This window comes from Manis javanica, chromosome 3 (assembly GCF_040802235.1).
Source record: "Manis javanica isolate MJ-LG chromosome 3, MJ_LKY, whole genome shotgun sequence".
Taxonomy (NCBI): Eukaryota; Metazoa; Chordata; class Mammalia; order Pholidota; family Manidae; genus Manis; species Manis javanica.
This window is the reverse complement of record NC_133158.1, coordinates 174,761,668-175,050,025: the sequence shown is the minus strand read 5'-3', so window position 1 is coordinate 175,050,025 and position 288,358 is coordinate 174,761,668.

Below are 288,358 nucleotides of genomic sequence, written 5' to 3'. Positions count from 1 at the left end.
TGGAACGTCAGGCCACAGGTATGTGCTGGGGCTGGGTTATGTAATTGTTAAAGTATATGCGGTGGATGGGGTTATGTGTAGATTTAGGATCGTACTCTGATGTGTGCGCGAAGGCCAGTTTGGACTTCATCATTAAGTTATGGAATCAGTGACATCAATGCTGACGGTGAGCATTCAGGTTAAGCTAACTGGGCTAGGGTTAGTGTTTACTCTAAGGAAAGGTCTATGCAGAAAATATGGTTATGGACAGAATTAGGGTGCAATTCTGATGTGAGGGCGAGTGTGAGTTCAAGTCAGAGGATTAAGGGAGTCATAGTTTCAAGCAACGGTGAATGTGAAGAAGCTGGTTCAAGGGTCAGATCAAGGGTTAGGGTTATGTGTTCTATAAGGTTCATGGGTGACATAGGGTTGCTGTTAGAATTCTGATCGGCCTCTGATGTGAGGGGTGTGCAAGAATAAGTTTAAGGTTTAAGGTGATGTGAGGGTGACATCAATGATTAAGGTGAAGTGTCAGATCCTGACACCAGGGATAGGGTTATTATTATTTGTAAGGTAAGGAGTATGCAGAAAATTGAGTGACTGAGTTCTCATCCAACTCTGACATGAGGGCAGTGGCCAGAATGAGTTTCAGGATTATGGGGAAGAATGACAGACGTCGAAGCTGATGGTGGCAGTTCAGTGAAAGGGACCTGGGTTATGGTTAGGGTTATCTGTAAGAGAAAATGTATGCGGAAGAGACGGTTACCGAGAGAATTAGGGCTCTCTTCTGATGTGAGTGTGAGTGTGAGATTCAAGCTCCCAGTTAAGATATGTCATAGTTGATATCAATGTTGCAGGTGAAGAATCTAGTCCATGGCTTGGCGGTAGGGTTAGAGTTAGGTGTTCAGGAAGATTTACAGGAATATGGAGTTACATGTAGAGTGCACATCTGACCCTGACGTGAGGGCGAGGACCACCTTGAGCTTCAGGCTTATGGTGCGGCATTGCAGACATTGAAGCTGACGGTGTCAGTTCAGGTAATGTGCCCAGGGTTAGAGTAAGTGTAATGGGTTCTGTAAGGTGTACAGGAAGGATAGGGTTATGGAAAGATTTCGGTTTTGTCTCTGATGGGAGGGCAAGTGCGGGATTGAAATTAAGGATTACGATGTAGTTCGGGTGGTGCCAAAGGTTACGGTGAAGGGGCAAGAGCACGAGGCATGGCTAGGCTTAGAATTACTGGTTTGGGCTATTGTACAGAAAGGATAAGTTAATTGTTACGGTTAGGATCTAGCTCTTATGTGAGTGCGAGTAAGAAATTGCGTTTCCGTGTTGAGGCGATCCGTGGGTGTCTCTGATGCTGACGCATTGCGTATAGATCCAGGCATCAGTTTTAGACATAAAATTTTGTGTTCTCTCTGGTATACAGAGACATTCGCATTATGGATAGAGTTAGATTCTGGGTCTGATGTGACGGGGAGTGCAAGATGGTGGATCAGGTTTATGGTGAGTTATGGATGAAGTCATTGGTCAAGGTGAGGTGTCAGGAACACGAGCCAGGGCTAGGTTTAGGGTTAGGATTTTGGAAGCTGTAAGGGCAGGGTATTGGTAGGTTTCGACTGAGGGAAGTTCTCCAAGGTTAGGGCAACTATCCAAATCAATCACAGGATTACAGTGAGGCAAGGGTGACATCCATGGTGATGGTGGAGAGTCAGGCCACAGGTATGTGATAATGTTAGGGTTAGGTACTTGTTAAAGTGTATGCGGTGGATGGGGATATGTTTAGATTTAGGATACTACACTGACGTGTGGGCGAAGGCCTGTTTGGTCTTCATCATTAAGGTATGGCATCGGTGACATCAATGCTGATGGTGAGCCTTCAGATTAAGGAACCTGGGCTAGGGTTAGGGTTTTCTGAAAGGAAAGGTCTATGCAGGTCTATGCAGAAAATATGGTTATGGACAGAATTTGGGTGCAATTCTGATGTGAGGGCAAGTGTGAGATCGAGTCAGAGGATTAAGGGAGTCACAATTGATAGCAACGGTGAAGGTGAAGAATCTGGTTCAAGGGTCAGATCTAGGGTTAGGGTTATGTGTTCAGTAAGGAGTACGGATGAGATAGGGTCGCAGTTAGAATTCGGATCCGCCTCTGATGTGAGGGGGAGTACAAGAATAAGTTTAAGGTTTAAGGTGAGGTGAGGGTGATATCAATGATGAAGGTGAAGTGTCAGATCCTGTCAGATCAATGATGAAGGTGAAGTGTCAGAAGGCACCAGGGATAGGGTTAGCATTAGTTGTAAGGTAAGGAGTATGCGGAAGATTGAGTGACATTTAGAGTTCTGATCCGACTCTGACATGAGGGCAGTGGCCAGAACGAGCTTCAGGATTATGGGGAGGAATGACAGACGTTGATGCTGATGGTGGCGGTTCAGTGAAGGGGCTGGGGATAGGGTTAGGGTTATCTGTAAGAGAAAATCCTTGCGGTAGAGACGGTTACCGAGAGAATGAGGGTTCTCTTCTGATGTGAGTGGAGTGTGAGATTGAAGCTCCGAGTTAAGATGGGTCGTAATTGACATCAATGTTCCAGGTGAAGAATCTAGTCCTGATCTCAGCGCTAGTGTTAGGGTTAGGTGTTCAGTAATATTTACAGGAATATGGAGTTACATTTTGAGTTTGCGTCTGACTCTGACGTGAGGGCGAGGGCCTCCTTGAACTTCACATTTGTGGTGCGGCATAACAGACGTTGAAGGTGATGGTGTCGCTTCAGGTAAAGTGCCCAGGGTAGAGTAAGTGTATTGTGTTCTGTAAGATGTACAGGAAGGATAGGGTTATGGAAAGATTTCGGTTCTGTCTCTGATGGGAGGGCAAGTGCGGTATTGAGGTTAAGGATTACGATGAAGCGCGGGTGACGCCAATGGTTACGGAGAACTGGTGGGTCCAACAGTCATGGCTAATGTTAGAATTACTGGTTTGGGCTGTTGTACAGAAAGGATGAGTTAATTATTAGGGTTAGGGTCTAGCTCTGATGTGAGAGCGAGTTTGAAATTGCGTTTCCATGGTGAGGAGAACCCAGGGTGTCTCTCATGGTAATGCTTTGCGTATACGTTCAGGCATCAATTTTAAGGTTAAAATTTTGTGCTCTGTGGTATACAGAGACATACACATTATGGATAGAGTTAGCTTCTGGGTCTGATGTGACGGGGAGTGCAAGAAGGTAGACCAGGTTTATGGTGAGGCATGGTTGACGTCAATGGACAAGGTGGCGAGTCAGGACCTCGAGCCCAGGCTAGGGTTAGGGTAAGGTTCTGGAAAGCTGTAGGGGCAGGGTATTGGTACGTTTAGACTGAGGGTCCTTCTCCAAGGTTAGGGCATCTGTCCATTTCAGTAGCTGGATTGCAGTGAGGTAAGAGTGACATCCATGGTGATGGTGGATGGTCAGAACAAAGGTATGTGCTAGGCTTAGGATTAGGTAATAGTTAAAGTATATGCGGTGGATGGGGTTATGTTTAGATTTAGAATCCTTCTCTAATGTGTGGGCAAAGGCCAGTCTGGACTTCATCATTAAGGTGTGGCATCGGTGACATCAATGCTGACGGTGAGCATTCAGGTTAAGGATCCTGGGCTAGAGTTAGGGATTTCTCTAAGGAAAAGTCTATGCAGAAAATATGATTATGGAGATATTTAGTGTGCAATTCTGATGTTAGGGCGAGTGTGAGATCGAGTCAGAGGATTAAAGGAGTCATAGCTGATAGCAACGGTGAAGTTGAAGAATCTGGTTCAAGGGTCAGATCTGGGGTTAGGGTTATGTGTTCGATAAGGAGTATGGGTGAGATAGGGTTGCAGTTAGAATTCGGATCCTCCTCTGATGTGAGGGTGAATGCAAGAATAAATTTAAGGTTTAAGATGAACTGAGGGTGACCTCAAAAATTAAGGTGAAGTGTCTGATCCTGGCACCAGGGTAGGGTTTGCATTGGTTGTAAGGTAAGGAGTATGCGGAAGATTGAGTGTCAGTTAGAGTTCTGATCCGAGCCTACATGAGGGCAGTGGCCAGAACGAGATTCAGGATTATGGGGAGGAATGACAAACGTCGATGCTGATGGTGGCGGATCAGTGAAAGGGTTCTGGGATAGGCTTAGGGTAATCTGTAAGAGAAAATCTATTTGGAAGCGACGGTTTAAGAGAGAATTAGGGTTCTCTTCTGATGTGAGAGCGAGTGTGAGATTCAAGCTCAGTGTTAAGATGTGTTGAAGTTGACATCAATGTTGCAGGTGAAGAATCTAGTCCAGGGCTTGGCGCTAGGGTTAGGGTTAGGTGTTCAGTAAGATTTACAGTAATACGGAGTAAGATTTAGAGTTCGCATCTTACCCTGACGTGAGGGCAAGGGCCACCTTGAGCTTCAGGCTTATTGGGCGGCATGACAGACGTTGAAGCTGATGGTGTCCATTCATGTAATGTGCCCAGGACTAGAGTAAGTTTATTATGTTCTTTAAGGTGTACAGGAAGTGTAGGTTTATGGAAAGATTTCGGGTTTGTCTCTGATGGGAGGCGAAGCGCGGGATTGAGGTTAAGGATTACGATGAAGCGCGGGTGATGCTAATGGTTACGGTGAAGGAGCAGGTCCAAGAGTCATGGCTACAGTTAGAATTACTGGTTTGGGCTGTTGTACAGAAAGGATAAGTTAATTATTAGCGTTAGGATCTAGCTCTGATGTGAGTGCAACTGTAAAATTGTACTTCCGTGTTGAGGAGATCCCTGGGTGTCTCTGACGCTGACGCTTTGCGTATAGGTCCACGCTTCAGTTTTAGGGTTAAAATTGTGTGTTCTCTCTGGTATACAGAGACATTCCCATTATGGATAGAGTTAGATTCTGGGTCTGTTGTGACGGGGAGCGCAAGATGTTTGATCAGATTTATGGTGCAGCATGGTTGACGTCAATGGTCAAGGTGAGGTGCCAGGACCACGAGCCAGGGCTAGGGTTAGGATTAGGATTTTGGAAAGCTGTAGGGGCAGGGTATTGGTTCATTTATTCTTTGTTTTCTTCTCCAAGGTTAAGGCAACTGTCCAATTTAGTCGCTGGATTGCAGTGAGGCAAGGGTGACATCCATGGTGATGGTGGAGGGTCAGGCCACAGGTATGTGCTAGGGTTAGGTTAGGTAATAGTTAAAGTGTAAGTGGTGGATGGGGTTATCTTTACATTTAGGATTCTACTCTGAAGTGTGGGCGAATGTCAGTTTGGACTTCATCATTAAGGTGTGGCATTGGTGACATCAATGCTGATGGTGTGCATTCAGGTTAAGGAACCTGTGCTGGGTTAGGGTTATCTGTAAGGAAAGGTCTATGTAGAAAATGTGGTTATGGACAGAATTCGGGTGCAATTCTGATGTGAGTGCGAGTGAGAGATCGATTCAGAGGATTAAGGGAGTCATAGTCGATAGCAACCGTAAAGGTGAAGTATCTGGTTGAAGGGTCAGATCTAGGGTTAGGGTTATGTGTTCTATAAAGGGTACGGGTGAGATAGCATTGCAGTTAGAATTCGGATCCGCCTTTGATGTGAGGGTGAGTGCTAGAATAAGTTAAGGTTTAAGGTGAAGTGAGGGTGTCATCAATGATGAAGGTGAAGTTTCAGATCTTGGCACCAGGGTTGGAGTTAGCATTAGTTGTAAGGTAAGGAGTATGCGGAAGATAGAGTGACAGTTAGAGTTCTGATCCTTCTCTGACATGAGGGCAGTGGCCAGAACGAGTTTCAGGATTGTGGGGAGGAAAGACAGACTTCGATGCTGATGGTGGTGGTTCAGTGAATGGGGCCTTGGATGGAGTAGGGTTATCTGTAAGAGAAAATCTATGCTGAAGAGACGTTTACTGAGAGAATTAGGGTTCTCTTCTGATGTGAGTGCCAGTGTGAGAATCAAGCTCAGTGTTAAGACATGTCAAAGTTGACATCAATATTGCCGGTGAAGAATCTAGTCCAGGGCTTGGCGCAAGTGTTAGGGTTAGGAGTTTAGTAAGATTTATAGGAATATGGAGTAACATTTAGAGTTCGCTTCTGACCCTGACGTGAGGCCTAGGGCCACCTTGACCTTCAAGCTAATGGTACGATATGACAGACGATGTAGCTGACGGTGTCGGAGCAGGTATAGTGCACAGGGCTAGAGTAAGTGTATTGTGTTCTGTAAGGTGAGCAGGAAGGATAGGGTTATGGAAAGATTTAAGGTTTTTCTCTGATGGGAGGCCATGTGCGGGATTGAGGTTAAGGATGACGATGAATCGCGGTGATGCCAATGGTTATGGTGAAGGGACAAGTGCACGAGTCATGGCTAGGGATATAATTATTGGTTTGGGCTGTTGTACAGAAAGGATGAGTTAATTATTATGGTTAGGTTCTAGCTCTGATGTGAGTGCGAGTGTGAAATTGCGTTTCTGTGTTGAGGAGATCCCTGGGAGTCTCTGATGCTGACACTTTGTGTATAGGTCCACGCATCAGTTTTAGCGTTAAAATTTTGTGTTCTCCTGGTATACAGAAATTCGCATTATGGATAGAGTTAGCTTCTTGGGCTGATGTGACGTTAAGCTAAAGATAGTGGATAAGGTTTATGGTGAGGCATGGTTCACGACAATGGACAAGGTGAGGTGTCAGGAACACGAGTCAGGACTATGGTTAGGGTTAGGTTTTTGGAAAGCTGTAGTGGCAGGGTATTGGTATGTTTAGACTGAGGGTCCTTCTCCAAGGTTAGGGCAACTGTCCAATTCAGTCACAGATTTACAGTGAGGCAAGGGTGACATCCATGGTGATGGTGGAGGGTCATGCCACAGGTATGTGCTAGGGTTAAGGTTAGGTAATTGTTAAGGTGTATGCGGTGGATGGGGTTATGTTTAGATTTAGGTTCCTACTCTGATGTGTGGGCGAAGGACAGTTTGAACTTCATCATTAATGCATGTCATCGGTGACATCAATGCTGACGGTGAGCATTCAAATTAAGGAATCTGGGCTTGGGAAAGGGTTTTCTTTAAGTAATGGTCTATGAAGAAAATATGGTTAAGGACAGAATTAGGGTGTAACTCTGATGTGAGGACGAGTGTGAGATCAAGTCAGAGGTTTAAGGGAGTCATAGTTGATAGCAACGGTGCATGTGAAGAATCTGCTTCAAGGGTCATATCTAGGTTTATGGTTATGTGTTCGATAAGGAGTACGGGTGAAATAGAATTGCAATTAGAATTCGGATCCGCCTCTGATGTGAGGGTGAGTGCAAGAATAAGTTTAAGGTTTAAGGTGAAGTGAGTGTGACATCAACGATGAAGGTGAAGTGTCAGATCCTGGCACCAGGGATAGGGTTAGCATTAGTTGTAAGGTAAGGAGTATGCGGAAGGTTGAGTGACAGTTAGAGTTCTGATCCCACTCTGACATGAGTGCAGTGGCCAGAACGAGCTTCAGGATTATGGGGAGGAATGACAGACGTCGATGTCGATGGTGGCGGTTCAGTGAAAGGGGCCTGGGATAGAGTTAGGTTTATCTGTAACAGATTATCTATTCTGTGGAGATGGTTAATGAGAGAATTTGTGTTCTCTTCTGATGTGAGTGCGAGTGTGAGATTCAATCTCCCAGTTAAGATGTGTTATTGTTGATGTCAATGTTGGAGGTGAAGAATCTAGTCCAGGGCCTGCCGCTAGGGTTAGGTTTAGGTGTTCAGTAAGATTTGAAGGATTATGGAGTTACGTTTAGATTTTGCATCTGACACTGACATGTTGGTGAAGGCCTACTTCATCTTCAGGCTTATGGTGCTGCATGACAGACATTGAAGCTGATGGTGTCGGTTCAGGTAAAGTGCCCAGGGCTTGAGTAAGTGTATTGTGTTCTGTAAGCTGTACAGGAAGGATACGGTTATGGAAAGAATTCGGGTTTTTCTCTGATGGGAGGGCACGTGCAGGATTTAGATTAAGGATTACGATGAAGTGGGGGTGATGCCAATGGTTACGGTGATGGGGAAAGACCATGAGTCATGGCTAGGGTTAGAATTATTGGTTTGGGCTGTGTACACAAAGGATAAGTTAATTATTTGGGTTGGTGTCTAGCTCTGAAGTGAGTGCCAGTGTGAAATTGCGTTTCCATGTTGAGGAGATCCCTGGGTGTCTCTGATGCTGAGGCTTTGCATATAGGTCCAGGCATAAGTTTTAGGAGTAAAATTTTATGTTCTCTCTGGTATAGAGAGACATTCGCATTATGGATAGAGTTAGCTTCTGGCTCTGATGTGGAGTGCAAGATTGTGGATCAGGATTATTGGGAGGCATGGTTGACGTAATTGGTCAAGGTGAGGTGTCAGGACCAGGAGCCACAGCTAGGGTTAGGTTTAGGTTTTTGGAAGGCTGCAGGGGCAGGATATTGGTACGTTTGAAAGGAGAGTTCATCTCCAAGGTTTGGGTAACTGTCCAATTCAGTGGCATAGTTACAGTGTGGCAAGAGTGACATCCATGGTGATGGTATACGGTCTGGCCACAGGTATGTTCTAGGTTTAGGGTTACGTTCTTTTTAAAGTGTATGCGGTAGATGGGGTTATGTTTAGATTTAGGAAACTACTCTTACTTGTGGGCGAAGGCCAGTTTGGTGTTCATCATTAACGTATGGCATAGGTGACATCAATGCTGATGGTGAGCATTCAGGTTAAGGAACCTGGGCTATGTTTAGGGTTTTCTGTAAGGAAATGTCTATGCAGAAAATATGGTTATAGACAGAATTAGGATGCAATTCTTATGTGAGGGCGTATGAGAGATCAAGTCAGGAGATTAAGGGAGTCATAGTTGATAGCAGTGGTGAAGGTGAAGAATCTGATTCAAGGGACAGATCCAGGGTTAGGGTTATGTGTTTGATAAGGAGTATGGGTGATATAAGTTTGCAGTTAGAATTCGCATCCTGCTCTGATGTGAGGGTGAGTGCAAGTATAAGTTTAAGTTTGAAAGTGAAGTGAGTGTGACATCAATGATGTAGGTGTAGTGTCAGATCTTGGCACCAGTAATAGGCTTAGCATTGGTTGTAAGTTAAGGAGTATGCGGAAGATTGAGTGACAGCTGGGTTCTGATCCGACTCTGACAGAAGGGCAGTGCCCAGAACGAGCTTCAGAACTATGGGGAAGAATGACAGACGTCGATGCTGATGGTGACGGTTCAGTGAAAGGGGCCTGGGATAGGGTTACAGTTAGTGTAAGAAAATGTATACGTAAGAGACGCTTACTGAGAGAATTTGGGTTCTCTTCTGATGTGAGTGTGAGTGTGAGATTCAAGATCAGTGTTAAGATGTGTCATAGTTGACATCAATGTTGCAGGTGATGAATCTTGTCCAGGGCTTGGTGTTAGGGTTAGGGTTAGGTGTTCCCTAGGATTTACAGGAATATGGAGTTTCATGTTGAGTTCGCATCTGACCCTGACATGAGGGTAAGGGGCACCTTCAGCTTCAGAATTATGGTGTGGCATTACAGACGTTGAAGCTGATAGTGTCAGTTCAGGTAAAGTACGCAGGGCTAGAGTAAGTGATTTGTGTTCTGTACAGAGTACAGGAAGGATAGGGTTATGGAAAGATTTCGGGTTTGTCTCTGATGGGAGGGCAAGCGAGGGATTTAAATGAAGGATTACAATGAAGCGCGGGTGATTCCAATGGTTTCGGTGAAGGGGCAAGTCAACGAGTCATGGCTAGGGTTAGAATTACTGGTTTGGGCTGTTGCCCAGAAAGGATAAGTTAATTATTATTGTAAGGATCTAGCTCTGATGTGAATGTGAGTGTGAAATTGGGTTTCCATGTTGAGGAAATCCCTGGGTGTCTCTGTTGCTGATGCTTTGTGAATAGATCCAGGTATCAGTTTTAGGGTTAAAATTTTTTGTTCTTTCTGGTATACAGAGACATTCGCATTGCAGATAGCGTTAGCTTCTGCGTCTGATGTGAAGCGGAGTGCAAGATTGTGGATCAGGTTTATGGTGAGGCGTAGTTGACGTCAATGGACTAGGTGAGGTGTCAGGACCAGGAGCCAGGGCTAGGTTTAGGGTTAGGTTTTGGAAAGCTGTAGGGGCAGGGTATTGGTACGTTTAGACTGAGGGTCCTTCTCCAAGGTTAGGGCAACTGTCCAATTCTGTCGCAGGACTACAGTGAGGCAAGGTGACACCCATGGTGATTGTGGAGGGTCAGGCAATAGGTATGTGCTAGGTTTAGGTTTAGGTAATTGTTAAAGTGTATGCGGTGGATGGGGATATGTTTAGATTTAGGATCCTACTCTGACATGTGGGTGAAGGCAAGTTTGGACTTCATCATTAAGGTATGGCACATGTGACATCAATGCTGACGGTGAGTATTCATGTTAAGGAACCTGGGCTAGGGTTAGAGTTTTCTGTAGGGAAGGTCTATGCAGGTCTATGCAGATAATATGGTTATGGACAGAATGAGGGTGCAATTCTGAATTGTGGGCGAGTGGAGATCGAATCAGTGGATTAAGGGAGTCATCGTTGTTAGAAACGCTGAAGGTGAAGAATCTGGTTCAAGGGTCAGATCTAGGGTTAGGGTTATGTGTTTGATAAGGAGTACGGGAGAGATAGGGTTGCAGTTAGAAATCGGATCCACCTCTGATGTGAGGGTGAGTGCAAGAATAAGTTTATGGTTTAAGGTGAAGTGAGGGTGACAACAATGATTAGGTGAAGTGTCAGATCCTGGCACCAGGGATGGGGTTACCATTAGCTGTAAGGTAAGGAGCATGCGGAAGATTGAGTGTCAGTTAGAGTTCTGATACGACTCTGACATGAGGGCAGTGGACAGAACGAGCTTCAGGATTATGGGGAATAATGACCGACGTCGGTGCTGATGGTGTCGTTTCAGTGAAAGGGGCCTGGGATAGGGTTAGGGTTATCTGTAAGAGAAAATCTGTGCGGAAGACATGGTTACCGAATTAGGATTCTCTTCTTATGTGAGTGCGAGTGTGACACTCAAGCTTCCAGTTAAGATGTGTCGCAGTTGACATCAGTGTTACAGGTGAAGAATCTAGTCAAGGTCTTGGTGCTAGGGATAGGGTCAGTTGTTCAGCAGGATTTACGGTAATATGGAGTTACATTTAGAGTTCGCATCTGACCCTGAGGAGGGGATGAAGGCCACGTTGAGCTTCAGGCTTATGGTGAGGCATGACAGATGTCGAAGCTGATTGTGTCTGATCCGGTAAAGTGCCCATGGCTAGAGTAAGTGTATTCTGATCTGTAAGGTGTACTGTAAGGATAGGGTTATGGAAAGATTTCGGTTTTGTCTCTGATGGGAGGGCAAGTGCGGGACTGAGTTTAATTATTACGGTGAAGCAGGGGTGATGCCAATGGTTACAGTGAAGGGGCAGGTCCAAGAGACATGGCTGTGGTTAGAATTGCTGGTTTGGGCTGTTGTACAGAAAGGGTAAGTTAATTATCAGGGTTAGGGTCTAGCTCTGAAGTGAGTGCGAGTGTGAATTTGCGTTTCCGTGTTGAGGAGATCCCTGGGTGTCTGTAATGATGACGCTTTGCGTATAGGTTCAGACACCAGTTTTAGAGTTAAAATTTTTTGTTCTCGCTATTATGCAGAGATATTGGCTTTATTGATAGAGTTGGCTTCTGGGTCTGATGTGACGGGGAGTGCAAGTGTGTGGATCAGGTTTATGGTGTGGCATGGTTTACGTCAATGGACAAGATGAGGTGTCAGGACCACGAGCCAGGGCTAGGGTAAGGGTTAAATTTTTGGAAAGCTGTAGGGACAGGGTATTGGTACGTTTAGACTGAGGATCCTTCTCCAAGGATAGGGAAACTGTCCAATTCAGTAGCAGGATTACAGTGAGGCAAGGGTGACATCCATGGTTATTGTGGAGGGTCAGGCCACAGGTATGTGCTAGGGTTAGGGTTATGTAATTGTTAAAGTGTATGCGGTGGATGGGGTTATGTTTCGATTTAGGATCCTACTCTGACTTGCGGGTGAAGGCAAGTTTGGACTTCATCATTAAAATATGGCATCGGTGACATCAATGCTAACTGTGAGCATTCAGGTAAAAGAACCGGGGCTAGGGTTAGAGTTTTCTGTAAGGAAAGGTGTATGCAGAAAATATGGTTATGGACATAATTAGGGTGCAATTCTGATGTGATGTCAAGTGTGAAATCGAGTCAGAGGATTAAGGATATCATAGTTGATAGCAATGGTGAAGGTGAAGAATCTGGTTCAAGGGTCCGATCTAGGGTTAGGGTTATGTGTTCGAGAAGGTGTACGGGTGAGATAGGGTTACAGTTAGAATTCGGATCCGACTCTAATGTGAGGGTGAGTGCAAGAATAAGGTTAAGGTTTTAGATGAAGTGATGGTGACATCAATCATAAAGGTGCAGTGTCAGATCCTGGCAAAAGGTATAGGGTTATTATTAGTTGTTAGGTAAGGTGTATGCTGAAGGTTGAATGACAGTTAAAGTTCTGGTCCGAACCTGACATGAGTGCAGTGGCCAGAACGAGCTTCAGTATTATGGGGAAGAATGACAGGCTTCGATGCTCATGGTGGCGCTACAGTGAAGGGTCCTTGGATAGGATAACGGTTATCTGTAAGAGAACATCCTTTCAGAAGAAACGGTTACCGAGAGAATTAGGGTTCTCTTCTGATGTGAGTGTCAGTGTGAGATTCAAGCTCAGTGTTAAGATGTGTCGTATTTCACATCAGTGTTGCAGGTGAAGAATCTAGTCCAGGGCTTGAAGCTTTGGTTAGGGTTAGGTGTTCAGTAAGTTTTTGAGGTATATGGAGTTACACTTAGAGTTTGCATCTGACCCTGAAGTGAGGGCGAGGGCCACATTGAGCTTCAGGCTTATGGTGTGGCATGAGAGAAGTTGAAGCTGATGGTGTTGGTTCAGGTAAAGTGCCCAGGGGTAGAGAAAGTGTATTGTGTACTGTAAGGTGTACAGGAAATACAGGGTAATGGAAAGATTTGGGGTATGTCTCTGATGGGAGAGCAAGTGCAGGATTGAGGTACAGGATTACAATGAAGCGCGTGTGATGCCAATGGTTATGCTGAAGGGGCAGGTCCACGAGTCATGGCTATGGTTAGAATTACTGATTTTCGCTGTTGAACAGAAAGGATAAGTTAATTATTATGGTTAGTGTGTAGCTCTGATGTAAGTGCGAGTGTGAAATTGCGTTTCCGTGTTGAGTAGATACTTTGGTGTCTCTGAAGCTGACGCTTTGCCTATAGGTCCAGGAATCAGACTTAGGGTTAAAATTTTGTGTTCTCTCTGGTAAACAGAGACATTTGCATTATGGGTAGTGTTAGCTTCTGTGTCTGATGTGACGGGGAGCGCACGATAGTGGATCAGGTTTATGGTGAGGCATGGTTGATTCAGTGGTCAAGCTGAGCTGTCTGGACCACGAGCCAAGGCTAGGGTTAGGGTGAGGTTATTGGAAAGCTGTAGTGGCAGTGTATTGGTATGTTTAGACAGATGGTCGTCTTCCAAGGTTAGGGCAACTGTCAAATTCAGTCGCAAGACAACAGTGAGGTAAGGGTGAAATCCATGGAGATGGTGGTCGGACAGTCCACAGGTATGTGCTAGGGTTAGGGTTAGGTGATTGTTAAAGTGTATGCGGAGCATGGAGTTATGTTTAGGTATAGGATCCTACTCTGACATTTGGACGAAGGCCAGTTTGGACTTCATCATTAAGGTATGGCATCAGTGACATCAATGCTGATGGTGAGTATTCAGGTTAAGGAACCTGGGCTAGGGTTAGGGTTTTCTGTAAGGAAAGGTCTATGAAGAAAATATGGTTACAGACAAAATTAGGGTGCAATTCTGATGTGAGGGCGAGTGTGAGATCGAGTCAGAGGATTAAGGGAGTCATAGTTGATAGCAACGGTGAAGGTGAGGAATCTGGTTCAAGGGTCAGATCTAGGGTTAGGGTTATGTGTTCGAGAAGGTGTACGGGTGAGATAGGGTTGAAGTTAGAATTCGGATGCGCCTCTGATGTGAGGGTTAGTGCAAGAATAAGTTTAAAATTTAACGTGAAGTGAGGGTGTCATCAATGATGATGGTGAAGTGTCAGATCCTGGTACCAGGGAGAGGATTAGCCTTCGTTGTAAGGTAAGGAGAATGCGAAAGATTGAGTGACAGTTAGAGTTCTGAACCGACTCTGAGATGAGTGCAGTGACCAGAATGGGCTTCAGTATTATGGGGAGGAATGACAGACGTCGATGCTGATGGTGGCGGTTCAGTGAAAGGGGCGTGGGATATTGTTAGGGTTATCTGTAGGAGAAAATCTAAGCAGAAGTGACGGTTACTGAGAGAATTAGGGTTCGCTTCTGATGTGAGTGCAAGTGCGACCCTCAAGATCAGTGTTAGGATGTGTCGTAATTGACATCAATTTTGCAGGTGAAGAATCTAGTCCAGGGCTTGGTGCTAGGGTTAGGGTTAGCTGTTCAGTAAGTTTTACAGCAATATGGAGATACATTTAGAGGTCGCATCTGACCCTGACGTGAGGTCGAGGGCCACCTTGAGCTTCAGGCTTATGGTGCAGCATGACAGATGTGGAAGGTGATGGTGTCGGTTCAGGTAATGTGCCCAAGGCTAGTGCAAGTGCATTGTGTTCTGTATGGTGTACAGGAACGATAGGGGAATGGAAAGATTTCAGGTTTGTCTCTGATAGAAGGGCAAGTCAGGGACTTAGGTTACGGATTACAATGAAGGGCAGTTGATGCCAAAGGTTATGGTGAAGAGTCAAGTCCAAGAGTCATAGCTACGTTTAGAATTACTGGTTTGGGCAGTTGTACAGAAAGGATAAGATAATTATTAATGTTTGGGCCTAGTTCTAATATGAGTGAAAGTGTGAAATTGTGTTTCCATGTTGAGGAGATCCCTGGGTGTTCCTGACGCTGATGCTTTGCGTATAGGTCCAGGCATCAGTTTTAGGTTTCAAATTTTGTGTTCTGTCTGCTATACAGAGACATTTGCATTATGAATAGATTTAGCTTCCGGGTCTGATGTGAAGGGGAGCGAAAGATGGTGGATCAGGCTTATGGTGAGGCATGGTTGACGTCAATGGTTAAGGAGAGGTGTCAGGACCACGAAACAGGGCTAGGGTTAGGGTTAGGTGTTTGTAAAGCTGTAGGGGCAGGGTATTGGTACGTTTAGACTGAGTGTCCTTACCCAAGGTTAGGGCAACTGTCCGATTCAGTTGCAGGATTACAGTGAGGCAAAGGTGAAATCCGTGGTGATGGTGGAGGGTCAGGCCACAGGTATGTGCTAGGGTTAGGGTTAGGTACTTGCTAAAGTGTATTCGGTGAATGGGGTTATGTTTAGATTTAGGATCCTACACTGACAGGTGGGCGAAGGCCTGTTTGGTCTTCATCATTAAGGTATGCAATCAGTGACATCAATGCTGATGGTGAGCCTTCAGCTTAAGGAACCTGAGCTAGGGTTAGGGTTTTCTGTAAAGAAAAGTCCATGCATAAAATATGGTTATGGACAGAATGTGTGCAATTCTGCTGTGAGGGCGAGTGTGAGATCGTGTCAGAGGATTAAGGGAGTCATAGTTGATAGCAACGGTGTAGGTGAAGAATCTGTTTCAAGGGTCAGATCTAGGGATAGGGTTATGTGTTCGATAATTAGGTGACATAGGGTTGCAGTTAGAATTCGGATCCGCTTCTGATGTGAGGGTGAGTGTAAGAATAAGTTTAAGATTTAAGTTGAAGTGAGGGTGACATCAATGATGAAGGTGAAGTGTTAGATCCTGGCACCAGGGATAGGGTTAGCATTAGTGGTAAGGTAAGGAGTATGCGGAAGATTAAGTGACAGTTAGAGTTCTGATCCGACTCTGACATGAGGGCTGTGGTGAGAAAGGGCATCAGTATTATGGGGAGGAATGACAGACGTCGATGCTGATGGTGCCGGTTAAGTGAAAGTGGTCTGGTATAGGGTTAGGGTTATCTGTAAGAGAAAATCTATGTGGAAGAGACGGTTACCGAGAAAATTAGGATTCTCTTCTGATGTGAGTGTGAGTGTGAGATTCAATCTCAGTGTTAAGATGTGTCGTAGTTGACATCAATGTTGCAGGTGAAGAATCTTGTGCTGGGCTTGGTGCTAGTGTTAGGGTGAGGTGTTCAGTAAGATTTACAGGAATATGGAGTTACATTGAGAATTCGCATCTGACACTGATGTGAGGGTTAGTGCCACCTTGAGATTCAGGCTTATGGTGCGGCATGACAGACGGTGAAGCTGAATTGTCGGTTCATGTAAAGTACCCAGGGAAAGAGTAAGTTTACTGTGTTCTGTAAGGTGTAAAGGACCGATAGGTATATAGAAAGGTTGCGGGTTTGTCTCTGATGGGAGGGGAAGTGCGGGATTGGTGTTAAGGATTATGATGAAGCGCGGGTGATGCCAATGTTTGCGGTGAAGGGGCAGGTCCAAGAGTCATGGTTAGGGTTAGAATTACTGGTTTGGGATGTTGTACAGAACGAATGAGTCAATTATTAGGGTTAGGATCTAGCTCTTTTGTGGGTGGGAGTGTGAAATTGCGTTTCCATGTTGAGGAGAACCCTAGGTGCCTCTGATGCTTACGCTTTGCATATAGGTCCAGGCATCAGTTTTAGGGTTAAAATTTTGTGTTCTGTCTGGTATACAGACACATTCACATTATGGGTAGGTTTAGCTTCTGGGTCTGATGTGCCTGGGAGTGCAAGATGGTGGATCAGGTTTATGGTGAGGCATGGTTGACGTCAATGCTCAAGGTGAGTTGTCATTACCATGAGCCAGGGCTAGGGCTAGGGTTAGGACATTGGGAAGCTTTAGGGGCAGGATATTGGTACGTTTAGACTGAGGGTAATTCTCCAAGGTTAGGGTAACTGTCCAATACAGTCAGAGGATTACAGTGAGGCAAGTGTGACATCCACAGTGATGGTGGTGGGTCAGACCACAGGTATGTTCTAGGGTTAGGGTTTGGTAAATGCTAAAGTGTATGTGGTGGATGGGGTTATGTTTAGATTTAGGATCCTACTCTGAGGTGTGGGTGAAGGCCAGTTTGGACTTCGTCACTAAGGTATGGCATCGGTAACATCAATGCTGATGTTGAACATTCAGGTTAAGGAACCTGGGCTAGGGTTAGAGTTTTCTGGGAGGAAAGGTCTACGTAGAAAATATGGTTATGGTCAGAATTAGGCTGCAAATCTGATGTGAGGGCGAGTGGGAATTCGACTCAGAGGATTTAGTAAGTCGTAGTTGATAGCAATGGTGAAGGTGAAGAATCTGCTTCAAGGGTCAGTTCTAGGGTTAGTGTTATGTGTTTGATAAAGAGTACAGGTGAGACAGAGTTGCCGTTAGAATTCAGATCTGCCTCTGATGTCAGGGTGAGTGCTAGAATAAGTTTAAGGTTTAAGGTGAAGTGAGGGTGACATTAGTGATGAAGGTGAAGTGTCAGATCTTGGCAGCAGGGATAGGGTTGGCATAAGTTGTTAGGAAAGGAGTATGCAGAAGATTGAGTCATAGTTAGAGTTGTGATCCGACTCTGACATGAGGGCAGTGACAGAACCAGCTTCAGGATTATGGGGAGGAATGACAAAAATTGATTGTGGCGGTTGAGTGAAAGGGGCCTGGGATAGGTTTAGGGTTATCTGTAAGAGAAAATCTATGTGGAAGAGACGGTTACCGAGAGGATTAGGTTTCTCTTCTGGTGTGAGTGTGAGTGTGAGATTCAAACTCAGTGTTTAGATGTGTCGTAGATGACATCAATATTGCAGGTGAAGAATCTAGTCCAGGGCTTGGCGCTAGGGTTAGGAGTAGGTGTTCAGTAATATTTACAGGAATATGGAGTAACATTTAGAGGTCGTATCTAACCCTGACATGAGGACGAGGGCCACCTTGAGCTTCATGCTTTAGGTGCGGCATGAGAGACGTTGAAGCTGATGGTGTCGGTTCAGGTAAAGTCCCCAGGGCTAGAGTAAGTTTATTTTGTTCTGCAAGGTGTACAGGAAGTATAGGGTTATGGAGAGATTTCGGAGTTGTCTCTGATGGGAGGGCAACTGCGGTATTGAGGTTATGGATTACCATGAAGCGCGGGTGATTCCAATGGTTACGTAAAGGGGCAGGTCCAAGAGTCATGGCAACGGTTAGAATTACAGGTTTGGTCTGTTGTACAGAAAGGGTGAGTTAATTGTTAGGGTTAGGGTCTAGCTCTGATATGAGTGCAAGTGTGAAATTGCGTTTCCGTGTTGAGGTGGTCCCTGGGTGTGTCTGATGCTGACACTTTGCGTATAGGTCCAGGCATCAGTTTAAGTGTTAAAATTTTGTGTTCTCTCTGGTATACAGAGATATTCGTATTATGGATAGTGTTAGCTTCTTTGTCTGATGTGAAAGGGAGCGCAAGATGTTGTACACTGCTTATGGTGAAGCATGGTTGACGTCAATGGTCAAGTTGAGGTGTCTGGACCACGAGCCAGGGCTACGGTTAGCGTTAGGTTTTTGGAAAGCTGTAGGGGAAAGTTATTGACACGTTTAGACTGAGGGTCCTTTTCCACGTTTAGGGCATGTGTCCAATTCAGTCGCAGGGGTACATTGAGGCAAGGGTGACAACCATGGTGATACTGGAAGGTCTGGCTACAGGTATGTGCTAGAGTTAGTGTTACGTAATTGTTAAAGTGTATACGGTGGATGGGGTTGGGTTTAGATTTAGTTTCCTACTCTGACGTGTGGGCTAAGGCCAGTTTGGACTTCATCATTAAGTTATTGTATCAGTGACATCAATGCTGACAGTGAACATTCATGTTTAGGAACCTGGGCCAGGGTTAGAGTTTTGTGAAAGTAAACGTCTATGCACAAAATATGGTTATGGACAGAATTAGGGTGCAGTTCTGATGTGAGGGTGAGTGGGAGATCGAGTCAGAGAATTAAGGGTGTCATATTTGATAGCAACGGTGAAGGTGAAGAATCTGGTTCAAGTGTCCCATCTAGGGTTAGGGTTATGTGTTCGATAAGTAGTACTGGTGAGATAGGGTTGCAGTTAGAATTTGGATCTGCCTCTGATGTGAGGGTGAGTGCAAGAATAAGTTTAAGGTTTAAGGTGAATTGAGGGTGACATCAATAATGAAGGTGAAGTGTCAGATCCTGGCACCAGGGATAGGGGCAGCATTAGTTGTACATTAAGGAGTATGCGGAAGTTTGTGTGACAGTTAGAGATTTGATCCGACTCTGACATGTGGGCAGTGGCCCGAACGAGCTTCAGCATTATTGGGAGCAATGACAGACGTCGATGTTGATGGTGGCGGATCAGTGAACGGGGCCTGGGATTCGGTTCGGGTTATTTGTAAGAGAAAATCTATGTGGAAGTGATGGTTACAGAGAGATTAGGGTTCTCTTCTAATGTGAGTGCGAGTGTGAGATTCAAGCTCAGTTTTAAGATGTGTCATAGTTGACATCAACGTTGCAGGTGAAGAGTTTAGTCCAGGGTTTGCACTAGGGTTAGTGTTAGGGGTTCAGTAAGATTTACAGGAATATGGAATTACATTTAGAATTCGCATGTCACCCTGACATGATGGTGAGGGCCACCTTGAGATTCAGGCTTATGGTGCGGCATGACAGACGTTGAAGCTGATGGTGACTGTTCAGGTAAAGTGCCCATGGCTAGAGTAAGTTTATTGTGTTCTGTAAGGTTAACAGGAAGGATAGGGTTATGGAAAGATTTCGGGTTTGTCTCTGATGGGAGGGCACGTCTGGGATTGAGGTTAAGGATTACGATGTATTGCGGGTGATGCCAATGGTTGCAGTGAAGGGGCATGTCCAAGAGTCATGGCTAAGGTTAGAATTACTGGTTTGGCGCTATTGTACAGGAAGGATGAGTTAATTATTTGGGTTAGGGTCTAGCTCTGATGTGAGTACGAGTGTGAAATTACGTTTCCGTGTTTAGGAGATCCCTGGGTGTCTTTGATGCTAACGCTTTCGTATGGGTCCAGGCAGCAGTTTTAGGGTTACAATTTTGTGTTCTCTCTGGTATACAGAGAAATTCGCATTATGGATGGAGTTAGGTTCTGGGTCTCATGTGACGGGGAGCACAACATTGTGGATCAGGTGTATGGTGAGGCATGGTTGATGACAATGGTCAAAGTTAGATTTCAGGACCACGAGCCAGGTCTAGGTTTAGGGTGAGGTTTTTGGAAATCTGTAGGGGCAGAGTATTAGTACGTTTAGAGTGAGGGTCCTTCTCCAAGGAGAGGGCAACTGTCCAATTAATTCGCAAGATTACCGTGAGGCACGTGTGACATCCATGGTGATGGTCGAGGGTCAGGACACAGGTATGTTCTAGGGTTAGGGTTAGGTAATTGTTAAAGTGTATGCTGTGGATGGTGTTATGTTTAGATTTAGGGTCCTACTCTGATGTGTGGACGAAGGCCAGTTTGGACTTCATCTTTAAGGTATGGCATCGGTGACATCAATGCTGATGGTGAGCATTCAGGTTAAGGAACCTGGGCTAGGGTTAGAGTTTTCTGTAAGGAAAGGTCTATGAAGAAAATATGTTTTTGGACAGAATTAGTGTGCAGATCTGATTTGCAGGCGAGTGTTAGATCGAGCCAGAGGATTAAGAGAGTCATAGTTGATAGCAACAGTGAAGGTGAAGAATCTGGTTCAAGGGTCAGATCTAGGGTTAGGGTTATGTGTTCAATAAGGAGTACGGGTGAGATATGGTTGCAGTTAGAATTCGGATCCACCTCTGATGTGAGGGTGAGTGCACGAATAAGTTTATGGTTTAAGGTGAAGCTTCGGTGACATCAATGATGAAGATGAAGTGTCAGACGCTGCAACCAGGGATAGGTTTAGCATTACTTGAAAGGTAAGGAGTATATGGAAGAATGAGTGACAGTTGGAGTTCTGATCCGACTCTGACATGAGGGCAGTGGCCAGAACGAGCTTCAGGATTATGGGGAGGTTTGACAGACTTCGATGGTGATGGTTGCGGTTCAGTGAAAGGGGCCTGGGATAGGGTTAGCGTTTTCTGTAAGAGAAAATCCATGTGGAAGAGATTTTTACCGAGAGAATTAGGGTTCTCTTCTGACGTGAGTGCGAGTGTGAGATCCAAGCTCTGAGTTAAGATGTGTCGTAATTGACATCAATGTTGCAGGTGAAGAATCTCGTCCTGGGCGTGCTGCTAGGGTTATGGTAAGGTTTTCAGTAAGATTTACAGGAATATGGAGTTACATTTAGAGTTCACATCTGACCGTGATGTGAGGGCGAGGGCCACCTTGCTCTTCAGAGTTATGGTGTGGAATGACAGACGTTAAAGCTGATGGTGTCAGTTCAGATAAAGTGCCCAGGGCTACAGTAAGTTTATTGTGTTCTGTAAGGTGTACAGGAAGAATAGGGCTATGGAAAGATTTCAGGTTTGTCTCTGATGGGAGGGCAATTGCCGGATTGAGATTAAGGATTACAATGAAGCGCGGGTGATGCCAATGATTACGGGTAAGGGGCAGGTCCAAGTGTCATGGCTAGGCTTATAATTACTGGTTTGGGCTGTTGTACAGAAAGGATAAGTTAATTATTAGGTTTAGGGTTTGGCTCTGATGTGAGTGCGAGTGTGAAATTGCGTTTCCCTTTTTAGATCACAGAGTGTCTCTGATGATGACGCTTTGCGTATAGGTCCACACATAATCTTTAGGGTTAAAGTGTTGTGTTCTCTCTGGTATACAGAGACATTCGCTTAATGGATAGAGTTAGCTTCTGGGTCTGAAGTGACGGGGAGCGAAAGATGATGGATCAGGTTTATGGTGAGGCATGGTTGACATCAATTGTCAAGGTGAGGTGTCAGCACCATGAGGCAGGGCTAGGGTTAGGGTTAGGATTTTGGTAAGCTGTAGGGACAGGGTATTGGGACGTTTAGCTAAGGGTCCTTCTCCACAGTTAGGGCAACTGTCCAATTCAGTCACAGGATTAGAGTGAGGCAAGGGTGACATCCTTGGTGATGGTGGAGGGTCAGGCCACAGGTATGTGCTAGGGTTATGTATTTGTAATTGATAAAGTGTATGCAGTGAATGGGGTTATATTTAGATTTAGGATCCTACTGTGATGTGTGGACGAAGGCCAGTTTGTGCATCATCGTTAATGTATATATTCGGTGATATCAATGCTGACAGCGAGCATTCAGAATAAGGAACCTTGTCTAGGGTTAGAGTTTTCTGTAAGGAAATGTTTATTCAGGTCTCTGCAGAAAACACGGTTATGGACAAAATGAAGGTGCAATTCTTATGTGAGGGCGAGTGTGAGATCGAGTCAGAGGATTAAGTGTATCATAGTTGATAGCACATGTGAACTTGAAGAATCTGGTTCATGAGTCAGATCTAGGGTTAGGTTTATGTGTTCGATAAGGGGTACGGATGAGATAGGGTTACAGTTAGAATTCGGATCCGCCTGTGATGTGAGGGTGAGTGCAAGAATAAGTGTAAGGTTTAAGGTGAAGTGAGGGTGACATCAATGATGAAGGTGAACTGTCAGATCCTGGCACCAGGGATAGGGTTAGCTTTAGTTGTAAGGTAAGCAGTATGCGGAAGATTGAGTGTCAGAGTTCTGATCCAACTCTGACATGGGGGCAGTGGCCAGAAATAGCTTCAGGATTATGGGGAGGAATGACAGATGTTGATGGTGGCGGTTGAGTGAAAGGGGTTAGGGATAGGGTTAGGGTTATCTGAAAGAGAAAATCTATGTGGAAGAGATGGTTACCAAGAGAATTAGAGGTCTCTTCTGATGTGAGTGCGAGTGTGAGATTCAAGCTCCGAGTTAAGATGTGTTGTAGATGACATCAATGTTGCAGATGAAGAATCTAGCCCAGGGCTTGGCGCTAGGGTTAGGGTTATTTGTTGAGTAAGATTTACAGGAATATACAGTTACATTTAGAGTTCGCATCTGTCCCTGACGTGAGGGCATTCGCCACCTTTAGCTTCAGGCTTATAGTGCGGCATGACAAACGTTGATGCTGATAGTGTTGGTTCAGGTAAAGTGCCCAGGGCTAGTGTAAGTTTCTTGTGTTCTGTAAGGTGTACAGGAAGTATAGTTTATGGAAAGATTTCGTGTTTGTCTCTGATGGTAGGGCAAGTGCGGGCTTGAGGTTAAGGATTACGATGAAGCGCAGCTGATGCCAATGGTTACGGTGAAGGGGCAGGTCCAAGAGTCATTGCCAGGGCTAGGATTACTGCTTTCGGCTGTTGTACAGAAAGGATGTGTTAATTATTAGGGTTAGAGTCTAGCTCTGATTTGAGTGCGAGTGTGAAATTGCGTTACCTTGTTGAGGAGATCTCTGCGTGTCTCTGATCCTGACGCTTTGGGTATAGGTCCAGGCATCAGTTTTAGGGTAAAAATTATTCATTTTCTGTGGTATACAGAGACATTCGCATAATGGATAGAGTTAGCTTCTGGACCTGTTGCGACAGGGAGCGCTAGATGGTGGATCAGGTTTATGGTGAGGCATGGTTGACCTCAATGGCCAAGGTGAGGTGTCAGGAATACGAGCCAGGGCGACGGTTAGTGTTAGGTTTTTGGAAAGCTGTAGGGGCAGGGTATTCATACGTTTAGACTGAGGATCCTTCTCCAAGCTTTGGGCAACTGTCCAATTCAGTCGCAGGATTACAGTGAGGCAAGGGTGACATCCATGGTGATGGTGGAGGATCAGGCCACAGGAATGTGCTAGGGCTGCGGTTAGGTAATTCTTAAAGTGTATGCAGTGGATGGGGTTATGTTTAGATTTAGTGTCCTATTCTGACGTATGGACGAATGCAAGTTTGAACTTCATCATTAAGGTATGGCATCGGTGACATCAATGCTGATGGTGAGCATTCAGGTTAAGGAACCTGGGCTAAGGTTAAGGATTTCTGTAAGGAAAGGTCTATGCAGAAAATATGGTTATGGACAGAATTAGGGTGCAATTCTGATGTGAGGGCGTGTGTGAGATCGAGTCAGAGGATTAAGGGAGTCATAGTTGATAGCAACGGTGAAGGTGAAGAATCTGGTTCAAGGGTCAGATCTAGGGTTAGGGTTATGTGTTTGATAAGAGGTACTGGTGAGATAGGGTTGCAGTTAGAATTTGAATCCGCCTCTGATGTGATGGTGAGTGCAAGAATAAGTTTAAGATTTAAGGTAAAATGAGGTAGACATTAATGATGAAGGTGAAATGTCAGATCCTGGCACCAGGGATAGGGTTAGAATTAGTTGTAAGTTAAGGAGTATGCGGAAGATTGAGTAACAGTTAGAGTTCTGATCCGACTCTGACATGAGGGCAGTGGCGAAAATGAGCATCAGTATTAAGGGGGGGGAATGACAGACGTCGATGCTGATGGTGGCGGTTCAGTGAAAGTGACCTGGGATAGGGTTAGGGTTATCTGTAAGAGAAAATCTATGCGGAAGAGACGGTTCCCGAGAAAATTAGGGTTCTCTTCTGATGTGAGTGCGAGTGTGAGACTCAAGCTCAGTGTTAAGATGTGTGGTAGTTGATATCAATGTTGCAGGTGGAGAATCTTCTGTGGGGCTTGGTGCTAGGGTTAGGGTTAGTTGTACAGTAAAATTTACAGGAGTATGTATATACATTTAGAGGTCACATCTTACCCTACCATGAGGGCAAGGGCCCCCTTGACCTTCAGGCTTATAGTGAGGCATGACAGATATTGAAGCTGATGGTGTCAGTTCAGGTAAAGTGCCCAGTGCTATAGTAAGTGTATTGTGTTCTGTAAGGTGTACAGGAAGTACAGGGTTATGGAAAGATTTCGGGTTTGTCTCTGATAGGAGGGCAAGTGTGGGATTGAGGTTAAGGATTACGATGAAGCCCGGGTGATGCCAATGATTACGGTGAAGGGGCAGGTCCAAGAGTCATGGCTAGGGTTAGAATTACATGCTGGGGCTGTTGTACAGAAAGGATGAGTTAATCATTAGGGTTAGGGCTTAGCTCTGATATGAGTGTGAGTGTGAAATTGCGTTTTCGTGTTGAGGAGATCCCTTGGTGTCTCAGATGCTGATGCTTTGCGTATAGGTCCAGGCATCAGTCTTAGGGTTAAAATTTTGTGTTCTTTCTGGTATACAGACACATTCAGTTTATGGATAGAGATAGCTTCTGGGACTGATGTGAAAGGGAGAGCAAGATGGGGGATCAGGTTTGTGGTGCAGCATGGTTGACGTCCATGGTCAAGGTGAGGTGTCAGGACCACTAGCCAGGGCTAGGGTTAAGGTTAGGTTTTTGGAAAGCTGTAGGGGCAGGGTATTGGTACGTTTAGACTGAGGGTCCTTATCCTATGTTAGAGGAGCTGTCCAATTCAGTCGCCGGATTACAGTGAGGCAAGGGTGACATCCGTGGTGATGGTGGAGGGTCAGGCCACCAGTATGTGCTAGGGTAAGGGTTAGGTAATTGTTAATGTGTATGCGGTGAATGGGGTTATGTTTAGGTTTAGGATCCTACTCTGACGTGTGGCTGAGGGCCTGTTCGGACTTCATCACTAAGGTATTGTATCAGTGACATCAGTCCTGACGTGACCATTCAGGTTAAGGAACCTGGGCTTGGGTTAGAGTTTTCTGTAAGGAAAGGTGTATGCAGAAAATATGGTTATGAACAGAATTAGGGTGCAATTCTAATGTGAGGGCGAATGTGAGATTGAGTCAGTGGATTAAGAGGATCATAGTTGATAGTATCGGTGAAGATGAAGAATCTGGTTCAAGGGATAGATCTAGGGTTAGGGTTATGTGTTCGATAAGGTGTACGGGTGAGATATTGATGCAGTTAGAATTCGGATCTGCCTCTGATGTGAGGGTGAGTGCAAGTATAAGTTTAAGTTTTAAGGTGAAGTGAGGGTGACATCAATTATGAAGGTAAACTGTCAGATCCTGGCACCAGGGATAGGGTGAGCATTAGCTGTAATATAAGGTGTATGCGGAAGCTTGAGTGACAGTTATAGTTCTGGCCTGACACTGACATGAGTGCAGTGGCCAGAACGAACTTCAGGATTATGGGGAGGAATGACAGACGTCGATGCTGATGGTAGCGGTTCAGTGAATTGGGCCTGGGATAGGGTAGTGTTATCTGTAAGAGAATATTCATGCAGAAGAGACGGTTACGAGAGAATTAGGGTTCTCCTCTGATGTGAGTGTGAGTATGAGATTCAAGCTCAGTATTAAGATGTGTTGTAGTTCACATCAATGTTACATGTTAAGAATCCAGTCCAGGGCATGGCGCTAGTGTTACGGTTATGTGTTCAGTAGGATTTACAGGAATATGGAGGTACATGTAGAGTTTGATTCTGACCCTGATGTGAGGGTAAGGGCCACCTTGAGCTTCAGGCTTACGGTGCGGCATGACAGACGTTGAAGCTGACGGTGTCGGTTCAGGTAAAGTGCCCAGATCTAGAATAAGTTTATTGTGTTCTGGAAAGTGTACAGGAAGGATAGGGTAATGGGAAGATTATGGGTTTGTCTCTGATGGGAGGGCAAGTGCGGGATTGAGGTTAAGGTTTACAATGAAGCACGGGTGATGCCAATGTTTGCGGTGAAGGGGCAGGTCCAAGAGTCATGGTTAGGGTTAGAATTACTGGTTTGGGATGTTGTACAGAACGAATGAGTCAATTATTAGGGTTAGGATCTAGCTCTTTTGTGGGTGGGAGTGTGAAATTGCGTTTCCATGTTGAGGAGAACCCTAGGTGCCTCTGATGCTTACGCTTTGCATATAGGTCCAGGCATCAGTTTTAGGGTTAAAATTTTGTGTTCTGTCTGGTATACAGACACATTCACATTATGGGTAGGTTTAGCTTCTGGGTCTGATGTGCCTGGGAGTGCAAGATGGTGGATCAGGTTTATGGTGAGGCATGGTTGACGTCAATGCTCAAGGTGAGTTGTCATTACCATGAGCCAGGGCTAGGGCTAGGGTTAGGACATTGGGAAGCTTTAGGGGCAGGATATTGGTACGTTTAGACTGAGGGTAATTCTCCAAGGTTAGGGTAACTGTCCAATACAGTCAGAGGATTACAGTGAGGCAAGTGTGACATCCACAGTGATGGTGGTGGGTCAGACCACAGGTATGTTCTAGGGTTAGGGTTTGGTAAATGCTAAAGTGTATGTGGTGGATGGGGTTATGTTTAGATTTAGGATCCTACTCTGAGGTGTGGGTGAAGGCCAGTTTGGACTTCGTCACTAAGGTATGGCATCGGTAACATCAATGCTGATGTTGAACATTCAGGTTAAGGAACCTGGGCTAGGGTTAGAGTTTTCTGGGAGGAAAGGTCTACGTAGAAAATATGGTTATGGTCAGAATTAGGCTGCAAATCTGATGTGAGGGCGAGTGGGAATTCGACTCAGAGGATTTAGTAAGTCGTAGTTGATAGCAATGGTGAAGGTGAAGAATCTGCTTCAAGGGTCAGTTCTAGGGTTAGTGTTATGTGTTTGATAAAGAGTACAGGTGAGACAGAGTTGCCGTTAGAATTCAGATCTGCCTCTGATGTCAGGGTGAGTGCTAGAATAAGTTTAAGGTTTAAGGTGAAGTGAGGGTGACATTAGTGATGAAGGTGAAGTGTCAGATCTTGGCAGCAGGGATAGGGTTGGCATAAGTTGTTAGGAAAGGAGTATGCAGAAGATTGAGTCATAGTTAGAGTTGTGATCCGACTCTGACATGAGGGCAGTGACAGAACCAGCTTCAGGATTATGGGGAGGAATGACAAAAATTGATTGTGGCGGTTGAGTGAAAGGGGCCTGGGATAGGTTTAGGGTTATCTGTAAGAGAAAATCTATGTGGAAGAGACGGTTACCGAGAGGATTAGGTTTCTCTTCTGGTGTGAGTGTGAGTGTGAGATTCAAACTCAGTGTTTAGATGTGTCGTAGATGACATCAATATTGCAGGTGAAGAATCTAGTCCAGGGCTTGGCGCTAGGGTTAGGAGTAGGTGTTCAGTAATATTTACAGGAATATGGAGTAACATTTAGAGGTCGTATCTAACCCTGACATGAGGACGAGGGCCACCTTGAGCTTCATGCTTTAGGTGCGGCATGAGAGACGTTGAAGCTGATGGTGTCGGTTCAGGTAAAGTCCCCAGGGCTAGAGTAAGTTTATTTTGTTCTGCAAGGTGTACAGGAAGTATAGGGTTATGGAGAGATTTCGGAGTTGTCTCTGATGGGAGGGCAACTGCGGTATTGAGGTTATGGATTACCATGAAGCGCGGGTGATTCCAATGGTTACGTAAAGGGGCAGGTCCAAGAGTCATGGCAACGGTTAGAATTACAGGTTTGGTCTGTTGTACAGAAAGGGTGAGTTAATTGTTAGGGTTAGGGTCTAGCTCTGATATGAGTGCAAGTGTGAAATTGCGTTTCCGTGTTGAGGTGGTCCCTGGGTGTGTCTGATGCTGACACTTTGCGTATAGGTCCAGGCATCAGTTTAAGTGTTAAAATTTTGTGTTCTCTCTGGTATACAGAGATATTCGTATTATGGATAGTGTTAGCTTCTTTGTCTGATGTGAAAGGGAGCGCAAGATGTTGTACACTGCTTATGGTGAAGCATGGTTGACGTCAATGGTCAAGTTGAGGTGTCTGGACCACGAGCCAGGGCTACGGTTAGCGTTAGGTTTTTGGAAAGCTGTAGGGGAAAGTTATTGACACGTTTAGACTGAGGGTCCTTTTCCACGTTTAGGGCATGTGTCCAATTCAGTCGCAGGGGTACATTGAGGCAAGGGTGACAACCATGGTGATACTGGAAGGTCTGGCTACAGGTATGTGCTAGAGTTAGTGTTACGTAATTGTTAAAGTGTATACGGTGGATGGGGTTGGGTTTAGATTTAGTTTCCTACTCTGACGTGTGGGCTAAGGCCAGTTTGGACTTCATCATTAAGTTATTGTATCAGTGACATCAATGCTGACAGTGAACATTCATGTTTAGGAACCTGGGCCAGGGTTAGAGTTTTGTGAAAGTAAACGTCTATGCACAAAATATGGTTATGGACAGAATTAGGGTGCAGTTCTGATGTGAGGGTGAGTGGGAGATCGAGTCAGAGAATTAAGGGTGTCATATTTGATAGCAACGGTGAAGGTGAAGAATCTGGTTCAAGTGTCCCATCTAGGGTTAGGGTTATGTGTTCGATAAGTAGTACTGGTGAGATAGGGTTGCAGTTAGAATTTGGATCTGCCTCTGATGTGAGGGTGAGTGCAAGAATAAGTTTAAGGTTTAAGGTGAATTGAGGGTGACATCAATAATGAAGGTGAAGTGTCAGATCCTGGCACCAGGGATAGGGGCAGCATTAGTTGTACATTAAGGAGTATGCGGAAGTTTGTGTGACAGTTAGAGATTTGATCCGACTCTGACATGTGGGCAGTGGCCCGAACGAGCTTCAGCATTATTGGGAGCAATGACAGACGTCGATGTTGATGGTGGCGGATCAGTGAACGGGGCCTGGGATTCGGTTCGGGTTATTTGTAAGAGAAAATCTATGTGGAAGTGATGGTTACAGAGAGATTAGGGTTCTCTTCTAATGTGAGTGCGAGTGTGAGATTCAAGCTCAGTTTTAAGATGTGTCATAGTTGACATCAACGTTGCAGGTGAAGAGTTTAGTCCAGGGTTTGCACTAGGGTTAGTGTTAGGGGTTCAGTAAGATTTACAGGAATATGGAATTACATTTAGAATTCGCATGTCACCCTGACATGATGGTGAGGGCCACCTTGAGATTCAGGCTTATGGTGCGGCATGACAGACGTTGAAGCTGATGGTGACTGTTCAGGTAAAGTGCCCATGGCTAGAGTAAGTTTATTGTGTTCTGTAAGGTTAACAGGAAGGATAGGGTTATGGAAAGATTTCGGGTTTGTCTCTGATGGGAGGGCACGTCTGGGATTGAGGTTAAGGATTACGATGTATTGCGGGTGATGCCAATGGTTGCAGTGAAGGGGCATGTCCAAGAGTCATGGCTAAGGTTAGAATTACTGGTTTGGCGCTATTGTACAGGAAGGATGAGTTAATTATTTGGGTTAGGGTCTAGCTCTGATGTGAGTACGAGTGTGAAATTACGTTTCCGTGTTTAGGAGATCCCTGGGTGTCTTTGATGCTAACGCTTTCGTATGGGTCCAGGCAGCAGTTTTAGGGTTACAATTTTGTGTTCTCTCTGGTATACAGAGAAATTCGCATTATGGATGGAGTTAGGTTCTGGGTCTCATGTGACGGGGAGCACAACATTGTGGATCAGGTGTATGGTGAGGCATGGTTGATGACAATGGTCAAAGTTAGATTTCAGGACCACGAGCCAGGTCTAGGTTTAGGGTGAGGTTTTTGGAAATCTGTAGGGGCAGAGTATTAGTACGTTTAGAGTGAGGGTCCTTCTCCAAGGAGAGGGCAACTGTCCAATTAATTCGCAAGATTACCGTGAGGCACGTGTGACATCCATGGTGATGGTCGAGGGTCAGGACACAGGTATGTTCTAGGGTTAGGGTTAGGTAATTGTTAAAGTGTATGCTGTGGATGGTGTTATGTTTAGATTTAGGGTCCTACTCTGATGTGTGGACGAAGGCCAGTTTGGACTTCATCTTTAAGGTATGGCATCGGTGACATCAATGCTGATGGTGAGCATTCAGGTTAAGGAACCTGGGCTAGGGTTAGAGTTTTCTGTAAGGAAAGGTCTATGAAGAAAATATGTTTTTGGACAGAATTAGTGTGCAGATCTGATTTGCAGGCGAGTGTTAGATCGAGCCAGAGGATTAAGAGAGTCATAGTTGATAGCAACAGTGAAGGTGAAGAATCTGGTTCAAGGGTCAGATCTAGGGTTAGGGTTATGTGTTCAATAAGGAGTACGGGTGAGATATGGTTGCAGTTAGAATTCGGATCCACCTCTGATGTGAGGGTGAGTGCACGAATAAGTTTATGGTTTAAGGTGAAGCTTCGGTGACATCAATGATGAAGATGAAGTGTCAGACGCTGCAACCAGGGATAGGTTTAGCATTACTTGAAAGGTAAGGAGTATATGGAAGAATGAGTGACAGTTGGAGTTCTGATCCGACTCTGACATGAGGGCAGTGGCCAGAACGAGCTTCAGGATTATGGGGAGGTTTGACAGACTTCGATGGTGATGGTTGCGGTTCAGTGAAAGGGGCCTGGGATAGGGTTAGCGTTTTCTGTAAGAGAAAATCCATGTGGAAGAGATTTTTACCGAGAGAATTAGGGTTCTCTTCTGACGTGAGTGCGAGTGTGAGATCCAAGCTCTGAGTTAAGATGTGTCGTAATTGACATCAATGTTGCAGGTGAAGAATCTCGTCCTGGGCGTGCTGCTAGGGTTATGGTAAGGTTTTCAGTAAGATTTACAGGAATATGGAGTTACATTTAGAGTTCACATCTGACCGTGATGTGAGGGCGAGGGCCACCTTGCTCTTCAGAGTTATGGTGTGGAATGACAGACGTTAAAGCTGATGGTGTCAGTTCAGATAAAGTGCCCAGGGCTACAGTAAGTTTATTGTGTTCTGTAAGGTGTACAGGAAGAATAGGGCTATGGAAAGATTTCAGGTTTGTCTCTGATGGGAGGGCAATTGCCGGATTGAGATTAAGGATTACAATGAAGCGCGGGTGATGCCAATGATTACGGGTAAGGGGCAGGTCCAAGTGTCATGGCTAGGCTTATAATTACTGGTTTGGGCTGTTGTACAGAAAGGATAAGTTAATTATTAGGTTTAGGGTTTGGCTCTGATGTGAGTGCGAGTGTGAAATTGCGTTTCCCTTTTTAGATCACAGAGTGTCTCTGATGATGACGCTTTGCGTATAGGTCCACACATAATCTTTAGGGTTAAAGTGTTGTGTTCTCTCTGGTATACAGAGACATTCGCTTAATGGATAGAGTTAGCTTCTGGGTCTGAAGTGACGGGGAGCGAAAGATGATGGATCAGGTTTATGGTGAGGCATGGTTGACATCAATTGTCAAGGTGAGGTGTCAGCACCATGAGGCAGGGCTAGGGTTAGGGTTAGGATTTTGGTAAGCTGTAGGGACAGGGTATTGGGACGTTTAGCTAAGGGTCCTTCTCCACAGTTAGGGCAACTGTCCAATTCAGTCACAGGATTAGAGTGAGGCAAGGGTGACATCCTTGGTGATGGTGGAGGGTCAGGCCACAGGTATGTGCTAGGGTTATGTATTTGTAATTGATAAAGTGTATGCAGTGAATGGGGTTATATTTAGATTTAGGATCCTACTGTGATGTGTGGACGAAGGCCAGTTTGTGCATCATCGTTAATGTATATATTCGGTGATATCAATGCTGACAGCGAGCATTCAGAATAAGGAACCTTGTCTAGGGTTAGAGTTTTCTGTAAGGAAATGTTTATTCAGGTCTCTGCAGAAAACACGGTTATGGACAAAATGAAGGTGCAATTCTTATGTGAGGGCGAGTGTGAGATCGAGTCAGAGGATTAAGTGTATCATAGTTGATAGCACATGTGAACTTGAAGAATCTGGTTCATGAGTCAGATCTAGGGTTAGGTTTATGTGTTCGATAAGGGGTACGGATGAGATAGGGTTACAGTTAGAATTCGGATCCGCCTGTGATGTGAGGGTGAGTGCAAGAATAAGTGTAAGGTTTAAGGTGAAGTGAGGGTGACATCAATGATGAAGGTGAACTGTCAGATCCTGGCACCAGGGATAGGGTTAGCTTTAGTTGTAAGGTAAGCAGTATGCGGAAGATTGAGTGTCAGAGTTCTGATCCAACTCTGACATGGGGGCAGTGGCCAGAAATAGCTTCAGGATTATGGGGAGGAATGACAGATGTTGATGGTGGCGGTTGAGTGAAAGGGGTTAGGGATAGGGTTAGGGTTATCTGAAAGAGAAAATCTATGTGGAAGAGATGGTTACCAAGAGAATTAGAGGTCTCTTCTGATGTGAGTGCGAGTGTGAGATTCAAGCTCCGAGTTAAGATGTGTTGTAGATGACATCAATGTTGCAGATGAAGAATCTAGCCCAGGGCTTGGCGCTAGGGTTAGGGTTATTTGTTGAGTAAGATTTACAGGAATATACAGTTACATTTAGAGTTCGCATCTGTCCCTGACGTGAGGGCATTCGCCACCTTTAGCTTCAGGCTTATAGTGCGGCATGACAAACGTTGATGCTGATAGTGTTGGTTCAGGTAAAGTGCCCAGGGCTAGTGTAAGTTTCTTGTGTTCTGTAAGGTGTACAGGAAGTATAGTTTATGGAAAGATTTCGTGTTTGTCTCTGATGGTAGGGCAAGTGCGGGCTTGAGGTTAAGGATTACGATGAAGCGCAGCTGATGCCAATGGTTACGGTGAAGGGGCAGGTCCAAGAGTCATTGCCAGGGCTAGGATTACTGCTTTCGGCTGTTGTACAGAAAGGATGTGTTAATTATTAGGGTTAGAGTCTAGCTCTGATTTGAGTGCGAGTGTGAAATTGCGTTACCTTGTTGAGGAGATCTCTGCGTGTCTCTGATCCTGACGCTTTGGGTATAGGTCCAGGCATCAGTTTTAGGGTAAAAATTATTCATTTTCTGTGGTATACAGAGACATTCGCATAATGGATAGAGTTAGCTTCTGGACCTGTTGCGACAGGGAGCGCTAGATGGTGGATCAGGTTTATGGTGAGGCATGGTTGACCTCAATGGCCAAGGTGAGGTGTCAGGAATACGAGCCAGGGCGACGGTTAGTGTTAGGTTTTTGGAAAGCTGTAGGGGCAGGGTATTCATACGTTTAGACTGAGGATCCTTCTCCAAGCTTTGGGCAACTGTCCAATTCAGTCGCAGGATTACAGTGAGGCAAGGGTGACATCCATGGTGATGGTGGAGGATCAGGCCACAGGAATGTGCTAGGGCTGCGGTTAGGTAATTCTTAAAGTGTATGCAGTGGATGGGGTTATGTTTAGATTTAGTGTCCTATTCTGACGTATGGACGAATGCAAGTTTGAACTTCATCATTAAGGTATGGCATCGGTGACATCAATGCTGATGGTGAGCATTCAGGTTAAGGAACCTGGGCTAAGGTTAAGGATTTCTGTAAGGAAAGGTCTATGCAGAAAATATGGTTATGGACAGAATTAGGGTGCAATTCTGATGTGAGGGCGTGTGTGAGATCGAGTCAGAGGATTAAGGGAGTCATAGTTGATAGCAACGGTGAAGGTGAAGAATCTGGTTCAAGGGTCAGATCTAGGGTTAGGGTTATGTGTTTGATAAGAGGTACTGGTGAGATAGGGTTGCAGTTAGAATTTGAATCCGCCTCTGATGTGATGGTGAGTGCAAGAATAAGTTTAAGATTTAAGGTGAAATGAGGTAGACATTAATGATGAAGGTGAAATGTCAGATCCTGGCACCAGGGATAGGGTTAGAATTAGTTGTAAGTTAAGGAGTATGCGGAAGATTGAGTAACAGTTAGAGTTCTGATCCGACTCTGACATGAGGGCAGTGGCGAAAATGAGCATCAGTATTAAGGGGGGGGAATGACAGACGTCGATGCTGATGGTGGCGGTTCAGTGAAAGTGACCTGGGATAGGGTTAGGGTTATCTGTAAGAGAAAATCTATGCGGAAGAGACGGTTCCCGAGAAAATTAGGGTTCTCTTCTGATGTGAGTGCGAGTGTGAGACTCAAGCTCAGTGTTAAGATGTGTGGTAGTTGATATCAATGTTGCAGGTGGAGAATCTTCTGTGGGGCTTGGTGCTAGGGTTAGGGTTAGTTGTACAGTAAAATTTACAGGAGTATGTATATACATTTAGAGGTCACATCTTACCCTACCATGAGGGCAAGGGCCCCCTTGACCTTCAGGCTTATAGTGAGGCATGACAGATATTGAAGCTGATGGTGTCAGTTCAGGTAAAGTGCCCAGTGCTATAGTAAGTGTATTGTGTTCTGTAAGGTGTACAGGAAGTACAGGGTTATGGAAAGATTTCGGGTTTGTCTCTGATAGGAGGGCAAGTGTGGGATTGAGGTTAAGGATTACGATGAAGCCCGGGTGATGCCAATGATTACGGTGAAGGGGCAGGTCCAAGAGTCATGGCTAGGGTTAGAATTACATGCTGGGGCTGTTGTACAGAAAGGATGAGTTAATCATTAGGGTTAGGGCTTAGCTCTGATATGAGTGTGAGTGTGAAATTGCGTTTTCGTGTTGAGGAGATCCCTTGGTGTCTCAGATGCTGATGCTTTGCGTATAGGTCCAGGCATCAGTCTTAGGGTTAAAATTTTGTGTTCTTTCTGGTATACAGACACATTCAGTTTATGGATAGAGATAGCTTCTGGGACTGATGTGAAAGGGAGAGCAAGATGGGGGATCAGGTTTGTGGTGCAGCATGGTTGACGTCCATGGTCAAGGTGAGGTGTCAGGACCACTAGCCAGGGCTAGGGTTAAGGTTAGGTTTTTGGAAAGCTGTAGGGGCAGGGTATTGGTACGTTTAGACTGAGGGTCCTTATCCTATGTTAGAGGAGCTGTCCAATTCAGTCGCCGGATTACAGTGAGGCAAGGGTGACATCCGTGGTGATGGTGGAGGGTCAGGCCACCAGTATGTGCTAGGGTAAGGGTTAGGTAATTGTTAATGTGTATGCGGTGAATGGGGTTATGTTTAGGTTTAGGATCCTACTCTGACGTGTGGCTGAGGGCCTGTTCGGACTTCATCACTAAGGTATTGTATCAGTGACATCAGTCCTGACGTGACCATTCAGGTTAAGGAACCTGGGCTTGGGTTAGAGTTTTCTGTAAGGAAAGGTGTATGCAGAAAATATGGTTATGAACAGAATTAGGGTGCAATTCTAATGTGAGGGCGAATGTGAGATTGAGTCAGTGGATTAAGAGGATCATAGTTGATAGTATCGGTGAAGATGAAGAATCTGGTTCAAGGGATAGATCTAGGGTTAGGGTTATGTGTTCGATAAGGTGTACGGGTGAGATATTGATGCAGTTAGAATTCGGATCTGCCTCTGATGTGAGGGTGAGTGCAAGTATAAGTTTAAGTTTTAAGGTGAAGTGAGGGTGACATCAATTATGAAGGTAAACTGTCAGATCCTGGCACCAGGGATAGGGTGAGCATTAGCTGTAATATAAGGTGTATGCGGAAGCTTGAGTGACAGTTATAGTTCTGGCCTGACACTGACATGAGTGCAGTGGCCAGAACGAACTTCAGGATTATGGGGAGGAATGACAGACGTCGATGCTGATGGTAGCGGTTCAGTGAATTGGGCCTGGGATAGGGTAGCGTTATCTGTAAGAGAATATTCATGCAGAAGAGACGGTTACGAGAGAATTAGGGTTCTCCTCTGATGTGAGTGTGAGTATGAGATTCAAGCTCAGTATTAAGATGTGTTGTAGTTCACATCAATGTTACATGTTAAGAATCCAGTCCAGGGCATGGCGCTAGTGTTACGGTTATGTGTTCAGTAGGATTTACAGGAATATGGAGGTACATGTAGAGTTTGATTCTGACCCTGATGTGAGGGTAAGGGCCACCTTGAGCTTCAGGCTTACGGTGCGGCATGACAGACGTTGAAGCTGACGGTGTCGGTTCAGGTAAAGTGCCCAGATCTAGAATAAGTTTATTGTGTTCTGGAAAGTGTACAGGAAGGATAGGGTAATGGGAAGATTATGGGTTTGTCTCTGATGGGAGGGCAAGTGCGGGATTGAGGTTAAGGTTTACAATGAAGCACGGGTGATGCCAATGGTTACGGTGAATGGGCAGATCCAAGAATCATGGCTGGGGTTAGAACTACAGGTTTGGGCTGCTGTACAGAAAGGATGTGTGAATTATTAGGCTTTGGGTCTAGCTGTGATGTGAGTGCGAGTGTGAAATTGCATTTCCGCGGTGAGGAGAACCCAGGGCGTCTCTGATGCTGACACTTTGTGTATAAGTCCATGCATCAGTTTTAGGATTAAAATTTTGTGTTCTCTATGGTATACAGAGACATTCACATTATGGATAGTGTTAGCTTCTGTGTCTGATGTGACGGGGAGCGCTGGAAGGTGGATCAGGTTTATGGTGAGGTATGGTTGATGTCAATGGTCAAGGTGAGGTGTCAGGACCACGAGCCAGGGCTACAGTTAGGGTTATGTTTTGGAAAGCTGCATGGGCAGGGCATTGGTATGTTTAGACTGAGAGTCCTTCTCCAAGGTTAGGGCAACTATCCAATTCTGTTGCAGGATTACAGTGGGAAAGGGAGACATCCATGGTGATGGTGTACGGTCAGGCCAAAGGTATGTGCTGGGGTTAGGGTTAGGTAATTTTTAACGTGTATCCGGTGGATGCGGTTATGTTTAGTTTAAGAACCTACTCTGACGTGTGGGTGAAGGCCAGTTTGGACTTCATCATTGAGGCATGGCATCGGTGACATCAATGCTGATTGTGCACATTCAGTTTAAGGAACCTGGGCTAGGGTTAGGATTTTCTGTAAGGATAGGTCTATGCAGAAAATGATTATGGACAGAATTAGGGTGCAATTCTGATGTGAGGGCAAGTGTGAGTTCGAGTCAGACGATTAAGGTAGTCATAGTTTAAAGCAATGGTGAAGGTGAAGAATCTGGTACAAGGGTGAGATCTAGGGTTAGGGTTATGTGTTCGGTAATTAGTACTGGTGAGATAGGGTAGCAGTTAGAATTCGGATCCGCCTCTGATGTGAGTGTGGGTGCAAGAATAAATTTAAGGTTTAAGGTGAAGTGAGGGTGACACCAATGATGAAGGTGAAGTGTCAGATCCTGTCACAGGGTATAGTGATATTATTAGTTGTTAGATAAGGTGTATGTGGAAGGTTGAGTGACAGTTAGGGTTCTGGTCTGAACCTGACATGAGGGTAGTGGCCAGAACATGTTTCAGGATTATGGGGAAGAATGACAGGCTTCGACGCTCATGATGGCGGTACAGTGAAAGAGGCATTGGATAGGATTAGGGTTATCTTTATGTGAAAATCTATGTGAAAGATACATTTACCAAGAGAATTAGTGTTCTCTTCTGATGTGAGTGCGACTGTGAGTTTCAAGCTCCGACTTAAGATGTGTCGTAGCAGACATCAATGTTGCAGGTGATGAATCTAGTCCAGGACTTGGCGCTTGGGTTATGCTTAAGTGTTCAGTAAGATTTACAGGAATATGGAGTTACATTTAGAGTTCACATCTGACCCTGACCTGAGTTCGAGTGGCATATTGAGCTTCAGGGTTATGGTGCGGCATGACAGAAGATGAAGCTGATGGTGTCGGTTCAGGTAAAGGACCCAGGGCTAGAGTAAGTTTATTGTGTTTTGTAAGGTGTCCAAGAAGGATAGGGTTATGGAAAAATTTCGGGTTTGTCTCTGATGGGAGCGCAAGTTCGGGATTGAGGTTAAGGATTACGATGAAGCGCGGGTGTTGCTAATGGTTACGGTGAAGACACAGGACAAAAAGTCATGGTTAGAGTTAGAATTACTGGCTTGGGCAGTTATACAGAAAGTATGATTTAATTAATAGGTTTCGGGTCTAGCGCTGATGTGAGTGCGAGTGTTCAATTGCATTTCAGTGTTGAGGAGATCCTTGGGTGTCTCTGATGCTGATGCTTTACGTTTCCGTCCAGGCATCAGTTTTAGCGTTAAAATTTTGTGTTCTCTCTGGTATACAGAGACATTCGCATTATGGATTGAGTTAGCTTCTGTGCCTATGTGACATGGAGCGCAAGATGGTTGATCAGGTTTATGGTGAGGCATGGTTTACGTAACTGGTCAAAGTGAGGGGTCAGGACCACAAGCCAGGCCTAGGTTTAGGGTTAGGCTTTTGGAAAGCTGTAGGGGCAGGGTATTGGTTCGTTTAGACTGACCGTCCTTCTCCAAGATTAGAGCAACGGTCCAATTCAGTCGCAGGATAACAGTGAGGCAAGTGTGACATCCATGGTTATGGTGCAGGGTCAGGCCACAGGTATGTGCTAGGGTTAGGGTTAGGTAATTGTTAAAGTGTATGCGGTGAATGGGGTTATGTTTAGATTTAGGATCCTACTCTGACGTGTAGGTGAAGGCCAGTTTGTACTTCATCATTAAGGCATGGCATCGTTGACATCAATGCTGACGGAGAGCATTTAGGTTATGTAACCTGGGCCAGGGATAGGGTTTTTGTAAGGAAATGTCTTTTCAGAACATATGTTTATGGATAGAATTAGGGTGCAATTCTGATTTGAGGCCGAGTGTGAGTTCGAATCAGAGTATTATTGGAGTCATTGATAGCAAAGGTGAAGGTGAAGCATCTGGTTCAAGGGTCACATCTAGGGTTAGGTTTATGTGTTTGATAAGGTGTTCGGGTGAGAGAGGGTTGCAGTTAGAATTTGGATAAGCCTCTGATGTGAGGGTGAGTGCAAGAAAAAGTTTAAGGTGTAAGGTGAAGTGAGGGTGACATCAATAATGAAGGTGAAGTGTCAGATCCTGGCACGATGGTTAGGTTTACCATTAGCTGTAAGGTAAGGAGTGTGCGGAAGAGTGAGTGACAGTTAGAGTTCTGATTCACCTCTGACTTGAGGGAAGTGGCCAGAAGGAGCTTCAGGAATATTGGGAGGAATGAGAGACGTCAATGCTGATGGTGGCGGTTCAGTGAATGGGGCCTGGGATAGGGTTAGGGTTATCTGTAAGGGAAAATCTATGCGGAAGAGATGGTTACTGAGAGAATTACGTTTCTAAATGATGTGAGTGCGAGTGTGAGATTCAAGCTCCAAGTTAAGGTGTGTCGTAGTTGTCATCAATGTTGCAGGTGAAGAATCTACACCAGGGCTTGGCGCTAGGGTTAGGTTTAGGTGTTCAATAAGATTTACAGGAATATGGAGTAATATTTAGAGTTCGCATCTGACACTGTCGTTAGGGCAATGGCCACCTTGAGCTTCAGGCTTATGGTGCACCAAGCAGACGTTGAAGCTGATGGTACCTGTTCAGGTAATGTGCCCAGGGCTACAGTAAATTCATTGTGTTCTGTAAGGTGTACAGGTATAGGGTTATGGAAAGAATTCGGATTTGTCTTTGATGGGAAGGCAAGTTCGGGATTGAGGTTAAGGCTTACGATAAAGTGCGGGTGATGCCAATGGTTACGGTGAAGGGGCAGGTCGAAGAGTCATGGGTAGAGTTAGAGTTACATGTTTGGGCTGTTGTACAGAAAGGATGAGTTAATTATTAGGGTAAGGGTCTAGCTCTGATGTGAGTGTGTGTGTGAAATTGCATTTCAGTTTTGAGGATATCCCTGGGTGTCTCCAATGCTGACGCTTTACTTATAGGTCCCGGCATGAGTATAAGGCTTAAAATTTTGTGTTCTCTCTGGTATACAGAGACATTCGCATTATTGATGGAGTAAGCTTCTGGGTCTGATGTGACGGGGAGCACAAGATGGTGGATCAGTTTTATGGTGAGGAATGGTTGGCGTCAATGGTCAAGGTGAGGTGTCTGGACCATGAGCAAGGGCTCGAGTTAGGGTTAGTTTTTTGGAAAGCTGTAGGGGCAGGGTATTGGTACGTTTAGACTGTGGGTCCTTCTCTAAGTCAAGGGCAAATGTCCAACTGAGTTGCAGGATTACAGTGAGGCAAGCGTGACATCCATGGTGATTGTGGAGGGTCAGGCCACAATTATGTGCTAGGGTTAGGGATATGTAATTGTTAAAGTCTATGCGGAGGGTGGGGTTATATTTGGATTTAGGATCCTTCTCTGACGTGTGGGCGAAGGCTACTTTGGACTTCATCATTAAGGTATGGCATCGGTGACATCAATGCTGACTGTGAGCATTCATGTTAAGAAACCTGGGCTAGGGTTAGAGTTTTCTGTAAGGAAAGGTCTCTACAGGTCTAGGCGGAAAATAAGGTCATGGACAGAATTAGGGTGCAATTCTGATGTGAGGGCGTGTGTGAGATAGAGTCAGAGGATTAAGGGAGTCATAGTTGGTAGCAATGGTGAAGGTGAAGAATCTGCTTCAAGGATCAGATCTAGGGTTAGGATTATGTGTTCGATAATGAGCATGGGTGATAAAAGGTTGCAGTTAAAAGTCGGATCCAGCTCTGATGTGAGGGTGAGTGCAAGAATAAGCTTAAGGTTTAAGTTGAAGTGAGGGTGACATCAATGATGAAGGTGAAGAGTCAGTTCCTGGCACCAGGGATAGGATTAGCATTAGTTGTAAGGTAAGGAGTATGCAGAAGATTGAGTGACATTTAGTGTTCTGATGCGACCCTGACATGAGGGCAGTGGCCAGCACGAGATTCAGGATTATTGGGAGGAATAACAGATGTCGATGCTGATGGAGGCAGTTCAGTGAAAGGGGCCCGGGATAGGCATAGGGTTATCTGTAAGAGAAAATCTATGTGGAGGAGACAGTTACCGAGAGAATTAAGGTTCTCTTCTGATGTGAGTTCGAGTGTGAGATTCAAGCTCAGTGTTAAGATGTGTCTTAGTTGACGTCAATCTTGCAGGTGAAGAATTTAGTCCAGGGCTTGGCGATAGGGTTAGGGTTAAGTGTTCAATAAGATTTACAGTAATATGGAGTTACATTTAGAGTTCGCATCAGACCCTGACATGAGGGTGAGGGCCACCTTCAGCTTCAGGATTATGGTGCGGCATTACAGACTTTGACACTGACAGTGTCGGTTCAAGTAAAGTGCCCAGGGCTAGAGTAAGTTTATTGTGTTCTGTAAGGTGTACTGGAAGAATAGGATAATGGAAAGATTTCGGGTTTGTCTCTGATGGGAGGGCAAGTGCAGGATTGAGAGTAAGGATTACAATAAAGCTCTGGTGATGCCAATATTTACGGTGAAGGGGCAAGTCCACGAGTTATGGTTAGGGTTAGAATTACTGGTTTGGGCTGTTGTACAGAAAGGATAAGTTAATTATTACGGTAAAGATCTACCTCTGAAGTGAGTGAGAGTGTGAAATTGGGATTCCGTGTTGAGTAGATCCCTGGGTGTCTCTGATGCTAACGCTTTGCATATAGGTCCAGGCATCAGTTTTTGGGTGAAAATTTTGTGTTCTCTCTGGTATACATAGACATAGGCCTTATGGATAGAGTTAGCTGCTAGGTCTGATATGATGGGGACCGCAAGATGTTGTATCAGGTTTATGGTGACGCATGGTTGATATCAATGGTCAAGGTGAGGTGTCAGGAACACGCGCCAGGGCTAGGGTTAGGGTTATGTATTTGGAAAGCTGTAGGGGAAGGGTATTGGTACGTTTAGACTGAGGGTCCTTCTCCAAGGTTAGGGCAACAGTCCAACTCAGTCACAGGATTACAGTGAGGCAATAGTGACATCCATGGTGATGGTGGAGTGTCACGTCACAGGTACGTGCTAGAGTTAGCGTTAGGTAATTGTTAAAGTCTAAGCGGTGGATGGGGTTATGTTTAGATTTAGGATCCTACTGTGATAAGTGGGCGAAGGCCAGTTTCAACTTCATTATTAAGGTATGGCATCGGTGACATCAATGCTGACGGTGAGCATTCAGGTTAAGGAACCTGGGCTATGGTTAGAGTATTCTGTAAAGAAAGGTCTATGTAGAAAATATGCTTATGTACAGAATTAGGGTGCAATTCTGATGTGAGGGCGAGTGTGATATCGAGTCAGAGGATTAAGGGAGTCATAGTAGATAGCAACAGTGAAGGTGAAGAATCTGATTCAAGGGTCAGATCTAGGATTAGGGTGGGGTTACATGTTCGATAAAGATTATGGGTGAGATAGGGTTTCAGTTAGAATTCGGAGCCGCCTCTGATGAGAGGGTGAGTGCAATAATAAGTTTAAGGTTTAAGGTGATGTGAGGGTGACATCAATGATTAAGGTGAAGTGTCAGATCTTGGCACCAGGGATAGAGTTACCATTAGGTGCAAGGTAAGGAGTATGCGGAAGCTTGAGTGACAGTTAGAGTTCTGATCCGACTCTGACAAGAGGGCTGTGGCCAGAACGAGCTTCAGCATTATGGGGAGGAATGACAGATGTCGATACTGATGGTGGAGGTACAGTGACAGGGGCCTTGGATAGGGTTAGCGTTTTCTGGAAGAGAAAATCCATGCGGAAGAGATGGTTACCGAGAGAATTAGGGTTATCTTCTGATGTGAGTGCGAGTGTGAGATTCATGTTCAGTGTTAAGATGTGTCGAAGGTGACATTAATGTTGCACTTGAAGAATCTAGTCCAGGGCTTGGAGCTAGGGTTAGGGTTATGTGTTCAGTATAATGCACAGGAATATGGAGTAACAATTAGAGTTCGCATCTGACCCTGACCTGTGTGGCGAGGGCCACCTTGAGCTTCAGGCTTATGGTGCAGCATGACAGACGATGAAGCTGATGGTGTCGGTTCAGGTAAATTGCCCAGGGCTAGAGTAAGTTTATTGTGTTCTGTAAGGTGTAAAGGACGGATAGGGCTATGGAAAGATTTTGGGATTGTCTCTGATGGGAGCACAAGTGTGGGATTGAGGTTAAGGGTTACGGTGAAGGGCGCGTGATGCCAATGCTTATGGTGAAGGGGCAGGTCCACGAGTCATGGCTAGGGTTAGAATTACTGGTTTGGGCTGTGGTACAGAATGGATGAGTTAATTATTAGGGTTCAGGTCTAGCTCTGATGTGAGTGCGAGTGTGAAATTGCATTTCTGTGTTGAGGAGGTCCCTGGGTGTCTCTGATGCTGACGCTTTGCATATAGGTCCAGGCATCAGTTTTAGGGTTAAAATTTTGTCATCTCTCTGGTATACAGAGACATTCGCATTATGGATAGAGTTAGCTTATGGGTCTGATGTGACAGGGAGTGCAAGATGGTGGATCAGGTTTATGGTGAGGCATGGTTGACGTCAATGATCAAGGTGAGTTGTCAGAACCACGAACCTGGGCTAGGGTTAGAGTTAGGATTCTGGGAACGTGTAGGGGCAGGGTATTGGTACCTTTAGACTGAGGGTCATTCTCCAAGGTTAGGGCAACTGTCCAATTCAGTCACAGGATTACACTGAGGCAGGTGTGACATCCATGGTGATGGTGGTGGGTCTGGCCACAGGTATTTGCTAGGGTTAGGGTTAGGTAATTGTTTTTTGGACAAGTTCTAGCTGGAGACCTCAAACAGTTTCACCATCATCACCCCGAGTCCACTTTATTACAATATGTAGATGATCTTCGACTCTGCAGTCCCTCGTGGGAACAGTCTCAACTTGACACTGCATCTCTACTTAACCTTCTAGCTTCCAGACGTTACTGGGTATCCCCCATCAAAGCTCAAATCTCTTCCCCTTCTGTCACTTACCTTGGATTCCTTCTGTCTCAACAAAGAAAGTCCATTACCTTAGAAAGAAAACGACTCCTCTCTGACCTGCCCGTTCCCAAAACCAAGACAGAAATCCTTTCCTTTCTAGGCCTGGCTGGGTATTTTAGAGCATGGATCCCTAACTTCTCCCTGTTGGCAAGTCCCCTATATGACCTAAGCAAGGGCCCCGCTGAAGAACCATTATCATCCTCACCCCGACACTCCTTCATTAAACTCCACCAAGCCCTTGTAGAAGCTCCAGCTCTCCATTTCCCTGATTTGTCAAAACCCTTCTCATTATACATTCATGAGAGGTCCAGTCAAGCTCTAGGAGTCCTAGGCCAATATTATGGCCTATCCTTTGCCCCAGTAGCTTATCTCTCTAAGCAATTAGAACCCACAGTTCGGGGATGGGCCCCCTGCCTACGGGCATTAGCCGCTGGACAGCTCTTGCAGAAAGAAGCTCATAAACTAACATTCGGAGCGCCCCTTACCATTCTGTCCCCACATCACCTAAAAGATCTCTTAAACTACAAAAGTTTAGAGACTCTCCCTCCCTCCAGACTGCTGACCTTACTGTCCTCTTTCCTCCAAAATCCAGACATTTTATTCCTCCCCTGCCAGCCCCTGAATCCAGCCACACTTCTTCCTCTACCCTACTCTCCTCATGCTCCCTCACATGATTGCATGAAAGCCCTTCACAACTTCCTTCCGTGCCACTCCACGATCTCCAAATGGGCCCTCTCACACTCTGACCTCATCTGGTTTACTGATGGTTCCTCCTTTAAACATGAGGGCACCCACTACTCAGGATACGCAGTAGTCTCCCTCGAAGATGTCATTGAGGCACGATCCCTACCCGCTGGTACAACCAATCAGCAGGCTGAACTCATTGCAGCCACCAGAGCTTGCACTCTGGCCCGGGACACGTCTCCCACATTGTACACTGACTCCAAGTACGTATTCCACATTCTCTTCTCCCACGTGGCAGTATGGAAAGAACGAGGCCACCTCACCACAAAAGGGAATTCCATAACTAATTCAGCCTTAATTACTAAACTTCTAGAGGCTTCACAACTCCCACACCGACTAGGCATAGTCCACTGCAAATCACATCAAAAAGATGACTCCCCCATTGCAAGAGGTAACAACAAAGCCGACACAGTAGCCCGGTCAGTTGCCCTATCAGAAAACACACCAAGAAACAATCCGTCTGCCCTTGCGGTTTTAGCCTTATCACAAGACGCCCTCTGCTCCCAGGACAAAGAGTCTCTCTTCCACCTCTTACATGACCTGTTCCATCCCAGCCCCCAATCCTTGATCCATTTTTTACAATCTTTTTTTCCTCTCTCTCCTGAAGACAAAACCCTACTTAACCAAATCACCTGCAAGTGCACCATCTGCCAACGCACTAACCCTAATACCCCCCTCAAAGCCTGACCCTTCCCGGCTCACCAAGCAAGGGGTAATGTCCCCGCTGCAGATTGGCAAATAGACTTCACTAACATGCCCCCTGTACGAGGTACCAGATACCTACTCGTGCTAGTAGATACATTTTCAGGATGGGTCAAAGCTTTCCCCACCAGTAACAAACGAGCGCCCGTGGTTTCCTCTATCCTCCTCACCCAGATCTTTCCTAAGATCGGGATGCCCACTTCCCTCCAGTCAGATAATGGCTCTGAGTTCACTGCCCAAATTATCCAGAACCTCTCCAAGTCGCTCTCGCTCCCCTGGCATTTACAGTGTCCTTATCGACCACAAGCTTCAGGAAAAGTAGAAAGAGCCAATAGGACTCTAAAAGACATCCTGACAAAACTATCTCTAGAACTACTCCTTGACTGGGTTCACTTGCTTCCCTTAGCTCTACTCCGCATTCGAGCCCTCCCAAAGAAACCTTCCTTCTTGTTGCCCTTTGAGATCATGTACGGCCGCCCGATTCTACCCCCTGGGCTCCCTTCCCACAAAGGACCAATTCCTCCCAATATAGCCCTTCCACTACTCTCTCTCCTCGCACTGAATTGTGGAAATATCAGGATTGGCTCCTTCCTGATCCATCCGCCTCCCAAACTCCTCCTGTCTTACAGCCCGGCTAATTAGTGTTTTATAAGCCACCAGAAGATCGGCCCTCTCTCACCCCGAAATAGGAAGGTCCACACCCAGTTATTCTCTGGACCCCCTCGGCCGCCAAGCTCTCACGGCCTGATAACTCTGTCACCCCTTGGATTCATATCTCCAAGTTGAAACCAAATACCCAAGACCCACCATCTCTGGACACCCAAGACCCATCAGTCACAATCCAGAGTACTTCGGATACAGCCCAAGACGCTGTCTACTCTACCACGCCTCATCCCCCTGTTCTCTTGAAGCTCCACATCTCCCGTGCACCCCCTTTGCCATCCATACCCGAATCATGACTTTTTCCTCCTTTACTGCTCTCTTGCTTTTTTCCCTCATTCCTATTGTCTTTCCGACCACCTCACCCTCCTTTGTATGGCGATTCAAAGTCAGGCAGAGTTACACACAGCATCAAACAAAAGTTACTGCCCTCATTGCCACATCAGACTGCCCTCTGAAAGGCTGCTCTGAGCCTTTGTACCTCCACTTTCCTCCCTCCACCGAAGTATTTATTTACAGCTACCTTTATTCTCCCTACCTCTGCTTCCTCTATGACCAAAGACAAGCCTATTGCAGGCGATGGCAAGACACCTATGGGGGATGTCCCTACTGGTCTTGCGCCATTCACTACATGGGTTACTTCCAGTACCCACAGTATTACTCCTCCAACCGTTTCATGAAATATCCCAATGGCTCATTCTCCTTGTCAATCCCAGATCCCTGGGACTCTCGATGGGCTGCTGGAGTAACAGCCTCAGTTTACTACTAGGTGTCCTCGACCCCCCACGGTACCCTTCATATCTCTCAAGAGTATGTTCCCTCTCGCTCCCAGATCTCCAAAGTTGCATCAGATATCAGACATTCCGAGAACGTCATTATCCAAACTCTTGATGGCACCTCTTCATCTCCTTATTCCTCCTACTCTTGCTTACAGCTCATTCTAGACACCACCATCTTTCTCAACCACACCCTCAACACCGCCAATTGTTTCTTGTGCGCATCGCTACAGCGCCCACTGCTGGCCGCCATGCCCCTCAATATTTCCAACTACTCTTTCCATGCAGAAGGACAACCCCTCCGTCCCCTGGCAGACATACCCCTATGGGAACCAGAATACGCAGATAATCTCACCATCCACCACTGTGTAGGCCCTACTCCACCCCCCTCCAGCGAACTTCACTGCCTCTCTATCTACACCCCTACTTCCGGCTCTAAGACTTTTACACAACCGGGACACTTCTTTTAGTGTAATGGCAGTCTTTTCAACTCACTGCCTCTCAACTCTGATACACCCTGCATTCTCGTTATCCTAATCCCACAGCCTACTCTTTACAGCATGGCAGAATTCCTTGAGCTCCAACCTCCCTTGCACTTGCGCACAAAAAGGGCTGCTTTCCTTCCCATCATGGTCGGTATCTCTTTGATCACCACAGCCATTGGGGCGGGGTTTTCGGGAGGAGCCTTGGGTCACTCTCTATGGGCAGTTAGAGATCTCGACGCCAAACTTGAGGGAGCCCTGTCATCCACTGCCGATTCCCTAGCCTCTCTCCAAAGACAGGTCACTTCGCTAGCTAAAGTCACCCTTCAAAACCGGCGGGCCCTAGATCTGCTTACAGCCGAGAAGGGAGGCACCTACGTCTTCCTCCAGGAAGAGTGCTGCTATTAAATCAACGAATCTGGCATTGTAGAAACTGACATCACCAAACTCACCGACCTTGCCTCCAGTCTCCAGTCTGCTTCCAATTCCAACCCATTCTCTTCAATACTAACAAACCCCCTCCTCACCTACCTCTGGCCCATTGCAGGCCCCATAATAATCATTCTTCTCGAGTGTCTCTTCTTAACCTGTATAATAAAATTCATCAAATCCCAAGTCGGAATAATCTCTAATCAAGCTTTCAACCAGCTTTTACTCAAGAACTACCAGCTTCTAGCCACAGAAGATCCCTCTCCCTCAGGTGACCTCCTCACCACATGCTGAGATGGACCCCTCTCTCCACTGGAAACTGTTCATGGAAACAGTGTCTGCAGACTCCTGGATCCTGACACCCATATCCTCTTGGCACCATTGGAATCAACAGGTCCTCAACCTATGGTTACAGGGAACATTCATTGATTTCCAAACCTGAGTAAGTCCACATCTACTCGTACTTACTGCGGGGAGACCTATGAACCCTTTCCTCCCAATCCTCAAGCCCTCACTCCCTTCTCTGCCCCTGTTCAGCAGGAAGCAGCCAGAGAGAAAGCAACGTCCACAACCCCATAGAGGAGAAAGGTGGGAATGAAGGGTCCCCACCAGAAAGATGGCCAACTTCCGGCTTCTCTTCGGGGTCCTCAGTTCCCGCCGGCGCCACCTGAAGCGCAATCACCTCTCGCCACCCTCCCAATCCCAGAATCTAGCCAACAGCCACCAGCCCCGTAGAAGTGACACCTCAATCAATTCATTCCCCTTCCTATATAACCCAGCACCTTTCCCTAATAAACCAGAACTCTCCAGTGAATTGCTGCTGTGTGTTGCGCCTTTCCTTTCAGTTTCCCAGAGAATTAGGGTTATCTTCTGATGTGAGTGTGAGTGTGAGATTCAAACCGTGTTAAGATGTGTCGTAGTTGACATCAATGTTGCATGTGAAGAATCTAGTCCAGGGCATGGCGCTAGGGTTAGTGTTAGGGGTTCAGTAAGATTTACAGAAATACAGAGTTACATTTAGAGCTCGCATCTGTCCCTGATGTGAGGGCGAGGGCCTCCTTGAGCTTCAGGCTTATGGTGCGGCATGACAGACGTTGAAGCTGATGGTGTCGGTTCAGGTAAAGTGCTCAGGGCTAGAGTAAGTGTATTGTGTTGTGTAAGGTGTACCGGAAGGATAGGGTTATGGAAAGATTTTGGGTTTGTCTCTGATGGGAGGGCAATGCAGGATTGAGCTTAAGGACTATGATGAAGCGCGGGTGATGCAAATGATTACGGTGAAGGGTCAGGTCCAAGACTCATGGCTACGGTTAGAATTACTGGTTTAGGATGTTGTACAGAAAGGATAAGTTAATTAATAAGGTTAGGGACTAGCTCTGATGTGAGTGCAAGTGTGAAACTGCGTTTCCGTGTTGATGAGATCGCTGGGTGCCTCTGATGCTGACACTTTGATATATATGTCCATTCATCAGTTATAGGGTTAAAATTTTGGGTTCTCTGGTATACAGGGACATTTGCATTAGGGATAGAGTTAGCTTCTGGGTCTGATGTGACAGGGAGCGCAAGATGGAGGATCAGGTTTATGGTGACGCATGGTTGACGTCAATGGTCAAGGTGAGGTGTCAGTACCAGGAGCCAAGGCTAGGGTTGCGTTAGGTATTTGGAAAGCTGTAGGGGCAGGGTGTTTGTACATTAAGACTGAGAGTCCTTATCCTAGGTTAGGGCAACTGTCAAATTCAGTCTCAGGATTACAGTGAGGAAAGGGTGACATCCGTGGTGATGGTGGAGGGTCAGGCCATAGGTATGTGCTATGGTAAGGGTTAGGTAATTGTTAAAATGTATGCGGTGGATGGGGATATGTTTAGATTTAGGATGCTACTCTGACATGTGGGTGAAGCCCTGTTAGGACTTCATCACTAAGGTATGGCATTGGTGACATCAATGCTGATGGTGAGCATTCAGGTTAGGGATCCTGGGCTAGGGTTAGGGTTTTCTGTAAGGAAAGGTCTATGCAGAAAATATGGTTATGGACAGAATTAGCGTGCAATTCTGATGTGAGGGCGAGTGTGTGATCGAGTCAGAGGATTAAGGGAGTCGTAGTTGATAGCAACGGTGCAGGTGAAGAATCTGGTTCAAGGGTAAGATTTAGGGTTAGGGTTATGTGTTCGATAAGGAGTACGGGTGAGATAGGGTTGCAGTTAGAATTCGGATCTGGCTCTGATGTGAGGGTGAGTGCAAGAATAAGCTTAAGGTTTAAGTTGAAGTGAGGGTTACATCAATGATGAAGGTGAAGTGTCAGATCCTGGCACCAGGTATAGGGTTAGCATTAGTTGTAAAGTAAGGAGTATGCGGAAGATTGAGTGACATTTAGAATTCTGAATCGACTCTGACGTGAGGGCAGTGGCCAGAATGAGCTTCAGGACTATGGGGAGGAATGACAGACTTCGATGCTGATGGTTGCGTTTCAGTGAACGAGGCATGGGGTGTGGTTAGGGTTATCTGTAAGAGAAAATCTATGTGGAAGAGCCGGTTACCGAGAAAATTAATATTCTCTTCTGATGTGAGTGCGAGTGTGAGATTCAAGCTCAGTGTTAAGATGTGTCATAGTTGACATCAATGTGGCAGGTGAAGAATCTAGTCCAGGTCTTGGGGCTAGGGTCATGGTTATGTGTTCATTAAGATATAGAGGAAGATGGAGTTATGTTTAGATTTCGCATCTTACCCTGACGTGAGGGCGAGTGCCAACTTGAGCTTCAGGCTTATGGTGCGGCATGACAAACGTTGAAGCTGATGGTGACGGTTCAGGTAACGTGCCCAGGACTATAGTAAGTTTACTATGTTCTGTAAGGTTTACAGGAAGGATAGGGTTATGGAAAGTTTTCTGGTTTGTCTCTGATGGGAGAGCAAGTACGAGATTGAGGTTAAAGATTACGATGAAGCGCGTGTGATGCCAATGGTTAAAGTGATGGGGCAGAACGAAGAGTCATGGCTCGGGTTATAATAACTGGTTTGGGCTGTTGTATAGACAGGATGAGTTAATTATTTGGGTTAGGGTCTATCTTTGATATGAGTGTGAGTGTGAAATTGCGTTTCCTTCTTGAGGAGATCCCTGGGTGTTTCTGATGCTCACGCTTTGCATATAGGTCAGGAATCAGTTTTAGGTTTAAAATTTTGTGTTCTCACTAGTATACAGAGACATTCCCATTATGGATAGAGTTGGCTTCTGGGTCTATTGTGATAGGGAGCGCAAAATGGTGGATCAGGTTATTGGTGAGGCATAGTTGATGTGAATGGTCAAGGTCAGGTGTCAGGACCATGAACCAGGGCTAGGGTTAGGGTTAGGATTTTGGAATGTTGTATGGGCAGTGTATTGGTACGTTTAGACTGAGGGACCTTCTCCAAGGTTAGGGCAACTGTCCAGTTCAGTCGCAGGATTACAGTGAGGCAAGGGTGACATCCATGGTGATGGTGGAGGGTCAGGCCACAGGTATGTGCTAGGGAAAGTGTTACGTAATTGTTAACGTGCATGCGGTAGATGGGGTTATGTTTAGATTTAGGATCCTTCTCTGACGTGTGGGCGAAGGCCAGTTCGGACTTCATCATTAATGTATGGCATCGGTGCCATCAATGCAGAAAGTGAGCATTCAGGTTAAGGAACCTGTTCTAGGTTTAGAGTCCTCTGCAAGGAAAGGTCTTTGTAGGTCTATGCAGAAAATATGGTTGTGGATAGAATTAGGGTGCATTTCTGATGTGAGGGTGAGTATGAGATCGAGTCAGCAGATTGAGGGAATCATAGTTGATAACAACAGTGAGGGGGAAGAATCTGGTTGAAGGGTCAGATCTAGAGTTAGGGCTATGTGTTCGATAAAGAGTACGGGTGAGATAGGGTTGCAGTTAGAATTCAGATCCTCCTCTGATGTGAGGGTGAGTGCAAGAATAAGTTTAAGGTTTAAGGTGAAGTGAGGGTGACATCAATGATGAAGGTGAAGTGTCAGATCCGGGCACTAGGTATAGGGTTAGCGTTAGTTGTAAGGTAAGGTGTATGCGGAAAATTGAGTGACTGTTAGAGTTCTGAACCGACTCTGACATGAAGGCAGTGGCCAGAACGAGCTTCAGGATTATGGGGAGGAATGACAGACGTCGATGCTGATGGTGGTGGTTCAGTGAAAGGGGCCTGGGATAGGGTTAGGGTTATCTGTAAGAGAAAATCTATGCAGAAGAGACAGTTACCAAGAGAATTAGGGTTCTCTTCTGATGTGAGTGTGGGTGTGAGATTCAAACTCTGAATTAAGATGTGTCATAGTTGACATCATTGTTGCAAATAAAGAATCTACTCCAGGGCCTGACGCAAGGGTGAGAGTTGCGTGTTCAGTAAGATTTACAGGAATATGGAGTTACATTTAGAGTTCGCAACTGAACCTGTCGTGAGGTCGAGGGCCACCTCGAGCTTCTGGCTTATGGTGTTGTATGACAGACGTTGAAGCTGATGGTGTCTGTTCACGTAAAGTTCCAAGCGCTAGAGTAAGTTTATTGTGTTCTGTAAGGTGTATAGGAAGGATAGGGTTATGGAAAGGTTTCAGGTTTGTCTCTGATGGGAGGGCAAGTGCGGTATTGAAGTTAAGGATTACGATGAAGCGCGGGTGATGCCAATGGTTACAGTGAAGGGGCATGTCCAAGAGTCATGGCTAGGGTAAGAATTACTCGTTTGGGCAGTTATACAGAAAATATAAGTTAATTATTAGGGTAAGGGTCTAGCTCTGATGTGAGTGTGTGAAATTGCGTTTCCATGTTGAGGAGATGCCTGGGTGTCTCTGATGTTGACACAGTGGGTATATGTCCACGCATTAGTTTCAGGGTTTTAATTTTGTGTTCTCTCTGGTATACATAAACATTCGCTTTATGGATAGAGTTGGCTTCTGAGTTTGATGTTACGGGGAGCGCAAGGTGGTGGATCACGTTTATGGTGAGGCATGGGTGACATCAATGGTCAAGGTGAGGTGTCAGGGCCATGAGCCAGGGCTAGGTTTAGGGTTAGGATTTTGGAAAGCTGTACGGGCAGGGTATTGGTACGTTGAGACTAAAAGTCCTTCTCCAAGGTTAGGGAAACTGTCCAATTCAGTCGCAGGATATCAGTGAGGCAAGGGTGACATACATGGTGATGTTGGAGGGTCAGGCCACAGGTATGTGCTAGGGTTAGGGTTAGGTAAATGTTAAAGTGTATGTGGTGGATGGGGTTATGTTTAGATATAGGATCCTACTCTGACATGTGGGAGAAGGCCAGTTTGGACTTCATCATTAAGGTGTGGCATCGGTGACATCAATCCTGATGGTGAGTATTCATATTAAGGAACCTGGGCTACGGATAGGGTTTTCTGTAAGGAAAGGTCTATGGAGAAAATATGGTTATGGACAGAATCAGGGTGCAATTCTGGTGTGAGGGCGAGTGTGAGATCGAGTCAGAGGATTTAGGGAGTCATAGTTGATAGCAACGGTGAAGGTGAAGAATCTGGTTAAAGGGTCAGATCTAGGGTTTGTGTTATGTGTTTGATAAGGAGTATGGGTGAGATAGATTTGCAGTTAGAATTCAGATCCGCCTCTGATGTGAGGTTGAGTTCAAGAATAAGTTTAAGGTTTTAGTTGAACTCAGGGTGACATCAATGATGAAGGTGAACTGTCAGATCCTGGCACCAGGGATAGGGTAAGCATTAGTTGTAAGGTAAGGAGTATTAGGTACCTAGAGTGATATTTAGAGTTCTGGTTCGACCGTGACATGAGGGCAGTGGCCAGAACAAGCTTCAGGATTATGGGGAGGAATGACAGACGTCGATGCTAATGGTGGCGGTTCAGTGAATTGGGCCTGGTATAGGGTAGCGTTATCTGTAATAGAAAATCCATGCGGAAGAGATGGTTACCGAGAGAATTAGGGTTTTCCTCTGATGTGAGTGCGAGTATGAGATTCAAGCTCAGTATTAAGATGTGTCGTAGTTCACATCAATGTTGCATGTGAAGAATCCAGTCCAGGGCTTGGTGCTAGGGTTAGAGTTAGGTGTCGAGTAGTATTTACAGGAATATGGAGTTATATGTAGAGGTCGCATCTGACCCTGACATGAGGTTGAGGGCCACCTTCAGCTTCAGGATTATATTGCGGCGTTGCAGACGTTGAAGCTGATGCTGTCGGTTCAGGTAAAGTGCCCAGGGTAGAGTAAGTGTATTGTGTTCTGTAAAGTGTACAGGAAGGATAGGGATATGGAAAGATTTCGGGTTTGTCTCTGATGGGAGGGCAAGTGTGGGATTGAGATTAAGGAATACGATGAAGGTCGGGTGATGCCAATGTTTAAGGTGTAGGGGCAGGTCTAAGAGTCATGGCTAGGATTAGAATAACTGGTTTGGGCTGTTGTACAAAAAGGACGAGTTAATTCTTAGCGTTAGGGTCTAGCTCTGATGTGAGTGCGAGTGTGAAATGGCATTTCGATGTTGAGGAGATCCCTGGGAGTCTCTGATGCTGACACTTTGTGTATAGGTCCACGCATCAGTTTTAGGGTTAAAATTTTGTGTTCTCTCTGGTATACGGAGACATTTGCATTATGGATACTGTTAGCTTCTTTGTCTGATGTGACGGGGAGTCAAGATGATGGATCAGGTATATGGTGAGGCATGGTTGACATCAATGGACAAGGTGAGGTATCAGGAACACGAGTCAGGACTAGGCTTACAGTTACGTTTTTGGAATGCTGTAGGGGCAGGTTATTGGTATGTTTAGACTGACGGTCCTTCTCCAAGGTTAGGGCAACTGTCCAATTCAGTCGCAGGGATACAGTGAGGCCAGGGTGACAACCATGGTGATACTGAAGGGTCTTCCTACAGGTATGTGCTAGGGTTAGGGGTAGGTAATTGTTAAAGTGTATGCGGTGGACGGGCTTATGTTTAGATTTAGTTTCCTACTCAGACGTGTGGGCTAAGGCTAGTTTGGACTTCATCATTAAGTTATTGAATCAGGGGCATAAATGCTGACGGTGAACATTTAGGTTAAGGAACCTGGGCAAGGGTAAGGGTTTAGTGAAAGGAAATGTCTATGCACAAAATATGGTTATAGACAGAATTAGGGTGCAGTTCTGATGTGAGGGTGAGTGTGAGATCGAGTCAGAGGATTAAGAGAGTCATAGTTCATAGCAATGCTGAAGGGGAAGTATCTGGTTTAAGGGTAATATCTATTTTCAGGGTTATGTGTTCGATAAGGTTACGGGTGAGATAGGCTTGCAGTTAGAATTCGGATCCCCCTCTGATGTGAGTGTGGGTGCAAGAATAAGTTTAAGGGTTAAGGTGAAGTAAGGGTGTAATCAATGATAAAGGTGAAGTATCAGATCCTGGCACCAGGGATTGGGTTAGCATTAGTTGTACGGTAAAGAGTATGTGGAACATTGAGTGACAGTTAGAGTTCTGATCTGACTCTGACATGAGGGCAGTGGCCAGAACGAGCTTCAGGATTATGGGGAGGAATGACAGAAGTCGATGATGATGGTTGCGCTTCAGTGAAAGGGGCCTGGGATAGGGTTAGGGTTATCTGTAAGAGAAAGTCTATGCAGAGGAAACCTTTACTGAGAGAATTAGAATTCTCTTCTGATGTGAGTGCGAGTGTGAGATTCAAGATCAGTGTTAAGATGTGTCGTAGTTCACATCAATGTTACAGGTGAAAAATCTAGTCCAAGGCTTGGCGTTAGGGTTAGGGTTAGGTGTTCAGTAAGATTTACAGGAATATGGAGTTACATTTAGAGTTTGCATCTGACCCTGACGTGAGGGCGAGTGCCACCTTGAGCTTCAGGCTTATGGTGCAGCATGACAGACGTGGAACCTTATGGTGTCAGTTCAGGTTAAGTGCCCAGGGCTAGAGTAAGAGTATTGTCTGTAAGTTGTACAGGAAGGATAGGTTTATGGAAAGATTTCGCTTTTGTCTCTGATGGGAGGGCTAGTGCGGGAGTGAGGTTAAGTATTATGATGAAGCACGGGTGATGCAAATGGTTGCGGTGAAGGGGAATGTCCAAGAGTCATGGCTATGGTTAGAATTACTGGTTTGGGCTGCTGTACAGAAAGGAAGAGTTAATCATTAGGGGAGGGGCCAAGCTCTGATGTGAGTGCGAGTGTGAAATTGCCTTTCTGTTTTTAAGAGATCCCTGGGTGTCTCTGATGCAGACGCTTTGAGTGTAGGTCCAGGAATCAGTTTTAGGGTTAAAATTTTGTGTTCTCTCTGGTATACAGAGACATTCACATCTGGATAGAGTTAGCATCTGCGTGTGATTTGACAGGGTGCACAAGATGGTAGATCAGGTTTATGGTGAGGCATGGTTTATGTCAATGTTCAAGGTGAGGTTTCAAGACCATGAGCAAAGGCTAGGATCAGGGTTAGGTTTTTTGAAAGCTGTAGGGGAAGACTATTGGTACGTTTAGACTGAGGGTCCTTCTCCAAGGTTAGGGCAACTGTCCAATTCAGTCGTAGGATTATAGTGAGGCAAGGGTGACATCCATGGTGATTGCGGAGGGTCAGGCCACAGGTATGTGCTAGGGATAGGGTAAGGTAATTGTTAAAGTGTATGTGGTGAAAGGGGTTGTTTTTAGATTTAGGATCCTACTCTGACGTGTAGGCAAAGGCCAGTTTGGTCTTCATCATAAAAGTATGGAATCGGTGACATCAATGCTGACGGTGAGTATTCAGGTTAAGGAACCTGGGCTAGGGTTAGGGTTTTCTGTAAGGAAATTTCTATGCAGAAAATATGGATATGGACAGAATTAGGGTACATTTCTGATGTGAGGGCGAGTGTGAAATCGAGTCAGCAGAATAAGGGAGTAATAGTTGACAGCAACGGTGAAGGTGAAGAATCTGGTTCAGGGGTTGATCTAGGGTTATGTATACGTGTTCGATAAGCAGTATGGGTGAGATAGGGTTGCAGTTAGAATTCTGATCTGCCTCTGATGTGAGGGTTAGTGCAAGAATAAGTTTAAGGTTTAAGGTGAAGTGAAGGTGACATCAATGATGGTGAAGTGTCAGATCCTGTCACCAGGGATAGGGTTAGCATTAGTTGTAATTTAAGGAGTTTGCAGATGACTGAGTTACAGTAAGAGTTCTGATCCGAATCTGACATGAGCACATTGGCCAGAACGAGCTTCAGGGTTATGAGGAGGAATGATAGACATCGATGCTGATGGTCACGGTTCAGTGAAAGGTGCCTGGGGTAGGGTTAGGGCTATCTGTAAGAAAAAATCTATGCAGAAGAGACGGTTAGCGAGAGAATTAGGGTTCTCTACTGATGTGAGTGCGAGTGTGAGATTCAAGCTCAGTGTTAAGATGTGTCGTAGTTGACATCAATGTTGCACGTGATGAATCTAGTCCAGGGCTTGTCTCTACGGTTAGGATTAGGTGTTCAGTAAGATTTACAGGAATATGCAATTACATTTAGAGTTCGCATCTGACCCTGACGTGAGGGCAAGGGCCACCTTGAGTTTCAGACTTATGGTGCAGCATGACTCACGTATACGCTGATGGTGTCGGTTCAGGTAATATGCCCAGGACTAGAGTAAGTGTATATTGTACTGTAAAGTGTACAGGAAGGATAGGGTTATGGAAAGATTTTGGGCTTGTCTGTGATGGGAGAGCAAGTGCGGGATTGAGGTTAATGGCTACAATGAAGCACGGGTGATGCCAATGGTTATGCTGAAGGGGCAGGTCCAAGAGACATGGTTAGGGTTAGAAATACTGGTTTGGGCTGTTGTACAGAAAGGTAAGTTAATTATTAGGGTTAGGGTCTAGCTTTGATGTGAGTGCGAGTGTGTAATTGCGTTTCCTGGTTGATGAGATCCCTGGGTGTCTCTGATGCTGATGCTTTGCTTATAGGTCCCGGCATCAGTTTAAGGGTTAAAATTTTGTGATCTCTATGGCATATGGAGACATTCCAATACAGATAGAGTTAGCTTCTGGGTCTGATGTCACAGGGAGCGCCGGATGGTGGATCATGTTGATGGTGAGGCATGGTTGACGTCATTGGTCAAGTTGAGGTGTCAGGACCAAGAGCCAGGGCAAGGGTTAGGGTTTTGTTTTTGGAAAGCTGTAGGGGCAGGGTATTCGTACGTTTAGACTGAGTGTCCTTGTCCAAGGTTATGGCAACTGTCCAATTCAGTCGCAGGATTACAGTGAGGCATGGGTGACATCCATGGTGATGGTGGAGTGTCATGCCACAGGTATGTGCTAGGGTTAGCGTTATGTAATTGTTAAAGTGTATGCGGTGCATGGAGTTATGCTTAGGTAGAGAATCCTACTCTGACATTTGGACGAAGGCCAGTTTGGACTTCATCATTAAGATGTGGCATCGGTTGTATCAATGCTGACAGTGAGCATTCAGGTTAAGGAACCTGGGCAAGGGTTAGGGTTTTCTGAAAGGTAAGGTCTATGCAGAAAATATGGTTATGCACAGAATTAGGGTGCAATTCTGATGTGAGGGCGAGTGTGAAATCGAGTCAGAGGATTAAGGGAGTAATAGTTGACAGCAACGGTGAAGGTGAAGAATCTGGTTCACGTGTCAGATCTAGGGTTAGGGTTATGTGTTAGAGAAGGAGTATGGGTAGATAGCTTTGCAGTTAGAATTCAGATCCACCTCTGATGTGAGGGTGACTGCAAGAATAAGGTTAAGGTTGAAGGTGAAGTGAGGGTGACATCAATGATGAAGTTGAAGTGTCAGATCCTGGCACCAGGGATAGGGTTAGCATTAGTTGTCAGGTACGGAGTATGCTGAAGATTGATTGACAGTTAGAGTTCTGATCTGACTCAGACATGAGGGTGGTGTCTAGAAAGAGCTTCAGAATTATGGGGAGGAATGACATACATCGATGCTGATGGTGGCGGTTCAGAGAAAGGGGCCTGGGATAGGGTTAGGGTAATCTGTAAGAGAAAATCTATACAGAAGAGATGGTTACTGAGACAATTAGGGTTCTCTTCAGATGTGAGTCCCAGTGTGAGTTTCATGGTCCGAAATAAGATGTGTCGTAGTTGACATCAATGTTGCAGGTGAAGAATCTAGTCCAGGGCTTGGCGCTAGGGTTAGAGTTAGGTGTTCAGTAGATTTACAGGAATATGGAGTTACATTTAGAGTTTGCATCTGATCCTGACGTGAGGGCGAGGGCCACCTTTAGCCTCAGGCTTATGGTGAGGCATGACAGACGTTGAAGCTGATGGTGTCGGTTCTGGTATAGTGCCCAGGGGTAGAGTAACTGTATTGTGTTCTGTAAAGTGTACAGGAAGGATAGGGTTATGTAAAGATTTCGGGTTTGTCTCTGATGAGAGGGCAAGTGCGGAATTGAGATTAAGGATTACGGTGAAGCGCGGGTGATGCCAATGGTTACAGTGAGGGGGCAAGTCCACGACTCAAGGGTAGGGTTAGAATTACTGGTTTGGGCTCTTTGTACAGAAAGGATAAGTAAATTATTAGGGTTAGGATCTAGCTCTGATGTGAGTGCGAGTCTGAAATTGCGTTTCCATGTTGAGGAGATCCCTGGGTGTCTCTCCTGGTGAACCTTTGCGTATAGGTCCAGGCATCAGCTTTAGGGTTAAAATTTTGTGTTCTCTGTGGTATAAAGAGACATTCGCATTATGGATAGATTTATCTTCTGGGTCTGATGTGATGGGGAGCGCAAGATGGTTGATCAGGTTTATGGTGAGGCATGGTTGAAGTCAATGGTCAAGGTGAGGTGTCCAGACCACGAGCCAAGTCTGGAGTTAGGGTGAGGAATTTGGTAAGATGTTGGGGCAGGGTATTGATACGTTTAGACTGAGTGTCCTTTTCCAACGTTAGGGCAACTGTCCAATTCATTTGTAGGATTACACTGAGGCAAGGATTACATCCATGGTAATGGTGGAGGATCAGTCCACAGGTATGTGCTCGGGTTAGATTTAGGTAATTGTTAAAGTGTTTGCGGTGCATGGGTTATTTTTAGTTTTAGAATCCTACTCTGATGTGTGGGCGAAGGCCACTTGGGACTTCATCATTAAGGTACGGCATCAGTGACATCAATGCTGACGGTGAGCATCCAGTTTAAGGAACCTGGGCTAGGGTTAGAGTTTTCTGTAGGAAAGGTCTGTGCAGGTATATGCAGATAATATGGTTATGGACCGAATTAGGGTGCAATTCTGGATTGTGGGCGATTGTGAGATAGAGTCAGAGAATTAAGGGAGTCATAGTTGATAGAAATGGTGAAGGTGAAGAATCTGGTTCAAGGGTCAGATCTAGGGTAGTGTTATGTGTTTGATAAGGAGTACGGGTGGCATAGGGTTGCAGTTAGAATTCGTATCCGCCTCTGATGTGAGGGTGAGTGCAAGAATAAGTTAATGGTTTAAGGTGAAGTGAGGGTGACATCAATGATGAAGGTGAAGTGTCAGCTTCTGGAACAGGGATAGGGTAAGCAGTTGTAAGGTAAGGAGTATGAGGAAGATTGAGTGACAGTTAGAGTTCTGATCCCACTCTGACATGAGGGCAGTGGCCAGAACGAGCTTCAGGATTATGGGGAAGAATGACAGACTTCGATGATGATGGTTTCGGTTCAGTGAAAGGGGCCTTGGATAGGGGTAGGGTTATCTGTAAGAGAAAATCTGTGCGGAAGAGATGGTTACCGAAAGAATTAGGGTTCTCTTCTGATGTGAGTGCGAGTGTGAGACTCAAGCTCCCAGTTAAGATGTGTTGTAGTTGACATCAGTGTTACAGGTGAAGAATCTTTCAAGGGCATGGTGCTAGGGATAGGTTTAGTTGTTCAGCAAAATTTACGGTAATATGGAGTTACATTTAGAGTTCACATCTGACCCTGATCAGTGGATGAGGGCCACCTTGAGCTTCAGGCTTATGGTGCTGCATGACAGACGTTGAAGCTGATGGTGTCGGTTCAAGTAAAGTGCCCAGGGCTAGAGTAAGTGTATTCTGATCTGTAAGGTGTACAGTAAGGATAGGGTTATGGAAAGATTTCGGTTTTGTCTCTGATGGGGGGGCAAGTGCAGGGTTGAGTTTAATTATTACGATGAAGAGGGGGTGTTGCCAATTTTTATGGTGAAGGGGCAGGTCCAAGAGACATGGCTATGGTTAGAATTGCTGCTTTGGGCTGTTGTACAGAAAGGATGTTTATTATCAGGGTTAGGGTCTAGCTCTGAAGTGAGGGCGAGTGTGAAACTGCGTTTCTGTGTTGAGGAGTTCCCTGGGTGTCTGATGCTGACACTTTGCGTATAGATCCAGGCATCAGTTATAGGGTTAAAATTTTGTGTTCTTTCTGGTATACAGAGACATTTGCATTATGGATAGAGTTATCTTCTGGGTCTGATGGGACGGGGAGAGAAACATGCTGGCTTAGTTTTATGGTGAGGCATGGTTCACGTCAATGGTCAAGGTGAGGTGTCAGGACCACGAGCAGGGTTATGGTTAGGGTTAGGTTTTTGGAAACCCTTAGGGGCAGTGTATTGGTACGTTTAGAGTGTGGGTCCTTCTCCAAGGTTAGGGAAACTGTCCAATTCATTCACAGGATTACAGTGAGGCAAGGGTGACATCATTGGTGATGGTGGAATTTCAGGCCACAGGTATGTGCTAGCGTTAGGGTTAGGTAATTGTTAAAGTATATGCGGTGAATAGGGTTGTGTTGAGATTTAGGATCCCACTCTGACGTTTAGGCAAAGGACAGTTTGGACTTCATCATTAAGGTATGGCAGCGGTGAAATCAATGCTATTGGTGAGCATTCATTTTAAGGAACCTGGGCTAGTGTTAGCGTTTTCTGTAAGTAAAGGTCTATGCAGAAAATATGGTTATGGACAGAATTAGGGTGCAATTCTGAATTGAGGGCAAGTGTGAGTTCGAGTCAGAGGATTAAGGGAGTCATAGTTGACCGCAACGGTGAGGGTGAAGAATCTGGTTCAAGGTCAGATCTAGGGTTAGGGTTATGTGTTCAATAAGGAGTATGGGTGAGATAGGGTTTCAGTTGAAATTCTGATCCGCCTCTGATGTGAGGGTGAGTGCAAGAATAATTTTAAGTTTTAAGATGAAGTGAGGGTGACATCAATGATGAAGGCGAAGTGTCAGATCCTGGCACCAGGAATAGGGTTAGCATTAGTTGAAATGTAAGGTGCATGCAGAAGATTGAGTGACAGTTTGATTTCTGATGTGACTCTGACATGATGGCAGTGGCCAGAACGATCTTCAGGATTATGGGGAGTAATTAGAGACGTCGATGCCGATGGTGGCGCCTCAGTTAAAGGTGCCTGGGATAGCGTTAGGTTTATCTGTAAGAGAAAATCTATGGGGAAGAGAAGGTTATCGAGAGAATTAGGGTTCTCTTCTGATGTGAGACAGTTACCGAGAGAATTAGGGTCCTCTTCTGATGTGAGTGTGAGTGTGAGATTCAAGCTCAGAGTTAAGATGTGTCATAGTTGACATCAATGTTGCAGGTGAAGAATCTAGTCCAGGGCTTGGCGCTAGGGTTAGTTTAGGTGTTGAGTAAGATTTACGGGAATATGGAGTTATATTTAGAGTTCGCATCTGAGACTAACGTGAGGGCGAGGTCCACCTTGAGATTCAGGCGTATGGTGCAGCATGACACACGTTGAAGCTGATGGTGTCGGTTCAGGTAAAGTGCCCAGGGCTAGACTATGTTTATTGTGTTCTGAGAGGTGTACAGGAAGGATAGGTTTATGGAAAGATTTCGGGTTTGTCTCTGATGTGACGGCAAGCGGAGAATTGAGGTTAAGGATTACGATGAAGCGCGGGTGTTGCCAATGGTTACGGTGAAGGGGTAGGTCCAAGAGACATGGCTGTGTTTAGAATTACTGGTTTGGGCTGTTGTACAGAAATAATAAGTTAATTATTAGGGTTGTGTCTAGCTCTGATGTGAGTGCGAGTGTGAAATTGCGTTTCTGTGATGCGGAGGTCCCTGGGTGTCTCTGATGCTGACGCTTTGCGTATAGGTCCAGGCATCAGTTTTAGGGTTAAAATTTTGTCATCTCTCGGGTATACAGAGACATTCGCATTATGGTAGAGTTAGCTACTGGGTCTGAAGTGACGGGCAGCGCAAGATGGTGAATCAGGTTTAAGGTGAAGCATGGTTGATGTCAATGGTCAAGGTGAGGTGTCAGGATCACGAGCCAGGGCTAGGGTTAGGGTTAGGTTTTTGGAAACGTGTAGGGGCAGGTTATTGGTACGTTTAGACTGATGGTCCTTCTCCAAGTTTAGAGCAACTGTTCAATTCAGTCACAGGATTACAGTGAGGCAAGGGTGACATCCATGGTGATGGTGGACATTCTCACCACAGGTATGTGCTAGGGTTAGGGTTAGGTACTTTTTAAAGTGTATGTGGTAGATGGGGTTATGTTTAGATTTAGGAAACTACTCTGATGTGTGGGCAAAGGCCAATTTGGATTTCATCATTAAGGTATGGCATCGGTGACATCAATGCTGATGGTGAGCATTCAGGTTATGGAACCTGGGCTAGCGTTAGGGTTTTCTGTAAGGAAACGTCTATGCAGAAAATATTGTTGTGGACAGAATTAGGGTGCAATTCTGATGTGAGGGCGTGTGAGAGATGGAGTCAGAGGATTAAGGGAGTCATAGTTGATAGCAATGGTGAAGGTGAAGAATCTGTTTCAAGGTTCAGATCTAGGGTTAGGGTTATGTGTTCGATAAAGAGTACGGGTGAAATAGGGTTGCAGTTAGAATTCGGATCTGCCTCTGATGTGAGGGTGAGTGCAGCAAAATGTTTAAGTTTTAAGGTGAAGTGAGGTTGATATCAATGATGAAGGTAAAGTGTCAGATCCTGGCACAAGGGATAGGGTTAGCATTAGCTGTAAGGTAAGGAGTGTGCGGAAGATTGAGTGACAGAGTTCTGATCCGACACTTGCATGAGTGCAGTGGCCAGAACGAGCTTCAGGATTATGGGGAGGAATGACAGACGTCGATGCTGGTGGGGAGGTTCAGTGAAAGGGGCCTGGGATAGGGTTAGGGTTATCTGTAAGGGAAAATCTATGAAGAACAGACGGTTACTGAGAGAATTAGGGTTCTCTTTTGATGTGAGTATGAGTGTCAAATTGCGTTTCCGTCTTGAGGAGGTCTCTGGGTGTTTCTGATGCTGACGGTTTGCGTTTAGGTCCAGGCATCAGTTTAGGGGTTAAAATTTTGTGTTCTCTCTGGTATAGAGAGACGTTCGCATTATAGGTAGAGTTAGCTTCCGTGTCTGATGGGACCGGGAGCGCAAGATGGTGGATCCTGTTTATGGTTTGGCATGGTTCACGTCTATGGTCAAGGTTAGGTGTCAGGACCACGAGCCAGGGCTAGGGTTAGGATTAGGTTTTTGGAAAGCAGTAAGGGTAGAGTATTGGTACGTTTAGACTGTGTGTCCTTCTCCAAGATTAGGGCAACTGTCCAATTCAGTTGCAGGATTACAGTGAGGCAAGGGTGACATCCATGGTGATCGTGGAGGGTCAGGCCACAGGTATGTGCTAGGGTAAGGGTTAGGTAATTGTTAAAGATATGCGGTGGATGGGGTTATGTTTAGATTTAGGATCCCACTCTGACGTGTGCACAAAGGCCTGTTTGGACTTCATCATTAAGGTATGGCATCGGTGACATCAATGCTGATGGTGAGCATTCAGATTAAGGTCTGGGGTTAGGGTTTTCTGTAAGGAAAGGTCTATGCAGGAAATATGGTTATGGACAGAATTAGGGTGCAATTCTGATGTGAGGGCGAGTGTGAAATCGAGTCAGAAGATTAAGGGAGTTATAGTTGAGAGCAACCGTGAAGGTGAAGAATCTGGTTCAAGTGTCAGAATTGGATTAGTTTTATGTGTTCGATAAGGAGTACGGGTGAGATAGGGTTGCAGTTAGAATTCGGATCCACCTCTGATGTGAGGGTGAGTGCAAGAATAAGTTTAAGGTTTAAGGTGAAGTGATGCTGACATCAATGATGAAGGTGAAATGTCAGATCCTGGCACAAGGGAGAGGGTTAGAATTTGGTGTAAGGTAAGAAGTATGCGGAAGATTGAGTGACAGTTAGAGTTCTGATCTGACTCTGACATGAGGGCACTGGCCAGAATGTGCTTCAGGATTATGGGGAGGAATGACAGACGTTGATGCTAATGGTGGCAGTTCAGTGAAAGGGGCCTGGTATAGGGTTAGTGTATTGTGTAAAGGAAAATCCATGCAGAAGAGACGGTTACTGAAGGGTTCCCACCAGTCAGATGGCAAACTTCCGGCTTCCTTTCGAGGTCCTCCATTCCCGCCGGCGCCACCTGAAGCCCAATAACCTCTCGCCCCCTCCCAATCCCAGCACCTAGCCAACAGCAACCAGCCCTGTAGAAGTAACACCACAATCACCCTATGCCCCTTCCTTTATAACCCAGCATCTTTCCCTAATAAAGCGGAACTCTCCGGTGAATTGCTGCTATGTGTCACTCCTTTCCTTTCATTGGTGCCAAAACCCGGGATATAGGACACCCCAACTGGGCCCCGTCTTCCCCCCGACACCAGCAGCAGCTTGCCCTCATCCTCTTTTGCCGGCACTGGCTTATCCCACTCACAACTCCTCTCTGGTCTTTAGGTAAGTTTTCCCCCCGCAGTGGGCCACTCTTCCCCGTGCTATCGCAGTGCTATTGACCGTGATCGTCCGGCAAGGCTCTGATGCTCGGGGACGAGGAGGGAACGCTCCCCACCTCAGGCCTTCACAGCTGCAGCGGACCCTCAGGCCACTCCTCCAAAAGCCATAAACCCCCGCCTCAGGCCTTAAACTTTTTAAGCAAAATTTCCCTGGGGTGGGCCACTCTTCCCCCAGCTATCGCAGTGCCATTGACCGTGATCGTCTGGCAATACCCTGATGCTCGGGGACGAGGAGGGAACTCTCCCCGCCTCAGGCCTTCACTGCTGTCGCGGACCCTCAGGCCCCTCCTCCAACAGCCATAAATCCCCACCTCAGGCCTTCACGGCTGCAGCGGACCCTTAGGCCCCTCCTCTGACAGCCATAAATCCCCGCCTCAGGCCTTCACAGCTGCACCAAACTCTCAGGCACCCCCTCCAACAGCCATAAACGAGGTGACTCGTTTGTAGATGAGAACGCTCCCTTCCCCCCCCTCCTCCTTCTGTTCCGTCTGCCGAACTGTCTGCCGAAAACGCCTAGCACTAGGTACCTCGTGACTCCGGCACTCTGCCTACTTAGGGAAGTCTGGGTGATGACCCACACTTCCTAAGAAATTCCGACTCGTATACGAGTTTCCGCAGACCACCAAGGATCATCCGGGACGCCTTTTGTCTCCTTGTGGTCTGCTTCCAGTCCGAGGATCTCCGTTTGTCTTCCCCTGTTTGTCTCCTTCTCTGTCCTTTAGCCATGGGAGCCTCCTCATCCCTCCCTGAAAGTTCACCTCTTGAATGCCTGCTTAAGTATCTGGCTACCCTCTCCCTGACGCTTGATATAAAACCAAAACTCCTCCATAAATATTGCTTCCAAGATTGGCTGACATACCCCCTAGACAATAACAACCAATGGCCTGCAGGGGGTACTCTTGATCCTAACATCACTCGCAATCTCTTTAACTACTGCCAGCACCTGAAAAAATGGAAGGAGATTCCCTATATCGAAGCTTTTCGCCTCCTAGCTCAAAATCCGAGCCTCTGCACCACCTGCTCCCCGCCCCAAGTTCTCCTAGCCTGCAAGCCATCTCCCTCCCCTCCACACACTCCCAGTCCCTCTTCAATTACCTTTGACCTGGCCAACGAGCCTCCACCATACAGACTTCCCCCTTTGGCCCCTCCCCCTCCTACAACCCCTCCACCCTCCGCCGCCACTGCCGCCTCTTTCCCCGTGGCAGAAGCCTCCCGTCCTCTCCCTTCAACTTCTTCTCCTACAACAGCCCCTCCCTCTTCCTCTACCTCCGCCGCCACCGCCTCCACCCCCACAGAAGCCTCCCATCCTCTCTCTTCCCCCTCCTCCACCATCTCCTCCTGCACCTCACCCCCTCCTCCTCCGTCCCCCTCACCTTCCCCCCTCCCTCAAATCGAGCCTGAGCCTTTCAGCCCCCCTCTAACTAAGTTCCAAGAACCTCGTCCGTCTTTGCCCCCTCAGACTCGGTCCCAAGGGCCTCCCAAAATTATCGCGGCTTTGCCCTCATCACCTGTTTCCCCCGCACAGACTGAGCCAGAATCCTTCAGTCCCCCTGAGACTCGGTCCCAAGGGCCTCCCAAAATTATCGCCCCCCCTGGGAAGTAGCAGGATCCGAAGGTCGTGCGCGTTCAGGTCCCTTTCTCCTTAGGAGATTTAGCCCAACTAGAGAAATGCTTAGGTTCCTTTTCCACTGATCCCACGACATACATCAGGGAGTTTCAATGGACCCTCCAGTCTTACAGCCTCACGCATCATGAGATTTTCATGCTCCTGGCCAATACTCTTCTCCCTGAAGAGCGTAGACGAGCTTGGGACTTCGCCCAAACACATGCTACCGAAACCCACAGGACTAACCCCACCTGTCCCATTGGCCCCACTGCTGTCCCCAAACAAGACCCACACTGGGATTATAACACCGCCGTGGGTCTCCACTCTCGAGATATTTTCGCCTCCTGCTTAATAGCAGGTCTAAAAAAGGCAGCTCGTAAAGTAGTCAATTTTCAAAAGCACCAAGACATAATTCAAAAGAAAGACGAGGAGAAAGAACGCTGTAAACAAAAAGCTGATCAGGCCAATTTCCAGATGTTGGCCCAGCTGATAAAACCACAACCTGGGCGCCCCTCTACAGACAAGCCCCCCCCCCAGGAGCTTGTTTCAAGTGCACAAAAGAGGGACATTGGTCAAGGGTGTGCCCCTCCCCCAGATCTCCTACCACCCCATGCCCCAGATGCCACAAAAAGAGCCACTAGGCGTCTGACTGCCCAACCACCCGAAGGGGAGGCTGGACGAACAACCGCCATCCTAAGCCCACCGTAGTGGGGCTGGCAAAAGAAGATTGACGGGGCCCAGGGGCGTCTCGCCTGACCGTTTCCATCACCAAACAGGAGCCCAGGGTTACTTTAACAGTAGATGGTCGCCCCATCTCCTTCCTCCTAGATACAGGAGCCACCTTCTCAGTCTTGCGAGTATACCGGGGCCCTACCACGCCAGCCATTACTCCTGTAGTCGGGGTAGGAGGTAAACAGATTTTCCCATTAAAACCCCCCCCCCCTTTAATGCACAATCCTAGACAGTCCCATACCTTTCTCCCACTCCTTCCTAGTTATGCCCCAGTGCCCCATCCCTTTACTAGGACGGGACATCCTTTCCCTCCTCCACGTTTCCATAACTATATCCATTCCCACAGCCCCCAGTACTCCCTTTCTGAAGGCCCTCATAGCCGACAACCCCCCTCTATCCAATGAAAGCTCCGGTTCCCCCCTTATACACCCTGTAAATCCCAAAGTTTGGGACATTACAAGCCCCTCCGTGGCCCTATGTCCGCCTGCCTCTATCAAATTACGTGACCCCTCTCAGTATATCTGTCAGGCCCAATACTCCCTAACCACTTCAGCCCTCATAGGCCTCCAACCCATCATTCAAGATCTCTTAAACAAAAACTACCTCAGACCCACTCACTCCCCATTTAATACCCCCATATTAGCTGTTAAAAAAAAACTACGGATCTTTACGCCTTGTCCAAGATCTTCACCTCATCAACATGGCCGTTGTCCTTATCCATCCCTTAGTTCCAAATCCATACACCCTTTTATCACAGATCCCTGCCTCCGCATCCCACTTCTCAGTCCTAGATCTCAAGGACGCATTTTTTTCTATCCCTCTACACCCCTCCTCCCAAGATTTTTTAGCCTTCACCTGGACGGACCCATACACCAGACATTCTGTACAATTTACTTAGAGAGTTTTGCCACAAGGCTTCCGAGATAGTCCCCATATTTTTGGACAAGTCCTAGCTCAAGACCTCAAACAGTTTCACCATGATCACCCCGAGTCCACTTTATTACAATATGTAGATGACCTTCTACTCTGAAGTCCCTCGTGGGAACAGTCTCAACTTGACACTGTGCCTCTACTTAACCTTCTAGCTTCCAGAGGTTACCGGGTATCCCCCATAAAAGGACAAATCTCTTCCCCTTCTGTCACTTACCTTGGATTCCTTCTGTCTCAACAAAGAAAGTACATTACCTTAGACAGAAAACGACTCCTCTCTGACCTGCCCGTTCCCAAAACCAAGACAGAAATTCTTTCCTTTCTAGGCCTGGCTGGGTATTTTAGAGCGTGGATCCCTAACTTCTCCCTGTTGACAAGACCCCTATACGACCTCAACAAGGGCCCCCCTGAAGAACCATTATCATCCTCACCGCGACACTCCTTCATTAAGCTCCGCCAAGCCCTTGTAGAAGCTCCAGCTCTCCATCTCCCTGATGTGTCAAAACCCTTCTAATTATACATTCATGAGAGGTCCATTCAAGCTCTAGGAGTCCTAGGCCAATATTATGGCCCATCCTTTGCCCCAGTAGCTTATCTCTCTAAGCAATTAGACCCCACAGTTCGGGGATGGGCCCCCTGCCTACGGGCATTAGCCGCAGGACAGCTCTTGCAGATAGAAGCTCATAAACTAACATTCGGAGTGCCCCTTACCATTCTGTCCCCACATCACCTAAAAGATCTCTTAACCTACAAATGTTTACAGAGTCACCCTCCCTCCAGACTCCTGACCGTACTGTCCTCCTTCCTCCAAAATCCAGACATTTTATACCTCCCCTGACAGCCCCTGAATCCGGCCACACTTCTTCCTCTACCCTACTCTCCTCATGCTTGCCTGGAAGCCCTTCACAACTTCCTTCCATGCCACTCCACGATCTCCAAAGGAGCCCTCTCACACTCTGACATCATCTGGTTTACTGATGGGTCCTCCTTTAAACATGAGGGCATCCACTACTCAGGATACGCAGTAGTCTCCCTCGAAGATGTCATTGAAGCACGAGCCCTACCCCCTGGTACAACCAATCAGCAGACTGAACTCATTGCAGCCACCAGAGCTTGCACTCTGGCCCGGGACACGTCTCTCACATTGTACACGGACTCCAAGTACGTATTCCACATTCTCTTCTCCCACACGGCAGTATGGAAAGAACGAGGCCTCCTCACCACAAAAGGGAATTCCATAACTAATTCAGCCTTAATTTCTAAACATCTAGAGGCTTCACAACTCCCACACCGACTAGGCATAGTCCACTGCAAATCACATAAAAAAGATGACTCCCCCATTGCAAGAGGTAACAACAAAGCCGACAGAGTAGCCCGGTCAGTTGCCCTATCAGAAAACACACCAGACACCAATCCGTCTGCCCTTGCGGTTTTAGCCTTTTCACAAGATGCCCTCTGCTCCCAGGACAAAGAGTCTCTCTTCCACCTCTTACATGACCTGTTCCATCCCAGCCCCCAATCCTTGATCCATTTTTTACAATCTTTTTTTCCTCTCTCTCCTGAAGACAAAACCCTACTTAACCAAATCACCTGCATGTGCACCATCTGCCAACGCACTAACACTAATACCCCCCTCAAAGCCTGACCCTTCCTGGCTCATCAAGCAAGGGGTAATGTCCCCGCTGCAGATTGGCAAATCGACTTCACTAACATGCCCCCTGTATGATGTACCAGATACCTACTCATGCTAGTAGATACGTTTTCAGGATGGGTCAAAGCTTTCCCCACCACTAACAAACGAGTGCCGATGGTTGCCTCTATCCTCCTCACCCAGATCTTTCCTAAGATCGGGATGCCCACTTCCCTCCAGTCAGATAACGGCCCTGAGTTCACTGCCCAAATTATCGAGAACCTCTCCAAGTCGCTCTCGCTCTCTTGGCATTTACATTGTCCTTAGAGACCACAAGCTTCAGGAAAAGTAGAAAGAGCCAATAGGACTCTAAAAGACATCCTGACCAAAATATCTCTAGAACTTCACCTTGACTGGGTTCACTTGCTTCCCTCAGCTCTACTACGCATTCGAGCCCTCCCAAAGAAACCTTCCTTCTTGTCGCCCTTTGAGATCATGTACGGCCGCCCGATTCTACCCCTGGGGCTGCCTTCCCATAAAGGACCAATTCCTCCCAATATACCCCTTCCACTACTCTCTCTCCTCGCACTGAATTGTGGAAATATCAGGATTGGCTCCTTCCTGATCCATCCGCCTCCCAAAATCCTCCTGTCTAACAGCCCGGCCAACTAGTGTTTTATAAGCCACCAGAAAATCGGCTCTCTCTCACCCCAAAATAGGAAGGTCCACACCCAGTTATTCTCTGCACCCCCTCGGCCGCCAAGCTCTCACTGCCTGATAACTCTGTCACCCCTTGGATTCATATCTCCAAGTTGAAACCAATACCCAAGACCCACCTTCTCTGGACACCCAAGACCAATCAGTCACAATCCAGAGTCCTTCGGATACAGCCCAAGATGCTGTCTACTCTAGCACGCCTCATCCCTCTGATTCCTTGAAGCTCCACATCTCCCGTGCACCCCCTTTGCCATCCATACCCGAATCATGACGTTTTCCTCCTTTACTGCTCTCTCACTTTTTCCCCTCATTCCTATTGTCTTCCCCACCGCCCACCCTCCTTTGTATGGCAATTCAAAGACAGGCAGACTTACACACAGCATCAAACAAAAGTTACTGCCCTCATTGCCACATCAGACTGCCCTCTGAAAGGCTGCTCTGAGCCTTTGTACCTCCACTGTCCTCCCTCCTCCGAAGTATTCATTTACAGCTACCTTTATTCTCCCTACTTTTGCTTCCTCTATGACCAAAGACAAGCCCATTGTAGGCGATGTTAAGACAAATATGGGGGATGTCCCTACTGGTCTTGCGCCATTCACTACATATGTGACTTCCAGTACCCACAGTATTACTCCTCCAACCGTTTCATGAAATATCCCAACGGCTCATTCTCCTTATCAATCCCAGATCCCTGGGACTCTCGATGGGCTGCTGGAGTAACAGCCTCAGTTTACTACTAGGTGTCCTCGACCCCCCACGGTACAGTTCATATCTCTCGAGAGTATGTTCCCTCTCGCTCCCAGATCTCTCAAGTTACATCAGATATCAGACATTCAGAGAAAGTCATTATCCAAACTCTTGATGGTACCTCTTCGTCTTCTTATACCTCCTACTCTTGGTTACAGCTCATTCAAGACACCACCATCTTTCTCAACCACACCCTCAACACCGCCAATTGTTTCTTGTGCACATCGCTACAGAGCCCACTGTTGGCCGCCGTGCCCCTCAATATTTCCAACTACTCTTTCCATGCAGAAGGACAACCCCTTAGTCCCCTGGCAGACATACCCCTATGGGAACCAGAATACGCAGATAATCTCACCATCCACCACTGTGTAGGCCCAACTCCACCCCCCTCCATCGAACTTCACTGCCTCTCTATCTACACCCTTAACTCCGGCTCTAAGATTTTTACACAACCGGGACACTTCTTTTAGTGTAATGGCAGTCTTTTCAACTCACTGCCTCTCAACTCTGATACACCCTGCATTCTCGTCACCCTAATCTGACAGCTTACACTTTACAGCATGGCAGAATTCCTTGGGCTCCAACCTCCCTTGCACTTGCGCACAAAAAGGGCTGCCTTCCTTCCCATCATGGTCGGTATCTCTTTGATCACCTCAGCCATTGGGGCGGGGATTTTGGGGGGAAGCTTGGGTCACTCTCTATGGGCAGTTAGAGATCTCTACGCCAAACTTGAGGGAGCCCTGACATCCACTGCCGATTCCCTAGCCTCTCTCCAAAGACAGGTCACTTTGCTAGCTGAAGTCACCCTTCAAAACCGGTGGGCCCTACATCTGCTTACAGCCGAGAAGGGCGGCACCTGCGTCTTCCTCCAGGAAGAGTGCTGCTATTACATCAACGAATCCGGCATGGTAGAAACTGACATCACCAAACTCACCAGCCTTGCCTCCAGTCTCCACTCTGCTTCCAATTCCAACCCATTCTCTTCAATACTAACAAACCCCCTCCTCACCTACCTCTGGCCCATTGCAGGCCCCATAATAATCATTCTTCTCGAGTGTCTCTTCTTAACCTGTATAATAAAGTTCATCAAATCCCAAGTCGGAAAAATCTCTAATCATTCTTTCAACCAGCTTTTACTCAAGAACTACCAGCTTCTAGCCACAGAAGATCCCTCTCCCTCAGGTGACCTCCTCATCACACGCTGAGATGGACCCCTCTCTCCACTGGAAACTGTTCATGGAAACAATGGCCTCAGACTCCTGGCTCCTGACACCCATATCCTCTTGGCACCATTGGAATCAACATGTCCTCAACCTATGGTTACAGGGAACCTTCATTGATTTCCAAACCTGAAGAAGTCCACATCTACTCATCCTTACTGTGGGGAGTCCTATCAACCCTTTCCTCCCAATCCTCAAGCCCTCACTCCCTTCTCTGCCCCTGTTCAGCAGGAAGCAGCCAGAGAGAAAGCAACGTCCACAGCCCCATAGAGGAGAAAGGTGGGAATGAAGGGTCCCCACCAGTTAGATGGCCAACTTCCGGCTTCTCTTCGGGGTCCTCAGTTCCCGCCGGCGCCACCTGAAGCGCAATCACCTCTCACCCCCCTACCAATCCCAGCATCTAGCCAACAGCCACCAGCCCCGTAGAAGTGACACCTCAATCAGTTCATGCCCCTTCCTATATAACCCAGCACCTTTCCCCAATAAAGCGGAACTCTCCAGTGAATTGCTGCTGTGTGTCGCTCCTTTCCTTTCAGTTACCCAGAGAATTAGGGTTATCTTCTGAAGTGAGTGCGAGGGTGAGTGTCAAGCTCAGTGTTAAGATGTGTCGTAGTTGACATCAATGTTGCAGGTGAAGAATATAGTCCAGGTATTGGTGCTAGGGTTAGTGTTAAGGGTTCAGTAAGATTTACAGAAATATGGAGTTACATTTAGAGCTCGCATCTGTCACTAACGTGAGGGTGAGCGCTAACTTGAGCTTCAGGCTTATGGTGCGGCATGACAGACTTTGAAGCTGATGGTGTCGGTTCAGGTAAAGTCCCCAGGACTAGAGTAAGTGTATTGTGTTCTGTAAGGTGTACAGGAAGGATAGGGTTATGGAAAGATTTCGGGTTTGTCTCTGATGGGAGGGCAATCCGTGATTGAGTTTAAGGACTACGATGAACCGCTGGTGATGCCAATGGTTACGGTGAAGGGGCAGGTCCAAGAGTCACGGCTATGGTTAGAATTACTGCTTTAGGATGTTGTACAGAAAGGATAAGTTAATTAATAGGGTTAGGGACTAGCTCTGATGTGAAAGCGACTGTGAAATTGCATTTCCGTGTTGAGAAGATCCCTGGGTGTCTCTGATGCTGACGCTTTGCATATATGTCCATTCATCAGTTCTAGGGTTAAAATTTTGTGTTCTCTGGTATACAGAAACATTCGCATTATGGACAGAGTTAGCTTCTGCATCTCATGTGACGGGGAGTGCAAGATGGAGGATCAGGTTTATAGTGATGCATGGTTGACGTCAATGGTCAAGTACCACGAGCCAGGGCTAGGGTTAGGGTTAGGTTTTTGGAAAGCTGTAGAGTCAGGGTATTTGTACGTTAAGACTTAGAGTCCTTATCCTAGGTTAGGGCAACTGTCCAATTCAGTCACAGGATTACAGTGAGGAAAGGGTGACATCCGTGGTGATGGTGGAGGGTCAGGCCACAGGTATGTGCTAGGGTAAGGGTTAGGTCATTGTTGAAGTGTATGCGCTGGATGGGGATATGTTTAGATTTAGGATGCCTCTCTGACGTGTGGGCGAAGGCCTGTTAGGACTTCATAACTAAGGTATGGCATCGGTGACATCAATGCTGATGGTGAGGATTCAGGTTAGGGATCCTGGGCTAGGGTTACGGTTTTCTGTAAGGAAAGGTCTATGCAGCAAATATGGTTATGGACAGAATTAGCGTGCAATTCTGATGTGAGGGGGAGTGTGTATTCGATTCAGAGGATTTAAGGAGCCGTAGTTGATAACAACGGTGAAGGTGAAGAATGTGGTTCAAGAGTCAGATCTAGGGTTAGGGTTATGTGTATGATAAGGAGTACGGGTGAGATAGTGTTGCAGTTAGAATTCGGATCCGCCTCTGATGTGAGGGTGAGTCCAAGAATAAGTTTAAGGTTTAAGGTGAAGTGAGGGTGACATCAATGATGAAGGTGAAGTGTCAGATCCTGGCACCAGGGATAGGGTGAGCATTAGTTGTAAGGTAAGGTGCATGCGGAAGATTGAGTGACAGTTAGAGTTCTGAACTGACTCTGACATGAAGGCAGTGGCCAGAACGAGCTTCAGGATTATCGGGAGGAATGACAGACTTCGATGCTGATGGTGGCGGTTCAGTGAATGAGGCCTGGTACAGGGTTACGTTTTCTGTAAGAGCAAATCCATATGGAAGACATGATTACCGAGTGCATTAGGGTTATGTTATGATGTGAGTGCTAGTGTGAGATTCATGCTCAGTGTTAAGACGTGTCGTAGTTGACATCAATGTTGCACCTGAAGAATCTCGTCCATGACATGTCGCTAGGGTTAGGGTTAGGTGTTCAGTAGGATATACAGGAATATGGAGTTACATGTAGAGTTCGCATCTGAGCCTGATGTGACGGCAAGGGTCACCTTGAGCTTCAGGCTTATGGTGCAGCATGATAGGCGTTGAGGCTGATGGTGTCAGTTCAGGTAAAGTTCCCAGGGCTAGAGTAAGTGTATTGTGTTCTGTATGGTGTACAGGAAGGATAGGGTTATGAAAAGATTTCAGGTTTGTCTCTCATGGTAGGGCAAGTGCAGGATTGAGCTTAAGGATTATTATGAAGCGTTTGTGGTGCCAATGGTTACAGTGAAGGGGCAGATACTAGAGTCATGGCTAGGGTTAGAATTAATGGTTTGGGCTGTTGTACAGAAAGGATGTGTGAATTATTATGGTTAGGGTCTAGCTGTGATGTGAGTCCGAGTGTGAAATTGCATTTCCGTTTTGAGGAGTTCCCTGGGTGTCTCTCATGGTGATGCTTTGCGTAAAGGTTCAAGCATCAGTTTTAGGGTTAAAATTTTGAGTTCTCTCTGGTATACAGAGACATTCGCATTAAGGATAGAGTTAGCATCCGGATAGGGTTATCTGTAAGGGACAATCTATGCAGAAGAGATGGTTACCGAGAGAATTAGGGTTCTCTTCTGTTGTGAGTGCGAGTGTGAGATGCAAGCTCAGTGTTAATATGTGTCATATTTGACGTCAATGGTGCAGGTGAAGAATTTAGTCCAGGGCTTGATGCTAGGTTTAGGTTTAGGTGTTCAGTAAGATTTACAGGAATATGGAGTTACATTCAGAGTGCACATCTGACCCTGACGTGAGGGCGAAGGCCATCTTGAGCTTCAGGCTTAAGGTGTGGCATGACAGACATTGAAGCTGATGGTGTCGGTTCAGGTAAAGTTCCAAGGGCTAGAGGAAGTTTATTGTGTTCTGTAAGGTGTACAGGAAGGATAGGGTTATGGAAAGATTTCGGGTTTATCTCTGATGTGAAGGCTACTGTGGGATTGAGGTTAAGTATTATGATGAAGCGCTGGTGATGCCAATGGTTACAGTGAAGGTGCATGTCCAAGTGTCATGGCCAGGGTTAGAATTACAGGTTTGGTCTGTTGTACAGAAAGGATAAGTTAATTATTAGGGTGACGGTCTAGCTCTGATGTGAGTGTGAGTGTGAAATTGCGTTTCCGTGTTGAGGAGATCCCTGGGTGTCTCTGATGCTGACACTCTGCATATAGGTCCATGCATCAGTTTCAGACTTAAAATTTTGTGTCCTCTCTGGTATACAGAAGCATTCGCTTTATGGATAGAGTTAGCTTCTGGGTCTGATGTAATGGGAAGCGCAAGGTGGTGGATAACGTTTATGGTGAGGCAAGGTTGATGTCAATGGTCAAGCTGAAGTGTCAGAACCATGAGCCAGGGCTAGCTTTAGGGTTAGGATTTTGAAAGCTGTATGGGCAGGGTATTGGTACGTTTAGACTGAGGGTCCTTCTCCACATTAAGTGCAACTGTCCAATTCAGTCGCATGATTTCAGTGAGGAAACGGTGACATCCATAGTAGTGGAGGAGGGTCAGGTCACAGATATGGGCTAGGGTTAGGATTAGGTAATTCTTAAAGTTTATGCGCTGGATGGGGTTATGGTTAGATTTAATATCCTACTCTGATGTGTGGGCGAAGGCCAGTTTGGACTTCATCATTAAGTTATGTCATCGGTGACATCAGTCCTGACGGTGAGCATTCAGGTTAAGGATCCTGGGCTAGGCTTAGGGTTTTCTGTAAGGAAAGGTCTATGAAGAAAATATGGTTATGGACAGAATTAGGGTGCAATTCTGATGTGAGGGCGAGTTTGAGATCGAGTCAGAGGATTAAGGGAGTCATAGTTGATAGCAACAGTGAAGTTGAAGAATCTGGTTCAAGGGTCAGATCTGGGGTTAGGGTTATGTGTTCGATAACGTCTTTGGGTGAGATAGGGTTGCAGTTAGAATTCGGATCCGCCTCTGATGTGAGGGTGAGTGCAAGAATAAATTTAAATTTTTTAGATGAACTGAGGGTGACCTCAAAAATTAAGGTGAAGTGTCTGATCCTGGCACCAGGGTAGGGTTAGCATTAGTTGTAAGGTAAGGTGTATGTGGAAGATTGAGTGTCAGTTAGAGTTCTGATCCGTCTCTGACATGAGGGCAGTGGCCAGAACAAGCTTCAGGATTATGGGGAGGAATGACAGATCTCGATGCTGATCGTGGCGAATCAGTGAAAGGGTTCTGGGATAGGCTTAGGGTTATCTGTAAGAGAAAATCTATTTGGAAGCAATGGTTAAAGAGAGAATAAGGGTTCTCTTCTGATGTGAGAACGAGTGTGAGATTCAAGCTCAGTGTTAAGATGTATCATAGTTGACATCAATGTTGCAGGTGAAGAATCTAGTCCAGGCCTTGGCGCTAGGATTAGGGTTAGGTGTTCAGTAAGATTTACAGTAATATGGAGTAACATTTAGAGTTCGCATCTTACCCTGACCTGAGGGCAAGGGCCACCTTGAGCTTCAGGCTTATTGGGCGGCATGACAGACGTTGAAGCTGATGGTGTCCGTTCAGGTAAAGTGCCCAGGGCTAGAGTAAGTTTATTATGTTCTGTAAGGTGTACAGGAAGTGTAGGTTTATGGAAAGATTTCGGGTTTGTCTCTGATGGGAGGCCAAGCGCGGGATTGAGGTTAAGGCTTACGATGAAGCTCAGGTGATGCCAATGGTTATGGTGAAGGGGCAGGTCCAAGAGTCATGGCTAGGGTTAGAATTACTGGTTTGGGCTGTTGTACAGAAAGGATAAGTTAATTATTAGGGTTAGGGTCTAGCTCTGATGTGAGTGTGAGTGTGAAATTGCGTTTCTGTGTTGAGGAGTTACCTGGGTGTCTCTGATGCTAACAATTTGCGTATAGGTCCAGGCATCAGTTTTAGGTTAAAGTTTTGTGTTTTCTCTGGTATACAGAGACATACGCATTATGGATGGAGTTAGCTTCTGTGTCTGATGTGACCGGGAGTGCAAGATGGTTTTTCAGGTTAATGGTGAGGCATGGTTGATGTCAATGATCATGCTGAGGTGTCAAGACCACGAACCCTGGCAAGGGTTAGGGTTAGGTTTATGGAGAGCTGATGGGTCAGGGTGTTGGTACGTTTAGACTGAGGGTCCTTCTTCAAGGTTAGAGCAACTGTCCTATTCAGTCGCAGGATTACAGTGAGGGAAGGGTGACATCCATGGTTATGCTGGATGGTCTGGCCACAAGTATGTGCTACAGCTGGGTTTAGGTTATTGTTAAAGTGTATGCAGTGGACGGGAATACGTTTAGCTTTAGTATCCTACTCTTACGTGTGAGCGAAGGCCAGTTTGGACTTCATCATTAAGGTATGGCATCTGTGATATAAATGCTGAAGTTGAGCATTCAGGTTAAGGAACCTGAGCTAGGGTTAGGGTTTTCTGTAAAGAAAGGCCTATGCAGAAAACATGGTTATGGACAGAATTAGGGTGCAATTCTAATGTGAGTGCGAGTGTGAGATCGAGTCAGAGGATTAAGGGAGTCATAGTTGATAGTAATGGTGAAGGTGAAGAATCTGGTTCAATGTTCAGATCTAGGGTTAGGGTTATGTGTTCGATAAGGAGTACAGGTGAGATAGGGTTGCAGTTAGAACCGGATCCACTTCTGATGAGAGGGTGAGTGCAAGAATAAGTTTAAGGTTTAAGGTGAATTGAGGGAGACATCTCTGATGAAGGTGAAGTGTCAGATCCTGGCACCAGTGATTAGCATTAGTCATAAGGTAAGGAGGATGCGGAAGATTGAGTGACAGTTAGAGTTCTTATCCGACTCTGACAAGAGGGCAGTGGCCAGAAGGAGCTTCAGGATTATGGGGACAAGAGACAGACGTCTATGCTGATGATGGCGTTTCAGTGAAATGGTCCTGGCAGAGGGTTAGGGCTATCTGTAAGAGAAAATCTATGTGGAAGAGACAGTTACCAAGAGAATTAGGGTTCTCTTCTGTTGTGATTGAGTGTGTGAGATTCAAGCTCCGAGTTAAGATGTGTCGTAGTTGACATCAATGTTGCAGGTGTAGAATCTAGTCGAGGGCTTGGCGCTAGGTTTAGGGTTAGGTGTTCAGTAAGATTTACAGGATTGTGGAGTAATATTTAGAGTTCGCATCTCACCCTGACGTGGGGGCAAGGGCCACCTTGATTTTCAGGCTTATGGTGTGGCACGATAAACAGTGAAGCTGTTGGTGTCGGATCAGATAAAATGCTGAGGGCTAGAGTAATTTTATTGTGTTCTGTAAAGTTTAGAGGAAGGATAGGTTTATGGAAAGATTTTGGCTTTGTCTCTGATGGGAGAGCAAGTGCGGGATTGAGGTTAAGGATTACCGTGAAGCGCGGGTGATGCCAACGGTTACAGTGAAGGGGCAGGTCTACGAGTCATGGCTAGGGTTAGAATTACTGGTTTGAGCTGTTGTACAAAAAGGATGAATTAATTCTTAGGGTCAGGGTCTAGCTCAGCTGTGTGTGGGAGTGTGAAATTGCGTTTCCGTGTTGAGGAGATCCCTGGGTGTCTCTGATGCTGACGCTTTGCGCTAAGCTCCAGGCATCAGTTTTAGGATTAAAATTTTGTGTTCTCTCCGGTATACAGAGACATTCGCATTATGGATAGAGTTAGCTTCTGGCTCTGATGTGACGGGGAGTGCAAGAAGGTGGATCAGGTTTATGGTGAGGCATGGTTGACGTCAATGGTCAATGTGAGTCAGGACCACTAGACAGGGCTAGGCTTAGGGATAGATTTTTGGAAAACCATATGGGCAGGGTATTGGGACGGTAAAACTGACTGTCCTTCTCCAAGGTTAGGGCAACTGTCCAAATCAATCGCTTGATTACAGTGAGGCAAGTGCGACATTCATGGTGATGGTGGAGGGTCAGGCCACAGGTAGGTGCTAGGGTTATGGTTAGGTAATTGTTAAAGTGTATGCGGTGGATGGGGATATGTTTAGATTTAGGATTCTACTCTGACGTGTGGGCGAAGGCCAGTTTGGACTTCATCATTAACGCATGGCATTGGTGACATCAATGCTGATGGTGAGCATTGAGGTTAAGGTACCTGGGCTAGGGTTAGGGTTTTCTGTAAGGAAAGGTCTATGCAGGTCTATGCAGAAAATATGGTTATGGACAGAATCAGGGTGCAATTCTGATGATAGGGGGAGTGTGAGTTCGAGTCAGAGGATTAAGGGAGTCATAGTTGATAGCAATGGTGACGGTGAATAATCTGGTTCAAGGGTCAGATCTGGGGTTAGGGTTATGTGTTCGGTAGGGAGTACGGGTGAGATAGGGTCGCAGTTAGAATTCGGATCCGCCTCTGATGTGAGGGTGAATGCAAGAATAAATTTAAGGCTTAAGGTGAAGTGAGGGTGACCTCAAAAATTAAGGTGAAGTGTCTGATCCTGGCACCAGGGTAGGGTTAGCATTGGTTGTAAGGTAAGGAGTATGCGTAAGATTGAGTGTCAGTTAGGGTTATCTGTAAGAGAAAATCTTTGCGGAAGTGATGGTTACCGAGAGAATTAGCATTATCTTCTGATGTGAGTGCAAGTGTGACTTTCAAGCTCCGAGTCAACATGTGTCATAGTGGACATCAATGTTGCAGGTGTAGAATCTAGTCCAGGGCATGGCGCTAGGGTTAGGGTTAGGTGTTCAGTAGGATTTACAGGAATATGGAGTTACATGTAGAGTTCACATCTGACCCTGGCATGATTGTGATGGCCACCTTCAGCTTCAGGAGTATGGTGCGGCATTACAGACGTTGAAGCTGATGCTGTCGGTTCAGGTAAAGTGCCCAGGGTTAGTGTAAGTGTATTGTGTTCTGTAAGGTGTATAGGAAGGATAGGATTATGGAAAGATTTTGGTTTTGTCTCTGAAGGGAAGGCAAGTGCGGGATTTATATTAAGGATTACGCTGAAGCGCAGGTGATGCCAATGATTACAGAGAAGGGGCAGGTCCAAATATTTTGTGTACGGTTAGAATTACTGGTTTGGGCTGTTGTACAGAAAGGATGATTTAATTATTAAGGTTAGGGTCTAGCACGGATGTGAGTGCGAGTGTGAAATTGGGTTTCCGTGTTGAGGAGAACAAAGGGTGTCTCTGATGCTGACGCTTTGTGTATAGGTCCAGGCATCAGCTTTAGGGTTAAAATTTTTTGTTCTCTCTGGTATTCAGAGACATTCGCTGTATGGATAAGGTTTGCTTCTGAGTCTGATGTGACGAGGAGCACAAATGGTAGATCAGGTTTATGGTGAGGCATGGTTGACGTCAATGGTCAAGGTGAGGTGTCAGGACCACGAGCCAGCGCTAGGGTTAGGGTTAGGATTTTGGAAAGCTGTAGGGGCAGGGTGTTGGTACGTTTAGACTTAGGGTCCTTCTCCAAACTTATGGCAATTGTCCAATTCAGTCGCAGGATTACAGTGAGGCAAGTGTGACATCCATGCTGATGGTGGTGGGTCTGGCCACAGGGATGTGCTAGGGTTAGGGTTAGGTAATTGTGAAAATGTATGCAGTGCATGGGATTATGTTTAGATTTAGGATCCTACTCTGACGTGAGGGCAAAAACCAGTTTGGACTTCATCATTAAGGTATGGCATCGGTGACATCAATTCTGACGGTGAGCATTAAGGTTAAGGAACCTCTGCTAGGGTTAGGGTTTTCTGAAAGGAAAGGTCTACGCAGAAAATATGGTTATGGATGGAATTAGGGGGCAGTTGTGATGTGAGGGCGAGTGTGAGATTGAGTCAGAGGATTAAGGGAATCATAATTGAGAGCAACGGTGAAGGTGAAGAATCTGCTTCAAGGGTCATATCTAGGGTTAAGGTTATGTGTTCGATGAGGAGTCCGGGTGATATAGGGTTGCAGTTAGAATTCGGATCTGCCTCTCATGTGAGCGTGAGTGCAAGAATAAGTTTAAGGTTTAAGGTGAAGTGAGGATGACATCAATGACGAAGGTGAAGTGACAGATCCTGGCCCCAGGGATAGGGTTAGCATTAGTTGTAATGGTAAGGAGTATGTAGAAGATTGAGTGACAGTGAGAGTTTTGATCCGACTCTGACATGAGGGCAATGGCCAGAACGAGCTTCAGGATTATGGGGAGGAATGACAGACGTCGATACTGATGATGGTGTTTCAGTGAATGGGGTCTGGGATAGGGTTAGGGTTATCTGTAAGAGAAAATCTATGCAGTAGAGAAGGTTACCGAGAGAATTAGGGTTCTCTTCTGATGTGAGGGCGAGTGTGAGATTCAAGCTCAGTGTTAAGATGTGTCGTAGTTGACATCAATGTAGAAGGTGAAGAATCTAGTCCAGAGCTTGGCGCTAGTGTTAGGGTTGTGTGTTCAGTAAGATTTACAGGAATATGGAGTTACATTTTGAGTTCGCATCTGACTCTGACTTGAGGGCGAGGGAAACCTTTAGCTTCAGATTTATGGTGCAGCATGACAGACGTTGAAGCTGATGGTGTCGGTTCAGGTAAAGTGCCCATGGTAGAGTAAGTGTATTGTGTTCTGTAAGATGTAAGGGAAGGATAGTTTTATGGAATGATTTTGGGGTTATCTCTGATGGAAGGGCAAGTGCCGGATTGAGGTTAAGGAATACGATGAAGCGTGGGTGATGATAATGGTTACAGAGCAGGGGCGGGTCCAACAGTCGTGGCTGGTTAGAATTACTGGTTTGGGCAGTTGTACAGAAAGGATGAGTTAATTATTAGGGTTAGGGTCTAGCTCTGATGTGATTCCAAGTGCAAAATTGTGTTTCCATGTTGAGGAGAACCCTGGGAGTCTCTGATACTGATGATATGCGAAAAGGTCCAGGCATCATATTTAGGGGTAATATTTTGTGTTCTCTCTAGTATACATAGACATTCTCATGATGGATAGAGATAGCTTCTGGGTCTGATGTGACAGGGATTGCAAGATGATAAATCAGGCTTATGGTAGGCATGGTTGACGTTAATGGTCAAGGTGAGGTGTCAGGACCACGAATCAGGGCTAGGCATAGGTTTAGGATTGTGGGAAAATGTAGGGGCAGGGTATTGGTACGTTTAGACAGAGGGTCCTTCTCCAAGGTTAGGGCAATTGTCCAATTCATTCGCAGATTACAGTGAGGCAAAGGTGATATCCATGGTGATGGTGGAGGGTCAGGCCAGTGTTATGTGGTAGGTTTAGGGATAGGTAATTATTAAAGTGTATACGGAGGATGGGATTATGTTTTGGTTTAGGATCCTACTCTGACGTGTTGGGAGAAGGCCAGTTTGGACTTCATCATTAAGGTATGTCATCGGTGACAGCAATCCTGACGGTGAGCATTCATGTTAAGGAACCTGGGTTACGGATAGGGTTTTATGTAAGGAAAGGTCTATGCAGAAAATATGGTTCTGGACAGAATAAGGGTGCAATTCTGATGTGAGGGTGAGTGTGAGATCGAGTCAGAGGATTAAAGTAGTCACAATTGATAGCAACGGTGAATGTTAAGAATCTGGTTCAAGGGTCAGATCTAGGGTTAGGGTTATGTGTTCGAGAAGGAGTACGGGTGAGGTAGGTTTACAGTGAGAATTCGGATCCGCCTCTGATGTGAGGGTGAGTGCAAGAATAAGTTTAAGGTTTAAGGTGAAGTGAGGGTCTCATCAATGATGAAGGTGATGTGTCAGATCCTTTCACCATGGATAGGGTTAGCATTAGTTGTAAGGTAAGGAGTATGCGGAAGATTATGTGACAGTTACAGTTCTGATCCGACTCTGACATGAGGGTAGTGGCCAGAATGAGCTTCAGAATTGTGGGGAGGAATGACAGGCTACGATGCTGATAGTGGCAGTTCAGTGAAAGGGGCCTGGGATGGGGTTATGGTTCTCTGTAAGAGAAAATCTATGCAGAAGATACGGTTACTGAGAGAATTAGGGTTCTCTTCTGATGTGAATGTGAGTGTGAGATTAAAGCTCTGAGTTAAGATGTGTCGTAGTTGACATTAATGTTGCAGGTGAAGAATCTAGTCCAGAGTTTTGCGCTATGGTAAGAGTTAAGTGTTCAGTAAGATTTACAGGAATATGGAGTTACATTTAGAGTTCGCATCTGATCCTGATTAGGGGACGAGGGCCACTTAGAGCTCAGGCTTTCGGTGCAGAATGAAAGGCGTTGAAGATGATGGTGTCCGTTCAGGTAAAGTGCCCCGGGCTAAAGTAAGTGTATTGTGTTCTGTAAGGTGTACAGGAAGGATAGGGTTATGAAAAGATTTCGGGATTGTCTCTGATCAGAGGGCAAGTGCGGGATTGAGTTTAAGGATTACATTGAAGCGCGGGTGATGTCAATGGTTATGGTGAAGTGGCAGGTACAGGACTCATGGCTGGGTTAGAATTACTGGTTTGGGCTGTTGTACAGAAAGGATAAGTTAATTATTAGGGTTAGGGTCTAGCTCTGATGTGAATGTGAGTGTGAAATTGCGTTTCTGTATTGAGGAGATCCCTGGGTGTCTCTGATGCTGACGCTTTGCATATACGTCCAGCCATCAATTTTAGGTTAAACTTTTGTGTTCTCTCTGGTATACAGAGACATTCGCATTATGGATGGAGTTAGCTTCTGTATCTGATGTGACGGGGAGCGCAAGATGGTTTTTCAGTTTTATGGTGAGGCATGGTTGACGACAATGGTCATTGTGAGGTGTCCAGACCACTAGCCCGGGTAACGGTTAGGGTTAGGTTTTTGGAGAGCTGATGGGGCAGGGTGTTGGTACGTTTAGACTGAGGGTCTTTCTTCAAAGTTAGAGCGACTGTCCTATTCAGTCGGAGGATTACAGTGAGGCAAGGGTGACATCCATGGTGATACTGGAAGGTCTGGCCGCAGGTAAGTGCTACGGCTAGGGTTAGGTTATTGTTAAAGTGTATGCAGTGGATGGGGATATGTTTAGATTTATTATCTTACTCTGACATGTGGGACAAGGATAGTTTGGACTTCATCATTAAGGTATGACATCAGTGATATAAATGCTGCTGGTGAGCCTTCAGGTTAAGGAACCAGGGGTTGGGTTAGGGTTTTCTGTAAGGAAAGGTCTGTGCAGAAAATATGGTTATGGACAGAATTAGGGTGCAATTCTGATGTGAGGGCGAGGGTGAGATCAACTCAGAGGATTAAGGGATGCATAGTTGATAGCAATGGTGTAGGTGAAGAATCTGGTTCAAGGTTCAGATCTAGGTATAGGGTTATGTGTTCGATAAGGAGTATAGGTGAGATAGGGTTGCAGTTAGAAACGGATCCGCTTCTGATGTGAGGGTGAGTCCAAGAATAAGTTTAAGCTTTATGGTGAAGTGAGGGTAACATCTCTGATGAAGGTGAAGTGTCAAATTCTGCCACCAGTGATTAGCATTAGTCATAAGGTAAGGAGTATGTGGAAGATTGAGTGACAGTTAGAGTTCTGATCTGACTCTGACAAGAGGACAGTGGCCAGAACGAGCTTCAGGATTATGGGGACGAATGACAGATGTCGATGCTCATGATGGCGGTTCAGTGAAAGGGTCCTGGGAGAGGGGTAGGGCTATCTGTAAGAGAAAATCTATGCAGAAGTAATTGTTACCAAGAGAATTAGGGTTCTCTTCTGTTGTGATTGAGAGTGTGAGATTCAAGCTCCGAGTTAAGATGTGTCGTAGTTGAGATCAATGTTGCAGGTGAAGAATCTAGTCCAGGGATTGGTGCTAGGGTTAGGGTTAGGTGTTCAGTAAGATTTACAGGGATGTGGAGTAACCTCACGTGAGGTCGAGGGCCACCTTGAGTTTCATGCTTATGGTGCAGCACGACAGACATTGAAGCTGTTGGTGTCGGATCAGGTAAAATGGGGAGGGCTAGAGTAAGTTTATTGTGTTCTGTAAGGTGTAGAGCAAGGATAGGTTTATGGAAAAATTTCGAGTTTGTCTCTGATGGGACGGCACATTCGGGATTGAAGTTTAGGATTACGATGAAGCGCGGGGGGATGCCAATGGTTACGGTGAAGCGGCAGGTCCAAGATTCATGGCTAGGGTTTGAATATACAGGTTTGGCCTGTTGTGCAGAAAGGATAAGTTAATTATTAGGGTTAGGGTCTACCTCTGATGTGAGTGCGAGTGTGACTTTGCGTTTCCATGTTGAGGAGATCCCTGGGTGTGTGTAATGATGACGCTTTGCGTATAGGTCCAGGCACCAGTTTTAGAGTTAAAATTTTTTGTTCTCTCCGGTATACAGAGACATTCGCATTATGAATAGAGTTAGCTTCTGGGTCTGATATGACGGGGAGCGCAAGATGGTGGATCAGGATTATGGTGAGGCATGGTTGACGTTAATGGTCAAGGTGAGGTGTCAGGACCACGAGCCAGGGCTAGGGTTATGGTTAGGTTTTTGGAAAGCTGTAGGGGCAGGGTATTGATACGTTTAGACTGAGGGACCTTCTCCAAGGTTAGGGCAACTGTCCAATTCAGTCGCACGATTACAGTGATGCAAGGGTGACTTCCATGGTGATTGTGGAGGGTCAGGGCACAGGTAGGTGCTAGGGTTAGGGTTAGGTAATTGTTAAAGTGTATGCGGTGGATGGGGTTATGTTTATATTTAGGACCCGACTTTGACGTGTGGGCGAAGGTCAGTTTGATCTTAATCATTAAGGTATGGATTCGGTGACATCAATGCTGACGGTGAGCATTAATGTTAATGAACTTGGGTAGGGTTAGGGTTTTCTGTAAGGAAAGGTCTATACAGAAAATATGGATATGGACAGAATTAGGGTGCAATTCTGTTGTGACAGCGAGTGTTAGTTCGAGTCAGAGGATTAAGAGTGTCATAGTTTAGATCAACGGTGAAGGTGAAGTATCTGGATCAAGGGTCAGATCTAGGTTTAGGGTTATGTGGTTGATAAGGAGTACGGGTGAGATAGGGTTGCAGCTAGAATTCGGATCCACCTCTGATGTGAGGGTGAGTGCAAGTATAAATTTAAGGTTTAACGTGAAGTGAGGGTGACTTCAATGATGAAGATGAAGTGTCAGATCCAGGCACCAGGGATAGGGTTAGCATTAGATGTAAGGTAAAGAGTATGCGGAAGATGCAGTGACAGTTAGAGACCTGTTCCGACTCTCACATGAGGGCAGTGGCCGGAACGAGTTTCAGGATTATGGGAAGGAAAGATAGATGTCGATGCTGATGGTGGCAGTTCAGTGAAATGGTCCTGGTCTAGGGTTAGGGTTATCTGTAAGGGAAAATCTTTGTGGAGTAGAGAGTTACAGAGAGAGTTAGGGTTCTCTTCAGTTGTGAGTGCAAGTGTGAGATTCAAGCTCCGAGTTAAGATGTGTCATAGTTGACATCAATGTTGCAGATGAAGAATCTAGTCCAGGGCATGGCGCTAGTGTTAGGGTTTGGTTTTCAGTAAGATAACAGGAATATGGAGTTATATCTAGAGTTCGCATCTGACCCTGACTTGAGGGCGAGCGCCACCTTGAAGTTCAGGCTTATGGTGCAGCATGACAGACGTTGAAGCTGATGTGTCGGTTCAGGTAATGTGCCCAGGGCTAGAGTGAGCTTATTGTGCTCTGTAAGGTGTACAGGAAGGATAGGTAATGGAAAGATTTCAGGTTTGTCTCTGATGGGAGGGCAAGTGCGGGATTGAGGTTTTGGATTACGATGATACCGGGTGATGCCAATGTTTACGGAGAAGGGGCTGGTCCAAGTGTCCTGGCAAGGGTTAGAATTACTGTTTTGGGCTGTTGTACAGGAAGGATAACTTAATGATTAGGGTTAGGGTCTAGCTCTGATGTAAGTTTGAGTGTGAAATTGCGTATCCATGTTGAGGAGATCCCAGGGTATCTCTGATGCTGTCGCTTTACGTATACGTCCAGGGTTAAAATTTTGTGTTCTCTCTGGTATACAGAGATATTCGCATTATCGATAGAGTTAGCTTCAGGGTCTGATGTGACGGGGAGCACAAGTAGGTGGATCAGGTTTACGGTGAGGCATGGTTGACGTCAATGTTCAAGGTGAGGTGTCAGGACTAAGAGCCAGGGCTAGGGTTAGGGTTAGGTTTTGGAAAGCTGTACGGGCAGGGTATTTTTATATTTAGACTGAGGGTCCTTCTCCAAGGTTAGGGCATCTGTCCAATTCAGTCACAGAATTACAGTGAGGCAAGTGTGACATCCATGGTGATGGTTGATGGTCAGGCCACAGGTGTGTGCTAGGGTTAAGGTGAGGTAATTGTTAAAGTGTATGCGGTGGATGGGGTTCTGTTTAGATTAGGATCCTTCTCTGACCTCTGGGCAAAGGCCAGTTTGGACTTCAACATTAAGGGATGACATCGTGATATCAATGCTGACAGTGAGCATTCAGGTTAAGGAACCAGGGCTACGGTTAGGGTTTTCTGAAAGGAAAGGTGTATGCAGAAAATATGGTTATGGACAGAATTAGGGTGCAATTCTAATGTGAGGGCGAGTGTGAATTCCAGTCAGAGGATTAATTGAGTAATAGTTGATAGCAACGGTGAATGTGAAGAACCTGGTTCAAGGTTCAATCTAGGGTTGGGGTTATGTGTTCGAGAAGGATACGGGTCATATAGGGTTGCAGTTAGAATTTGGATCCGCCTCTGATGTGAGAGTGAGTGCAAGAAAAACTTTAAGGTTTAAAGTGAAGTGACGGTGACTTCAATGATGAAGGTGAAGTGTGAGATCCTGGCACCTGGGTTAGGTTTAGCATTTTTAATAAGGTAAGGAGTATGCAGAAGATTGAGTGACAGTTACAGTTCTGATCCAACTCTGTCATGAGCGCAGCAGCCAGAACGAGCTTCAGGATTATGGGGAGGAATGACAGACGTCGTTGCTGATGGTGGCGGTTCAGTGAAAGGGGCCTGGGATACGCTTAGGGTTATCTGTAAGAGAAAATCAGTGCAGAAAAGATGGTTTCCGAGAGAATTGGGGTTCTCATCTGATGTGAGTGCGAGTGTGAGATTCAAGCTCCGAGTTAAGATGTGTCATAGTTGACATCATTGCTGCAGGTGAAGAATCTAGTCCAGGGCTTGGCGCTAGGGTTATAGTTAGGTGTTCTGTAAAATTTACAGGAATATGCAGTTACATTTAGATTTCGCATCTGACCCTGACGTGAGGGCGAGGGCCACCTTGAGCTTCACACTTATGTTGCGGCATGACAGACATTGAAGCTGATGGTGTCGGTTCAGGTATAGTAAGTTTATTGTGTTCTGTAAGGTGTACAGGAAGGATAGGTTATAGAAAGATTTCGGGTTTGTCTCTGATGGGAGCGCAATTGCGGGATTGAGGTTAAGCATTACGATGAAGCGTGGGTGATGCCAATAGTTGCGATGAAGGGGCATGTCCAAGAGTCATGGCTAGGGTTAGAATTACTGGTTTAGGCTGTTATACAGAAAATATAAGTTAATTATTAGGGTTAAGGTCTAGCTCTGATGTGAGTGTGAGTGTGAAATTGCGTTTCCATGTTGAGGAGATCCCTGGGTGTCCCTGATGCTGACACTCTGTGTAAAGGTCCATGCATCAGTTTCAGGGTTAAAATTTTGTGTTCTCTCTGGTATACATAAACATTCGCTTTACGGATAAAGTTAGCTCCTGGGTCTGATGTTACAGAGAGCGCAAGATGGTGGATCACGTTTATGGTGAGGCATGGTTGAAGTCAATGGTCAAGGTGAGGTGTCAGGGCCATAAGCCAGGGTTTAGGGTTAGGATTTTGGAAAGCTCTATGAGCAGGGTATTGGTACGTTTAGACTAAGGGTCATTCTCCAAGGTTAGGGCAACTGTCCAATTCAGTTGCAGGATTACAGTGAGGCAAGGGTGACATCAATGGTGATGATGGAGGGTCAGGCCACAGATATGTGCTATGGTTAGGGTAATTGTTATAGTGTATGCCGTGGATGGGATTATGTTTAGATATAGGATCCTACCCTGACCTGTGGGTGAAGGCCAATTTGGACTTCATCATTAAGTTATGGCATCGGTGACATCAATGCTGATGGTGAGTATTCAGGTTAAGGAACCTGGGCTAGACTTAGGGTTTTATGTAAGGAAAGGTCTATGCAGAAAATATGGTAATGGACAGAATTAGGGTACAATTCTGATGTGAGGGCGAGTGGGAGATAGATTCAGAGGATTAAGGGAGTCATACTTGAGAGCAAGCGTAAAGGTCAAGAATCTGGTTCAAGGGTCAGATCTAGGGTTAGTGTTATGTGTTCTATAAGGAGTACGGGTGAGATAGGATAGCAATTAGAATTCAGATCCACCTCTGATGTGAGGGTGAGTGCAAGAATAACTTTAAGGTTTAATGTCAAGTGAGGCTGACATCAATGATGAAGGTTAAGTGTCCGATCCTGTCACCAGAGTTAGGATTAGCATTAGTTGTAAGGTAAGGAGAGTGCAGAAGATTGAGTGACAGAGTTCTGATCCGACTCTGACATGAGGGCAATGGTCAGAAAGAACTTCAGGATTATGGGGAGGAAAGACACACGTCGATGCTGAGGGGGGCAGTTCAGTGAAAGGGGCCTGGGATAGGGTTTTGGTTATCTGTAGGAAAAAGTCTTTGCGGAAGAGACGGTTACCGAAAGAATTAGGGTTCTCTTCTGATGTGGTGCCAGTTTGACATTCCAGCTCAGTGTTGAGATATGTCGTAGTTGACATCAATGTTGCAGGTGAAGAATCTAGTCCAGTTCTTGTCGCCAGGGTTAGGGTTAGGGGTTCAGAAAGATATACAGAAATATGGAGTTACATTTAGAGTTCGCATCTGACCCTGACGTGAGGGCGAGGGCCACCTTGAGCTTCAGGCTTATGGTGCGGTATGACAGACGTTGAAGCTGATGTTGTCGGTTCAGGTAAAGTGCTCAGGGCTAGAGTGAGTGTATTGTGTTCTGTAAGGTGTACATGAAGGATAGGTTATGGATAGATTTAGGGTTTGTCTCTGATAGGAGGGAAGGTGCGGGATTGAGGTTAAGGATTACGATGAAACACGGGTGATGCCAATGTTTATGCTGAAGTGGCAGTTCCAAGAGTCATGGGTACAGTTAGAATTACTGTTTTTGGCTGTTCTGCAGAAAGGATGAGTTAATTATTAGGTTTAGGGTCTAGCTGTGATGTGAGTGCGAGTGTGAAATTGCGTTTCCATGTTGAGGAGAATCCTGGGTGTCTCCAATGCTGATGCTTTGTGTATATGTCCATTCATCAGTTTTAGGGTTAAAATTTTGTCTTCTCTCTGGAATACAGAGACATTCGTATTATGGATAGAGTTAGCTTCCGGGACTTATTTGACGGGGAGCACAAGATGGTGGATCAGGTTTATGGTGAGGCATGGTTTACTTCAATGGCCAAAGTGAGGTGTCAGGACCACGAGCCAGTGCTAGGGTAAGGGTTAGGTTTTTGGAAAGCTGTACGGGCAGGGTATTGGTACGTTTAGACTGACGGTCCTTATCCAAGGTTAGAGCAACTGTCCAATTCAGATGCAGGATTACAGTGAGGCAAGGGTGACATCCATGGTGATGGTGGAGGGTCAGGTCACAGGTATGCACTAGGGTAAGGGTTAGGTAATTGTAAAAGTGTATGCGGTGGATGGGGTTATGTTTAGATTTAGGATCCTACTCTGACGTGTGGGCGAAGGCCAGTTTGGACTTCATCAGTAAGGTATGGCATCGGTGATATCAATGCAGACGGTGAGCATTCAGTTTAAGGAACCTGGGCTAGGGATAGGGTTTTCTGTAAGGAAAGGTCTATGCAGAAAATATAGTTATGGACAGAATTAGGGTGCAATTCTGATGTGAGGGCGAGTGTGAGATCGAGTCGAGTCAGAGGATTGAGAGAGTCATAGCTGATAGCAACAGTGAAAGTGAAGAATCTGGTTCAAGGTTCAGATCTAGGGTTGTGTTATGTGTTCAAGAAGGAGTACGGGTGAGATACAGTTGCAGTTACAATTCGGATCTGCCTCTGATGTGAGGGTGAGTGCAAGAGAAAGTTTAAGTTTTAAAGTGACGTGAGGGTGACATCAATGATGAAGGTGATGTGTCAGATCCTGGCTCCAGGGATAGGGTTAGCATTAGTTGTAAGGTAAGGAGTATGCGGAAGATTGAGTGACAGTTAGAGTTCTAATCTGACTCTGATATGGGGGCAGTGGCCAGAACGAGCTTCAGGTTTATGGGGAGGAATGACAGACGTCGATGCTGATGGTGGCAGTTCAGTGAAAGTGGCCTGGGAATGGGTTATGGTTATCTGTAAGAGAATATCTATGTGGAAGAGATAGCGAGAGAATTAGGGTTCTCTACTGATGTGAATGTGAGTGTGAGATTCAAGCTCTGAGATAAGATGTGTCGTAGTTGGCATCAACGTTGCAGGTGAAGAATCTAGGTGTGGGCTTTGCGTTAGGGTTTGAGTTAGGTGTTCAGTAAGATTTACAGAAACATGGAGTAACATTTAGGGTTCGCATCTGACCCTGACCTGAGGGCTAGGGCCACCTTGATCTTCAGGCTTATGGTGCGGCATGACAGATGTTGAAGCTGGTGGTGTCGGTTCAGGTAAAGGGCCCAGGGGTATAGTAAATTTATTGTGTTCTGTAAGGTGTAGAGGGAGGATAGGGTTTTGGAAAGATTTCGGGTTTGTCTCTGATGGAAGGGAAGTGCGGTATTGAGGTTAAGGAATACGTTGAAGCACAGGTGATGCCAATGGTTACGGTGAAGGGGCAGGTCCAAGAGTCATGGCTAGGGTTAGTACTAAGGGTTTGGGCTGTTGTACAGACAGGATGTTAATTATTAGGAGTAGGGTGTAGCTCTGATGTGAGTGCGAGTGTGAAATTGCCTTTCTGTGTTGAGGAGATCCCTGGGTGTCTCTGATGCTGACGCTTTGCGTATAGGTCCAGACATCTGATTTAGAGTTAAAATTTTGTGTTCTCTCTGGTATACAGAGACATTCGCATTTAGGATAGAGTTAGTTTCTGTGTCTGATGTGACCGGGAGTGCAAGACGGTGGATCAGTCTTATGGTAAGGCATCGTTGACATCAATGGTCAAGGTGAGGTGTCCAGACCACGAGGCAGTGCTAGGGATAGGGTTAGGTTTTTGGAATCCCATAGGGGCAGTGAGTTGGTACGTTTAGAGTGTGGATCCTTCTCAACGTTAGGGAAATTGTCCAATTCATTCACAGGATTACAGTGAGGAAATGGTGACATCCATGGTGATGGTGGAGGGTCAGGCCACAGGTATGTGCTCGGGTTAGGGTTAGGTAAATGTTAAAGTGTATGTGGTGCATGGGTTTATGTTTAGATTTAGAATCCTACTCTGATGTTTGGGCGAAGGCCACTTTGGACTTAATCATTAAGGTATGGCATCAGTGACATCAATGCTGATGGTGAGCATCCTGGTTAAGGAACCTGGGCTAGGGTTAGAGTTTTCAGTAGGAAAGGTCTATGCAGGTCTATGCAGATAATATGGTTATGGACAGAATTAGGCTGCAATTCTGGATTGTGGGTGAGTGTGAGATCGAGTCAGAGGATTAAGGGAGTCATAGTTGATAGAAACAGTGAAGGTGAGGAATCTGGTTCAAGGGTCAGATCTAGGGTTAGGGTTATGTGTTTGATAAGGAGGACGGGTGAGATAGGGTTGCAGTTAGAATTCGGGTCTGCCTCTGATGTGAGGGTGAGTGCAAGAATAAGTTTATGGTTTAAGGTGAAGTGAGGGTGACATCAATGATGAAGGTGAAGTGTCAGATCCTGGCACCAGGGATAGGGTAAGCATTAGTTGTAAGGTAATAAGTATAAGGAAGATTGAGTGACAGTTAGAGTTCTGATCCGACTCTGACATGAGGGCAGAGGCCAGAACGAGCTTCAGGATTATGGGGAAGAATGACAGAAGTCGAAGCTGATGGTGTCAGTTCAGTGAAAGGGGCCTGGGATAGGGTTAGGGTTATCTGTAGAGAAAATCTGTGTGGAGGAGATGGTTACCGAGAAAATTAGGGTTCTCTTCTGATGTGTGTGTGAGTGTGAGACTCAAGCTCTCCGTTAAGATGTGTCATAGATGACATCAGTGTTACAGGTGAAGAATCTTTTAAGGGCATGGTGCTAGGGATAGGGTTAGGTGTTCAGCAAGATTTACGGTAATATGGAGTTACATTTAGAATTCGCATCTGACCCTGACGATGGGATGAGAGCCACCTTGAGCTTCAGGCTTATGGTGCAGCATGACAGACGTTGAAGCTGATGGTGTCGGTTCAGGTAAAGTGCCCAGGGCTAGAGTAAGTGTATTGTGATCTGTAAGGTGTACAGGAAGGATAGTGTTATGGAAAGATTTCAGTTTTGTCTCTGATTGGATGGCAAGTGCGGGATTGAGGTTAATTATTACATTGAAGCGGGGTTGATGCCAATGGTTATGGTGAAGGGGCAGGTCCAAGAGACTTGGCTATGGTTAGAATTGCTGGTTTGGGCTGTTGTACAGAAAGGATCATTTTATTGTCAGGGTTAGGGTCTAGGTGTGAAGTGACTGCGAGTGTGAAACTGCGTTTCTGTGTTGAGGAGGTCCCTGGGCGTCTCTGATGCTGACGCTTTGCGTATAGATCCAGGCATCAGTTATAGGGTTAAAATTTTGTGTTCTCTCTGGTATACAGAGACATTTGCATTATGGATAGAGTTAGCTTCTGGGTTTGATGTGACGGGGAGAGAAAGTTCGTGAATAAGGTTTATGGTGAGGCATTGTTGTCGTCAATGGTCAAGGTGAGGTATCAGGACCACGAGCAGGGTTAGGGTTAGGGTTAGGTTTTTGGAAACCCTTAGGGGCAGTGTATTGGTACGTTTAGAGTGTGTGTCCTTCTCCAAGGTTAGGGAAACTGTCCAATTTATTCGCAGGACTACAGTGAGGCAATGGTGACATCATTGGTGATGGTGGAATTTCAGGCCACAGGTTTGTGCTAGCATTAGGGTTAGGTAATTGTTAAAGTGTATGCGGTGAATCAGGTTATGTTGAGATTTAGGATCTCACTCTGACGTATGTGTGAAGGACAGTTTGGACTTCATCATTAAGGTATGGCAGCGGTGAAATCAATGCTATCGGTGAGCATTCATGTTAAGGAACCTGGGCTAGGGTTAGGTTTTCTGTAAGGAAAGGTATATGCAGAAAATATGGTTATGGACAGAATTAGGGTTCAATTCTGAATTGAGGGCAAGTGTGAGTTCTAGTCAGGATTAAGGGAGTCATAGTCGATAGAAACGGTGAGAGTGAAGAATTTGGTTCAAGGGTCAGATCTAGGGTTATGGTTATGTTTTGAATAAGGAATACGAGTGAGATAGGCTGTAGTTATAATTCGGATCCACCACTGATGTGAGGGTGAGTGCAAGAATAAGTTTAAGGTTTAAGGTGAAGTGAGGTTGACATCAATGATGAAGGGGAACTGTCAGATCTTGGCACCAGTGTTAGGGTTAGCATTAGTTGTAAGTTAATGAGTACGTGGAAGACTGAGTGGAAGTTAAAGTTCTGATCCAACTCTGACGTGAGGACAGTGGCCAGAACGATATTCAGTGTTATGGGGTGGAATGACAGAAGTCGATGCTGATTGTGGCGGTTCAGTGAAAGGGACCTGGGATAGGGTTAGATTTATCTGTAAGAGAAAATCAATGCAGAAGAGATGGTTACCGAGAGAATTAGGGTTCTCTTCTGATGTGAGTGCGAGTGTGAGATTCAAGCTACGAGTTAAGATGTGTCGTAGTTGACATCAATGTTGCAGGTGAAGAATCTAGTCCAGGGTTTCGCGCTAGGATTAGGGTTAGGTGTTCAGTAAGATTTACAGGAATATGGAGTTAATTTAGAGTTCGCATCTAACCCTGATGTGAGGGCGAGTGCCACTATGATCTGCAGGCTTTTGGTGCGGCATGACAGACTTTGAAGCTGATGGTGTCATTTCCGGTAAAGGGACCAGAGCTAAAATAATTTTTTTGTGTTCTGTAAGGTGTACTGTAAAGATAGGGTTATGGAAAGCTTTTGGGTTTGTCTCTGATGGGAGTTCAAGTGCGGGATAGAGGTTAAGGATTATGATTAAGCGCGGGTGATGCCAATGGTTACGGTGAAGGGACAGGTCCAAGTGTCATGGCTAGAGATAGAATTACTTGTTTGGGCTGTTGTACAGAAAGGATGAGTTAATTATTAGGGTTATGGTTTAGCTGTGATGTGAGTGCGAGTGTGAAATTTCATTTCCATGTTGAAAAGATCTCTGATAGTCTGTGATACTGATGCTTTGCTTCTACGCCCAGGCATCAGTTTTAGGGTGAAAATTTTGTGTTCTTTCTGGTATACAATGACATTCGCATTATGGATAGATTTAGCTTCTAGGTCTGATGTGACGGCTAGCGCAAGATGGTGGATCAGGTTTATGGTGAGGCATGGTTGATGTCAATGGTCAAGGTGAAGTGTCAGGACCACGAGCCAGGGAATGGGTTAATGTTAGTTTTTTGGAAAGCTCTAGGATTAGCGTATTAGTATGTTTAGACTGACGGTCCTTCTCCAAGGTTTGGGCAACTGTCCAATTCAGTTGCAGGATTACAGTGAGGCAAGTGTGACATCCATGGTGATGGTGGAGTGTCAGGCCACAGGTAGGTGCTCAGATTAGGGTTATATCATTGTTTAAGTGTATGCGGTGGATGGGGTTATTTTTAGACTTAGGATCCTACTCTGACATGTGGGCGAAGGCCACATGTTTGGACTTCATCATTAAGGTATGGCATCGGTATCATCAATGCTGATGTGGAGAATTCAGGTTAAGTAACCTGGGCTAGGGTTAGGATTTTCTGTAAGGAAAGTTCTATGCAGAAAATATGGTTATGGACAGAAGGAGGGTGGAATTCTGATGTGAGAGCGAGTGTGAGATCGAGTCAGTAGATTAAGGGATTCATAGTGGATAGCAACGGTGAAGGTGATGAATCTGGTTCAAGGGTCAGATCTAGGGTTAGGGTTATGGGTTCGATAAGGAGTATGGGTGAGATACTATTGCAGTTAGAATTCGGATCCTCCTCTGATGTGAGGGTGAGTGCAAGTATAAGTTTAAGTTTTAAGGTGAAGTTGGGGTGACATCAATGATGAAGGTGAAGTGTCACAACCTGGCACCAGGGATAGGGTTAGCATTAGTTGTAATGTAAGGAGTATGCGGAAGATTGAGTGACAGTTAGAGGTCTGAGCCGACTCTGACATGAGTGCAGTGCCCAGAATGAGCTTCAGGATTATGGAGAGGAATGACAGACGTCGATGCTGAGGGGGGGGGGTTCAGTGAAAGGTGCCTGGGATAGGGTTTGGGTTATCTGAAAGAGTAAATCTATGCAGAAGAGATGGTTACCGAGAGAATTAGGGTTCTCTTCTGATGTGAGTGCGAGTGTGACATTCCAGCTCAGTGTTAAGATGTGTCGTAGTTGACAGCAATGTTTCAGGTGAAGAATCTACTCGAGGGTTTGGCGCTAGGGTTAGAGTTTGGTGTTCTGTAAGATTTACAGGAATATGGAGTTACATTTAGAGTTTGCACCAGATCTGACGTGAGGGCGAGGGCCACCTTGAGCTTCAGGCTTATGATGCGGCATGACAGACTTTGAAGCTGATTGTGTCGGTTCATTAATGTGCCCAGGGCTAGAGTAAGTTTATTGTATTCTGTAAGGTATACAGGAAGGATAGGGTTATGGAAAGATTTCGGGTTTGTTTCTGATGGGAGGGCAAGTGCGGGATTGAGTATAAGGTTTATGATGAAGCACGGGTGATGGCAATGGTTACAGTGAAGGGGCAGGTCCAAGAGTCATGGCTAGGATTAGAATTAATGTTTTGGGCTGTTGTACAAAAAGGACAAGTTAATTCTTAGGGTTAGGGTCTAGCTCTGTTGTGTGTGCGAGTTTGAAATTGCGTTTCTGTGTTGAGGAGATCCCTGGGTGTCTCTGATGCTGACGCTTTGCGTATAGGTCCAGGCATCAGTTTTAGGGTTAAAATTTTGTGTTCTCTCTGGTATAGAGAGACATTCGCATTATGGATAGAGTTAGCTTCTTGTCCCGGCCCCTGGGACGAACGTGGAGTGTACCGGAGACGCCTGCAGAAATGAGACAAGCAAGAGACACAAAGAATGACCAGCAAGACAGGATGTCTGATCAAGCTGGCAAAGTTTATTGTTGTCAGGCTCAATTTATACAAGTAGCAAGTAAGGGGTGGGTCAGGAGATAACTGGACTTTAGGTGACGCCGGCGGGGAGGTGCAGAAGTGTGATTGGGTCTTGGTAGGCGCTGACGGGAATGGAGGACCCGAAAGAGAAGCGGGGGGTTCACCATTTTGGGGGCGGGGAATGTGTTTCTTGCTTAACAAAGGACAGAAAAGGCACATGCTGTGAGGTAGCCCAACCGCTAACTCTGACTTAGAAATGCAAATGTTGCTAGGTAAATTAACCCCAGCTCTAACCTAGGAGTTCACTAAATGTGCTTCTTAGTGATAGGGGAAAACTTGTTTCTAACGTGTGGATGGGTTCATTGTTGCTGACTTTATAGGAAAGATTTCCAGCTGATTTTACAGGAAAGATTTTTACTCAAAACGTTGTGTTGTCTTAAGGCTCCTGTGACCGAATCTGCTTAAAGGCCCACAGATTTGCTCCCAACATCTCCCCCGTTTTTCTTATATTAAAACAGCCAGCCTAGCTCTGGCTGGGTCAAGGCCTGTGCCTGTCTTAGGTTTAGAGGTCTTATACCTGGCCTCTGTTTCCAGGAGCTTGCCTCCTTTTGGAGTCGGCCTGGCATATTGTTCTTGCAGGTATATCCTCTTAATTACCCGACATTGACTACCCATCTAGTTGATGTAGTCTTAAGGCTGGGTTTTGTTTTTTGCAGGGTCTTTAATTTGTCACTTGGCTCTATCCTGTCTTAAGCTTCCCACATCTCCTCCTCTTCTTTTATAGGGACCAGCTGGTGTGGCTGGGTCGAGGACTATGCCTGTCTTAGGTTGCATGGTCAGGGACTACTCCTTACCCATCATGGGGTCACAGCCCTCATGACGGCTGTGCCCTGTCTTAGGTTGGTAGTAGTCTGTGCACCTCGTCGCAGCCTTGTGGTGGCTGAGCACGATGGGATGGTGTGCGACCATGTCTTACCCATCATTGACTACTAGCCTCGACTGGGGTGACAAAGGCTTTGCAAAACACAGGTTTGGGTGGCAGCACTAAACGTTTTTGGCTTTGGCTATCGTCACTTCTATGGTTGCTGAATGAAGGAGGAGGAGTCCTCTTGATCGTTATCGTTACAGGCGAGACTCTGGTAATGGACTTGAATGGGTTTACTGATGAGAGTATCAATTTTCTTTTTTATGAAGTTTGTTAAACGTTTGAGAGCCCAAGGGCCAAAAGACAAGAGCAATATTAATCCTATAAGGGGGCCTAAGAGAGAGGGGAAAAGAGTAGTGAGCCATGGTGAGGTAGAGAACCAATTTTTATACCAACTTTCACTCTGCTCTCTTTCTATTCTTCTTTTCTCTAACCCTTCTCTGACTCTTCTCATACTATCTCTCACAACTCCTATTTTGTCAGCATAGAAACAACACCCTTCTTTTAGGGTGGCGCAAAGCCCACCCTGCTGCAGAAGGAGCAGATCTAGCCCCCTGCGGTTTTGGAGAACTACTTCAGCGAGGGACGAGATCGAATCTGTCAGGTCAGAGATTCCTTTTTGCAATTCTTGGATATCTTGGTCTATAGTGGCACTGAGTTCATGATAACGAGAGTTAGAAAGAACTAAGGAAGAGATTCCTGTACCGGCACCTACAGCCCCTAAGCCAAGCAAAACAGCAATAGTAACAGCAGTAGTGGGTTCTCGGCGGGAGCGTTTAGGGAGGGAAGGGTCTGACGATTGTTCCCAGATATGGAAGAACTCCTCAGACCGGTAGTAAATAAGCCTGGGTATAACTTTAACGAGAACACAAAAGCCATGTTCTTGTAATACGGGGTTATAGGCACAGGGGGTGAGTCCATCTAGGCAGGCCCACCAGGTGTCATTGGGGGGAACAATATATTGGGGTCCCCGTTCAATAGAGAAGACTTCTTGACAAAGGTGGGCATATCCACGAGGGATTTTTTGCAGAGTGTTAGTTATACAAGTCCCGTTACTGACTACCTGGGCCAAGGTTAGGCCTTCCCAACTAGCACGTTCCCAACGGCAGTTGTAAGTATCATTGGAGGTGGAGAAATTGCCAGGGATGGCAGCTCCTTCATAAAAGGGGGGGGAAGAGTGGTAACATAACCAACATTCGGCAGTAACCTCAGGGGTGGTGGAATTAATACTAAGGAAGGTTTGATTTATGAGGGTGAAGACAAGGTCTTTAGAACTCGCTAAAGCAGGCACTGGTGGTGTAGGGGAGGGTTTCAGACTACTAGTTTTGAGACTATGGTCAGGTGAGAGGGAGGAGGCGTCTGGTGGGGGAGAGTGCTTCCCACCTAGGACTGTATTTGGGCCTATGGCGACGAAAGGGGTGGCAGGGAACTCTTTTAGTAGTTTAATAGTAAAGGTGATGCCTTCATCATAATGGTCTTTATATAAGCGAAGATCCCAAGTATATCCTTGTGTCCAGCTTGGGGCTTTTTTTCCTGGTTCAGTGAATTTGACTGAAAGAGGATCGCACCAACCTCTAGTAGTAGTATTCTCCTGATTGCACCCTGGAATCACATCGTCTGACCGAAAAGCACTGTGGTTTGTATAATTGGCCTTGACAGTGATATAATCCCAGGAAGAGGAGGTCTTCCAATAAGTGTCTCCTGTGGTCTCACACCCCCATGCCGCACAATAATAATCTGACTTGCCTCCGCATTTATGAAGGAGGTGATGGGGCCGGTGCTGCCCCGGGCAAACATAAAAGGAGTATGACCTAAGAACTGACCGGCGTTCTGGGTCAGAGCAACCAGGGGAATCTAACGGCCCACGAAGGGCACGAGGTGCTGCATTTTGTTCAAAAAGATCTTCTACACCCCAAGGGGCTCCTGCACCAAGGGCTAGCTTACAGAGATCGGGCTGTATAACGTTTGGCCACCAGATGTCTGGTGACGTTTGAGAGCGGGACCAAACAACGTCTCCTCTTTCAGACAGCACTATCCAGGTGTAGTTCCAGGGGAAGTGCCGGGACTTCACGGGTGGTGGTGCTGGCTGATGACTCAGAACTGCAGTCGTGATCAGGAGAACGAGGATTGTTGGCGACTGCATCTTGTCCAATGATGATGAATATTTCTCTACTTCCTGAAAGGCAAGGAAAAGCTGTTCTCAGGGAGGATTCTCCTCCCTGGAATGTATTGGGTTATTATTAATGTGTTTTGAAGGGGTATTAATGGGTTTGACAAGGCGCTCAGGTAACCATCGAGGTCCATTTCCCTGTGTATCATATACACAGGCGTGGCCTCTACCCCAGATAAGAACTGGGTCGGGACCATGCCATTTAAAGGTTAGAGGATCTTTCCATAAGACTTCTGCAAATTGGTTTTTTGTGTCTTGGTGCCACAACCTGTCAGCAGCAGACCTGTTGTGGTTGTCTATTTGAAAAAAATTAAGTGTGAATAGTGCATGATTAAGGAGGTTTCCCGGGGAGCCTTTTAAAGGGTAAACAATGTTGGTCTTAAGCTTATTAATTGTATTCTTTAGTGTCTGATGGGCTCGTTTGATTATTCCTTGCCCTTGGGGGTTGTAAGGGATACCTGTGATATGCTTGATTTGGAATTGATGGCAGAAATTTTGAAATGCTTGTGAAGTGTATCCAGGCCCATTATCTGTTTTAATAGTTTGAGGTATACCAATCACAGTAATGCATTGGAGAATATGGCCTATGACATTTTTGGTGGCTTCACCACTATCGAGGGTGGCAAATATAAAACCACTGTAGGTATGAATAGTTACATGAGTGTATTTAAGAGTTCCAAATTCAGGGATATGGGTGACATCTATTTGCCAGATTTCACTAGGGAGTAGGCCTCTCGGATTAACTCCTAAATGAGGGAGAGGCAGTAAGGTTGCACACCCTGGGCAGTCTTTAACAATTTGCCTAGCTTGTTCTCCAGTGAGTTTAAATAAAAGTCGGAGAGTGTGAGCATTCACGTGGTGAAGAGCATGGTATTGACTAGCTTTGGTGACTGCATCGGTTGTAATGGAATATGTGAAGCGCGTATTTTTGTCTCCAAGGGCATTGCCTTGGGAAAGGGAATTAGGAAGTTCGGTGTGGGCTCGCAGATATCCAATATAGAAAGGGGCTTGTCTGACTAATATAAAGGTTTGGAGTTGTTGGAATAGGGAAACAGCATTGGTAGAGGGTTTAATATAAGGGACTGTTTCTAGAATAGGAACTGATTATGCTATGTAGGCACTGTCGGTATACAGATTAAAAGGGATTTGGCTCAACATTTTGAAAACTTGTAAGATAGCAAATAGTTCTACAAGTTGAGCTGATTTAAAGGGTGACTGAATACTGTAACTTTGTGAGTTTATAACATAGGCAGCAGTGCCAGAGGAGGAGCCATCAGAAAAAACAAGAGAGGCATTATCTAGAGGAGTGGATGAGGTTCTTTTTGGAAAAATAAAGGGATGTAATCGTGAGAATTGAAGGAGTTTATGCGAGGGATAGTGATTATCGGTTTTACCTTGGAAAGAAGCAAGGGATATAATCCAGTCATCCACAGGTCTGGGACAGCCAATCTGTTTGTTCTTTTGTATAAGGAATGATAAGCTGATCAGGGTCTCTGCCAAAATACTGGCGGCTTTTTTCTCTGCCTATTTTTATAATCTTTGCAACTAGGGAGGGGTATGTGATAAGAACTTTAGGTGGGGAGGAGGGCAAATGGATCCATAACAAAGGATTGTTTTGCCATAAAACTCCAGTGGGGGTGTGTGGCGTATTACAGATAATGAGAGCGAAGGGCCTGTCGTAGGACAGGAATGTAGTTTGTTGTTGTTGTATAGCTGTTTCAACAATGTTTAAAGTTTCTTTTGCCTGGGTGGACAGTTTCCGAGGGGATGAGGGATTGAGGTCTCCTTGTAGTATATCAAAAAGAGGTTTTAACTCTCCAGTGGTTGGTTTAAGATAGGGTCTGAGCCAATTAATATCTCCCAAGAACTTTTGGAAATCATTCAGTGTTTGTAAGTGTGATGTTTTTAATTGGATCTTCTGGGTAGTGATTTTGTTTGAGGTTAATTCAAAGCCAAGATAATAATAGGGATCTGTTTATTGAATTTTATTTGGAGCAATTTGGAGACCAAAAAAAGTGAGACGGGTGGTCAATTCTTGGCTACATTTTAAGACTTTAGAGTTGGATGCTCCAGCCAGGAGGATATCATCCATATAATGAATGATATAGATAGAAGGCCACAGGGGTCTGAGGGGATCTATGGCTTGGGCTACAAATTTTTGACACGGTGTGGGGCTATTTGCCATACCTTGAGGGAGTACTTTCCACTGGTAGCGATGCATTGGCCCTTTAAAATTGGTGACGGGAATACTAAACGCAAAGCGTTCTCTATCTTGGGGATGGAGTGGAATGGTAAAGAAACAATCTTTAAGATCAATAATGATCTTGAAGTAATTAGCTGGGATGGCTATTGGAGAGGGGAGACCGGGTTGAAGGGCTCCCATTGAGAACATGGTTTTGTTGATTTCTCTGAGGTCTTGGAGGAGTCTCCATGTTCCTAATTTCTTTTTAATTACAAATATAGGAGTTTTCCAAGGAGAGGTGGTGGGTTCTAAATGTCCAGCAGCTAATTGTTCCTGTACTAACTTGTTGGCTGCTGTAAGTTTTTCTTGAGTTAAAGGCCATTGATCTACCCAGACAGGAGAGTCTGATTTCCATTTTATTTTGTCTGCATGGGGTACAGGAAAGTCAATGGCCCTCACGGAAAATTTTCATTCCCTACTCCTAAACGGTCATTCTTGGGTAAGACAGTAAGAGGTTCTTTTATACCTTGGCTATTTTTTCCTAGGCCCTGGCCAGGCAGATAGCCTTGGTTAAGCATTTGTCGGGTGATTATATCATTCGGGCTAGCCATGACAAGTTTTAATTGTGATAAAATGTCACGTCCCCATAAGTTGATGCGTAATCCAGCTACTATATAAGGTTGGACTTGTCCTGAGTTTCCTTCTTTATCTTTCCAGATTAAAATCTTAGAACTTTGTTTGGGGTTAGTGGATTGACCAATACCTTTGAGATGGGTTACAGATGTACTGCAGGGCCAACTAGGAGGCCACTGTTGGGCTGATATCACTGTAGCGTCTGCTCCTGTATCAACTAATCCTTCAAAGGATTTGCCATCTAATTGTAATGTTAGCAACGGCCTGTCGGTGGTGATTTGTTGTACCCAATAGGCATCAGAAGAGCCAAAAGCAGCATTTGGTCTGGAGCTCGTATTACAACTTTTATATGTTGACTCTAACGGGAGTAGCAGGAGTTGGGCTATTCGCTCTCCTTTAGATATGGATATTGGGCCCATTGGAGCAGAGGCTAGGAGAGTGATTTGTCCTGCATAATCATTATCAACAACTCCTGGTATAATATGGAGGCCAACTAATGCAGGGCTTTTTCGTCCTAGAGTTAGACCAAAGGTGCTGGAGGGTAAGGGCCCATAGGTTTCTGTAGGGAGCAGCTGGATACCTTGGTCGGGTATTAATATTGTGTTGGTGGTGGAACAGAGGTCCAATCTTGTGCTTCTTGGGGTGACACAGGAGGGAGAACTGATGTCTGCGCAGGGAGGACTCGCTGTTGTTGGGCTTGGGGAACGAACCTGATAGCCCCTTGGTTCGTGCTCGGTAATGGGGCCAGGGGCTGGCCCCTCTGGGAGTTTCCCTGGAGCGGTGGGAGGGGTGTGCCTTCAATAGTTGTCCTGGAACGGCATTCTTTAGCCCAATGTAAACCGCGCCTGCATCGAGGGCAAACAGTTTTGGGGGGGGGTGCTAAGTAGGTGAGACTGGATCCCTGTCAGACATTGGCGGACAAAGTGTCCTGATTGCTTGCAATTAAAGCAAGTTTTTTGTTTATTGTTATCTATTTTAATGTCTTTTAGTGCCATTTCTATGGCTAATCCAATTGCATGAGAGGTACCTATGCCTGAGCAAAGTTTAATATAATCAGAGAGACTGCCTGAACGGTGAGGTCTTATGGTTGCTTGAGAGGTCGGGTTAGCATTTTCATAAGCTAGGTGTTTAACAAAGGCACTTTCTGTTTCTCCTCCCCCGACTAGTCGCTCAGCAGCGTCTGTCAGGCGACTAATGAAGTCGCTGTAAGGCTCGTCAGGACCTTGGTGGATTTTTGCTAGGGAGGTAGTAGCGGAGCCTTTAGGAGGGAGGCGCCACCAGGCTTTAAGGGCTGCGTTTTGGAATTTGAGCTAAAAGGCCTGGGGGGAAGGCTGCTTGGGCTTCATTTGTTTCATAGGGGCTTCGCCCGAGCAGTTTATCTCTTGTCCATGCGCGTGAAGTTTTACTTTCACTATTGCACTGCGCAATCTCACAGCAATTTTCTACAAAGTCAGTGTGCCATAAAACATACTCTCCTCCTGACAAGGCGGCTAGAGCTAGGGAAAGCCAGTCATTAGGAGTCAACCACCAGTCACTCAGGCTTTCAATTAAGGCTAATGTAAAAGGAGCTGTGGGGCCATAATTGGTAACAGCTGTTTTTAAGTCTTTTAAGTGTTTAAGGTTAAGGCGGCGGTATTTCTGGGCTTTAGCTGGTTTTTCTATACGATCACCAGACTCTTCATTGTCTGAGGGCTCTCCCTCAGAACTCTGCTCTTGGTTTGGAATATCTGGGTCTTGGAAGTCTGGGGCGTTCTCGTCCTCGCTCTCCTCTCTGACTTCGGGGGGGGTTTCTGGGCGGCGACCGTGGGTGAGCGGGCGACCACGAGTGATTGGGAAGGGTAGGATTGGGCTTTTAGGTTTCACTTTCTTTATGGGTTTGTTGGGGAGTGAGGGAGTCTGCATGGGGTTTAATGATGTTAGTTCGGCATCGAGGGCTTTAATCTCTTTAATGAGCTGAATATGTTCACGTTTTTGTTGCAAAATGTCTTTAAGTGAAGAAACTTCTTTGGTTAGAGAAATTTTTGCTTGTCGGATGGGGTCAATTGAAAGGGGAAATTTGTGGGATGACTCTAGATCAGGGATTTGAAATATAGGAGCAATTAGAGGGGAAATAGATTTAGATGGAGGGGGTCTGAAGCTTTTATTAGAGGCACTATAAAGGGCTGGCGCCGTAAGGATCCAGGGATCTTCATTTGCATGATAGTGGATGGCTTGTTCTTCTAAGGACTCTTCATTGTTTACGTTTAAATGATTTGTTTGGTGTCTTAAAGACGTGAGTGAAGGATAGATATTTGGGATTTTAGGAGGATCAGGTTTATCGTGAGTGTCTGGAGATTTTATACTAGGTTGAGGTTTAGGAGATTCTTTAATAGGAGCGGTGGGGTCTTCAGGGATATCTACGGATACTGAAGGACAGACAGAGGGTGGTCGGGAGTTTTCTTTAAGGGCTATTTCTCCTGTTTTAATTATATCTTTAATGTCAGGATCTTGAGAATGAACCTCAAGCATGTCATGAATAAGGTTCCAGTAAGAAAATGCTGAAACAGGGACTTTTTCAGGGCCAAAGGCCTGATAAAAATCTTGGAGGGCATCACCAACTCTTTTCCAACATTTATGATTGATAGTGCCTTCGAGGGGAAACCAGGGGCAAGTCTCATGAATAAAGGAAAAAAATTGTCTAAGATCTTTTCTTTTAACCCTTACTCCTCGTGTCCTGAGGGACTCCTTGAGTTCTCTAAGAAATACCTCATGGGAGTTCAGTGAGTTGCCCATTTGGACGGCTGGGATTTCAACTCTATGTAACTTGGAATTATACTAATGCATCCGCAACCACGCCAATGTTCTGAACTACTGGAGGTACTCTCATCAGCTCAGGCGAGCCCTTGCTTACGTAGGACAGTCGGCAAGTATAATCCGCTTGCTCGGACCCTCTAGGGCAGGGACTCTGTAGTCAGTGTCCCTTGTGCAGGCCCTAGAGGTGAACGACCATTAGCCCAAAGTAAGCACAAGGTTTTCAGAGAGAAACAACCAGAGAACAAAACAAGGAATAAATCGCGGCAGCAAACTAGAGGGAGGGGATCAGTGAGAACTCACAAGAGGTATTTAAGATGCTTGCTTGGGTGATGCACCTACGCACTTCTCCGGGATCTGTATTACGGACGGGTGATCCGCAGTGATCCTCAATGCAGAGTCCACATCAGGTCAATACCTGTGTGATGACTCAGAAGAATGCCTGGCCAGGGCTTCCGAGCAGACGTTTCAGCATGAGTCCTAGGGCCCCACGTTGGGCGCCAGTTGTCCCGGCCTGCGGGATGAATGTGGAGTGTACCGGAGATGCCTGCAGAAATGAGACAAGCAAGAGACACAAAGAATGACCAGCAAGACAGGATGTCTGATCAAGCTGGCAAAGTTTATTGTTGACAGGCTCAATTTATACAAGTAGCAAGTAAGGGGTGGGTCAGGAGATAACTGGACTTTAGGTGGCACCGGCAGGGAGGTGCAGAAGGGTGATTGGGTCTTGGTAGGTGCTGACAGGAATGGAGGAACCGAAAGAGAAGTGGGGGGTTCACCATTTTGGGGGCAGGGGAGGTGTTTCTTGCTTAACAAAGGACAGAAAAGGCACATGCTGTGAGGTAGCCCAACCGCTAACTCTGACTTAGAAATGCAAATGTTGCTAGGTAAATTAACCCCAGCTCTAACCTAGGAGTTCACTAAATGTGCTTCTTAGTGATAGGGGAAAACTTGTTTCTAACGTGTGGATGGGTTCATTGTTGCTGACTTTATACTAAAGATTTCCAGCAGATTTTACAGGAAAGATTTTTACTCAAAACGTTGCTGTTGTCTTAAGGCTCCTGTGACCGAATCTGCTTAAAGGCCCACAGATTTGCTCCCAACATCAAAGGCCCACAGATTTGCTCCCAACAGCTTCTGGGTCTGATGTGAAGGGGAGCGCAAGATGGTGAATCAGGTTTATGGGGATGCATGGTTGACATCAATTGTCAAGGTGACTCAGGACCACTAGCCAGGGGTACGTTTATGGTTAGCTTTTTGGAAAGCTATAGGGGCAGGTAATTGGTACGTTTAGACTGAGGGTCACTCTCCAAGGTTAGGGCAACTGTCCAATTTAGTCACAGCATTACAGTGAGGCAAGGGTGACATCCATGGTGATGGTGGAGTGTCAGGCTACAGGTATGTGATAGGGCTGGGTTAGGTAATTGTTAAAGTGTATGCTGTGGATGGGGTTATGTTTAGCTTTAGGAATCTACTCTGATGTGTGGGCGAAGGCCAGTTTGGACTTCATCATTAAGGTATGGCATCAGCGACATCAATGCTGATGGTGAGCATTCAGGTTAAGGAACCTGGGCTAGGGATAGAGTTTTCTGTAAGGAAATGTTTATGCAGGTGTATGCAGAAAATATGGTTATGGACGGAATTAGGGTGCAATTCTGATGTGAGGGCGAGTGTGAGATCGAGTCAGAGGATTAAGGGAGTCATAGCTGATAGCAACGGTGAAGGTGAAGAATCTGGTTCAAGGGTCAGATCTAGGGTTAGGGTTATGTGTTCGATAAGGAGTACGGGTGAGATAGGGTTGCAGTTAGAATTCGGATCCCCCTCTGATGTGATGGTGAGTGCAATAATGAGCTTAAGGTTTAAGGTGAAGTGAGGGTGACATCAATGATGAAGGTGAAGTGTCAGATCCTCTCACCAGGGATAGGGTTAGCATTAGTTGTGAGGTAAGGAGTATGCGGAAGATTGAGCGACAGAGTTCTGATCCAACTCTGACATGAGGGCAGTGGCCAGAACGAGATTCAGGATTATAGGGGAAATGACAGACATCGATGCTGATGGTGATGGTTCAGTGAAAGGGACCTGGGATAGGGTTAGGGTTAACTGTAAGAGAAAATCTATGCAGAAGAGATGGTTACCGAGAGAATTAGGGTTCTCTTCTGATGTAAGTGCGAGTGTGAGATTTAAGCTCAGTGTTAAGATGTGTCATAGTTGACATCAATGTTGCAGGTTAAGAATCCATTCCATGGCTTGGCACTAGGTTTAGGGTTAGATGATCAGTAAGACTTACTGGAATATGGAGTTACATTTAGTGTTCACATCTGACTGTGACTTGAAAGCGAGAGCCACCTTGAGCTTCAGGCTTATGGTGTGGCATGACAGACGTTGAAGCTGTTCGTATTTGTTCAGGTAAAATGCCCAGGGTTAGAGTAAGTTTAGTGTTTTCTGTAAGGTGTACAGGAAGGATAGGGTTATGGAAAGATTTCAGGTCTGTCTCTGATGGCAGGGCTAGTGCTGGATTGAGGTTAAGGTTTACGATGAAGCGCGGGTGATGTCAATGGTTACGGTGAACGGGCAGGTCCAAGAGTCATGGCTATGTTTAGAATTACTGGTTTGGGCTGTTTTACAGAGAAGGTGAGTTAATTATTAGGGTTAGGGTCTAGCTATGATGTGAGATAGTATGTGAAATTGCGTTTCCGTGTTGAGGAGAACCCAGGGTGTCTCGGATGCTGACTCTTTGCATATAGGTCCATTCATCAGTTTTAGGGTTAAAATTTTGTGTTCCCTTTGGTATACAGAGTCATTCGCATTATGGATAGAGTTAGCTTCTGGGTCTGATGTGACGGGGAGCCCAAGATGGTGGATCAGGTTTATGGTGAGGCATGGTTGACGTCAATGGTCAAGGTGAGGTGTCAGGATGACGAGCCAGGCCTAGAGTTAGGCTTAGGTTTTTGGAAATCTGTAGGGGCAGGTTATTGGTACATTTAGACCGAGGGACCTTCTCCAAGTTCAGGGCAAGTGTCCAATTCAGTCTCAGGATTTCAGTGAGGCAAGGGTGACATCCATGGGGATGGTGACGGTCAGGCCCCAGGTATGTGCTAAGGTTAGTGTTAGGTAATTGTTAAAGTGTATGCGGTGCATGGAGTTATGTTTAGGTGTAGGATCCTACTCTGACGTGTGGGCAAAGGCCAGTTTGGACTTCATCATTAAGGTATGGCATCAGTATCATCAATCTGACGGGGAGCATTCAGGTTAAGTGACCTGGGCTAGGGTTAGGGTTTTCTGTAAGGAAACTTCTATGCAGAACATATGGTTATGGACAGAAATAGGGTGGAATTCTGATGTGAGAGTGAGTGTGAGATCGAGTCAGCAGATTAAGGAAGACATAGTGGATAGCAATGATGAAGGTGATGAATCAGGTTCAAGGGTCAGATCTAGGGTTAGGGATATGTGTTCGATAAGGAGTATGGGTGAGATACGATTGCAGTTAGAATTCGGATCCGCCTCTGATGTGAGGGTGAGTGCAAGAATAATTTTAAGGTTCAAGATGAAGTGAGGGTGACATCAATGACGAAGGTGAAGTGTGAGATACTGGCACCAGGGATAGTGTTAGGATTAGTTGTGAGGTAAGGAGTATGTGGAAGATTGAGTGACAGTTAGAGTCCTGATCCGACTCTGACATTAGGGCAGTGGCCAGAACGTGCTTCAGGATTACGTGGAGGAATGACAGACGTCGATGCTGATGGTGGCGGTTCAGTGAAAGGGCCCTGGGATAGGGTTAGGGTTATCTGTAAGAGAAAATCTATACGGAAGAGACGGTTACGGAGAGAATTAAGGTTCTCTTCTGATGTGAGTGTATGTGTGAGATTCAAGCTCAGTGTTATGATGTGTCGTAGTTCACATCAATGTTTCAGGTGAAGAATCTAGTCCAGGACTTGGCGCTAGGGGTACGTTTAGGTGTTCAGTAAGATTTACAGGAATATGGTGTTACATTTACAGTACGCAAATGACCCTGACGTGAGGGCGAGGGCCACCGTTAGCTTCAGGCTAATGCTGCAGTCAGAACAGATGTTCAAGCTGATGGTGTTGTTTCAGGTAAAGTGCCCTGAGCTAGAGTAAGTGTATTGTGTTCTGTAAGGTGTACAGGAAGGTTATGGTTATGTTAAGATTTTGGGTTTGTCTCTGATGGGAGGGCAAGTGCGGTATTGATGTTAAGGATTACGATGAAGCGTGGGTGATGCCAATGGTTACTGTTAAGGGGCAGTTCCAAGAGTTATGGCTAGGGTTAGAGTTACTGTTTTGGGTTGTTGTACAGAAAGGATGAGTTAATTATAATGGTTAGGGCCTAGCTTTGATGAGAGTGCAAGTGTGAAATTTCATTTCCGTGTTGAGGAGATCCCTGGATGTCCCTTATGCAGAGGCTTTGCATATACCTCCAGGCATCATTTTTAGGGTTAAAATTTTGTGTTCTCTCTGCTATACAGGGACATTCACATTATGGATACAGTTAGCTTCTGGGTCTGATCTGATGGGGAGCACAAGATGGTAGATCAGGTTATTGGTGAGGCACGGTTGACGTCAAAGGTCAAAGTGAGGAATCAGGACCACGAGCCTGGTCTAGGGTTAGGGTTAGGTTTTTGGGAAGCTGTAGGGGCAGGGTATTGGTACGTTTAGACTGCGGGTGTTTTCCAAAGTTAGGGCAACTGTCCAATTCATTCGCAGGATTACAGTGATGCTAGGGTGACATCCATGGTGATGGTGGAACGTCAGGCCACAGGTATGTGCTGGGGTTGGGTTAGGTAATTGTTAAAGTGTATGCGCTGGATGGGGTTATGTGTAGATTTAGGATCCTACTCTGACGTGTGGGCGAAGGCCAGTTTGGACTTCATCATTAAGTTATGGAATCAGTGACATCAATGCTGACTGTGAGCATTCAGTTTAAGGGAACTGGGCTAGGGTTAGGGTTTTCTCTAAGGAAATGTCTATGCAGAAAATATAGTTATGGACAGTATTAGGGTGCAATTCTGATGTGAGGGCGAGTGTGAGATGGAGTCAGAAGATTAAGGGAGTCATAGTTGATAGCAATGGTGAATGTGAAGAATCAGGTTCAAGGGTTAGATCAAGGGTTAGGGTTATGTGTTCTATAAGGATCACGGGTGAGATAGGGTTGCTGTTAGAATTCGGATCGGCATCTGATGTGAGGGCTGTTCAAGAATAAGTTTCAGGTTTAAGGTGATGTGAGGGTGACATCAATGATTAAGGTGAAGTGTCAGATCCTGACACCAGGGATAGGGTTATTATTAGTTGTAAGGTAAGGAGTATGCAGAAAATTGAGTGACCGAGTTCTCACCGACTCTGACATGAGGGCAGTGGCCAGAAAAAGCTTCAGGATTATGGGGAAGAATGACAGACGTCGACGCTGATGGTGGCGGTTCAGTGAAAGGGTCCTGGGAGAGGGTTAGGGTTATCTGTAAGAGAAAATGTATGTGGAAGAGACGGTTACTGAATTAGGGCTCTCTTCTGATGTGAGTGCGAGTGTGAGATTCAAGCTTCGAGTTAAGGTGTGTCGGAGTTGACATCAATGTTTTAGGTGTAGAACCTAGTCCAGGGCTTGGCGCTAGGTTTAGGCTTAGGTGTTCAGTAATATTTACAAGAATATGCAGTTACACTTAGAGTTCGCATCTTACCCTGATGTGAGGGCGAGGGCCATCTTAAGCCTCAGGCTTATGGTGCGGCATGACAGGCGTTGAATCTGATGATGTCAGCTCAGGTAACGTCCCGAGGGATAGAGTAACTGTATTGTGTTCTGTAATGTGTACAGGAAGGATAGGTTTATGGAAAGATTTCAGTTTGTCTCTGATGAGAGGGCATGTACAGGATTTAGATTAAGGATTACGATGAAGCGTGGGTGATGCTAGTGGTAACGGTGAAGGGGCAAGTCCAGGAGTCATGGCTATGGTTAGAATTACAGGTTTGGGCTGTTGTACAGAAAGGATAAGATAATTATTTGGGTTACCATGTAGCTCTGATGTGTGTGCGAGTGTGAAATTGCGTTTCCGTGTTGAGAAGATCCCTGGGTATCTCTCATGCTGGTTCAAGGGTTAGATCTATGGTTAGGGTTACATGTTCGATAAGGATTATGGTGAAATAGCGTTGCAGTTAGAATTCGGATTTGCCTATGATTAGAGGTTGAGTGGAATAATATGTTTAATTTTTAAGGTGAAGTGAGGGTGACATCAATGATGAAGGTGAAGTGTCAGATCCTGGCACCAGGGATAGGGTTAGCATTAGTTGTAAGGTACGGAGTATGTGGAAGATTGAGTGACAGTTAGAGTTCTGATCTGACTCTGACATGAGGGCAGTGGCCAGAATGAGCTTCAGGATTATTGGGAGGAATGACAGACGTCGATGCTGATGGTGGCGGTACAGTGAATGCGGCCTGGGATAGGGTTAGCGTTTTCTGTCAGACAAAATCCATGCAGAAGAGACGGTTACTGAGAGAATTAGGGTTATCTTCTGATGTGAGTGCGAGTGTGAGATTCAACCTCAGTGTTAAGATTTGTCCTAGTTGACATCAATGTTGCAGGTGAAGAATCTACTCGAGGGCTTCGCAATAGGATTAGGGTTACGTGTTCAGTAAGATGTACAGGAATATGCAGTTCAATTTAGAGTTTGCATCTGACCCTGACCTGAGAGCGAGGGCCACCTTGAGGTTCAGGCTTATGGTGCGTCATGACAGACGTTGAAGCTTATGGTGTTGGTTCAGTTAAATTTCCCAGGGTTAGAGTAAGTGTACTGTGTTCTGTAAGTTGTACAGGAAGGGTAGGGTTATGGAAAGATTTCAGGTTTATCTCTTATCGGTGAGCAAGTGCGGGATTGAGTTTAAGGATTAAGATGAAGCACGGGTGATGCGAATGGTTACAGTGAAGGGGCAGATCGAAGAGTCATGGCTAGGGTTAGAATTAATGGTTTGGGCAGTTGTACAGAAAGGATGTGTGAATTATTATGGTTAGGGTCTAGCTATGATGAGAGTGCGAGTTTGAAATTGCGTTTCTGTTTGGAGTGTTCCCTGGGTATCTCTGATGCTGACTCTTTGCGTATAGGTCCAGGCATCAGTTTTAGGGTTAAAATTTTGTGTTCTCTCTGGTATACAGAGACATTCGCATTATGGATTGTGTTTGCTTCTGGATCTGATGTGACAGGGAGGGCAAGATGGTGGATCAGCTTTACGGTGAGGCATGGTTGACGTCAATTGTCAAGGTGAGGTGTCAGAACCACGAGCCAGGTATAGGGTTAGGGTTAGTATTTAGGAAAGCTGTATGGGCAGGGTATTGGTTGGTTTAGACTGAGTGTCCTTCACCAAGGTTAGGGCAACAGTCCAATTCAGTCGAGGATTACAGTGAGGCAAGGGTGACATCCATGGTGATGCTGGAGGGTCAGGCCACAGTTATGTGATTGGGTTAGGGTTAGGTAATTTTTAAAGGGTATGCGGTGGATGGGGTTATGTTTAGATTAGGGATCCTACTCTGATGTGTGGGCGAACGTCAGTTCGACTTCATCATTAAACTATGGCTTTGGTGACATCAATGCTAACGGTGAGCATTCAGATTAAGGAAGATACGATAGGGTTAGGGTTTTCTGTAAGGGAATGTCTATGCAGAAAATATTCTTATGGACAGGATTAGGGTGCCATTCTGATCTGAGGGTGAGTGTGAGATCGACTCAGAGGATTAAGGGACTCATAGTTGATAACAATGGTGAAGATGAAGAATCTGGTTCAGGAGTCTAATGTAGGGTTAAGGTTATGTGTGCGATAAGGAGTACAGGTGAAATAGGGTTACAGTTAGAATTCGGATCCGCCTCTGATGTGAGAATTAGTTCAAGAATAAGTTTAAGGTTTAAGGTGAAGTGAGGGTGACATCAATGGTGAAGGTGAAGTGTCAGATCCTGGCACCAGGGATAGGGTTAGCGTTAGTTGTAAGGTAAGGAGTATGCGGAAGATTGAGTGACAGTTAGTGTTCTGATCTGACTCTGACATGAGGGCAGTGGCCAGAACGAGCTTCAGGATTGTGGAGAGGAATGACTGAAGTCGATGCAGATGGTGGCGGTTCACTGACTGGGGCCTGGGATAGGGTTAGGGTTATCTTTACGAGAAAATCTATGTGGAAGATACAGTTACAGAGAGAATTATGGTTCTCTTCTGATGTGAGTGCGAGTGTGAGATTCAAGCTCTGAGTTAAGATGTGTCGTAGTTGACATCAATGTTACAGGTGAAGAAACTAGTCCAGTGCTTGGCGCTGATGTTAGGGTTAGGTGTTCAGTAAGATTTACAGGAATATGGAGTTACATTGAGAGTTCTGATCTGACCCTGATGTGAGGGCCATGGCCACCTTTAGCTTCAGGCTTATGGTGGGGCATGACAAACTTTGAAGCTGATGGTGTCGGTTCAGGTAAAGTGCCCAGGGGTAGAGTAAGTGTATTGTGTTCTGTAAAGTCTACAGGAAGCATAGGGTTATGGAAATATTTCGGGTTTGTCTCTGATGGGAGGGCAAGTGTGGGATTAAGATTAAGGATTATGGTGAACCGTGGGTGATGCCAATTGTTATGGTGAAGGCACAAGTCCACGACTCATGGCTAGGGTTAGAAATTCTGGTTTGGGTCTTGTACAGAAAGGATAAGTTAATTATTAGGGTTAGGATCTAGCTCTGATGTGAGTGCGAGTGTGTAATTGCTTTTCCATGTGGAGGAGATCCCCGGGTGTCTCTGATGGTGACCCTTTGCGTGTAGGTCCAGGCATCAGCTTTAGTGTTAAAATTTTGTGTTCTCTGTGATGTACAGAGACATTAGCATTATGGATAAATTTAGCTTCTGGTTCTGATGTGATGGGGAACACAACATGGTGGATCAGGTTTATGGTGAGGCATGGTTGAAGTCAATGGTCAAGGTGAGGTGACAGGACCACGAGCCAGGGCTAGAGATAGGGTTAGGAATTTGGTAAGCTGTAGGGGCAGGGTATTGGTACGTTTAAACTGAGGGTCCTTTTCCAAGGTTAGGGCAACTGTCCAATTCAATTGCAGGATTACAGTGAGGCAAGCGTGACATTCATGGTGATGGTGGATGGTCAAGCCACAGGTATGTGCTAGGGTTAGGGTTAGGTAATTGTTTAAGTGTATTCGGTTTATGGGGCTATGTTTAGATTTAGGATCCTACTCTGACGTGTTGGCATACGCCAGTATGGACTTCATCATAAAGGTATGGCATCGTTGACATCAATGCTGACAGTGAGCATTTAGGTTAAGGAACGTAGCCTAGGGTTTTCTGTAAGGAAAGGTCTATGCAGAAAATATGGTTATGGACAGAATTAGGGTGCAATTCTGATGTGAGGGTGAGTGTGAGATCGAGTGAGATGATTAATGGAGTCATAGTTGATAGCTACCGTGAAGATGAAGAGTCTGGTTCAAGGGTCAGATCTAAGGGTAGGGTTATTTGTTCGATAAGGAGTACAGGTGAGATAGGGTTGCAGTTAGATTCGAATCCGCCTCTTTTGTGAGGGTGAGTGCAAGAATAACTTTAAGGTTTAAGGTGAAGTGAGGGTGTCATCAATGATGAAGGTGAAGTGTCAGATCCTGGCACCAGGGATAGGGTTATCATTAGTTGAAAGGAAAGGAGTATGCAGAAAATTGAGTGACAGAGTTCTGAACCGAGTCTGACATGAGTGCAGTTGCGAGAACATATACGTCCAGAGATAAGCTTTAGGGTTAAAATGTTGTGTTTTCTATAGTATATGGAGACATTCTCATTATGGATAGAGTTAGCTTCTGGGTCTGATGTGATGGGGGAACGGAAGATGGTGGATCAGGTTTGTGTGGAGGCATGGTTGACGTCAATGTTCAAGGTGAGGTGTTAGGAACACGAGTCAGGACTAGGTTTAGGTTTAGGTTTTTTGAAAGCTGAGGGGGAGGGTATTGGTATGTTTAGACTGAGGGTCTTACTCCAAGGTTAGGGCAACTGTCCAATTCTGTCGCAGGTTTACAGTGAGGCAAGGGTGACATCCATGGTGATGATGGAGGGACAGGCCACAGGTATGTGCTAGGGTTAGGGTTAGGTAATTGTTAAAGTGTATGCGGTGGATAGGGTTATGCTTAGACATAGGATCCTATTCTGACGTGTGGGCGAAGGCCAGTTTGGACTTCATCATTAAGGTATGGCATTGGTGACATCAATTCTGATGGTGAGCATTCAGGTAAAGGAATCTGGGCTAGGCTTAGAGATTTCTGTAAGGAAAGGTCTTTGTAGGTCTATGCAGAAAATATGGTTATGGACAGAATTAGGGTGCAATTCTGAATTGAGGGCGAGTGTCAGTTCGAGTCAGAGGATTAAGGGAGTCATAGTTGATAGCAACGGTGAAGGTGAAGAACCTGGATTAAAGATCATATCTAGTATTACGGTTATGTGTATGATAAGGGGTATGGGTGAGAGAGGGTTGCAGTTAGAATTCAGATCCGCCCCTGATGTGAGGGTGAGTGCAAGAATAGGTTTAAAGTTTAAGGTGAAGTGAGTGTGAAATCAATGATGAAGGTGATGTGTCAGATTCCGGCACCAGGGATAGGGTTAGCATTAGTTATTAGGGAAGGATTATTCGTAAGATTGAGTGACACAGTTTTGATCCAACTCAGACATCAGGGCAGTGGCCAGAACGAGCTTCAGAATTATAGGGAGGAATAACAGACGTCGATGCTGATGGTGGCGGTTCAGTGATACGGGCCTGGGATAGGGTTATGGTTATGTGTAAGAGAAAATCTATGTGGAAGGGACGGTTACAGAGAGAATTAGGGTTCTCTTTTGATGTGAGTGTGAGTGTGAGATTCAAGCTCCCAGTTAAGATATGTCATAGTTGATATCAATGTTGCAGATGAAGAATCTAGTCCATGGCTTGGTGGTAGGGTTAGAGTTAGGTGTTCAGTAAGATTTACAGGAATATGGAGTTACATTTAGAGTACACATCTGACCCTGACGTGAGGGCGAGGGCCACCTTGAGCTTCAGGCTTATGGTGGGGCATTGCAGACGTTGAAGCTGACGGTGTCGGTTCAGGTAATGTGCCCAGGGCTAGAGTAAGTGTAATGGGTTCTGTAAGGTGTACAGGAAGGATAGGGTTATGGAAAGATTTCACGTTTGTCTCTGATGGGAGTTCAAGTGCGGGATTGAAATTAAGGATTACGATGTATTTCGGGTGATGCCAAAGGTTACGGTGAAGGGGCAAGTCCACGAGTCTTGGCTAGGGTTAGAATTACTGGTTTGGGCTGTTGTACAGAAAGGATGAGTTAATTATTAGGGTTAGGGTCTAGCTCTGATGTGAGTGCGAGTATGAAATTGCGTTTCCGTGTTGAGGAGATGCCTGGGTGTCTCTGATGCTGACGCTTTGCATATAGATCCAGGCATCAGTTTTAGACATAAAATTTTGTGTTCTCTCTGGTATACAGAGACATTTGCATTATGGATAGAGTTAGATTCTGGGTCTGTTGTGACAGGGAGTGCAAGATGGTGGATCAGGTTTATGGTGAGTCTTGGCTGAAGTCATTGGTCAAGGTGAGGTGTCAGGAACACGAGCCAGGGCTACGTTTTGGGTTAGGATTTTGTTAAGCTGTAGGGGCAGGGCATTGGTATGTTTCGACTGAGGGAAGTTCTCCAAGGTTAGGGCAACTGTCCAAATCAATCACAAGATTACAGTGAGGCAAGGGTGAGATTATGGTGATGGTGGAGGGTCAGGCCACAGATATGTGCTAGGGTTAGGGTTAGGTACTTGTTAAAGTGTATGCGGTGGATGGGGTTATGTTTAGATTTAGGATACTACACTGACATGTGGACGAAGGCCTGTTTGGTCTTCATCATTAAGGTATGGCATCAGTGACATCAATGCTGATGGTGAACCTTCAGGTTAAGGAACCTGGGCTAGGGTTAGGGTTTTCTGTAAGGAAAGGTCTATGCAGGTCTATGCAGAAAATATGGTTATGGACAGAATTTGGGTGCAATTCTGATGTGAGGGCGAGTGTGAGATCGAGTCTGAGGATTAAGGAAGTCATAGTTGATAGCAATGGTGAAAGTGAAGAATCTGGTTCAAGGGTCAGATCTAGGGTTAGGGTTATGTGTTCGGTAAGGAGTACGGGTGAGATAGGGTCGCAGTGAGAATTCGGATCCGCCTCTGATGTGAGGGGGAATACAAGAATAAGTTTAAGGTTTAAGGTGAAGTGAGAGTGATATCAATGATGAAGGTGAAGTGTCAGATCCTGTCAGATCAATGATGAAGGTGAAGTATCATAAGGCACCAGGATAGGGTTAGCATTAGTTGTAAGGTAAGGAGTATGAGGAAGATTGAGTGACAGATAGTGTTCTGATCCGACTCTGACATGAGGGCAGTGGCCAGAACAAGCTTCAGGATTATGGGGAGGAATGACAGACGTTGATGCTGATGGTGGCGGTTCAGTGAAGGGGCCGAGGATAGGGTTAGGGTTATCTGTAATAGAAAATCCTTGCGGTAGAGACGGTTACCGAGAGAATGAGGGTTCTCTTCTGATGTGAGTGGAGTGTGAGATTCAAGCTCCAAGTTAAGATGGGTCGTAGTTGATATCAATGTTCCAGGTGAAGAATCTAGTCCTGATCTCGGCGCTAGTGTTAGGGTTAAGTGTTCAGTAATATTTACAGGAATATGGAGTTACATTTTGAGTTTGCATCTGACTCTGACGTGAGGGCGAGGGCCACCTTGAACTTCAGATTTGTGGTGCGGCATGACAGACGTTTAAGGTGATGATGTTGCTTTAGTAAAGTGCCCAGGGTAGAGTAAGTGTATTGTGGTCTGTAAGATGTACAGGAAGGATAGGGTTATGGAAAGATTTCGATTTTGTCTCTGATGGGAGGGCAAGTGCGGGATTGAGGTTAAGGATTATGATGAAGCGAAGGTGAGGCCAATGGTTACGGTGAAAGGGCGGGTCCAACAGTCATGGCTAGTGTTAGAATTACTGGTTTGGGCTGTTGTACAGAAAGGATGAGTTAATTATTAAGGTTAGGGTCTAGCTCTGATGTGAGTGCGAGTGTGAAATTGCATTTCCATGGTGAGGAGAACACAGGGTGTCTCTCATGGTAATGCTTTGCGTATACGATCAGGCATCAATTTTAGAGTTAAAATTTTGTGTTCTCTATGGTATACAGAGACATACACATTATCTATAGAGTTAGCTTCTGGGTCTGATGTGACGGGGAGTGCAAGAAGGTGGACCAGGTTTATGGTGAGGCATGGTTGACGTCAATGGACAAGGTGGCGAGTGAGGACCACGAGCCCAGGCTAGGGTTAGGGTAAGGTTTCGGAAAGCTGTAAGGGAAGGGTATTGGTACGTTTAGACTGAGGGTCCTTCTCCAAGGTTAGGGCATCTGTCCATTTCAGTAGCAGGATTACAGTGAGGCAAGAGTGACATCCACGGTGATGGTAGAAGGTTAGGACACAGGTATATGCTAGGCATAGGATTAGGTAATAGTTAAAGTTTATGCGGTGGATGGGGTTATGTTTAGATTTAGAATCCTACTCTAATGTGTGGGCAAAGACCAGTCTGGACTTCATCATTAAGGTGTGGCATCGGTGACAACAATGCTGACGGTGAGCATTCAGGTTAAGGATCCTGGGCTAGAGTTAGGGATTTCTCTAAGGAAAAGTCTATGCAGAAAATATGATTATGGAGATATTTAGTGTGCAATTCTGATGTTAGGGCGAGTGTGAGATCGAGTCAGAGGATTAAAGGAGTCATAGATGATAGCAACGGTGAAGTTGAAGAATCTGGTTCAAGGGTCAGATCTGGGGTTAGGGTTATGTGTTCGATAAGGAGTATGGGTGAGATAGGGTTGCAGTTAGAATTCGGATCCGCCTCTGATGTGAGGGTGAATGCAAGAATAAATTTAATTTTTAAGATGAACTGAGGGTGACCTCAAAAATTAAGGTGAAGAGTCTGATCCTGGCACCAGGGTAGGGTTTGCATTGGTTGTAAGGTAAGGAGTATGCAGAAGATTGAGTGTCAGTTAGAGTTCTGATCCGAGTCTGACATGAGGGCAGTGGCCAGAACGAGCTTCAGGATTATGGGGAGGATTGGCAGACGTCGATGCTGATGGTGGCGGATCAGTGAAAGGGTTCTGGGATTGGCTTAGGGTAATCTGTAAGAGAAAATCTATTTGGAAGCGACGGTTTAAGAGAGAATTAGGGTTCTCTTCTGATGTGAGAGCGAGTGTGAGATTCAAGCTCAGTGTTAAGATGTGTTGTAGTTGACATCAATGTTGCAGGTGAAGAATCTAGTCCAGGGCTTGGCGCTAGGGTTAGGGTTAGGTGTTCAGTAAGATTTACAGTAATAAGGAGTAAGATTTAGAGTTCGCATCTTACCCTGACGTGAGTGCAAGGGCCACCTTGAGCTTCAGGCTTATTGGGCGGCATGACAGACGTTGAAGCTGATGGTGTCCGTTCAGGTAATGTGCCCAGGGCTAGAGTAAGTTTATTATGTTCTGTAAGGTGTACAGGAAGTGTAGGTTTATGGAAAGATTTCGGGTTTGTCTCTGATGGAGGGCCAAGCGTGGGATTGAGGTTAAGGATTACGATGAAGTGCGGGTGATGCTAATGGTTACGGTGAAGGAGCAGGTCCAAGAGTCATGGCTAGGGTTAGAATTACTGGTTTGGGCTGTTGTACAGAAATTATAAGTTAATTATTAGCGTTAGGATCTAGCTCTGATGTGAGTTCAACTGTAAAATTGTACTTCCGTGTTGAGGAGATCCCTGGGTGTCTTTGACGCTGATGCTTTGCGTATAGGTCCACGCATCAGTTTTAAGGTTAAAATTGTGTGTTCTCTCTGGTATACAGAGACATTCGCATTATGGATAGTGTTAGATTCTAGGTCTGTTGTGACGGGGAGTGCAAGATGTTTGATCAGATTTATGGTGCAGCATGGTTGACGTCAATGGTCAAGGTGAGGTGCCAGGACCACGAGCCAGGGCTAGGGTTAGGATTAGGATTTTCGAAAGCCGTAATGGCAGGGTATTGGTTCATTTATACTGAGTTCTCTTCTCCAAGGTTAAAGCAACTGTCCAATTTAGTCGCTGGATTGCAGTGAGGCAAGGGTGACATCCATGGTGATGGTGGAGGGTCAGGCCACAGGTATGTGCTAGGGTTAGGGTTAGGTAATAGTTAAAGTGTAAGTGGTGGATGGGGTTATCTTTACAATTAGGATTCTACTCTGACGTGTGGGCGAATGCCAGTTTGGACTTCATCATTAAGGTGTGGCATCGGTGACATCAATGCTGATGGTGAGCATTCAGGTTAAGGAACCTGTGCTATGGTTAGGGTTATCTCTATGGAAAGGTCTATGCATAAAATGTGGTTATGGACAGAATTAGAGTGCAATTCTGATGTGAGGGCGAGTGAGAGATCGATTCAAAGGATTAAGGGAGTCATAGTCGATAGCAACCGTAAAGGTGAAGTATCTGGTTGAAGGGTCTGATCTAGGGTTAGGGTTATGTGTTCTATAAAGAGTACGGGTGAGATAGCGTTGCAGTTAGAATTCGGATCCGCCTTTGATGTGAGGGTGAGTGCAAGAATAAGTTAAGGTTTAAGGTGAAGTGAGGATGACATCAATGATGAAGGTGAAGTTTCAGATCCTGGCACCAGTGTTGGAGTTAGCATTACTTGCAAGGTAAGGAGTATGCGGAAGATTGAGTGACAGTTAGAGTTCTGATCCTTCTCTGACATGAGGGCAGTGGCCAGAACGAGCTTCAGGATTGTGGGGAGGAAAGACAGACTTCGATGCTGATGGTGGTGGTTCAGTGAATGGGGCCTTGGATGGGGTATTTTTATCTGTAAGAGAAAATCTATGCTGAAGAGACGTTTACTGAGAGAATTAGGGTTCTCTTCTGATGTGAGTACCAGTGTGAGATTCAAGCTCAGTGTTAAGACGTGTCAAAGTTGACATCAATGTTGCCGGTGAAGAATCTAGTCCAGGGCTTTGCGCAAGTGTTATGGTTAGGAGTTTAGTAAGATTTATAGGAATATGGAGTAACATTTAGAGTTCGCTTCTGACCCTGACGTGAGGGCTAGGGCCACCTTGACCTTCAAGCTAATGGTACGTATGACAGACCATAAAGCTTACGGTGTCGGTGCAGGTATAGTGAACAGGGCTACAGTAAGTGTATTGTGTTCTGTAAGCAGGAAGGATAGGGTTATGGAAAGATTTAAGGTTTTTCTCTGATGGGAGGCCATGTGAGGGATTGAGGATAAGGATGACGATGAATCGCGGTGATGCCAATGGTTGTGGTGAAGGGGCAAATGCACTAGTCATGTCTAGGGATATAATTATTGGCTTGGGCTGTTGTACAGAAAGGATGAGTTAATTATTATGGTTAGGTTCTAGCTCTGATGTGAGTGCGAGTGTGAAATTGTGTTTCTGTGTTGAGGAGATCCCTGGGAGTCTCTGATGCTGACACTTTGCATATAGGTCCACGCATCAGTTTTAGTGTTAAAATTTTGTGTTCTCCTGTTATACAGAAATTCGCATTGTGGATAGAGTTAGCTTCTTGGGCTGATGTGACGGGAAGCTAAAGATAGTGGATAAGGTTTATGGTGAGGCATGGTTCACGACAATGGACAAGGTGAGGTGTCAGGAACACGAGTCAGGACTATGGTTAGGGTTAGGTTTTTGGAAAGCTGTAGGGGCAGGGTATTGGTATGTTTAGACTGAGGGTCCTTCTCCAAGGTTAGGGCAACTGTCCAATTCAGTCACAGGTTTACAGTGGCCTAAGGGTGTCATCCATGGTGATGGTGGAGGGTCATGCCACAGGTATGTGCTAGGATTAAGGTTAAGTAATTGTTAAGGTGTATGCGGTGGATGGGGTTATGTTTAGATTTAGGATCCTACTCTGATGTGTGGGCGAAGGACAGTTGGGACTCCATCATTAACGCATGTCATCGGTGACATCAATGCTGACGGTGAGCATTCGTATTAAGGAACCTGGCCTAGGGAAAGGGTTTTCTTTAAGTAATGGTCTATGAAGAAAATATGGTTAAGGACAGAATTAGGGTATAATTCTGATGTGAGGACGAGTGTGAGATCGAGTCAGAGGTTTAAGGGAGTCATAGTTGATAGCAACGGTGGATGTGAAGAATCTAGTTCAAGGGTCATATCTACGTTTATGGTTATGTGTTCGATAAGGAGTATGGGTGAAATAGAATTGCAATTAGAATTCGGATCCGCCTCTGATGTGAGGGTGAGTGCAAGAATAAGTTTAAGGTTTAAGGTGAAGTGAGTGTGACATCAATGATGAAGGTGAAGTGTCAGATCCTGGCACCAGGGATAGGGATAGCATTAGTTGTAAGGTAAGGAGTATGCGGAAGATTGAGTGAGAGTTAGAGTTCTGATCCCACTCTGACATGAGTGCAGTGGCCAGAACGAGCTTCAGGATTATGGGGAGGAATGACAGACATAGATGGAGATGGTGGCGGTTCAGTGTAATTGGCCTGGTATAGAGTTAGGGTTCTCTGTAACAGATAATCTATGCCGTGGAGATAGTTACTGAGAGAGATTGTGTTCTCTTCTGATGTGAGTGCGAGTTTGAGATTCAGTCTCCCAGTTAAGATGTGTTATTGTTGATGTCAATGTTGCAGGTGAAGTATCTAGTCCAGGGCTTGCCGCTAGGGTTAGGTTTAGGTGCTCAGTAAGATTTGAAGGATTATGGAGATACGTTTAGATTTCGCATCTGACACTGACATGTTGGTGAAGGCCTACTTCACCTTCAGGCTTATGGTGCGCCATGACAGACATTGAAGCTGATGGTGTCGTTTCAGGTAAACTGCCCAGGGCTTGAGTAAGTGTATTGTGTTCTGTAAGCTGTATAGGAAGGATACGGTTATGGAAACAATTCGGGTTTTTCTCGGTTGGGAGGGCACGTGCAGGATTTAGATTAAGGATTACGATGAAGTGGGGGTGATGCCAATGGTTACGGTGATGGGGAAAGTCCACGCGTCATGGCTAGGGTTAGAATTATTGGTTTGGGCTGTGTACACAAAGGATAAGTTAATTATTTGGGTTGGTGTCTAGCTCTGATGTGAGTGCCAGTATGAAATTGTGCTTCCATGTTGAGGAGATCCCTGGGTGTCTCTGATGCTGAGGCTTTGCATATAGGTCCAGGCATAAGTTTTAGGAGTAAAATTTTGTGTTCTCTCTGGTATAGAGAGACATTCGGATTATGGATAGAGTTAGCTTCTGGCTCTGATGTGCAGCGCAAGTTTGTGGATCAGGATTATGGGGAGGCATGGTTGACGTCATTGGTCAAGGTGAGGTGTCAGGACCAGGAGCCAGGGCTAGGGTTAGGGTTAGGTTTTTGGAAGGCTGTAGGGGCAGGATATTGGTACGTTTAGAAGGAGGGTCCATCTCCAAGGTTAGAGTAACTGTCCAATTCAGTCGCAGAATTACAGTGTGGCAAGTGTGACATCCATGGTGATGGTATACGGTCTGGCCACAGGTATGTTCTAGGTTTAGGGATACGTACTTTTTAAAGTGTATGCGGTAGATGGGGTTATGTTTAGATTTAGGAAACTACTCTTACTTGTGGGCGAAGGCCAGTTTAGTCTTCATCATTAGTGTATGGCATAGGTGACATCAATGCTGATGGTGAGCATTCAGGTTAAGGAACCTGGGCTAGGTTTAGGGTTTTCTGTAAGGAAATGTCTATGCAGAAAATATGGTTATAGACAGAATTAGGGTCCAATTCTTATATGAGGGCATATGAGAGATCAAGTCAGGGGATTAAGGGAGTCATAGTTGATAGCAGTGGTGAAGGTGAAGAATCTGATTCAAGGGACAGATCTATGGTTAGTGTTATTGGTTGATAAGAAGTACTGGTGATATAAGTTTGCAGTTAGAATTCGCATCCTGCTCTGATGTGAGGGAGAGCGCAAGTATAAGTTTAAGGTTGAAGGTGAAGTGAGTGTGACATCAATGATGTATGTGTAGTGTCAGATCTTGGCACCAGTAATAGGGTTAGCATTGGTTGTAAGTTAAGAAGTATGCAGAAGATTGAGTGACAGCTGGGTTCTGATCCGACTCTGACAGAAGGGCAGTGGCCAGAACGAGCTTCAGAACTATGGGGAGGAATGACTGACGTCGATGCTGATGGTGACAGTTCAGTGAAAGGGGCCTGGGATAGGGTTACAGTTAGTGTAAGAAAATGTATACGTAAGAGACGCTTACTGAGAGAATTTGGATTCTCTTCTGATGTGAGTGTGAGTGTAAGATTCAAGATCAGTGTTAAGATGTGTCGTAGTTGACATCAATGTTGCAGGTGATGTCTTGTCCAGGGCTTGGTGTTAGGGTTAGGGTTAGGTGTTCAGTAGGATTTACAGTAATATGGAGTTTCATGTAGACTTCGCATCTGATCCTGACATGAGGGTAAGGGGCACCTTCAGCTTCAGAATTATGGTGTGGCATTACAGACGTTGAAGCTGATAGTGTCAGTTCAGGTAAAGTGCGCAGGGCTAGAGTAAGTGATTTGCGTTCTGTACAGAGTACAGGAAGGATAGGGTTATGGAAAGATTTCGGGTTTGTCTCTGATGGGAGGGCAAGCGAGGGATTTAAATGAAGGATTACAAAAAAGCGCGTGTGATTCCAATGGTTTCGGTGAATGGGCAAGTCCACGAGTCATGGCTAGGGTTAGAATTACTGGTTTGGGATGTAGCCCAGAAAGGACAATAAGTTAATTATTGTCCTAATCATTGTCCTAATAAGTTAATTATTTGGGTATGGATGTAGCTCTGATGTGAGTGCGAGTGTGAAATTGGGTTTCCATGTTGAGGAAATCCCTGGGTGTCTCTGTTGCTGACGCTTTGCAAATAGGTCCAGGTATCAGTTTTAGGGTTAAAATTTTTTGTTCTCTCTGGTATACAGAGACATTCGCATTGCAGATAGCGTTAGCTTCTGAGTCTGATGTGAAGTGGAGTGCAAGATTGTGGATCAGGTTTATGGTGAGGCGTAGTTGACGTCAATGGACTAGGTGAGGTGTCAGGACCAGGAGCCAGGGCTAGGTTTAGAGTTTGGTTTTGGAAAGCTGTAGGGGCAGGGTATTGGTACGTTTAGACTGAGGGTCCTTCTTCAAGGTTAGGGCAACTGTCCAATTCTGACGCAGGACTACAGTGAGGCAAGGGTGACACCCATGGTGATTGTGGAGGGTCAGGCAATAGGTATGTGCTAGGTTTAGGTTTAGGTAATTGTTTAAGTGTATGCGGTGGATGGGGATATGTTTAGATTTAGGATCCTACTCTGACATGTGGGCGAAGGCAAGTTTGGACTTCATCATTAAGGTATGGCATAGGTGACATTAATGCTGACGGTGAGTATTCAGTTTAAGGATCCTGGGCTAGGGATAGAGTTTTCTGTAGGGAAGGTCTATGCAGGTCTATGCAGTTAATATGGTTATGGACAGCATGATGGTGCAATTCTGAATTGCGGGCGAGTGGAGTTTGAATCAGTGGATTAAGGGAGTTATAGTTGATAGAAACGCTGAAGGTTAAGAATCTCGTTCAAGGGTCAGATCAAGGGTTAGGGTTATGAGTTCGATAAAGTGTACAGGTGTGATAGTGTTGCATTTAGAAATCTGATCCACCTCTGATGTGAGGTTGAGTGCAAGAATAACTTTACGGTTTAAGATGAAGTGAGGGTGACATCAAGGAAGAAGGTGAAGTGTCAGATCCTGGCACCAGGGATGGGTTTAGCATTAGCTGTAAGGTAAGGAGTATGCGGAAGATTGAGTGTAAGTTAGAGTTCTGATCCGTCTCTGACACGAGGGCAGTGGCCAGAACGAGCTTCAGGATTATGGGGAATAATGACCGACGTCGATGCTGATGGTGTCGTTTCAGTGAAAGGGGCCTGTGATAGGGTTAAGATTATCTGTAAGAGAAAATCTGTGTGGAAGAGATGGTTACCGAGAGAATTAGGTTTCTCTTCTTATGTGAGTGCGAGTGTGACACTCAAGCTTCCAGTTAAGATGTGTCGAAGTTGACATCAGTGTTACAGGTGAAGAATCTAGTCAAGGGCTTGGTGCTAGGGATAGGGTCAGGTGTTCAGCAGGATTTACGGTAATATGGAGTTACATTTAGAGTTCACATCTGACCCTGAGGAGGGGATGACGGCCACCTTGAGCTTCAGGCTTATGGTGAGGCATGACAGACGTCGAAGCTGATTGTGTCTGTTCCGGTAAAGTGCCCAGGGCTAGAGTAAGTGTGTTCTGATCTGTAAGGTGTACTGTAAGGATAGGGTTATGGAAAGATTTCGGCTTTGTCTCTGATGGGAGGGCAAGTGCGGGATTGCGGTTAATTATTACGATGAAGCGGGGGTGATGCCAATGGTTACAGTGAAGGGGCAGGTGTGACATCCATGGTGATGGTGGAGGGTCAGTCCACAGGTATGTGCTAGGGTTAGGGTTAGGTAATCGTTAAAGTGTATGCGGAGCATGGAGTTATGTTTAGGTATAGGATCCTACTCTGACGTTTGGACGAAGGCCAGTTTGGACTTCATCATTAAGGTATGGCATCGGTGACATCAATGCTGATGGTGAGTATTCAGGTTAAGGAACCTGGGCTAGGGTTACGGTTTTCTGTAAGGAAAGGTCTATGAAGAAAATGGGTTACAGACAAAATTAGGGTGCAATTCTGATGTGAGGGCGAGTGTGAGATTGAGTCAGAGGATTAAGGGAGTCATAGTTGATAGCAATGGTGAAGGTGAGGAATCTGGTTCAAGGGTCAGATCTAGGGTTAGGGTTATATGTTCAATAAGGAATACAGGTGAGATAGGGTTGCAGTTAGAATTCGGATCCGCCTCTGATGTGAGGGTTAGTGCAAGAATAAGTTTAAAATTTAAGGTGAAGTGAGGGTGTCATCAATAATGATGGTGAAGTGTCAGATCCTGGTACCAGTGATAGGGTTAGCCTTAGTTGTAAGGTAAGGAGAATGCGAAAGATTGACTGACATTTAGAGTTCTGAACCGACTCTGAGATGAGTGCAGTGGCCAGAATGGGCTTCAGTATTATGGGGAGGAATGACAGACGTCGATGCTGATGGTGGCGGTTCAGTGAAAGGGGCCTGGGATAGGGTTAGGGTTATCTGTAAGAGAAAATCTAAGCAGAAGTGATGGTTACCGAGAGAATTAGGGTTCTCTTCTGATATGAGTGCGAGTGCGACCCTCAAGATCAGTGTTAGGATGTGTGGTAATTGACATCAATGTTGCAGGTGAAGAATCTAATCCATGGCTTGATGCTAGGGTTAGGGTTAGCTGTTCAGTAAGATTTACAGCAATATGGAGATACATTTAGAGGTCGCATCTGACCCTGACGTGAGGTCGAGGGCCACCTTGAGCTTCAGGCTTATGGTGTGGCATGACAGATGTTGAAGATGATGGTGTCGGTTCAGGTAATATGCCCAAGGCTAGTGCAAGGGCATTGTGTTCTGTATGGTGTACAGGAACGATAGGGGAATGGAAAGATTTCAGGTTTGTCTCTGATGGGAGGGCAAGTGCGGGACTGAGATTAAGGATTACGATGAAGGGCAGTTGATGCCAAAGGTTATGGTGAAGGGTCAGATCCAAGAGTCATAGCTACGTTTAGAATTACTGGTTTGGGCAGTTGTACAGAAAGGATAAGATAATTATTAATGTTTGGTCCTAGTTCTATTATGAGTGAAAGTGTGAAATTGTGTTTCTGTGTTGAGGAGATCCCTGGGTGTTTTTGACGCTGACACTTTGCGTGTAGGTCCAGGCATCAGTTTTAGGTTTCAAATTTTGTATTCTGTCTGCTATACAGAGACATTCGCATTATGAATAGAGTTAGCTTCCGGGTCTGATGTGACGGGGAGCGAAAGATGGTGGATCAGGCTTATGGTGAGGCATGGTTAACGTCAATGGTCAAGGTGAGGTGTCAGGACCACGAACCAGGGCTAGGGTTAGGGTTAGGTGTTTGGAAAGCTGTAGGGGCAGGGTATTGGTACGTTTAGACTGAGGGTCCTTACCCAAAGTTAGGGCAACTGTCCGATTCAGTTGCAGGATTACAGTGAGGCAAAGATGACATCTGTGGTGATGGTGGAGGGTCAGGCCACAGGTATGTGCTAGGATAAGATTTAGGTAAATTTTAAAGTGTATGCAGTGGATGAGGTTTTGTTTACATTTAGGATCCTACTCTGATGTGTGGGAAAACGCCAGTTTGGACTTCATCATTAAGTTATGGCATCGGTGACATTAATGCTGACAGTTAGCATTCAGCTTAGGAACATGAGCTAGGGTTAGGGTTTTCTGTAAAGAAAGGTCCATGAATAAAATATGGTTATGGGCAGAATAAGTGTGCAATTCTGATGTGAGGTTGAGTGTGAGATCGAGTCAGAGGATTAAGGGAGTCATAGTTGATAGCAACAGTTAAGGTGAACAATCTGGTTCAAGGGTCAGATCTAGGGATAGGGTTATGTGTTCAATAAGGTGTACCGGTGACATAGGGTTGCAGTTAGAATTCGGATCCACTTCTGATGTGAGGGTGAGTGCAAGAATAAGTTTAAGATTTAAGGTGAAGTGAGGGTGACATCAATGATGAAGGTGAAGTGTTAGATAATGCCACCAGGGATAGGTTTAGCATTAGTGGTAAGGTAAGGAGTATGCGGAAGATTAAATGACAGTTAGAGTTCTGATCCGACTCTGACATTAGGGCAGTGGCGAGAACGGGCATCAGTATTATGGGGAGGAATGACAGACGTCGATGCTGATGGTGGCGATACAGTGAAAGTGGCCTGAGATAGGGTTAGGGTTATCTGTAAGAGAAAATCTATGCGGAAGAGACGGGTATGGAGAAAATTAGGATTCTCTTCTGATGTGAGTGCGAGTGTGAGATTCAATCTCAGTGTTAAGATGTGTCGTAGTTGACATCAATGTTTTAGATGAAGAATCTTGTGCAGGGCTTGGCGCTAGAGTTAGGGTGAGGTGTTCAGTAAGATTTACAGGAATATGGAGTTACATTGAGAATTCGCATCTGACACTGATGTGAGGGTTAGGGCCACCTTGAGATTCAGGCTTATGGTGCGGCATGACAGACAGTGAAGCTGAAGGTGTCGGTTCTTGTAAAGTACCCAGGGAAAGAGTAAGTTTATTGTGTTCTGTAAGGTGTAAAGGACCGATAGGTATATAGAAAGGTTGTGGGTTTGTCTCTGATGGAAGGGGAAGTGCGGGATTGGTGCTAAGGATTATGATGAAGCGCGGGTGATGCCAATGTTTACGGTGAAGGGGCAGGTCCAAGAGTCATGGTTAGGGTGAGAATTACTGGTTTGGGATGTTGTACAGAATGAATGAGTCAATTATTAGGGTTAGGATCTAGCTCTTTTGTGGGTGGGAGTGTGAAATTGCGTTTCCATGTTGAGGAGAACCCTAGGTGTCTCTCTGATGCTGACGCTTTGCGTATAGGTCCAGGCATCAGTTTTAGGGTTAAAATTTTGTGTTCTGTCTGGTATACAGACACATTCACATTATGGGTAGGTTTAGCTTCTGGGTCTGATGTGACTGGGAGTGCAAGATGGTGGATCAGGTTTATGGTGAGGCATGCTTGACGTCAGTGCTCAAGGTGAGTTGTCATTACCATGAGCCAGGGCTAGGGCTAGGGTTAGGACATTGGAAAGCTTTAGGGGCAGGATATTGGTACGTTTAGACTGAGGGTAATTCTCCAAGGTTAGGGCAACTGTCCAATACAGTCAGAGGATTACAGTGAGGCAAGTGTGACATCCACACTGATGGTGGTGGGTCAGGCCACAGGTATGTTCTAGGGTTAGGGTTTGGTAAATGCTTAAGTGTATGTGGTGGATGGGGTTATGTTTAGATTTAGGATCCTACTCTGAGGTGTGGGTGAAGGCCAGTTTGGACTTCGTCACTAAGGTATGGCATCGGTAACATCAATGCTGATGTTGAACATTCAGGTTAAGGAAACTGGCCTAGAGTTAGAGTTCTCTGTGAGGAAAGGTCTACGTAGAAAATATGGTTATTGTCAGAACTAGGGTGCAAATCTGATGTGAGGGCGAGTGAGAATTCGATTCAGAGGATTAAGTAAGTCGTAGTTGATTGCAGTTGTGAAGGTGAAGAATCTGCTTCAAGTGTCAGTTCTAGGGTTAGTGTTATGTGTTTGATAAGGAGTACGGGTGAGATAGAGTTTCCGTTAGAATTCAGATCCGCCTCTGATGTCAGGGTGAGTGCTAGAATAAGTTTAAGGTTTAAAGTGAAGTGAGGGTGACATGAATGATGACGGTGAAGTGTCAGATCTTGGCAGCAGGGATAGGGTTAGCATAAGTTGTCAGGTAAGGAGTATGCAGAAGATTGAGTGATAGTTAGAGTTGTGATCCGACTCTGACATGAGGGCAGTGACAGAACCAGCTTCAGGATTATTTGGAGGAATGACAAAAATTGATTGTGGCGGTTGAGTGAAAGGGGCCTGGAATAGGTTTAGGGTTATCTGTAAGAGAAAATCTACGTGGAAGAGACGGTTACAGAGAGGATTAGGTTTCTCTTCTGGTGTGAGTGCGAGTGTGAGATTCAAACTCAGTGTTTAGATGTGTCATAGTTGACATCAATATTGCAGGTGAAGAATCTAGTCCAGGGCTTGGCGCTAGGGTTAGGGGTAGGTGTTCAGTAACATTTACAGGAATATGGAGTAACATTTAGAAGAGACGGTTACAGAGTGGATTAGGTTTCTCTTCTGGTGTGAGTGCGAGTGTGAGATTCAAACTCAGTGTTTAGATGTGTCATAGTTGACATCAATATTGCAGGTGAAGAATCTAGTCCAGGGCTTGGCGCTAGGGTTAGGGGTAGGCGTTCAGTAAGATTTACAGGAATATGGAGTAACATGACCCTGACATGAGGGCGAGGGCCACCTTGAGCTTCATGCTTTAGGTGCGGCATGAGGGACGTTGAAGCTGATGGTGTCGGTTCATTTAAAGTGCCCAGGGCTAGTGTAAGTTTATTTTGTTCTGCAAGGTGTAGAGGAAGGATAGGGTTATGGAAAGATTTTGGAGTTGTCTCTGATGGGAGGACAACTGCGGTATTGAGGGTAAGGATTACGATGAAGCGCGGGTGATGCCAATGGTTACGGTAAAGGGGCAGGTCGAAGAGTTGTGGCTAGGGTTAGAATTACTGGTTTGGGCTGTTGTACAGCAAGGATAAGTTAATTATTTGGGTTAGGGTCTTGCTCTGATTTGAGTGCGAGTGTGAAATTGCTTGTCCATATTAAGTACATCCCTGGGTGTATCTGATGCTGCCACTTTGTGTACAGGTCCAGGCATCAGTTTCAGGTTTAAAAGTTTTTGTTCTCTCTGGTATACAGAGACATTCTCATTATGGATAGAGTTAGCTTCTGGTTCTGATATGACGGGGAGCGCAAGATGGTGGATCAGTTTTATGATGAGGCATAGTTGACGTCAATGGTCAAGGTGAGGTGTCAGGACTACAAGCCAGGGCTAGGGTTATGGTTAGGCTTTTGGAAAGCTCTAGCGGCAGGGTATTGATACGTTTAGACTGAGGGTCCTTCTCCAAGTTTAGCGCAACTGTCCAATTCAGTCGAACGAGTACAGTGAGGCAAGGGTGACATCCATGGTGATGGTGGAGGCTCAGGCCACACTTATGTGCTAGGGTTAGGGTTAGGTAATTGTTAAAGTGTATGTGGTGGATGGGGTTATGTTTAGGTTTAGGCCCTGACTTTGACGTGTGAGCGAAGGGCAGTTTGATCTTAATCATTAAGGTATGGAATCGGTGACATCAATGCTGACGGAGAACATTCATGTTAAGGAACCTTGGGTAGGGTTAGGGTTTTCTGTAAGGAAATGTCTATGCAGAATATATGGATATGGACAGAATTAGGGTGCAATTCTGATGTGACTGCGAGTGTGAGTTCGAGTCAGAGGATGAAGAGTGCCATAGTTTAGAGCAACGGTGAAGGTGAAGAATCTGGATCAAGGTTCACGTCTAGGGTTAGGGTTATGTTTTCGATAAGGAGTACGGGTGAGATAGGGTTGCAGTTAGAATTCGGATCTGCCTCTGATGTGAGCATGAGTGCAAGAATAAGTTTAAGGATTAAGGTGAAGTGAGGGTGACATCAATGATGAAGGTGAATTGTCAGATCCTGGCACCAGGGATAGGTTTAGAATTAGTTGTAAGGTAATTAGTATGTGGCATGTTGAGTGACAGTTAGAGATCTGAACTGACTCTGACATGAGTGCAGTTGCCAGAATGAGCTTCAGGATTATGGGAAGGAATGACAGACGTCAATGCTGATGGTGGCATTTCAGTGAACGGGTCTGTGATAGGGTTAGGGTTATCTGTAAGAGAAAATCTATGCAGAAGAGACGGTTACCGAGAGAATTATGGTTCTCCTCTGATGTGAGTGCGAGTGCAAGACTCAAGGTCAGTGTTATGATGTGTCATAGTCGACATCAATGTTGCAGGTGAAGAATCTAGTGTAGGGCTTGAGGCTAGGGTTAAGGTTAGTTGTTCAGTAAGTTTTACAGGAATATGGAGTTACATATGGAGTTCGCATGTGACCCTGACGTGAGGGCGAGGGCCTCCATGAGCTTCACGCTTATGGTGCGGTATGACAGTTGTTGAAACTGATGGTGTCTGTTGAGATAAAGTGCCCAGGGCCAGAGAAAGTGTATTGTGTTTTGTAAGGTGTACAGGAAGGATAATGTTATGGAAAGATTTTGGGTTTGTCTCTAATGGGAGGGCAAGTGCGGAATTGAGTTTAAGGATTACGATGAAGCGCGGGTGATACCAATGAAAACAGTGAAGGGGCAGGTCCAAGAGTCATGGTTAGGGTTAGAATTACAGGTTTGGGCTGTTGTAACGAAAGGATAAGTTAATTATTAGGGTTAGGGCCTAGCTCTGATGTGAGTGCAGGTGTGAAATTGCATTTCCATTTTCAGGAGATCCCTAGGTGTCTCTGATGCTGACGCTTTGCGCATAGGTCCAGAAATCAGTTTTAGTGTTGACATATTGTATTCTCTCTGGTATACAGAGACACTCGCATTATGGATTGAGTTAGCTTCCGGGTCTGTTGTGACACAGAGCGCAAGATGGTTGATCAGGTTTGTGGTGAGGAATGGATGACGTCAATGGTCAAGGTGAGGTGTCAGGACCATGAGCCAGGGCTAGGGATAGCGATAGGTTTTTGGAAAGCTGTAGGGGCAGGGTATTTGTACGTTTAGACTGAGGGTCCTTCTCCAAGGTTAGGGGAACTGTCCAATTCAGTCACAGGATTACAGAGAGGCAAGGGTGATATCCATTGTGATACTGGAGGGTCAGGCCACAGTTATGTGCTTGGGTAAGTGTTAGGTAATTGTTAAAGTGTATGCAGTGGATGGTTATGTTTGTATTTAGGATCCTACTCTGACATGTGGGTGAAGGCCAGTTTGGACTTCATCATTAAGGTATGGCATCGGAGACATCAATGCTGATGGTGAGTATTCAGGTTAAGGAACCTTGGCTAGAGTTAGGGTTTTCTGTAAGGAAAGGTCTATGCAGAAAAAACGGTACTGTACAGAATTAGGGTGCAATTCTGATGTGAGGGCGAGTGGGAGATCGATTCAGAGGATTAAGTGAGTCATTGTTGATAGCAACCATAAAGGTCATGAATCTGGTTCAAGGGTTAGATCTAGGGTTAGGGTTATGTGTTCTATAAGGTGTACGGGAGAGATAGGGTTTGAGTTAGAATTCGGATCCGCGTCTGATTGAGGGTGAGTGCAAGAATAACTTTAAGGTTTAAAGTCAAGTGAGTGTGACATAATTGATGAAGGTGAAGTGTCAGATCCTGTCACCAGGGATAGGATTAGCATTAGTTGTAAGGTAAGGAGTAAGCGGAAGATTGAGTGACAGTTAGATTTCTGATCCAACTCTGACATGAGGGCAGTGGCCAGAACGAGGTTCAGGATTATGTGGAGGAAAGACACACGTCGATCCTGAGTGGGGCAGTTCAGTGAAACGGGCCTGGGATAGGGTTTCAGTTATCTGTAGGAAAAGTCTATGTGGAAGATACGGTTACCAAGAGAATTAGGGTTCTCTTCTGATGAGAATGCGAGTGTGACATTTCACCTCAGTGTTAAGATATGTCGTAGTTGACATCAATGTTGTAGGTGAAGAATCTAGTCCAGGGCTTGTCGCCAGGGTTAGGATTAGGGGTTCAGAAAGATTTACAGAAATATGGAGTTACATTTAGAGTTCACATCTGACCCTGATGTGAGGGCGAGGGCCACCTTGAGCTTTAGGCTTATGGTGTGGTATGTCAGACGTTGAAACTGATGGTGTCGGTTCAGGTAAACTGCTCAGGGCTAGAGTAAATGTATTGTGGTCTGTAAGGTGTACAGGAAGGATAGGTTATGGATAGATTTAGGGTTTGTCTCTGATGGTAGGGAATGTGTGGGATTGAGGTTAAGGATTACGATGAAATGTGGGTGATGTCAAAGGTTATACTGAAGGGGCCGGTCCAAGGGTCATGTGTACAGTTAGCATTACTGGTTTGGGCTGTTCTACAGAAAGGATTAGTTAATTGTTAGGATAAGGGTCTAGATGAGATGTGAGTGCTAGTGTGAATTTGCGTTTCCGTGTGGAGGGGATCCCTGGGTGTCTCCAATGCTGATGCTTTGCGTATATGTCCATTCCTTAGTTTTAGGGTTAAAATTTTGTTTTCTCTCTGGAATACAGAGACATTCATATTATGGATAGAGTTCGCTTCCGGGTCTTATTTGACGGGGAGCGCAAGATGGTGGATTAGGTTTATGGTGAGGCATGGATGACCTCAATGGCCAAGGTGAGGTGTCAGGACCAGTAGCCAGGGCTAGGGTAAGGTTAGGTTTTTGGAAAGCTGTAGGGGCATGGTATTGGTACGTTTAGACTGAGGGTCCTTATCCAAGTTTAGGGCAACTGTCCAATTCAGTCTCAGGATTACAGTGAGGCAAGGGTGACATCCATGGTGATGGTGGAGGGTCAGGTCACAGGTATGTGCTAGGGTAAGGGTTAGGTAATTGTTAAAGTGTACGCGGTGGATGGGGTTACGTTTAGATTTAGGATTCTACTCTGACGTGTGGGCGGGGGCCAGTTTGGACTTCGTCACTAAGGTATGGCATCGGTGACATCAATGCTGACTGTGAGCATTCAGATTAAGGAACCTGGGCTATGGTTAGGATTTTCTGTAACGAAAGGTCTATGCAGAAAATATGGTTATGGACAGAATTAGGGTGCAATTCTGATGTGAGTGCGAGTGTGAGATGGAGTCAGAGGATTAGGGGAGTGAAAGCTGATAGCAATGGTGAAAGTGAACAGTCTGGTTCAAGGGTCAGATCTATGGTTGGGTTAAGTGTTTGAGAAGGAGTATGGGTGAGATAGGGTTGCAGTTCAATTCGGATCCGCCTCTGATGTGAGGGTGAGTGCAAGAGAAAGTTTAAGTTTTAAGGTGAAGTGAGGGTGACATCAATGTGGAAGGTGAAGTGTCAGGTCCTGCCACCATGGATAGGGTTAGCATTTGTCGTAAGGTAAAGAGTATGTGGAAGATTGAGTGACAGTTAGAGTACTGACCCGAATCTGACATGAGAGCAGTGGCCAGAACGAGCTTCAGGATTATGGGGAGGAATGACATACGTCAATGCTGATGGTGGTGGTTCAGTGAACCAGGCCCAGGTTATGGTTAGGGTTATCTGTGAGAGAAAATCTATGCAGAAGAGACGTTTACCAAGAGAATAAGGGTTCTCTTCTGATGTGAGTGCGAGTGTGAGGTTCATACTCAGTGTGAAGATGTGTCGTATTTGACATCAATGTTGCAGGTGAAAAATCTAGTCCTGGGCTTGTGGCTAGGTTTATGTTTAGGTGTTCAGTAAGTTTACAGGAACATGCAGTTACATTTTAAGTTCGCATCTGACCTTGAGTCAAGGGCGAGGGCCAGCTTGAGCTTCAGCCTTATGGTGCAACATGAAAGATGTTGAAGCTGATGGTGTCGGTTCAGGTAAAGTTCCCAGGGCTACAATAACTGTATTGTGTTCTGTAAGGTGTACAGGAAGGGTAGGTACACGGAAAGATTTCAGGGTTGTCTCTGATGGGAGTGCAAGTTCGGGATTGAGGTAAAGGATTATGATGAAGCGTGGGTGTTGCCCATGTATGCGGTGAAGAGGCAGGTCTAAGCATCATGGGTAGGGTTATAATTACTGGTTTGGGCTATTGTACAGAAAGGATGAGTTAATTATTAGGGTTAGGGTCTGGCTCTGATGTGAGTGTGAGTGTGAAATGGATTTTCCATGTTGAGGAGATCCCTGGGTGTCTCTGATGCTGCCGCTCTGCTTATAGTTCCAGGCATCAGTTTTAGGGTTGAAATTTGTGTTCTCCCTGGTACACAGAGACATTCGCTTTATGAATAGAGTTAGCTTCTTGGTTTGATGTGACAGGGAGCGCAAGATGGTGGATCAAATTTATGGTGAGGCACGGTTGACGTCAATGGTCAAGGTGAGGTGTCAGGACCACAAGCCAGGCCTAGGGTGAAGGTTAGGGTTTTGGAAAGCAGTAGGGGCAGGGTATTGGTACGTTTAGACTGAGTGTCCTTCTCCAAGGTTATGGCAACTGTCCAATTAAGCCGGAGGATTACAGTGAGGCAAGGGTGACATCCATGGTGATGGTGGAGGGTCAGGCCACAGGTATGCGCTAGGGTTAGGGTTATGTAATTGTTAAAGTGTATGCGGTGGATGGGGTTATGTTTAGATTTAGGATCCTACTCTGACGTGTGGGCAAAGGCCAGTTTGTACTCATCATTAAAGTATGGCATCGGTGACATCAATGCTGACTGTGAGCATTCAGGTTAAAGAACCTGGGCTAGGGTAAGAATTTTCTGTAAGGAAAGGTCTATGCAGAAAAGATGGTTATGGACAGAATTAGGGTGCAATTCTGATGTGATGTCGAGTGTGAAATCGAGTCAGAGGATTAAGGGAATCCTAGTTGATAGCAACGGTGAAAGTGAAGAATCTGGTTCAAGGGTCAGATCTAGGGTTAAGATTATGTGTTCAAGAAGGTGTATGGGTGCGATAGAGTTGCAGTTAGAATTCTGATCTGCCCCTAATGTGAGGGTGAGTGCAAGAATAAGGTTAAGATGGAAGGTGAAGTGAGGGTGACATCAATCATGAAGGTGAAGTGTCAGATTATGGCACAGGGTATAGGGTTAGTATTAGTTCTCAGGTAAGGTGTCTGCGGAAGGTTGAGTGACAGAGTTCTGGTCCGAACCTGTCTTGAGGGCAGCGGCCAGAACGAGCTTCAGGATTATGGGGTGGAATGATAGACGTCGATGCTGATGGTGGCGGTTCAGTGAAAGGGGCCTGGGATACGCTTACGGTTATCTGTAAGAGAAAATCAGTGTGGAAAAGACGGTTTCTGAGAGAATTAGGTTTCCTTCTGATGTGAGTGCGAGTGTGAGATTTAAGATCCGCGTTAAGATGTGTCGTAGTTGACATCATTGTTGCAGGTGAATAATCTACTCCAGGGCATGGCGCTGAGGATAGGGATAGGTGTTCAGTAAGATTTACAGGAATATGGAGTTACATTTAGAGTTCACATCTGACCCTGACCTGAGGTCGAGAGGCATCTTGAGCTTCAGGATTATGGTGCGGCATGACAGACGATGAAGCTGATGGTGTCAGTTCAGGTAAAGGACCCAGGGCTAGAGTAAGTTTATTGTGTTTTGTAAGGTGTCCAAGAACGATAGGGTTATGCAAAAATTTCGGGTTTGTCTCTGATGGGAGCGCAAGTGCGGGATTGAGGTTAAGGATTACGATGAAGCGCGGTTGTTGCTAATGGTTACGGTGAAGGCACAGGACCAAATGTCATGGTTAGGGTTAGAATTACTGGCTTGGGCAGTTGTACAGAAAGTATGATTTAATTAATAGGTTTAGGGTCTAGCTCTGATGTGAGTGTGAGTGTTCAATTGCATTTCAGTGTTGAGAAGATCCCTGGGTGTCTCTGATGCTGACGCTTTACTTTTCCGTCCAGGCATCAGTTATAGCGTTAAAATTTTGTGTTCTCTCTGGTATACAGAGACATTCGCATTATGGATTGAGTTAGCTTCTGTGCCTATGTGATGGGGAGCGCAAGATGGTTGCTCAGGTTTACGGTGAGGCATGGTTTACGTCACTGGTCAGGACCACGAGCCAGGCCTAGGTTTAGGGTTAGGCTTTTGGAAAGCTGTAGGGGCAGTGTATTGGTACATTTAGACTGATCGTCCTTCTCCAAGATTAGAGCAACGGTCCAATTCAGTCACAGGATTACAGTGAGGCAAGTGTGACATCCATGGTTATGGTGCAGGGTCAGGCCACAGGTATGTGCTAGGGTTAGGGTTAGGTAATTGTTAAAGTGTACGCGTTGAATGGGGTTATGTTTAGATTTAGGATCCTACTCTGACGTGTGGGCGAAGGCCAGTTGGGACTTCATCATTAAGGCATGGCATCGTTGATATCAATGCTGACAGAGAGCATTCAGGTTAAGTAACATGGGATGGGGTTAGGGTTTTCTGTAAGGAAAGGTCTATGCAGAAAATATGGATAAGGACAGAATTAGGGTGCAATTCTGATTTGAGAGCGAGTGTGAGATCGAATCAGAGTATTATTGGAGTCGTTGATAGCAAAGGTGAAGGTGAAGCATCTGGTTCAATGGTCAGATCTAGGGTTAGGTTATGTGTTCGATAAGGTTTTCGTGTGAGATAGGGTTGCAGTTAGAATTCGGATCGGCCTCTGATGTGAGGGTGAGTGCAAGAATAAATTTAAGGTGTAAGGTGAAGTGAGGGTCACATCAGTAATGAAGGTGAAGTGTCAGATCCTGGCACGAGGGTTAGGTTTACCATTAGCTGTAAGGTAAGGAGTATGCGGAAGAGTGAGTGACAGTTAGAGTCTGATTCAACTCTGACTTGCGGGTAGTGGCCAGAAGGAGCTTCAGGAACATTGGGAGGAATGAGAGACGTCAATGCTGATGATGGTGGTTCAGGGAAAGTGTCCCGGGATAGGCATCGGGTTATCTGTAAGAGAAAATCTATGTGGAAGAGACAGTTACCAAGAGAATTAGGGTTCTGTTCTGATACGAGTGCGAGTGTGATATTCAAGCTCCGAGTTAAGATGTGTCGTAGTTGACATTAATGTTGAAGGTGAAGAATCTAGTCCAGGGCTTGGTGCTAGGGTGAGGGTTAGGTGTTCAGTAAGATTGACAGGAATATGGAGTTACATTTAGAGTTCGCATCTAAGCCTGACATGAGGGCGAGGGCCACCTTGAGCTTCAGGCTTATGGTGTGGCATGACAGATGTTGAAGCTGATGGTGTCGGTTCAGGTAAAGTGCCCAGGGCTAGGGTCAGTTTATTGTGTTTTGTATGGTGGACAGGAAGGATAGCGTTATGGAAAGATTTCGGGTTTGTCTCTTATGGGAGGGAAAGTGCGGGATTGAGGTTAAGGATTACGATGAAGCGTGGTGATGCCAATGGTTACGGTGAAAGGGCAGGTCCAAGAGTCATGGCTAGGGTTAGAATTACTGGTTTGGACTGTTTTACAGGAAGGATGAGTTAATTATGTGGGTTAGGGTCTAGCTCTGTTGTGAGTGTGAGTGTGAAATTGTGTATCCGTGTTGAGGAGATTTCTGAGTGACTCTGTTGCTGCCGCTCTGCGTATAGGTTCAGGCATCAGTTTTTGGGTTAAAATTTTTGTTCTCTCTGGTATACAGAGACATTCGCATTATGGATAGAGTTAGCTTCTTGGACTGATGTGACGGGGAGCACAAGATCGTGGATCAGATTTATGGTGCAGCATGGTTGACATCAGTGGTCAAGGTGAGGTGTCAGGAACAGTAGCCAGGGCTAGGGTTAGGGATAGGTTTTTCGAAAGCTGTAGGGGCAGGGTATTGGTACATTTAGACTGAGGGTCCTTCTCCATGTATAGTGCAACAGTCCAGTTCAGTCGCAAGATTATAGTGAGGCAGGTGTGACATCCACGGTGATATTGGAGGGTCAGGCCACAGGTATGTGCTTGGGTTAGGGTTAGGTGAATGTTGAAGTGTATGCGATGGATGGGTTTATGTTTAGATTTATGATCCTACTCTGACGTGTGGGCGAAGGCCATTTTAGACTTCATCATTAAGGTATGACCTTGGTGGCATCAATGCTGACGGTGAGCCTTCAGGTTAAGGAACCTTGCTAGTGTTAGAGTTTTCTGTAAGGAAATGTTTATGCAGGTGTATGCAGAAAATATGGTTATGGATGTAATTAGGGTGCAATTCTGATGTGAGGGTGAGTGGGAGATCGAGTCAGAGAATTAAGGGTATCATATTTGATAGCAACAGTGAAGGTGAAGAATCTGGTTCAAGTGTCCGATCTAGGTTTAGGGTTATGTGTTATATAAGTAGTATGGGTGAGATACGGTTGCAGTTAGAATTTGGATCCGCCTCTGATGTGAGGGTGAGTACAAGAATAAGTTTAAGGTTTAAGGTGAATTGAGGGTGACATCAATGATGAAGGTGAAGTGTCAGATCCTGGCACCAGGGATAGGGGCAGTATTAGTTGGACAGTAAGGAGTATGCGGAAGTTTGTGTGACAGTTAGAGTGAGGGCGAGGGACACATTGAGCTTCAGGGTTGTGGTGCGGCATGACAGACATTGAAGCTGATGGTGTCGGATCAGGTAACGTTCCGAGGGTTAGAGTAAGTGTGTTGTGTTCTGTAATGTGTACAGGATGGATAGGGTTATGGAAAGATTTCGTGTTTGTCTCTGATGGGAGTGCAAGTGCGGGATTGAGGTTCAGGATTACGATGAAGGGCGGTTGATGTCAATGGTTACGGTGAAGGGGCAGGTCTAATAGTCATGGCTGGGTTACAATAACTAGTTTGGGCTGTTCTACAGGAAGGATGAGTTAATTATTTGGGTTAGGGTCTAGCTCTGATGTGAGTGCAAGGATTATATTGCATTTCCGTGTGAGGAGATCCCGGGGGTGTCTTTGATGCTGACACTTTGCGTATAGCTCCAGGCATCTATTATAGCGTTAAAATTTTGTAGGCTCTCTGCTACACAGAGACATTGGCATTATGGATAGAGTTAGCTTCTTTATCTAATGTGACGGGGAGCGCCACATGGTGGATCAGGTTTATGGTGAGGCAAGGTTGACGTCAATGGTCAAGGTGTGGTGTCAGGACCATGAGCCAGGGCTAGGGTTAGGGCTGGGTTTTTGGAAATCTGTTAGTGTAGGGTATTGTACGTTTAGACTCAGGGTCTTTCTCCAAGATTAGGGCAACTGTCCAATTCAGTCACAGGATTACATTGAGGCAAGGATGACATCCATGGTGATGGTGGGGGGTCAGGCCAAGGGTATGTGCTAGTATTAGGGTTAGGTAATTGTTAAAATGTATGCCGTGGATGGGGTTATATTTAAATTTAGGATCCTACTCTGATGTGTGGGTGAAGGCCAGTTTGGACTTCATCGTTAAGGTATGGCATCGGTGATATCAAAGCTGACGGTGAGCATTAGGTTAAGGAACCTGGGCTACGGTTAGGCTTTTCTGTAAGGAAAAGTCTATTTAGAAAATATGGTTATGGACAGAATTAGGGTGCAATTCTGATGTGAGGGCGTGTGTGAGATCGAGTCAGAGAATTAAGGGAGTCATAGTTGATAGCAACGGTGAAGGTGAACAATCTGGTTCAAGGGTCAGATCTAGGGTTAGAGTTATGTGTTCAATAAGGCGTACGGGTGAGATAGGGTTACCGTTGCAATTCGTATCCGCCTCTGATATGAGGGTGAGTGTAAGAATAAATTTAAGTTTTAAGGTGATGTGAGGGTGACATCAACGATTAAGGTGATGTGTCACCACATGGCACCAGGGATATGGTTCGCATTAGTTGTAAGGTAAGGAGGATGCGGAAGAGTGAGTGACAGTTAGAATTCTGATCCGACTCTGCCTTGAGGGTAGTGCCCAGAAGGAGCATCAGGAATATGGGGAGGAATGACAGACATCTATGTTGATGGCTTTTCAGTGAACGGGGCCTGGGATAGGGTTAGGATTATCTGTACGAGAAAATCTATGTGGAAGAGACGGTTACCGAGAGATTTAGTGTTCTCTTCTGATTTGAGTGCGCGTGTGAGATTCCAGCTCAGTGTTAAGACGTGTGGTATTTCACATCAATGTTGCAGGTGAAGAATCTAGTCCAGGGCTTGGCGGTAGGGCTATGGTTAAGTGTTCAGTCAGATTTACAGGAATATGGAGTTACATTTAGAGTTCACATCAGACCCTGACCTGAGGTCGAGTGCCACCTTGAGCTTCAGGGTTATGGTGCGCCATGACAGTCGTTGAAGCTGATGGTGTCGGTTCAGGTAAAGTGCCGAGGGCTAGAGTAAGTGTATTGTGTTCTGTAAGGTGTACAGAAAGGATAGGGTTATGGAAAGATTTTTGGTTTGTCTCTGATTGGAGGGCACGTCCGGGATTGGGATTGAGGTTAATTATTACAATGAAGCGCGGATGATGCCAACGGTTACGTTGAAGGGGTTGTTCCAAGAGGCACGGCTTGTTATAGAATTACTGGTTTGGGCTGTTGTACAGAAAGTATAAGTTAATTATTAGGGTTAGGGGCTAGGTCTGATGTGAGTGCGAGTGTGAAATTGCGTTTCCGTGTTGAGGTGTTCCCTGGGTGTCTCTGGTGCTGACGCTTTGCATATAGTTCCAGGCATCAGTTTTAGGGTAAAAATTTTGTGTTCTCTCATGTATACAGAGACATTCGCTTTATGGATAGAGTTAGCTTCTGGGTCTGATGTGACGGGGAGCGAAGATTGTGGATCGGGTTTATGGTGAGGAAAGGTTGACATCAATGGTCAAGGTGACGTGTCTGGACAACGAAGCAGAGCTATGTTTAGGGTTAGGTTTTCGGAAAGCAGTAGCGGGAGGGTATTGATACGTTCAGACTGAGGTTTCCTCTCCAAGGATAGGGCAACTGTCCAATTCAGTTGAAGAATTAGAGTGACGCAAGGGTGATATCCATGGTGATGGTGGAGGATCAGGCCACAGGTATGTGCTAGGGTTAGGGTTATGTAATTGCTAAAGTGTATTTGGTGGATGTTGTTATGTTTAGGTTTAGGATCCTACACTGACATGTGGGCGAAGGCCAGTTTGGACTTTAGCATTAATGTATGGCATCGGTGACATAAACGCTGATGGTGAGCATTCAGGTTAAGTAACCTGGGTTAGGGTTAGGGTTTTCTGTAAGGAAAGGTCTATGCAGAAAATATGGTTATGGCAGAATTAGGGTGCAATTCTGATGTGACAGCCTGTGTGAGATCCAGTTAGAAGATTAAGGGAGTCATAGTTGATAGTAACAGTGAAGGTGAAGAATCTGGTTCAAGGGTCAGATCTAGGTTTAGGGTTATGTGTTCGATAAGGGGTACGGATGAGATAGGGCTGCAGTTAGAATTCGGATCTGCCTGTGATGTGAGTGTGAGTGCAAGAATAAGTGTAAGGTTTAATGTGAAGTGAGAGTGACATCAATGATGAAGGTGAACTGTCAGATCCTGACACCAGGGATAGGGTTAGTTTTAGTTGTAAGGTAGGCAGTATGTAGAAGATTGAGTGTCAGAGTTCTGATCCGACTCTGACATGGAGGCAGTGGCCAGAACTAGCTTAAGGATTATGGGGAGGAATGAGAGACGTTGATGGTGGCGGTTGAGTGAAAGGGGCCTGGGATAGGGTTAGGGTTATCTGAAAGAGAAAATCTATGTGGAAGAGACGGTTACCAAGAGAATTAGAGGTCTCTTCTGATGTGAGTGCGAGTGTGAGATTCAAGCTCCGAGTTAAGATGAGTCATAGTTGACATCAATGTTGCAGGTGAAGAATCTAGTCCAGGGCTTGGCGCAAGGGTTAGGGTTAGGTGTTCAGTAATATTTACAAGAATATGCAGTTATATTTAGAGTTCGCATCTGACCCTGACGTGAGGGCAAGTGCCACCTTGAGCTTTAGGCTAATGGTGCGGCATGACAAAAGTTGAAGCTGATGGTGTTGGTTTAGGTAAAGATCCCAGGGCTAGTGTAAGTTTATTATGTTCTGTAAGGTGTACAGGAAGTATAGTTTTATGGAAAGATTTCGTGTTTGTCTCTGATGGTAGGGCAAGAGCGGGCTTGAGGTTAAGGATTACGATGAAGCGCGGCTGATGCTAATGGTTACTGTGTAGGGGCAGGTCCTAGAGTCATGGCTACGGCTAGAATTACTGGTTTCGGCTATTGTACTGAAAGGATGTGTTAATTATTAGGGTTAGGGTCTAGTTCTGATTTGAGTGTGAGTGTGAAATTGCGTTTCCTTGTTGAGGAGATCCCTGCGTGTCTCTGATACTGACGCTTTGCGTATAGGTCCAGGCATCAGTTTTGGGGTTAAAATTTTGTCTTCTCTCTGCTATACAGAGACATTCGCATTATGGATAGAGTTTGCTTCTGGGTCTGATGTGATGGGGAGCGCAAGATGGTGGATCAGAATTTTGGTGAGTCATGGTTGATGTCAATGGACAAGGTGAGGTGTCACGATCATGAGCCAGGGGTAGTGTTATGTTTAGGATTTTGGAAAGGTGTAGGGGCAGGTTATTGGTATGTTTAGATTGAGGGTTCTTCTCCAAGGTTAGAGTAACTGTCCAATTCAGTCGCAGGATTACAGTGAGGCAAGGGTGATATCCATGGTGATGGTGGAGGGTCAGGCCATTGGTATGTGCTAGGGTTATGGTCAGGTAAATGTTAAAGTGTATGCAGTGGATGGCGTTATGTTTAGATTTAGGAACCTATTCTGATGTGTGGGCGAAGGCCAGTATGGACTTCCTCATGAAGGAAGGGCTTTGGTGACATCAATGCTGATGGAGAGCATTGACGTAAAGGAACCTGGGACAGGATTAGAGCTTTCTCTAAGTAAAGGTCTATGAAGGTCTATGAGGAAAATCTGGAAATGCACAGAATTAGAGTGCAATTCTGATGTGAGGCGAGTGTTTGATAGTGTCAGAAGATTAAGGGATTCATAGTTGAAAGCAGCTGTGAAGGTGAAGAACCTGGTTCAAGGGTCAGATCTATGGTTAGGGTTATGTGTTCGATAAGGAGTATGGTTGAGATAGGGTTGCAGTTAGAATACGATCCGCCTCTTATGTGAGGGTGAGTGCAAGAATAACTTTAAGGTTTAAGGTGAAGTGAGGGTAACATCAATGATGAAGATGAAGTTTCAGATCCTGGCACTAGGGATAGGCTTAGTATTAGTTGTAAGGTAAGGAGTATGTGGAAGATTGAGTGACAGCAGGGTACTCATCCGCCTCTGAAATGAGAGCAGTTTCCAGAACGAGCTTCAGGATTATGGGGAGGAATGACAGACGTCAATGCAGATGGTGATGGTTCAGTGAAAGGGGCCTGGAATAGGGTAAGGGTTCTCTATAAGAGGAAATCTATGCGGAAGAGACAGTTACCGAGAGAATTTTTCTTCTCTTCTGATGTGAGTGCGAGTGTGAGATTCAAGCTCCCAGTTAAGATGTGTCGTGGTTGATATGAATGTTGCAGGTGTAGAATCTAGTCCATGGATTGGCGCTAGGTTTAGGGTTAGCTGTTCAGGAAGATTTACAGGAATATGGATTTACATTTAGTGGTCACATCTGACCCTGACGTGAGGCGAGTGCCACCTTGAGCTTCAGGCTTATGTTGCGGCATGACAAACGTTGAGCTGATGGTGACATTTCAGGAAAAGTGACCAGGGCTTGAGTAAGTTTACTGTGTTCCGTAAGGTGTACAGGAAGGAAAGTGTTATGGAAAGATTTCAGGTTTGTCTCTGATGGAATGACAAGTGCGGGATTGCGGTTAAGGATTATGATGAAGCGCGGATGATGCCAATGGTTACAGTAAAGGGGCAGGTCCAAAAGACATGGCTAGGGTTAGAATTACTGCTTTGGGCTGTTGTACAGAAAGGATGAGTCAATTATTTGGGTTAGGGTCTAGCTCTGAAGTGAGTGTGAGTGTGTAATTGTATTTCCATGGTGAGAACGCAGGAAGTCTCTGATGCTGATGCTTTGCTTATAGGTCCAGGCATCAGTTTTAGGGTTAAAATTTTGTGTTCTCTCTGGTAAACAGAGACATTTGCATTATGAATAGAGTTACCTCCTGGGTCTGATGTGACGGGGAGCGCAAGATGGTGAATCAGGTTTGTGGTGAGGCATGGTTGACGTCAAAGTTCAAGGCGAGATGTCATGTCCACGAGCCAGGGCTAGTGTTAGGTTTAGGTTTTTGGAAAGGTGTAGGGGAGGGTATTGGTACGTTTAGACTGAGGGTCCTTCTCCAAGTTTAGGGCAACTGTCCAATTCAGTCGCAGGATTACAGTGAGGCAAGGGTGACATCCATGGTGATAGTGGAGGGTCAGGCCTCAGGTATTAGCTAGGGTTAGGGTTTGGTAATTGTTAAAGTCTATATGGTTGATTGGGTTATGTTTAATTTTAAGATCCTACACTGACATGTGTGTGAAGGCCAATTTAGACTTCATCATTAAGTTATGGCATCGGTGACATCAATGCTGACAATGAGCATTCAGGTTAAGTAACCTGGTGTGGGGTTAGAGTTTTCTGTAAGGAAACGTCTATGCAGGTCTCTACAGAAAATATCGTTATGGACAGAATTGTGGTGCAATTCTGATGTGAGGGCGAGTGTGAGATCGAGTCAGAAGATTAAGGGAGTCATAGATTATAAGCAATGGTGAAGGTGAAGAATCTGGTTCAAGGGTCAAATCTAGGTTTAGGGTTATGTGTTTGATAAGGAGTACGGGTGAGATAAGGTTGCTGTTAGAATTCGGATCCACCTCTGATGTGAGCGTTAGTGCAAGAATAAGTTTAATATTTAAGGTGAAGTGAGGGTGACATCAATGATGAAGGTGAAGAGTCAGATCCTGTCACCAGGGATAGGGTTAGCATTAGTTGTAAGGTAAGTTGTATGCAGAAGATTGAGTGACAGTTAGAGTTCTGATCCTACTCTGACATCAGGGCAGCGTCCAGTACGAGCTTCAGGATTATTGGGAGGAATGCCAGACGTTGATGCTGATTGTGACGGTTCAGTGAAAGTGGCCTGGGATACGGTTAGGGTTATCTCTAAGAGAAAATCTATGCGGAAGAGACAGTTACTGAGAGAATTAGGGTTTTCTTCTGATGTGAGTGCGAATGCGAGATTCAATCTCAGTGTTAAGAAGTGTCGTACTTGACATCAATGTTGAGGTAAATAATCTAGGCCAGGGCTTGGCGCTAGTGTTAGTGTTAGGTGTTGTGTAAAATTTACAGGTATATGGAGTAACATTTACAGTTCGCATCTGACCCTGATGTGAGGGCGAGTGCCACCTTGAGCTTCAGGCTTTTGGTGCAGCATGACAGATGTTAATGCTGATGTTGTCAGTTCAGGTAAAGTGCACAGGTGTAGAGTAAGTTTATTGTGTACAGTAAGGTCTAAAGGATGGATAGGCGTATGGAAAGTTTACGGGTTTGTCTCTGATGGGAGTGGAAGTGCAGGATTGAGGTTAAGTATTACGATTAAGCACGGGTGATGCCAATGGTTACGGTGAAGGGGCAGGTCCAAGAGTCATGGCTAGGGTTAGAATTACAGGTTTGGCCTGTTGTACAGAAAGGATGAGTTAATTATTAGGGTTAGGGTCTAACTCTGATGTGAGGGTGAGTGTGAAATTGCGTTTCCATGTTGAGGAGATCCCTAGGTGTTTCTGGTGCTGACGCTTTGCATATAGGTACAGGCATCAGTTTTAGAATTAAAATTTTGTATTCTCTCTGGTATACAGAGCATTTGCATTATGGATACAGTTAGCTTCTGGGTCTGATGTGATGGGGAGCGCAAGATGGTGGTTCAGATTTCTGGTGAGGTATGATTGACGTCAATGATCAAAGTGAGGATTCAGGACCACGAGCAAGGACAAGGGTTAGGGTTAGGTTTTTGGGTAGCTGTAGGGGCAGGGTATTCGTAAGTTTAGACTGAGGGTGTATACCAAAGTTAGGGCAACTGTCCAATTCAGTCGGAGGATTAGAGTGAGGCAAGGGTGACATCCATGGTGATGGTGGAGGGTCAGGCCACAGGTATGTGCTAGGGCTGGGTTAGGTAATTGTTAAAGTGTATGCGGTGGATGGGGATATGTTTAGATTTATTATCCTACTCTGACGTGTCGGCAAAGGCCAGTTTGGACTTCATCATTAAGGTATGGCATCAGTGACATCAATGCTGATGGTGAGCATTCAGGTTAAGGAAACTTGGCTAGGGTTACGGTTTTCTGGAAGGAAAGGTCTATGCAGAAAATATGGTTATGGACAGAATTATGGTGCAATTCTGATATGAGGGCAACTGTGAGATCGAGTCAGAGGACTAAGGGAGTCATAGTTGTTAGCAAGTGTGATGGTGAAGAATCTGGTTCATGGGTCAGACCTAGGGTTAGGGTTATGTGTTCGATAAGGAGGACGGGTGAGACAGGGTTGCAGTTAGAAATCGGATCCGCCTCTGATGTGAGGGTGAGTGCAAGAATAAGTTTAAGGTTTAAAGTGAAGTGAGGGTGACATCAATGATGAAGGTGAAGTGTCACATCCTGGCACCAGGGATAGGGTTAGCATTAGTTATAAGGTAAGAAGTATGCGGAAGTTTGAGTGACAGTTAGAGTTCTGATCCAACTCTGACATGAGGGCAGTGGCCAGAACGAGCTTCAGTATTTTGGGGAGGAATGACAGACGTCAATGCTGATGGTGGCGGTTCAGTGAAAGGGGCCTGTGATAGGGTTAGGGTTATCTGTAAGAGAAAATCTTTGCGGAAGAGACGGTTACAGAGAGAATTAGGGTTCTCTTCTGATGTGAGTGTGAGCGTGAGATTCTAGCTCAGTGTTAAGATGTGTCATAATTGACATCAATGTTGCAGGTGAAACATCTAGTCCAGGGCTTGTCGCAGGGGTTAGGGATATGTGTTCAGTAAGATTTACAAGAATATCGAGTTACATGTAGAGTTCACATCTGACCCTGACATGAGGGTGAGGGCCACCTTCAGCTTCAGGATTATGGTGCGGCATTACAGACGTTGAAGCTGAGGGTGTCAGTTCAGGTAAAGTGCCCAGGGCTAGAGTTAGTGTATTGTGTTCTATAAGGGGTACAGGAAGGATAGGGTTATGGAAAAATTTCGGGTTTATCTCTGATGGGATGGCAATTGCGGAATTGAGGTTAAGGGTTATGATGAAGCACTGGTGATGCCAATGTTTATGGTGAAGGGGCAGGTCAACGAGTCATGGCTAAGGCAAGAATAACTGGTTTGGGCTGTTGTACAGAAAATATAAGTTAATTATTAGGGTTAGGATCTTGAACTGATGTGAATGCGAGTGTGAAATTGTGTTTCCGTGTTGAGGAGATCCCGGGGTGTCTCTGATACTGACGCTTTGGGTATAGGTCCAGTCATCAGTTTTAGGGTTAAAATTTTGTGTTTTCTCTGGTATACAGAGACATTCACATTATGGATAGAGTTAGCTTCTGAGTCTGATGTGACGGGGAGCACATGATGGTGGATCAGGATATGGTGAGATGATGTCAATGATCAAGGTGAGGTGTCAGGGCCACTAGCCAGGGGTAGGGTTAGGGTTAGGATTTTGGAAAGCTGTAGGGGCAGATTATGGGTACGTTTAGACTGAGGGTACTTCTCCAAGGTTAGGGCAATTGTCCAATTCAGTCACAGGATTACAGTGAGGCCAGGGTGACATCCATAGTGATGATGGAGGGTCAGGCCACAGTTATGAGCTAGGGTTAGGATTAGGTAATTGTTAAACTGTATGCGGTGAATGGGTTTACGTTTAGATTTAGGATCCTACCCTGACGTGTGGACGAATGCCAGTTTGGGCTTCATCATTAAGGTATGGCATCAGTGACATCAATGCTGACGGTGAGCATTCAAGTTAAGGAACCTGGTCTAGGGTTAGAGTTTTCTGTAAGCAAACGTCTTTGCATGTCTCTGCAGAAAATATGGTTATGGACAGAATTAGGGTACAATTATGATGTGAGGGCGAGTGTGAGATCGAGTCAGAGGATTAAGGGGGTCATAGTTGATAGCATGGGTGTAGGTGAAGAATCTGGTTCAAGGGTCAGATCTAGAGTTAGGGTTATGTGTTTGATAAGGTGTACGGGTGAGATAGGGTTGCAGTTAGAATTCGGATCAGCCTCTTATTTGCCGGTGAGTTCAAGAATAAGTTTAAGATTTATGGGGAACTGAGGGTGACATCAATGATGAAGGTGAAGTGTCAGATCCAGGCACTAGGTATAGGGTTAGCGTTAGTTGTAAGGTAAGGTGTATGCGGAAAATGGAGTAACAGTTAGAGTTCTGATCCTTCTCTGACATGAGGGCAGTGGCCAGAACGAGCTTCAGGATTATGGGTAGGAATGACAGACGTCGATGCTGATGGTGGCGCTTCAGTGAATAGGGCCTGGTATAGGGTTACTTTTTCTGTAAGAGAAAATCCATGCGGAAGAGATGATTACCGAGAGCATCAGGGTTTTCTTATGATGTGAGTGTAAGTGTGAGATTCAAGCTCAGTGTTAAGATGTGTCGTAGTTGACATCAATGTTGCACGTGAAAAATCTATTCCAGGGCTTGTTGCTACGGTTACGTTAGGTGTTCAGTAGGATGTACAGGAATATGGAGTTACATGTAGAGTTCGCATCTGAGCCTGACGTGACGGCAAGGGTCACCATGAGCTTCAGGCATATTGGGCGGCATGACAGACGTTGAAGCTGATGGTGTCCGTTCTGGTAAAGTGCCCAGGGATAGAATAAGTTTATTATGTTCTGTAAGGTGTATAGGAAGTTTAGGTTTATGGAAAGATTTCGGGTTTGTCTCTGATGGGAGGGCATGCGCGGGATTGAGGTTAAGGATTACGTTGAAGCGCGGGTGATGCCAATGTTTACGGTGAAGGGGCAGGTCCAAGAGTCATGGCTAGGGTTTGAATTACTGGTTTGGGCTGTTGTACAGAAAGGATAAGTTAATTATTACCGTTGGGATCTAGCTCTGATGTGAGTGCGAGTGTGAAATTGCGTTTCCGTGTTGAGGAGATCCCTGGGAGTCTCTGATGCTGACACTTTGCATATAGGTCCACGCATCAGTTTTAGGGTTAAAATTTTGTGTTCTCTCTGTTATACAGAGACATTCGCATATGGATAGAGTTAGCTTCTTGGGCTGATGTGACAGGAAGCTAAAGATGGTGGATAAGGTTTATGGTGAGGCATGGTTGACGACAATGGACATGGTGAGGTGTCAGGAACACGAGTCAGAACTATGGTTAGGGTTAGGTTTTTGGAAAGCTGTAGGGGCAGGGTATTGGTATGTTTAGACTGAGGGTCCTTCTCCAAGGTTAGGGCAACTGTCCAATTCAGTCGCAGGTTTACAGTGAGGCAAGGGTGACATCCATGGTGATGGTGGAGGGTCATGCCACAGGTATGTGCTAGTGTTAGGGTTAGGTAATTTTTAAGGTGTATGCGGTGGATGGGGTTATGTTTTGATTTAGGATCCTACTCTGATGTGTGGGCAAAGGCCAGTTTGGACTTCATCATTAAGATGTGGCATCGGTGACATCAATACTGACGGTGAGCATTCAGGTTAAGGAATCTGGGCTAGGGTTAAGCTTTTCTGTAAGGAAAAGTCTATGCAGAAAATATGGCTTTGGACAGAATTAGGGTTTAATTCTTATGTGAGGGCAGGTGTGATTTCGAGTCAGAGGATTAAGGGAGTAATAGATGAAAGCAACAGTTAAGGTGAAGAATGTGGTTAAAGGTTCAGATCTAGAGTTAGGGTTGTGTTCGATAAGGAATATGGGTAAGATAGGGTTGTTGTTAGACTTCAGATCGCCGCTGATGTGAGGCTGATTGCAAGAATAAGTTAAACGTTTAAGGTGAAGTTAGGGTGACATCAATGATGAAGGTGAAGTGTCAGAACCTGGGACCAGGTTTAGGATTAGCATTAGTTGTAATATAAGGAGTATGCGGAAGATTGAGTGACAGTTAGAGTTCTGACGCGACTCTGACATGAGGGCAGTGGCCAGAACTAGCTTCAGGATTATGGGGAGGAATGACAGATATTGATGCTGATGGTGGCGGTTCACTGAATGGTGCCTGGGATAGGGTAAGTTTTATCTGTAAGAGAAAATCTTTGCAGAAGAGAAGGTTATCGAGAGAATTAGGGTTCTCTTCTAATGTGAGTGCGAGTGTGAGATTCAAGGTCCGAGTTAAGATGTGTCGTAGTTGACATCAATGTTTGCAGGTGAAGAATCTAGTCGAGTGCTTGGCGCAACGGTTAGGGTTAGGTGTACAGTAAGATTTACAGTGATATGGAGTAACATTTAGAGGTCGCATCTGACCCTGACCTTAGGACTAGTGCCACCTTGAGCTTCAGGCTTATGCTGCGGCATAACAGTCGCTGAAGCTGATTGTGTCGGTTCAGGTAAAGTGCACAGGGCTAGAGTACGTTTATTGTGTTCTGTAAGGTGTGCAGGAAGGATAGGGTTATGGAAAGATTTCGGGTTTGTCTCTGATGGGAGGGCAAGTACGGGATTTAGGTTAAGGATTCCGATGAAGCGTGGGTGATGCCAATGGTAATGGTGAAGGGCAGGTTCAAGAGTCATGGCTAGGGTTAGAATTACTGGTTTGGGCTGTTGTACAGAAAGGATGAGTTAATTATTATGGTTAGGTTCTAGCTCTGATGTGAGTGCGAGTGTGAAATTGCGTTTCTGTGTTGAGGAGATCCCTGGGAGTCTCTGATGCTGACACTTTGCATATAGGTCCACGCATCAGTTTTAGGGTTAAAATTTTGTGTTCTCTGGTATACAGAGACATTCGCATATGGATAGAGTTATCTTCTTGGGCTGATGTGACGGGAATCTAAAGATGGTGGATAAGGTTTATGGTGAGGCATGGTTGACGACAATGGACATAGTGAGGTGTCAGGAACACGAGTCAGGACTATGGTTAGGGTTAGGTTTTTGGAAAGCTGTAGGGGCAGGGTATTGGCATGTTTAGACTGAGGGTCCTTCTCCAAGTTTAGGGCAACTGTTCAATTCAGTCGCAGGTTTACAGTGAGGCAAGTGTGACATCCATGGTGATGGTGGAGGGTCATGCCACACATATGTGCTAGTGTTAGGGTTAGGTAATTGTTAAGGTGTATGCGGTGGATGGGGTTATGTTTAGATTTAGGTTCCTACTCTGACGTGTGGGCGAAGGAGAGTTTGGACTTCATCATTAACGCATGTCATCGGTGACATCAATGCTGACGGTGAGCATTCATATTAAGGAACCTGGGCTAGAGAAAGGGTTTTCTTTAAGTAATTGTCTATGAAGAAAATATGCTTAAGGACATAATTAGGGTGCAATTCTGATTTGAGGACGAGTGTGAGATCGAGTCAGAGGTTTAAGGGAGTCATAGTTGATTGCAGCGGTGAATGTGAAGAATCTGGTTCAAGGGTCATATCTAGGTTTAAGGTTATGTGTTCGATAAGGAGTACGGGTGAAATAGAATTGCAATTAGAATTCGATCCGCCTCTGATGTGAGGGTGAGTGCAAGAATAAGTTTAGGTTTTAAGGTGAAGTGAGTGTGACATCAATGATGAAGGTGAAGTGTCAGATCCTGGCACCAGGGATAGGCTTCACATTAGTTGTAAGGTACGGAGTATTAGGTACCTAGAGTGATATTTAGAGTTCTGGTCCAACCGTGACATGAGCGCAGTGGCCAGAACAAGCTTCAGGATTATGGGGAGGAATGACAGACGTCGATGTAGATGGTGGCGGTTCAGTGAAAGGGGCCTGGGATAGAGTTAGGGTTCTCTGTAACAGATAATCTATGCCGTTTAGATGGTTACCGAGAGAATTTGTGTTCTCTTCTGATGTGAGTGCGAGTGTGAGATTCAATCTCCCAGTTAAGATGTGTTATTGTTGATATCAATGTTGCAGGTGAAGAATCTAGTCCAGGGCTTGCCGCTAGGGGTAGGTTTAGGTGCTCAGTAAGATTTGAAGGATTATGGAGTTACATTTAGATTTCGCATCTGGCACTGTCATGTCGGTGAAGGCCTACTTCAGCTTCAGGCTTGTGGTGAGGCATGACAGACGTTGAAACTGATTGTGTCGGTTCAGGTAAAGTGCCCAGGGCTTGAGTAAGTGTATTGTGTTCTGTAAGCTGTACAGGAAGTATACGGTTATGGAAAGAATTCGGGTTTTTCTCTGATGGGAGGGCACGTGCAGGATTTCTGTTAAGGATTACGATGAAGTGGGGGTGATTCCAATGGTTACGGTGATGGGGAAAGTCCACGAGTCATGCCTAGGTATAGAATTATTGGTTTGGGCTGTGTACACAAAGGATAAGTTAATTATTTGGGTTGGGGTCTAGCTCTGATGTGAGTGCCAGTGTGAAATTGCGTTTCCATGTTGAGGAGATCTCTGGGTGTCTCTGATGCTGACGCTTTGCGTATAGGTCCAGGCATAAGTTTTAGGAGTAAAATTTTGTGTTCTCTCTGGTATAGAGAGACATTCGCATTATGGATAGAGTTAGCTTCTGGCGCTGATGTGGAGCGAAGATTGTGGATCAGGATTATGGTGAGGCATGGTTTACGTCAATGGTCAAGGTGAGGTGTCAGAACCATGAGCCAGGGCTAGGGTTAGGGTTAGGTTTTTGGAAGGCTGTAGGGGCAGGATATTGGTATGTATACAAGGAGGGTCCATCTCCAAGGTTAGGGTAACTGTCCAATTCAGTCGCAGAATTACAGTGTGGCAAGTGTGACATCCATGGTGATGGTATACGGTCTGGCCACAGGTATGTTCTAGGTTTAGGGTTACGTACTTTTTAAAGTGTATGCAGTGGATGGGGTTATGTTTAGATTTAGGAAACTACTCTTCCCTGTGGGCGAAGGCCAGTTTGGTCTTCATCATTAATGTATGGCATAGGTGACATCAATGCTGATGTCATTCATATTAAGTAACCTGGGCTAGGTTTAGGGTTTTCTGTAAGGAAATGTCTATGCAGAAAATATGGATATAGACAGAATTAGGGTGCAATTCTTATGTGAGGGCGTGTGAGAGATCGAGTCAGGGGATTAAGGGAGTCATAGTTGATAGCAGTGGTGAAGGTGAAGAATCTGATTCAAGGGACAGATCTAGGGTTAGGGTTATGTGTTCGATAAGGAGTACGGGTGATATAAGTTTGCAGTTAGAATTCGCATCCGCCTCTGATGTGAGGGTGAGTGCAAGTGTAAGTTTAAGGTTTAAGGTGAAGTGAGTGTGACATCAATGATGTATGTGTAGTGTCAGATCTTGGCACCAGTAATAGGGTTAGCATTGGTTGTAAGTTAAGGAGTATGCAGAAGATTGAGTGACAGCTGCGTTCTGATACGACTCTGACAGAAGGGCAGTGGCAGAAGAGCTTCAGAATTATGGGAAGGAATGACAGACGTCGATGCTGATGGTGACGGTTCAGTGAAAGGGGCCCGGGATAGCGTTACAGTTAGTGTAAGAAAATGTATACGTAAGGGACGCTTACTGAGAGAATTTGGGTTCTATTCTGATGTGAGTGTGAGTGTGAGATTCAAGATCAGTGTTAAGATGTGTCGTAGTTGACATCAATGTTGCAGGTGATGAATCTAGTCCAGAGCTTGGCCTTAGCGTTAGGGTTAGGTGTTCAGTAGGATTTACAGGAATATGGAGTTTCATGTAGAGTTTGCATGTGACCCTGACATGAGGGTAAGGGGCACCTTCAGCTTCAGAATTACGGTGTGGCATTACAGACGTTGAAGCTGATAGTGTCGGTTCTGGTAAAGTGCGCAGGGCTTGAGTAAGTGTATTGTGTTCTGTAAAGAGTATAGGAAGGATAGAGTTATGGAAAGATTTTGGGTTTGTCTCTGATGGGAGGGCAAGCGAGGGATTTATATGAAGGATTACAATGAAGCGCGGGTGATTCCAATGGTTATGGTGAATGGGCAACTCCACGAGTCATGGCTAGGGTTAGAATTACTGGTTTGGGCTGTTGCACAGAAAGGATAAGTTAATTATTAGGGTAAGGATCTAGCTCTGATGTGAGCGTGAGTGTGAAATTGGGTTTCCGTGTTGAGGAAATCCCTGGGTGTCTCTGTTGCTGACGCTTTTCGAATAGGTCCAGGTATCAGTTTTAGGGTTAAAATTTTTTGTTCTCTCTGGTATACAGAGACATTCGCATTGCAGATAGTTAGCTTCTGAGTCTGATGTGAAGTGGAGTGCAAGATTGTGGATCAGGTTCATGGTGAGGCGTGGTTGACATCAAAGGACAAGGTGAGGTGTCAGGAACAAGAGCCAGGGCTAGGTTTAGGGTTAGGTTTTGGAAAGCTGTAGGGGCAGGGTATTGGTACGTTTAGACTGAGGGTCCTTCTCCAAGGTTAGGGCAACTGTTGAATTCTGTCGCAGGACTATAGTGAGGCAAGGGTGACACCCATGGTTATTGTGGAGGTTCAGGCCATAGGTATGTGCAACGTTCAGGGTTAGGTAATTGTTAAAGTGTATGCGGTGAATGGGGTTATGTTTAGATTTAGGATCCTACTCTGATGTGTGGGCAAAGGCCAGTTTGGACTTCATCGTTAAGGTATGGCACATGTGACATCAATGCTGACGGTGAGTATTCAGGTTAAGGAACCTGGGCTAGGGTTAGAGTTTTCTGTAGGGAAGGTCTATGCAGGTCTATGCAGATAATATGGTTATGGACAGAATTAGGGTGTAATTCTGAATTTTGGGCGAGTGGAGATCGAATCAGTGGATTAAGGGAGTCATAGTTGATAGAAACGCTGAAGGTGAAGAATCTGGTTCAAGGGTCAGATCTAGGGTTAGGGTTATGTGTTTTATAAGGAGTACGGGAGAGATAGGGTTGCAGTTAGAATTCGGATCCGCCTCTGATGTGACGGTTAGTGCAAGAATAAGTTTACGGTTTAAGGTGAACTGAGGGTGACATCTATGATGAAGGTGAAGCATCAGATCCTGGCACCAGGGATAGGGTTAGCATTAGTTGTAAGGTAAGGCGTATGTGGAAGGTGTCTGAGAGTTAAAGCTCTGATCCAACTCTGACATGTGGGTAGTGGCCATTATGAGATTCAGGATTATGGGGAGGAAAGAGTGATGTCGATGCTGAGGGGGCGGTTCAGTGAAAGAGGCCTGGGATTGCGTTAGGCTTATCTTTAAGAGAAAATCTATATGCAAAAGATGGTTTCAGAGAGAATTAGGGTTCTCTTCTAATGTGAGTGCGAGTGTGAGATTCAAGCTCAGTGTAAAGATGTGTCGTAGTTGACATTAATGTTGCATGTGAAGAATCTAGTCCAGGGCTTGGCGCTAGGATTATGGTTATTTGTTGAGTAAGATTTACAAGAATATGGAGTTACATTTAGAGTTCACATCTGACCGTGACGTGAGGGCGAGGGCCACGTTGAGCTTCAGGCTTATAGTGCGGCATGAGAGAAGTTGAAGATGATGATGTAGGTTCTGGAAAAGTGCCCAGTTCTAGAGTAAGTTTATTGTGTTCTATAAGGTGTACAGGAAGGACAGGGTTATAGAAACATTTCGGGTTTTTCTCTGATGGGAGGACAAGTCCGGGATTGAGGTTAAGAATTACAATGAAGCGCGTGTGATGCAAATGGTTATGGTGAAGGCGCAGGTCCAAGAGTCATGGCTAAGGTTAGAATCTCTGGTTTGCTCTTGCACAGAAAGGATGAGTTAATTATTTGGGTTAGGGTCTAGCTCTGATGTGAGTGCGAGTGTGAAATTGCGATTCCATGTTGAGGAGATCCCTGGGTGTCTCTGAGGCTGACGCTTTCCATATAGGTCCAGGCATCAGTTTTAGGGTTAAAATTTTGTGTTCTCTCTGGCATACAGAGACATTCGCATTATGGATGGAATTAGCTCTCAGTCTGATGTGATGCGGAGCGCAAGATGGTGGATCAGGTTTATGGTGAGGCATGGTTGACGTCAATGGTCAAGGTGAGGTGTCAGAACCACGAGCCAGGGCTAGGGTTAGAGTTAGTTTTTTGGAAAGCTGTAGGGGCACGGTATTGGTACGTTTAGACTGAGGGTCCTTCTCCAAGGTTAGGGCAACAGTCCAATTCAGTCGCAGGATTACAGTGAGACAAGTGTGACATCCATGGTGATTATTGAGGGTCAGGCCACAGGTATGTGCTAGGGTTACGGTTAGGTAATTGTTAAAGTGTATGCAGTGGATGGGGTTATGTTTAGATTTAGGATCCCTCTCTGACCTGTGGGCAAATGCCAGTTTGGTCTTCATAATTAAGGTATGGCATTGGTTATATCAATGCTGACGTTGAGCATTCAGGTTACTTAACCTGGGCTATGGTTAGGCTTTTCTGTAAGGAAAACTCTATGCAGAAAATATGGGTATGGACAGAATTAGGGTGCAATTCTGAGTGAGTGCGAGTGTGAGTTCGAGTCAGAGGATTAAGGGAGTCAGAGATGATAGCAACGGTGAAGGTGAAGAATGAGGTTCAAGGGTCAGATCTAAGGATAGGTTTATGTGTTCGATTAGGTGTACGGGTGAGATAGTGTTGCAGTTAGAATTTGTATCCGCCTCTGATATGAGGGTGAGTTCAAGAATAAATTTAAGGTTTAAGGTGATGTGAGGCTGACATCAATGATGAAGGTGAAGTGTCAGATCCTGGGCCCAGGGATAGGGTTAGCATTAGTTGTAAGGTAAGGAGTATGCGGAAGAGTGAGTGACAGTTAGAGTTCTGATCCGACTCTGACTTGAGGGTAGTGGCCAGAAGGAGCTTCAGGAATATGGGGAGTAATGACAGACATCGATGCTGATGGTGGCGGTTCAGTGAATGGGGCCTGGGATAGGGTTAGGATTATATGTAAGAGAAAAATCTATGTGGAAGAGACGGTTACCGAGAGAATTAGGGTTCTCTTCTGATGTGAGTGCGAGTGTGAGATTCAAGCTCACTGTTAAGATGTGTTGTAGTTGACATCAATGTTGCAGGTGAAGAATCTAGTCCACGGCTTTGCTCTAGGGTTACGGTTAGGGGTTCAGTAAGATGTAAAAAAATATGGAGTTATATTTAGAGTTCGCATCTGACCCTGAGGTGAGGGCGAGGGCCACCTTGAGCTTCAGGCTTACGGTGCGGCATGACAGTCGTTGAAGCTGATGGTGTCGGTTCAGGTAAATTGCCCAGGGCTAGAGTAATTTTATTGTGTTCTGTAAGGTGTACAGGAAGGATAGGGTTATGGAAAGATTTCGAGTTTTTCTCTGATGGGTGGCCATGTGCGGGATTGACGTTATATATTACGATGAAGCGCGGGTGGTGCCAATGGTTACGTTGAAGGGGCAGTTCCAAGAGTCATGGCTAGGGTTCGAATTACTGGTTTGGGCTGTTGTACAGAAAGGATAAGATAATTATTAGGGTTAGGGTCAAGTTCAGAGGTGAGTGTGAGAGTAAAATTTTGTTTCTGTGTTGAGGAGATCCCTGGATGTCTCTGATGCTGACGTTTTGGTATATGTCCGTTCATGAGTTTTAGGGTTAAAATTTTGTGTTCTCTCTAGTATACAGAGACATTCGATTTTGTGGATAGAGTTAGCTTCCGGGTCTGATGTGATGGGTAGTACAAGAGGGTGGATCAGGTTTATGGTGAGGCATGGTGGACGTCGATGTTCAAGGCGAGGTGTCAGGACCACGAGCCAGGGCTACGGTTAGGGTTAGGTATTTGCAAAGTTGTAGTGGCAGGTTATTGGTTCGTTGAGACTGAGGGTGCCTCTCCAAGGTTAGGGCGACTGTGCAATTCAGTCGCAGGATTACAGTGAGGCAAGGGTGATATCCATGGTAATGGTGGTGGGTCAGGCCACAGGTATGTGGTAGGGTTAGGGTTATGTAATTGTTAAAGTGTATGCGGTGGATGTTGCTATGTTTAGATTAAGGATACTACACTGACGTATGGGCGAAGGCCAGTTTGGACTTCAGCATTAATATATGGCATCGATGACATAAACGCTGACGGTGAGTATTCAGGTTAAGGAACCTGGGTAGGGTTAGGGTTTTCTGTAAGGAAAGGTCTATGCAGAAAATATGGATATGGACAGAATTAGTGTGCATTTCTGATGTGAGATCGAGTCAGAGGATTAAGGGAGTCATAGTTGATATCAACGGTGAAGGTGAAGAATCTGGTTCAGGGGTCTGATCTAGGGTTATGTTTATGTGTTTGATAAGCAGTATGGGTGAGATAGGGTTGCAGTTAGAATTCGGATCCACCTCTGATTTGAGGGTGAGGGAAAGAATCAGTTTAAGTTTTAAGGTGAAGTGAAGGTGTAATCAATGATGGTGAAGTGTCAGATCCTGTCACCAGGGATAGGGTTAGCATTAGTTGTAACGTAAGGAGTTTGCGGAAGACTGAGTTACAGTAAGAGTTCTGATCCGAATCTGACATGAGTGCATTGGCCAGAACGAGCTTCAGGATTACGAGGAGGAATGACAGACATCGATGCTGATGGTCACGGTTCAGTGAAAGGGGCCTGGGTAGGGTTAGGGTTATCTGTGAGAGAAAATCCATGCAGAATAAATGGTTACCTTCAGAATAAGGGTTCTCTTCCGATGTGAGTGTGACTGTGAGATTCAAGCTCAGTGTTAAGATGTGTCGTAGTTGACATCAATGTTGCACATGATGAATCTAGTCGAGGGCTTGATGGTTAGGGTTACGTGTTCAGTAAGATTTACAGGAATATGCAATTACATTTAGAGTTCACATCTGAATCTGACCCTGACATGAGGACGAGGGCCACCTTGAGCTTCAGACTTATGGTGCAGCATGACTGACATTGAAGCTGATGGTGTCAGTTCCGGTTAAGTGCCCAGGAGTAGAGTAAGTTTATAGTGTACTGTAAGGTGTACAGGAAGGATTGGGTTATGGAAAGATTTCGGGTTTGTCTGTGATGGGAGAGCAAGTGCAGGATTGAGGTTAACGATTATGATGAAGCGCGGCTGATGCCAATGGTTACAGTGAAGAAGCAGGTCCAAGAGTCTTGGCTAGGGTTAGAAATACTGGTTTGGGCTGTTGTACAGAAAGGTAAGTTAATTATTAGGGTTAGGGTCTACCTTTGATGTGAGTGCGAGTGAGTAATTGCGTTTCCTGGTTGAGGAGAGCCCTGGGTGTCTCTGATGCTGATGCTTTGCTTATAGGTTCAGGCATCACTTTAAGGGTTAAAATTATGTGATCTCTCTGGGATACGGAGACATTCGCAATACAGATAGAGTTAGCTTCTGGGTCTGATGTCACAGGGAGCGCAAGATGGTGGATCATGTTGATGATGAGGCATGGTTGACGTCAATGGTCAAGGTGAGGTGTCAGGACCAAGAGCCAGGGCTAGGGTTAGGGTTTGGTTTTTGTAAAGCTGTAGTTGCAGGATATTAGTACGTTTAGACTGAGTGTCCTTCTCCAAGGTTATGGCAACTGTCCAATTCATTCACAGGATTACAGTGAGGCAAGGGTGATATCCATGGTGATGGTGGAGGGTCAGGCCACAGGTATGTGCTCGGATTAGGGTTATGTATTTGTTAAAGTGTATGCGGTGGATGGGGTGATGTTTAGACTTAGGATCCTACTCTGACGTGTGGGCGAAGGCCAGTTTGGACTTCATCATTAAAGAATGGCATCGGTGACATCAATGCTGACTGTGAGCATTCAGGTTAAAGAACCTGGGCTAGGGTTAGAATTTTCTGTAAGGAAAGGTCTATGCAGAAAATATGGTTATGGACAGAATTAGGGTGCAATTCTGATGTGATGTCGAGTGTGAAATCGAGTCAGAGGATTAAGGGAATCCTAGTTGATAGCAACAGCGAAGGTGAAGAATCTGGTTCAAGGGTCAGATCTAGGGTTAAGGTTATGTTTTCGATAAGGAGTATGTTTGAGATAGGGTTGCAGTTAGAATTCGGATCCGCCCCTAATGTGAGGGTGAGTGCAAGAATAAGGTTAAGGTTGAAGGTGAACTGAGGGTGACATCAATAATGAAGGTGAAGTGTCAGTTCCTGGCACAGGGTATAGGGTTAGTATTAGTTGTTAGGTAAGGTGTATGCGGAAGGTTGAGTGACAGTTAGAGTTCTGGCCCGAACTTGTCATGAGGGCAGTGGACAGAACGAGCTTCAGGATTATGGGGAGGAGTGAGAGGCTTTGATGCTCATGGTGGAGGTACAGTGAAAGGGGACTTGGATAGGATTAGGGTTAACTGTAAGAGAAAATCCATGCGGATGAAACGGTTACCGAGAGAATTAGGGTTCTCTTCTGATGTGAGTGTGAGTGTGAGATTCAAGCTCCGTGTTAAGATGTGTCATAGTTGACACCAATGTTGCATGTGAAGAATCTAGTCCAGGGCTTGGCGCTAGGGTTAGCGTTAGGTGGTCAGTAAGTTTTTGAGGAATATGGAGTTACATTTAGAGTTCACATCTGAGCCTGAAGTGAGGTCCAGGGCCACCTTCAGCTTCAGGCTTATGGTGCGGCATGACAGAAGATGAAGCTGATGGTGTCGGTTCAGGTAAAGTGCCCAGGGGTAGAGTAAGTATATTGTGTACTGTAAGGTGTAGAGGAAGGATTGGGTTATGGAAAGATTTTGGGTTTGTCTCTGATGGGAGGGCAAGTGCGGGATTGAGTTTCAGGATTACAATGAAGTGGGGGTGATGCCAATGGTTACAGTGAAGGGGCAGGTACAAGAGACATGGCTATGGTTAGAATTGCTGGTTTGGGCTGTTGTACAGAAAGGATAAGTTAATTATTATGGTTAGGGTGTAGCTCAAATGTGAGTGCAAGTGTGAAATTGGGTTTCCGTGTTGAGGAGATCCCTGTGTGTCTCTGATGCTGATGCTTTGCGTATAGTTCCAGACATCAGATTTAGAGTTAAAATTTAGTGTTCTCTCTGGTAAACAGAGACATTCGCATTATGGGTAGAGTTAGCTTCTGGGTCTGATGTGATGGGGAGCGCACGATGGTGGATCAGGTTTATGGTGAGGCATGGTTGATGTCAATGGTCAAGGTGAGCTGGCAGGACCACGAGCCAAGGGTAGGGTGAGGGTGAGGTTATAGGAAAGCTGTAAGGTCAGGGTATTGGTATGTTTAGACAGAGGGTCCTCCTCCAAATTTAGGGCCACTGTCAAATTCAGTCACACGATAACAGAAGGCAAGGGTGACATTCATAGTGATGGAGGAGGGTCAGTCCACAGGAATATGCTACAGTTAGTGTTAGGTAATTGTTAAAGTGTATGCGGTGCATGGAGTTATGCTTAGGTAGAGGATCCTACTCTGACGTTAGGAAGAAGGCCAGTTTGGGCTTCATCATTAAGGTATGGCATCGGTGACATCAATGCTGATGGTGAGCATTCAGGTTAAGGTACCTGGGCGAGGGTTAGGGTTATCTGTAAGGAAAGGTCTATGCAGAAAATGTGGTTATGGACAGAATTACGGTGCAATTCTGATATGAGGGCGTGTGGGAGATCGATTCAGAGGATTAAGGGAGTCATAGTTGATAGCAACCGTAAAGGTGAAGTATCTGGTTCAAGGGTCAGATCTAGGGTTAGGGTTATGTGTTCTATAAGGAGTACCGGTGAGAAAGGGTTGCAGTTAAAATTCGGATCCGCCTCTGATGTGAGGGTGAGTGCAAGTATAAGTTTAAGGATTAAGGTGAACTGAGGGTGAAATCAATGATGAAGGTGAAGTTTCAGATCCTGGCACCAGGGATAGGCTTAGCATTAGTTGTAAGGTAAGGAGTATGCGGAAGATTGAGTGACAGAGTTCTGATCCGACTCTGACATGAGGGCAATGGTCAGAATGAGCTTCAGTATTATGGGGAGTAATGACAGACATCGATGCTGATGGTGGCGGTTCAGTGAAAGGGTCCTGGGGTAGGGTAAGGGTTATCTGTAAGACAATATCTATGCAGAAGAGACGGTTACCGAGAGAATTAGGGTTCTCTTCTGATATGAGTGCGAGTGTGAGTTTCAAGCTCAGTGTTAAGATGTGTCGTAGTTGACATCAATGTTGCACGTGATGAATCTAGTCCAGGGCTTGTCTCTATGGTTAGGGTTAGGTGTTCAGTAAGATTTACAGGAATATGCAATTACATTTCGAGTTTGCATCTGACCCTGACGTAAGGCGAGGGGCACCTTGAGCTTCAGACTTATGATACGGCATGACTGACGCTGAAGCTGATGGTGTCTGTTCAGGTAAAGTGCCCAGGCTAGTGTAAGTCTATTGTGTTCTGTAAGGTGTACAGGAACGACAGGGTTATGGGTAGATTTCGGGTTTGTCTCTGATAGGAGGGCAAGTGCGGGATTGAGGTTAAGTATTACAAGGAAGCCCAGGTGATGCCAATGGTTACGGTGAAGGGGCAGGTCCAAGAGTCATGGCTACGGTTTGAGTTACAGGTTTTTGCTGTTTCTACAGAAAGGATGAGTTAATTATTAGTGTTAGGGTCTAGCTCTGATATGAGTGCAAGTGTGAAATTGCGCTTCCGTGTTGAGGAGGTCCCTGGGTTTGTCTGATGCTGACGCTTTGCGTGTAGGTCCAGGCATCAGTTTTAGTGTTAAAATTTTGTGTTCTCTCTGGTATACAGAGACATTCGCATTATGGATAGTGTTAGCTTCTTTGTGTGATGTGAAAGGGAGCGAAATATGGTGGACCCGGTTTATGGTGATGAATGGTTGACGTCAATGGTCAAGGTGATGTGTCAGGACAACAAGCCCGGGCTACAGTTATGGTTAGGTTTTTGGAAAGCTGTAGGGGCAGATTATTGGCACGTGTAGAGTGACTGTCCTTCTCCAAGGTTAGGGCAAGAGTCCAATTCAGTCACAGGATTATAGTGAGGCAAGGGTGCCATCCATGGTGATATTTTAGGGTCAAGCCACAGGTGTGTGCTCTGGTTAGGGTTAGGTCATTGTTAAAGTGTATGCGATGGATGCGTTTATGTTTAGATTTATGATCCTACTCTGACATCTGGGCGAAGGCCATTTTAGACTTCATCATTAAGGTATGACCTTGGTGCCATCAATGCTGACGGTGCGCATTCAGGTTAAAGAACCTTGCTAGTGTTAGGGTTTTCTGTAAGGGAATATCTATGCAGAAAATATGCTTATAGACAGAATTAGGGTGCAATTCTGATGTGAGGGTGAGTGGGAGATCGAGTAGAGGATTAAGGGTGTCATATTTGATAGCAACGGTGAAGGTGAAGAATCTGTTTCAAGTGTCAGATCTAGGGTTAGGGTTATGTGTTCGATAAGTAGTACGGGTGAGATAGGGTTGCAGTTAGAATTTGGATCCGCCTCTGAAGTGAGGGTTAGTGCAAGAGTAAGTTTAAGATTTAAGGTGAATTGAGGGTGTCTTCAATTATGAAGGTGAAGTGTCAGATCTTGGCACCAGGGATAGGGTCAGCATTAGTTGTACAGTAAGGAGTATGCAGAAGTTTGAGTGACAGTTAGAGTTCTGATCCGACTCTGACATGAGGGCAGTGGCCAGAACGTGCTTCAGGATTATGGGGAGGAATGACAGACGTCGATGCTGATGGTGGCGGTTCAGTGAATTGGGCCTGGGATAGGGTAGCGTTATCTCTAAGTGAAAATCCATGCGCAAGAGACAGTTACTGAGAGAATTAGGGTTTCTCCTCTGATGTTAGTGCGAGTATGAGATTCAAGCTCTGTATTAAGATGTGTCGTAGTACACATCAATGTTGCATGTGAAGAATCCTGTCCAGGGCATGGCACTGGTGTTAGGGTTAGGTGTTCAGTAGGATTTACAGGAATATGGAGGTACATGTAGAGTTCGATTCTGACCCTGACGTGAGGGTAAGGGCCACCTTGAGCTTCAGGCTTACGGTGCGGCATGACAGACATTGAAGCTGACGGTGTCGGTTCAGGTAAAAAGTGCCCAGAGCTAGAGTAAGTTTATTGTGTTCTGGAAGGTGTACAGGAAGGATTGCGTAATGGAAAGTTTTCGGGTTTGTCTCTGATGGGACGGCAAGTGCGTAATTGAGGTTAAGGATTATGATGAAGCGCGGTTGATGCCAATGGTTACGGTGAAGGGGCAGGTCCAAGAGTCATGGCTTGGGTTAGAACTACAGTTTTGGGCTGCTGTACAGAAAGGATGCGTGAATAATTAGGCTTAGGGTCTAGCTCTGATGTGAGTGCGAGTGTGAAATTGCATTTCCGTGGTGAGGAGAACCCAGGGTGTCTCTGATGCTGACACTTTGTGTATAAGTCCATTCATCAGTTTTAGGGTTAAAATTTTGTGTTCTCTATGGTATACAGAGACTTTCACATTATGGATAGAGTTAGCTTCTGGGTCTGATGTGACGGGGAGCCTTAGAAGGTGGATCAGGTTTATGGTGAGGTATGGTTGACGTCAATGTTCAAGGTGAGGTGTCAGGACCATGAGCCAGAGCTTCAGTTAGGGTTATGTTTTCGAAAGCTGCACGGGCAGGGTATTGGTATGTTTAGACTGAGAGTCCTTCTCCAAGGTTAAGGCAACTATCCAATTCTGTGGCAGGATTACAGTGGGAAAGGGAGACATCCATGGTGATGGTGTACGGTCAGGCCAAAGGTATGTGCTGGTGTTAGGGTTAGGTACTTGTTAAAGTGTATGCAGTGGATGTAGTTATGTTTAGTTCAAGAACCTACTCTGACGTGTGGGTGAAGGACAGTTTGGACTTCATCATTAAGGTATGGCATTGGTGACATCAATGCTGATTGTGAGCATTCAGCTTAAGGAGCCTGGGTTAGGGTTAGAGTTTTCTGCAAGGAAATGTCTTTGCAGATTTATGCAGATAATATGGTTATGGACAGAGTGATGGTGCGCTTCTGAATTGAGGGCGAGTGTGAGATCGAGTCAGACCATTAAGGGAGTCATAGTGGTTAGCAACGGTGAGGTGAATATTCTGATTCAAGTGACAGATCTAGGATTAGGGTTATGTGTTCGATAAGGAGTACAGGTGAGATAGGGTTGCAGTAAGAATTCGGATCCGCGTCCAATGTTAGAGTCAGTGCACGAATAATTTTAATGTTTAAGTTCCAGTGAGGGTGACATCAATGATGAAGATGAATTGTCAGATCCTGGCACCAGGGATAGGGTTAGAATTACTTGTAAGGTAAGGAGTATGCCTAAGATTCAGTGACAGTTAGAGATCTGAACTGACTCTGACATGATTGTAGTTGCCAGAATGAGCTTCAGGATTATGGGGAGGAATGACAGACGTCGATGCTGATGGTGGCGGTTCAGTGAACGGGACTCGGATAGGGTTAGGGTTATCTGTAAGAGAAAGTCTATACGGAAGAGACGGTTACCGAGAGAATTATGGTTCTCCTCTGATGTGAGTGCGAGTGCGAGACTCAAGCTCAGTGTTATGATGTGTCGTAGTTGACATCAATGTTGCAGGTGAAGAATCTAGTGTAGGGCTTCGGGCTAGGGTTAGGGTTAGTTGTTCAGTAAGTTTTACAGGAATATGGAGTTACATTTAGATTTCGCATCAGACCCTGACGTGAGTGCGAGGGCAACCATGAGCTTCATGCTTATGGTGCAGTATGACAGAAGGTGAAGCTGATGGTGACTGTTCAGGTAAAGTGCCCAGGGCCAGAGAAAGTGTATTGTGTTCTGTAAGGTGTACAGGAACGATAAGGTTATGGAAAGATTTTGGGTTTGTCACTAATGGGAGGGCAAGTGTGGAATTGAGTTTATGGATTATGATGAAGCGCAGGTGATGCCAATGATTATGGTGAAGGGTCAGGTCCAAGAGTCATGGCTAGGGTTAGAATTACAGGTTTGGGCTGTTGTACAGAAAGGATGAGTTAATTATTTGGGTTAGGGTCTAGCTCTGATGTGAGTGCGACTGTGAAATTGCGTTTCCATGTTGAGGAGATCCCTGGTTGTCTCTGAGGCTGACTCTCTGCGTATAGGTTCAGGCATCAGTTTTAGTGTTAATATTTTGTGTTCTCTCTGGTATACAGAGACATTCACATGATGGATGGAGTTAGGTTCTGGGTCTGATGTGACAGGGAGCGCAACATGGTGGATCAGATTTATGGTGAGGCATGGTTGATGTCAATGGTCAAGGTGTGTGTCAGGACCACGAGCCAGGGCTAGGGTTAGGGTGAGGTTTTTGGAAAGCTGTAGGGGCAGGGTATTAGTACATTTAGACTGAGAGTCCTTCTCCAAGGTTAGGGCAACTGTCCAATTAAGTCGCAGGATTACAGTGAGGCCAGGGTGACATCCATGGTGATGGTGGGGGGTCAGGCCACAGGTATGTTTCTAGGGTTTGGGTTAGGTAATTGTTAAAGTGTATGCGGTACATTGGGTTATGTTTAGATTTAGGATCCTACTCTGACGTGTTTGCGAAGGCCAGTTTGGGCTTCATCATTAAGGTATGGCATCCGTGACATCAATGCTGACGGTGAGCATTCAGGTTAAGGAACCTGGGCTAGGGCTGGAGTTTTCTGAGAGGAAAGGTCTATGCAGGTCTATGCAGAATATATGGTTATGGACAGAAATACAGTGCAATTCTGATGTGAGGGTGAGTGTGAGATCGAGCCAGAGGATTAAGGGAGTTATAGTTGAAAGCAATGGTGAAGGTGAATAATCTTGTTCAAGGGTCAGATCTAGAGTTAGCGTTATGTGTTCGATTAGGAGTACTGGTGAGATAGGGTTGCAGTTAGAATTCATATCCTCCTCTGATGTGAGGGTGAGTGGAAGAATAAGTTTAAGATTTAAAGTGAAGTGAGGGTGACTTCAATGATGAAGGTGAGGTGTCTGATCCTGACACCGAGATAGGGTTAGCATTAATTGAAAGGTAATGAGTGTGCAGAAGATTGAGTGACATTTAGAGTTCTGATCTGACTCTGACATAAGGGCAGTGGCCAGAACAAGCTGCAGGATTATGGGGAGGAATGACAGACGTCGATGCTGATGGTGGCAGTTCAGTGAAAGGGGCCTCGGAAAGGGTTAGGGTTATCTGTAAGGGAAAATCTATGTGGAAGAGACATTTACCGAGAGAATTATGGTTCTCTTCTAATGTGAGTGCGAGTGTGAGTTTCAGGCTCCGAGTTAAGATGTGTCATAGCAGACATCAATGCTGCAGGTGAGGAATCTAGTCCAGGGCTTGGCGCTAGGGTTATGTTAAGTGTGCAGTAAGGTTTACAGGAATATAGAGTTACATTTAGAGTTCACATCTGACCCTGACCTGAGGTCGAGTGCCACCTTGAGCATCAGGGTTATGGTGCGGCATGACAGACGTTGAAGCTGATGTTGTCGGTTCAGGTAAAGTGCCCAGGGCTAGAGTAAGTGTATTGTATTCTGTAAGGTGTACAGGAAGTATAGGATTATGGAAAGATTTCGGGTTTTTCTCTGCTGGGAGAGCATGTGAGGATTGCGGTTAAGGATTATGATGAAGCGCGGGTGATGCCAATGTTTACGGTGAAGGGGCAGGTCCCAGAGTCATGGCTAGGAATAGAATTACTGGTTTGGGCTGTTGTACAGAAAGTATAAGTTAATTGTTAGGGTTATGGTCTAGCTCCGCAGTGAGTTGCGATTGTGAAATTGCGTTTCTGTGTTGAGGGGATCCCTGGGTGTCTCTGGTGCTGACGCTTTGCATATAGGTCCAGGCATCAGTTTTAGGTTTAAAATTTTGTGTTCTCTCATGTATAGATGTATTCGCTTTATGGATAGAGTTAGCTTCTGGGTCTGATGTGATGGGTAGTGAAGATGGTGGATCGGGTTTATGATGAGGCATTGTTGACGTCAATGGTCAAAGTGAGGTGTCAGGATGACGAGCCAGGCCTAGGGTTAGGGTTAGGGTTAGGTTTTTGGAAAGATGTAGTGGCCGGGTATTGGTACGTTTTGACTGAGGATCCTACTCCAAGATTAGGGCAACAGACCAATTCAGTCACAGGACTACAGTGAGGCAAGGGTGACATGCATGGTGATGGTGGATGGTCATGCCACAGGAATGCGCTAGGGATAGTGTTAGTTAATTGTTAAAGTGTATACGGTGGATAGGGTTGTGTTTAGATTTAGGATCCTACTCTGACGTGTGGGCGAAGGCCAGTTTGGACTTCATCATTAAGGCATGGCATTGGTGACATCAATGCTGATGGTGAGCATTGAGGTTAAGGTACCTGGGCAAGGGTTAGGGTTTTCTGAAAGGAAAGTTCTATGCAGGTCTATGCAGAAAATATGGTTATGGACAGAATCAGGGTGCAATTCTGATGATAGGGGGAGTGTGAGTTCGAGTCAGAGGATTAAGGGAGTCATAGTTGATAGCAACGATGACGGTGAATAATCTGGTACAAGGGTGAGATCTAGAGTTAGGGTTATGCGTTCGGTAAGGAGTACGGGTGAGATAGGGTTGCAGGTAGAATTCGGATCCGCCTCTGATGTGAGTGTGAGTGCAAGAATAAATTTAAGGTTTAAGGTGAAGTGAGGGTGATACGAATGATGAAGGTGAAGTGTCAGATCCTGGCACCAGGGTTAGGGTTAGTATTAGTTTTAAGGTAATGAGTATGCGGAAGATTGAGTGACAGAGTTCTGATCAGATTCTCACATAAGGGCAGTGGCCAGATGGAGCTTCAGGATTAAAAGGGGGAATGACAGCCTTCGATGCTAATGGTGGCTGTTCAGTGATAGGGGCCTGGAATAGGTTTAGGGTTATCTGTAAGAGAAAATCCATGTGGAAGAGATGGTTACCGAGAGAATTAGGGTTCTCTTCGAATGTGAGTGCGAGTGTGAGATTCAACCTCCGAGTTAAGATATGTCTAGTTGAAATCAATGTTGCAGGTGAAGAATCTAATCCAGGGCTTGGCGCTATGGTTAGGGTTACGTGTTCAGTAAGATTTAAAGGATTATGGAGTTACACTTAGACTTCGCATCTGACACTGACGTGAGTGCGAGGGTCACCTTGAGCTTCAGGCTTATGGTGCGGCATGACAGACATTGAAGTTGATGGTGTCCGTTCAGGTAAAGTGCCCAGGGCCAGAGGAAGTGTATTGTGTTCTGTAAGGTGTACACGAAGGATAGGGTTATGGGAAGATTTCGGTTTTGTCTCTAATGGGAGGGCAAGTGCGGTACTGAGGTTAAGGATAACGATGAAGCGTGGGTGATGCCAATGGTTACGGTGAAGGGGCAGTTCCAAGAGTCATGGCCAGGGTTAGAATTAGTGGTTTTGGCTGTTGTACAGAAAGGATGAGTTAATTATTACGGTCACGGTCTAGCTCTGATGTGCGTGTGGGTGTGAAATTGTGTTTCCGTGTTGAGGACATCCCTGGGTGTCTCTTATGCTAATGATTTGCTTATAGGTGCATGCATCAGTTTTGGGGTTAAAATTTTGTCTTGTCTCTGGTATACAGAGACATTCGCATTATGGATAGAGTTTGCTTCTGGGTCTGATGTGACGGGGAGCGCAAGATGTTGGATCAGATTTTTGGTGAGTCATGGTTGACGTCAATGGACAAGGTGAGGTGTCACGACCACGAGCCAGGGGTAGTGTTATGTTTAGGATTTTGGAAAGGTGTAGGGATAGGTTATTGGTATGTTTAGATTGAGGGTCCTTCTCCAAGGTTAAGGTAACTGTCCAATTCAGTCGCAGGATTACAGTGAGGCAAGGGTGATAACCATGGTGATGCTGGAGGGCCAGGCCACAGGTATGTGCTACGGTTATGGTTAGGTAATTGTTAAAGTGTATGCAGTGGATGGCGTTATGTTTAGATTTAGGAACCTATTCTGATGTGTGGGCGAACGCCAGTATGGACTTGATCATGAAGGAAGGGCTTCGGTGTCATCAATACTGATGGAGAGCATTGAGGTAAAGGAACCTGGGCCAGGATTAGAGCTTTCTGTAAGTAAAGGTCTATGAAGGTCTATGAAGAAAATATGGAAATGAACAGAATTAGAGTGCAATTCTGATGTGAGGCGAGTGTTAGATCGAGTCAGAAGATAAAGGGATTCATAGTTGAAAGCAGCGGTGAAGGTGAAGAACCTGGTTCAAGGGTCAGATCTATGGTTCGGGTTATGTGTTCGATAAGGAGTATGGTTGAGATAGGGTTGCAGTTGGAATACGATCCGCCTTTATGTGAGGGTGAGTGCAAGAATAACTTAAAGGTTTTAGGTGCAGTGAGGGTAACATCAATGATGAAGGTGAAGTGTCAGATCCTGGCACCAGGGATAGGCTTAGCATTAGTTGTAAGGTAAGGAGTATGCAGAAGATTGAGTGACAGCAGGGTTCTGATCCGCCTCTGAAATGAGGGCAGTGGCCAGAACGAGCTTCAAGTTTATGGGGAGGAATGACAGACGTCAATACAGATGGTGGCGGTTCAGTGAAAGGGGCCTGGAATAGGGTTAGGGTTATCTATAAGAGAAAATCTATGCAAAAGAGACGGTTACCGAGAGAATTTTTGTTCTCTTCTGATGTGAGTGCAAGTGTGAGATTCAAGCTCAGTGTTAAGATGTGTCGTAGTTGACATCAATGTTGCACGTGATGAATCTACTCCAGGGCTTGTCTCTATGGTTAGGGTTAGGTGTTCAGTAAGATTTACAGGAATATGCAATTACATTCAGAGTTTGCATCTGACCCTGACGTGAGGGCGAGTGCCACCTTGAGCTTCAGGCTTATGTTGCGGCATGACAGACGTTGAGCTGATGGTGTTATTTCAGGTAAAGTGCCCAGGTCTTGAGTAAGTTTACTGTGTTCTGTAAGGTGTACAGGAAGGATAGTGTTATGGAAATATTTCAGGTTTGTCCCTGATGGAATGACAAGTGTGGGATTGAGGTTAAGGATTACGATGAAGCGTGGGCGATGCCAATGGTTACGGTGAGGGGGCAGGTCCAAGAGTCATGGCTAGGGTTAGAATTACTGGTCTGGGCTGTTGTAATGAAAGGATGAGTTAATTATTAGGGTTAGGGTCTAGCTCTGAAGTGAGTGTGAGTGTGTAATTGTGTTTACATGGTGAGGAGAACGAGGAAGTCTCTGATGCTGATGCTTTGCATATAGGTCGAGGCATCAGTTCTAGGGTTAAAATTTTGTGTTCTCTCTGGTAAACAGAGACATTTGCATTATGAATAGAGTTAGCTCCTGGGTCTGATGTGACGGGGAGTGCAACATCGTGGATCAGGTTTGTGGTGAGCATGGTTGAAGTCAAAGTTTAAGGTGAGGTGTCAGGTCCATGAGCCAGGGCTAGGGTTAGGTTTAGGTTTTTGGAAAGCTTTAGGGGCAGGGTATTGTTACGATCAGACTAAGGCTCCTTCTCCAAGGTTCGTTCAACTGTCCAAATCATTGGCAGGATTACAGTGAGGCAAGGGAGACATCCATGGTGATGGTTTAGGGTCAGTCCAAAGGTTTGTGCTAGGGTTAGGGTTAGGTAATTGTTAAAGTGTATGCAGTGGATGGGGTTATGTTCAGATTTAGGATCCTACTGTGACGTGTGGGAGAAGGCCAGTTTGGAGTTCATCATTAAGTTATGGCATCGGTGATATCAATGCTGACGGTGAGCAATTCAGATTAAGTAACCTGGGCTAGGGTTAGGGTTTTCTGTAAGGAAAGGTCAATGCAGAAAATATGGTAATGGACAGAATTAGGGTGCAATTCTGATGTGAGGGCGAGTATGAGATCGAGTCAGAGGATTAACGGAGTAATAGTTGATAGCAACGGTGAAGGTGAAGAATCTGGTTCAAGGGTCAGACCTAGGGTTAGGTTTATGTGTTCGATAAGGAGTATGGGTGAGATAGGGTTGCAGTTAGAATTCGGATCCGCCTCTGATGTGAGGGTGAGTGCAAGAAAAAGTTTAAGGTTTAAGGTGAAGAGAGGGTGACTTCAATGATGAAGATGAAGTGTCTGATACAGGCAAAAGGGATAGGGTTAGGATTATTTGTGAGATAAGGAGTATGCGAAGATTGAGTGACAATTAGAGACGTGATCTGACTCTGACATGAGGGCAGTGGCCAGAACGAGCTTCAGGATTATGGGGAGGTATGACAGACGTCGATGCTGATGGTGGCGGTTCAGTGAAAGGGTCCTGGGATAGTGTTAGGGTTAACTCTAAGAGACAGTCCAGGCGGAAGAGATGGTTAATGAGAGAATTAGGGTTCTCTTCTGATGTGAGTGCGAGTGTGAGATTCAAGCTCAGTTTTAAGATGTGTCGTAGTTCACATCAATGTTGCAGGTGAAGAATCTAGTCCAGGGTATGGTGCTAGGTTTAGGGTTAGATGTTCAGTAAGATTTACAGGTATATGGAGTTAACATTTAGAGTTCACATCTGACCCTGATGTGAGGGCGAGGGCCACCTTGAGCTTCAGGCTTATGGTGCGGCATGAGAGACATTGAAGCTGATGTTGCAGGTTCACGTAATGTGCCCAAGGATAGAGTAAGTTTATTGTGTTCTGTAAGGTGTACAGAGAGGATAGGGCTATGGAAAGATTTCCAGCTTGTCTCTGATGGAAGGACAAGTGCATGAGTGAGGTTAAGGATTAAGATGAAGCGCAGGTGATGCCAATGGCTACTGTGAAAGGGGAGGTCCAAGAGACATGGCTAGGGTTAGAATTACTGGTTTGGGCTGTTGTACAGAGAGGATAAGGTAATTATCAGGGTTAGGGTCTATCTCTGATGTGAGTGCGTGTGTGAAATTGTGCTTCAATGTTGAGGACAACCCACGGTGTCTCAGAAGCTGACGCTTTGCATATAGGTCCACGCATCAGTTTTAGGGTTAAAATTTTGTGTTCTCACTGGTATACAGAGACATTCGCATTATGAATAGAGTTAGCTTCTCAGTCTGATGTGACTGGGAGCACAATATGGTGGATTAGGTTTATGGTGAGGCATGGTTGATGTCAATGTTCAAGGTGAGTTGTCAGGACCACGAGCCAGGGCTAGGATTAGGATTAGGTTTTTGGAAAGGTGTAGGGGAGGGTATTGGTACGTTTAGACTGATGGTCCTTCTCCAAGGTTAGGGCAACTGTCCAATTCAGTCGCAGGATTAGAGTGAGGCAAGGGTGACATCCATGGTGATGGTGGAGGGTCAGGCCACATGTATGAGCTAGGGTTAGGGTTTGGTAATTGTTAAAGTGTATACGGTGGATTGGGTCATGTTTAATTTTAAGATCCTACACTGACATGTGGGTTAAGGCCAATTTAGACTTCATCATTAAGTTATAGCATCGGTGACATCAATGCTGACGGTGAGCATTCAGGTTAAGGAACCTGGGCCAGGGTTACGGTTTTCTGTAAGGAAATGACTATACAGAAAATATGGTTATGGACAGAATTAGGGTGCAATTCTGATGTGACGGCGAGTGTGAGATCGAGTCAGAATATTAAGGGAGTCATAGTCAATAGCAAGGGTGAAGGTGAAAAATCTGGTTCAAGGGTCAGATATAGGTTTAGTGTTATGTGTTCGATAAGGTGTATGGGTGAGATAGGGTTGCACTTAGAATTCGTATCCTCCTCTCATGTGAGGGTGAGTGCAAGTATCAGTTTATGTTTTAAGGTGAAGTGAGTGTGATATCAATGATTAAGGTGAAGTGTCAGATCCTGGCACCAGGGTTAGGGTTGCCATTAATTGAAAGGTAAGGTGTATGCGGAAGCTTGTGTGACAGTTAGAGTTCTGGTCCGACCCTGACATGAGGGGATTGGCCAGAACGAGCTTCAGGATTATGGGGAGGAATGACAGACGTTGATGCACATGGTGGAGGTTCAGTGAAAGAGGCCTGGGAAAGTGTTAGCTTTTTCGGTAAGAAAAATTCATGTGGAAGAGACGGTTACCGAGAAAATTAGGGTTATCTTCTGATGTGAGTGCGAGTGTGTGATTCAAGCTCAGTGTTAGATGTATCGTAGTTGACATCAATGTTGCAGGTGAAGAATCTAGTCCAGGGCTTGGCTCTAGGGTTAGGGTTAGTTGTTCAGTAAGATTTACAGGAATATGGAGTTACATTTACAGTTCACATCTGACCCTGACGTGAGGGCGAGGGCCACCTTGACCTTTAGGCTTAATGGCCGCATGATAGACGTTGAACATGATGGTGTCGGTTCAGGTAAAGTGCCCAGGGTTTGGGTAAGTGTATTGTGTTCTGTAAGTTGTACAGGAATGATAGGGCTATGGAAAGATTTCGGGTTTCTCTCTTATGGGAGGGCAATTGCGGGATTGTGGTTAAGGATTACGATGAAGCGCGGGTGATGCCAGTGGTTACGGTGAAGGGGCAGGACCAAGAGTCATGGCTAGGGTTAGAATTACTGGTTTGGGCTGTTGTACAGAAAGGATGAGTTAGTTATCAGTTTTAGGTTCTAGCTCTGATGTGAGTGCGAGTATGAAATTGTGTTTCCTTGTTGAGGAGAACCCTGGGTTTCTCTGATGCTGATGCTTTGTGTATAGGTCGAGGCATCTCTTTAAGGTTAAAATTTTGTGTTCTCTCTCATATACAGAGAAATTCGCATTATGGATATAGTTAGCTTCTGGGTCAGATGTGATGGGGAGCGCAAGATGGTGGATCAGCTTTATGGTTAGGTATAGTTGTCGTCAATGGTCAAGGTGAGGTGTCGGGACCACGAGCTAGGGCTACGGTTAGTGTTAAGTTTTAGAAACCCGTAGGGGCACTGTATTGGTACGTTTAGAGTGTGGGTCATTCTCAAAAGTTAGGGAAACTGTCCAATTCAGTCACAGGATTAGAGTGAGCAAGTGTGACATCCATGGTGATGTTGGAGTGTCAGGCCACAGGTATGTGCTAGGGATATGGTTAGGTAATTGTTAAAATGTATGCAGTGAATGGGGTTATGCTTAGTTTTCGCATCATACTCAGACTTGTGGATGAAGACCAGTTCAGGCTTCATCATTAAGTTATGGCATTGGTGACATCAATGCTGACGGTGAGCATTCAGGTTAAGTAACCTGGTCAGGGGTTAAAGTTTTCTGTAAGGAAACGTCTATGCAGGTCTCTACAGAAAATATGGTTATGGACAGAATTAGGGTGCAAATCTGATGTGAGGGCGAGTGTGAGATCAAGTCAGAAGATTAAGGGAGCCATAGATTATAAGCAACGGTGAAGGTGAAGAATCTGGTTCAAGGGTCAGATCTAGGTTTAGAGTTATGTGTTCGATAAGGAGTACTGGTGAGCTAGGGTTGCTGTTAGAATTCGGATCAACCTCTGATGTGAGCGTGAGTGCAAGAATAATTTTAAGGTTTAAGGTGAAGTGAGGGTGACATCAATGATGAAGGTGAAGTGTCACATCCTGGCACCAGGGATAGGTTAAGGAAACTTGGCTAGGGTTACGGTTTTCTGTAAGGAAAGGTCTATGCAGAAAATATGGTTATGGACAGAATTATGGTGCAATTCTGATATGAGGGCGACTGTGAGATCGAGTCAGAGGACTAAGGGAGTCATAGTTGTTAGCAACTGTAAAGGTGAAGAATCTGGTTCATGGGTCAGATCTTGGGTTAGGGTTATGTGTTCGATAAGGAGGACTGGTGAGATAGGGTTGCAGATAGAATTCGGATCCGCCTCTGATGTGAGGGTGAGTGCAAGAATAAGTTTAAGGTTCAAGGTGAAGTGAGGGTGACATCAATGATGAAGGTGAAGTGTCATATCCTGGCACCAGGGATAGGGTTAGCATTAATTGTAAGGTAAGGAGTATGCAGAAGTTTGAGTGACAGTTAGAGTTCTGATCCAACTCTGACATGAGGGCAGTGGCCAGAACGAGCTTCAGTATTTTGGGGAGGAATGACAGACGTCAATGCTGATGGTGGCAGTTCAGTGAAAGGAGCCTGTGATAGGGTTAGGGTTATCTGTAAGAGAAAATCTTTGCGGAAGTGATGGTTACCGAGAGAATTAGCGTTATCTTCTGATGTGAGTGCGAGTGTGACATTCAAGCTCCGAGTTAACATGTGTCGTAGTGGACATCAATGTTGCAGGTGTAGAATCTAGTCCAGGGCTTGGCACTAGGGTTAGGGTTAGGTGTTCAGTAGGATTTACAGGAATATGGAGTTACATGTAGTGTTCACATCTGACCCTGGCATGATTGTGATGGCCACTTTCAGCTTCAGGAGTATGGTGCGGCATTACAGACGTTGAAGCTGATGTTGTCGGTTCAGGTAAAGTGCCCAGGGTTAGTGTAAGTGTATCGTGTTCTGTAAGGTGTATAGGAAGGATAGGATTATGGAAAGATTTTGGGTTTGTCTCTGAAGAGATTGCAAGTGCGGGATTTATATTAAGGATTACGCTGACGCGCAGGTGATGCCAATGGTTACAGAGAAGGGGCAGGTCCAAATATCTTGTGTACAGTTAGAATTACTGGTTTGGGCTGTTGTACAGAAAGGATGATTTAATTATTAGGGTTAGGGTCTAGCACGGATGTGAATGCGAGTGTGAAATTGGGTTTCCAGTTGAGGAGAACAAAGCGTGTCTCTGATGCTGACTCTTTGTGTATAGGTCCATGCATCAGCTTTAGGGTTAAAATTTTTTGTTCTCTCTGGTACGCAGAGACATTCGCTGTATGGATAGGGTTTGCTTCTGGGTCTGATGTGACGAAGAGCACAAGATGGGAGATCAGGTTTATGGTGAGGCATTGTTGACGTCAATGGTCAAGGTGAGGTGTCAGGACCATGAGCCAGGGCTAGGGTTAGGGTTAGGATTTTGGAAAGCTGTAGGGCCAGGGTGTTGGTACCTTTAGACTTAGGGTCCTTCTCCAAACTTATGGCAATTTTCCAATTCAGCCGCAGGATTACAGTGAGGAAAGTGTGACATCCATGCTGATGGTGGTGGGTCTGGCAACAGGGATGTGCTAGGGTTCGGGTTAGGTAATTGTGAAAATGTATGCAGTGCATGCGGTTATGTTTAGATTTAGGATCCTACTCTGACATGAGGGCAAAAACCAGTTTGGACTTTATCATTAAGGTATGACATCAATTCTGACGGTGAGCATTAAGGTTAAGGAAACTGGGCTAGGCTTAGGGTTTTCTGAAAGGAAAGGTCTATGCAGAAAATATGGTTATGGACGGAATTAGGGTGCAATTGTGATGTGAGGGCGAGTGTGAGATCGAGTCAGAGGATTAAGGGAGTCATAATTGAGGGCAACGGTGAAGGTGAAGAATCTGGTTCAAGGGTCATATCTAGGGTTATTGTTATGTGTTCGATAATGAGTACGGGTGACATAGAGTTGCAGTTAGAATTTGGATCCGCCTCTCATGTGAGCGTGAGTGCAAGAATAAGTTTAAGGATTAAGGTGAAGTGAGGGTGACATCAATGGTGAAGGTGAAGTGACAGATCCTGGCCCCAGGGATAGGGTTAGCATTAGTTGTAAGGTAAGGAGTATGTAGAAGATTGAGTGACAGTGAGAGTTTTGATCCGACTCTGACATGAGGGCAATGGCCAGAACGAGCTTCAGGATTATGGGGAGGAATGACAGACGTCGATACTGACGGTGGTGTTTCAGTGAATGGGGTCTGGGATACTGTTAGGGTTATCTGTAAGAGAAAATCTATGCAGTAGAGAAGGTTACCGAGAGAATTAGGGTTCTCTTCTGATGTGAGGGCGAGTGTGAGATTCAAGCTCAGTGTTAAGATGTGTCATAGTTGACATCAATGTTGCAGGTGAAGAATCTAGTCCAGAGCTTGTCGCTAGTGTTAGGGTTATGTGTTCAGTAAGATTTACAGGAATATGGAGTTACATTTTGATTTCACGTCTGACTCTGACGTGAGGGCGAGGGCCACCTTGAACTTCAGATTTGTGGTGCGGCATGACAGACGTTTAAGGTGATGATGTTGCTTTAGTAAAGTGCCCAGGGTAGAGTAAGTGTATTGTGTTCTGTAAGATGTAAGGGAAGGATAGGGTTATGGAAAGATTTTGGGGTTGTCTCTGATGGGAGCGCAATTCCGGATTGAGGTTAAGGATTACGATGAAGCGAGGGTGATGCAAATGGTTACGGAGAAGGGGCGGGTCCAACAGTCGTGGCTAGGGTTAGAATTACTCGTTTGGGCTGTTGTACAGAAAGGATGAGTTAATTATTAGGGTTAGGGTCTAGCTCTGATGTGATTCCAAGTGCAAAATTGCGTTTCAATGTTGAAGAGAACCCTGGGAGTCTCTGAATCTGACGATATGCAAAAAGGTCCAGGCTTCAGATTTATGGATAAATTTTGTGTTCTCTCTAGTATACAGAGACATTCTCATGATGGATAGAGATAGCTTCTGGGTCTGATGTGACGGGGATTGCAAGATGATGGATCAGGCTTATGGTGAGGCATGGTTGACGTTAATGGTCAAGGTGAGGTGTCAGGACCGAGAACCAGGGCTAGGCATAGGTTTAGTATTGTGGAAAAATGCAGGGGCTGGGTATTGGTACGTTTAGACAGAGGGTCCTTCTCCAAGGTTAGGGCAATTGTCCAATTCATTCGCAGCTTACAGTGAGGCAAAGGTGACATCCATGGTGATGGTGGAGGGTCAGGCCTATGTTATGTGGTAGGGTTAGGGTTAGGTAATTATTAAAGTGTATACGGAGGATGGGATTATGTTTTGGTTTAGGATCCTACTCGGACGTGTGGGAGAAGGCCAGTTTGTACTTCATCATTAAGGTATGGCATTGGTGACAGCAATCCTGACGGTGAGCATTCTTGTTAAGGAACCTGGGCTACGGATAGGGTTTTCTGTAAGGAAAGGTCTATGCAGAAAATATGGTTCTGGACAGAATAAGGGTGCAATTCTGATGTGAGGGTGAGTGTGAGATCGAGTCAGAGGATTAAGGTAGTCACAATTGATAGCAACAGTGAATGTTAAGAATCTGGTTCAAGGGTCATATCTAGGGTTAGGGTTATGTGTTCAAGAAGGAGTACGGGTGAGGTAGGTTTGCAGTGAGAATTCGGATCCGCCTCTGATGTGAGGGTGAGTGCAAGAATAAGTTTAAGGTTTAAGGTGAAGTGAGGGTCTCATCAATGATGAAGGTGATGTGTCAGATCCTGGCACCATGGATAGGGTTAGCATTAGTTGTAAGGTAAGGAGTATGCGGAAGATTATGTGACAGTTACAGTTCTGATCCGACTCTGACATGAGTGTAGTGGCCAGAACAAGCTTCAGAATTGTGGGGAGGAATGACAGGCTACGATGCTGATAGTGGCAGTTCAGTGAAAGGGGCATGGGATAGGGTTATGGTTTTCTGTAAGAGAAAATCTATGCTGAAGATACGGTTACCGAGAGAATTAGGGTTCTCTTCTGATGTGAATGTGAGTGTGAGATTCAAGCTCTGAGTTAAGATGTATCATAGTTGATATTAATGTTGCAGGTGAAGAATCTAGTCCAGGGTTTGCGCTATGGTTAGGGTTATGTGTTCAGTAAGATTTAGAGGAATATGGAGTTACATTTAGAGTTCGCATCTGATCCTGATGAGGGGACGAGGGCCACTTAGAGCTCAGGCTTTCGGTGCGTAATGAAAGACGTTGAAGATGATGGTGTCCGTTCAGGTAAAGTGCCCCTATTGTGTTCTGTAAGGTGTATAGGAAGGATAGGGTTATGAAAAGATTTCGGGATTGTCCCTGATCGGAGGGCAAGTGCGGGACAGAGTTTAAGGATTATGTTGAAGCGCGGGTGATGCCAATGGTTATGGTGAAGTGGCAGGTACAGGACTCATGGCTTGGTTAGAATTACTGGTTTGGGCTGTTGTACAGAGAGGATAAGTTAATTATTAGGGTTAAGGTCTAGCTCTGATGTGAATGTGACTGTGAAATTGCGTTTCTGTATTGAGGAGATCCCTGGGTGTCTCTGATGCTGACGCTTTGCGTATACGTCCAGCCATCAGTTTTAGGTTAAACTTTTGTGTTCTCTCTGGTATACAGAGACATTCGCATTATGGATGGAGTTAGCTTCTGTGTCTGATGTGACGGGGAGTGCAAGATGGTTTTTCAGGTTTGTGGTGAGGCATGGTTGACGACAATGGTCATGGTGAGGTGTCCAGACCACTAGCCTGCGCAACGGTTAGGGTTAGGTTTTTGGAGAGCTGATGGGGCAGGGTGTTGGTACATTTAGACTGAGGGTCTTTCTTCAAAGTTAGAGCGACTGTCCTATTCAATCGCAGGATTACAGTGAGGCAAGGGTGACATCCACGGTGATACTGGACGGTCAGGCAACAGGTAAGTCCTATGGCTAGGGTTACGTTACTGTTAAAGTGTATGCAGTGGATGGGGATATGTTTAGATTTATTATCCTACTCTGACGTGTGGGTGAAGGCCAGTTTGGAATTCATCATTAAGGTATGACATCAGTGATATAAATGCTGATGGTGAGCATTCAGGTTAAGGAACCAGAGCATGGGTTAGGGTTTTCTGTAAGGAAAGGTCTGTGCAGAAAATATGGTTATGGACAGAATTAGGGTGCAATTCTGATGTGAGGACGAGTGTGAGATCGACTCAGAGGATTAAGGGAGTCATAGTTGATAGCAATGGTGAAGGTGAAGAATCTGCTTCAAGGGTCAGTTCTAGGGTTAGTGTTATGTGTTTGATAAGGAGTACGGGTAAGAAAGAGTTGCTGTTAGAATTCAGATCCGACTCTGATGTCGGGATGAGTGCTAGAATAAGTTTAAGGTTTAAGGTGAAGTGAGGGTGACATTAGTGATGAAGGTGAAGTGTCAGATCTTGGCAGCAGGGATAGGGTTAACATAAGTTGTCAGGTAAGGAGTATGCAGAAGATTGAGTGATAGTTAGAGTTGTGATCCGACTCTGACATGAGGGCAGTGACAGAACGAGCTTCAGGATTATGGGGAGGAATGACAGAAATTGATTGTGGCGGTTGAGTGAAAGGGGCCTGGGATAGGTATAGGGTTATCTGTAAGAGGAAATCTATGTGGAAGAGACGGTTACCGAGAGGATTAGGTTTCTCTTCTGGTGTGAGTGCGAGTGTGAGATTCAAACTCAGTGTTTAGATGTGTCTTAGTTGACATTAATATTGCAGGTGAAGAATCTAGTCCAGGGCTTGGCGCTAGGGTTAGGGGTAGGTGTTCAGTAAGATTTACAGGAATATGTAGTAACATTTAGAGGTCATATCTGACCCTGACATGAGGGCAAAGGCCACCTTGAGCTTCATGCTTTAGGTTTGGCATGAGAGATGTTGAAGCTGATGGTGTCGGTTCAGGTAAAGTGCCCAGGGCTAGAGTAAGTTTATTTTGTCCTGCAAGGTGTACAGGAAGGATAGGGTTATGGAAAGATTTCGGAGTTGTCTCTGATGGGAGGGCAACTGCTGTATTGAGGTTAAGGATTACGATGAAGCACGGGTGATGCCAATGGTTACGGTAAAGGGGCAGGTCGAAGAGTTATGGCTAGGGTTAGAATTACTGGTTTGGGCTGTTGTACAGTAAGGATAAGTTAATTATTTGGGTTAGGGTCTTGCTCTTATTTGAGTGCGAGTGTGAAATTGCTTGTTCATATTGAGTACATCCCTGGGTGTCTCTGATGCTGCCGCTTTGCGTACAGGTCCAGGCATCAGTTTCAGGGTTAAAAGTTTTTTGTTCTCTCTGATATACAGAGACATTCGCATTATGGATAGAGTTAGCTTCTGGTTCTGATATGACGGGGAGCGCAAGGTGGTATTTCAGTTTTATGGTGAGGCATGATTGACGTCAATGGTCAAGGTGATGTGTCAGGACCACAAGCCAGGGCTAGGGTTATGGTTAGGCTTTTGGAAAGCTCTAGCGGCAGGGTATAGATACATTTAGACTGAGGTTCCTTCTCCAAGTTTAGTGCAACTGTCTAATTCAGTCGAACGAGTACAGTGAGGCAAGGGTGACATCCATGGTGATGGTGGAGGCTCAGGCCACAATTATATGCTAGGGTTAGGGTTAGGTAATTGTTAAAGTGTATGTGGTGGATGGGGTTATGTTTAGGTTTAGGACCCGACTTTGACGTGTGAGCGAAGGGCAGCTTGATCTTAATCATTAAGGTATGGAATCGGTGACATAAATGCTGACGGAGAACATTCATGTTAAGGAACCTTGGGTAGGGTTAGGGTTTTCTGTAAGGAAATGTCTATGCAGAAAATATGGATATGGACAGAATTAGGGTGAAATTCTGATGTGACTGCGAGTGTGAGTTCGAGTCAGAGAATGAAGAGTGTCATAGTTTAGAGCAACGGTGAAGGTGAAGAATCTGGATCAAGGGTCACATCTAGAGTTAGGGTTATGTGTTCGATAAGGAGTACGGGTGAGATAGGGTTGCAGTTAGAATTCAGATACGCCTCTGCTGTGAGGGTGAGTGCCAGTATAAGTTTAAGATTTAAGGTGAGGTGAGGGTGACTTCAATGATGAAGGTGAAGTGTCAGATCCTGGCACTAGGGATAGGGTTAGCATTAGTTGTCAGGTAAGCAGTAAGTGGAAGATTGAGTGACAGAGTTCTTATCCGACTCAGACATGAGGGCAGTGGCCAGAAAGAGCTTCAGGATTATGGGGAGGAATGACATACATCGATACTGATGGTGGCAGTTCAGAGAAAGGCGCCTGGGATAGGGTTAGGGTTATCTGTAAGAGAAAATCTATACAGAAGAGATGGTTACTGAGAGAATTAGGGTTCTCTTCATATGTGAGTGCCAGTGTGAGATTCAAACTCCGAATTAAGATGTTTCATAGTTGACATCATTGTTGCAGATGAAGAATCTACTCCAGGGCTTGACGCAAGGGTGAGGGTTAGGTGTTCAGTAAGATTTACAGGAATATGGAGTTACATTTAGAGTTCGCAACTGACCCTGTCGTGAGGTCGACGGCCACCTCCAGCTTCCGGCTTATGGTGTTGCATAACAGACGTTGAAGCTGATGGTGTCGGTTCAGTTAAAGTTCCAAGGGCTAGCGTAAGTTTATTGTGTTCTGTAAGGTGTACAGGAAGGATAGTGTTATGGAAAGATTTTGGGTTTGTCTCTGCTGGGAGGTCAAGTGCGGGATTGACGTTAAGGATTACGATGAAGTGCTGGTGATGCAAATGGTTACAGTGAAGGTGCATGTCCAAGAGTCATGGCTAGGGATAGAATTACTCATTTGGGCAGTTATACAGAAAATATAGGTCAATTATTAGGTTTAGGGTCTAGCTCTGATGTGAGTGTGAGTGTGAAATTGCGTTTCCATGTTGAGGAGATGCCTAGGTGTCTCTGATGTTGACACACTGGGTATAGGTCCACGCATCAGATTCAGGGATAAATTTTGTGTTCTCTCTGGTATACAGAGACATTCGCATTATGGATTGACTTAGGTTCTGTGCCTATGTGACGGGGAGCGCAAGATGGTTACTCAGGTTTACGGTGAGGCATGGTTTACGTCACTGGTCAAACTGAGGGTTCAGGACCACGAGCCAGGCCTAGGTTTAGGGTTAGGCTTTTGGAAAGCTGTAGGGGCAGGGTATTGGTACGTTTAGACTGATCGTCCTTCTCCAAGATTAGAGCAACGGTCCAATTCAGTTGCAGGATTACAGTGAGGCAAGTGTGACATCCATGGTTATGGTGCAGGGTGAGGCCACAGGTATGTGCTAGGGTTAGGGTTAGGTAATTGTTAAAGTGTATGCGGTGAATGGGTTTATGTTTAGATTTAGGATCCTACTCTGACGTGTAGGTGAAGGCCAGTTTGGACTTCATCATTAAGGCATGGCATCGTTGACATCAATGCTGATGGAGAGCATTTAGGTTATGTAACCTGGGCCAGGGTTAGGGTTTTTGTAAGGAAAGGTCTATTCAGAAAATATGTTTATGGATAGAATTAGGGTGCAATTCTGATTTGAGGCCGAGTGTGAGATCGAATCAGAGTATTATTGGAGTTATTGATAGCAAAGGTGAAGGTGAAGCATCTGGTTCAAGGGTCAGATCTAGGGTTAGGGTTATGTGTTTGATAAGGTGTTCGGGTGAGAGAGGATTGCAGTTAGAATTTGGATCAGCCTCCGATGTGAGGGTGAGTGCAAGAAAAAGTTTAAGGTGTAAGGTGAAGTGAGGGTGACATCAATAATGAAGGTGAAGTGTCAGATCCTGGCATGAGGGTTAGGTTTACCATTAGCTGTAAGGTAAGGAGTATGCGGAAGAGTGAGTGACAGTTAGAGTTCTGATACAACTCTGACTTGAGGGTAGTGGCCAGAAGGAGCTTCAGGAATATTGGGAGGAATGAGAGACGTCAATGCTGATGGTGGCGGTTCAGTGAACGGGGCCTGGGATAAGGTTAGGGTTATCTGTAAGGGAAAATCTATGTGGAAGAGATGGTTACTGAGAGAATTACGTTTCTAAATGATGTGAGTGCGAGTGTGAGATTCAAGCTCCAAGTTAAGGTGTGTCGTAGTTGTCATCAATTTTGCAGGTGAAGAATCTACACCAGGGCTTGGCGCTAGGGTTAGGGTTAGGTGTTCAGTAAGATTTACAGGAATATGGAGAAATATTTAGAGATCGCATCTGACACTGACGTTAGGGCTATGGCCACCTTGAGCTTCAGGGTTATGGTGCGGCATGACAGACATTGAAGCTGATTGTATCGGTTCAGGTAAAGTGCCCAGGGCTACAGTAAATTCATTGTGTTCTATAAGGTGAACAGGTAGGATAGTGTCATGGAAAGATTTCGGGTTTGTCTCTGATGGTAGGGCAATTGCGGGGTTGAGGTTAAGGATTACTATAAAGCGTGGGTGATGCCAATGTTTACGGTGAAGGGGCAGTTCCAAGAGTCATGGCCAGGGATAGAATTACTGGTTTGTGCTGTTGTACAGAAAGGATGAGTTAACTTTTAGGGTTACGGTCTCACTCTGATGTGAGTGTGAGTGTGAAATTGCATTTCCGTGTTGAGGAGATCCCTGGGTGTCCCTGCTGCTGATGCTTTGCGTATAGGCCCAGGCATCAGTTTAAGGGTGAAAATTATCTGTTCTCTCTGTTATACAGAGACATTCGCATTATGGATAGACTTAGCTTCTGGGTCTGATGTGATGGGGCTGTAAGATGGTGGATCAGGATTATGGTGAGTCATGGTTGATGTCAATGTAGAAGGTGAGGTGTCAGGACAACGAGCCAAGGCTAGGGTTAGGGTAAGGTTTTTGGAAAGCTGTAGGTGCTGGGTATTGGTACGTTTAGCCTGAGGTTCCTTCACCAAGGTTAGGGCAACTGTCCAATTCAGTCGCAGGATTACAGTGAGGCAAGGGTGACATCCATGGTGATGGTGGAGAGTCAGGGCACAGGTATGTGCTAGGGTTAGGGTTAGGTAAAAGTGTATGTGGTGGATGGGGTTATGTTTAGATTTAGGAACCTAATCTGACGTGTGAGCGAAGATTAGTTTGGACTTCATCATTAAGTTATGGCATCGGTGACATCAATGCTGACGGTGAGCATTCAGTTTAAGGTACCTGGGCTAGGGTTAGGGCTATCTGTAAGGAAAGGTCTATGCAGAAAATATGGCTAAGTACAGAATTAGGGTGCAATTATAATGTGACAGCGAGTGTGATTTCGAGTCAGAGGATTAAGGGAGTCATAGTTGATAGCAACGGTGAAGGTGAAGAATCTTGATCAAGGATCAGATCTAGGGTTAGAGTTATGTGTTCTATAAGGAGTACGGATGAGATAGGGTTGCAGTTAGAATTCGGATCCACCTCTGAGGTGAGGGTGAGTGCAAGAATATTTTAAGGTTTAAGGTGAAGTGAGGGTGACATCAATGATGAAGTAGAAGTGTCAGATCCTGGCACCAGGGATAGGGTTAGCATTAGTTGTAAGGAAGGAGTATGTGGAAAATTGAGTGACAGTTAGAGTTCTGATCCAACTCTGACATGTGGGCAGTGGCCAGAATGAGCTTCAGGATGATGGTGAGGAAAGACAGATGTCGATGCTGATGATGGCGGTTCAGTGAAAGGGGCCTGGGATAGGGTTAGAGTTATCTGTAAGAGAAAATCTATGCGGAGGAGACGGATTTCGAGAGAATTAGGGTTCTCTTCTGATGTGAGTGCGAGTGTGACATTAAAGCTCTAAGTTAAGATGGGTCGTAGTTGACATCAATGTTGCAGGTGAAGAATCTAGTCAAGGGCTTGGCGCTCGGGTTAGGGTTTGGTGTTCAGTAAGATTTACAGGAATATCGAGTTACAATTAGAGTTCGCATTTGACCCTGACGTGAGGGTGAGGGTCACCTTGAGCTTCAGGCTTATGATGCGGCATGACAAACGTTGCAGCTGATGGTGTCAGTTCAGGTAAATTTCCCAGGGCTAGAGCAAGTTTATTGTGTTCTATAAGGTTTTCAGAAATGATAGGTTTATGGAAAGAGTTCAGGTTTGTCGCTGATGGGAGGGCAAGTGCGGGATTGAAGTTAAGGATTATGATAAAGCGCCAGTGATGCCAATGGTTACAGTGAAGGGGCAGGTACAAGAGTCGTGGCTAGGGTTATAACTATTGGTTTGGTTTGTTGTACAGAAAGGATAAATTAATTATTAGGTTTCGGTTTTGGCTCTAATGTGAGTTCGAGAGTGAAATTGTGTTTGCGTGTAGAGGAGATCACAGGGTGTCTCTGATGCTGACACTTTGCATATAGGTCTAGACATTAGCTTTAGGGATAAAATGTTGTGTTCTCTCTGGTATACAAAGACATTCGCATTATGGATAGAGTTAGCTTCTGGGTTTGATGTGATGGGGAGCTCAAGATGGTGGATCAGGTTTATGGTGAGGCATGGTTGACATCAAAGGTCGAGGTGAGTTGTCAGGACCACGAGCCAGGGCTAGGTTTTGAGTTAGGATTTTGGAAAGCTGTAGAGGCACTGTATTGGTATGTTTAGACTCAGGGTCCTTCTCCAAGTTTAGGGCAACTGTCCAATTCATTCGCAGCAGTACAGTGAGGCAAGCGTGACATCCATGGTGATGGTGGACTCTCAGGCCACAGGTATGTGCTAGGGTTAGGGTTAGGTAAATGTTAAAGTGTATGCAGTGGATGGGGTAATGTTTAGATTTAGGATTCTACTCTGACATGATGGCGAAAGGCAGTTTGGACTTCATCATTAAGGTATGGCATCGGTGACATCAATTCTGATGGTGAGCATTCAGGTAAAGGAATCTGGGATAATGTTAGAGACTTCTGTAAGGAAAGGTCTATGCAGAAAATATGGTTATGGAGAGAATTAGGGTGCAATTCTTAATTGAGGGCAAGTGTCAGTTCAAGTCAGAGGATTAAGGGAGTCATAGTTGATAGCAACGGTGAAGGTGAAGTATCTGGTTGAAAGGTCAGATCTAGGGTTAGGGTTATGTGTTCGATAAAGAGTAAGGGTGAGATAGGTTTGCAGTTATAATTGAGATCCACCTCTGATGTGAGGGTGAGTGCAAGAATAAGTTTAAGGTTTAAGGTGAAGTGAGGGTGACATCAATGGTGAAGGTGTAGTTTCAGATCATGGCACCATGGTTGGGGTATCATTGTCCGTAAGGTAAGTAGTATGTGGAATACTGAGTGACAGTTAGAGTTCTGATCTGACTCTGACGTGAGGGCAGTGGCCAGAACGAGCTTCAGGATTATGGGGTGGAATGACAGACGTAGATGCTGATGGAGGCGGTTCAGTGAATGGGGCCTGGGATAGGGTTAGGGTTATCTGTAAGAGAAAATCTATGCAGAACAGTCGGTTACCGAGAGAATTTGGGTTTTCTTCTGATGTGAGTGCGAGTGTGAGACTCAAGATCAGTGTTAGGATGTGTCGTAGTTGACATCAATGTTGCAGCTGAAGAATCTAGTCCAGGGCTTGGCTCCAGGGTTATCGTTAGGGGTTCAGTAAGATTTGCAGGAATATGTAGTTACATTTAGAGTTCACACCTGACCCTGACGTGAGGGTGAGGGCCACCTTGAGCTTCAGGCTTATGGTGCGGCATGACAGACGTTGAAGCTGATGGTGTCGGTTCAGGTAAAGTTCCAAGGGCTCGAGTAAGTTTATTGAGTTCTGTAAGGTGTAAAGGAAGGATAGGGTTAAGGAAAGATTTCGTGTTTGTCTCTGATGGGAGGGCAAGTGTGGGTTTGAGGTTAAGGATTACGATGAAGAGCGGGTGATCCCAATGGTTACAGTGATGGGGGAGGTCCAAGAGTCACGGCTAGGGTTAGAATTACAGGTTTGGGCTATTGCACCGAAAGGATGAGTTTATAATTAGGGTTAGGGCATAGCTCTGATGTGAGTGCGAGTGTGAAATTGGGTTTCCGTGTTGAGGAGAACCCAGGGTGTCTCTGATGCTGATGCTTTGTGTATAGGTCCAGGCATCTGCTTTAGGGTTAAAATTTTTTGTTCTCTCTGGTATGCAGAGACATTCGCTGTATGGATAGGGTTTGCTTCTGGGTCTGATGTGACGAGGAGCACAAGATGGGAGATCAGGTTTATGGTGAGGCATGGTTGACGTCAATGCTCAAGGTGAGGTGTCAGGACCACAAGCCAGGGCTAGGGTTAAGGTTAGGATTTTGGAAAGCTGTAGGGGCAGGGTGTTGGTATGTTTAGACTAAGGGTCCTTCTCCAAGCTTACGGCAATTGTCCAATTCAATCGCAGGATTACAGTGAGGCAAGTGTGACATCCATGCTGATGGTGGAGGGTCTGACAGCAGGGATGTGCTAGGGTTAGGGTTAGATAATTCTTATAGTGTATGCAGTGAATGGGTTTACGTTTAGATTTTGGATCCTACTCTGACGTGAGGGCAAAAACCAGTTTGGACTTCATCATTAAGATATGGCATCGGTGACATCAATTCTGACGGTGAGCATTCAGGTTAAGGAAACTGGGCTAAGGTTAGAGTTTTCTGTAAGGAAACGTCTTTGCATGTCTCTGCAGAAAATATGGTTATGGACAGAATTAGGGTGCAATGCTGATGTGATGGCGAGTGTGAGATCGAGTCAGAGGATTAAGGGAGTCATAGTTGATAGCAAGGGTGAAGGTGAAGAATCTGGTTGAAGGGACAGATCTAGGGTTAGGGTTATGTGTTCGATTGGTGTACGGGTGAGATAGGGTTGCAGTTAGAATTCGGATCCGCCTATAATGTGAGGGTGAGTGCAAGAATAAATTTAAGATTTACGGTGAAGTGAGGGTGACATCAATGATGAAAGTGAACTGTCAGATCCCGGCACCATGGATAGGGTTAGCATTAGCTGTAAGGTAAGTTGTATGCAGAAGCTTGTGTGACATTTATAGTTCTGGTCCGACCCTGACATGAGGGCAGTGGCCAGAACGAACTTCAGGATTATGGGGAGGAATGACAGACGTCGAGGCTGATGGTGGCTGTTCAGTGAATTGGGTCTGGGATAGCGTTATCGTTATCTGCAATGGAAAATCCATGCGGAAGAGATGGTTACCGAGAGAATTAGGGTTTTCTTCTAATGTGAGTGCGAGTGTGAGATTCAAGCTCAGTATTAAAATGTGTCATAGTTCACAACAATGTTGCAGGTGAAGAATCCAGTCCAGGGCACAGCACTAGTGTTAGGTTTAGGTGTTAAGTAGGATTTACAGGAATATGGAAGTACATGTAGAGTTTGATTCTGACGCTGATGTGAAGTCGAGGGCCACCTTGAGCTTCAGACTTATGGTGCGGCATGACAGACGTTGAAGCTGACGGTGTCGGTTCAGGTAAAGTGCCCAGAGCTAGAGTAAGTTTATTGTGTTCTGGAAGATGTAGAGGAAGGATAGGGTTATGGAAAGATATAGGGTTTGTCTCTGATGGGAGGGCAGGTGCGGGATTGACGTTAAGGATTACGATGAAGCGCGGGTGATGCCAATGGTTATGGTGAAGGAAGGTCCAAGAGTCTTGGATAAGGTTAGAATTACTGGTTTGGCCAGCTGTACAGAAAGGATGCGTTAATTATTAGGGTTAGCATCTAGCTCTGATGTGACAGCGAGTGTGATATTGCGTTTCCATGGTGAGGAGAACCCAGGGTGTCTCTGATGTTGACGCTTTACGTATACGTCCCTGCATCAGTTTTAGGTTTAAAATTTTCTGTTCTCTATGGTATACAGATACATTCGCATTATGGATAGAGTTAGCTTCTGGTTCTGATGTGACGGGGAGTGCAAGAAGGTGTATCAGGTTTATGGTGTGGCATAGTTGACGTCAATGGTCAATGTGAGGTGTCAGGACCATGAGCCAGGGCTAGAGTTAGGGTAAGGTTTTGGAAAGCTGTAGGGGCAGGGTATTGGTATATTTAGACTGAGGGTCCTTTTCCAAGTTTAGGGCAACTGTCCAACTGAGTCACAGGATTTCAGTTAGGCAAGGGTGACGTCCATGGAGATGGTGGAGGCTCAGGTCACAGGTATGTGCTAGGGTTAGGGTTAGGTAATTGTTAAAGTTTATGAGGTGGATGGGGTTATGTTTAGCTTTAAAATCCTACTCTGATGTGTGGGTGAAGTCCAGCTTGGACTTCATAATCAAGATGTGGCATCGGTGACATCAATGCTGACAGTGAGCATTCAGGTTAAGGAACCTGGGCTGGGGTTAGGGTTTTCTGTAAGGAAAGGTGTATGCAGAAAATATGGATATGGACAGAATTAGGGTGCAATTCTGATGTGTGGGCGTGTGTGAGATCGTGTCAGAGGAATAAGGCAGTCATAGATGATAGCAGCGGTGAAAGTGAAGAATCTGGTTCAAGGGTCAGATCTAGGGTTAGGCTTATGTGTTGGTAACGAGTACTGCTGAGATATGGTTGCATTTATAATTCGGATCCCTCTCTGATGTGAGGGTGAGTGAAAGAATAAGTTTAAGGTTTAAGGTGAAGTGAGGGTGACATCAATGATGAAGGTGAAGTGTCAGATCCTGGCATCAGGGATAGGGTTTCATTAGTTGTAAGATAAGGAGTTTGTGGAAGATTGAGTGACAGAGTTCTGATCCGACTCTGTCATGAGGGCAGTGGCCAGAACGTGCTTCAGGATTATTGGGAGGAATGACAGACGTGGATGCTGATGGTGTCAGTTCAGTGTTAGGGGCCTGGGATAGGGTTAGGGTTATCTGTAAGAGAAAATCTATACAGAAGAGACGGTTACCGAAAGAATTAGTGTTGTCTTCTGATGTGAGTGCGAGTGTGAGATTCAAGCTCAGTGATTAGATGTGTCGTAGTTTACATCAATGTTGAGGTGAATAATCTAGGCCAGGGCTTGGCGCTAGTGTTAGGGTTAGGTGTTGTGTAAGATTTACAGGAATAAGGAGTAACATTTAGAGTTCACATCAGACCCTGAGGTGAAGGCAAGGGCCACCTTGAGCTTCAGGCTTATGGTGCAGCATGACAGACGTTGAAGCTAATGTCGGTTCAGGTAAAGTGCCCAAGGCTAGAGTAAGTTTATAGTGTTCTGTAAGGTGTACAGGACGGATAGGAGGGGAAGTGTGGGATTGAGGTTAAGGTTTATGATGAAGCGCGGGTGAGGCCAATGGTTCGGTGAAGGTGCAGTTGCAAGAGTCATGGCTTGGGTTAGAATTACTGGTTTCGGCTGATGTACAGAAAGGATGAGTTAATTATTTGGGATAGGGTCTAGCTCTGATGTGACTGCGAGTGTGAATTTCGTTTCCGTGTTGAGGAGATCCCTGGGTGTCTCTGATGCTGACGCTTTGCATATAGGTCCAGGCATCAGTTTTAGGGTTAAAATTTTGTCATCTCTCTGGTATACAGAGACATTCGCATTATGGATAGAGTTAGCTTCTCGGTCTGATGTGATGGGGGCGCAAGATGGTGGACCTGGTTTATGGTGAGGCATGGTTGACGTCAATGGTCAAGGTGAGGTGTCAAGACCACAAGCCAGGGCTAGGGTTATGGTTATGTATTTGGAAAGCTGTTTGGGCAGGGTATTAGCACGTTTAAACTGAGGGTCCTTCTCCAAGTTTAGGGCAACTGTCCAATTCATTCACAGGAATACAGTGAGGCAAGGGTGACATCCATGGAGATGGTGGAGGGTCAGGCTACAGGTATGTGCTAGGGTTAGCGTCAGGTAATTGTTAAAGTGTATACGGTGGATGGGGTTATGTTTAGATTTAGGATCCTACTCTTACATGTGGGTGAATGCCAGTTTGGAGTTCATCATTAAGTTATGGCTTTGGTGACATCAACGCTGATGGTGAGCATTCAGTTTAAGAAACCTGGGCTAGGGTTAGGGGTTTCTGTAAGGAAATGTCTATGCACATAATATGGTTATGGACAGAAATAGGGTGCAATTCTGATTTGAGGGCGAGTGTGAGATCGAGTCAGAAGATTAAAGGAGTCATAGTTAATAGCAAGGGTCAAAGTGAAGAATCTGGTTCAAGGTTCCAATCTACGTTTAGGGTTATGTGTTCGATTAGGAGTACGGGTGAGATAGGGTTGTTGTTAGAATTCCGATCCACCTCTGATGTGAGGGTGAGTGCAAGAATAAGTTTAATGTTTAAGGTGAAGTGAGGGTGAAATCAATGATGAAGGTGAAGTGTCAGGTCCTGGCATGAGGGAAAGTGTTAGCATTTTTTGTAAGGTAAGGATTATGTGGAAGACTGAGTGACAGAGTTTTGATCCGACTCTGACATGAGGGCACTGGGCAGAAGGAGGTTCAGTATTATAGGGAGGAATTACAGACGTCCATGCAGATGGTGGTGGTTCAGTGAAATGGGCCTGGGATAGGGTTAGCATTTTCTGTAAGAGAAAATCTATGTGGAAGAGACGGTTACCGAGAGAATTAGCGTTATCTTCTGATGTGAGTGCGAGTGTGACATTCAAGCTCCGAGTTAACATGTGTCGTAGTTGACATCAATGTTGCAGGTGTAGAATCTAGTCCAGGGCTTGGTGCTAGGGTTAGGGTTAGGTGTTCAGTAGGATTTACAGGAATATCTAGTTACATGTAGAGTTCGCATCTGACCCTGACATGATTGTGAGGGCCACCTTCAGCTTCAGGAGTATGGTGCAGCATTACAGACGTTGAAGCTGACGCTGTCGGTTCAGGTAAAGTGCCCAGGGTTAGAGTAAGTGTATTGTGTTCTGTAACGTGTACAGGAAGAATAGGGTTATGGAAATATTTCAGGTTTGTCTCTATGGGAGAACAAGTGCGGGATTGAGGTTAAGGCTTAAGATGAATCGCTGGTTATGCCAATGGCTAGGGTTAGAATTACTGGTTTGGGCTGTTGTTCAGAAAGGATGAGTTAATTATTAGGGTTAGGGTCTAGCTCTGATGTGAGTGCGTGTGTGAAGTTGCGTTTTCGTGTTGAGGAGAACCCAGGATGTCTCGGCTGCTGACGCCTTGCGTACAGGTCCAGACATCAGTTTAAAGGTTAAAATATTGTGTTCTCTCTGGTATACAGAGACATTCGCATTATGAATAGAGTTAGCTTCTGGGCCTGATGTGACGGTGAGCGCAAGATGGTGGATCAGGTTTACGGTGAGGCATGGTGGACGTCAAATGTCAAGGTGAAGTGTCAGGACCACGAGCCAGGGCTAGGTTTAGGGTTAGGTTTTTGGAAAGCTGTAGCGGCAGGTTATAGGTACGTTTAGACTGAAGGTCCTTCTCCAAGGTTAGGGCAACTCTCCAATTCAGTCGCAGGATTACAGTGAGGCAAGGGTGAAATCCATGGTGATGGTGGAGTTTCAGGCCACATTTATGGGCTAGGGTTAAGTTTAGGTAATTGTTAAAGTGTATGCTGTGGAGGGGTTTATGTTTAGATTTAGGATCCTACTCTGACGTGTGGGCGAAGGCCAGTTTGGGCTTCATCATTAACGTATGGCATCGATGACATAAATGCTGATGGTGCGCATTCAGGTTATGAAATCTGGGCTAGGGTTAGGGTTTTTTGTAACGAGAGGTCTATGGAGAAAATATGGTTATGGACAGAATTAGGGTGCAATTCTGATGTGAGGGCGAGTGGGAGATCGAGGCAGAGGATTAAGGGACTCATAGTTCACAGCAACGGTGAAGGTGAAAAATCTGGTTCAAGGGTCAGATCTAGGGTTCAGGTTATGTGTTCGAAAAGGAGTACGGGTGAGGAAGGGTTGCAGTTAGAATTCGGATCCCCGTCTATGTGAGGGTCAGTGCAAGAATGAGCTTAAGGTTTAAGGTGAAGTGAGGGTAACATCAATGATGAAGGTGAAGTGTCAGATCCTGGCACCAGGGATAGGGTTAGCATTAGTTGTAAGGTAAGGAGTATGCGGAAGATTGAGTGAGAGTTAGAGTTCTGATCCGACTCTAACATGAGGGCAGTGGCCAGAACGTGCTTCAGAATTATTGGGAGGAATGACAGACGTCGATGCTGATCATGGCGCTTCAGTGAAAGTGGCCTGGGATACGGTTAGGCTTATCTGTAAGAGAAAGTCTATGCGGAAGAGACTTTTACCGAGAGAATTATGGTTCTCTTCAAATGTGAGTTCGAGTGTGAGATTCAAACTCTGAGTTAAGATGTGACGTAGATGACATCAGTGTTACAGGTGAAGAATCTAGTGCACGATTTGGAGCTAGGGTTAGGGTTATGTGTTCAGTAAGATTTAATGGAATATTCAGTTACATTTAGTGTTCGCATCTGACTCTGATGTGAGGGCGAGGGACACCTTGAGCTTCAGGCTTATGGTGCACCAAGCAGACGTTGAAGCTGATGGTGCCTGTTCAGGTAATGTGCCCAGGGCTAGAGTAAGTGTATTGTGTTCTGTAAGGTGTACAGGTAGTATAAGGTTATGGAAAGAATTCGGATTTGTCTCTGATGGGAAGGCAAGTGCGGGATTGAGGTTAAGGTTTATGATGAAGTGCGGGTGATGCCAATGGTTACGGTGAAGGGGCAGGTCGAAGAGTCATGGGTAGAGTTAGAGTTACATGTTTGGGCTGTTGTACAGAAAGGATGAGTTAATTATTAGGGTAAGGGTCTAGCTCTGATGTGAGTGTGTGTGTGAAATTGCATTTCTGTTTTGAGGATATCCCTGGGTGTCTCCAATGCTGTCGCTTTGCTTATAGGTCCAGGCATGGGTTTTAGGCTTAAAATTTTGTGTTCTCTCTGGTATACAGAGACATTCGCATTAGGGATAGAGTAAGCTTCTGGGTCTGATGTGACGGGGAGCTCAAGATGGTGGATCAGTTTTATGGTGAGGAATGGTTGGCGTCAATGGTCAAGGTGAGGTGTCTGGACCATGAGCAAGGGCTCAGGATAGGGTTAGTCTTTTGGAAAGCTGTAGGGGCAGGGTATTGGTACGTTTAGACTGTGGGTCCTTCTCTAAGTTAAGGGCAAATGTCCAACTGAGTCGCAGGATTACAGTGAGGCAAGCGTGACATCCATGGTGATTGTGGAGGGTCAGGCCACAATTATGTGCTAGGGTTAGGGACATGTAATTGTTAAAGTCTATGCGGACGATGGGGTTATATTTGGATTTAGGATCCTTCTCTGACGTGTGGGCGAAGGCTAGTTTGGTCTTCATCATTAAGGTATGGCATCGGTGACATCAATGCTGACTGAACATTCAGGTTAAGAAACCTGGGCTAGGGTTAGAGTTTTCTGTAAGGAAAGGTCTCTGCAGGTCTAGGCAGAAAATAAGGTCATGGACAGAATTAGGGTGCAATTCTGATGTGAGTGCGAGTGTGAGATAGAGTCAGAGGATTAAGGGAGTCATAGTTGATAGCAATGGTGAAGGTGAAGAATCTGCTTCAAGGATCAGATCCAGGGTTAGGATTATGTGTTCGATAAGGAGTACGGGTGAGATAAGGTTGCAGTTAAAAGTCGGATCCAGCTCTGATGTGAGGGTGAGTGCAAGAATAAGCTTAAGGTTTAAGTTGAAGTGAGGGTGACATCAATGATGAAGGTGAAGATTCAATTCCTGGCACCAGGGATACGATTAGCTTTAGTTGTAAGGTAAGGAGTATGCAGAAGATTGAGTGACATTTAGAGTTCTGATGCGACCCTGACATGAGGGCAGTGGCCAGAACGAGATTCAGGATTATTGGGAGGAATGACAGGCGTCGATGCTTATGGAGGCAGTTCAGTGAAAGGGGTCCGGGATAGGTATAGGGTTATCTGTAAGAGAAAATCTATGTGGAGGAGACAGTTACCGAGAGAATTAAGGTTCTCTTCTGATGTGAGTTCGAGTGTGAGATTCAAGCTCAGTGTTAAGATGTGTCTTAGTTGACGTCAATCTTGCAGGTGAAGAATTTAGTCCAGGGCTTGGCGACAGGGTTAGGGTTAAGTGTTCAGTAAGATTTACAGTAATATGGAGTTACATTTACAGTTCGCATCAGACCCTGACATGAGGGTGACGGCCACCTTCAGCTTCAGGATTATGGTGCGGCATTACAGACTTTGACACTGACAGTGTCGGTTCAAGTAAAGTGCCCAGGGCTAGAGTAAGTTTATTGTGTTCTGTAAGGTGTACTGGAAGAATAGGATAATGGAAAGATTTCGGGTTTGTCTCTGATGGGAGGGCAAGTGCAGGATTGAGAGTAAGGATTATGATAAAGCTCTGGTGATGCCAATATTTACGGTGAAGGGGCAAGTCCACGAATTATGGTTAGGGTTAGAATTACTGGTTTGGGCTGTTGTGCAGAAAGGATAAGTTAATTATTAGGGTAAAGATCTACCTCTGAAGTGAGTGAGAGTGTGAAATTGGGATTCCGTGTTGAGTAGATCCCTGGGTGTCTCTGATGCTGACGCTTTGAATATAGATCCAGGCATCAGTTTTTGGGTGAAAATTTTGTGTTCTCTCTGGTATACATAGACATAGGTCTTATGGATAGAGTTAGCTGCTAGGTCTGATGTGATGGGGAACGCAAGATGTTGGATCAGGTTTATGGTGATGCATGGTCGATATCAATGGTCAAGGTGAGGTGTCAGGAACACGCGCCAGGGCTAGGGTTAGGGTTATGTATTTTGAAAGCTGTAGGGGAAGGGTATTGGTACGTTTAGACTGAGGGTCCTTCTCCAAGGTTAGGGCAACAGTCCAACTCAGTCACAGGATTACAGTGAGGCAATAGTGACATCCATGGTGATGGTGGAGTGTCACGTCACAGGTACGTGCTAGAGTTAGCGTTAGGTAATTGTTAAAGTCTAAGCGGTGGATGGGGTTATGTTTAGATTTAGGATCCTACTGTGATATGTGGGCGAAGGCCAGTTTCAACTTCATTATTAAGGTATGGCATCGGTGACATCAATGCTGATGGTGAGCATTCAGGTTAAGGAACCTGGGCTATGGTTAGAGTATTCTGTAAAGAAAGGTCTATGTAGAAAATATGCTTATGGACAGAATTAGGGTGCAATTCTGATGTGAGGGCGAGTGTGATATCGAGACAGAGGATTAAGGGAGTCATAGTAGATAGCAACAGTGAAGGTGAAGAATCTGCTTCAAGTGTCAGATCTAGGATTAGGGTAGGGTTACATGTTCGATAAAGATTATGGGTGAGATAGGGTTGCAGTTAGAATTCAGAGCCGCCTCTAATGAGAGGGAGAGATAATAAGTTTAAGGTTTAAGGTGAAGTGAGGGTGACATCAATGATGAAGGTGAAGTGTCAGATCCTGGCACCAGGGATAGGGTTACCATTAGGTGCAAGGTAAGGAGTATGCGGAAGCTTGAGTTACAGTTAGAGTTCTGATCCGACTCTGACATGAGGGCAGTGGCCAGAACGAGCTTCAGCATTATGGGGAGGAATGACAGATGTCGATACTGATGGTGGAGGTTCAGTGTCAGGGGCCTGGGATAGGGTTAGCGTTTTCTGTAAGAGAAAATCCATGCGGAAGTGATGGTTACCGAGAGAATTAGGGTTATCTTCTGATGTGAGTGCGAGTGTGAGATTCATGTTCAGTGTTAAGATGTGTCGTAGGTGACAGTAATGTTGCACTTGAAGAATCTAGTCCAGGGCTTGGAGCTAGGGTTAGGGTTATGTGTTCAGTAGGATGCACAGGAATATGGAGTAACAATTAGAGTTCGCATCTGACCCTGATCTGTGGGCGAGGGCCACCTTGAGCTTCAGGCTTATGGTGCAGCATGACAGACCATGAAGCTGATGGTGTCGGTTCAGGTAAATTGCCCAGGGCTAGAGTAAGTTTACTGTGTTCTGTAAGGTGTAAAGGACGGATAGGGCTATGGAAAGATTTTGGGATTGTCTCTGATGGGAGTGCAAGTGTGGGATTGAGGTTAAGGGTTACGGTGAAGGGCGCGTGATGCCAATGGTTATGGTGAAGGGGCAGGTCCACGAGTCATAGCTAGGGTTAGAATTACTGGTTTGGGCTGTGGTACAGAAAGGATGAGTTAATTATTAGGGTTCAGGTCTAGCCCTGATGTGAGTGCGAGTGTGAAATTGCATTTCTGTGTTGAGGAGGTCCCTGGGTGTCTCTGATGCTGACGCTTTGCATATAGGTCCAGGCATCAGTTTTAGGGTTAAAATTTTGTCATCTCTCTGGTATACAGAGACATTCGCATTATGGATAGAGTTAGCTTCTGGGTTTGATGTGACAGGGAGTGCAAGGTGGTGGATCAGGTTTATGGTGAGGCATAGTTGACATCAATGATCAAGGTGAGTTGTCAGAACCACAAACCTGGGCTAGGGTTAGGGATAGGATTCTGGGAACGTGTAAGGGCAGGGTATTGGTACCTTTAGACTGAGGGTCCTTCTCCAAGGTTAGGGCAACTGTCCAATTCAGTCGCAGGATTACACTGAGGCAGGTGTGACATCCATGCTGATGGTGGTGGGTCTGGCCGCAGGTATTTGCAGCGTTAGGGTTAGGTAATTGTTTTTTGGACAAGTTCTAGCTGGAGACCTCAAACAGTTTCACCATCATCACCCCGAGTCCACTTTATTACAATATGTAGATGATCTTCGACTCTGCAGTCCCTCGTGGGAACAGTCTCAACTTGACACTGCATCTCTACTTAACCTTCTAGCTTCCAGACGTTACTGGGTATCCCCCATCAAAGCTCAAATCTCTTCCCCTTCTGTCACTTACCTTGGATTCCTTCTGTCTCAACAAAGAAAGTCCATTACCTTAGACAGAAAACGACTCCTCTCTGACCTGCCCGTTCCCAAAACCAAGACAGAAATGCTTTCCTTTCTAGGCCTGGCTGGGTATTTTAGAGCGTGGATCCCTAACTTCTCCCTGTTGGCAAGTCCCCTGTACGACCTCAGCAAGGGCCCCCCTGAAGAACCATTATCATCCTCACCCCGACACTCCTTCATTAAACTCCACCAAGCCCTTGTAGAAGCTCCAGCTCTCCATTTCCCTGATTTGTCAAAACCCTTCTCATTATACATTCATGAGAGGTCCAGTCAAGCTCTAGGAGTCCTAGGCCAATATTATGGCCCATCCTTTGCCCCAGTAGCTTATCTCTCTAAGCAATTAGACCCCACAGTTCGGGGATGGGCCCCCTGCCTACGGGAATTAGCCGCTGGACAGCTCTTGCAGAAAGAAGCTCATAAACTAACATTCGGAGCGCCCCTTACCATTCTGTCCCCACATCACCTAAAAGATCTCTTAACCTACAAAAGTTTAGAGACTCTCCCTCCCTCCAGACTGCTGACCTTACTGTCCTCTTTCCTCCAAAATCCAGACATTTTATTCCTCCCCTGCCAGCCCCTGAATCCGGCCACACTTCTTCCTCTACCCTACTCTCCTCATGCTCCCTCACATGATTGCCTGAAAGCCCTTCACAACTTCCTTCCGTGCCACTCCACGATCTCCAAAGGGGCCCTCTCACACGCTGACCTCATCTGGTTTACTGATGGGTCCTCCTTTAAACATGAGGGCACCAACTACTCAGGATACGCAGTAGTCTCCCTCGAAGATGTCATTGAGGCACGGGCCCTACCCCCTGGTACAAGCAATCAGCAGGCTGAACTCTTTGCAGCCACCAGAGCTTGCACTCTGGCCCGGGACACGTCTCTCACATTGTACACTGACTCCAAGTACGTATTCCACATTCTCTTCTCCCATGTGGCAGTATGGAAAGAACGAGGCCACCTCACCACAAAACGGAATTCCATAACTAATTCAGCCTTAAATACTAAACTTCTAGAGGCTTCACAACTCCCACACTGACTAGGCATAGTCCACTGCAAATCACATCAAAAAGATGACCCCCCATTGCAAGAGGTAACAACAAAGCCGACAGAGTAGCCCGGTCAGTTGCCCTATCAGAAAACACACCAGACAACAATCCGTATGCCCTTGCGGTTTTAGCCTTATCACAAGACGCCCTCTGCTCCCAGGACAAAGAGTCTCTCTTCCACCTCTTACATGACCTGTTCCATCCCAGCCCCCAATCCTTGGTCCATTTTTTACAATCTTTTTTCCTCTCTCTCCTGAAGACAAAACCCTACTTAACCAAATCACGTGCAAGTGCACCATCTCCCAACGCACTAACTCTAATACCCCCCTCAAACCTTACCCTTCCCGCCTAATCAAGCAAGGGGTAGTGTCCCCGCTGCAGATTGGCAAATAGACTTCACTAACATGCCCCCTGTACGATGTACCAGATACCTACTCGTGCTAGTAGATACATTTTCAGGATGGGTCGAAGCTTTCCCCACCACTAACAAACGAGCGCCCGTGGTTGCCTCTATCCTCCTCACCCAGATCTTTCCTAAGATCGGGATGCCCACTTCCCTCCAGTCAGATAACGGCTCTGAGTTCACTGTCCAAATTATCCAGAACCTCTCCAAGTCGCTCTCGCTCCCCTGGCATTTACAGTGTCCTTATCGACCACAAGCTTCAGGAAAAGTAGAAAGAGCCAATAGGACTCTAAAAGACGTCCTGACAAAACTATCTCTAGAACTACTCCTTGACTGGGTTCACTTGCTTCCCTTAGCTCTACTCCGCATTCGAGCCCTCCCAAAGAAACGTTCCTTCTTGTCGCCCTTTGAGATCATGTACGGCTGCCTGATTCTACCCCCTGGGCTCACTTCCCACAAAGGACCAATTCCTCCCAATATAGCCCTTCCACTACTCTCTCTCCTTGCACTGAATTGTGGAAATATCAGGATTGGCTCCTTCCTGATCCATCCGCCTCCCAAAATCCTCCTATCTTACAGCCCGGCCAACTAGTGTTTTATAAGCCACCAGAAGATCGGCCCTCTCTCACCCTGAAATAGGAAGGTCCACACACAGTTATTCTCTGCACCCCCTCGGCCGCCAAGCTCTCACTGCCTGATAACTCTGTCACCCGTTGGATTCATATCTCCAAGTTGAAACCAAATACCCAAGACCCATCTTCTCTGGACACCCAAGACCCATCAGTCACAATCCAGAGTCCTTCGGATACAGCCCAAGACGCTGTCTACTCTACCATGCCTCATCCCCCTGATCCCTTGAAGCTCCACATCTCCCGTGCACCCCCTTTGCCATCGATACCCGAATCATGACTTTTTCCTCCTTTACTGCTCTCTTGCTTTTTCCCCTCATTCCTATTGTCTTCCCGACCACCGCACCCTCCATTGTATGGCGATTCAAAGTCAGGAAGAGTTACACACAGCATCAAACAAAAGTTACTGCCCTCATTGCCACATCAGACTGCCCTCTGAAAGGCTGCTCTGAGCCTTTGTACCTCCACTTTCCTCCCTCCACCGAAGTATTCATTTACAGCTACCTTTATTCTCCCTACCTCTGCTTCCTCTATGACCAAAGACAAGCCTATTGCAGGCGATGGCAAGACACCTATGGGGGATGTCCCTACTGGTCTTGCGCCATTCACTACATGGGTGACTTCCAGTACCCACAGTATTACTCCTCCAACCATTTCATGAAATATCCCAACGGCTCATTCTCCTTATCAATCCCAGATCCCTGGGACTCTCGATGGGCTGCTGGAGTAACAGCCTCAGTTTGCTACTAGGGGTCCTCGACCCCCCACGGTACAGTTCATATCTCTCGAGAGTATGTTCCCTCTCACTCCCAGATCTCCCAAGTTGCATCAGATATCAGACATTATAAGAATGTCATTATCCAAACCCTTGATGGCACCTCTTCATCTCCTTATTCCTCCTACTCTTGCTTACAGCTCATTCAAGACACCACCATCTTTCTCAACCACACCCTCAACACCGCCAATTGTTTCTTGTGCGCCTCGCTACAGCACCCACTGCTGGCCGCCGTGCCCCTCAATATTTCCAACTACTCTTTCCATGCAGAAGGACAACCCCTCCGTCCCCTGGCAGACATACCCCTATGGGAACCAGAATACACAGATAATCTCACCATCCCCCACTGTGTAGTCCCAACTCCACCCCCCTCCAGCGCACTTCACTGCCTCTCTATCTACACCCCTACTTCCGGCTCTAAGACTTTTACACAACCGGGACACTTCTTTTAGTGTAATGGCAGTCTTTTCAACTCACTGCCTCTCAACTCTGATACACCCTGCATTCTCGTTGCCCTAATCCCACAGCCTACACTTTACAGCATGGCAGAATTCCTTGAGCTCCAACCTCCCTTGCACTTGCGCACAAAAAGGGTTGCTTTCCTTCCCATCTTGGTCGGTATCTCTTTGATCACCACAGCCATTGGGGCGGGGTTTTCGGGAGGAGCCTTGGGTCACTCTCTATGGGCAGTTAGAGATCTCGATGTCAAACTTGAGGGAGCCCTGACATCCACTGCCGATTCCCTAGCCTCTCTCCAAAGACAGGTCACTTCGCTAGCTAAAGTCACCATTCAAAACCAGCGGGCCCTAGATCTGCTTACAGCCGAGAAGGGTGGCACCTACGTCTTCCTCCAGGAAGAGTGCTGCTATTAAATCAACGAATCCGGCATTGTAGAAACTGACATCACCAAACTCACCGACCCTGCCTCCAGTCTCCAGTCTGCTTCCAATTCCAACCCATTCTCTTCAATACTAATAAACCCCCTCCTCACCTACCTCTGGCCCATTGCAGGCCCCATAATAATCATTCTTCTCGAGTGTCTCTTCTTAACCTGTATAATAAAGTTCATCAAATCCCAAGTCGGAAAAATCTCTAATCAAGCTTTCAACCAGCTTTTACTAAAGAACTACTAGCTTCTAGCCACAGAAGATCCCTCTCCCTCAGGTGACCTCCTCACCACACACTGAGATGGACCCCTCTCTCCACTGGAAACTGTTCCTGGAAACAATGGCTGCAGACTCCTGGATCCTGACACCCATATCCTCTTGGCACCATTGGAATCAACAGGTCCTCAACCTATGGTTACAGGGAACCTTCATTGATTTCCAAACCTGAAGAAGTCCACATCTACTCGTCCTTACAAAGGGAGACATATCAACCCTTTCCTCCCAATCCTCAAGCCCTCACTCCCTTCTCTGCCCCTGTTCAGCAGGAAGCAGCCAGAGAGAAAGCAACGTCCACAACCCCATAGAGGAGAAAGGTGGGAATGAAGGGTCCCCACCAGAAAGATGGCCAACTTCCGGCTTCTCTTCGGGGTCCTCAGGTCCCGCCGGCGCCACCTGAAGTGCAATCACCTCTCGCCCCCTCCCAATCCCAGAATCTAGCCAACAGCCACCAGCCCCGTAGAAGAGACACCTCAATCAATTCATGCCTCTTCCTATATATCCCAGCACCTTTCCCTAATAAACCGGAACTCTCCAGTGAATTGCTGCTGTGTGTCGCGCCTTTCTTTTCAGTTACCCAGAGAATTAGGGTTATCTTCTGATGTGAGTGCGAGTGTGAGATTCAAACCATGTTAAGATGTGTCGTAGTTGACATCAATGTTGCACGTGAAGAATCTACTCCAGGGCTTGGCGCTAGGGTTAGTGTTAGGGGTTCAGTAAGATTTACAGAAATATGGAGTTACATTTAGAGCTCGCATCTGTCCCTGATGTGAGGGCGAGGGCCTCCTTGAGCTTCAGGCTTATGGTGCGGCATGACAGACGTTGAAGCTGATGGTGTCCGTTCAGGTAAAGTGCTCAGGGCTAGAGTAAGTGTATTGTGTTGTGTAAGGTGTACAGGAAGGATAGGGTTATGGAAAGATTTCGGGTTTTTCTCTGATGGGAGGGCAATGCAGAATCGAGCTTAAGGACTACGATGAAGCGCGGGTGATGCCAATGGTTACAGTGAAGGGGCAGGTCCAAGACTCATGGCTATGGTTAGAATTACTGGTTTAGGATGTTGTACAGAAAGAATAAGTTAATTAATAGGGTTAGGGACTAGCTCTGATGTGAGTGCAAGTGTGAAATTGCGTTTCCGTGTTGATGAGATCCCTGGGTGCCTCTGATGCTGACGCTTTGAATATATGTCCATTCATCAGTTATAGGGTTAAAATTTTGGGTTCTCTGGTATACAGAGACATTTGCATTAGGGATAGAGTTAGCTTCTGGGTCTGATATGACAGGGAGCGCAAGATGGAGGATCAGGTTTATGGTGACGCATGGTTGACGTCAATGGTCAAGGTGAGGTGTCAGTGCCAGGAGCCAAGGCTAGGGTTGCGTTAGGTATTTGGAAAGCTGTAGGGGCAGGGTATTTGTACGTTAAGACTGAGTCCTTATCCTAGGTTACGGCAACTGTCAAATTCAGTCTCAGGATTACAGTGAGGAAAGGGTGACATCCGTGGTGATGGTGGAGGGTCAGGTCACAGGTATGTGCTACGGTAAGGGTTAGGTAATTGTTAAAGTGTATGCGGTGGATGGGGATATGTTTAGATTTAGGATGCTACTCTGACATGTGGGTGAAGGCCTGTTAGGACTTCATCACTAAGGTATGGCATCGGTGACATCAATGCTGATGGTGAGCATTCAGGTTATGGATCCTGGGCAAGGTTAGGGTTTTCTGTAAGGAAAGGTCTATGCAGAAAATATGGTTACGGACAGAATTAGCGTGCAATTCTGATGTGAGGGCGAGTGTGTGATCGAGTCAGAGGATTAAGGGAGTCGTAGTTGATAGCAACGGTGAAGGTGAAGAATCTGGTTCAAGAGTAAGATCTAGGGATAGGGTTATGTGTTCGATAAGGAGTACGGGTGAGATAGGGTTGCAGTTAGAATTCGGATCCGCCTCTGATGTGAGGGTGAGTGCAAGAATAAGCTTAAGGTTTAAGTTGAAGTGAGGGTTACGTCAATGATGAAGGTGAAGTGTCAGATCCTGGCACCAGGTATAGGGTTAGCATTAGTTGTAAAGTAAGGAGTATGCGGAAGATTGAGTGACATTTAGAATTCTGAATCGACTCTGACGTGAGGGCAGTGGCCAGAACGAGCTTCAGGATTATGGGGAGGAATGACAGACTTCGATGCTGATGGTTGCGGTTCAGTGAACGAGACATGGGGTGTGGTTAGGGTTATCTGTAAGAGAAAATCTATGTGGAAGAGCCGGTTACCGAGAAAATTAAGATTCTCTACTGATGTGAGTGCGAGTGTGAGATTCAAGCTCAGTGTTAAGATGTGTCATAGTTGACATCAATGTGGCAGGTGAAGAATCTAGTCCAGGGCTTCGTGCTAGGGTTATGGTTATGTGTTCAGTAAGATATAGAGGAAGATGGAGTTATGTTTAGATTTCGCATCTTACCCTGACGTGAGGGCGAGTGCCACCTTGATCTTCAGGCTTATGGTGCGGCATGACAAACGTTGAAGCTGATGGTGACGGTTCAGGTAACGTGCCCAGGACTATAGTAAGTTTACTATGTTCTGTAAGCTTTACAGGAAGAATAGGTTTATGGAAAGTTTTCGGTTTTGTCTCTGATGGGAGAGCAAGTACGAGATTGAGGTTAAAGATTACGATGAAGCGCGTGTGATGCCAATGGTTAAAGTGATGGGGCAGATCAAAGAGTCATGGCTCGGGTTATAATTACTGGTTTGGGCTGTTGTTCAGAAAGGATAAGTTAATTATTAGGGTTAGGGTCTAGCTCTGATGTGAGTGCGAGTGTGAAATTGCATTTCCGTGTTGAGGAGATCCCTGGGGGTCTCTGATGCTGACGATTTGCGTATAGGTCCAGGCATCAGTTTTAGGGTTAAAATTTTGTCATCTCTCTGGTATACAGAGACATTCGCATTATGGATAGAGTTAGCTTCTGGGTCTGATGTGACGGGAGTGCAAGATGGTAGATCAGGTTTATGGTGAGGCATGGTTGACGTCAATGATCAAGGTGATTTGTCAGAACCACGAACCAGGGCTAGGGTTAGGGTTGGTTTTTGGGAAGCTGTAGGGGCAGGGTATTGGTACGTTTAGACTGAGGGTCCTTTTCCAAGGTTAGGGCAACTGTCTACTTCAGTTGCAGGATTACAGTGAGGCAAGGATGACATCCATGGTGATGGTGGATGGTCTGGCCACAGGTATGTGCTAGGGTTAGGGTCAGGTGATTGTTAAAGTGTGTGCGGTGGATGTGGTTATGTTTACATTTATGATCATACTCTGACATGGGGGTGTATGCCAGTTTAGACTTCATCATTAAGGTATGGCATCGGTGACATCAATGCTGATGGTGACCTTTCAGGTTAAGGAACCCTGGCTAGGGTTAGGGTTTTGTGTAAGGAAATGTCTATGCACAAACTGTGGTTATGGACAGAAATAGGGAGCAATTCTGATGAGAGGGCGAGTGCGAGATTGAGTGAGAGGATTAAGGTAGTCATAGTTGATAGCAATGGTGAACTTAAAGAACTTGGTTCAAGGGTCAGATCTAGGGTTAGGATTATGTGTTCGATAAGTAGTACGAGTGAGATAGGGATGCAGATAGAATTCGGATCCGCCTCTGATGTCAGGGTGAGTGGAAGAATAAGTTTAAGTTTTAAGGTGACGTGAGGGTGATATCAATGACGAAGGTGAGGTGTCAGATCCTGGCACCAGGGATAGGGCTGGCATTAGGTGTAAGGTAAGGAGTATGGAAAGATTGAGTGACAGAGTTCTGATCCGAATCTGACATGAGGGCAGTGGCCAGAACAAGCTTCAGGATTATGGGGACGAATGGCAGACGTCGATGCTGATAGGCGGTTCAGTGAAAGGGGCCTGCAATAGGGTTAAGGTTATCTGTAAGAGAAAATCTATGCAGATGGGACGGTTACCGAGAGAATTAGGGTTCTCTTCTGATGTGAGTGCCAGTGTCAGATTCCAGGTCAGTGTTAAGATATGTCTTAGTTGACATCAATGTTGCAGGTGAAGAATCTAGTCCAGACTTGGTGCTAAGGTTAGGGTTAGGTGTTGATTAAGATTTGCAGGAATATGGAGTAACATTTAGAGTTCGCATGTGACCCTGACGTGAGGGCGAGAGCCACCTTTTGCTGCAGGCTTATGTTGCGGCATGACAGACGTTGAAGCTGATGGTGTTGGTTCAGGTAATTTTCCCAGGGCAAGAGTAAGTTTATTGTGTTCTGTACGGTGTACAGGAAGGATAAGGTGATGGAAAGATTTCGGGTTTGTCTCTGATGGGAGGGAAAGTGCGGGATAGAGGTTAAGGATTATGATGAAGTGTGGGTGATGCCAATGGTTATGGCGAAGGGGCAGGTCCAAGAGTCATGACTAGGATTAGAATCACTGGTTTGTGCTGTTGTATTGAAAGGATGAGTTAATTATTAGGGTTAGGGACTTGCTCTGATGTGAGTGCGAGTGTAAATTTGCGTTTCCGTGTTGAGGAGATCCCTGCTTGTCTCTGATGGTGATGCTTTGCATATAGGTACAGAAATCAGTTTTCAGGTTAAAATTATGTGTTCTCCCTGGTATACAGAGTCATTCACATTATGGATAGAGTTAGCTTCGGTGTCTCATGTGACGGGGAGTGCAAGATGGTGGATCAGGTTTATGCTGACTCATGGTTGACGTCAATGTTCAAGGTGAGGTGTCAGGACCACAAGCCAGGGCTAGGGTTAGGGTTAGGTTTTTGGAAAGCTGTAGGGGCAGGGTGTTCGTATATTTAGACTGAATTCCTTCTCCAAGGTCATTGCAACAGTCCAATTCTGTCACAGTATTACAGTGAGTGAAGGGTGACATCCATGGTGATGGTGGTTGGTCTGGCCTCAGGTATGTGCTTGGGTTAGGATTAGGTAACTCTTAAAGTTTATGCGGTGGATGGGTTTTTGTTTACAATTTAGGATCATACTCTGACATGGTGGCGAACGCCTGTTTGGACTTCATCATTAAGTTATGGTATTGGTGTCATCAATGCTGACGGTGAGCATTCAGGTTAAGAAACCTGGGCTAGGGTTTGGGTTTTCTGTAAGGAAATGTCTAAGCAGAAAATATGTTTATGGACAGAATTAGGGTGCAATTCTGATGTGAGGACGAGTGTGAGATTGAGTCAGATGATTAAGGGAGTCATAGTTGATAGCAATGGTGAAGGTGAAGAATCTGGTTCAGGAGTCAGATGTAGGGTTAAGGTTATGTGTGCGATAAGGAGTATGGGTGAGATAGGGTTGCACTTAGAATTCGAAGCCGCCTCTGATGTGAGGGTGAGTGCAGGATTAAGTTTAAAGTTTAAGGTGAAGTGAGGGTGACAACAATGATGAAGGTGAAGTGTCAGATCCTGGCACCAGGGATAGAGTTAGCATTAGTTTTCAGGTAAAGAGTATGCGGAAGATTGAGTGACAGACTTCAGATCCGAATCTGACATGAGGGCCGTAGCCTGAACGGGCATCAGGATTATGGGGAGGAATGACAGACGTCGATGCTGATGGTGGTGGTTCAGTGAAAGGGGCCTGGGATAGGGTTAGGGTTATCTGTAAGAGAAAATCTATGCAGAAGAGACAGTTACCAAGAGAATTAGGGTTCTCTTCTGATGTGAGTGTGGGTGTAAGATTCAAACTCTGAATTAAGATGTGTCATAGTTGACATCATTGTTGCAGATGAAGAATCTACTCCAGTGCTTGACGCAAGGGTGAGGGTTACTTGTTCAGTAAGATTTACAGGAATATGGAGTTACATTTAGAGTTCACAACTGAACCTGTCGTGAGGTCGAGGGCCACCTCGAGCTTCCGGCTTATGGTGTTGCATGACAGACGTTGAAGCTGATGGTGTCGGTTCAGGTAATGTTCCAAGCGCTAGAGTAAGTTTATTGTGTTCTGTAAGGTGTACAGGAAGGAAAGGGTTGTGGAAAGGTTTCAGGTTTGTCTCTGATGGGAGGGCAAGTGCGGGATTGAAGTTAAGGATTACGATGAAGCGTGGGTGATGCCAATGGTTACAGTGAAGGGGCATGTCCAAGAGTCATGGCTAGGGTAAGAATTACTCGTTTGGGCAGTTATACAGAAAATATAAGTTAATTATTAGGGTTAGGGTCTAGTTCTGATATGAGTGTGTGAAATTGCGTTTCCATGGTGAGGAGATGCCTGGGTGTCTCTGATGTTGACACACTGGGTATACGTCCACGCATCAGTTTCAGGGTTAAAATTTTGTGTTCTCACTGGTATACATAAACATTCACTTTATGGATAGAGTTGGCTTCTGAGTTTGATGTTACGGGGAGCGCAAGATGGTGGATCACGTTTATGGTGAGGCATGGTTGACGTCAATGGTCAAGATGAGGTGTCAGGGCCATGAGCCAGGGCTAGGTTTAGGGTTAGGATTTTGGAAAGCTGTACGGGCAGTGTATTGGTACGTTGAGACTAAAAGTCCTTCTCCAAGGTTAGGGAAACTGTCCAATTCAGTCGCAGGATATCAGTGAGGCAAGGGTGACATACATGGTGATGTTGGAGGGTCAGGCCACAGGTATGTGCTAGGGTTAGGGTTAGGTAAATGTTAAAGTGTATGTGGTGGATGGGGTTATGTTTAGATATAGGATCCTACTCTGACGTGTGGGTGAATGCCATTTTGGACTTCATCATTAAGTTATGGCATCGGTGACATCAATGCTGATGGTGAGCATTCAGTTTAAGAAACCTGTGCTAGGGTTAGAGTTTTCTGTAAGGAAAGGTCTATGCAGATCTATGCAGATAATATGGTTATGGACAGAGTTAGGGTGCAATTCTGAATTGAGGGCGAGTGTGAGATCGAGTCAGACCATTAAGGGTATCATAGTGGTTAGCAACGGTGAATGTGAATAATCTGAATCAAGGGACAGATCTAGGGTTAGGGTTATGTGTTCGATAAGGACTATGGGTGAGTTAGGGTTGCAGTTAGAATTCGGATCCGCCACCGATGTCAGAGTTTGTGCACGAATAATTTAAAGGTTTAAGTTCCAGTGAGGGTGACATCAATGATGAAGGTGAATTGTCAGATCCTTGCACCAGGGATAGGGTTAGAATTAGTTGTAAGGTATGGAGTATGCGGAATATTGAGTGACAGTTAGAGTTCTGATCCGAATCTGACATGAGTGCAGTTGCCAGAATGAGCTTCAGGATTATGGGGAGGAATGACAGACGTCGATGCTGACGGTGGCGTTTCAGTGAACCAGGCCCAGGTTATGGTTAGGGTTATCTGTGAGAGAAAATCTATGCAGAAAAGATGGTTACTGAGAGAATTATGGTTCTCCTCTGATGTGAGTGCGAGTGCGAGATTCATGCTCAGTGTGAAGATGTGTCGTAGTTGACATCAACGTTTCAGGTGAAAAATCTAGTCCTGGGCTTGGGGCTAGGTTTATGTTTAGGTGTTCAGTAAGATTTACAGGAACATGCAGTTACATTTTGAGTTCGCATCTGTCCTTGAGTCAAGGGCGAGGGCCGCCTTGAGCTTCAGGCTTACGGTGCGACATGACAGATGTTGAAGCTGATGGTGTCGGTTCAGGTAAAGTTCCCAGGGCTGCAATAACTGTAGTGTGTTCTGTAAGGTGTACAGGAAGGGTAGGTTCATGGAAAGATTTCAGGTTTGTCTCTGATCGGAGTGAAAGTTCGGGATTGAGGTAAAGGATTATGATGAAGCGCGGTTGTTGCCCATGTTTACGCTGAAGGGGCAGGTCTAAGCATCATGGGTAGGGTTATAATTACTGGTTTGGGCTATTGTACAGAAAGGATGTGTTAATTATTAGGGTTAGGGTCTGGCTCTGATGTGAGTGTGAGTGTGAAATGGATTTTCCATGTTGAGGAGATCCCTGGGTGTCTCTGATGCTGACGCTCTGCTTATAGGTCCAGGCATCAGTTTTGGGGTTGAAATTTGTGTTCTCCCTGGTACACAGAGATATTCGCTTTATGAATAGAGTTAGCTTCTTGTTCTGATGTGACAGGGAGCGCAAGATGGTGGATCAAATTTATGTTGAGGCATGGTTGACGTCAATGGTCAAGGTGAGGTGTCAGGACCACGAGCCAGGCCTAGGGTGAAGGTTAGGTTTTTGGGAAGCTGCAGGGGCAGGGTTTTGGTACGTTTAGACTGAGGGTCCTTCTCCAAGTTTAGGGAAACTGTCCAATTCAGTTTCAGGATTACAGTGAGGCAATGGTGACATCCATGGTGATGGTGGAAGGTCAGGCCACAGGCATGTGCTAGGTTCAGGGTTAGGTAATTGCTGAAGTGTGTGCGGTGGTTGGGGTAATGTTTAGATTTAGGATTATACTCTGACGTGTGGGTGAAGGCCAGTTTGGAATTCATCATTAAGGTATGGCATCACTGACATCAATGCTGATGGTGTGCATTCAGGTTAAGGAACCTGGGCTAGGCTTAGAGTTTTCTGTATGGAAATGTCTATGAAGATGTATGCAGATAATGTGGTTATGGAGAGAAATAGGGTGCAATTCTGAATTTAGGGCCAGATTGAGATCGTGTCAGAGTATTAAGGGAGTCATAGATGATAGCAACGGCGAAGGTGAAGAATCTGGTTCAAGGGTCAGATCTAGGTCAGGATTATGTGTCCGATAAGGAGTACGGGTGAGATAGGGTTGCAGTTAGAATTCTGATCCGCCTCTGATGTGAGGGTTAGTGCAAGAATAAGTTTAAGGTTTAAGGTGAAGTGAGGGTGACATCAAAGATGAAGGTGAAGTGTCAGATCCTGGCACCAGGTATAGGGTTAGCATTAGTTGTAAAGTAAGGAATATGCAGAAGATTGAGTGACAGATAGAGTTGTGATGTGACTCTGACATGAGGGCAGTGGCCAGAACTATCTTCAGGATTATGGGGAGGAATGACAGACATCGATACTGATGGTGGCCCTTCACTGAAAGGGTCCTGGGATAGGGTTAGGGTTATCTGTAAGAGAAAATCGATGCAGAGGAGACGGTTACCAAGAGAATTAGGGTTCTCTTCTGATGTGAGTGCGAGTGTGAGATTCAACATTCAATTTAAGAGGTGTCGTAGTTGACATCAATGTTGCAGGTGAAGAATCTAGTCCAGGGCTTGGCACTAGGGTTAGGGTTAGGTGTTTAGTAAGATTTACAGGATGATGGAGTTACATTTACCATTCGCATCTGACCCTGATGTGAGGGCGAGGGCCACCTTGAGCTTCAGATTTATGGTGCGGCATGACATATGTTGAAGCTTATTGTGTCGCTCCAGGTAATGTGCCCAGGTAGAGAAAGTGTATTGTGTTCTGTAAGATGTACAGGAAGGATAGGGTTATGGAAAGATTTCGAGTTTGTCTCTGATGGGAGGGCAATTGCGGGATTGAGGTTAAGGATTACGATGAAGCGCGGGTGATGCCAAAGGTTACGGTGAAGGGGCAAGTCCAAGATTCACGGCTAGGGTTAGAATTACTGGTTTGTGCTGTTGTACAGAAAGGATGAGTTAATTCGTAGGGTTAGGGTCTAGCTCTGATGTGAGTGCGAGTGTGAAATTGTGTTTCTGTGTTTTGGACATCCCTGTGTGTCTCTGATGCTGGCGCTTTGCATATAGGTCCAGGCATCAGTTTTAGGGTTAAAATTTTGTCTTCTCTCCGGTAAACAGAGACATTCACATTATGGACATAAATAGCTTCTGCGACTGATGTGACTGGAGCACAACATGGTGGATCAGGTTTATGGTGAAGCAGGGATGACGTCAATGGTCAAGGTGAGGTATCAGGACAACGAGCCATTGCTAGGGTTTTGGTAAGATTTTGGGAAGCTGTATGGTCAGGGTATAGGTACGTTTAGACTGAGGGTCCTTCTCCAAGGTTAGGGCAACTGTCCAATTCAGCGCAAGATCTCAGTGAGGCTAGGGCGAGATCCATGGTGATGGTGGAGGGTCTGGCCTCAGGTATGTGCTTGGGTTAGGGTTACGTAATTGCTAATGTGTGTGCGGTGGTTGGGGTTATGTTTAGATTTAGGATCATACTCTCACATGGGGGCGAACGCCAGTTTAGACTTCATCATTAAAGTATGGCATCGGTGACATTAATGCTGATGGTGAGCATTTAGGTTAAGGTACCTCGGCTAGGGTTAGGGTTTTCTATAAGGAAATGTCTATGCACAAAATATGGGTATGGACAGAATTAGGGTGCAATTCTGATGTGAGGGCGAGAGTGAGATCGAGTGAGTGAATTAAGGGAGTCATAATTAATAGCAACGGTGAAGTTAAAGAATGTGATACAAGGGTCAGATGTAGGGTTAGGGTTATGTGTTCGATAAGGTGTACGGGTAAGATAGGGTTGCAGTTAGAATTTGGATATGCCTCTGATGTGAGAGTGAGTGCAAGAATAAGTTTAAGGTTTAAGGTGAAGTGAGGGTGACATGAATGATGAAGGTGAAGTGTCAGATCCTGGCACCAGGGATAGGGTTAGCATTAGTTGTAAGCTAAGGATTATGCAGAAGATTGAGTGACAGTTAGAGTCCTGATGCGACTCTGACATGATGGCAGTGGCCAGAACGAACTTCAGGATTATAGGGAGAAATAACAGACGTCGATGCTGATGGTTGCGGTTCAGTGATAGTGGCCTGGGTTAAGGTGAGGGTTATCTGTAAGAGAAAATCTATGCGGAAGAGATGGTTACCGAGAGAATTAGGGTCCTCTTCTGATGTGAGTGTGAGTGTGAGATTCAAGCTCAGTGTTAAGATGTGTCGTACTTGACATCAATGTTGCAGGTGAAGAATCTAGTCCTCGGATTGGTTCAAGGTTTAGGGTTAGATGTTCAGTAAGATTTACAGGAATATGTAGTTACATTTAGAATTCACATCTGACCCTGACGTAACAGCGAGAGCCACCTTGACCTTCAGGCTTATGTTGTGGCATGACAGACGTTGAAGCTGTTCATATTGGTTCAGGTAAAATGCCTAGGGCTAGAGTATGTTTAGTGTTTTCTGTAAGGTGTACAGGAACGATAGGGTTATGGAAAGATTTGGGGTTTGTCTCTGATGGCAGGGCAAGTGCTGGACTGAGGTTAAGGATTACGAAGAAGCGCAGGTGATGCCAATGGTTACGGTGTACGGGCAAGTCCAATAGTCATGCCTATGGTTACAATTACTGGTTTGGGGTGTTGTACAGAAATGATAAGTTAATTATTTGGGTTAGGGTCTAGCTCTGATGTGAGTGCAACTGTGAAATTGCGTTTCCCTGTTGAGGAGGTCCCTGGGTGTCTCTGAGACTGTCGATTACGTATATGTCCAGGCATCAATTTTAGGGTAAAAATTTTGTGTTCTCTCTCGTATACAGAGACATTTGCATTATGGATAGAGTTAGCTTCTGGGTCTGATGTGACTGGGAGTGCAGGATGGTGGATGAGGTTTATGGTGAGGCATGGTTTACTTCAATGTTCAAGGTAGGTGTCAGGAACATGAGCCAGGGCGGGGTTTAGGGTTAGGTTTTGTAGTGTTGTAGGAGCAAGGTTTTGGTACATTTAGACTGAGGGTCCTTCTCCAAGGTTTGGGCAACTGTCCAACTCAGTCGCAGAATTACAGTGAGGCAAGGGTGACATACATGGTGATGTTGGAGGGTCAGGCCACAGTTATGTGCTAGGGTTAGTGTTAGGTAATTGTTAAAGTGTATGGGGTGGATGGGGTTATGTTTAGATTTAGGAGCATACTCTGATGTGTGGCAAAGGCCACTATGGACTTCATCATTAAAGTATGGTATAGGTGACATCAGTCTGGATGTGACCATTCAGGTTACGGAACGTTGGCTAGGGTTAGAGTTTTCTGTTAGGACAGGTCTATGCAGGTCTATACAGATAATATAGTTATGGACAGAATTAGGGTGCAATTCTGAATTGAGGGCGAGTGTGAGATCGAGTCAGAGGATTAAGGGAGTCATAGTTGGTAGTAATAGTGAAGGCGAAGAATCTAGTTCAAGGGTAAGATCTAGGGTTAGGGTTATGTGTTCGACTAGGGGTATGGGTGAGATAGGGTTGCAGTTAGAATTCTTATCCGTCTGTGATGTGTGGGTAAGTGCAAGAATCCGTTTAAGATCTAAGATGAAGTGAGGGTGATATCAATGACGAAGGTGAAGTGTTAGATCCTGGCACAAGTGATAGGGACAGCATTAGTTGTATGGTAAGGAGTATGCGGAAGACTGAGTGACAGTGAGAGATCTGATCCAACTCTGACATGAGGGCAGAGGCCAGAACGAGATTCAGGATTATGAGGAGGAATGACATATGTCAATGCTGATGGTGGTGGTTCAGTAAACAGTGCCTGGGATAGGGTTAGGGTTATCTGTAAGAGAAAATCTACGTGGAAGAGACGGTTATCAAGAGAATTAGGGTTCTCTTCTGATGTGAGTGTGAGTGTGAGATTCAAGCTCCGAGTTAAGATGAGTCGTAGTTGACATCAACGTTGCAGGTGAAGAATATAGTCCAGGGCTTGGCGCTAGGGTTAGGGTTAGGTGTTCAGTAAGATTTACAGGAATATGCAGTTATATTTAGAGTTCACATCTAACCCTGATCTGTGGTCGAGTGCCACCTTGAGCTACAGGCTTATGGTGCGGCATAACAGGCGTTGAAGCTGATGGAGTCTGGTCAGGTAAAGTTCCCAGGGGCAGAGTAAGTGTATTGTGCTCTGTAAGGTGAACAGGAAGCATAGGGTTATGGAAAGATTTCGGGCTTGTCTCTGATGTGAAGGCAAGTTCGCGATTGAGGTTAAGGATTACGATGAATCGCTGGTGATGCCAATGGTTTTCATGAAGGGGCAGGTCCAACACTCATGGCTAGAGTTAGAATTACTGGTTTGGGCTCTTCTACAGGAAGGATAAATTAATTATTAGGGATAGGGTGTAGCTGTGATGTGAGTGCGAGTCTGAAATTGCGTTTCCATTTTGAGGAGATCGCTCAGTTTCTCTGATGCTGACTCATTCCGTATAGGTCCAGGCATCAGTTTTAGGGTTAAAATTTTGTGTTCTCTCTGGTATACGTAGACATTCGCATTATGGATAGTGTTAGCTTCTTTGATGTGATGCGGAGCTAAAGATGGTGGATCAGGTTTATGGTGAGGCATGGTTGACGTCAATGGACAAGGTGAGGTGTCAGGAACACGAGTCAGGACTAGGCTTAGGGTTACATTTTTGGAATGCTGTAGGGGCAGGGTATTGGTATGTTTAGGCTGACGGTCCTTCTCCAAGGTTAGGGCAACTGTCCAATTCAGTCGCAGGGATACAGTGATGCCTGGGTGACAACCATGGTGATACTGGAGGGTCTGGCTACAGGTTTGCGCTAGGGTTAGGAGTAGGTAATTGTTAAAGTGTATGCGGTGGATGGGGTTATGTTTAGATTTAGTTTCCTACTCTGACGTGTGGGCTAAGGCCAGTTTGGACTTCATCATTAAGTTATTGAATCAGTGACATAAATACTGACGGTGAACATTTAGGTTAAGGAACATTAGGTTAAGGAACCTGGGCTAGGGTAAGGGTTTTGTGAAAGGAAATGTCTATGCACAAAATATGGTTATAGACAGAATTAGGGTGCAGTTCTGATGTGAGGACGAGTGTGAGATCGAGTCAGAGGATTAAGGGAGTCATAGTTGATAGCAACGGTGAAGAATCTTGTTGAAGGGTCAGATCTAGGGTAAGTGTTATGTGTTCGATAAGGAGTATGGGTGAGATAGGTTTGTGGTTAGAATTCGGATCCGCCTCTGATGTGCGGGTGAGTGCAAGAGTAGGTTTAAAGTTTAAGGTGAAGTGAGCGTGACATCAATGATGAAGGTGAAGTGTCAGATTCCGGCACCAGGGATAGGGTTGGCATTAGTTGTTAGGGAAGGATTATTCGGAAGATTGAGTGACACTTAGAGTTCTGATCCGGCTCAGACATGAGGGCAGTGGCCAGAATGAGCTTCAGGATTTTGGGGAGGAATGACAGACGTCAATGCTGTTGTTTGCGGCTCAGTGACTGGGGCCTGGGATATGGTTAGGTTTATCTGTAAGAGAAAATCTATGCAGAAGAGATGGTTACCGAGAGAATTAACGTTATCTTCTGATGTTAGTGCGAGTGTGAGATTAAAGCTCAGTGTTTAGATGTGTCGTAGTTGACACCAATGTTGCAGGTGAAGAATATAGTCAGGGTTTGGTGCTAGGTTTAGGGTTCGGTGTTTAGTAAGATTTACAGGAATATGGAATTACATTTACAGTTCACGTCAGACTGTGACGTGAGTGTGAGGGTCACCTTGAGCTTCAAGCTTATAGTGCGGTATGACAGACGTTGAAGCTGATGGTGTCGGTTCAGGTAAATTGCCCAGGGCTAGAGTAAGTGTATTGTGTTCTGTAAGGTGTACCGGAAGGATAGGGTTATGGAAAGATTTCGGGTTTGTCTCTGATGGGAGGGCAAGTGCGGGATTGAGGTTAAGGATTACGATAATGCGTGGTTGATGCCAATGGTTACGGTGAAGTGGCAGGTCCAGGAGTCATGGCTAGGGTTACAATTACAGATTTGGGCTGTTGTTCAGAAAGGATGAGTTAATTATTAGGCTTAGGGCTAGCTCTGCTGTGAGTGTGAGTGTGAAATTGCCGTTCCGTGTTGAGGAGATCCCTGGGTGTCTCTGATGCTGATGGTTTGAATGTAGGTCCAGAAATCAGTTTCAGGGTTAAAATTTTCTATTCTCTCTGGTATACAGAAAAATTCGCATTATGGATAGAGTTAGCTTCTGGGTCTGATGTGACGGAGAGCGCAAGATGGTGGATCAGGTTTATGGTGCAGCATGGTTGACATCAATGGTCAAGGTGACTTGTCAGAACCTCGAGCCAGGGCTAGGGATAGGGTTAGGTTTTTGGAAAGCTGTAGGGGCAGGGTATTGGTACGTTTATACTGAGGTTTCTTCTCCAAGTTTAGGGCAACTGTCCAATTCATTTGCAGTATTACAGTGAGGCAAGTGTGACATCTACGGTGATGGTGGAGGGTCAGGCCACAGGTATGTGCAAGGGTTAGTGTTAGGTAATTGTTAAAGTGTATGCGGTGGATGGGGTTATATTTAGATTTAAGGTCCTGCTCTGACATATGGTCGAACGCCAGTTTGGACTTCATCATTAAGGTATTGCATTGGTGACATTAGTGCTGATGGTGAACATTCAGGTTAAGAACCTGTGCTAGGGTTAGGGTTTTCTGTAAGAAAAGGTCTATGCAGAAATTATTGTGATGGACAGAATTAGGGTGCAATTCTGATATGAGGGCGATTGTGAGATCGAGTCAGAGTATTAAGGGAGTCATAGATAATAGCAATGGTGAAGGTGAAAAATCTGGTGCAAGGGTGAGATCTAAGGTTAGGTTTATGTGTTCCATAAGCAGTACGAGTGAGATAGGTTAGCACTTAGAATTCGGATCCGCCTGTGATGTGAGGGTGAGTGCAAGAATAAGTTTAAGGTTTAAGGTGAAATGAGGGTGACATCAATAATGAAGTTGAAGTGTCAGATCCTGGCACAAGGGATAGGGTTAGCATTAGTTGTAAGCTAAGGAGTATGCAGAAGATAGAGTTACAGTTAGAATTCTGATCCGACTCTGACATGAGGGCAGTGGCCAGAACGAGCTTCAGGATTATGAGGAGGAATGACATACATTGATGCTGATGGTGGTGGTTCAGTGAAAGGGGCCTGGGATAGGGTTAGGGTTATATGTAAGAGAAAATATATGTGGAAGAGACGGTTACTGAGAGAATTAGGTTTCTCTTCTGAAGTGAGTGCGAGTGTGAGATTCAAGCTCCGAGTTAAGATGAGTCGTAGTTGACATCAATGTTGCAGGTGAAGAATCTAGTCCAGGGCTTGGCGCTAGGGTTAGGGTTAGGTGTTCAGTAAGATTTACAGGAATATGGAAGTTCATTTAGCGTTTGCATCTCAGACTGACTTGAGGGCGAGGGCCACCTTGAGCTTTAGGCTTATGGTGCGGCATGACAGACGTTGAAGCTGATGTTGTCGGTTCAGGTAAATTGCCCAGGCTAGAATAAGTATATTGTGTTCTGTAAGGTGTCCAGGATGGATAGGGTTATGGAAAGATTTCGGGTTTGTCTCTGATAGGAAGGCAAATGCGGGATTGACGTTAAGTATTACGATGAAGCGGGGGTGATGCCAATGGTTTCGGTGAAGCGGCAGGTCCAAAAGTCATGGGTAGGGTTAGAATTACTGGTTTGGGCTGCTTTAAAGAAAGGATAAGGAAATTATTAGGGTTAGGGTCTAGCTCTGATGTGAGAGTGAGTGTGAAAGTGCGTTTCTGTGTTGAGGAGATCCCTGGGTGCCTCTGATGCTTACGTTTTGCGTATAGGTCCAGGCATCTGTTTTAGGGTTAACATTTTGTGTTCTCTCTGTTATAAAGAGACATTCGCACTATGGATAGAGTTAGCTTCTGCGTCTGAAGTGACGGGGAGCGCAAGATGGTGGATAAGGTTTATGGTGAGGCATAGTTGACATCAATGGTCAAGGTGAGGTGTCAGGAAGATGATCCAGGGCTAGGGTTAGAGTTAGGTTTTTGGATAGCTGTAGGGGCAGGGCATTAGTACGTTTAGACTGAGGGTTCTTCTCCAAGGTTATTGCAACATTCCAATTCAGTCGCAGGATTACAGTGAGGCAAGGGTGACATTAATGGTGATGGTGGAGGGACAGGCCACAGGTATGTGCATGGGTTAATGTTATGTAATTGTTAAAGTATATGCGGGGGATGGGGTTATGTTTAGATTTAGGATCCTACTCTGACGTGTGGGCGAAGACCAGTTTGGACTTCATCATCATGGTATGTCCAAGGTGACATCAATGCTGATGGTGAGCATTCAGGTTAGGAAACCAGCGCTAGGGTTAGGGTTTTCTCTAAGGGAAGGTCTATGCATAAAATATGATTATGGACAGAATTAGGGTGCAATTCTTATGTGACAGCAAGTGTGAGTTAGAGTCAGAGAACTAAGGAGTCATAGTTGATAGCAGCGGTAATGTGAAGAATCTGGTTCAAGGGTGAGATCTAGGTTTAGCGTTATGTGTTCGAGAAGGAGTACGGGTGAGATAGGATGGCAGCTAGAATTCGGATCCTCCTCTCATGTGAGAGTGAGTGCAAGAATAAGTTTAAGGTTTAAGGTGAAGTGAGGGTGACATCAATGATGAAGGTGAAATGTCACATCCTTGCACCAGGGATAGGGTTAGCATTAGTTGTAAGGTAAGGAATATGGGGAATATTGAGTGACACTTAGTGTTCTGATCCGACACTAACACGAGGGCGGTGGCCAGAAAGAGCTTCAGGATTATGGGGAGGAATGACATACTTTGATGCTGATGGTGGCGGTTCAGTGAAATGGGCCTGGGATAGGGTTATCTGTAAGAGAAAATCTGTGCTGTAGAGACGGTTACCGAGAGATTTAGGGTTCTCTTCTGATGTGAGTGCGAGTGTGAGATTCAAACTCCGAGTTAAGATGCGTCGTAGTTGACATCAATGTTGCAGGTGAAGTATCTAGTCCAGAGCTTGGAGCTAGTGTTAGGGTTCGGTGTTCAGTAAGATTTACAGGAATATGAAGTTACATTTTGAGTTCACATCTGACTATGATGTGAGGGCGAGGGCCACTTTGAGCTACAGGTTTATGGTGCGGTATTACAGACGTTGAAGCTGATGGTGTCGGGTCAGGTAAAGTGCCCAGGGTAGAGTAAGTGTATTGTGTTCTGTAATATGTACAGGAAGGATAGGACTATGGAAAGATTTTGGGTTAGTCTCTGATGGGAGGGCAAGTGCGGGATTAAGGTTAAGGATTACAATGAAGCGCGGGTGATGCCAATGGTTACAGTGAAGGGGCGGGTACAACAGTCATGGCTAGGGTTAGAATTACTGGTTAGGGCTGTTGTTCAGAAAGGATGAGTTAATTATTAGGGTTAGGGTCTAGCTCTGATGTGAGTGCGAGTGTGAAATTGTGTTTCCATGTTGAGGATATGCCTGGGTGTCTCTGATGCTGACGATTTGCAGATAGGACCAAGCATCAGATTTAATGTTAAAATTTAGTGTTCTCTCGGGTATACATAGACATTCGTATTGCAGATAGAGTTAGCTTCTGTGTCTGATATGACTGGGAGCGCAAGATTGTGGATCAGGTTTATGGTGAGGCATGGTTGACGTCAATGGACAAGGTGAGGTGTCTGGACGACGATCTAGGCCTAGGGTTAGGGTTAGGTTTTGGAAAGCTGTAGGGGCAGGGTTTTGGTTCGTTTAGACTTAGGGTCCTTCTCCAAGGTTAGGGCAACTGTCCAATTCTGTCGAAGGACCACAGTGAGGCAAGGGCGACATCCATGGTGACTGAGGAGGGTCAGGCCATAGGTATGTGCTAGGGTTAGGTTTGTGGAATTGTTAAAGTGTATGCAGTAGATGGGGTTATGTTCCGATTTGGGATCCTAGTCTGACATGTGGGCGAAGGCCAGTTGGAACTTCATCATTTAGGTATGGCATCGGTGACAACAATGGTGATGGTGAGCATTCAGGTTAAGGAACCTGGACTAGGGTTAAGCTTTTCTGTAAGGAAAAGTCTATGCAGAAAATATTTCTTTGAACAGAATTAGGGTTTAATTCTGAATTGAGGGCGAGTGTGAAATCGAGTCAGAGGATTAAGGGAGTAATAGTTGATAGCAACGGTGAAGGTGAAGAATCTTGTTTAATGGTCTGATCTAGGGTTAGGGTTATTTGTTCGATAAGGAGTGCGGATGAGATAAGGTTGCAGTTAGAATTGCAATTTCGCCTATGATGTGTGGGTGAGTGCAAGAGTAAGTTTAAGATTTAAGGTGAAGTGAGGGTGACATCAATGATGAAAGTGAAGTTTCAGATCCTGGCACCAGGGATAGGGTTAGCATTAGTTGTAAGGTAAGGAGTATGTGGAAGATTGAGTGACAGTTAGAGCTCTGAACTGACTCTGACATGAGTGCAGTGGCCAGAATAAGCTTCAGGATTATGGGGAGGAATGACAGACGTCAATGCTGATGCTGGTGGTTCAGTGAAAGGGGCGTAGGGTAGGGTTACGGTTATCTGTAAGAGAAAATTTATGCAGAAGACACTGTTACTGAGAGAATTAGGGTTCTCTTCTGATGTGAGTGCGAGTGCGAGGCTCAAGCTCAGTGTTAGGATGTGTCGTAGTTGACATCAATGTTACAGGTGAAGAATCTAGTGCAGGGCTACGCGATAGTGTTAGGGTTAGTTGTTCAGAATGATTTACAGGATTATGGAATTACATGAAGAGTTTGCTTCGGACCCTGTCGTGAGGGTGAGGGCCACGTTGAGCTTCAGGCTTATAGTGCGTCATGACAGATGTTGAAGATGATTGTGTCGGTTCACGTAAAGTGCCCAGGGCTAGAGTAAGTGTATTGTGTTCTGTAATGTGTACAGGAAGGATAGTGTTATGGAAAGACTTCGGGTTTGTCTCTGATGGGAGGGTAAGTGCGGGATTGAGGTTAAGTATTATGATGAAACGCGGGTAATGCCTATGGTTACGGTGAGGGGGCAGGTCCAAGAGTCATGGCTAGGGTTAGAATTACTGGTTTGGGCTGCTGTGCAGAAAAAATGGGTTAATTATAAGGCTTAGGGTCTAGCTCTGATGTGATTGCGAGTGTGAAATTTCGTTTCCGTGGTGAGGAGAACCCAGGGTGTCTCTGATGCTGATGCTTTGCATATACGTCCAGGCATCAGTTTTAGTGTAAAAATTTTGCGTTTTCTATGGTATACAGAGACATTCACATTATGGATAGAGTTAGCTTCCGGGTCTGATATGATAGGGAGTGGAAGATGGTGGATCAGGTTAGTGGGGAGGCATGGTTGCAGACAATGGTCAAGGTGATGAGTCAGGATCACGAGCCAGGGCTAGGGTTAGGGTTACGTTTTGGAAAGCTGTAGAGGCACTGTATTGGTATGTTTAGACTCAGGGTCCTTCTCCAAGTTAGGGCAACTGTCCAACTCAGTCGCACGATTACAGTGAGGCAAGCGTGACATCCATGGTGATGGTGTACTGTCAGGCCACAGGTATGTGCTAGGGTTAGGATTAGGTAATTGTTAAAGTATATGCAGTGGATGGGGTAATATTTAGATTTAGGATTCTACTCTGACATGAGGGCGAAGGGCAGTTTGGACTTCATCATTAAGGTATGGCATCGGAGACATCAATTCTGATGGTGAGAATTCAGGTAAATGAATCTGGGCTAGGGTTAGAGATTTCTGTAAGGAAACGTCTATGCAGAAAATATGGTTATGGACAGAATTAGGGTGCAATTCTGAATTGAGGGCGAGTGTCAGTTCGAGTCAGAGGATTAAGGGAGTCATAGTTGATAGCAACGGTGAAGGTGAAGAATCTGGTTGAAAGGTCAGATCTAGGGTTAGGGTTATGTGTTCAATAAGGGGTATGGGTGAGATAGGGTTGCAGTTAGAATTCGGACCGCATCTGATGTGAGGGTGATTGCAAGAATAAGTTTAAGGTTTAATGTGATGTGAGGGTGACATCAATTATGAAGGTGAAATGTCAGATCCTAGCACCAGGGATAGGGTTAGCATTAGTTGTAAGGTAAGGTGTATGCGGAAGATTAATGACAGAGTTCGTATCCGACTCTGACATAAGGGCAATGGCCAGAACGAGCTTCAGGATTATGGGGAGGAATGTCAGACGTCCGTGCAGATGGTGGTGGTTCAGTGAACAGTGCCTGGGATAGGGTTAGGGTCATCTGTAAGAGAAAATCTATGCGGAAGTATTGGTTATTGAGAGATTTAGGGTACTCTTCTGATGTGAGAGCGAGTGTCAGATTCAAGCTCAGTGTTAGATGTGTCGCAGTTGATACAATGTTGCAGGTGAAGAATCTAGTACAGGGATTGGCGCAAGGGTTAGGGTTCAGTGTTCAGTATGATTTACAGAAATATGGAGTCACATTTAGAGTTAGCTTCTGACGCTGATGTGAGGGCGAGGGCCACCGTGAGCTTCTGCCTTCTGGTGCAGCATGACAGACTTTGAAACTGATGATGTTGGTTCAGGTAAAGTGCCCAGGGCTAGACTAAGTATATTGTATTCTGTAAGGTGCACAGGAAGGATAAGGTTATGGAAAGATTTCGGGCTTGTCTCTGATGGGAGGGCAAGTGCGGGATTGTGGTTCAGGATTCAGTTGAAGCGCGGGTGATGACAATGGTTACGGTGAAGTGGCAGGTCCAAGAGTCATGGCTAGGGTTAGAATTACTGGTTTGGTCTGTTGTACAGATAGGATGAGTTAATTATTAGGGTTAGGGCCTAGCTCTGATGTGAGTGCGAGGGTGAAATTGCATTTCCATGTTGAGGAGAACATAGGGTTTCTCTTATGCTGACGCTTTGTGTATAGGTCCAGGCATCAGTTTTAGGGTTTAAATTTTTTGTTCTCTCTCGTATACATAGAAATTCGCATTATGGATAGAGTTAGCTTCTGGGTCTGATGTGACGGGGAGTGCAAGATGGTGGATCAGCTTTATGGTTAGGTATGGTTGCGTCAATGGTCACAGTGAGGTTCAGGACCACGAGCCAGAGCTAGGTTTAGGTTTAGGTATTTGGAATGCTGTAGGGGCAGGTTATTGGCACGTTTAGGCTAAGGGTCTTTCTCCAAGGTTAGGGCAACTGTCCAATTCAGTCGCAGGATTAGAGTGAGGCAAGGGTGACATCCATGGTGATGGTGGAGGGTCAGACCACAGGTATGTGCTGGGGTTATGTTTACCTAATTGTTATACTGTATGCAGTGAATTGGGTTATATTCAGATTTAGGTTCCTACTCTGATGTGTGGACGAAGGCCAGTTTGGGGTTCATCATTAAGGTATATCTTTGGTGACATCAATGCTGACGACGAGCATTCAGGATAAGGAACCTGGTCTAGAGTTAGAGTTTTCTGTAATGTCTATGAAGGGCTCTGCAGAAAATATGGTTATGGACAGAATTAGGGTGCAATTCTGATGTGAGGGCGAGTGTGAGATCGAGTCAGAGGATTAAGTGTGTCATAGTTGATAGCACATGTGAACTTGAAGGATCTCGTTCAAGGGTCAGATCTAGTGTTAGGGTTATGTGTTGAATAAGGAGTACGGGTGAGATTGGCTGTAGTTATCATTCGGATCCGCCACTGATGTGAGGGTGAGTGCAAGAATAAGTTTAAGGTTCAAAGTGAAGTGAGGTTGACATCAATGATGAAGGTGAACTGTCAGATATTGGCACCAGTGTTAGGGTTAGCATTAGTTGTAAGTTAATGAGTATGCAGAAGACTGAGTGGCAGTTAAAATTCTGATCCACCTCTGATGTGAGGAGATTGGCCAGAACGAGCTTCACAGTTATGGGGAGGAATGACAGACGTCGATGCTGATTGTGCCGGTTCAGTGAAAGGGTCCTGGGATAGGGTTAGATTTATCTGTAAGACAAAATCTATGTGGAAGAGATAGTTACCGAGAGAATTAGGGTTCTCTTCGGATCTGAGTACAAGTGTGATTCAAGCTCTTAGTTAAGATGTGTCGTAGTTGACATCAATGATGCAGGTGAAGAATCTAGTCCCGGGCTTGGTGCTAGGATTAGGGTTAGGAGTTCAGTAAGATTTACAGGAATATGGAGTTAATTTAGAGTTTGCATCTGACCCTGATGTGAGGGCGAGGGCCACCTTGAGCTTCAGGCTTATGGTGCGGCATGACAGATGTTGAAGCTGATGGTGTCGGTTCAGGTACAGTGCTCAGGGCTACACTAAGTTTATTGTGTTCTGTAAGGTGTACAGGAAGGATAGGGTTGTGGAATGATTTTGGGTTTGTGTCTGATGGGAGAGCAATTGCGGGATTGAGGTTAAGGATTACGATGAAGCGCGGGTAATGCCCATGTTTATGCTAAAGGATCAGGTCCAAGCATCTTGGCTAGGGTTAGAATTACTGCTTTGGGCTGTTGTACAGAAAGATTAAGTTAATTATTAAGGTTAGGATCTAGCTCTGATGTGAGTGCGTGTGCGAAATTGCATTTCTGTGTTGAGGAGATCCCTGGATGTCTCTGATGCTGACGCTTTGCGTATAGGTTCAGGAATCAGTTTTAGGGTTAACATTTTGAGTTCTCTCTGGCATACAGAGACATTCACATTATGGATAGAGTTAGCATCTGGGACTGATGTGATGGGGAGCGCAAGATGGTTGATCAGGTTTATGGTGATGCATGGTTGATGTCAATGGTCAAGGTGAGGTGTCAGGACTATCAGCCAGAGCTAGGGTTAGGGTTAGGTTTTGGAAAGCTGTAGGGGCAGGGTATAGGTACATTTAGACTGAGGGTCCTTCGCCAAGGTTACGGCAACTGCCCAATTGAGTCGCAGGATTACAGTGAGGTAATGGTGACATCCATGGTGATGGTGGAGGGTCAGGCCGCAGGTATGTGCTAGGGTTAGGGTTAGTTAATTGTTAAAGTGTATGCGGTGCATGGATTTATGTTAAGGATTAGATCCTACTCTGACGTGTGGGCGAAGGCCAGTTTGGACTTCATCATTAAGGTATGGCATCAGTGACATCAATGCTGATGGTGAGCATTCAGGTTAAGGAACCTGGGATAGGGTTAGGGTTTTCTCTTAGGAAAGGTCTATGCAGATAATATGGTTATGGACAGAATTAGGCTGCAATTCTGATGTTAGGGCTACTGAGAGATCGAGTAAGAAGATTAAGGGAGTCATAGTTGATAGCAGTGGTGAAGGTGAAGAATCTGCTTCAAGGGTCAGATCTAGGGTTTGGGTTATGTGTTCCATAAGGAGAACGGGTGAGATAGGGTTGCAGTTTGAATTTGGGTCCGCCTCTGATGTGAGGGTGAGTGCAAGAATAAGTTTAAGATTTAAGATGAAGACACAGTGACATCAATGATGAAGGCGAATTGTCAGATCCTGGCACCAGGGATAGGGTTAGCGTTAGTTGTAAGTAAGGAGTATGCGGCAGATTGAGTGACAGTTAGAGTCCTGATCCTACTCTGACATGAGGCCTGTGGCTACAAGGATCTTCAGGATTATGGGGAGGAATGGCAGACGTCAATGCTGATGGTGGCGGTTCAGTGAAAGGGACTTGGGATAGGGTTAGGTTTATCTGTAAGAGAAAATCTATGTGGAAGAGACAGTTACCGAGAGAATTAGGTTTCTCTTCTGATGTGAGTGCGAGTGTGAGATTCAAGCTCCGAGTTAAGATGTGTCATAGTTGACATCAATGTTGCAGGTGATGAATCTAGTCCAGGGGTTGGCGCTGGGTTAGGGTTAGATGTTCAGTAAGATTTACAGGAATATGGAGTAACATTTAGAGTTCGCATCTGACCCTGACGTGAGTGTAAGGGCCACCTTTAGCATCAGGCTTATGCTGAGGTATTACAGACTTTGAAGCTGATGGTGTCGGATCAGGTAAAGTGCCCAGGGCTAGAGTAAGTGTACTGTGTTCTGTAAGGTGTACAGGAAGTTTAGGATTATGGAAAGATTTTGGGTTTGTCTCTGATGGGGGGTAAGTGCGGGATTGAGGTTAAGGATTACGATGAAGCGCGGGTGATGTCAATCATTATGATGAATGGGCAGGTCCAACAGTTATGGCTCGGGTTAGAATTACTGATTTGGGCTGTTGCATAGACAGGATGAGTTAATTATTAAGGTTAGGCTCTAGCTTTGATGTGAGTGCGAGTGTGAAATTGCGTTTCCGTGTTGAGGAGATCCTTGGGTGTCTCTGACGCTGACGCTTTGGGTATAGGTCCCGGCATCAGTTTTAGCGTTAAAATTTTGTGTTCTCTCTGGTATACAGAGACATTCGCATTATGGATAGAGGTAGCTTCTGGGTCTGATGTGACGGGGAGCGCAAGATGGTGGATCCGGTTTATGCTAAGGCATGGTTGACGTCAAAGGTCAAGGTGAGATATCAGGAACACGAGCCAGTGCAAGGGTTAGGGTTAGGTTTTTGGAAATCTGTAGTTGCAGGATATTGGTACGTTTAGACTGAGGGTCCTTCTCCAAGGATCCGGCAACTGTCCAATTGAGTCGCAGGAATACAGCGAGGCAAAGGTGACATCCATGGTGATGGTGGAGGTTCATGCTACAGGTATGTGCTAGGGTTAGGTTTAGGAAACTGTTAAAGTGTATCCGGTGGATGGGGTTATGTTTACATTAAGATCCTGCTCTGACCTGTGAGCGAAGGCCAGTTTGGACTTCAACATTAAGTTATGGCATCGGTGACGTCAATGCTGACGGTGAGCATTCAAGTTAAGGAACCTGGGCTAGGGTTAGGATTTTCTGTAAGGAAAGGTCTATGCAGAAAATATGGTTATGGACAGAATTAGGGTGCAATTCTGATGTGAGGGCGAGTGTGAGATCGAGTCAGAGGATTAACGGAGTCATAGCTGATAGCAATGGTGAAGAATCTGCTTCAAGGGTCAGATCTAGGGTTAGGGTTATGTGTTCGATAAGGAGTACGGGTGAGATAGTTTTGCAGTTCGAATTCGGAATGCCGTCTGATATGAGAGTGAGTGCAAGAATGAGCTTAAGGTTTAAGGTGAAGTGAGGTTGTAATCAAGGATGAATGTGAAGTTTCAGATCCTGGCACCAGGGATAGGGTTAGCATTAGTTCTGAGGTAAGTAGTATGTGTGAGATTGAGTACAGTTAGAGTTTTGATCCAACTCTGACATGAGGGCACTGGACATAACGAGCTTCAGGATTATAGGGAGGAATGACAGACGTCGATGCTGATGCTGGCAGTTCAGTGAAAGGGGCCTGGGATAGGGTTAGGGTTATCCGTAAAGAGAAATCTATGCAGAAGAGTTGGTTATGGAGAGAATTAGGGTTCTCTTCTGATGTTAGTGTGAGTGTGAGATTCACGCTCAGTGTTAAGATGTGTCGTAGTAGACATCAATGTTGCAGGTGAAGAATCTAGTGCACGACTTGGTGTTTGGTTTACGGTTATATGATTAGTAAGATTTACATGAATATGGAGTTGCATTTAGAATTCACATCTGACCCTGACATGACAGCGAGGGCCACCTTGAGCTTCAGGTTTATGGTTCAGCATGACAGACGTTGAAGCTGATGGTACAGATTCAGGTACAATGCCCAGAGCTAGAGTAAGTTTACTGTTTTCTATAAGGTGTACCAGAAGGATAGGGTTATGGAAAGATTTCGGGTTTGTCCTTGATGGGAGAGCAAATGCGGGATTGAATTTTAGGAGTATGAGTATGAAGAAGCGCGTGTGATGCCAATGGTTACGTGAAGGGGCATGTCCAAGAGTCATGGCTAGGGTTAGAATTACTGGTTTGGGCTGTTGTACAGAAAGGATAAGTTAATTATTAGGGTTAGATTCTACCTCTAATGTGAGTGCGAGTGTGAAATTGCGTTTCAGTGTTGAGGAGATTCCTGGGTGTCTCTGATGCTGACGCCTTGCATATAGGTCCAGGCATGAGTTTTAAGGTTAAAATTTTGTGTTCTCTCTGGTATACAGAGACATTCGCATTATGGATAGAGTTAGCTTCTGCTTCTGATGTGACGGGGAGTGCAACATGGCGGATCAGCTTTATCATGAGGCATGGTTGCCGTCAATGGTCAAGCTGAGGTGTCAGGACCACGAGCTAGGTCTAGGGTTAGTGCTAGTTTTTTGGAAGCTGTAGGGGCAGTGTATTGGTACGTTTAGACTGAGGGTCCTACTCCAAGGTTAGGGCAACTGTCCAATTCAGTTGCACGTTTACAGTGAGGTAAGGGTGACATCCATGGTGATGTTGGGGGTTCAGGCCACAGGTATGTGCTAGGGTTAGGGTTAGGTAATTGTTAAAGTGTATGCCGTGGATGGGGTTATGTTTAGATTTAGGATCCTTCTCTGACGTGTGGGCGAAGGCCAGTTTGGAGTTCATCATTAAGGTATGGCATCTGTGACATCAATCTGATAGTGAGCATTCAGGTTAAGGAACCTGGTCTACGGTTAGAGATTTCTTTAAGGAAAGGTCTAGGCAGAAAATATGGCTATGGGCAGAATTAGGGTGCAATTCTGATGTGAGGGCGAGTGTAAGATGGAGTCAGAGGATTAAGGGAGTCATAGATGACAGCAATGGTGAAGGTGAAGAATCTGGTTCAAGGGTCAGATCTAGGGTTAGGGTTACATGTTCGATAAGGATTATGGGTGAGATAGGGTTGCAGTTAGAATTCGGATCCACCTCTGATGAGAGTGTGAGTGCAATAATATGTTTAAGGTTTAAGGTGAAGTGAGGGTGACATCAATGATGAAGGTGAAGTGTCACATCCTGGCACTAGGGATAGGGTTAGCATTAGTTGTAAGGTAAGAAGTATGCAGAAGACTGAGTGACAGTTAGAGTTGTGATCTGACTCTGACATGAGGGCCGTGGCCAGAACGAACATCAGGATTATGGGGAGGAATGAAAGACGTCGATGCTGATGGTGACGGTTCAGTGAAATTGGCCTGGGATAGGGTGAGCATTTTCTGTTAGAGAAAATCCATGCGGAAGAGATGGTTACTGAGGGAATTAGGGTTCTCTTCTGATGTGAGTGTGAGTGTGAGATTCAAGCTCAGTGTTAAGATGTGTCGTAGTTGACATCAATGTTGCCGGTGAAGAATCTAGTCCAGGGCTTGGCGCTAGGGTTAGGGTTAGGTGTTCAGTAAAATGTACAGGAATATGCAGTTCAATTTAGAGTTCGCATCTGACCCTGACGTGAGAGCGAGGGACACCTTGCGCTTCAGGCTAATGTGGCAGCATGACAGACGTTGAAGCTGATGGTGTCGGTTCAGTTAAATTTCTCAGGGCTAGAGTAAGTGTATTGTGTTCTGTAAGGTGTACAGGAAGGATAGGTTTATGGAAAGATTTCGGGTTTGTCCCTGATGGGAGAGCAAGTGCGGGATTGAGGTTAAGGTAATGCCAAAGTTTACGGTAAAGGGGTAGGTCCAACCGTCTTGGCTAGGTTTAGAAGTACTGGTTTGGGCTGTTGTACAGAAAGGATATGTTAATTATTAAGGTTAGGATCTAGATCTGATGTGAGTGCGAGTGTGAAATTGTGTTTCCGTGTTGAGGAGATCCCTGGATGTCTCTGATGCTGACGCTTTGCGTATAGGTCCAGGAATCAGTTTTAGGGTTAAAATTTTGTGTTCTCTCTGGCATACAGAGACGTTCGCATTATGGATAGAGTTAGCATCTTGGACTGATGTGACGGGGAGCGCAAGATGGTGAATCAGTTTTATGGTGAGGCATGGTTGATGTCAATGGTCAATTTGAGGTGTCAGGACTATGAGCCAAGGCTAGGTTTAGGGTTAGGTTTTGGAAAGCTGTAGGGGTAGGGTATTGGTACATTTAGACTGAGGGTCCTTCTCCAAGGTTAGGGCAACTGCCCAATTGAGTCGTAGGATTACAGTGAGGCAAGGGTGATATCCATGGTGATCGTGGAGGGTCAGGTCACAGGTATGTGCTAGGGTTAGGGTTAGGTAAATGTTAAAGTTTATGCGGTGGATGGGGATATGTTTAGATTTAGGATCCTACTCTGATGTGTGGGTGAAGGCCAGTTTGGACTTCATCATTAAGTTGTGGCATCGGTGACATCAATGCTGACGGTGAGCATTCAGGTTAAGGAACCTGGGCTAGAGTTAGGGTTTTCTGTAAGGAAAGGTCTATGCAGAATGTATGGTTAAGGACAGAATTAGGTTGTAATTCTGATGTGTGGGAGAGTGTGAGATCGAGTCAGAGGATTAAGGGGGTAATAGTTGATAGCAACAGTGAGTGTGAAGAATCTATTTCAAGGGTCAGATCTTGGGTTATGTTTATGCGTTGGATAAGGGTTTGAGTGAGATAGGGCTGCAGTAATAATTCGAATCCGCCACTGATGTGAGGGTGAGTGCAAGAATAAGTTTAAGGTTTAAGGTGAAGTGAGGTTGATATCAATGCTGAAGGTGAACTGTGAGATCCTGGCACTAGGGATAGGGTGTGCATTAGTTGTAAGTTAAGGAGTATGTGGAAGAATGAGTGGCAGTTAAGGTTCTGATCTGACTCTGACATGAGGGCAGTGGACAGAATGAGTTTCAGGATTATAGGGAGGAATGACAGATGTCAATGCTGATGATGGTGGTGCAGTGAAAGGGGCCTGGGATAGGGTTAGATTTATCTGTAATAGAAAATCTATGCGGAAGAGATGGTTACTGAGAGAATTAGGGTTCTCTTCTGATGTGAGTGCGAGTGTGACATTCAAGCTCCGAGTTAAGATGTATCATAGTTGACATCAATGTTGCAGGTGAAGAATCTAGTCCAGGCCTTGGCGCTAGGGTTAGGGTTAGGTGTTCAGTAAGTTTTTGAGGAATATGTAGGTACATTTAGAGTTTGCATCTGACCCTGAAGTGAGGGCGAGGGCCACCTTGAGCTTCAGGCTTATGGTGCGGCATGACAGAAGATGAAGCTGCTGGTGTCGATTCAGGTAAAGTGCCCAGGGTTAGTGTAAGTGTATTGTGTACTGTAAGGTGTACAGGAAGGATAGGGTTATGGAAAGATTTCGGGTTTGTCTCTGATGGGAGGGCAAGTGCGGCATTGATGTTAAGGATTACGATGAAGTGCGTGTGATGCCAATGCTTACGGTGAAGGGGCAGGTCCACGAGTCATGACTAAGGTTAGATTTACTGGTTTGGGCTGTTGTACAAATAAGATAAGTTAATTATTAGGGTTAGGTTCTTGAACTGATGTGACTGCAAGTGTGAAATTGGGTTTCCGTGTTGAGGAGATCCCTGGGTGTGTCTGATGCTGATGCTTTGCTTATAGGTCCAGGCATCAGTTTTAGGGTTAAAATTTTTTGTTCTCTCTGGTATGCAGAGACATTCGCTGTACGGATAGGGTTTGCTTCTGTGTCTGATGTGACGAGGAGCACAAGATGGGAGATCAGGTTTATGGTGAGGCATGGTTGACGTCAATGGTCAAGGTGTGGTGTCAGAAGCACGAGCCAGAGCTAGTGTTTGGGTTAGGATTTTGGAAAGCTCTAGGGGCTGGGTATTGGTATGTTTAGTCTGAGGGTCCTTCTCCAAGGTTAGGGCAATTGTCCAATTCAGTCTCAGGATTACAGTGAGGCAAGGGTGACATCCATGGTGATGGCGGAGGTTCAGGCCAAAGGGATGTGCTAGGGTTAGGGTTAGGTAATTGTTAATGTGTATGCAGTGGATAGGGCAATGTTTAGATTTAGGATCCTACTCTGACGTTGGGCAAAGGCCAGTTTGACTTCATCATTAAGGTATGATATCGGTGACATTAATGCTGACAGTGAGCATTCAGTTTAAGGAACCTGGGTACGGTTAGAGTTTCTGTGAGGAAAGCTCTATGCAGAAAATAATGTTAAGGACTGAATTAGGGTCCAATTCTGATGTGAGGGCGAGTGTGAGATTGAGTCAGAGGAATAAGGGAGTCATAGTTGATAGCAATGGTGAAGGTGAAGAATCTGGTTCAAGGGTCAAATCTAGGGTTAGTGTTATGTGTTCAATAAGGAGTACGGGTGAGATAGGGTTGCAGTTAGAATTCCGATCTGCCTCTGATGTGAGTGAGTGCAGGAATAACTTTAAGGTTTAAGGTTAAGTGAGGGTGACATCAATGATGAAGGGGAAGTGTCAGATCCTGGCACCAGTGATAGGGTTATGATTAATTGTAAGGTACGTTGAATGCAGAAGCTTGAGTGACGGTTAGAGGTCTGGTCTGACCCTGACATAGGGGCATTCACCAGAACGAGCTGCAAGATTATTGGGAGGAATGACAGACGTCGATGCTGATGGTGGCGGATCAGTGAAAGTGGCCTGGGATAGGGTTAACGTTTTCTGTAAGAGAAAATCCATGCAGAAGAGATGGTTACCGAGAGAATTAGGGTGATCTTCTAATGTCAGTGCTAGTGTGAGATTCAAGCTAAGTGTTAAGATGTGTCATAGTTCACATCAATGTTGCAGGTGAAGAATCCAGTCCAGGGCTTGGCGCTATTGTTAGGGTTAGGTGTTCATTAGGTTTTATAAGAATACGGTTTTACATGTAGAGTTCGGTTCTGACCCTGATGTTAGGGCGCGGGCCACCTTGAGCTTCAGGCTTATGGTGCGGCATGACAGACATTGAAGCTGACGGTTTTGTTTCAGGTAAAGTGCCCAGAGTTAGAGTAATTTTATTGTGTTCTGGAAGGTGTACAGGAAGGATAGGGTTAGGGAAAGATTTTGGGTTTGTCTCTGATGGGAGGGCAACTGCAGAATTGAGGTTAAGGATTATGATGAAGCGCGAGTGATGCCATTGTTTACAGTGAAGGGGCAGGTCCAAGAGTCATGGTTAGGGTTAGAATTACTGGTTTGGGATGTTGTACAGAACGAATGAGTCAATTATTAGGGATAGGATCCAGCTCTTTTGTGGGTGGGAGTGTGAAATTGCGTTTCCATGTTGAGGAGAACCCTAGGTGTCTCTGATGCTGACACTTTGCGTATAGGTCCAGGCATCAGTTTTAGGGTTAAAATTTTGTGTTCTCTCTGGTATAGAGACACATTCACATTATGGGTAGGTTTACCTTCTGTGTCTGATGTGACGGGGAGTTCAAGATGGTGGATCAGGTTTATGGTGAGGCATGGTTGACGTCAATGCTCAAGGTGAGTTGTCATTACTATGAGCCAGGGCTAGGGCTAGGGTTAGGACATTGGAAAGCTTTAGGGGCAGGATATTGGTACGTTTAGACTGAGGGTAATTCTCCAAGGTTAGGGCAATTGTCCAATACAGTCAGAGGATTACAGTGAGGCAAGTGTGACATCCACATTGATGGTGGTGGGTCAGGCCACAGGTATGTTCTAGGGTTAGGGTTTGGTAAATGCTAAAGTGTATGTGGTGGATGGGGTTATGTTTAGATTTAGGATCCTACTCTGAGGTGTGGGTGAAGGCCAGGTTGGACTTCGTCACTAAGGTATGGCATCAGTAACATCAATGGTGATGTTGAACATTCAGGTTAAGGAACCTGGGCTAGGGTTAGAGTTTTCTGGGAGGAAAGGTCTACATAGAAAATATGGTTAGGGTCAGAATTAGTGTGCAAATCTGATGTGAGGGCGAGTGGGAATTCGACTCAGAGGATTAAGTAAATCGTAGTTGATTGCAATTGTTAAGGTGAAGAATCTGCTTCAAGTGTCAGTTCTAGGGTTAGTGTTATGTGTTTGATAAGGAGTACGGGTGAGACAGAGTTGCCGTTAGAATTCAGATCTGCCTCTGATGTCAGGGTGAGTGCTAGAATAAGTTTAAGGTTTAAAGTGAAGTGAGGGTGACATTAATGATGAAGGTGAAGTATCAGATCTTGGCAGCAGGGATAGGGTTAGCATAAGTTGTCACGTAAGGAGTATGCAGAAGATTGAGTGATAGTTAGAGTTGTGATCCGACTCTGACATGAGGGCAGTGACAGAACCAGCTTCAGGATTATGGGGAGGAATGACAAAAATTGATTGTGGCGGTTGAGTGAAAGGGGCCTGGGATAGGTTTAGGGTTATCTGTAAGAGAAAATCTATGTGGAAGAGACGGTTACAGAGAGGATTAGGTTTCTCTTCTGGTGTGAGTGCGAGTGTGAGATTCAAACTCAGAGTTTAGATGTGTCGTAGTTGACATCAATATTGCAGAAGAATCTAGTCCAGGGCTTGGCGCTAGGGTTAGGGGTAGGTGTTCAGTAAGATTTACAGGAATATGGAGTAACATTTAGAGGTCGTATCTGACCCTGACATGAGGGCGAGGGCCACCTTGAGCTTCATGCTTTAGGTGCGGCATGAGGGACGTTGAAGCTGATGGTATCGATTCAGGTAAAGTGCCCAGGGCTAGAGTAAGTTTATTTTGTTCTGCAAGGTGTACAGGAAGGATAGGGTTATGGAAAGATTTTGGAGTTGTCTCTGATGGGAGAACAACTGCGGTATTGAGGGTAAGTATTACGATGAAGCGCGGGTGATGCCAATGGTTACGGTAAAGGGGCAGGTCGAAGAGTTATGACTAGGGTTAGAATTACTGGATTGGGCTGTTGTACAGTAAGGATAAGTTAATTATTTGGATTAGGGTCTTGCTCTGATTTGAGTGCGAGTGTGAAATTGCTTGTCCATATTGAGTACATCCCTGGGTGTCTCTGATGCTGCCGCTTTGCGTACAGGTCCAGGCATCAGTTTCAGGGTTAAAAGTTTTTTTTTCTCTCTGGTATACAGAGACATTCGCATTATGGATAGAGTTAGCTTTTGGTTCTGATATGACGGGGAGCGCAAGATGGTGGATCAGTTTTATGGTGAGGCATGGTTGACGTCAATGGTCAAGGTGAGGTGTCAGGACTACAAGCCAGGGCTAGGGTTATGGTTAGGCTTTTGAAAAGCTCTAGCGGCAGGGTATTGATACGTTTAGACTGAGGGTCCTTTTCCAACTTTATCGCAACTGTCCAATTCAGTCGAACGAGTACAGTGAGGCAAGGGTGATATCCATGGTGATGGTGGAGGCTAAGGCCACACTTATGTGCTAGGGTTAGGGTTAGGTAATTGTTAAAGTGTATGTTGTTAATGGGGTTATGTTTAGGTTTAGGCCCCGACTTTGATGTGTGAGCGAAGGGCAGTTTGATCTTAATCATTAAGGTATGGAATCGGTGACATCAATGCTGACAGAGAACATTCATGTTAAGGAACCTTGGGTAGGGTTAGGGTATTCTGTAAGGAAATGTCTATACAGAAAATATGAATATGGACAGAATTACGGTGCAATTCTGATGTGACTGCGAGTGTGAGTTCGAGTCAGAGGATGAAGAGTGCCATAGTTTAGAGCAACGGTGAAGGTGAAGAATCTGGATCAAGGGTCACATCTAGGGTTAGGGTTATGTGTTCGATAAGGAGTACGGGTGAGATAGGGTTGAAGTTAGAATTCGGATACGCCTCTGCTGTGAGGGTGAGTGCCAGTATAAGTTTAAGATTTAAGGTGAGGTGAGGGTGACTTCAATGATGAAGGTGAAGTGTCAGATCCTGGCACCAGGGATAGGGTTAGCATTAGTTGTCAGGAAAGGAGTAAGCGGAAGATTGAGTGACAGTTAGAGTTCTGATCTGACTCAGACATGAGGGCAGTGGCCAGAAAGAGCTTCAGGATTATGGGGAGGAATGACATACATCGATACTGATGGTGGCAGTTCAGAGAAAGGGGCCTGGGGTAGGGTTAGGGTTATCTGTAAGAGAAAATCTATACAGAAGAGACGGTTACTGAGAGAATTAGGGTTCTCTTCAGATGTGAGTGCCAGTGTGAGATTCACACTCCGAATTAAGATGTTGCATAGTTGACATCATTGTTGCAGATGAAGAATCTACTCCAGGGCTTGACGCAAGGGTGAGGGTTACGTGTTCAGTAAGATTTACAGGAATATGGAGTTACATTAAGAGTTTGAAACTGACCCTGTCGTGAGGTCGAGGGACACCGCGAGCTTCCGGCTTATGGTATTGCATGACAGACGTTGACGCTGATGCTGTCGGTTCAGTTAAAGTTCCAAGGGCTAGAGTAAGTTTATTGTGTTCTGTAAGGTGTACAGGAAGGATAGGGTTATGGAAAGATGTCGGGTTTGTCTCTGATGGGAGGGCAAGTGCGGGATTGAAGTTAACGATTACGATGAAGCACGGGTGATGCAAAAGGTTACTGTGAAGGTACAGGTCCAAGAGTCATGGCTAGGGTTAGAATTACTCGTTTGGGCAGTTATACAGAAAATATAGGTTAATTATTAGGGTTAGGGTCTAGCTCTGATGTGAGTGTGAGTGTGAATTTGCGTTTCCGTGTTGAGGAGATGCCTGGGTGTCTCTGATGTTGACACACTGGGTATAGGTCCACGCATCAGATTCAGGGTTAAAATTTTGTGTTCTATCTGGTATACATAAACATTCGCTTTATGGATACAGTTGGCTTCTGAGTCTGATGCTACAGGGAGCTCAAGATGGTGGATCACGTTTATGGTGAGGCATGGTTGACATCAATGGGCAAGGTGAGGTGTCAGGGCCATGAGCCAGGGCTAGGTTTAGGGTTAGGATTTTGGAAAGCTGTACAGGCAGGGTATTGGTACGTTTAGACTAAGGGTCCTTCTCCAAGGTTAGGGCAACTGTCCAATTCAGTCGCTGTATATCAGTGAGGCAAGGGTGACATACATGGTGATGATGGAGGGTCAGGACACACGTATGTGCTAGGGTTAGGGTTAGGAAAATGTTAAAGTGTACGTGGTGGATGGGGTTATATTTAGATATAGGATCCTTCTCTGACGTGTGGGTGAATGCCAGTTTGGACTTCATCATTAAGGTATGGCATCGTTGACATCAATGCTGATGGTGAGCATTCAGTTTAAGGAACCTGGGCTAGGGTTAGAGTTTTCTGTAAGGAAAGGTCTATGCAGATCTATGCAGATAATATGGTTATGGACAGAGTTAGGGTGCAATTCTGAATTGAGGGCGAGTGTGAGATCGATTCAGACCATTAAGGGAGTCATAGTGGTTAGCAACGGTGAAGGTGAATAATCTGATTCAAGGATCAGATCTAGGGTTAGGGTTATGTGTTCGATAAGGACTATGGGTGAGTTAGGGTTGCAGTTAGAATTCGGATCCGCCACCGATGTTAGAGTCTGTGCACGAATAATTTAAAGGTTTAAGTTCCAGTGAGGGTGACTTTAATCATGAAAGTGAATTGTCAGATCATGGCACCAGGGATAGGGTTAGAATTAGTCGTAAGGTAAGGAGTATGCAGAATGTTGAGTGACAGTTAGAGATCTGAACTGACTCTGACATGAGTGCAGTTGCCAGAATGAGCTTCAGGATTATGGGAAGGAATGACAGACGTCAATGCTGATGGTGGCGTTTCAATGAACGTGCCTGTGATACGGTTAGGGTTATCTGTAAGAGAAAATCTATGCAGAAGAGACGCTTATAGAGAGAATTATGGTTCTCCTCTGATGTGAGTGCGAGTGCAAGACTCAAGGTCAGTGTTATGATGTGTCATAGTTGACATCAATGTTGCAGGTGAAGAATCTAGTGTAGGGCTTGAGGCTAGGGTTAAGGTTAGTTGTTCAGTAAGTTTTACAGGAATATGGAGTTACATTTAGAGTTCTCATGTGACTCTGACGTGAGGGCGAGGGCCACCATGAGCTTCACGCTTATGGTGTGGTATGACAGTTGTTGAAGCTGATGGTGTCTGTTCAGATAAAGTGCCCATGGCCAGAGAAAGTGTATTGTGTTTTGTAAGGTGTACAGGAAGGATAAGGTTATGGAAAGATTTGGGGTTTGTCTCTAATGGGAGGGCAAGTGCGGAATTGAGTTTAAGGATTACGATGAAGCGCGGGTGATGCCAATGAATACAGTGAAGGGGCAGGTCGAAGAGTCATGGCTAGGGTTAGAATTACAGGTTTGTTCTGTTGTAACTAAAGGATAAGTTAATTATTAGGGTTAGGGCCTAGCTCTGATGTGAGTGCGAGTGTGAAATTGCATTTCCATTTTCAGGAGATCCCTGGGTGTCTCTGATGCTGACGCTTTGCGCATAGGTCCAGGAATCAGTTTTAGTGTTGACATATTGTATTCTCCCTGGTATACAGAGACACTTGCAATATGGATTGAGTTAGCTTCCGGGTCTGTTGTGACACGGAGCGCAAGATGCTGGATCAGGTTTGTGGTGAGGCATGGATGACGTCAATGGTCAAGGTGAGGTGTCAGGACCATGAGCCAGGGCTAGGGTTAGGGCTAGGTTTTTGGAAAGCTGTAAGGGCAGGGTATTTGTACGTTTAGACTGAGGGTCCTTCTCCAAGTTTAGGGGAACTGTCCAATTCAGTCACAGGATTACAGAGAGGCAAGGGTGATATCCATTGTGATACTGGAGGGTCACGTCAGAGTTATGTGCTTGGGTAAGTGTTAGGTAATTGTTAAAGTGTATGTAGTGGATGGGTATGTTTGGATTTAGGATCCTACTCTGACATGTGGGTGAAGGCCAGCTTGGACTTCATCATTAAGGTATGGCATCGGAGACATCAATGCTGATGGTGAGTATTCAGGTTAAGGAACCTGGGCTTGAGTTAGGGTTTTCTGTAAGGAAAGGTCTATGCAGAAAATACGGTACTGTACAGAATTAGGGTGCAATTATGATGTGAGGGCGAGTGGGAGATCGATTCAGAGGATTAAGGGAGTTATTGTTGATAGCAACCATAAAGGTCATGAATCTGGTTCAAGGGTTAGATCTAGGGTTAGGGTTATGTGTTCTATAAGGTGTACGGGAGAGATAGGGTTGGAGTTAGAATTCGGATCCGCCTCTGATTGAGGGTGAGAGCAAGAATAACTTTAAGGTTTAAAGTCAAGTGAGTGTGACATAATTGATGAAGGTGAAGTGTCACATCCTGTCACCAGGGATAGGATTGGCATTAGTTGTAAGGTAAGGAGTAAGCGGAAGATTGAGTGAAAGTTAGATTTCTGATCCAACTCTGACATGAGGGCAGTGGCCAGAACGAGGTTCAGGATTATGGGGAGGAAAAACACACGTCGATCCTGAGGGGGGCGGTTCAGTGAAAGGGGCCTGGGATAGGGTTTCAGTTATCTGTAGGAAAAGTCTATGCGGAAGAGACGGTTACCGAGAGAATTAGGGATCTCTTCTGATGCTAATGCGAGTGTGACATTCCAGCTCAATGTTAAGATATGTCGTAGTTGACATCAATGTTGTAGGTGAAGAATCTAGTCCAGGGCTTGTCGCCAGGGTTAGGATTAGGGGTTCAGAAAGATTTACAGAAATATGGAGTTACATTTAGAGTTCACATCTGACCCTGACGTGAGGGTGAGGGCCACCTTGAGCTTTAGGCTTATGATGCGGTATGACAGACGTTGAAACTGATGGTGTCGGTTCAGGTAAATTGCTCAGGGCTAGAGTAAATGTATTGTGCTCTGTAAGGTGTACAGGAAGGATAGGTTATGGATAGATTTAGGGTTTGTCTCTGATGGGAGGGAATGTGTGGGATTGAGGTTAAGGATTACGATGAAATGCGGGTGATGTCAAAGGTTATACTGAAGGGGCAGGTCCAAGGGTCATGGGTACAGTTAGCATTACTGGTTTGGGCTGTTCTACAGAAAGGATGAGTTAATTGTTAGGTTTAGGGTCTAGATGAGATGTGAGTGCCAGTGTGAATTTGCGTTTCTGTGTGGAGGGGATCCCTGGGTTTCTCCAATGCTGATGCTTTGCGTATATGTCCATTCATCAGTTTTAGGGTTAAAATTTTGTTTTCTCTCTTGAATACAGAGACATTCATATAATGGATAGAGTTCGCTTCCGGGTCTTATTAGATGGGGAGCGCAAGATGGTGGATTAGGTTTATGGTGAGGCATGGATGGGATGATCTCAATGGCCAAGGTGAGGTGTCAGGACCAGTAGCCAGGGCTAGTGTAAGGGTTAGGTTTCTGGAAAGCTGTAGGGGCATGGTATTGGTACGTTTAGACTGAGGGTCCTTATCCAAGTTTAGGGCAACTGTCCAATTCAGTCTCAGGATTACAGTGAGGCAAGGGTGACATCCACGGTGATGGTGGAGGGTCAGGTCACAGGTATGTGCTAGGGTAAGTGTTAGGTAATTGTTAAAGTGTACGCGGTGTATGGGGTTACGTTTAGATTTAGGATTCTACTCTGACGTGTGGGCGGGGGCCAGTTTGGACTTCATCACTAAGGTATGGCATTGGTGACATCAATGCTGACTGTGAGCATTCAGGTTAAGGAACCTGGGCTATGGTTAGGGTTTTCTGTAACGAAAGGTCTATGCAGAAAATATGGTTATGGACAGAATTAGGGTGCAATTCTGATGTGAGGGCGAGTGTGAGATCGAGTCAGAGGATTAGGGGAGTCAAAGCTGATAGCAACGGTGAAAGTGAACAATCTGGTTCAACAGTCAGTACTATGGTTGGGTTAGGTGTTCGAGAAGGAGTATGGGAGAGATAGGGTTGCAGTTACAATTCGGATCCGCCTCTGATGTGATGGTGGGTGCAAGAGAAAGTTTAAGTTTTAAGGTGAAGTGAGGGTGACATCAATGTGGAAGGTGAAGTGTCAGGTCCTGCCACCATGGATAGGGTTAGCATTTGTTGTAAGGTAAAGAGTATGTTCAAGACTGAGTGACAGTTAGAGGACTGATCCGAATCTGACATAAGGGCAGTGGCCAGAACGAGCTTCAGGATTATGGGGAGGAATGACATACGTCAATGCTGATGGTGGCGGTTCAGTGAACCAGGCCCAGGTTATGGTTAGGGTTATCTGTGAGAGAAAATCTATGCAGAAGAGACGTTTACCAAGAGAATAAGGGTTCTCTTCTGATGTGAGTGCGAGTGTGAGATTCATACTCAGTGTGAAGATGTGTCGTATTTGACATCAATGTTGCAGGTGAAAAATCTAGTCCTGGGATTGGGGCTAGGTTTATGTTTAGGTGTTCAGTAAGATTACAGGAACATGCAGTTACATTTTGAGTTCGCATCTGACCTTGAGTCAAGGGCGAGGGCCAGCTTGAGCTTCAGGCTTATGGTGCGACATGAAAGATGTTGAAGCTGATGGTGTCGGTTCAGGTAAAGTTCCCAGGGCTACAATAACTGTATTGTGTTCTGTAAGGAGTACAGAAGGGTAGGTTCATGGAAAGATTTCAGGGTTGTCTCTAATGGGAGTGCAAGTTCTGTATTGAGGAAAAGGATTATGATGAAGCGCAGGTGTTGCCCACGTTTACGTTGAAGGGGCAGGTCTAATTATCATGGGTAGGGTTATAATTACTGGTTTGGGCTATTGTACAGAAAGGATGAGTTAATTATTAGGGTTAGGGTCCGGCTCTGATGTGAGTGTGAGTGTGAAATGGATTTTCCATGTTGAGGAGATCCCTGGGTGTCTCTGCTGCTGCAGCTTTGCTTATAGTTCCAGGCATCAGTTTTAGGGTTAAAATTTGTGATCTCCCTGGTACACAGAGACATTCGCTTTATGAATAGAGTTAGCTTCTTGGTCTGACGTGACAGGGAGCGCAAGATGGTGGATCAAATTTATGGTGAGGCACGGTTTACGTCAATGGTCAAGGTGAGGTGTCAGGACCACGAGCCAGGCCTAGGGTGAAGGTTATGTTTTTGGAAAGCTGTAGGGGCAGGGTATGGGTACGTTTAGACTGAGTGTCCTTCTCCAAGGTTATGTCAACTGTCCAATTCAGCCACAGGATTACAGTGAGGCAAGGGTGACATCCATGGTGATGGTGGAGGGTCAGGCCACAGGTATGCGCTGGGGTTAGGTTTATGTAATTGTTAAAGTGTATGCGGTGGATGGGGTTATGTTTAGATTTAGGATCCTACTCTGACGTGTGGGCGAAGGCCAGTTTGGACTCATCATTAAAGTATGGCATCGGTGACATCAATGCTGACTGTGAGCATTCAGGTTAAAGAACCTGGGCTAGGGTAAGAATTTTCTGTAAGAAAAGGTCTATGCAGAAAAGATGGTTATGGACAGAATTAGGGTGCAATTCTGATGTGATGTCGAGTGTGAAATCGAGTCAGAGGATTAAGGGAATCCTAGATGATAGCAACGGTGAAGGTGAAGAATCTGGTTCAAGAGTCAGATCTAGGGTTAAGATTTTGTGTTCGATAAGGAGTATGGGTGCGATAGGGTTGCAGTTAGAATTCGGATCCTCCCCTAATATGAGGGTGAGTTCAAGAATAAGGTTAAGGTTGAAGGTGAAGTGATGGTGACATCAATCATGAAGGTGAAGTGTCAGATTTTGGCACAGGGTATAGGGTTAGTATTAGTTCTCAGGTAAGGTGTATGCAGAAGGTTGAGTGACAGAGTTCTGGTCCGAACCTGTCAAGAGTGCAGCGGCCAGAACGAGCTTCAGGATTCTGGGGTGGAATGATAGACGTTGATGCTGATGGTGGCGGTTCAGTGAAAGGGGCCTGGGATAAGCTTAGGGTTATCTGTAAGAGAAAATCAGTGCGGAAAAGACGGTTTCTGAGAGAATTAGGTTCCCTTCTGATGTGAGTGCGAGTGTGAGATTTAAGATCTGAGTTAAGATGTGTCGTAGTTGACATCATTGTTGCAGGTGAATAATATACTCCAGGGCTTGGCGCTAAGGTTAGGGATAGGTGTTCAGTAAGATTTACAGGAATATGGAGTTACATTTAGAGTTCGCATCCAACCCTGACGTGAGGGCGAGGGCCACCTTGAGCTTCAGGCTTATGGTGCAGCATGACAGACGTTGAAGCTGATGGTGTCGTTTCAGGTAATGTTCCAAGGGCGAGGGTAAGTATATTGTGTTCTGCAAGGTGTACAGGAAGGATAGGGTTATGGAAAGATTTCGGGTTTGTATCTAATGGGAGGACTAGTGCGGCATTGAGGTAAAGGATTATGATAAAGCGCGGGTGATGCCAATGTTTACGATGAAGGGGCAGGTCCAAGAGTCATAGAAAGGGTTATAATTACTGATTTGAGATGTTGTACCAAAGGATAAATTAATTATTATGGTTAGCGTCTAGCCCTGATGTGAGTGTGATTGTGAAATTATGTTTCCATGTTGAGGAGATCCCTGGGTGTCCTGATGCTGACACTCTGCATATAGGTCCAGGCGACATCTTTAGGTATAAAATTTTGTGTTTTCTGTGGTATACAGAGACATTCGCATTATGGATAGTGTTAGCTTCTGGGTCTGATGTGACGGGGAGCACAAGGTGGTGGACCGGGTTTATGGTGAGGCATGGTTGACGTAAATGTTCAAGGTGAGTTGTCAGGACCACGAACCAGGGCTAGGGTTAGGGATAGGTTTTTGAAAAGCTGTAGGGGCAGGGTATTGTTATATTTAGACTGAGGGTCCTTCTCCAAGTTTAGGGCAACTGTCCAATTCAGTCGCAGGATTGCAGTGAGGCAAGGGTGTCATCCATGGTGATGGTGGAGGGTCAGGCAACAGGTATGCGCTAGGGTTAGGGTTATGTAATTCTTAAAGTGTATGCGGTGGATGGGGTTATGTTTAGATTTAGGATCTTAATCTGACGTGTGGGCGAAGGCCAGTTTGGACTTCATCATTCAGGTATGACATCGGTGACATCAATGCTGACTGTGAGCATTCAGGTTAAAGAACCTGGGCTAGGGTTAGAGTTTTCTGTAAGGAAAGGTCTATGCCGAAAAGATGGTTATGGACGGAATTAGGGTGCAATTCTAATGTGATGTTGAGTGTGAAATCGAGTCAGAGGATTAAGGGAATCCTAGTTGATAGCAACGGTAAAGGTGAAGAATCTGGTTCAAGGGTAAGATTTAGGGTTAGGGTTATGTGTTCGATAAGGAGTACGGGTGAGATCGGGTTGCAGTTAGAATTCAGATCCGCCTCTAATGTGATGGTGAGTGCAGGAATAAGTTTAAGGTTTAAGGTGAAGTGAAGGTGACATCAATGATGGTGAAGTGTCAGATCCTGTCAGCAGGGATAGGGTTAGCATTAGTTGTAATGTAAGGATTTTGCGGTAGATTGAGTTACAGTAAGAGTTCTGATCCGACTCTGATATGAGCGCATTGGCCAGAATGAGCTTCAGGGTTATGAGGAGGAATAACAGACATCGATGCTGATGTTCACGGTTCAGTGAAAGGGGCCTGGGTAGGGTTAGGGTTATCTGTGAGAGAAAATCCATGCAGAAGAAATGGTTACCTTCAGAATAAGGGTTCTCTTCTGATGTGAGTGCGAGTGTGAGATTCAAGCTCAGTGTTAAGATGCGTCGTAGTTGGCATCAATGTTGCACGTGATGAATCTAGTCCAGGGCTTCTCTCTACGGTTAGGGTTAGTTGTTCAGTAATATTTACAGGAATATGCAATTACATTTAGAGTTCGCATCTGACCCTGACGTGAGGGCGAGGGCCACCTTGAGCTTCAGACTTATGGTGCGGCATGACTGACGTTGAAGTCGATGGTGTCGGATCAGGTAAAGTGCCCAGGACTAGAGTAAGTGTATATTGCACTGTAAGGTGTACAGGAAGGATTGGGTTATGGAAAGATTTCGGGTTTGTCTGTGATGGGAGAGCAAGTGCGGGAAAGAGGTTAATGATTACGATGAAGCGCGGCTCATGCCAATGGTTACGGTGAAGGGGCAGGTCCAAGAGTCATAGCTAGGGTTAGAAATACTGGTTTGGGCTGTTGTACAGAAAGGTAAGTTAATTATTAGGGTTAGGGTCTAGCTTTGATGTGAGTGCGAGTGTGTAGTTGCGTTTCCTGGTTGAGGAGATCCCTGGGTGTCTCTGATGCTGATGCTTTGCTTATAGGTTCCGGCATCAGTTTAAGGGTTAAAATTTTGTGATCTCTCTGGGATACAGAGACATTCGCAATACAGATAGAGTTAGCTCCTTGGTCTGATGTCACAGGGAGCACAAGATGGTGGATCATGTTGATGGTGAGGCATGGTTGACGTCAATGGTCAAGGTGAGGTGTCAAGAACAAGAGCCAGAGCTAGTGATAGGGTTTGGTTTTTCTAAAGCTCTAGGGGCAGGGTATTGGTATGTTTAGACTGAGTGTCCTTTTCCAAGGTTATGGCAACTGTCCAATTCAGCCGCAGGATTACAGTGAGGCAAGGGTGACATCCATGGTGATGGTGGAGGGTCAGGCCACAGGTATGTGCTAGGGTTAGGGTTATGTAATTGTTAAAGTGTATGCGGTGGATGGGGTTATGTTTAGATTTAGGATCTTACTCTGATGTGTGGGCGAAGGCCAGTTTGGACTCATCATTAAAGTATGGCATCGGTGACATCAATGCTGACTGTGAGCATTCAGGTTAAAGAATCTGGGCTAGGGTTAGAGTTTTCTGTAAGAAAGGTCGATGCCGAAAATATGGTTATGGACGGAATTAGGGTACAATTCTAATGTGATGTTGAGTGTGAAATCGAGTCAGAGGATTAAGGGAATCCTAGTTGATAGCAACGGTAAAGGTGAAGAATCTGGTTCAAGGGTAAGATTTACGTTTAGGGTTATGTGTTCGACAAGGAGTACGGGTGAGATCACGTTGCAGTTAGAATTCGGATCCGCATCTAATGTGATGGTGAGTGCAGGAATAAGTTTAAGGTTTAAGGTGAAGTGAAGGTGACATCAATGATGGTGAAGTGTCAGATCCTGTCACCAGGGACAGGGTTAGCATTAGTTGTAATGTAAGGAATTTGCAGAAGATTGAGTTACAGTAAGAGTTCTGATCTGACTCTGATACGAGCTCATTGGACAGAACGAGCTTCAGGGTTATGAGGAGGAATGACAGACATCGATGCTGATGGTCACGGTTCAGTGAAAGGGGCCTGGGTAGGGTTAGGTTTATCTGTGAGAGAAAATCCATGCTGAAGAAATGGTTACCTTCAGAATAACGGTTCTCTTCTTATGTGAGTGCGAGTGTGAGATTAAAGCTCAGTGTTAAGATGTGTCGTAGTTGACATCAATGTTGCACGTGATGAATCTAGTCCAGGGCTTGTCTCTATGGTTAGGGAAAAGTGTTCAGTAAGATTTACAGGAATATGCAATTACATTTAAAGTTCGCATCTGACCCTGATGTGAGGGCGAGGGCCACCTTGAGCTTCAGACTTATGGTGCGGCATGACTGACGTTGAAGCCGATGGTATCGGATCAGGTAAAGGGCCCAGGACTAGAGTAAGTGTATATTGTACTGTAAGGTGTACAGGAAGGATTGGGTTATGGAAAGATTTCGGGTTTATCTGTAATAGGAGAGCAAGTGCGGGATTGAGGTTAATGATTACGATGAAGCGCGGCTCATGCCAATGGTTACGGTGAAGGGGCAGGTCCAAGAGTCATGGCTAGGGTTAGAAATACTGGTTTGGGCTGTTGTACAGAAAGGTAAGTTAATTATTAGGGTTAGGGTCTAGCTTTGATGTGAATGCGAGTGTGTAATTGCGTTTCCTAGTTGAGGAGATCCCCGGGTATCTCTGATGCTGATGGTTTGTTTATAGGTTCCGGCATCAGTTTAAGAGTTAAAACTTTGTGATCTCTCTGGGATACAGAGACATTCGCAATACAGATAGAGTTAGCTTCTGGGTCTGATGTCACAGGTAGTACAAGATGGTGAATCATATTGATGGTGAGGCATGGTTGACGTCAATGGTCAAGGTGAGGTGTCAGGACCAAGAGCCAGGGGTAGGGTTAGGGTATGGTTTTTGGAAACCTGTAGGGGCAGGGTGTTGCTACGTTTAGACTGAGTGTCCTTCTCCAAGGTTATGGCAACTGTCCAATTCAGTCGCAGGATTACATTGAGGCATTTGTGACATCCATGATGATTTTGGAGGGTCAGGCCACAGGTATGTACTAGGGTAAGTGTTACGTAATTGTTAAAGTGTATGCATTGGATGGTGTTATGTTTAGATTTAGGATCCTACTCTGACGTGTGGGCGAAGGTCATTTTGGACTTCATCATTACAGTATGACCTTGGTGACATCAATGCTGACGGTGAGCATTCATGTTAAGGAACCTGTGCTAGGTTTAGGGTTTTATGAAAGGAACGGTCTATGCGAAAATATGGTTATGGAGAGAATTAGGGTGAATTCTGATGTGACAGCGAGTATGAATTCGATTCATAGGGTAAAGGGAGTCATAGTTGACAGCTACATTGAAGGTGTAGAATCTTGTTCAAGGTCAGATCTAGGGTTAGTGTTATGTCTTCGATAAGGAGTATGGGTGAGATAGAGTTGCAGTTAGACTTCACTACCACCTCTGATGTGAGGGTGAGTGCAAGAGTAAGTTTAAGGTTTAAGGTGAAGTGAGGGTGACATCAATGATGAAGGTGAAGTGTCAGATCCTGGCACAAGGGTTTGGGTTAACACTACTTGTAAGGTAAGGAGTATGTGGAAGATTGAGTGCCAGTTACAGTTCTGATCCGTCTCTGATATGAGGGCAGTGGCCAGAACGAGCTTCAGGATTATGGGGAGGAATGACATTCGTCGATGCTGATGGTTGCGGTTCAGTGGAAGAGGCCTGGGATAGGGTTAGGGTTATCTGTAAGAGAAAATCTATACAGAAGAGAAGTTTACCGAGAGAATTAGGTTTCTCTTCTGATGTGAGTGCGAGTGTGAGATTCAAGCTCCAAGTTAAGATGTGTCATAGTTGACCTCAAAGATGCAGGTGAAGAATTTGGTAAAGGGCTTAGCGCTAGGGTTAGGGTTATGTGTTCAGTAAGATTTACAGGAATGTGGAGATAATTTAGAGTTCGCATCTGTCCCTGACGTGAGAGCAGGGGCCACCTTGAGCTTCAGGCTTATGGTACGGCATGACAGATGCTGAAGCTGATGGTGTCGGTTCCGGTAAAGTGCCCACGGCTAGAGTAAGTCTATTGTGTTCTGTAAGGTGTACAGGAACGATACGGTTATTCATAGATTTCGGGTTTGTCTCTGATGGGAGGGCAAGTGCTTTATTGAGGTTAAGTATTACGATGAAGCCCGGGTGATGCCAATGGTTACGTTGAAGGGGCAGGTCCAAGAGTCATGGCTACGGTTAGAATTACAGGTTTGGGCTGTTGTACAGAAAGGATGAGTTAATTGTTAGGGTTAGGGTCCAGCTCTGATATGAGTGCAAGTGTGAAATTGCGTTTCCGTGTTGAGGAGTTCCCTGGGTGTGTCTTATGCTGACGCTTTGCGTATAGGTCCAGGCATCAGTTTTAGTGTTAAAATTTTGTGTTCTCTCTGGTACACAGAGACATTCGCATTATGGATAGTGTTAGCTTCTTTGTCTGATGTGGAAGGGAGCGCAAGATGGTGTACACTGTTTATGGTGAAGCATGGTTGACGTCAATGGTCAAGGTGAGGTGTCTGGACCACGAGCCAGGGCTACGGTTAGGGTTAGGTTTTTGGAAAGTTTTAGGGGCAAGTTATTGGCACGTTTAGACTGAGGGTCCTTCTCCAAGTTTAGGACAAGTGTCCAATTTATTCGCAGCGGTACAGTGAGGCAAGGGTGACAACCAGGGTGATACTGGAAGGTCTGGCTACAGGTATGTGCTAGGGTTAGTGTTACGTAATTGTTAAAGTGTATACGGAGGATGGGATTATGTTTAAATTTAGTTTCCTACTCTGACGTGTGGGCTAAGGCCAGTTTGGACTTCATCATTAAGTTATTGTATCAGTGACATCAATGCTGACAGTGAACATTCAGGTTTAGGAACCTGGGCCAGGGTTAGAGTTTTGTGAAAGTAAACGTCTATGCACAAAATATGGCTATGGACAGAATTAGGGTGCAGTTCTGATGTGAGGGTGAGTGGGAGATCGAGTCAGAGAATTAAGGGTGTCATATTTGATAGCAACGGTGAAGGTGAAGAATCTGGTTCAAGTGTCCCATCTAGGGTTAGGGTTATGTGTTCGATAAGTAGTACTGGTGAGATAGGGTTGCAGTTAGAATTTGGATCCGCCTCTGATGTGAGGGTGAGTGCAAGAATAAGTTTAAGGTTTAAGATGAAGTGATTGTGAGATCAATGATGAAGGTGAAGTGTCAGATCCTGGCACGAGGGATAGGTATACCATTAGCTGTACGGTATGGAGTATGCAGAAGATTGAGTGACAGTTAGAGTTCTGATCTGACTCTGACATAAGGGCAGTGGCCAGAACGAGCTTCAGGATTATGGGGAGGAATGACAGACGTCGATGCTGATGGTGGCAGTTCAGTGAAAGGGGCATTGGATAGGATTACGGTTATCTGTAAGTGAAAATCTATGCGAAATATATATTTACCAAGAGAATTAGTGTTCTCTTCTGATGTGAGTGCGACTGTGAGTTTTAAGCTCCGACTTAAGATGTGTCGTAGCAGACATCAATGTTGCAGGTGATGAATCTAGTCCAGGACTTGGCGCTTGGGTTATGGTTAAGTGTTCAGTAAGATTTACAGGAATATGGAGTTACATTTAGAGTTCACATCTGACCCTGACCTGAGGTCGAGTGGCATCTTGAACTTCAGGATTATGGTGCGGCATGACAGATGATGAAGCTGATGGTGTCGGTTCAGATAAAGGACCCAGGGCTAGAGTAAGTTTATTGTGTTTTGTAAGGTGTCCAAGAACGATAGGGTTATGGAAAAATTTCGGGTTTGTCTCTGATGGGAGCGCAAGTGCGGGATTGAGGTTAAGGATTACAATGAAGCGCGGGTGTTGCTAATGGTTACGGTGAAGGCACAAGACCAAAAGTAATGGTTAGGATTAGAATTACTGGCTTGGGCAGTTGTACAGAAAGTATGATTTAATTAATAGGTTTAAGGTCTAGCTCTGATGTGAGTGTGAGTGTTCAATTGCATTTCAGTGTTGAGGAGATCCCTGGGTGTCTCTGATGCTGACGCTTTACGTTTCCGTCCAGGCATCAGTTTTAGGGTTAAAATTTTGTGTTCTCTCTGGTATACAGAGACATTCGCATTATGGATTGAGTTAGCTTCTGTGCCTATGTGACGGGGAGCGCAAGATGGTTGCTCAGGTTTACGGTGAGGCATGGTTTACGTCACTGGTCAAAGTGAGGGGTCAGGACCACGAGCCAGGCCTAGGTTTAGGGTTAGGCTTTTGGATCGCTGTAGGGGCAGGGTTTTGGTACGTTTAGACTGATCGTCCTTCTCCAAGATTAGTGCAATGGTCCAATTCTGTCACAGGATTACAGTGAGGCAAGTGTGACATCCATGGTTATGGTGCAGGGTCAGGCCACAGGTATGTGCTAGGGTTAGGGTTATGTAATTGTTAAAGTGTATGCGGTGAATGGGGTTATGTTTAGATTTAGGATCCTACTCTGACGTGTAGGTGAAGGCCAGTTTGGACTTCATCATTAAGGCATGGCATCGTTGACATCAATGCTGACGGAGAGCATTTAGGTTATGTAACCTGGGCCAGGGTTAGGGTTTTTGTAAAGAAAGGTCTATTCAGAAAATATGTTTATGGATAGAATTAGGGTGCAATTCTGATTTGAGGCCGAGTGTGAGATCGAATCAGAGTATTATTGGAATCATTGATAGCAAAGGTGAAGTTGAAGCATCTGGTTCAATGGTCAGATCTATGGTTAGGGTTATGTGTTTGATAAGGTGTTCGTGTGAGAGAGGGTTGCAATTAGAATTTGGATCAGCCTCTGATGTGAGGGTGAGTGCAAGAAAAAGTTTAAGGTGTAAGGTGAAGTGAGGGTGACATCAATAATGAAGGTGAAGTGTCAGATCCTGGCACGAGTTTTAGGTTTACCATTAGCTGTAAGGTAAGGAGTGTGCGGAAGAGTGAGTGACAGTTAGAGTTGTGATTCAACTCTGACTTGAGGTTAGTGGCCAGAAGGAGCTTCAGGAATATTGGGAGGAATGAGAGACATCAATGCTGATGGTTGCGGTTCAGTGAACGGGGCCTGGGATAGGGTTAGGGTTATCTGTAAGGGAAAATCTATGTGGAAGAGATGGTTACTGAGAGAATTACGTTTCTAAATGATGTGAGTGCGAGTGTGAGATTCAAGCTCCAAGTTAAGGTTTGTCATAGTTGTCATCAATGTTGCAGGTGAAGAATCTAGTCCAGGGCTTGGCGCTAGGGTTAGGGTTAGGTGTTCAGTAAGATTTACAGGAATATGGAGTAATATTTAGAGATCGCATCTGACACTGACATTAGGGCTATGATCACCGTGAGCTTCTGGTGCGGCATGGGAGACGTTGAAGCTGATGGTGTCGGTTCAGGTAAATTGCCCAGGGCTACAGTAAATTCATTGTGTTCTGTAAGGTGAACAGGTAGGATAGTGTCATGGAAAGATTTCGGGTTTGTCTCTGATGGTAGGGGAATTGCGGGATTGAGGTTAAGGATTACTATGAAGCGTGTTGATGCCAATGTTTTCGGTGAAGGGGCAGTTCCAAGAGTCATGGCCAGGGATAGAATTACTGGTTTGTGCTGTTGTACAGAAAGGATGAGTTAATTATTACGGTTACAGTGTCACTCTGATGTGAGGGTGAGTGTGAAATTGCGTTTCCGTGTTGAGGAGATCCCTGGGTGTCCCTGCTGCTGAAGCTTTCCGTATAAGCCCAGGCATCAGTTTTAGGGTGAAAATTTTCTGTTCTCTCTGTTATACAGAGACATTCGCATTTTGGATAGACTTAGCTTCTGGGTCTGATGTGAGGGGCTGTAAGATGGTGAATCAGGATTATGGTGAGTCATGGTTGACGTCAATGTAGAAGGTGAGGTGTCAGGACTACGAGCCAAGGCTAGGGTTAGGGTAAGGTTTTTGGAAAGCTGTAGGTGCTGGGTATTGGTACGTTTAGCCTTAGGTTCCTTCACCAAGGTTAGGGCAACTGTCCAATTCAGTCGCAGGATTACAGTGAGGCAAGGGTGACATCCATGGTGATGGTGGAGAGTCAGGGCACAGGTATGTGCTAGGGTTAGGTTTAGGTAAAAGTGTATGTGGTGGATGGTGTTATGTTTAGATTTAGGAACCTGATCTGATGTGTGGGCGAAGATTAGTTTGGAGTTCATCATTAAGTTATGGCATCGGTGACATCAATGCTGATGGTGAGCATTCAGTTTAAGGTACCTGGGCTAGGGTTAGGGCTATCTGTAAGGAAAGGTCTATGCAGAAAATATGGCTAAGTACAGAATTAGGGTGCAATTAAAATGTGACAGTGAGTATGATTTCGAGTCAGAGGATTAAGGGATTCATAGTTGACAGCAACGGTGAAGGTGAAGAATCTTGATCAAGGATCAAATCTAGGGTTAGGGTTATGTGTTTTATAAGGAGTACAGGTGAGATAGGGTTGCAGTTAGAATTCGGATCCGCCTCTGAGGAGAGGGTGAGTGCAAGAATAGTTTAAGGTTTAAGGTGAAGTGAGGGTGACATCAATGATGAAGGTGAAGTGTCAGATCCTGGCACCAGGATTAGCGTTAGCATTAGTTGTAAGGTAAGGAGTATGTGGAAAATTGAGTGACAGAGTTCTGATCCAAATCTGACATGTGGGCAGTGGCCAGAATGAGCTTCAGGATTATGGGGAGGAAAGACAGACGTCGATGCTGATGATGGCGTTTCAGTGAAAGGGGCCTGGGATAGGGTTAGAGTTATCTGTAAGAGAAAATCTATGCGGAGGAGATGGATTTCGAGAGAATTAGGGTTCTCTTCTGATGTGAGTGCGAGTGTGACATTAAAGCTCTGAGTTAAGATGGGTCGTAGTTGACATCAATGTTACAGGTGAAGAATCTAGTCAAGGGCTTGGCGCTCGGGTTAGGGTTTGGTGTTCAGTAAGATTTACAGGAATATTGAGTTACAATTAGAGTTCACATTTGACCCTGACGTGAGGGTGAGGGCCACCTTGAGCTTCAGGCTTATGGTGCGGCATGACAGACGTTGCAGCTGATGGTGTCAGTTCAGGTAAATTTCCAAGGGCTAGAGCAAGTTTATTGTGTTCTATAAGGTTTTCAGGAATCATAGGTTTATGGAAAGAGTTCAGGTTTGTCACTGATGGGTGGGCAAGTGCGGGATTGAAGTTAAGGTTTACGATGAAGCGCCAGTGATGCTAATGGTTACAGTGAAGGGGCAGGTACAAGACTCGTGGCTAGGGTTATAACTACTGGTTTGGTCTGTTGTACAGAAAGGATAAATTAATTATTACGTTTAGGTTTTGGATCTAATGTGAGTTCGAGAGTGAAATTGTGTTTGTGTGTAGAGGAGATCAAAGGGTGTCTCTGATGCTGACACTTTGCATATAGGTCCAGACATTAGCTTTAGGGATAAAGTGTTGTGTTTTCACTGGTATACAAAGACATTCGCATTATGGATAGTGTTAGCTTCTGGGTTTGATGTGATGGGGAGCGCAAGATGGTGGATCAGGTTTATGGTGAGGCATGGTTGACATCAAAGGTGGAGGTGAGTTGTCAGGACCACGAGCCAGGGATAGGATTTGAGTTAGGATTTTGGAAAGCTGTAGAGGCACTCTATTGGTATGTTTAGACTCAGGGTCCTTCTCCAAGTTTAGGGCAACTGTCCAATTCATTCGCAGGAGTACAGTGAGGCAAGCGTGACATCCATGGTGATGGTGGACTCTCAGGCCACAGGTATGTGCTAGGGTTAGGGTTAGGTAATTGTTAAAGTGTATGCAGTGGATGGGGTAATGTTTAGATTTAGGATTCTACTCTGACATGAGGGCGAAAGGCAGTTTGGACTTCATCATTAAGGTATGGCATCGGTGACATCAATTCTGATGGTGAGCATTCAGGTAAAGGAATCTGGGCTAATGTTAGAGACTTCTGTAAGGAAAGGTCTATGCAGAAAATATGGTTATGGAGAGAATTAGGGTGCAATTCTTAATTGAGGGCAAGTGTCAGTTCAAGTCAGAGGATTAAGGGAGTCATAGTTGATAGCAACGGTGAAGGTGAAGAATCTGGTTGAAAGGTCAGATCTAGGGTTAGGGTTATGTGTTCGATAAGGGGTACGGGTGAGAAAGGGTTGCAGTTAGAATTCGGACCTGCCTCTGATGTAATGGTGATTGCAAGAATAAGTTTAAGGTTTAAGGTGAAGTGAGGGTGACATCAATTATGAAGGTGAAGTGTTGGATCCTGGCACCAGGGATTGGGTTAGCATTAGTTGTAAGGAAAGTGGTATGCGGAAGATTTAGTGACAGAGTTCGTATCCGAGTGTGACATGAGGGCAATGGCCAGAACGAGCCTCAGGATTATGGGGAGGAAAGACTCAGGGTCCTTTCCTGAGAAAGACTCAGATGTCGTTGCTGATGGTGGCGGTTCAGTGAAATGGTCCTGGGCTAGGGTTAGGGTTATCTGTAAGGGAAAATCTATTCGGAAGAGACGGTTACAGAGGGAATTAGGGTACTCTTCTGTTGTTACTGTGAGTGTGAGATTCAAGCTCCGAGTTAAGAGGAGTCGTAGTTGACATCAATGTTGCAGGTCAAATATCTAGTCCAGGGCTTAGCCCTAGGGTTAGAGTGAGGTGTTCAGTATAATTTACAGGAATATGGAGTAACATTTAGAGTTCGCATCTGACCCTGACTTGACGATGAGGGCTACCTTGAGCTTCAGGCTTATGGTGTGGCATGACGGACGTTGAAGCTCTTGGTGTCAGTTCAGGTAAAGTTCCAAGGGCTAGAGTAAGTTTATTGTGTCCTGTAAGGTGTACAGGAAGGATAGGGTTATGGAAAGATTTCGGGTTTGTCTCTGATGGGAGGGCATGTGCTGTATTGACTTTAAGGATTACGATGAAGCTCAGGTGATGCCAATGATTACGGTGTAGTTTCAGATCATGGCACCATGGTTGGGGTATCATTGTCTGTAAGATAAGTAGTATGCGGAAGATTGAGTGACAGAGTTCTGATCCGACTCTGACGTGAGGGCAGTGGCCAGAACGAGCTTCAGGATTATGGGGTGGAATGACCGACGTAGATGCTGATGGTGGCGGTTCAGTGAAAGGGGCATGGGATAGGGTTAGGGTTATCTGTAAGAGAAAATATATGCAGAAGAGTCGGTTACCGAGAGAATTTGGGTTTTCTTCTGATGTGAGTGCGAGTGTGAGACTCAAGATCAGTGTTAGGATGTGTTGTAGTTGACATCAATGTTGCAGCTGAAGAATCTAGTCCAGGGCTTGGCTCCAGGGTTAGGGTTAGGGGTTCAGTAAGATTTGCAGCAATATGTAGTTACATTTACAGTTCGCGCCTGACCCTGACGTGAGGGCGAGGGCCACCTTGAGATTCAGGCTTATGGTGCGGCATGACAGACGTTGAAGCTGATGGTGTCGGTTCAGGTAAAGTTCCAAGGGCTAGAGTAAGTTTATTGAGTTCTGTAAGGTGTACAGGAAGGATAGGGTTAAGGAAAGATTTCGTGTTTGTCTCTGATGGGAGGGCAAGTGTGGGTTTGAGGTTAAGGATTACGATGAAGAGCGGGTGATCCCAATGGTTACAGTGATGGGGCAGATCCAAGAGTCACAGCTAGGGTTAGAGTTAGAGGATTGGGCTATTGCACCGAAAGGATGAGTTTATAATTAGGGTTAGGGCCTAGCTCTGATGTGATTGTGGGTGTGAAATTGCGTTTCCGTGTTGAGGAGATCCCTGGGTGTCTCTGACGCTGATGCTTTGCGCATAGGTCCAGGCATCAGTTTTAGGGTTGAAATATTGTGTTCTCTCTGGTATACAGAGACATTCGCATTATGGATAGTGTTAGCTTCCGTGTCTGATGTGACAGGGAGCGCAAGATGATGGATCAGGTTTATGGTGAGGCATGGTTGACGTCAATGGTCAAAGTGAGTTGTCAGGATGACGAGCCAGGCCTAGGGTTAGGGTTAGGTTTTTGGAAACCTGTAGGGGCAGGGTATTGGTACATTTCGACTGAGGGACCTTCTCCAAGTTCAGGGCAACTGTCCAATTCAGTCGCAGGATTTCAGTGAGGCAAGGGTGACATCCATGGTGATGGTGACGGGTCAGGCCACAGGTATGTGCTAAGGTTAGTGTTACGTAATTGTTAAAGTGTATGCGGTACATGGAGTTATGTTTAGGTTTAGGATCCTTCTCTGACTTGTGGGCAAAGGCCAGTTTGGACTTCATCATTAAGGTATGGCATCAGTATCATCAATCTGACAGGGAGCATTCAGGTTAAGTAACCTGGGCTAGGGTTAGGGTTTTCTGTAAGGAAAGTTCTATGCAGAAAATATGGTTATGGACAGAAATAGGGTGGAATTCTGATGTGAGAGTGAGTGTGAGATAGAGTCAGTGGATTAAGGAAGACATAGTGGATAGCAATGATGAAGGTGATGAATCTGGTTCAAGGGTCAGATCTAGCGTTAGGGATATGTGTTCGATAAGGAGTATGGGTGAGATACGATTGCAGTTAGAATTCGGATCCGCCTCTGATGTGAGGGTGAGTGCAAGAATAATTTTAAGGTTCAAGGTGAAGTGAGGGTGACATCAATGACGCAGGTGAAGTGTGAGATACTGGCACCAGAGATAGTGTTAGGATTAGTTGTGAGGTAAGGAGTATGTGGAAGATTGAGTGACAGTTAGAGTCCTGATCCGACTCTGACATGAGGGCAGTGGCCAGAACGTGCTTCAGGATTATGTGGAGGAATGAAAGACGTCGATGCTGATGGTGGTGGTTCAGTGAATGGGGCCTGGGATTGGGATAGGGTTATCTGTAAGAGAAAATCTATGTGGAAGAGACGGTTATGGAGAGAATTAAGGTTCTCTTCTGATGTGAGTGCAAGTGTGATATTCAAGCTCAGTGTTATGATGTGTCGTAGTTCACATCAATGTTGCAGGTGAAGAATCTAGTCCAGGGCTTGGCGCTACGGTTAGGGTTAGGTGTTCAGTAAGATTTACAGGAATATGGAGTTACATTTACAGTGCGCAAATAAGCCTGATGTGAGGGCGAGGGCCACCTTTAGCTTAAGGCTATTTCTGCAGTCAGAACAGATGTTGAAGCTGATGGTGTCGTTTCAGGTAAAGTGCCCTGGGCTAGAGTAAGTGTATTGTGTTCTGTAAGGTGTACAGGAAGGTTAAGGTTATGTTAAGATTTTGGGTTTGTCTCTGATGGGAGGGCAAGTGCGGGATTGATGTTAAGGATTACGATGAAGCGCGGGTGATGCCAATTGTTACTGTTAAGGGGCAGTTCCAAGAGTTATGGCTAGGGTTAGATTTACTGGTTTGGGCTGTTGTACAGAAAGGATGAGTTAATTATAATGGATAGGGCCTAGCTTTGATGAGAGTGCAAGTGTGAAATTTCATTTCCGTGTTGAGGAGATCCCTGGATGTCCCTGATGCAGAGGCTTTGCGTATAGCTCCAGGCATCAGTTTTAGGTTTAAAATTTTGTGTTCTCTCTGCTATACAGAGACATTCACGTTATGGATACAGTTAGCTTCTGGGTCTGATCTGACGGGGAGCGCAAGATGGTAGATCAGGTTAATGGTTAGGCTCGGTTGAAGTCAAAGGTCAAAGTGAGGAATCAGGACCACGAGCCAGGTCTAGGGTTAGGGTTAAGTTTTTGGGAAGCTGTATGGGCAGGGTATTGGTACGTTTAGCCTGCGGGTGTTTTCCAACGTTAGGGCAACTGTCCAATTCAGTTGCAGTATTACAGTGAGGCAAGGGTTACATCCATGGTGATGGTGGAACATCAGGCCACAGGTATGTGCTGGGGCTGGGTTATGTAATTGTTAAAGTATATGCGGTGGATGGGGTTATGTGTAGATTTAGGATCGTACTCTGACGTGTGGGCGAAGGCTAGTTTGGACTTCATCATTAAGTTATGGAATCAGTGACATCAATGCTGACGGTGAGCATTCAGGTTAAGGGAACTGGGCTAGGGTTAGGGTTTCCTCTAAGGAAAGGTCTATGCAGAAAATATGGTTATGGACAGAATTAGGGTGCAATTCTGATGTGAGGGCGAGTGTGAGTTCAAGTCAGAGGATTAAGGGAGTCATAGTTGAAAGCAACAGTGAATGTGAAGAAGCTGGTTCAAGGGTCAGATCAAGGGTTAGGGTTATGTGTTCTATAAGGTACATGGGTGAGATAGGGTTGCTGTTAGAATTCGTATCGGCCTCTGATGTGAGCGGTGTGCAAGAATAAGTTTAAGGTTTAAGGAGATGTGAGGGTGACATCAATGATTAAGTTGAAGTGTCAGATCCTGACACCAGGGATAGGGTGAATATTAGTTGTAAGGTAAGGAGTATGCAGAAAATTGAGTGACCGAGTTCTCATCCGACTCTGACATGAGGGCAGTGGCCAGAATGAGCTTCAGGATTATGGGGAGGAATGACAGACGTCGATGCTGATGGTGGCGGTTCAGTGAAAGGGGCCTGGGATAGGGTTAGGGTTATCTGTAAGAGAAAATCTGTGCAGAAGACATGGTTACCGAGAGAATTAAGGTTCTCTTCTTATGTGAGTGCGAGTGTGACACTCAAGCTTCCATTTAAGATGTTTCGCAGTTGACATCAGTGTTACAGGTGAAGAATCTAGTCAAGGGCTTGGTGCTAGGGATAGGGTCAGTTGTTCAGCAGGATTGACGGTAATATGGAGTTACATTTAGAGTTTGCATCTGACCCTGAGGAGGGAATGAAAGCCACCTTGAGCTTCAGGCTTATGGTGAGGCATGACAGACGTCGAAGCTGATTGTGTCTGTTCCGGTAAAGTGCCCAAGGCTAGAGTAAGTGTATTCTGATCTGTAAGGTGTACTGTAAGGATAGGGTTATGGAAAGATTTTGGTTTTGTCTCTGATGGGAGGGCAAGTGCGGGATTGAGGTTAATTATTACGGTGAAGCGGGTGTGATGCCAATGGTTACAGTGAAGGGGCAGGTCCAAGAGACATGGATGTGGTTAGAATTGCTGGTTTGGGATGTTGTACAGAAAGGGTAAGTTAATTATCAGGGTTAGTGTCTAGCTCTGAAGTGAGTGTGAGTGTGAATTTGCGTTTCCGTGTTGAGGAGATCCTTGGGTGACTGTAATGATGATGCTTTGCGTACAGGTTCAGACACCAGTTTTAGAGTTAAAATTTTATGTTCTCGCTGGTATGTAGAGACATTGGCTTTATTGATAGAGTTGGCTTCTGGGTCTGATGTGATGGGGAGTGCAAGAGTGTGGATCAGGTTTATGGTGTGGCATGGTTTACGTCAATGGACAAGATGAGGTGCCAGGACCACGAGCCAGGGCTTGGGTTAGGGTTAAATTTTTGGAAAGCTGTAGGGGCAGGGTATTGGTACGTTTAGACTGAGGATCCTTCTTCAAGGATAGGGCAACTGTCCAATTCAGTAGCAGGATTACAGTGAGGCAAGGGTGACATCCATGGTTATGGTGGAGGGTCAGGCCACAGGTATGTGCTAGGGTTAGGGTTATGTAATTGTTAAAGTGTATGCGGTGGATGGGGTTATGTTTAGATTTAGGATCCTACTCTGACGTGTGGGCGAAGGCCAGTTTGGACTTCATCATTAAAGTATGGCATCGGTGACATCAATGCTGACTGTGAGCATTCAGGTTAAAGAACCTGAGCTAGGGTTAGAGTTTTCTGTAAGGAAAGGTGTATGCAGAAAATATGGTTATGGACATAATTACGGTGCAATTCTGATGTGATGTCAAGTGTGAAATCGAGTCAGAGGTTTAAGGATATCATAGTTGATAGCAATGGTGAAGGTGAAGAATCTGGTTCAAGGGTCCGATCTAGGGTTAGGATTATGTGTTTGAGAAGATGTATGGGTGAGATAGGGTTGCAGTTAGAATTCGGATCCAACTCTAATGTGAGGGTGAGTGCAAGAAAAAGGTTAAGGTTTAAGATGAAGTGATGGTGACATCAATCATAAAGGTGAAGTGTCAGATCCTGGCAAAGGGTATAGGGTTATTATTAGTTGTTAGGTAAGGTGTATGCTGAAGGTTGAATGACAGTTAGAGTTCTGGTCCGAACCTGACATGAGTGCAGTGGCCAGAACGTGCTTCAGGTTAATGGGGAAGAATGACAGGCTTCGATGCTCTTGGTGGCGCTACAGTGAAGGGTCCTTGGATAGGATAAGGGTTATCTGTAAGAGAACATCCTTTCAGAAGAAACGGTTACCGAGAGAATTAGGGTTCACTTCTGATGTGAGTGTCAGTGTGAGATTCAAGCTCAGTGTTGAGATGTGTCATATTTGACATCAATGTTGCAGGTGAAGAATCTAGTCCAGGGCTTGAAGTTTTGGTTAGGGTTAGGTGTTCAGTAAGTATTTGAGGTATATGGACTTACATTTAGAGTTTGCATCTGACCCTGAAGTGAGGGCGAGTGCCACATTGAGCTTCAGGCTTATGGTGTGGCATGAGAGAAGTTGAAGCTGATGGTGTTGGTTCAGGTAAAGTGCCCAGGGGTAGAGTAAGTGTATTGTGTACTGTAAGGTGTACAGGAAAGACAGGGTTATGGAAAGATTGGGGGTATGTCTCTGATGGGAGAGCATGTGCGGGATTGAGGTACAGGATTACAATGAAGCGCGTGTGATGCCAATGGTTACGCTGAAGGGGCAGGTCCACGAGTCATGGCTAGGGTTAGAATTACTGGTTTGGGCTGTTGAACAGAAAGGATAAGTTAATTATTATGGTTAGGGTCTAGCTCTGATGTGAGTGTGAGTGTGAGATTCAAGCTCCGAGTTAAGATGAGTCGTAGTTGACATCAATGTTGCAGTTGAAGAATCTAGTCCAGGGCTTGGCGCTAGGGTTAGGGTTAGGTGTTCAGTAAGATTTACAGTAATATGCAGTTATATTTAGAGTTCACATCTGACCCTGACCTGAAGTCGAGTGCCACCTTGAGCTTCAGGCTTATGGTGCGGCATAACAGGCGTTGTAGCCGATGGGTTCTGGTCAGGAAAGTTTCCAGGGGTAGAGTAAGTGTATTCTGCTCTGTAAGGTGAACAGGAAGGATAGGGTTATGGAAAGATTTCGGGTTTGTCTCTGACGGGAGGGCAAGTGCGTGATTGAGGTTAAGGATTACGAAGAATCGCTGGTGATACCAATGGTTTTTGTGAAGGGGCAGGTCCAACACTCATGGCTAGAGTTAGAATTACTGGTTTGGGCAGTTGTACAGAAAGAATAAATTAATTACTAGGGATAGGGTCTAGCTGTGACGTGAGTGCGAGTCTGAAATTGCGTTTCCATTTTGAGGAGATCACTCAGTTTCTCTGATGCTGACTCATTGCGTATAGGTGCAGGCATCAGTTTTAGGGTTAAAATTTTGTGTTCTCTCTGGTATACAGAGACATTCGCATTATGGATAGAGTTAGCTTCCGGGTCGGACGTTACGTGAAGCGCAAAATGGTGGATCAGGTTTATGGTGAGAATTGGTTGACATCTATGATCAAGGTGATGTGTCAGGACCACGAAACCAGGGCAAGGGTTAGGGTTAGGTTTTTGGAAAACTGTATAGGCAGGGTATTGGTAGGTTTAGACCGAGGGTCCTTCTCCTAGGTTAGGGCAACTGTCCAACTCAGTCGCAGGATTACTGTGAGGCAAGAGTGACATCCATGGTGATGGTGGAGGGTCACTCCACAGTTATGTGCAAGAGTTAGCATTAGGTAATTGTTAAAGTCTATGCGGTGGATGGAGTTATGTTTAGATTTAGGATCCTACTCTGATGTGTGGCAAAGGCCAGTTTCGACTTCATTATTAAGGTATGACATCGGTGAGATCAATGCTTATGGTGAGCATTCCGGTTAAGGAACCTGGGCTACGGTTAGAGTATACTGTAAAGAAAGGTCTATGCAGAAAATATGGTTATGGACAGAATTAGGGTGCAATTCTGATGGGAGGGAGAGTGTTATATCGAGATAGAGGATTAAGGGAGACATAGTTGATAGCAACGGTGAAGGTGAAGAATCTGGTTCAAGGGTCAGATCTAGGATTAGGGTTACATGTTTGATAAAGATTATGGGTGAGATAGGGTTGCAGTTACAATTTTTACCCGCATCTGATGAGAGGGTGAGTGCAATAATAAGTTTAAGGTTTAAGGTGAAGAGAGGGTGACATCAATGATGAAGGTGAAGTGTCAGATCCTGGCACCAGGGATAGGGTTACCATTAGTTGCAAGGTAAGGAGTATGCGGAAGCTTTAGTTACAGTTAGAGTTCTGATCTGACTCTAACATGAGCTCAGTGGCCCGAAAGAGTTTCAGCATTATGGGGAGGAATGACAAATGTCGATACTGATGGTGGTGGTTCAGTGAAAGGGGCCTCGAATAGGGTTAGCATTTCCTGTAAGAGAAAATCAATGCGGAAGAGAAGGTTACCGGGAGAATTAGGGTTATGTTCTGATCTGAGTCCGAGTGTGAGATTCATGCTCAGTGTTAAGATGTGTCGTAGGTGACTCAATCTTGCAGGTGAAGAATCTAGTCCAGGGCTTGGCGCTAGGGTTAGGGTTAGGTGTTTCGTAGGATGTACAGGAATATGGAGTAGCATTTAGAGTTCGCATCTGACCCTGACGTGAGGGTGAGGGCCACCTTGAGCTTCAGGCTTATGGTGCAGCATGACAGACGTTGAAGCTGATGGTGTCATTTCAGGTAATGTTCCAAGGGCCAGGGTAAGTATATTGTGTTCTGCAAGTTGTACAGGAAGGTTAGGGTTATGGAAAGATTTCGGGTTTGTATCTGATGGGAGGGCAAGTGCGGCATTGAGGTAAAGGATTATGATAAAGCGCGGGTGATGCCAATGGTTACGATGAAGGGGCATGTGCAAGAGTCATGGCAAGGGTTATAATTACTGATTTGAGATGTTGTAACAAAAGGATAAGTTAATTATTAGGGTTAGCGTCTAGCTCTGATGTGAGTGTGATTGTGAAATTATGTTTCCATGTTGAGGAGATCCCTGGGTGTCTCTGATGCTGACACTCTGCATATAGGTCCAGGAGTCAGCTTTAGGGATAAAATTTTGTGTTCTCTGTGGTATACAGAGACATTCGCATTATGGATAGTGTTAGCTTCTGGGTCTGATGTGACGGGGAGCACAATGTGGTGGATCGGGTTTATGGTGAGGTATGGTTGACGTAAATGTTCAAGGTGAGTTGTCAGGACCACGAGCCAGGGCTAGGGTTAGGGTTAGGTTTTTGGAAAGCTGTAGGGGCAGGGTATTGCTATATTTAGACTGAGGGTCCTTCTCCAAGTTTAGGGCAACTGTCCAATTCAGTCGCAGGATTACAGTGAGGCAAGGGTGTCATCCACGGTGATTGTGGAGGGTCAGGCAACAGGTATGTGCTAAGGTTAGGGTTATGTAATTGTTAAAGTGTATGCGGTGGATGGGGTTATGTTTAGATTTAGGATCTTACTCTAATGTGTGGGAGAAGGCCCTTTTGGACTTCATCATTATGGTATGACATTGGTGACATCAATGCTGACTGTGAGCATTCAGGTTAAAGAACCTGGGCTAGGGTTAGAGTTTTCTGTAAGGAAAGGTCTATGCCAAATATATGGTTACGGACGGAATTAGGGTGCAATTCTAATGTGATGTTGAGTGTGAAATCGAGTCAGAGGATTAAGGGAATCCTAGTTGATAGCAACGGTGAAGTTGAAGGATCTGGTTCAAGGGTAAGATTTAGGGTTAGGGTTATGTGTTCGATAAGGAGTACGGGTGAGATCTGGTTGCAGTTAGAATTCGGATCCGCCTCTAATGTGATGGTGAGTGCAGGAATAAGTTTAAGGTTTTAGGTGAAGTGAAGGTGACATCAATGATGAAGGTGAAGTGTCAGATCCTGGCACAAGGGTTTGGGTCAACACTACTTGCAACGTAAGGAGTATGTGGAAGATTGAGTGCCAGTTACGGTTCTGAACCGTCTCTGATATGAGGGCAGTGGCCAGAACGAGCTTGAGGATTATGGGGAGGAAAGACATTCGTCGATACTGATGGTTGCGGTTCAGTGAAAGCGGCCTGGGATAGGGTTAGGGTTATCTGTAAGAGAAAATCTATACAGAAGAGACGATTACCGAGAGAATTAGGGTTCTCTTCTGATGTGATTGCGAGTGTGAGATTCACGCTCCAAGTTAAGATGTGTCATAGTTGACCTCAAAGATACAGTTGAAGAATTCGGTCAAGGGCTTAGCGCTAGGGTTAGGGTTATGTGTTCAGTAAGATTTACAGGAATGTGGAGATAATTTAGAGTTCGCATCTGTCCCTGATGTGAGAGCGGGAGCCACCTTGAGCTTCAGGCTTATGGTACGGCATGACAGACGCTGAAGCTGATCGTGTCGGTTCTGGTAAAGTGCCCACGGCTAGAGTAAGTCTATTGTGTTCTGTAAGGTGTATATGAACGATACGGTTATGGATAGTTTTCGGGTTTGTCTCTGATGGGAGGGCAAGTGCGGGATTGAGGTTAAGTATTACGAGGAAGCCCGGGTGATTCCAATGGTTACGTTGAAGGGGCAGGTCGAAGATTCATGGCTACGGTTAGAATTACAGGTTTGGGCTGTTGTACAGAAAGGATGAGTTAATTGTTAGGGTTAGGGTCTAGCTCTGATATGAGTGCAAGTGTGAAATTGCGTTTCCGTGTTGAGGAGGTCCCTGGGTGTGTCTGATGCTGACACTTTGCGTAAAGGTCCAGGCATCAGTTTTAGTGTTAAAATTTTGTGTTCTCTCTGGTATACAGAGACATTTGCATTATGGATAGTGTTAGCTTCTTTTTCTGATGTGAAAGGGAGCGCAAGATGGTGTACACTGTTTATCGTGAAGTATGGTTGACGTCAATAGTCAAGGTGAGGTGTCTGGACCACTAGCCAGGGCTACGTTTAGGGTTAGGTTTTTGGAAAGCTGTAGGGGCAAGATATTGGCACGTTTAGACTGAGGGTCCTTCTCCAAGTTTAGGGCAAGTGCCCAATTCAGTCGCAGGGGTACAGTGAGGCAAGGGTGACAACCATGGTGATACTGGAAGGTCTGGCTACAGGTATGTGCTAGGGTTAGTGTTAGGTTATTGTTAAAGTGTATACGGTGGATGAGGTTGTGTTTAGATTTATTTTCCTACTCTGAATTGTGGGCTAAGGCCAGTTTGGACTTCATCATTAAGTTATTGTATCAGTGACATCTATGCTGACAGTGAACATTCAGGTTTAGGAACCTGGGCCAGGGTTAGAGTTTTGTGAAAGTAAATGTCTATGCACAAAATATGGTTATGGACAGAATTATGGTGCAGTTCTGATGTGAGGGTGAGTGGGAGATCGAGTCAGAGAATTAAGGGTGTCATATTTGATAGCAACGGTGAAGGTGAAGAATCTGGTTCAAGTGTCCCATCTAGGGTTAGGGTTATGTGTTCGATAAGTAGTACTGGTGAGATAGGGTTGCAGTTAGAATTTGGATCCGCCTCTGATGTGAGGGTGAGTGCAAGAATAAGTTTAAGTTTTAAGGTGAAGTGAGGGTGATATCAATGATGAAGGTGAAGTGTCAGATCCTGGCACCAGGGATGGGGGCAGCATTAGCTGTAAGGTAAGGAGTATGCAGAAGATTGAGTGTCAGTTAGAGTTCTGATCCGACTCTGTCATGAGGGCAGTGGCCAGAACGAGCTTCAGGATTATGGGGAATAATGACCGACGTCGATGCTGATGGTGTCGGTTCAGTGAAAGGGGCCTGGGATAGGGTTAGGGTTATCTGTAAGAGAAAATCTGTGTGGAAGAGATGGTTACCGAGAGAATTAGGGTTCTCTTCTGATGTGAGTGCGAGTGTGAGATTCAAGCTCAGTGTTAAGATGTGTCGTAGTTGACATCAATGTTGCAGGTGAAGAATCTAGTCCAGGGCTTTGCTCTAGGGTTAGTGTTAGAGGTTCAGTAAGATGTACAAAAATATGGACTTATATTTAGAGTTCGCATCTGACCCTGACGTGAGGGCGAGGGCCACCTTGAGCTTCAGGCTTACAGTGCGGCATGACAGACGTTGAAGCTGATGGTGTCGGTTCAGGTAAAGTGCCCAGGGCTTGAGTAAGTTTACTGTGTTCTGTAAGGTGTACAGGAAGGACAGTGTTATGGAAAGATTTCAGGTTTGTCTCTGATGGAATGACAAGTGCGGGATTGAGGTTAAGGATTACGATGAAGCGCGGGCGATGCCAATGGTTACGGTGAAGGGGCAGGTCCAAGAGTCATGGTTAGGGTTAGAATTACTGGTTTGGGCTGTTGTAATGAAAGGATGAGTTAATTATTAGGGTTAGGGTCTAGCTCTGAAGTGAGTGTGAGTGTGTAATTGTGTTTCCATGGTGAGGAGAACGCAGGAAGTCTCTGATGCTGATGCTTTGCGTATAGGTCCAGGCATCAGTTTTAGGGTTAAAATTTTGTGTTCTCTCTGGTAAACAGAGACATTTGCATTATGAATAGAGTTAGCTCCTGGGTCTGATGTGACAGGGAGCGCAACATCGTGGATCAGGTTTGTGGTGAGCATGGTTGACGTCATAGTTCAAGGTGAGGTGTCAGGTCCATGAGCCAGGGCTAGGGTTAGGTTTAGGTTTTGGAAAGCTTTAGGGGCAGGGTATTGGTACGATCAGACTAAGGCTCCTTCTCCAAGGTTCGGTCAACTGTCCAAATCATTGGCAGGATTACAGTGAGGCAAGGGAGACATCCATGGTGATGGTTTAGGGTCAGGCCACTGGTTTGTGCTAGGGTTAGGGTTAGGTAATTGTTAAAGTGTATCCAGTGGATGGGGTTGTGTTCAGATTTAGGATCCTACTGTGACGTGTGGGCGAAGGCCAGTTTGGAGTTCATCATTAAGTTATGGCATCGGTGATATCAATGCTGACGGTGAGCAATTCAGGTTAAGTAACCTGGGCTAGGGTTAGGGTTTTCTGTAAGGAAGGTCAGTGCAGAAAATGTGATAATGGACAGAATTAGGGTGCAATTCTGATGTGAGGGCGAGTGTGAGATCGAGTCAGAGGATTAACGGAGTGATAGTTGATAGCAACGGTGAAGGTGAAGAATCTGGTTCAAGGGTCAGACCTAGGGTTAGGTTTATGTGTTCGATAAGGAGTATGGGTGAGATACGGTGGCAGTTAGAATTCGGATCCGCCTCTGATGTGAGGGTGAGTGCAAGAAAAAGTTTAAGGTTTAAGGTGAAGAGAGGGTGACATCAATGATGAAGATGAAGTGTCAGATACAGGCAAAAGGGTTAGGGTTAGGATTATTTGTGAGATAAGGCGTATGCGAAGATTGAGTGACAATTAGAGACGTGATCTGACTCTGACATGAGGGCAGTGGCCAGAACGAGCTTCAGGATTATGGGGAGGAATGACAGACGTCGATGCTGATGGTGGCGGTTCAGTGAAAGGGTCCTGGGATAGTGTTAGGGTTAACTCTAAGATAAAGTCTATTCAGAAGAGATGATTACTAAGAGAATTAGGGTTCTCTTCTGATGTGTGTGCGAGTGTGAGATTCAAGCTCAGTTTTAAGATGTGTCGTAGTTCACATCAATGTTGCAGGTGAAAAATCTAGTCCAGGGCTTGGTGCTAGGTTTAGGGTTAGATGTTCAGTAAGATTTACAGGTATATGGAGTTAACATTTAGAGTTCACATCTGTCCCTGATGTGAGGGCGATGGCCACCTTGAGCTTCAGGCTTATGGTGGGCATGACAGATGTTGAAGCTGATGTTGCAGGTTCAGGTAAAGAGCCCAAGGATAGAGTAAGTTTATTGTGTTCTGTAAGGTGTACAGAGAGGATAGGGCTATGAAAAGATTTCGGGTTTGTCTCTGATGGAAGGACAAGTGCAGGAGTGAGGTTAAGGATTAAGATGAAGCGCAGGTGATGCCAATGGCTACTGTGAAAGGGGAGGTCCAAGAGTCATGGCTAGGGTTAGAATTACTGGTTTGGGCTGTTGTACAGAGAGGATATGTTAATTATCAGGGTTAGGGTCTATCTCTGATGTGAGTGCGTGTGTGAAATTGTGCTTCAATGTTGAGGACAACCCACGGTCTCTCAGAAGCAGACGCTTTGCGTATAGGTCCACGCATCAGTTTTAGGGTTTAAATTTTGTGTTCTCTCTGGTATACAGAGACCTTCCCATTATGGATAGAGTTAGCTTCTCAGTCTGATGTGACTGGGAGCACAATATGGTGGATTAGGTTTATGGTGAGGCATGGTTGATGTCAATGGTCAAGGTGAGTTGTCAGGACCACGAGCCAGGGCTAGGATTAGGTTTAGGTTTTTGGAAAGGTGTAGGGGAGGGTATTGGTACGTTTAGACTGATGGTCCTTCTCCAAGGTTAGGGCATCTGTCCAATTCAGTCGCAGGATTAGAGTGAGGCAAGGGTGACATCCATGGTGATGGTGGAGGGTCAGGCCACATGTATGAGCTAGGGTTAGGGTTTGGTAATTGTTAAAGTGTATACGGTGGATTGGGTTATGTTTAATTTTAAGATCCTACACTGACATGTGGGTGAAGGCCAATTTAGACTTCATCATTAAGTTATAGCATCGGTGACATCAATGCTGACGGTGAGCATTCAGTTTAAGGAACCTGGGCCAGGGTTAGGGTTTTCTGTAAGTAAATGACTATGCAGAAAGTATGTTTATGGACAGAATTAGGGTGCAATTCTGATGTGAGGGCGAGTGTGAGATCGAGTCAGAAGATTAAGGGAGTCATAGCCAATAGCAAGGGTGAAGGTGAAAAATCTGGTTCAAGGGTCAGATATAGGTTTAGTGTTATGTGTTCGATAAGGTGTATGGGTGAGATAGGGTTGCACTTAGAATTCGTATCCTCCTCTCATGTGAGGGTGAGTGCAAGTATCAGTTTATGTTTTAAGGTGAAGTGAGTGTGATATCAATGATTAAGGTGAAGTGTCAGATCCTGGCACCAGGGTTAGGGTTGCCATTAATTGAAAGGTAAGGTGTATGCGGAAGCTTGTGTGACAGTTAGAGTTCTGGTCCGACCCTGACATGAGGGGATTGGCCAGAACGAGCTTCAGGATTATGGGGAGGAATGACAGACGTTGATGCACATGGTGGAGGTTCAGTGAAAGAGGCCTGGGAAAGTGTGAGCTTTTTCTGTAAGAAAAATCCATGCGGATGAGACGGTTACCGAGAAAATTAGGGTTATCTTCTGATGTGAGTGCGAGTGTGTGATTCAAGCTCAGTGTTAGATGTATCGTAGTTGACATCAATGTTGCAGGTGAAGAATCTAGTCCAGGGCTTGGCTCTAGGGTTAGGGTTAGTTGTTCAGTAAGATTTACAGGAATATGGAGTTACATTTAGAGTTCACATCTGACCCTGACGTGAGGGCGAGGGCCACCTTGACCTTTAGGCTTAATGGCCGCATGACAGACGTTGAACATGATGGTGTCGGTTCAGGTAAAGTGCCCAGGGCTTGGGTAAGTGTATTGTGTTCTGTAAGTTGTACAGGAATGATAGGGCTATGGAAAGATTTCGGGTTTCTCTCTTATGGGAGGGCAATTGCGGGATTGTGGTTAAGGATAACGATGAAGCGCGGGTGATGCCAATGGGTACGGTGAAGGGGCAGGACCAAGAGTCATGGCTCGGGTTAGAATTACTGGTTTGGGCTGTTGTACAGAAAGGATGAGTTAGTTATCAGGGTTAGGTTCTAGCTCTGATGTGAGTGCGAGTGTGAAATTGTGTTTCCTTGTTGAGGAGAACCCTGGGTGTCTCTGATGCTGACGCTTTGTGTATAGGTCCTGGCATCTCTTTAAGGTTAAAATTTTGTGTTCTCTCTCATATACAGATAAATTCGCATTATGGATAGAGTTAGCTTCTGGGTCAGATGTGATGGGGAGCGCAAGATGGTGGATCAGCTTTATGGTTAGGTATAGTTGTCGTCAATGGTCAAGGTGAGGTGTCCGGACCACGAGCTAGGGCTACGGTTAGTGTTAAGTTTTAGAAACCCGTAGGGGCACTGTATTGGTACGTTTAGAGTGTGGGTCGTTCTCAAAAGTTAGGGAAACTGTCCAATCCAGTCGCAGGATTAGAGTGAGCAAGGGTGACATCCATGGTGATGTTGGAGTGTCAGACCACAGGTATGTGCTAGGTATATGGTTAGGTAATTGTTAAAATGTATGCAGTGAATGGGGTTATGTTTAGATTTCGCATCATACTCTGACTTGTGGATGAAGATAGTTCGGGCTTCATCATTAAGTTATGGCATCGGTGACATCAATGCTGACGGTGAGCATTCAGTTTAAGTAACCTGGTCAGGGGTTAAAGTTTTCTGTAAGGAAACGTCTATGCAAGTCTCTACAGAAAATATGGTTATGGACAGAATTAGGGTGCAAATCTGATGTGAGGGCGAGTGTGAGATCGAGTCAGAAGATTACGGGAGCCATAGATTATAAGCAACGGTGAAGGTGAAGAATCTGGTTCAAGGGTCAGATCTAGGTTTAGGGTTATGTGTTCGATAAGGAGTACTGGTGAGATAGGGTTGCTGTTAGAATTCGGATCCACCTCTGATGTGAGCGTGAGTGCAAGAATAATTTTAAGGTTTAAGGTGAAGTGAGGGTGACATCAGTGATGAAGGTGAAGTGTCAGATCCTGGCACCAGGGATAGGGTTAGCATTAGTTGTAAGGTAAGTTGTATGCGGAAGATTGAGTGACAGTTAGAGTTCTGATCCTACTCTGACATCAGGGCAGCATCCAGAACGAGCTTCAGGATTATCAGGAGTTATGACAGACGTCGATGGTGATTGTGGTGGTTCAGTGAAAGTGGCCTGGGATACGGTTAGTGTTATCTCTAATAGAAAATCTATGCGGAAGAGACAGTTACCAAGAGAATTAGGGTTTTCTTCTGATGTGAATGCGAATGCGAGATTGATTCTCAGTGTTAAGAAGTGTCTTAGTTGACATCAATGTTGAGGTGAATAATCTAGGCCAGGATTGGCGCTAGTGTTAGGGTTAGGTGTTGTGTAAAATTTACAGGTATATGGAGTAACATTTACATTTCGCATCTGACCCTGATGTGAGGGCGAGGGTCACCTTGAGCTTCAGGCTTATGGTGCGGCATGACAGACGTTAAAGCTGATGTTGTCAGTTCAGGTAAAGTGCACAGGTGTAGAGTAAGTTTATTGTGTACTGTAAGGTCTAAAGGACGGATAGGCTTATGGAAAGTTTACGGTTTGTCTCTGTTGGGAGTGGAAGTGCAGGACTGAGGTTAAGGATTACGATGAAGCGCGGGTGATGCCAATGGTTACGGTGAAGGGGCTGGTCCAAGAGTCATGGCTAGGGTTAGAATTAATGGTTTGTCATATTGTACAGAAAGGATGAGTTAATTATTAGGGTAAGGGTCTAACTCTGATGTGAGGGTGAGTGTGAAATTGCGTTTCCGTGTTGAGGATATCCCTGGGTGTTTCTGGTGCTGACGCTTTGCATATAGGTACAGGCATCAGTTTTAGGATTAAAATTTTGTATTCTCTCTGGTACACAGAGCATTCGCATTATGGATACAGTTAGCTTCTGGGTCTGATGTGATGGGGAGCGCAAGAAGGTGGATCAGGTTTATGGTGAGGTATGGTTGACGTCAATGGTCAAGGTGAGGATTCAGGACCACGAGCCAGTACAAGGGTTACGATTAGGTTTTTGGGTAGCTGTAGGGGCAGGGTATTGGTAAGTTTAGACTGAGGGTGTATACCAAAGTTATGGCAACTCTCTAATTCAGTCGCAGGATTAGAGTGAGGCAAGGGTGACATCCATGGTGATGGTGGAAGTTCAGGCCAAAGGTATGTGCTAGGGCTGGGTTAGGTAACTGTTAAAGTGTATGCGGTGGATGGGGATATGTTTAGATTTAGGATCCTACTCTGACGTGTGGGTGAAGGCCAGTTTGGACTTCATCATTAAGGTATGGCATCAGTGACATCAATGGTGACGGAGAGTATTCAGGATAAGGAAACTTGGCTAGGGTTACGGTTTTCTGTAAGGAAAGGTCTATGCAGAAAATATGGTTATGGACAGAATTATGGTGCAATTCTGATATGAGGGCGACTGTGAGATCGAGTCAGAGGACTAAGGGAGTCTTAGTTGTTAGCAACTGTAAAGGTGAAGAATCTGGTTCATGGGTCAGATCTTGGGTTAGGGTTATGTGTTCGATAAGGAGGACTGGTGAGATAGGGTTGCAGATAGAATTCGGATCCGCCTCTGATGTGAGGGTGAGTGCAAGAATAAGTTTAAGGTTTAAGGTGAAGTGAGGGTGACATCAATGATGAAGGTGAAGTGTCACATCCTGGCACCAGGGATAGGGTTAGCATTAATTGTAAAGTAAGGAGTATGCAGAAGATTGAGTGTCAGTTAGAGTTCTGATCCGACTCTGTCATGAGGGCAGTGGCCAGAACGAGCTTCAGGATTATGGGGAATAATGACCGACGTCGATGCTGATGGTGTCGGTTCAGTGAAAGGGGCCTGGGATAGGGTTAGGGTTATCTGTAAGAGAAAATCTTTGCGGAAGTGATGGTTACCGAGAGAATTAGCGTTATCTTCTGATGTGAGTGCGAGTGTGACATTCAAGCTCCGAGTTAACATGTCGTAATGGACATCAATGTTGCAGGTGTAGAATCTAGTCCAGGGCTTGGCGCTAGGGTTAGGGTTAGGTGTTCAGTAGGATTTACAGGAATATGGAGTTACATGTAGTGTTCGCATCTGACCCTGGCATGATTGTGATGGCCACCTTCAGCTTCAGGAGTATGGTGTGGCATTACAGACGTTGAAGCTGACGTTGTCGGTTCAGGTAAAGTGCCCAGGGTTAGTGTAAGTGTATTGTGTTCTGTAAGGTGTATAGGAAGGATAGGGTTATGGAAACATTTTGGGTTTGTCTCTGAAGAGAGGGCAAGTGCGGGATTTATATTAAGGATTACGCTGAAGCGCAGGTGATGCCAATGGTTACAGAGAAGGGGCATGTCCAAATATCTTGTGTACAGTTAGAATTACTGGTTTGGGCTGTTGTACAGAAAGGATGATTTAATTATTAGGGTTAGGGTCTACTACGGATGTGAATGCGAGTGTGAAATTGGGTTTCCGTGTTGAGGAGAACAAAGCGTGTCTCTGATGCTGACTCTTTGTGTATAGGTCCAGGCATCAACTTTAGGGTTAAAATTTTTTGTTCTCTCTGGTATGCAGAGACATTCGCTGTATGGATAGGGTGTGCTTCTGGGTCTGATGTGACGAAGAGCACAAGATGGGAGATCAGGTTTATGGTGAGGCATGGTTTACGTCAATGGTCAAGGTGAGGTGTCAGGACCATGAGCCAGGGCTAGGGTTAGGGTTAGGATTTTGGAAAGCTGTAGGGGCAGGGTGTTGGTACGTTTAGACTTAGGGTCCTTCTCCAAACTTATGGCAATTGTTCAATTCAGTCGCAGGATTACAGTGAGGAAAGTGTGACATCCATGCTGATGGTGGTGGGTCTGGCAACAGGGATGTGCTAGGGTTAGGATTAGGTAATTGTGAAAATGTATGCAGTGCATGGGGTTATGTTTAGATTTAGGATCCTACTCTGACGTGAGGGCAAAAACCAGTTTGGACTTCATCATTAATGTATGACATCAATTCTAATGGTGAGCATTAAGGTTAAGGAACCTGGGCTAGGGTTCGGGTTTTCTGAAAGGAAAGGTCTATGCAGAAAATATGGTTATGGACAGAATTAGGGTGCAATTGTGATGTGAGGGCGAGTGTGAGATCGAGTCAGAGGATTAAGGGAGTCATAATTGAGAGCAACGGTGAAGGTGAAGAATCTGGTTCAAGGGTCATATCTAGGGTTATTGTTATGTGTTCGATGATGAGTACGGGTGACATAGAGTTGCTGTTAGAATTCGGATCCGCCTCTCATGTGAGCGTGAGTGCAAGAATAAGTTTAAGGTTTAAGGTGAAGTGAGGGTCTCATCAATGATGAAGGTGATGTGTCAGATCCTGGCACCATGGATAGGGTTAGCATTAGTTGTAAGGTAAGGAGTATGCGGAATATTATGTGACAGTTACAGTTCTGATCCGACTCTGACATGAGTGTAGTGGCCAGAACAAGCTTCAGAATTGTGGGGAGGAATGACAGGCTACGATGCTGATAGTGGCAGTTCAGTGAAAGGGGCATGGGATAGGGTTATGGTTTTCTGTAAGAGAAAATCTATACAGAAGATACGTTTACCGAGAGAATTAGGGTTCTCTTCTGATGTGAATGCGAGTGTGAGATTCAAGCTCTGAGTTAAGATGTGTCATAGTTGACATTAATGTTGCAGGTGAAGAATCTAGTCCAGGGTTTGCGCTATGGTTAGGGTTATGTGTTCAGTAAGATTTAGAGGAATATGGAGTTACATTTAGAGTTCGCATCTGATCCTGATGAGGGGACGAGGGCCACTTAGAGCTCAGGCTTTCGGTGCGGAATGACAGACGTTGAAGATGATGGTGTCCGTTCAGGTGAAGTGCCCCTGGCTAAAGTAAGTGTATTGTGTTCTGTAAGGTGTACAGGAAGGATAGGGTTATGAAAAGATTTCGGGATTGTCCCTGATCGGAGGGCAAGTGCGGGACTGAGTTTAAGGATTATGTTGAAGCACGGGTGATGCCAATGGTTATGGTGAAGTGGCAGGTACAGGACTCATGGCTGGGTTAGAATTACTGGTTTGGGCTGTTGTACAGAAAGGATAAGTTAATTATTAGGGTTAGGGTCTAGCTCTGATGTGAATGTGACTGTGAAATTGCGTTTCTGTATTGAGGAAATCCCTGGGTGTCTCTGATGCTGACGCTTTCCATATAGGTCCAGGCATCAGTTTTAGGTTAAACTTTTGTGTTCTCTCTGGTATACACAGACATTCGCATTATGGATGGAGTTAGCTTCTGTGTCTGATGTGACAGGAGCGCAAGATGGTTTTTCAGGTTTATGGTGAGGCATGGTTGACGACAATGGTCATGGTGAGGTGTCCAGACCACTAGCCCGCGCAACGGTTAGGGTTAGGTTTTTGGAGAGCTGATGGGGCAGGGTGTTGGTACGTTTAGACTGAGGGTCTTTCTTCAAAGTTAGAGCGACTGTCCTATTCAGTCGCAGGATTACAGTGAGGCAAGGGTGACATCCACGGTGATACTGGAGGGTCTGGCAACAGGTATGTGCTATGGCTAGGGTTACGTTATTGTTAAAGTGTATGCAGTGGATGGGGATATATTTAGATGTATTATCCTACTCTGACGTGTCGGTGAAGGCCAGTTTGGACTTCATCATTAAGGTATGACATCAGTGACATAAATGCTGATGGTGAGCATTCAGGTTAAGGAACCAGAGCTTGGGTTAGGGTTTTCTGTAAGGAAAGGTCTGTGCAGAAAATATGGTTATGGACAGAATTAGGGTGCAATTCTGATGTGAGGACGAGTGTGAGATCGACTCAGAGGATTAAGGGAGTCATAGTTCACAACAACGGTGAAGGTGAACAATCTGGTTCAAGGATCAGATCTAGAGTTAGAATTATGTGTTTGATAAGGAGTAAGGGTGAGACAGAGTTGCTGTTAGAATTCAGTTCCGACTCTGATGTCAGGGTGAGTGCTAGAATAAGTTTAAGGTTTAAGGTGAAGTGAGGGTGACATTAATGATGAAGGTGAAGTGTCAGATCTTGGCAGCAGGGATAGGGTTAACATAAGTTGTCAGGTAAGGAGTATGCAGAAGATTGAGTGATAGTTAGAGTTGTGATCCGACTCTGACATGAGGGCAGTGACAGAACGAGCTTCAGGATTATGGGGAGGAATGACAGAAATTGATTGTGGCGTTTGAGTGAAAGGGGCCTGGGATAGGTTTAGGGTTAGGCCACAGGGATATGCCAGGGTTAGGGTTAAGTAATTGTTAAAGTGTATGCGGTGCATGGAGTTATGTTTAGGTTTAGGATCCTACTGTGACGTGTGGGCAAAGACCAGTTTGGACTTCATCATTAAGGTATGGCATCAGTATCATCAATCTGACGGGGAGCATTCAGGTTAAGTAACCTGGGCTAGGGTTAGGGTTTCCTGTAAGGAAAGGTCAATGCAGAAAATATGGTAATGGAAAGAATTAGGGTGCAATTCTGATATGAGGGCGAGTGTGAGGTCGAGTCAGAGGATTAAGGGAGTGATAGTTGATAGCAATGGTGAAGGTGAAGAATCAGGTTCAAGGTTCAGATCTAGGGTTAGGTTTATGTGTTCGATAAGGAGTATGGGTGAGATAGGGTTGCAGTTAGAATTCGGATCCGCCTCTGATGTGAGGGTGAGTGCAAGAAAAAGTTTAAGGTTTAAGGTGAAGAAAGGCTGACATCAATGATGAAGGAGAAGTGTCAGATACCGGCAAAAGGGATAGGGTTAGCATTATTTGTGAGATAAGTAGTATGCGAATATTGAGTGACAATTAGACTCCTGTTCCGACTCTGACATGAGGGCACTGTCCAGATCGAGCTTCAGGATTATAGGGAGGAATGACAGACGTCGATGCTGATGGTGGCGGTTCAGTGAAAGGGGCCTGGGATCGCTTAAGGTTATCTGTAAGAGAATATCAGTGCGGAAAAGACGGTTTCCGAGATAATTAGGTTCCCTTCTGATGTGAGTGCGAGTGTGAGATTTAAGATCCGAGTTAAGATGTGTCGTATTTGACATCATTGTTGCAGGTGAATAATCTACTCCATGGCTTGGCGAGATTGAATCAGTGGATTAAGGGAGTTATAGTTGATAGAAACGCTGAAGGTTAAGAATCTGCTTCAAGGGTCAGATCAAGGGTTAGGGTTATGAGTTCGATAAAGTATACAGGTGTGATAGTGTTGCATTTAGAAATCTGATCCACCTCTGATGTGAGGTTGAGTGCAAGAATAACTTTACGGTTTAAGATGAAGTGAGGGTGACATCAAGGAAGAAGGTGAAGTGTCAGATCCTGGCGCCAGGGATGGGTTTAGCATTAGCTGTAAGGTAAGGATTATGCGGAAGATTGAGTGTAAGTTAGAGTTCTGATCCGTCTCTGACAGGAGGGCAGTGGCCAGAACGAGCTTCAGGATTATGGGGAATAATGACCGACGTCGATGCTGATGGTGTCGTTTCAGTGAAAGGGGCCTGTGATAGGGTTAAGATTATCTGTAAGAGAAAATCTGTGTGGAAGAGATGGTTACCGAGAGAATTAGGTTTCTCTTCTTATGTGAGTGCGAGTGTGACACTCAAGCTTCCAGTTAAGATGTGTCGAAGTTGACATCAGTGTTACAGGTGAAGAATCTAGTCAAGGGCTTGGTGCTAGGGATAGGGTCAGGTGTTCAGCAGGATTTACGGTAATATGGAGTTACATTTAGAGTTCACATCTGACCCTGAGGAGGGGATGACGGCCACCTTGAGCTTCAGGCTTATGGTGAGGCATGACAGACGTCGAAGCTGATTGTGTCTGTTCCGGTAAAGTGCCCAGGGCTAGAGTAAGTGTGTTCTGATCTGTAAGGTGTACTGTAAGGATAGGGTTATGGAAAGATTTCGGCTTTGTCTCTGATGGGAGGGCAAGTGCGGGATTGCGGTTAATTATTACGATGAAGCGGGGGTGATGCCAATGGTTACAGTGAAGGGGCAGGTGTGACATCCATGGTGATGGTGGAGGGTCAGTCCACAGGTATGTGCTAGGGTTAGGGTTAGGTAATCGTTAAAGTGTATGCGGAGCATGGAGTTATGTTTAGGTATAGGATCCTACTCTGACGTTTGGACGAAGGCCAGTTTGGACTTCATCATTAAGGTATGGCATCGGTGACATCAATGCTGATGGTGAGTATTCAGGTTAAGGAACCTGGGCTAGGGTTACGGTTTTCTGTAAGGAAAGGTCTATGAAGAAAATGGGTTACAGACAAAATTAGGGTGCAATTCTGATGTGAGGGCGAGTGTGAGATTGAGTCAGAGGATTAAGGGAGTCATAGTTGATAGCAATGGTGAAGGTGAGGAATCTGGTTCAAGGGTCAGATCTAGGGTTAGGGTTATATGTTCAATAAGGAATACAGGTGAGATAGGGTTGCAGTTAGAATTCGGATCCGCCTCTGATGTGAGGGTTAGTGCAAGAATAAGTTTAAAATTTAAGGTGAAGTGAGGGTGTCATCAATAATGATGGTGAAGTGTCAGATCCTGGTACCAGTGATAGGGTTAGCCTTAGTTGTAAGGTAAGGAGAATGCGAAAGATTGACTGACATTTAGAGTTCTGAACCGACTCTGAGATGAGTGCAGTGGCCAGAATGGGCTTCAGTATTATGGGGAGGAATGACAGACGTCGATGCTGATGGTGGCGGTTCAGTGAAAGGGGCCTGGGATAGGGTTAGGGTTATCTGTAAGAGAAAATCTAAGCAGAAGTGATGGTTACCGAGAGAATTAGGGTTCTCTTCTGATATGAGTGCGAGTGCGACCCTCAAGATCAGTGTTAGGATGTGTGGTAATTGACATCAATGTTGCAGGTGAAGAATCTAATCCATGGCTTGATGCTAGGGTTAGGGTTAGCTGTTCAGTAAGATTTACAGCAATATGGAGATACATTTAGAGGTCGCATCTGACCCTGACGTGAGGTCGAGGGCCACCTTGAGCTTCAGGCTTATGGTGCGGCATGACAGATGTTGAAGATGATGGTTTCGGTTCAGGTAATGTGCCCAAGGCTAGTGCAAGGGCATTGTGTTCTGTATGGTGTACAGGAACGATAGGGGAATGGAAAGATTTCAGGTTTGTCTCTGATGGGAGGGCAAGTGCGGGACTGAGATTAAGGATTACGATGAAGGGCAGTTGATGCCAAAGGTTATGGTGAAGGGTCAGGTCCAAGAGTCATAGCTACGTTTAGAATTACTGGTTTGGGCAGTTGTACAGAAAGGATAAGATAATTATTAATGTTTGGTCCTAGTTCTATTATGAGTGAAAGTGTGAAATTGTGTTTCCGTGTTGAGGAGATCCCTGGGTGTTTCTGACGCTGACGCTTTGCGTGTAGGTCCAGGCATCAGTTTTAGGTTTCAAATTTTGTATTCTGTCTGCTATACAGAGACATTCGCATTATGAATAGAGTTAGCTTCCGGGTCTGATGTGACGGGGAGCGAAAGATGGTGGATCGGGCTTATGGTGAGGCATGGTTAACGTCAATGGTCAAGGTGAGGTGTCAGGACCACGAACCAGGGCTAGGGTTAGGGTTAGGTTTTTGGAAAGCTGTAGGGGCAGGGTATTGGTACGTTTAGACTGAGGGTCCTTACCCAAAGTTAGGGCAACTGTCCGATTCAGTTGCAGGATTACAGTGAGGTAAAGATGACATCCGTGGTGATGGTGGAGGGTCAGGCCACAGGTATGTGCTAGGATAAGATTTAGGTAAATTTTAAAGTGTATGCAGTGGATGAGGTTTTGTTTACATTTAGGATCCTACTCTGATGTGTGGGAAAACGCCAGTTTGGACTTCATCATTAAGTTATGGCATCGGTGACATTAATGCTGACAGTTAGCATTCAGCTTAGGAAGATGAGCTAGGGTTAGGGTTTTCTGTAAAGAAAGGTCCATGAATAAAATATGGTTATGGGCAGAATAAGTGTGCAATTCTGATGTGGGGGTGAGTGTGAGATCGAGTCAGAGGATTAAGGGAGTCATAGTTGATAGCAACAGTGAAGGTGAAGAATCTGGTTCAAGGGTCAGATCTAGGGATAGGGTTATGTGTTCAATAAGGTGTACCGGTGACATAGGGTTACAGTTGGAATTTGGATCCACTTCTGATGTGAGGGTGAGTGCAAGAATAAGTTTAAGATTTAAGGTGAAGTGAGGGTGACATCAATGATGAAGGTGAAGTGTTAGATAATGGCACCAGGGATAGGTTTAGCATTAGTGGTAAGGTAAGGAGTATGCGGAAGATTAAGTGACAGAGTTCTGATCCGACTCTGACATTAGGGCAGTGGCGAGAACGGGCATCAGTATTATGGGGAGGAATGACAGACGTCGATGCTGATGGTGGCGGTTCAGTGAAAGTGGCCTGAGATAGGGTTAGGGTTATCTGTAAGAGAAAATCTATGCGGAAGAGACGGTTATGGAGAAAATTAGGATTCTCTTCTGATGTGAGTGCGAGTGTGAGATTCAATCTCAGTGTTAAGATGTGTCGTAGTTGACATCAATGTTTTAGGTGAAGAATCTTGTGCAGGGCTTGGCGCTAGAGTTAGGGTGAGGTGTTCAGTAAGATTTACAGGAATATGGAGTTACATTGAGAATTCGCATCTGACACTGATGTGAGGGTTAGGGCCACCTTGAGATTCAGGCTTATGGTGCGGCATGACAGACAGTGAAGCTGAAGGTGTCGGTTCTTGTAAAGTACCCAGGGAAAGAGTAAGTTTATTGTGTTCTGTAAGGTGTAAAGGACCGATAGGTATATAGAAAGGTTGCGGGTTTGTCTCTGATGGGAGGGGAAGTGCGGGATTGGTGTTAAGGATTATGATGAAGCGCGGGTGATGCCAATGTTTACGGTGAAGGGGCAGGTCCAAGAGTCATGGTTAGGGTGAGAATTACTGGTTTGGGATGTTGTACAGAACGAATGAGTCAATTATTAGGGTTAGGATCTAGCTCTTTTGTGGGTGGGAGTGTGAAATTGCGTTTCCATGTTGAGGAGAACCCTAGGTGTCTCTGATGCTGACGCTTTGCGTATAGGTCCAGGCATCAGTTTTAGGGTTAAAATTTTGTGTTCTGTCTGGTATACAGACACATTCACATTATGGGTAGGTTTAGCTTCTGGGTCTGATGTGACTGGGAGTGCAAGATGGTGGATCAGGTTTATGGTGAGGCATGGTTGACGTCAGTGCTCAAGGTGAGTTGTCATTACCGTGAGCTAGGGCTAGGGCTAGGGTTAGGACATTGGAAAGCTTTAGGGGCAGGATATTGGTACGTTTAGACTGAGGGTAATTCTCCAAGGTTAGGGCAACTGTCCAATACAGTCAGAGGATTACAGTGAGGCAAGTGTGACATCCACACTGATGGTGGTGGGTCAGGCCACAGGTATGTTCTAGGGTTAGGGTTTGGTAAATGCTTAAGTGTATGTGGTGGATGGGGTTATGTTTAGATTTAGGATCCTACTCTGAGGTGTGGGTGAAGGCCAGTTTGGACTTCGTCACTAAGGTATGGCATCGGTAACATCAATGCTGATGTTGAACATTCAGGTTAAGGAACCTGGGCTAGAGTTAGAGTTCTCTGTGAGGAAAGGTCTACGTAGAAAATATGGTTATTGTCAGAACTAGGGTGCAAATCTGATGTGAGGGCGAGTGAGAATTCGATTCAGAGGATTAAGTAAGTCGTAGTTGATTGCAGTTGTGAAGGTGAAGAATCTGCTTCAAGTGTCAGTTCTAGGGTTAGTGTTATGTGTTTGATAAGGAGTACGGGTGAGATAGAGTTTCCGTTAGAATTCAGATCCGCCTCTGATGTCAGGGTGAGTGCTAGAATAAGTTTAAGGTTTAAAGTGAAGTGAGGGTGACATGAATGATGACGGTGAAGTGTCAGATCTTGGCAGCAGGGATAGGGTTAGCATAAGATGTCAGGTAAGGAGTATGCAGAAGATTGAGTGATAGTTAGAGTTGTGATCCGACTCTGACATGAGGGCAGTGACAGAACCAGCTTCAGGATTATGGGGAGGAATGACAAAAATTGATTGTGGCGGTTGAGTGAAAGGGGACTGGAATAGGTTTAGGGTTATCTGTAAGAGAAAATCTACGTGGAAGAGACGGTTACAGAGAGGATTAGGTTTCTCTTCTGGTGTGAGTGCGAGTGTGAGATTCAAACTCAGTGTTTAGATGTCTCATAGTTGACATCAATATTGCAGGTGAAGAATCTAGTCCAGGGCTTGGCGCTAGGGTTAGGGGTAGGTGTTCAGTAAGATTTACAGGAATATGGAGTAACATGACCCTGACATGAGGGCGAGGGCCACCTTGAGCTTCATGCTTTAGGTGCGGCATGAGGGACGTTGAAGCTGATGGTGTCGGTTCATTTAAAGTGCCCAGGGCTAGTGTAAGTTTATTTTGTTCTGCAAGGTGTAGAGGAAGGATAGGGTTATGGAAAGATTTTGGAGTTGTCTCTGATGGGAGGACAACTGCGGTATTGAGGGTAAGGATTACGATGAAGCGCGGGTGATGCCAATGGTTACGGTAAAGGGGCAGGTCGAAGAGTTATGGCTAGGGTTAGAATTACTGGTTTGGGCTGTTGTACAGCAAGGATAAGTTAATTATTTGGTTTAGGGTCTTGCTCTGATTTGAGTGCGAGTGTGAAATTGCTTGTCCATATTAAGTACATCCCTGGGTGTATCTGATGCTGCCACTTTGTGTACAGGTCCAGGCATCAGTTTCAGGTTTAAAAGTTTTTGTTCTCTCTGGTATACAGAGACATTCTCATTATGGATAGAGTTAGCTTCTGGTTCTGATATGACGGGGAGCGCAAGATGGTGGATCAGTTTTATGGTGAGGCATGGTTGACGTCAATGGTCAAGGTGAGGTGTCAGGACTACAAGCCAGGGCTAGGGTTATGGTTAGGCTTTTGGAAAGCTCTAGCGGCATGGTATTGATACGTTTAGACTGAGGGTCCTTCTCCAAGTTTAGCACAACTGTCCAATTCAGTCGAACGAGTACAGTGAGGCAAGGGTGACATCCATGGTGATGGTGGAGGCTCAGGCCACACTTATGTGCTAGGGTTAGGGTTAGGTAATTTTTAAAGTGTATGTGGTGGATGGGGTTATGTTTAGGTTTAGGCCCTGACTTTGACGTGTGAGCGAAGGGCAGTTTGATCTTAATCATT